The sequence below is a fragment of the Xiphophorus hellerii genome, chromosome 18 (genome assembly GCF_003331165.1).
Source record: "Xiphophorus hellerii strain 12219 chromosome 18, Xiphophorus_hellerii-4.1, whole genome shotgun sequence".
In the NCBI taxonomy this organism is placed as follows: Eukaryota; Metazoa; Chordata; class Actinopteri; order Cyprinodontiformes; family Poeciliidae; genus Xiphophorus; species Xiphophorus hellerii.
Window position 1 is genome coordinate 33,295,335 of NC_045689.1, and position 288,358 is coordinate 33,583,692.

At 39.0% G+C, this 288,358-nt stretch overlaps 8 protein-coding genes and 2 long non-coding RNA genes across 25 annotated transcripts in view; 4 read left to right on the top strand and 6 right to left on the bottom strand.

Moving 5' to 3' along the window:
• Positions 1–21,759: 21,759 nt before the first annotated feature.
• Positions 21,760–88,791, top strand: tpst1 (tyrosylprotein sulfotransferase 1). 2 transcript variants are annotated; one of them, XM_032545901.1, is made up of 6 exons: positions 21,761–22,000; positions 33,568–34,612; positions 65,486–65,684; positions 85,126–85,176; positions 85,676–85,743; positions 87,166–88,791. In XM_032545901.1, the coding sequence occupies exons 2-5, from the start codon at positions 33,756–33,758 to the stop codon at positions 85,709–85,711; spliced, it is 1,143 nt and encodes a 380-aa protein (XP_032401792.1). In that variant the 5' UTR covers positions 21,761–22,000; positions 33,568–33,755; the 3' UTR covers positions 85,712–85,743; positions 87,166–88,791. The 2 variants fall into 2 exon arrangements, with proteins under 2 accessions (XP_032401794.1, XP_032401792.1); XM_032545903.1 differs by lacking the exon at positions 85,126–85,176 and having other exon boundaries at positions 21,760–22,000.
• A 104-nt stretch (positions 88,792–88,895) lies between these two features.
• On the bottom strand, positions 88,896–195,700 carry sgsm2 (small G protein signaling modulator 2). Of its 9 annotated transcripts, XM_032545895.1 has the most exons (25): positions 184,802–185,052; positions 176,049–176,124; positions 134,775–134,967; positions 127,254–127,421; positions 125,340–125,407; positions 123,136–123,284; positions 122,908–123,042; positions 120,531–120,655; positions 120,345–120,412; positions 119,941–120,104; positions 118,868–119,000; positions 118,528–118,665; positions 113,082–113,256; positions 112,289–112,353; positions 109,994–110,139; positions 103,412–103,540; positions 103,140–103,322; positions 101,053–101,175; positions 100,795–100,980; positions 99,886–100,010; positions 98,401–98,483; positions 98,095–98,204; positions 94,852–94,948; positions 93,679–93,846; positions 88,896–92,086 (listed from the first exon to the last, which is right to left on the bottom strand). In XM_032545895.1, exons 1-25 carry the CDS (start codon positions 184,943–184,945, stop codon positions 91,998–92,000), a joined length of 3,240 nt encoding a protein of 1,079 aa, XP_032401786.1. In that variant the 5' UTR covers positions 184,946–185,052; the 3' UTR covers positions 88,896–91,997. The 9 variants fall into 9 exon arrangements, with proteins under 9 accessions (XP_032401786.1, XP_032401787.1, XP_032401788.1 ...); XM_032545896.1 differs by lacking the exon at positions 184,802–185,052 and adding an exon at positions 195,100–195,700 and having other exon boundaries at positions 100,795–101,175; XM_032545897.1 differs by lacking the exon at positions 184,802–185,052 and adding an exon at positions 195,100–195,698 and having other exon boundaries at positions 100,795–101,175; positions 134,775–134,943.
• An 8,313-nt stretch (positions 195,701–204,013) lies between these two features.
• Positions 204,014–217,885, bottom strand: tnfaip1 (tumor necrosis factor, alpha-induced protein 1 (endothelial)). 2 transcript variants are annotated; one of them, XM_032590823.1, is made up of 7 exons: positions 217,742–217,885; positions 211,807–212,163; positions 211,560–211,729; positions 206,741–206,824; positions 205,975–206,027; positions 205,631–205,826; positions 204,014–204,802 (listed from the first exon to the last, which is right to left on the bottom strand). In XM_032590823.1, the coding sequence occupies exons 2-7, from the start codon at positions 212,051–212,053 to the stop codon at positions 204,572–204,574; spliced, it is 981 nt and encodes a 326-aa protein (XP_032446714.1). In that variant the 5' UTR covers positions 212,054–212,163; positions 217,742–217,885; the 3' UTR covers positions 204,014–204,571. The 2 variants fall into 2 exon arrangements, with proteins under 2 accessions (XP_032446714.1, XP_032446715.1); XM_032590824.1 differs by lacking the exon at positions 206,741–206,824.
• A 993-nt stretch (positions 217,886–218,878) lies between these two features.
• ift20 (intraflagellar transport 20 homolog (Chlamydomonas)) lies at positions 218,879–223,307 on the top strand. 3 transcript variants are annotated; one of them, XM_032590827.1, is made up of 5 exons: positions 218,879–219,003; positions 219,639–219,776; positions 219,902–219,987; positions 221,555–221,658; positions 222,572–223,307. In XM_032590827.1, exons 2-5 carry the CDS (start codon positions 219,650–219,652, stop codon positions 222,672–222,674), a joined length of 420 nt encoding a protein of 139 aa, XP_032446718.1. In that variant the 5' UTR covers positions 218,879–219,003; positions 219,639–219,649; the 3' UTR covers positions 222,675–223,307. The 3 variants fall into 3 exon arrangements, with proteins under 3 accessions (XP_032446718.1, XP_032446716.1, XP_032446719.1); XM_032590825.1 differs by having other exon boundaries at positions 218,904–219,030; XM_032590828.1 differs by having other exon boundaries at positions 218,904–219,030; positions 222,593–223,307.
• Positions 223,308–224,223: 916 nt separating this feature from the next.
• On the bottom strand, positions 224,224–228,967 carry lyrm9 (LYR motif containing 9). The gene is made up of 4 exons (XM_032590829.1): positions 228,825–228,967; positions 227,011–227,160; positions 224,385–224,477; positions 224,224–224,309 (listed from the first exon to the last, which is right to left on the bottom strand). The coding sequence occupies exons 2-4, from the start codon at positions 227,134–227,136 to the stop codon at positions 224,292–224,294; spliced, it is 237 nt and encodes a 78-aa protein (XP_032446720.1). The 5' UTR covers positions 227,137–227,160; positions 228,825–228,967; the 3' UTR covers positions 224,224–224,291.
• Positions 228,968–235,888: 6,921 nt separating this feature from the next.
• On the bottom strand, positions 235,889–252,373 carry LOC116737587 (ATP-binding cassette sub-family G member 4-like). Its single transcript, XM_032590830.1, has 14 exons — positions 251,625–252,373; positions 248,205–248,322; positions 246,380–246,512; positions 246,201–246,251; positions 245,708–245,853; positions 243,266–243,389; positions 243,035–243,149; positions 242,828–242,946; positions 241,689–241,787; positions 241,438–241,606; positions 241,233–241,333; positions 239,161–239,319; positions 238,950–239,068; positions 235,889–236,515 (listed from the first exon to the last, which is right to left on the bottom strand). The coding sequence occupies exons 1-14, from the start codon at positions 251,878–251,880 to the stop codon at positions 236,290–236,292; spliced, it is 1,935 nt and encodes a 644-aa protein (XP_032446721.1). The 5' UTR covers positions 251,881–252,373; the 3' UTR covers positions 235,889–236,289.
• An 8,145-nt stretch (positions 252,374–260,518) lies between these two features.
• Positions 260,519–261,034, bottom strand: LOC116737591 (uncharacterized). Its single transcript, XR_004342860.1, has 2 exons — positions 260,988–261,034; positions 260,519–260,785 (listed from the first exon to the last, which is right to left on the bottom strand). It is a non-coding gene; the product is annotated as an uncharacterized LOC116737591 (long non-coding RNA).
• Positions 261,035–268,329: 7,295 nt separating this feature from the next.
• On the top strand, positions 268,330–273,272 carry LOC116737582 (DNA transposase THAP9). Of its 3 annotated transcripts, none has more exons than XM_032590819.1 (11): positions 268,330–268,520; positions 268,899–269,091; positions 269,222–269,335; positions 269,548–269,758; positions 269,869–270,022; positions 270,118–270,664; positions 270,801–271,058; positions 271,289–271,461; positions 271,626–271,652; positions 272,214–272,359; positions 272,474–273,272. In XM_032590819.1, exons 1-11 carry the CDS (start codon positions 268,441–268,443, stop codon positions 273,196–273,198), a joined length of 2,628 nt encoding a protein of 875 aa, XP_032446710.1. In that variant the 5' UTR covers positions 268,330–268,440; the 3' UTR covers positions 273,199–273,272. The 3 variants fall into 3 exon arrangements, with proteins under 3 accessions (XP_032446710.1, XP_032446711.1, XP_032446712.1); XM_032590820.1 differs by having other exon boundaries at positions 270,118–270,430; XM_032590821.1 differs by lacking the exon at positions 268,899–269,091 and having other exon boundaries at positions 268,339–268,520.
• Positions 273,273–276,782: 3,510 nt separating this feature from the next.
• The window catches only part of bco2b (beta-carotene oxygenase 2b), a 13,999-nt gene continuing 2,423 nt past the window's right edge, over positions 276,783–288,358 (top strand). Inside the window, 12 exon segments of the mRNA XM_032590822.1 lie at positions 276,783–276,882; positions 277,059–277,257; positions 277,390–277,601; positions 277,713–277,828; positions 278,548–278,650; positions 278,753–278,881; positions 279,364–279,524; positions 279,611–279,639; positions 279,641–279,752; positions 280,710–280,847; positions 281,195–281,377; positions 281,448–281,558. Coding sequence (XP_032446713.1) covers positions 276,846–276,882; positions 277,059–277,257; positions 277,390–277,601; positions 277,713–277,828; positions 278,548–278,650; positions 278,753–278,881; positions 279,364–279,524; positions 279,611–279,639; positions 279,641–279,752; positions 280,710–280,847; positions 281,195–281,377; positions 281,448–281,558 — 1,530 coding nt within the window. The 5' untranslated portion in view covers positions 276,783–276,845.
• Positions 285,097–287,910, bottom strand: LOC116737588 (uncharacterized). 2 transcript variants are annotated; one of them, XR_004342855.1, is made up of 3 exons: positions 286,985–287,910; positions 285,291–285,361; positions 285,097–285,203 (listed from the first exon to the last, which is right to left on the bottom strand). It is a non-coding gene; the product is annotated as an uncharacterized LOC116737588 (long non-coding RNA). The 2 variants fall into 2 exon arrangements; XR_004342854.1 differs by lacking the exon at positions 286,985–287,910 and having other exon boundaries at positions 285,291–286,432.

Here is a 288,358-nt window from a genome sequence, read left to right on the forward strand (position 1 = left end):
CAGCAAAAGGTTGCTACTTTGAAGAAACTAGAATATAAGGGGTATTTTCAGTTGTTTTACACTTTTTTGTTTAGTGCATATTTCCACATGTGTTATTCATAGTTTTGATGCCTTCAGTGTGAATCTACAATGTCAATAGTCATGAAAATAAAGGAAACTCATTGAATTAAAAGGTGTGTCCAAACTTTTGGTCTGTACTGTATGTATTTTTATTTTTTATTAACAAGAACATTAAAGCCTCAACTTTACTTCACGTGTTCAGCGTTATAGTGGATTTGATGGGTTGAGGTGCTTTTTAACTTGATGGATGGATGTTTGGGTAAAATATTTTTGCACCCAAACAAGATGTTTAGAGCTGCATCCTGTAACCTTTTAATGTATCCCTGCTCCAACACCTGAGTCAAAAGGCTCAATTCCCTCAGCAGTCATCTAGCTCTGCAGAGGTTTGGTATTGTCATTTATTCGATACAGGTTAGAGCAGCAAAATAACAGGACCCTCGAAATAAGAATCTATTTGACTTTGCCAGCAAACTAATACTAGATCATTGTTAGGTCTTTCAGGAGGATAATGATATAAAGCAAACAACCAAGTCAACACAGGATAAAATGCACCTTTCATCACCATCACAGATCTGCACTCTACAGCAAACTTGTGGGCTGATCTAAGCTAGCGTCAGGACCAGGAATACCTTTTTTCTTTGTGTGCCAAGCTTGTGAAATACTAAAGAAGATGAAACACTGCCTTATTGAGGGTTTCTAAAAGTGTAGACAGCAAAGCTTGCAGCTGGTGATTTTGTTAAAATTAATTATGTATTTCATTTTTTTCAATTTCCTCCAATGGATAAATATTTTTGATGAAAAAGATGAATGTGTGTTAGGGCTTTTTAGTGAACTCAGTTGGAACATAAATATCTTTAGTGGTAAGGCATGATTGACATGAAGCACAAACAATGACAAAATTGTTCTCAGTTTTAAAAGTAGAGTTGGGAAGATTAGCAACTCAGAATGGCCATAGTACAGAGGAGATATTTCCCATATTTATAGTAAAATGGCATAAAAGAGTCTGTCGTTAGATGTGAGTTTATGATGCATAATAGCTGACATGACAAATATGGTTACTCATGTAGATATTTAGCAAACCAGAGGTATACTGTTGTGATTTTCCTTCTGTTATCAGCAACAGATTAAGCATCTTAATAGAGTTAATAAGAAAACAATCATGCAGATTTTCCATGACACAACTTGCTGCTAAATGTGTCAATCATTTTTTTCTTTTCTCTCTTGCTCTCAGTGAAGGCGGACACTTTTTTCCTCTGCTCCCTTCCTGCCCTTGCCCCCTTGCTCTGTTTTTGTCCTGTTTTTTTCTCTATTTTTGAAGCCTTTCTTTGCACATCCTCCAAATCTACAAATTATGGATCTGGTCAACCGGTCTCTCAATGCAATTGATCAAATTTTCAATTGATTGGGCACAGGAGAGCCCTCTTGTCCTGCGGGGACACTCCCTGGATTTTTTTATGATAACAGGATTTCTGCTGTTTGGAACTTGCGGATACCTGGCTTATCAACAAATCTGTTGAACTGGACCATTCAAGGTCTTTATCAAGCTAATTTTCTATTAGGAGCTCCACAAATCTTTTTGATAAACATTACATTACCAAGACACATGAAAACACATCTTTATCTTGACTTTTTCTCTATTCTTCCTCTTTCTTTTCTCTTTTCCTGAAGGATAAGCCCTTTTTGCCACATTGCTTTGCTAATACAGCAGCTCATATTGCCTTGCAGTGCGGTATCTACTGCGGCCACCAGGGGGCCCCAAGAACAATTTTCTTTTCTTCTTTTTGCCCATATAGGAAAGATTTCTACATACTACATATATATATATATATTTCCCTCTTGCCCTCTGGGAGGCGTTACAGAAGCCTACGGACCAGAACCACCAGGCACTGGAACAGCTTCTTTCCCACAGCTGTCACGCTTTTGAACGCCTCCTGACATAAACCATAAACTATAAGGACTGTACTCCCCTATCCTCTCATACAACAATAACACATGGACTATCCTCACACACACACACATCACGGACTGTTTTCTTCACACACACATACAACCTGTAAATTTTATCTGCCATTATTTATCTTGTGTTATACTATACACATACAGTATATAATCCATTCCCTAACATTCTTGTATATTCTGTATAATCTGTATAATCTGTGCATATAGCTCCCATATTTATATTTATACACAATATCTATATCTCTTTGCTATAACCCCCTATAGTCCATACATACATAGTCTTGTACATCTGTAAATAAATATTTATATCTCGTAGAGCACTTCTGGATAGATGCAAACTACATCTCATTGCTTGTACTTGTGACAGTGCAATGACAATAAAGTTGAATTCTATTCTATTCTATTCTATATATATGAGTGATGTCATTCAATATGACTGAATACAAATAAATGTATAAATAAATAGGAAGCATGCTGAACTCAGTTGAACCCACAACCAGTTTGTGTTATCAATTGAACAGCATGTCTCTTCAATTGAAGAGACATGCTCTTTGTGGGTTTTGCTATCGTCAACAAACACCATAACCTTATTTCTGATGTAAGCAAGCAGCCAGTTCCTTCAGGAAGGAAGCTGCAGGGATATCAATAGCTGATTTATTGGGATGTGATGGTACCATCAGTGTGCCTAGCAATCAAATGGCATCTGGTCATATTTGTATAGTGTAGTCATAGTGTAGTCATTCTCTCCAGACAGCTGTTATAACTGTTACACAGCAGACCTGTTCTTTTTGTGTGTGTGTGTGTGTGTGTGGGTGGGGGGAGGGGGGGGCGTGCGGGGGGGGGGGGGGGGGGGGGGGGGGGGTGTTTTTACATCAGAAGCTTCAACATGAATTACTAAATAGGACAGGTCTTCTTACCCCTGGAGCATTTTCGTATTTTGTCACATCATCACTATTTCAGTGGGATTTTTATGCGAAAGACTGACAGAAAGTAGTGCATAATTGTGGTGAAGTACATGAACATCTATTCTGGATTTGAACCTTTTTTTAATTTATTTTTTTATAAATAATGTACAAAAAGTGAGAACATAAAGTAAAGACAGGAATACCAAGCAGCACACCAGACAGGCCAGAGAGAAATCTGTGGAGAAGTTTAGGTTCTAAAGCATCTTACAGAGTTCTCTTCAGTCCATCATCTGAACATAGAGAGGAGATGTTAGGTATTTAGCTAAGATTTTTTTTGGTTAAAATGTATCCTATGTATGTATGTTACCGATAATGCCAATTGCTTTGATCCATTTGCCATTGCTGATCAGCAGAAGCTTTCCAAAACATGGTAACTTTGAAGGAAATGTAGAGATACACAGCTTAGGCTGGAAAATCTGTTGAAAGAACATGTGTTAGTTATACATACACATAGAAGAGTAGTGAGATGATGAAATAGAAGTCTTATTTAAAATAATTCACATGACAGGAAAGGTAGTAAAATGTGTTTTTGTCAGATGGGACCAAAACGGAACTTTCCTGCCTGCATGCAGAATGCTCTGCCTAGAGGAAAGCTAACTCTGCCCATCACACTGAACACACCAATCAGACATTGTAGTTGCATCATGCTTGTAATCTGCTCATAGTTGATAGAGTGGGTCACATCATTCCATTTTTCTATACTATCTTTACATTCAGTTTTAATTAATAAATTAAACATGGTACTTTTTTATCTTGCTGTGTAATCTTTCTGGTTTTATTGGGTATCATTTTGATGTTTGTGGTTTGTTTAAATACTATTGAAATAAACCTCTTTAAATACTATTGACAGAAATTTCCTGCAATAGAAAAATATGACGTTAAGTAGACATTTGACATGATCCATTTAACACAGTTTTATTACCTTTTATGTGTTTATATGCGTGTTAGACCCTTCTTTCTCCAAATGTGCCATGTTTGATGAACATATGGATTGAATTTAAAGTTCACTGCTGTTTACAATCTTTCAAGGCTGTAAGACATTACAACCTGCATGGACTGACGTTGGCTGTGTTCGTCAGGAGTTCTCGGTAATCTATTGATCAGCTCATAGGGCAGAGTAAACAGAACATCCTGGACTTTCCATGGAGGGAATCTTTCTTGTTCCCAACAGCTGCTCTGATGTCACATTTCTCTTGAAAAGATTCTGATTCTTTTTACAGTCTCTATCTTTTATACTCTTTTTGTTGTTCATAGCTTTTTCTGTTTACTTACACTGCGTCCCTTTTTTCAGATTCTTTGCTTGATTGTGTCATTTCCCCCCAACCACCTGACTCAATATTCCTGACTCAATGCAAAGCATGTAGAGCACTGCAGCACACAGTAAGTCACACGATGTCCAATCTACTAGATCGGACTTGTCATTTATGTTTTATAAAGGAATTTTCAATACAGAGTGAAGCTGCTGCCGAGTTACTGTCCGCACATAGATGCAGGCACATAAAGAAAAAAAGGTGCAGGAAATATTGGGGGGGACTGTCCCCCTCAGTCCAAAGTTGGTGGGGACATGTCCACACCAGTCCGTCAGGAAGTTACGCCTATGCTTACACCTCACTGCTGTTAGAGTAGTAAGCTATTGTAATTCAGTTTAATGAACCAGTGTCAGAGTTGGAAACACAATCAAGTTCAGCGGTCAACAAGAGCAAAACGTTGCAGTTTCCAAGCTTCCAAGTCTCGACTTCACAGAGTAGCCCTCCTCTGTAACTCCCCCACTCAGCTCCTGTAGACTAGCAGTCTCCTGTAGACTTAAAACCTGGTGGAACTGTGAGTCTGCATAGCTCACAGGAGCTACTTTTCAGTGCAAGGCTGGCAAAATGTAGACAAATGCCCTCTGTCTTTTTAAATATCAAGGCATTAAAGTCACTGTTTGAGGTCTAAGGAAACACAGACACAGGTGGTTAACAACAAGTTCAAATACGACACAAGAAAGGATCTTTTTTTTTTACATTTTCCTTGTTAGTACTGCTTCCACCCCACACTTTTTTCCCCATGCCCCATGTGCTTGGCCTTGGAAAGGTCCACCTCTCTCTCTCAGCCCCCTCCTTATTTCAAGGTTTAACAGTTTTTCCCAACTTTTCGATTTAGTTCAAGTTTATTTCATCAAGGACAGCACAATAAACATAGTTAAATGTTTGCAAGTCCAGTCCTTGGTTGGAGCTTTTTTAAAAGACAGCAAAATTAAAATTAAATATTCTTGTCACACACACACACCCCCGCAACCACCTCCCCACACACGCACACACCCAAACACGCACACACATAAAGACACATACACTGAATTTCTGTGACTATAAACAAGAAAAACAGGAAAATGCATATTAGAGAAAAGTAATTCTCCACAACAAAGCAGTTAGATACAAGTATCTAACTTTTGCAGGATACCTGCAAAACATGATTCTCCCAGACTTGTGGTTTGTGCAAACATGGTTAGAGAATTGTGACAATGGTGGAGACAGTGGTAGGAGTTCGTCCTGCAATTGGTGGGTTGCCGGTGCAAATGCTGCTCTGTCATTGTGTCCGGCAAAACACTTCACTTGCCTCGCTTGATGGTGGAGGTCGGTTAATTTGCTCTTACTAGCCATTAGCTTGAATGACTGAATGTCATGTGGTCCTCTGGACTTGATAAAGCGTTATGCAAGTACAAGCCAAGTACAGTGAGATCAGGATGATGGACATCTGGTCTCTAAATATATTTCAGTTTTAATTTATTGGAGCATCTGCTTCTCAGAGACAGGAACAGCAAAGAGGCCCTTGTTGTCATGTCAACCAGCACAACAAATTCAATACAAGATGCTTCCAACTTTTTATTTATATTTTACACCCAATACTACGTAAGTGACATTATGATGTGCTGCTAGTCTAGATTGTTTAAAACACACACACACACACACACACACACCCCCACACACACCCTCCCCCCCCACACACACACGCCCCCACGCACAAACACCCCCCCCCCCCCCCCCCCACACACACACATTTTTTCAAATAACAATAAAACATGGAATGGTATTAGATATCTATGCAGCACCTTTGTTGTGGAGAATTACTTTTCTCTAATATGCATTTTCATGTTTTTCTTGTTTATAGTCACAAAAATTCAGTGTATGTGTCTTTAGGGGTGTGTGTGTGTGTATGACAAGGATATTTAATTTTAATTTTGCTTTCTTTTATAAAAACTCCAACCAAGGACTGGGCTTGTAAACATTTAACTATGTTTATTGTGTTGTCCTTGATTAAATAAACTTGAATTAAATCGAAAAGTTGGGAAAAAATGTTAAACCTTGAAATAAGGAGGGGGCTGAGAGAGAGAGGTGGACCTTTCCAAGGGCAGGCATATAGGGCATGGAGAAAAAAAACATGCCTTCATATATACACTGCTCAAAAAAATAAAGGGTATATATATATATATATATATATATACAGTATATATAATCATAGTTCCATATGTTCCTAACAGATTCGTTCACTCTCAGACTTCAGGTTCACTGCTGGTTCCTAGTTGTTTTAGCAGTAGAATAGGAGGCAGATCCTTCAGTTCTGAGGCTTGGCTCCTCTCTGCTTTAGACACCTGGTATTCTTTTAAGACCAGATTTAAAAATTATAGTTCATAGTTGATAAAATAGCTTAGGTCTGGCTGAGCTATCTCTGTAGTTATGCTGCTACAGGCTTAGACTGCTGGTGGGCATACTGACCACTTTCCTCACTCTGCTACACACTCATACTACTTGCTCCTTTAGTTCAACTTTATATCTGCGTTTTTCTCTTCATAGAAGCTACACTGAGTCCCATTCTGTTCCACTGGAGGTTTCTTCCTGTTAAAGGGGAGTGTTTCCCTCTCCACTGTCGTTACATGCATGCTTGGTAGGGATTGCTGTAAAGTCAACTACACAATGAAAGCTGCTGTCCAGTGCTGCTTCCTGCTCATCCAGAAGGAGTGAATATTAAAAGTCAGTGACTCTATGCAATTGGCTGGGTTCATTTAGATAGAAAACTGGGTAACACTTTATTTGAATGGGTGAGCATAAAACTGACATGATACTGTCATACACATAACATAACACCTTCATGAATATGAAGGAGTCTTCATTAATGCTTATGACTGTTGTTATGAAATGTCTTTTGGTGAATATTAACACTTTTAATCCCAAGTTGCATTATAAGTTGCATTAAAACTTGCAGTGTCATGTCAGTCTTATGCACAGCCCTTCAAATAAAGTGTTACTGAAAACTGTTTAACAAATTAATATAATAAGCTCCAATGTTTGAAGATCACTTTGGGATGTAATTGACTTAGAATATGTCTGAAGGATTGGAATTACTTTTTTTTATTAAGCATCCTAAATGAAAAACAGTGAATTGGTACTAGATAAACTGAGTTGGTTTGAAATTAAATCTTGATTGAAGAAAATTATGATAAAATAGGTAGATGCTAAACCAAATTTCTAGATATCCTAATAAAATCTTTTATTCCAATAAATATTGTTTAAGTTAGTTTCCTAACTTTTGATCCTACCAAGTTCAAACTTTCAATTAGTTTCAGAGGAGGACACAACTTAAAGTCATTGTTTTAAAAGAGTAATTAGTATTTTTGAGTAGGTATTTTGAATATCCAGGTTCCTTTTTGTTTTCATGACAACAGCAGCAACTGATTATTTATTATCTTCTTCTTATCTGTTTTAAGTCATTCATTACAACATGGGAAAATCTATTAACCTCAAGCTGTTCATAATCTTCTTTTGCTGCACACTCACTAAATAGTGACTCACACAACAACGTCACAAACTTTATTAACCCTTGATTTTTTTCCATTCCCCAGCTGTTCAGTATGTGGTTGATTTCTTTCTCATCCTGCCCCACTCTCTGTTCTGAATCATGCTGTCGTCTTCATGCGCGCTGTCTGTCCTCTCTCCTTACATGCTTCCTGTCAACGTCACAATCATGACAGCTGGCAAAGCCTGGCTCTGTTTGTGTTCCCTTGCTGCTTTCCTTTCTGTGCAGTTGTTCAGCCAAGCTTTCTCCAGAAAATCTTCCTCCAGAGGACTGATCCCACTTCCACCATGTTAGGAGTAAATCCAAACTTCACAGCTCATATTGTGAAAATGGATATATTTGCTGTATGACATTCTTGGGAAAAACACGTAGAATTTATGTAGAGACAACTCTTTGTTAGTGTCGTCTCTGCATAGAACAGCCTGTACTTTGCAAGAAAAACAAACCATTTAGAAAGCACAAAATTATGTTTGCACTGGTTTGCATGCTATTGTTACATAATATTTGAATGTATTGGCTTTTGTGCATTAGATTCATGTCCTCTGCTCACTGCAGGGCAATGGAAAAATGTACATGCTGAAAGGAGCCATCTTGCCTCCATGAAACATTTAACTCCCTCAAACCAGCTGCTTGCAGACTTTGGCTTTTGTTTCTGCTTCTACAGGCGTAATTGTAAAGTAGAGGACCAGCTGAGCCAGTATGTTCAGATGTGGGCAGTTTGTTCTTCACCGATTGGTAACTGCAGTTCTGCCACACCACAACCACAACACACAAGGAAAAATTACTATGTGTAAATTTAAAGTTGTTATTTTTAATTCTTACTTTAGCTTTTAGACATGGATTTATAACCAGTCTGACATAACATTTTGGCCACTGACAAGCAAGTTGATTGATTATGTTTCAATCAACTTATGCCACCTAGAAGTGATTGGGATATATTAATTCATTGAATGTTTAGTTGTTGGCAGTAGTATCTCAGACAGAATGCCAGACCAGATGTAGCTTCTGTGGAGAGAAAAAAAAAGGTTAATAGTTGAAATAGCAGGAAATAATACAAATTGGAGTGTAGTAGAAGAAGAAAGTAGCAGAGTGAGGAAAAGTGGTCAGTTTGTCCACTTAGAATGAGGCATAGGAGGCAGAACTAGACCGCATTCCCCCCACCACCAGATCAGGCGGTACACTCTACCTCTATCCCCTACACTCTAAAACATTCAACAACTGGCCTGTTGAATAATGATGTTCATTGAGTAACACAGGAGTCAACATCTGGTGAAGTGGTGTGGTCAAAGGAACAGAAAGGTGCACCAAAAACAGCATCAGCCACCAGTTCCAGATTCTTCTGATGAAGTTTTTTACATTTTCCTTTTTTTTGCCTCCGACATCCATCTTGAGCATCTGAGAACTCACTGTACTTATAGTCAATTGGCAACACACCTGCACTTGATTGGACTAAACCACAATGAAACAGGTCAAACCAAACAACAAAATCTAAACAGAAACAAGGCTAAGAGCATTAAGCTAATTTACAAACATAATCTACATAATTAAATGGTCTGCAAAATGAACCTTGTAATATAGGACAACTCAAACGGTTACTTTAAAGAAAAAAACAAACAATACAATACACAAAAGAAAACTCTTTAATTGGCAGAACCCAGCAATGTAATCAATGACATCATCCAGCCATTTAAGAAGGAAATACTGGGCTAGCTACACCTGCCCTACTTATTAGTTCAGCTACATAATAAGAAATGTTTTGTTCAATTTGTCTGGATTCCTGCTTATATAGATATAGAAGGAAATGAATAAGTAGATATATTAGCTAAACAGGCCCTGAAATCAAATATTTTTACTTAATTATTCCTTTGCAAAAGTGAGGAGAAATCTATTATTCAAAATAAAATCCTTAAGGTTTGGCAGGAATAGTGGGATAATCATGATACTGGCAGACTAGTCTAAAGTCTTTTTTTATAAAGCAGTAGACTATTTTTCCACATTAAGACTCCTGTAGATGTCTAGCATGCCTTTTTCTCTCCAATTTCCTATTATTGTGTTTTAAAATATTGCGGATTAAACCAGGTCTAAACTTCAACACTAACTATTGTTATTGCTATATTCTCACTGGCTAATGAGGGTTCTATCCCTAGCTTAACTGTTACTTGGTTTGTCATAAAACCCCATTTCACTGATGTGAGATTTTTCTGCAAGAAGTAAGATAAATTTTAGTAACAATTGCTTCACAAAAAGTAACCTAATAAATCTAAACAAGGTCTGAGATCATGGAACGAATAAAGAAAAAATGTTCCAGCATTACTGTGGATGTATAGTGAAGCTTAGCGCAGACCTATGAATAGCCTTAATATCTATTATGGCTTGCAGTTAGCTCTGTTATTATGAATCAATGGTATGCTGATACAGAATCAGTCATTAAATGCAGAAATACAATATCAGAAAACTGAAGAAAATGTCCTAGCCCTCCCTCAGCTCTAGCTTCCATTGGCTCTGCTATCAGTTACTATGCCGTCAAAGGAAGACGTGATTAGTGGTGGCCCTGTCAAAGTTAATGATCATGTTAGGACGACATATTGTGCTTTCTGTGGTCATCTCCTCCACTCTTAATGTTGCCTCCAAGTCAACATTAAGAGGCAAATCTTGGAGGCAAATCTCTGACATGGTACAATCAGAAGGTCCTTATTGGAACAGTCTATTGTCTTGATTGAGCTCAAGTTTCGCCAATGAGGCACCAGCAGGGGCCTGAGCTCCCTGGGGCGTTGGTGAAGTGGGAAGAAAATACAATAAAGTGTCAAGGCCAATTAAACTGTAAATGCATCACGCCTAGCTCAGTCCTTTGCTTATTTGATGCAAAAGGATTCTAGCAAAGATTCTAGCACTTTCACAGATTTTAGATGACAAAAACATGCTTTTAAGAATTACATTTCTTGACTCATATGCTAATTGTAAGCTGGAGTAGACATCTGTTTGGGTATTAAGAATAACTCCCCTCATACTAGAAGCTCCTATCAACAGCCAAACATTATTTTTTAACAACTAGCACAGTTCTAATCGAAATAAATACATAAAATACACATGAAAAGAAGAAATGAAACCAAATTATACCATTGCTGGGATCAAACATTGATCATAAATGGCAGTTGATGAGTTTGTATTTATGCAGGCTCACAGTTAAGTAATTGATGTCTGTTTTAAATCTGCTGCAGTGAAAACTCAGGACAATAAGAGGGAGTATGATGTAAGCTAAATGCTTTGTGCTTGACACATGACTGATCAGTTGGTTACATGGCTGACATAACCTAATGCTGAAAGAACATTAGCAGAGTAAAGCTTGATTTATTCCTTGTATCGCATTAATCTGTAAATTCAACTCTGATATGTTATCCATCAGAAGGTGAAGGTGATTCAGTGAGCTAGATAGCTGCCAACACTCTGGTTGATATCAAGAATGATTTTTCATTAAGAGTCAGGTTTTTTATTAACATGAATTAGTTTTGCATAGTAAATTACTTACATAAACTGTGTGCCTACTATCGTGTAAGCACACAACACGAAAGTAGTCTTTCGGTTTGCTTTTGTTTTTCTGCTCCCCTTTAGTTTTATCAGTTATATTCTAATTCACTTTTGTTTAACTCTTGTTAGTCATTCTGGCTTCATTATTTGACATCACTTATTTTGTTAGATTTGGCTTGTCCTTGTTTTCCCTTTATTTCAGCCCTTATGTTCATTTCTTATTCTTACTCTAGGTCTATTTCTTTAGTTGAAGTTTATTGGCAGCCAATCCAGGAGCACCATTACTTCTCCTTGGCACTAACTGGCTGTACCCCCCAAAAAGCAGACAGTGACAGTTAGCTTCTGCAGTAGAGTCAAAACGGTTTCCAATGTGGCTATTAATGCATGTTATGGTATGTTTGGTGTTCAAACTATAGGCAGTTATAGGTGTTTTTATAGGGGACTCACGTATTCGTTTATTTCAGTTATTCACAGGTGCCTGTGGATTTAGACCAGGGGTTCTTCTTTTGTATGGTTATAAAAGAAGACAACCGTCCTGATATTTCTTTACAGTTATGTTGTTTTTCTGTTTTCTTTAATTATTTTTTTGCAACCAAAGTTTAGTCTTCCAGTGTTGCTATCTGACTTGTTTTTGAGTTACAAATTCAACCTGACCCTAACTGAGGCAGCTCCTCCAATAGATCCTCAAGGTGAGTCTTTCCAGCTGAATCTATATGCATCTGCTGTTATATGTGGAGCAGGGCTGGATAAATTTATTTTGAGTGAAATGATATGGGGGTTTTTGTAAAGTGCCTTGAGACAACATTTGCTGTGAATTGGCACTAAACTGAACTGAATTGAAGTATGAAGTTCACAGAAAAAAGAGAGAAGCAGACTGAGGATGTTTGTGTCCTCTGTCATTAGGGGAACTCTGTATGACATAAGAATGATGTTCAGGGAAATTGCACTTTTTTTCAGTGTCATTGCCAGTAAAAGGATGGCTACTTTACAAAACAAATTATAGTCCGCATTAGGAAATTTTTTCAGAAATAGTCAGTTGTGATAAAGCTGTGTTAAAAACTTGCCTAAAAGCTTTATTTCAAAAGGCAAAGCAAGAAGGAAGCAGGGGAACTCCAATCCTCTCATTACAGTACCTTACAAAAGGATTCATCTTTTGTTCAAATCTGTGGTTTTTATTTGAGTGCTTTAAAAGATTTGAATGTTTCCCTTCAATCCATCGAGTTTTATTTGAGCTTTTGAGTTTTATTTGCCTGTGCCTAAATGCTCACCAAGGACCATTTGGGAATCTTCCTTCCAACCATCTAAAACATGCATTATTATCTGGTCACTGCATGTGTTCCTTTTAGGTGTGTGCACAGAAAAGAGAACTTCAAAAAAAACGTTAACCTGACTTGAATTTTTGCAAAAAGAAAATAACATCTGCAGTGAAGATGCAGACGTAAGCAAGTAAACTTTATATAGACCGAGTTCCAAATTATTATGCAAGTGATATTTTCTCAGATTTTCTTAAATGGTCAATGCAAATGATGGTTACAAAACTATTACAGTATAAATCAAATTTTACTGAACAAAGCTCCCCATGAGAACAGTATTGTTTTTTTCAAAAATAAAAAAACTCAAAATGCACTGTTCCAAATTATTATGCACAGCAGATTTTCTAAACATGTTATGGATTATAAAGAACTGCAAACAGTAATTCTTTGAATGTGCAGCATTAAGTGGTCACATGTACTAAAATCAAAAGCTATTTCAATCAAAAACATCTTAACAGACCGAGTTACATGTTTACATAGGACCTTCTTTGATATCACCTGCACAAACTTGTGAGTTTGTGGAGTTTCTGCTTGAATTTCTTTGCAGGATGTCAGAAAACCTTCCCAGAGCTGCTGTTTTGATATGAACTGCATTCCACCCTCAGATCTTCTGCTTGAGGAAACTCCAAAGGTTCTCAATAGGGTTGAGAACCTTTGGAGGTGCAAAGACCATCTCATTGTCACGTATGACAATGAGATGTTGGATTGTCATGCATGAAGATGATTTTGCTAAGGAAGGTACGACTCTTCTTTTTGAACCATGAAAGAAAGTGATCAGTCAGAAAGTCCATATACTTTGCTGAGGTCACAAAAAAATATATATATTTTTATGACACTTAAATCCAATTTGCATAATAATTTGGAACAATGTGTATAGCAAGTTTCATAAGTCAAAAACCAGAAAGTGATTAAAAGGGCAGCGTTAAGCATTTTTCAGGCACATACTGACAGTTTCCAAAAAATTTGAATATTATGGAAAAGTTATTTAATTCCCATGATTCTACTCAAAAAGTTAAACTTTCATAGATTATAGATTCAGGGCCTACAGTTTAAACAATTTCAAATATTTGTTTGTTACATAAATTGGGTTTCTAGCTCATGAAACCCACAAAAACAGAAATTCAAAAAGTTAGAATACTTTGGAGAAATCAGCTCAAACTACTTCTCAGTTTTGGCAGACAACAATTAAAATCAAAATATGGTACTTTTAAAACAATATGTCAGTGGGAATCCCTTTGCTTTAATCACTGCCTTGATGCAATGAGGCATTGAAGCAATCAGCCTGTTGTTATGTTTCCTTAACCTTAAGTAGGTTTCTATCTGAAATGATAATAAACAGCTCTATGATTCATTTGCTTTTCTACCAACAGTGGTGTAAAAAAGTCTTTGCCAATACCTGACTTCCTATTTTATGGCATGTTTGTCACACTAAACTGATTCAGAACATCAAGCTAATTTAAATATTGTTCAAACACAACAATAGTAAACACAAAATGAAGTTTTTAAGTGATTATTATTTTGGGAGAAATAAAATACAAAATGTCCATGGTCTTACTCATGTTAGGATGATGAGAGTTCCAGGGGTAAGGGGGATTCATCCACAGAGCCGAGATTGACAGAAGTTCAGTGTTTGGTGAACCAGTGAGCTTTCCTTCATACCGGAGTTGGGGAGCAGTGATGCATCAGAGTGTGAACAGACAGCTGAGTAGAGCAGAATAAGAGGTAGAGACCCAGGGAGCAGTTACATGGAGGGCCGACGGAGGAGCAGTGGAGAGAGGGACGGGAACCTGGGTGGGTGTTCTCCATGCAGATACTGCATGGAGAAGAAATGGATGAAACAGATCTCTGGAGTCCAGAATTCAGACATCAACAGCAGCTGTGTTTCAATACAAATGGGCAATAAACGTTGTCAATATTCCGCTAATGTTGAACAAGCACAATTTCACAATTGCAGTGTTTCCTTTAAATAAGAAAAGCAATTAAAATCACACATGAATAAGTTTGTTTACTCGTCATTAAAAAAATATGTCACACCATGATCCTCTTACCACTTCCTGTTATTTTTTTGCTTTGCACCTTAGTAACATCAGGTTGTTGATCATGTGACTCGTGTGATGTGGAAAAAAAAGTGTTTCCATTGCAGTTTTGCAAAATAAACCAATTTTGATACAGCCTAAAAAACAACTTGCTACTGAGAAAACTTTTTATGGAAAAAACGAAATTGGTGTGTTTCCACTGAGTAAACTTTTTTTCAAAATGTCAAATTGAGCCGCCATATGGTCATGGTGATAAATAAAGTTGTTCAATTCATGTTAGTCACACTTCCAAATATTGAATTAACATTAACAGTCGCCTCGTTCGGATCGGCGCTTCTCTCTTTGCAGAGGAGGACAGTTGTTTACAGTGCAAGGAATTTCCAATAAGCTTCGTAGCATTGCATTGACGCATTACATACGTCACTAGCAAAATTTTAGTAATTGGGTAAAATTTAATACCTCAACACAGTCCTGCCTCAATAAAGCAATAGTTTCTCAGCAACCAAGAGCCCACACCCTCTGTACGAAGCAAACTGTAGTACAAAGGACTGCTTTTTTACCAAGTTAGTGCATTTCTCCTCTTTGTACAAGCTTTTAAATTAAATTTTTTAACATTATTTACTTTTGATTAGATGCTGCTGCATGTTCTTTGCTGGATTTCTGCCTGCCACCCTGTTTTCCCTTTGTCTTCCTGAATGTCATCTTTTGCTGGTGACTTGTGATGGCTTTTCCAGTGATTCTCCTGGTGCTGTTCCATGTGCATGTCGTCTTCTGCTGCAGCTATGTCAGTTCATACCAGCTCCAGAATGGACCATTATTTCATGCAATAAGCCTACTGTTGCTGGGCAGCGTTGTAGCTTGGACTTTTGTTGCTGATTTAATTTCTTTGATTCGGGTTTATCTGTGTTTTTATGTTCTGTTGCAGTTTTCCTAATTTCTTTTCTTTGTGAAAGGGTAATAGTCAGCTCTTGGTATTGATGGTGGAGTTGTGCTTTGTGTCCATCACTACCCTGTCCTGTATGTGTGTGGGGGAAGGGGGGGTGGAGGGCGTGACTGATTATTGTCTTAAATTAAAATTAGTATTATCTTATGTGGTAAAATGGTAGAATATAGTAAAAGAATTGTTAAATTGGATGAATTAATCTCCAGCCTCATCTGTCGCTGGTCTCTGCGTAGTCCTAAATTCTAGTTGCACATTTTCCGTCATATTTAGTCCTACCACAAAACTCGTCACTCAAAAGATATGTGGAGTAGTCTGATTAGACTTCTCAGCAGTGTTCAATGTGATTGATCACAACTTGCTTTTTAGAAAAACTTGAACTGTGTGGTTGTACACCATCAGCACTAAGCTTGATGAAGGGCTACTTGTTCAATACATCACAGTAAGTGTATTTCAATGTTAGTTTTTTTAAACTGGTGAGAGTAGGCTGTGGAATTCCACCAGGCAGCTGTCCTAATCCAGTCTTGTACGCTAGTTTTACAAATTACTTACCTTTTATACAAAAATTGTAGAGCAATGGATTTAAAATAACTTAATATTAAATACATTAAATACAGGTTCAGTAGTTGGTTCAAACAAGTCTCTTAAATATGATTTAAAGATCAATTTGTCAAATCACACGCTCATTGAACAATTAACAGAAGCTAACTTACTAGGAGTCTATTTGGATAGCAAACTGTTTTGATCAAGACACATAGAAACTGCTGTAAATAAGATGTAATAAAGTTCTGCCAGCTGATTTGCTGATGCTTGTAGTAAGAACTTTTATCTCCTAGCTTGAATATTGTCAGATAATATGGACAAATGCAAAAAGTAAAGACTTGGATAAACTTCATTAGATGTGGAATAAAGCTGTCCATCTAGCAAAGAATTGTACAGGACTTAGTTGCCATTTCATTCATAGTAAAACCTTGTAGCAGCTACTGTTGTAAGAACTTTTATCTCTTATCTTATCTCTGATTAAAAGAGAAAAAGAAATAGGATTTCCTGTGCTGGGGAACTGAAATTGCATTTCATTGTTTAAACCACAGCAGGTGATTGCTTCAGTTCCTGAGAACCTCCAGCCTGCAGTTCAAAAGACAGATAATGTAACACACAAGTAAACATCTTTTAGAGATCAATTTGATCAAAATAGCTGAAACTAAACAATAAATAAGTAGAGATCATTCCTAATGCTCAATATTTGGTAGTTTTAGTGTTTCAGTTATGGTAAATAATTGTAATTCAACACAGTATTATCAGGTTTTACATCATAGTCTCCTTGGAGGGAATTGCTGCTTCTCTTCTGGACTCCATATTAATTACAGTATCACATTTAGCCAAACCTTTTCACTGCTTTTTAATGTCACTACAACCAAAATCTTTTCTGAATCCGGAGCTTTGGAAGCTCATACAGTAATCTGTGGGAAAATCAAAGAGATTTTATATTTCAGCACTCAAAGAGGAATTTCATCACCCCACTTTGTGTTGAGATTAAAGTAGTAAAAAAGAAATCATGATCTGACATAAATTTATTATAAAAGTATTACTGATTAAACATTAGCTTTATTAACATAAGGCTACGTAATTTTTAAAATTTAATCAGTAATACTTCTATAACAAATTTATGTCAGATCATGATTTCTTGGTTAATGTCAAGTTGTCATAACAAAGACATTTTGAATAATGTCAGCTTTGTATTAAAAGTGTCATGATTTACCAAATGACACTTTATGACAACAGTCATAAATATTCAGGAAGACTTACTCATGTTCATGACCGGTGTCATGACAGTTTTATTCACAACCCTTCAAATAAAGTGTTACCCAAAATCCTTCTCTGATGGCAGTCGCATGGTCAGCACACTCACTAACTCTTGGAAATATACACAGCAAATCCAGCAGGCCCAGATGAGCTCTGTCAGACTCGATTTTAACACTTTTAAAGTGTCTATATGGGTCCACCAGAAAGTGTTAATTTAACTCTTTTTGGAGAGTTGGTACCTTAACTCTAATTAAGTGTGAAATACCAAATCTGTCTGGAGAAAGCGCCTTTCTGCACTCCCCCAAAGAGCTGCCCACTCACTAACACAGATTGTCTTCGGGTTGTTGGTCTGTCCGTGAAGTTTGGCCAGGGACACCAATATGCTCCTCACAGGTACTGCATTGGACAAACTTGAGTCTCCAAGTAAGATAGCTCGTCTTGGTCTCTGAATTATAACAAAAAACATAAACAATGAAAAATGGAAGAAAGGAATACATTTTTACAACTGTAACAACATGCCTCAGAGATGTGGCGTTTCAGAGATACTAACACGTACATAACCATTTTTGGAACATGAATCTTTACATTTTACAGTTTTTCAAAGAAAAAAAATCTGGATCAAAAAGGTTGATAATTCTGACCAAAATTCATGTAAACGTTCAAGATCATGAAAAAACATACTCCAGATTATTACAGATCTGTTTAGGTTAGCCCAGAATTTGATTGAATGTTCACCAGCTAGATTTTTTTTCAACACTATAGTTATACCCTGCCTGCCCGCAGATATTGAATTTCAGCGTGCTAAAATTAATTGAATCATAAAATGACCACCATGGATTTCAAACTTGTATTTTTAACTAGATAATCAAGTTCAGCAGATCTAAATAGGAATCACAGTTCATTGCATTTGAGTTGGTATTGCAGTACAGTATTAGTCTTAGCTCTCCAGGTATATTCTCCACCTGAAAACTCTCATACTTCCTGCCTGGATTAAGCAACAAGCAGCAAAGATGGCATTTCACCACTTTCAGAAAAGATAAATACAGCCAATTAGAGAGATCCTGGATTATTTCTCCCCACAGTGATGATCTGAAACAAACAGTTAAGATCCCATCCAAGAGGCATAGAGATCAGCCAGACCTTGGATTCATGAAAGTCATGGGGGATCTGACTTCTGAAATTGCTTCATGTACTCAATTTCCTTCAGTTTAGTTTATTTATATAGCGCCAATTCACAACAAATATCATTCCTACATTCCAATTTATCCTAGTTATCAAACAGTACAGTAAGCTCGGATATCATTCAAAGAAGTTTATAAAGGTAACGTATTGTTTTGATTGTCCCTGTTGAAATATTCTTTTCAAAATTCAGTTGTTTTGGGTTAAGCCAGACTTCTGTTCTTTGTACTTGTTTCCATTAGTAATTTGTGACCTCATCACCTTGACCTTTGCACCTCTTCCCAGAGGAGTCTAGCATTGTTAGATGGCCAACACTTCCTCCCATTTTCTCATCCCCTTATCCGCTCCTATACTCCATAGACCTCTGGGTAAATGTCCTTAGGGAAACCATTGTGAAGTTTAGCTTCCATCTTTAGCCCTGCACTTCAGTCATGTCTTGCTAAGTGTAAGGAACTATAGTTGAAGATCAGGAATTATCTGCCACATAAATCTGAGCAGATTACATAGAACATTTATTTCTGAACAGTGCATTAGGTGTGAACGACTCTCAGGGGTAACACAAGTAGTTGCTTCAACAGCAATTTCACAGAGTGTTGGCAGCTTTTGAAATCTACATTATAACACTGAGCTGGGGAGGTGTCACATGTCTATTGAATGTCCATATATTTGCTTGGGAAAAATCAATATGTGATTAAATATTTAAAGAAATATAAAAAATCCCATTATCTCACATGACGCACATTGCGGCTTGTCAACATACACACAGAATGAATTGATTTTCCTCTTAGATTATTTCCAGATTTTCACTCATTTATATATTTAGCTGTATTTTGACATTTTTAAAAATGTATTTAAAATATCAACAAGCAAAACATAAAAATAGAATAAAATAACTCTAATAAATAATAAATAAACTCTAGCTCTAACCTGGACTAAGTGAGTATTGTGGATGGATGAGCTGCACAGTGGCAAAGTTGACAAAACTCTTGCTTTGCAGAAGACACGGCCAGGATTTGAATCCTGGCCATTGGTCTTTCTTAGTCTTTCATTGGTTTTTCTTGGCGTTTTCATGTTCTCTCTGCATGTATTGACTCTTTCATGGTTTTAAAGTATCCAACTTTCTAATTTGTACTTAGATATGTATGAAGGTTGTTTGTCCTGTGTGTCTCTGTGTTGCCATGTGATAGACTGACAACCTGTCCAGGGAGTACCCCTCCTCTTGCCCATTGACTGCTGTAGATAGACAGCAATTCCCCATAATAAGGGGGTTTAGATGAGAGTTGATGGAAGGAGGAACTGTGTCTACTGTCTCTAATCACACTTTGAGTCCACCAGTGTTTTAATGGGAATTTAATTTACTTTAAAATCAAAAAATTAAAGTGGAATGTTCTCTGAAGTAAGAATTTTATTAGCAGTCCAAGATGGCAATTGTCTCCTTAAAAGGAAGAAATCAGAAAGTTTATATTTTACTTCAAATGGTTTAAATGTAATCCTGTCTCTCATAAATAAAGTTTTGACCAATCTCTGTTAGTGAATGGACTACTACAGTGTTAAAATGAAGAACATGCTAAGGAATAGATTAACATTGATTAATGAGTTAACATAATTTAGAATTGTAGTTACCATGGTTTCTGTTCATAATGTTCAGATGCATTTTTTGGTGTATTTTTTTCTATCACACTTTTTCCTTTCACTGTACAAATTCACTTGGATTCAGCTCTCTGTTGCCAAGCAGTTTCTTTAGCAAAGACTTTGTGTGGCTTCCCGTAAATGTTGAGTGCATCAGTGACTGTCTTCTGGACATCTGTCCAGAAGTTCAGCAGTCTTCCCCACGATTGTGCAGCTTATTGACACACAGAGAAACCAGGAACTATTGCAGGTGTTTTAAATTAACTAGAATAAAATTTTTCTTTGAGAGTATTTTGGATTTTTATTATATGTAAGGGAGCTATAATTATATCACAAATTATATCACTATGAATATACAGTATGTAATTCATAGTGTTATAGTCAAAACTACCTAACATGAGACCAAGTCAAGACCAAGACCAGAGTTTATCGAGACCGAGACAAGACCAAGACTTTTATGGTCCTAGTCCGCGTCAAGACTAAGACCGGCGTCCCCCTCGACATGACACGATAAAATGTCAAATATGATCAAAATAGCTTCTTAAATGATCTGAGAGATTCATATTCCCATAAAACAAGTAGATAAATGCTTAGAGCTTAAATAAATTTAACCAATATCATTATCAATTCAAACTCTTCATTCTGCTTTGCTTCCATCTCTACCACAATCAGCAGAGGTCTCTTGCCATCCCTAAAAAGATAACGCCCTGGGCGGTTGCCCATACTGCCCATGTCAGAACCCACCAATGTCTGCTCTATTAAACATATCAATTAAAGCAATGCCCTAACGGTAAACATTGCTCAACTATGAACACTGTCTAAGGTGCAACAAGCAAGAAGAACAAGGCGCGCACCATGACTGTTCTCACTCTCTTTCCCGCTGCATGAAGCCAGACAGCGCAGTGCTGTAATGGATGCCACCATGTCAGGTGACGAAAACAATCAAAGAGCAATGACCCTGCTCTGTGTGCTCTTCCATTCTTGTGTTTTATTTATTTGCTAATTAAATAAATATCAATGTACATAATTCAATAAAACTAATAATAATAGGTACTGCAGTGTACGCAGACCATTACAAGAACAAAGAATGGCTCTCAGTGAGGCTCCAGTCCTATCTTCTTAGTAAAGAGCCGTTCAGAAGAATGGGAACATTCTAAACTAATAAAAAAAAATTTAGCAACCTATTTGCATACAGCATATGGACTATTGCATGTAAAATTCACCATCAGTAAATATTATGCTTGTATCAGACGTGGACCAAAGAAAGCTAGGCAGTTACAAGCCTTTTATGGGTCAAATAGACTCAAGAAATTCTAATGTAGATGTGCAGAGGGGAAGGGGGGGCAATTAAATTTTTTGTCCGGGGGCCAAAGATTCCTGGCGGCGCCCCTGTCAATGGCAGCCGGTGAGGAAATATAACTGTGCTTTTAAATCAGCTATTGTTCTGCCCACACTCATGTATCGGCCAATCAGCAGCTCTGACACACAGCGTCGCGTGAATTCTTGACTTATCATAGCTCTCCTTTCAGTAGGAGTCGAGCTCAGTGCTTGTAGCAGTGTGGTTGGTTTATGGCTGTGTTGTAGCCCAACACCAGAGCAACGACCTGACTGTCGTGCGCTGTACACACGGCTTGTGTGCGCTGAAAATGTCCAGAAAGTGACTCAGAAAGGAGACAGGACAACCTGGACGCTAACGCTGGAGTCCTTGGAAGTTTTTTCGCTGGCTAACCTGGCTCTCCTGCGCCGTATCCGCAGCGTTAGGTAGGTTTTTTTTGGCGCCGTGCCGCTATTACGACCCTCTACCTCATCGCTCCTCTCCCAAGCCGCGCAGCTACTAGTATTAAAGTCACATTTTAGACCGGAGGTTTATACAGACGTTATATGTTATTTTACACTCACTCATACTGACTGGTAAACTGAGGTTACATAATTGCTGGGGGCGGGGGAGGTTGGCATGTTCAGGGGAACAGGCTGGAAAATTACCCCTGTTGATACACGTACATATTGCGCTGTTGACAGAATCATACATTAAAAGATGACAGTTATGCTGTTCTCACGAAGAAGTAGCGCGGAAGTAACGGTTTTTATTTCTCGGGGTAATGGACTCATATCCCTTTAACAGGACTAAAGACATTTCCTGAATGTTAAGTTGTAGCCTATCCTTTAGACCAGTGTTTCATGCAGGTCTGTGTACCCTGGTCCTCAAGGTACACTGACCTCCATGTTTTAGATGTCTCCCTGCTTCAACACACCTCATTCAGATGGCTGCAATTCAGCAAAAAGCCTATTAACCGGTCATCAATTAACATTATGTGTGCTGAAGCAGGCAAATGCCTAAAACATACAGGGCAGTGTGACTTGAGGACCGGGGTCCTCAACCTGACACTGCTTTAGGTGGTGTTAACCATTTTAGTTTATTAAAAGATTTAATTAGCAATTGCTTATTATTTCTGACATACATACACAGAAATGTTGCAATAGTTTAATATCCATGCTGAATTAACTACTGGATCAAAACCCATTGGTCCTATATTATACCTTTGTCGACTAAGCTCCTTTACTGATGACCTGTATCCTGATAAGTGGCAAACTGAGTTTGGTTATGAGCTGTCAAATGACATAAATAAATAATGGTATCTGTTAGGACTTCATTCTGAACCATCTGCCTCAGGCAATCACTGTATACATATTTATGCTAAGTATCCATTGTGTATGAGATGTAGGAGCTGTCTGTTGACATGTAGAATATACACAAAGTATCAGCCAAACACAAAACTAAGTGAGCATTAGTGATATTTTATGTCCAGAACACCATAAAAAATGACATATGACAGAAATACCAGAGGGCTGAGAAAACAGTATTCAATGGTAAGGAGGAGCCAGGAGCACATCTGCTGCATGCAGGTGGTCTGGATATGAAAGAGAAGGACCGAGGTACAATACAGTATTTCTCAGTGCTAGCTGCTTTGACAGTCACAGCTGTGGAGCCCCAGCAGCTTATTTAAAGTTTTGTTTCTGTGTCTGAAAACCACCCACAGCCACATCACAGTTCTTAGTTTCAATAAAACATATATATGGCTGTCCCTTCAACCAAGCTGCAGAGTAGGATGCATATTTATGAAGCCCCTCAAAGGAGTGCTTGCTTTCTAGGAAGTCGCCCACATTCATTAAGACCACCTGATGTCCTGCGTTGCTTCTCACTGCAAAACCTTTGATTAATGAACCACAGTTTGTTTACAAGACGTGGTCAGGAAGGGATGATGCAGCTGCATGTGGAGAGGTTCACATGCTGGTATTTCTTTTTCTCGGTTTCCTTTTGTAATGTGTAATCTCTTTCATTTTTCAACAGTTAAAGAGATTATTTTAGAAGACTAGTCATTGCTTGGTGATCAGTTTTATCCTTGACTGTCCTTGCTTGATTATCACCAAATTGGAAGCTTCCAATATTGCAATCAGTGAATGCCTCCAAAGTCATCCATAGAATTTCTGAATGGCTCATCTTAAGTGTAATACTACCGTACATGTGTTTGTACTATATCATCACAACACAAACATCACTCACTGACATATTCAGTTGGATGATGAATACATCTGCCACAGGCGATCATTATTCTTATCAAAGAGAGGAGGTGACCATGTCTTCCTGTTCAATTATCCTCAATTGATTATAACCCTATATGGACAGGAATCAAAGGGTGGTCATCCCTCCCTTCACCATCTGTGATTGGTTTAGACCATGATGTGGGCCTGAAGTGTGTCTCTTGCTGAGCCACAGGGAAACTTTAAGTGTCTGAGAAAAATTCTTGAATGACTTGTTGCATTTCTATTTTTTTGTTGCAGCATTAAGAAAGGAGTAGCTTTTTACTCTACACTAACATTCTGGTGAAGGGATACAAGTTATCAATTAATGAGCATATCTAAAATTGATTGATCTTATTGATCAGTTAACGATTACAGAAAACTTCTTAAGCCCAGTGGTCTGGACACTGAGGCAGTCAACCAGTAGCCTGTTGTGTTTTTGTATTAAAAGATGTGAAGCTGACAGGAAATGTAAAATATTACTGGGTAATTATGTAACTGGAAGACATTGCCAACAATACTTAAACCGACAGCTATTGCTGGGTTTCAGATGACGTAGCGCCGACGTCACCCAATGCAGATGGAGGGCCGGAAGTAAATGCAGTTCATTTATTTCTGTTGATCCAACATCAAAATGCCTAAAGTCTGTGTCCTGTACGGTTGTTCCAACCGTTCTAATAGGGAGAAAGATAAACGTTATTTTGGTATTTCGAAGGTCGTTGGTCACAAGGGAGTTAATTTTAAAAAACTTACCGAAAAAAGAGAAAAGAAAAGTGGATCAACAATCTAGGACTAAAAACAGGAGGTGCAGAAACTAACAATGCCATGCAGCGCCCACTTTCTAACAGGTAATTATCACATCGTTTAAATTGTATTTTCAGATATTTTATTGGACAGTTACTCAGAAAGATAAGCATTCATATGTAAGGTAAGATATATTATTTTTATGCCCGAATGTTGTTGTCCTCAGAGTGCTAATGTTGTTAGCAGCTACCTCAGTGCCAAATCCCGGACAGAAAATATGTTTATTCAGTGGGGCTTTCATGCTAAAAAGAAAAAAAGTTCAATAAATTAAATATCACCTACCGAGCCATACTGTCACCGTGAGCTGTGACTATTCCCTCACAGGGTTTGTGTCTGGCCACAAACTACATTTGTAGTTCATGGTGTTTCTGTAGATCGCTGCAAATGGTTGACCTACATTGGACTTGAATCCAGTGTCTTACAACTACTCAACATTGATAAAAGTTCATACAATTCATACAACTCCAGCATGAATTTGGGTTTACAGAAGCTACAAAAATTATTTACCAGGAGATCCAAGCACATAGAAATAACATTGGTTCGTTTGTTGTTAGCGATAGCATCGTTATCATAGACTTATTACTTAAAATAGCACAATTCACTACTCATCCGACAGAAACAAGTTGACAGTCTTTTAATGCTTCTTTTCATCCTAAATGCTTGACCCAACCTGAAACTAAATGATTGTACTCCAGACTTTTGAAAACTTTTTTCTGGCTCGTCGTAAAATATGAACTCTGCAGCACCAGATAGTTAGTTATGTGGATCACCTGGAGGCCTGGTAAATCCTCAAGATTATAAGAGAAGTCATTTTTCTCGAGATAATACGGATCATATCCTAAATATACCCATATTTTTTCGAGATGCCTTGTCTGTTCCAACCTATTTATGGGATTAGCGTACTCATTGTGATCAATTTTGCTTTGTTTTGAATCGGAGAAATCCCCTTCCGGACCTCCATTTGAATTTTGCGCGTCATCTGGGTCACTTGTCTGAAACCCAGCAATAGAGTCTTAAAAACAACAAATAAAAAAATGCAAAATAAATATCAACTATTTTCACTTCTGAGATGCTTGCAGTCTGACTTATTAAAAAAAAAAAAAGCTTTTTTTTTTTAATTAACAAAAAATGTAAGCAATGCTGAGCATAGCGGGAGGTCCAATTAATCCAGGCTACCCGCTGGGCTTATCATAAACTGGGGGAAACCCTGGATTAGTTGGTAGCTGACCAATTTCTTAAAAACCTGAGTTTTCTCTTGTATGAAGAGAGTTGTTCATCTTTCCATTACATAAAGGGCAACATTTTTTGTAATATGCTGAATTAAAAACATTTTGTGTCAGCTGTGTTAAATACTGACTGAACAGAAAGTTGTGATTTTCTCACATTAATAGACATATTTGTAAAATATAACAAAACAGAAACATCAACACTCAAAAAATAAAATGTGGGGGAAAAAGTGAAACCTTAATTATTTATTTCTCTTGTTCCATATATTTTGGTGGCCCTGAACCTTGTGGTTCAAGTTATTTATTGATTTATTTATTTATTTTTTGGAACGACATCTGTGTTTCAGAAAGTCTTTTGGCCATAACTGACTCAGCAGAGGCAGAGCTAATTTCTGAGTAACCGAGTACTCTATATCCTTCCCTTACTACTGATATTAGCTAATTCTATGAGATTCAATCCAGTTCCGACTGTGGACCAGTTATCAGCTTCTTCTTTGCTTTAGTGGCAGTTGGCAAACAACTATAGAAAGCATAGCACCTTTGCTGCACAGGTCAGGCTCTGTTAAATGACGTTATCATTTATTATCGCAATATTAACTTTTACACCGGTGTCAAAAAAATCCAGTGGTATCACCATAAGCAAGACAATATAGCACACCCCTAGAGACCAGACAAATAAAACAGGTCTCCTCTGGTTGCTCTAAATATTTCTGAGTGGCTGCAAGCAGCAGTGACGTGCTTGAACGGACATGTTTTGCAAAGCGGCTTGTAGCACTGAAGCAGATTAGGATCAGAAAAATGTCTGGACCTTGAAAATCAGTGTTACCAAGCTGACTGTCTAACACTTTTTCAGAGTTTTCAACTCACTACTCACCTGGCAGTTTTCTACTCTTTGAGAAAGTGTGAAAAAGAGTAAAGACTTTCCTGATGGGTTCTGACCACTATTGCATCAGTCCTGTATGTATGATTACCATTAATTTTTTTACCATTTTTTTTCTCATTAGTTTGTGTCTTCCTGTTTAAAATAGTCAGCTTTAATGGTGCAACTCAACACTAGCAGACACACTAGATTAACAACCCTCATAAAACTTCACACTGCAGTGTTCTGCTAGTCAGATCAAGGGAAGTGACTGCCCTCACTGTTGGCTTGCATTACTGGAAAGTGGGATATCAAAGCAATCAGCAGTGAAAATTGTAGGATTTGTAATTGGAGCTTCAGACTAAAATGTTTCCATGGTACTGAACAATCAAAATTAAAGAGTTTCCAGAGAGTTCCTTCTACAATAACAGCCGGATTGTCCCACTGCTGTTTCAGATAGCACTGGGAGAAGGCAGAGTCTTTTAATACATTTTTCACAGATTATCTCTCATGCCATACTTTCACAACACAATGACAGTTTTAACAAATATGTAAAAAAAAAAAAATTTTTTTATAAAAGTTACCTACTGCAGTTTGAATTTCACTTTGGAGAAGACAGGTCAGGAGGGACGTGGCAAATTAATATCTTTAATTTAAATGCAGGTTAAGGTAAAACTGTTCGGACTGTCTCCAGTCGAGACAGGAGGTTGTTTATTGTTATCATTTTATAAAGATTGTTTGCATTTCTGTCAATAATAAACATATTATTGTTTTTGCCGTGTAATTGTAAAAAGAACAAAGACAGAGAAATTCCTAAAGATTCAGCTTTTAAGGGTCAGTTAGAATTTGTTTTGATTTCAATTTGGCTTGTTTTTCTTTAATTATGTCGCCATGGTTACTCGAAATGCCAACAAAAGTAATAGCACCCCTCACGGGATTGAGGGGCACATTTTGATAAATATAGTGTGAGGGGGCACGCAGCGGTACGAGCCGCATTAACGGTAATGGGAAGTAGGGCTGAAACGATTCCTCGAGTGATTCGAATACCTCGATTATTAAAATTCCTCGAGGAAAATTTATCTGCCTCGAAGCTTCGTTAAATTATGTTTTTAGTGCACCGTGTTCCGGCCGGGTTATTACTTGTGTTGCACAGCGCTCTCACTTCCACCTGAGTCATTGACGAAAGCTAACTGTTAGCAGCATAACGTCCAGTTTTCAAGTTCGGCCTGGGAGGATTTTATTGACTGATTATAATGTCTGGGGACCGATAAGCATCCTTAAAATGACTGGTGCGATGCCTGGAGTACGGCAGCTTTTCTGCTCCTGGAGCTGCTGCCTGGTGGCGGTTCAGAGCGAACGGCGGTTACAAGCGCTGAAGGTGTATTTGTACAGATGAGTGGATAGACTGAACACTGTGGGCAGCTGCACATTAGATGAGTGTAGCTTTAGGTAAGTGTAAGTGTAGCTTTAGGGATGAACCGGAAAATTTATTTCATATCATCCCGGTCTCAACAAATGGGTGCCGGAGCACGCCGTGGCAGCACTTAGCTGGTACATGTTTTTGTGTGTGACGAACAAAGGTGTCAAATCCCGTCGCTAACATAAACACAAAAACTATAAATGTCTGGGCAAGGTGAGAGTTCATCTATTAAATTGACTGAAGATGAATACATAAACGAAAAGCTGGAGTATTGACATTTTTTTATAAGCGTATTTGTGAGCTTGCCTCTTTATTATTAAATTTAATATAATTTCAGATTTTTGTATAATTTTTCTTCAGGTTAACTTAGAAAGTGAGCCATTATTGTTACAGGTATATTTTCTAAACTACAGAAAAGTTATTGTTAGGGAAGCTCAAATGTGAAAAATTGGTCTGACGTTGATATCCAATAGTAATACTGCTGTTATGTTAGATTTACAAATGTTTGATTTTATCTTTTTTTTTTAATCTGATTACTCGATTAATTGTAAGAATAATTGATAGATTACTCTATTACTAGGACCTTCACCAGCGAACAGATGCAGGGTTAGGTGGATGAAGGCTAATTCAGCAGCAGCGTCTACTGCAGGAGGGTGGATCAGGGGGGATCTCAGTTCTACAACTCGAGAAGGAATGCCACTGCCATGGCATTGCATGCAATGCATGGCAGGCACCTATTATTCTACACCTCAAAATAACTGCCGCTTCCTATTACCGTTAATGCGGCTCGTACCTCCTGTGCATTGCTATGGCACGCCCCAATAAGTAAAGGATATCTTCAAAAATAAAAATCACTATGTGATTTCATTTGGTTCTCCCATTTCCCCTCTTTTCCCCTGTTCTTTGCTTCTGCAGTGGCACCAATTCACCGGCAATGAAATAGCATATAAAAATACAGGGTATGTTTTATTGAAATATTCAAATTTATTTTTATCTGTTGCTGGTTGTTGTTCCATTGATATCTGTTGTGAGAGAAGATGTAGCCATTGTGAAGTCCAGTTAAGCAGTACAATACATAATGTTTTAACGTCACAAGATATTTTTGCATCTCTACCATCTGCAGTTTTAATAGATGTTCAGCTCATTGTAACTCTGTGTCTCATCACTCCACATCATCTAAGAAGCTTGACTTAAAAATGGAGCTTGAAACAGTCCAGTTAATGGATCTTGTGTACCAGTACACAAGATCGATAGATCTTTTATTTCTATGGAACTGGTGTAATATAATAGCAGAGGAAGCCGTCTATAACCACTTTAGTGTATCATATTTTGTGTTTTTTTTTTTTCTGGCTTTTCAGGATCTGCACTGTCTTAAGACAATGCTACAGAAAAAATTACACTAACCATTACTGACTGTTATTACCATTAATCAATCCCGTTGTGATGCTCTGGGTAATGCATATGACACAAATGCCTATTAATGTGGTAAATTCTTTGTGCTATTTCTTCCACAATTTCCCAAATATACATCCAAAATATGCCCAGAATACGCTTCAGTCTTATTATTCTCCGAGTTAATAAAAACTCTTCAGTCTTATAGTGTTTTGAACTGAATTCATTCTGTCTGACTGATGCTGCAGTTGTGCCTTGTTTGATAAGAAGTGAAAGAGCACAGTGGACATTTATAGTAGATGGCATGATTGCTACTCTTTCTATAAAATCAGTTTTTATTATTTATGTATGTGTAACCTGGTTGTGTTTTGCAGATTAATCTCAATGTGGTTTTAGCTTTCTAAATAAGGGAAATAAGATAAACAAATTATTCCTGCATGTATATTTAGTTAGTCCAGCTGCTTTGTCTTTCAATCACATAATATATGTTTTGAGAATAATAATTCAATAAGTTAGCCTTATGGAACTCAACCAACTTTAACTTGATTGACTCTGGACAATCACATACAGGTCTAATGTTGAGGTAATTTTTATTTCTTAATAAGTAAATGCATCAAAATGAAGGAATTCCATCATTATCTGTTGCATCAACCATAAGCACAATCAACACCATGCACTTTAATGACCACATTTTAAAGCTTCATGTAATATTTAGTGACCTATCTTTTGATTAATGCATGGGGATAATCTTTAAAGACCTTCACAAAACAAACTCTATCAATGAACTTGTGTGAACTAGTCCAAATCGGAATCTACAGGTCAGACCTCAAGAAAAACTGTAAATTGGCTGGAGCCTGGACAGGTAATGAGTTCTTGTCTCAATGAACCGCCGTCAATACCCACAACTGTAGCTCAATATAGCCATAGTCCATCATTCCCATCTTTATCTCCACCCAGTTTAAAATTCATATCATCCTTAATTTAATATAGATCAGACTGGGAAAGTCAGAATTCCTGGGCTTGTGTGTTTTGTCTTGCTTCTACTAGTTTGTCCTATGATTAATAGATTGAAATAAAAAAAAAGTCAACAGATTCTCTTTGATAGTCTTTAGATAAAAGGCAAAAGAACTGTTCATTAGAAGAAAGGGTCACTGTTTAAACAGGTTGTTCTGTTATAGTTGGAGACATTAACCTAATACACTCTTAACATCATGTCAACTTGTGACTTTTTGTATGTAGGGTTGTTTTCTTCTTCATCATCTACTGTACAGTGGAATATTTAACTGAGGAAATTTGATTGCCGTTATAATTGTTTAATATGTGTCATTCAGAAGAGATATGATCCTATGATTCGGAAGAGGCTTGATCCTTTTTTTAAACCCTTCCACAAATATATCAAGATAAGAGGCGAGAAGTCCTTCTTATTGCAGTGTGTGCTTTACCATGGCTTCACTTCTCCAGCTGTTCCTGGGAGAGAAGTATCCACTTCCCTTTCCCCCCAACAGATCAATGGGAAAATATCCTGAGATGGATATGGGGAGCAGCAGAGAAGAGGCTCGATTAATTTAACAGTAACACATTTCAGCACCGGTGTGAGGTATAACATAATGCCACCAGTTTATCAGCCAAGGCATCTTAATGTTTCACATTGAGTGCATGGCAGTTTTTAGAAGGTAATCTGTCACTATCTTTCTCACCTTACTCTGCATGGTAAGTTTTTTTGCATTGTTTTGCTCTGCTGCATGACTTCCCTTCCTGTCATGTTCTGTGCATCTTACTTGAGTTTCTATGTAGCTTCTTTTACCTGTTCTTCTCCACTTGCCTTTTCAAGGAGCTCTTCATTAAAAGTATTAAGTAAATCGAAAATTACCCAGAAAGCAAATTTTAAAGCCTGAACAGATAAGTTTCAATACAGCAGGAGAACACAGCAGGAGCCTTTTATACTTGTGCTGACTTGCAGGTGTAGGCTGTCTGCTAGATGTAGTGGTTGTCTCTTCACTTTAACACAGAGACACCAAGGAGAAGATATGTGAGAATGTGTGGGTGGCTTGAAAAGACAAAGCCCAACAACAGGAAAAGAGAATGAGTTACACATCAGATGGTGCTCTGTCAGAATTATTCTCCAATAATCTGTTCTCTTTTAAAGTCACTGCTTTACAGGAATACTTACACTGCAGCTTAGAGTTGCAGCAGCTCCTTCTCACACAGAGGCCAATGAGTTGTGATGTGTTATGAACCACTTTCTAGCAATACAACTAGGTGTTAACAGAAGACTGTTGCTTGAAAACAGCAGTCAAATGGGTCATTAGGCATGTTATGCCCTCCTGAGAAGGAGTTGGTAGCACGGTGTTAAGAGAGGAAACAGATGGTAAAGTGATGACTGGTGCCTCCCAGCCTGGTGGCACAGGCTCTGAGACGCTGCAGGACAGATTGGCATGTTTCATTTTATGGGATACGGCATTGTTTCAGTGTACTTAATTATCAGATCAATTTTTATAGTTTAGTTGTAGAATATATTATGGGATTGAGTTTAGTAGGATTTTTCAGTTCAAAAACATTTATTTCTGGTTATCAAGCAAGATATTGCTTGCATATGAGGAAGAAGGTTATGTTGATCTTTCAGGTCAGAGTTATTTATACTAACTAACCTTTTGTTGTTTATTATTTACAGTGGCGTATTTACTACCAATTGGCTAAGATCAACCAGCCCGTCCTACAGGACACAAATGTGATTATGAGAGTTTGACTCTGACTTACTCTGAAAGTTGTTTAACTAAAAATAATAATGACAGTATTAGATTTTTAAATGATTGTTTTTTTCTCTGACATGATATGACCTCATTTTAAATCAGAGATTTATTGAGATTTCTGTTCTCTGATTTTTGCCCTAAAGTAGTTGTTGTCCCATCAGGGACCATTTTTAGCTTTCCTGTTGTGAGGGGATAAATAAATTTGTGACATCACAACCTGGGAGAGCAGTCCATGTAATGCAGGTATTTTCCAAATTGCAACAAAGACCAGGTCATTAGAGTTGTGGCAATTGGCATATTTAATGCTGTTATTATTACTACATACAGTATATATAGGCCTGTCACGATAACAAATTTTGCTGGATGAGTAATTGTCCCAGAACTTATTGCGTTAAACGATAGCATTGTTGTTTTGAGAACATTTTCAAGTAATATAATAGTAATAATGGCAAAAAAATGCGAGAACACATTCTCAAAGTTCAACAAACTTTAAATTTATTAAAGCTTAAAGTGTTTAAATGTTCTAATGAACATTTATCCCACATAAATGTTAAAATAAAGAAAACAATAAATTAAATAAGTTTGTTTACAGAGATTTCGTAATTTATCATTCAAAAAAGGGGTGGTTGAGACCAAATCACCAGACTGAAGACTTTTATCATTCAGGATGTGGCAAAAAGAGAGGAAAAAAAGAGAAAAATTATAAATCAAGCAAATGAAATTTATTGAGTTTCTTTTAATTTATTATGTGATTAATTGATTTATTGTTTATTGTGACATGCCTATACATATACATATCAGTCTGAGAGGGGTGAACTTCAAAATAACCGTCCAGCAGTCTTAGTGTGATGGTCAGGAATTTCATGGTTGGACAATGTGATAGCCATATGGGAGTCCCATCTGCCTTACAGTTCCTGAAACCATATACAAAGAAACAACTCATAAAAGTGCACACGATGTCAGTATGACCCTGCTGGGACCATGCACGAGGTGAAAAGCTCACGGGGTCAAATGGACGCCGTATTTAGAACTGTGTGAGTGCTTAACACTTTACTGATGGTAAAACTAATCAAGGTGAATATTTTTTCTGCAGTATCAACTTCCACATATTAGGTTTGTTGTTAGTGGGACCCGGTAGTGCTCAAGTGTCAATCACCAGTCAGAGCCAATTAGGCTTCAAATCAGCTGATTCCAGGCAATATTTTATGTCTCAGTGTTTTCAGTTCCTTGTTAGCATTTGAAATCTTTGACTATAAACTTCAAACTAATGGTGGTTTTTATGTTGTGCCACACCACAGGCCTCATGGAGCTGGGGACACACCACCTACTGTGGACCAAGGAGCTTCATCCATGCTGGCTTCCAAGCAGACGGCCATAAAGGGTGGGAAACTTAGCTACCCTGCAGTTGTTTTCCTCTGCCCTTTTCCTAAGACGCCCCCTTCCTTCCCCAAGGTGAAACCACTCCACTGTGTTGGAGAGTAACGACATGATCGGCAAGCTGAAACAGAACCTGCTGGTGGCCTGCCTGGTCATCAGCTCAGTCACCGTCTTTTACCTTGGCCGGCATGCGATGGAGTGTCACCATCGCTCTGAGGAGCGCAGCCATCCAGGAGGAGTCCTGCCTCTGTCCGCACTGGGAGGCAGCATGCGGACCACCTTACGGACAGGCCAGAACCTCAGCACACCGTTTGTTTACAACAAAGACACGCCACTGATTTTTATAGGGGGTGTGCCAAGAAGCGGTACCACACTGATGAGAGCAATGTTAGATGCCCACCCTGAGGTGCGCTGTGGAGAGGAGACGCGCGTCATTCCCCGCATCCTGGCCATGAAACAGATGTGGAGCCGTTCAGGACGGGAGAAGATGCGCCTGGATGAGGCTGGTGTAACAGATGAGGTGCTGGATGCTGCCATGCAGGCCTTCCTACTGGAAATCATTGTCAAACACGGCGAGCCGGCAAACTTCCTCTGCAATAAGGACCCGTTTGCACTGAAGTCGCTCTCCTACCTGGCCAAGATTTTCCCACGTGCCAAGTTTGTGCTCATGATTCGTGATGGGAGGGCATCGGTTCACTCCATGATCTCACGGAAAGTGACCATTGCAGGATTTGACCTGGGCAGCTATCGCGACTGCCTGACCAAGTGGAATCGGGCGATAGAAACTATGTACACTCAGTGCTTGGAGGCAGTGGACAAATGCCTACCTATGCACTATGAACAGTTGGTCCTCCATCCTGAGAAATGGATGCAGACACTGTTGAAGTTCCTAAAAGTTCCTTGGAATGATGCTGTCCTTCACCATGAGGAGCTTATTGGGAAAGCAGGGGGAGTTTCCCTTTCCAGGTAAGTACTACCAGACAGCTTTTAGTTTAGTCTATCGTCACCTCTGATGCCATATTAAATGGTTATAGTTTTGAAGAAATGAAGAGTAGGGAAGGCTGTTGGTTTCTTGGTGGTGGCAGCGGTTTAAAATCGAGGTAGACAGGCCCATGCTGATACAAATGTACAAATTCCATGTTTTGGCTCCAGCTACTGAATCGTCATTTAACTACATCATACCATGACTAATTTTCTCTTCACTTTTTCTCTGTGGACATTTTGTCACTCGATCTGTTTGGAAGTCATCTGCTGTGGCTACACATCAACTCATACCCACAGCTTTCACTTTTAACTAATCTTGATGAGTCAGTTACTAAAATAATAATCAACTAATTTAATACAACACAATACAACTTTATTTATATAGCCATATAAATCAGCACCATTGGCCAAAGTGCTGTACGGCAAAAACAGACAAAAACGAACATAAAAACAACAGCCATTAAAACCTTAAAACCAACATCTCAAGCTGAGTCAAAAACCGAGAAAAAAATGGGACTTTAAGAAAAAATTTAAAAACAGGAAGTGAATGTGCCTGTCTGATTTTTAAAGGCAGATTGTTCCAGTTTAGGGGCAACCGATTTTGGAACCACCAGCAGGAAGTGATTTGCTGGTCTGATAGAGTGTGAAGGAACATGCAACTGGAGTACATCAGACTTACAGCTGGGCAAGACCATGAAAACATTTACAAACAAATGAAAGAAGCTTAAAATGAATCCGGAAATGGACAATTGACTAATTAACTGGAGTAAACGGCCTCCAAAAAAGGCCATTTGCTAGAAGAACAACATAAATCAATGATCAGTAATTAAGTCAAAACTGTAAACATATTAAACATAATATATAGGCCTGTCAGGATAGCAAATTTTGCTCAACGATTAATTGTCTCAAAAATTATTGCGATAAACGATAATATTGTTTGAAGACCTTTGTACACTGATTTAATGGAAATGACATAATAATGCATGCGATTTCCTGCCAAAGATAGATACACTTTATTTTCAGAAGATTTAACACTGGACCTGATAAACAAAATAAACAAAACAACCAAAAACGAAAATAAAATGGATTCTCAGTCTCCATTAACAAAAAACTCACTTGAAAAAAAAACTAAACAACATAAAGTAAAAGTGGAAATAAATACTGCATTCAACCAAAAGAGTGCAGATTATGAAGTCTGTACTATGTTGCCCTTCAGTAATAATTAGATTTAAATAGAGAAAATGGGCACATCTGACTACCTGATGCAATAATTCACACTACATGATTTTTTGCTCCTATTTTTCCCCTTACAACAATCTTAGAACGTTGGTCTTTCTAAGATTGTGTGGTGTGTTACGGTAGATCGTCGTTGCCGCTCCGATCCAAATCAGGGGTTTTCCCCACTGGGAGCTTCAAGTTAACGCAGCCTGTTGAATGTGACAGGTAGCCAATCAGAAAGCGCGGATTCTCCTCCGTGCTTTCTGAGGGGAAATTACGGAGGGGAATCCCAAACAGCTGACACGGAGCAACCCGAAGTCCAGCGGACATCGGAGATGATATGTGGAAACAACATTAATGTTTATTCAACATGCAAAGAATATAGAAATGACAAGGGGAGGAGTTGGAGCGAAATTGCTACCGCAGTTGATAAACCCGGTAACTTTTCAGCTGTTCTTCGTTAACGTGACGTAAATAGGTTATAATGATTTTCATTCAGTCAGGACTTTACGCAGACACTAGCCACATGCATTGCAGGTAGATTGTAGTAAAGCATTGATTAATGCCTGGTTTTAAAATTAGTTCACTGGACTTGTAGCCATTATTTTGTGCCCATTGTTGCACACCACAGGGCAGGAACGAACCCGTTATACCTAGGATTTCTGTCGGCTAATGTGTGGTCTGTCAGGTTTTGAAAATGGGGCGACAATCGGCCGACAACTGGTGTGCGCTGGGCATTACACTAAGGAAATGAGGAAGGGAGGGTCAGTGGAGAGCACTGTTAGATGCTCTCCATCTACACCTTTTTTCATTCGGTGTCATTAACAGAAAGAGAAAAGGCCGGAAGAGACGATAATGCCGATAATTAAAATGACGTCGATAGTTTTAATTTATCGTATGATTAATTGATTTACCGTTTATCGCAACAGGCCTAATAATATATATATGATATATGTATAAAAAAGCCTTCATCTTTAAATATGCTCACCCAGAAGTCCTTAGTGGCAGTTACCTTACATGTATGTGTTTTCCCAGACCGACCTGATCTTCCATCATTTGATTTGAGTTGGAAGTGAGCCGTCCTGTTGAAAGAAGCCTTGTTATTACTGACCTGAAACATATGATCTTTTGTAAGCACTGCTGTTCTGTAGGCAGGATCTCCTCTCAGGACCACTTCAGGAGGTCACGCTCTGGAAATTGTTGACACACGGAAAGGGGTTCAACCTTGCTTCTTTTCCACCCAAACCCTTCCAGAAACACCCTTTTCCTGCCACGTAACACTAGAAAAATCCCACATATCCTTTGGAGACATTTGGTTTGCATTTTTATAGTGTGGAGATGAAAACAGCCACAGTTTTTATTAAAATCTGCTGCACGCATTCATTGCTTTTCCTTCTGAGTGTCTGCCAATAGCTGCAACTCCTGAGTAGATCCTTCACTTGTCTTGTAAAAAAGATTATAAACATGCATAACTCGTTGAGCTAATTATTATGACTATTGTTTTATTCAACTGTGAATTAAATATCTTGGCTGTTAGGACAGTGTATTAGATTTTTCAGAAAATTTGAGAAAAAAAAATTCTTGCTGACTTCAGTGGTTTTGTAGATTTCTCTTTTTGGCTGCTTATGGGAAGTGGTCTTGGTGATAGATGGAGCTAAATGGTTCATTTCAGTTGAACTCATCTCTTAATTCACTGAACAGAAAAATGAGGAGACTTCCTGTCACAAATGGACAACTCAAGAATATTAAGACACTATTTTCCTCAATACCACTACTTCAGTAAAAATGTCTGTATCTGTCTGGTCACTGTTTCTGTCTAATGATCTAGACAGCACTATTTACCTGGAAGCTTCTTGGCTACGAGTCATTTACAGTAATGTTCATTATCTGCTGAAACCATCTGGTAAAGACAGCTTCCTACTGCCTAGAGCTGCTAAATAGACAGTTCCTCAAAGTGCAGAACATTAATCTCATGCATATGGTTAACACATTTGCTCAAGCTGTCAAGTTTGGTTTTCAGAGATGAATTGATCAGATATTGTTCCAGTAGAGAGAGTTTTACAAAATCAGCATTCATTGTATTTTTTTCTATGAATGTTATGAATTATGGCTCATCTCATTTACTCCTTTACAGGGTGCACAATAGTTAAAAAAAAATTCACATCTTAAAGCTGCAGTATGTAACTTTTGCAAAGATTGTCTTTTACATATTTGTTAAAACTGTCACCATATTTTAACAGTTTCAGACAGATAATCTGTGAAAAGATCGAGCTCTTCCACCTCATCCATGAGCTGATACTGCTGTCTGAGGAAATGCACCGTTACTGACCGAAAACAACCCATTAGAGCGAGGAGTCTTACCAATGAACCTCATAAATGCACTGCTCTGTGTGCTAATGGAGGAAAAACAACTTGGGATTATGGAAAAACCGCTTACACGCCGTCATCAGTGGCTATGCTAACTAACCTAGCATTCACAACAGGATCAGCTGACAAAGTAAAGCTGTAGCCTTAGCACTCAGCAAGGGGATTGAGCCCCATGAGATTGTGATTGACAAGTGCTAAGACCTGCCTCTGGGCTCTGATTGGTTGTTTCTAGTTAAGACTGGGAGAAGGCAGAGGAGCTCCATTTTTTTCAGATTATCTGTGTCCTGTTACATGATCACTATGTTGTGACTCACAGCAGTGACAATATAAACATATATGTGTAACCCTGTCCGTGTGAGATGACACCTCGCTGCTTCCGAAGACTCTGTGTTGTGTTTTCCTTAAGGGCTGTTGTCGGAAAGAAGTTTGAGGCAGAAATTGGACACACACGGCGGTTGAGACCATTTATTCTGATCACTCGACAGTGCAGTGGTTTTGCCTTCAGAATTCACAGCAAACACTGCGTGTCAACATAAGTCTCATTAACGCAGTTAATTTTTTGTTTGTTTTCAAATACAGTATATATTAAACAAAAAAAAACGATGCAAAACTAACTACTCGAACATTAAATGTAACATTTGGCTACAGTGAGGAGCTGGTGGTCAGTATTGCTTACCTTCAGAATTCACAGCAAACATTGACCGTTATACTGCCTGCAGGGGCGCCGCCAGGAATCTTGGGCCCCCTGACAAAAAATTAGATTGGGCCCTCCCTGCGCAGCTGCTGTTACAATTTTTTTAGTCTTTTTGACCCATAAAAAGTGTCACAATTTTAAAAGATTGCAACTCGCTTTCTTTGGTGCAATACCGATACTAACACAATATTTACTGTTCATGGAGTTTACATCCAACAGTCCGCATACAGTATGCAAGTAGGTTGCTTAAATTTTTTCTATTAGTTTTAGATTACTGAAATGTCTCTCCCCACAAGCAACAGTCATAGGCAACATGTAAAATATACATGAAGCAATAAAGACTTCTCAAAAAATGCTATGTTGTTGCATTTTATTCAAGCTGCAGTATATAACTTTAATAAAAAATATGTTTCCTCCATATTTGTTAAAGCTGTCACCATGTGGTGATAGTTTGAGATGAGACAGATAATCTGTGAAAATAATCAATCTAATATATTTCCTCCCTGAACTACTATTTCTAGCTTAAGTAATGCAACATTCTGGCCAAAACAACCAATCAGAACTAGGATTAGGGTCTTAGTGCTGTCAGTCAACTTCATTCACTCACTGCTAAATGTGCTAATGGTGGAGAAACAACTTATAATTACAGGAAAATCGTTTATCTGCAGTCATTAGTAGCTATGCTAACTTTTCCTCCCTATATGCCCCTGACTGCCAGTGCACAGTAACAGAAGCCAAAGTACAGTGTTCATCAATGGACAAACTACGCAAACTTCCACAACCCAATGAGCAAATCTAACATCTTCGCTGACATACACTCTTGATCAAAATCTTAAGACCAGTCAAAAAATTGCAAGAATTTGCATTTTGCACTATTGGATCTTAAGAAGGTTGTAAGTAGAGCTTCACAATGTTAAAAGAAGAAATCAACGTAAGAGACGAAACCTTTTGAGCGGGGAATTAATTGAAAACTGCATTTATACTCAAACATGATTTTTTCAGCTGATCAAAAGTTTAAGACCATAGCTCAAAAAAACCAAAAACCCCCCAAAACAGAAACAAAGTGTCAAAAAAAAGGACTCAGTAATGAGTAGCTCCACCATTCTTGTTGATGACTTCAAACAATCGTTTAGGCATGCTTGATGCCAGTGTTTCCAGGAGGCTAGTGGGAACGTTGCTCCAAGTGTTGAAGATGGCTTCACGAAGGCCATCCACTGTCTGGAACTGATGTCCATTTTTGTAAACTTCCCTTGCCATCCATCCCCAAATGTTCTCAATTGGGTTTAGATCTGGGGAACATGCAGGATGGTCCAAAAGAGTGATGTTATTCTCTTGGAAGAACTCCTTTGTCAGGCGGGCATTGTGAACTGCAGCATTGTCTTGTTGAAAAACCCAATCATTACCACACAGACGAGGGCCCTCAGTCATGAGGGATGCCCGCTGCAACATCTCCACATAGCCAGCTGCTGTTTGACGCCCCTGCACAACCTGAAGCTCCATTGTTCCATTGAAGGAAAACACACCCCAAATCATGATGGCGCCCCCACCACTGTGCCGTGTAGAAAACATCTCAGGTGGGATCTCCCTGTCATGCCAGTAACGTTGGAAGCCATCAGGACCATCAAGGTTAAATTTTTTCTCATCAGAGAAGACAACTTTCTTCCACCTTTCAATGTCCCATGTTTAGTGCACCCTTGCAAAGTCCAAACGGGCAATTCTGTGGCGTTGAAGAAGACGTGGTCTTTGAAGATGTTTTTTGTTTCTGAAGCCCTTCTCTCGCAGATGCCGTCTGATGGTTATTGGGCTGCAGTCAGCACCAGTAATGGCCTTAATTTGGGTAGAGGATCGTCCCGTGTCTTGACGGACAGCCAATCGGATCCTGCGGCTCAGAGCTGGTGAAATTTTTTTGGGTCTACCACTTGACTTTTTTGTTCCATAACCCTCAGGATCGTTTAAAAAATGCAAAATGACTGTCTTACTGCGTCCAACCTCAGCAGCGATGGCACGTTGTGAGAGGCCTTGCTTATGCAGCTCAACAATCCTACCATGTTCAAAGTCAGTCAGCTTTTTTGCTTTTGCCATCAGGAGGTCTTGACAGTGTAAAGACTTCACAGAAAATGACATGGAATCCAGATGTTTGCACAGCTTTTGGCTTTTAAAGACTATGGTCTTAAACTTTTGATCAGCTGAAAAAATCATGTTTGAGTGTAAATGCAGTTTTCAGACAATTCCCTGCTCAAATGTTCTTGTCTCTTGCACTGATTTGTCCTTTTAACATTGTGAAGCTCTACTTAGAACCTTCTTAAGATTCAATGGTGCAAAATGCTAATTCTTGCAATTTTTGGACTGGTCTTAAGATTTTGATCATGAGTGTATATAAGCCACTACCCTACATATGTAATATATACAGTACAGACCAAAAGTTTGGACACACAGTTGTGTCCAAACGTTTGGTCTGTACTGTATATATACAGTATATATACTGTATATACATATATATATATATATATACATACATATATTTTTATAAAAGATACAAACTGAAGATTTAATTATTGTGACAGATTTAAGTCTTTTTCATTTTTTAACTTCTAGATTTTTTTCAAAAAGAAACAGCTTTGTTTAGCTCATGCGTCGGCAACCCGCGGCTCCAGAGCCGCATGCGGCTCTTTAGCGCTGTCCTAGTGGCTCTCTGGAGCTTTTTCAAAAATGTTTGAAAATGGAAAAAGATGGGGGTGGGAAATATATATTTTTGTTTTAATATGGTTTCTGTAGGAGGACAAACATGACACAATCATTCTTAACGTTTTCCAATGCTATAAAAATGTGTAGAATAAATATTAAATTTCAACATTTCTGTCAACGAATATTTGCGTCATAGCCTGTGACACGTTTCTTTCAGCTGGGTGGGGTGCGAGGCAGGTGGCTGCTGTAAACAAACCGACGGGTGTGTGGTGGGCCATGGATAGCAAAAGAGAAAAATAGCCGAGGAGAGATTCTACAATTCCTGGACCGAATCATTTGCATTCATTGCCAATGCAGAAGGATTACCTGAATGTTTGCTCTGTAGCGAGAAGTTGTCAAATAACAAAAAGAGTACCGTACTTTCAGGACTATAGAGCGCACCTTACTATAAGCCTCACCTACAATTTTTAAAAAAAATAACTCATAAGTCGCACCGGGCTATAAGCCGCATGGTTCAAAGCGTGGGGACAAAGTAGCGGTTTATAGTCTGAAAAGTACGGTAATGTTTAAAGACATTTTCAGGGAAGGCGCTGCATTAGCTGCCGCGTCAAGATTAAAGTTGCATCTTACAAGTTCAATGTTGAGAAACTGTCCAGTGATGTCCGTAAACAGAAGTCACATTAAACATGTAAGAACACAATCCTGCCATAGGCAAATATATTTAGTAACAAAGTTGTTGTTTTTATAAATTGATTAATGATTTTTGTCAGTATATATTTAAAATGACACTTAGCGATATTATTGTGTTTTGTTGCTCAATTCCGAGGATGGTTGCGTGTCAAAAGAGAAGAGGATGCTGTTATGTCTTACCATTGCACTGACTTGCTTGGCATTTGCACAGAAATCAAACTTAAACTTTATTAATTTAATTTTATATACTTTACCTTTTCAAAAGGCTTCTGTTTTATTTGTATAACTGCAGGTTGCGTTTTATTGTGTTTGTTGCCCAGATAAGGGGAACGTTGTGCACGTTCCGTTTAATTGTTTTTTTTGGTGATTAGGCCTGTCGCGATAAATCGATTAATCGTATGATAAATTAAAACTATCGACGTCATTTTAATTATCGGCATTACCGTCTCTTCCGGCCTTTTTCTCTTTCTGTTAATGACACTGAATGAAAAAAAGGCTCAACACCGGTGCTCTCCACTGACTCCCCCCTTCCTCATTTCCTCAGTGTAAAGCCCAGCCCACACTACACGATCTTAGATCTGTCTGCCGATTGTCGGCCCATTTTCAAAACCTGACAGATCACACATTAGCCGACAGAAATCCTAGGTATAACGGTTCGATCGGATTCGTTCCTGCTGTGTGGTGTGCAACAATGGGCACAAAATAATGGCTACAAGTCCAGTTAACTAATTTTAAAACCAGGCATTAATCAATGCTTTACTACAATCTACCTGCAATGCATGTGGCTAGTGTCTGCGTAAAGTCCTGCCTGAATGAAAATCATTAGAACCTATTTACGTCACGTTAACGAAGAACAGCTGAAAAGTTACCGGGTTTATCAACTGCGGTAGCAATTTCGCTCCAACTCCTCCCCTTGTCATTTCTATATTCTTTGCATGTTGAATAAACATTAATGTTGTTTCCACATATCATCTCCAATGTCCGCTGGACTTCGGGTTGCGCCGTTTCAGCTGTTTGGGATTCCCCGACGTAATTTCCCCTCAGAAAGCACGGAGGAGAATCCGCGCTTTCTGATTGGCTGCCTGTCACATTCAAAAGGCTGAGTTAAAGCGCCCAGTCGGGGAAAAAACCCTGATTTAGATCGGAGGACGATCTACCGTAACACACCACACAATCTTAGAAAGACCAACGTTCTAAGATTGTTGTAAGGGGAAAAATAGGAGCAAAAAATCATGTAGTGTGAACTATTGCATCAGGTAGTCGATGTGCCCATCTTCTCTATTTAAATCTAATTATTACTGAAGGGCAACATAATATACAGACTTCATAATCTGCACTCTTTTGGTTGAATGCAGTATTTATTTCCACTTTGGCTTTATGTTGTTTAGTTTTTTTTTTTCAAGTGCGTTTTTTGTTAATGGAGACCATTTTATTTTCGTTTTTGGTTGTTTTGTTTATTTTGTTTATCAGTTCCAGTGTTTAGTGTTCTTTTGAAAATAAAGTGTATCTATCTTTGGCAAGAAATCGCATGGATTATGTCATTTCCATTAAATCAGTGTAAAAAGGTCTTCAAACAATATTATCGTTTATCGCAATAATTTTTGAGACAATTAATCGCTCAGCAAAATTTGCTATCGTGACAGGCCTATTGGTGATTATTTACAAGGAGCGATCGTCGTAATGAAAACTGAATTTTGGAGCAGATTTTTCGAGTTCCAAAAGGAAAAAAAATGACCTTTTCCCTTTTGATCTTCATAATAAAAATGACATCAAAAATCAGATTTCTTTATTGCATTTCTTTAATTTTATTAATGCAACGAAACACAATACATTAATATTGTAACAGAAGGTAAACTTAAAGCACCATTGTACAACAGAGTCACGTGGTGCGTCATTCCGTCCAGGACGCACAGCAGGGAAAATAAACATTTAATCATGAATGCTAATTATTTATACACTTAGTCATGTTGATAATAGGCTAATATAGCTAATATAAACACTTAAAGCTTGTTTTGCCTTTATTATAAACCTTATATAAGACTTTTAATTTTTTGCGGCTCCAGACAGATTTGTTTTTTGTTTTTTTGATCCAAAATGGCTCTTTCAACATGTTGGGTTGCCGACTCCTGGTCTAGCTTAAAATTTGAAAGTAAAAACAATCTAGATTTAATGTCAGACACCTTAGTCAACTTATTCATTTATATTTTGCAACTAAAAAGGAGCCTTTCTGTCATAAACAATTAACTGTTTATTTTATCAGCTTAACTCCTCCCCACAGTGGTGCCCACCGAGAACTAGGCCTGTCAAAATAACAGATTTTGTCCCAGACCTTATTGTGATAAACTTACTACTGTGTTCTGAGTGTCAAATGTTTTATAGAATTTTTTCAAAATTTTGACTTTTCAGATTGAAAGGGTGTCATCTCTTTTCCGATTAAGCAAACTGTCTTTAGTGTGCTCCTCTTTGCACTTGCCTTTGGTGCAAGTTGATTTTCTTGATTAAACCCTCAATAATTGTGGAGGAGGACAGAAGCAGCCTATTTGTGCAAGTCCCCCCCCCCTCTCTCCCCCAAATCTAAGAAACCTGCATAATGTGATTGCATTTTAAGTGCAGAAATGTTGGTTGTATTGTTTAGTTGCTACTGTTTTACAACCTAGCAGCTCCACAGGTTCAGTGGTTCACCACGGTCATTCAGTTTGAATCCAAAGCACTCCCTGATGCATTTCTTGTTCAGCTTTTTAAACTAGCGATTTTGTGGCTCAATCTCTGGTAGGAGACCAGGAGCCTGGCAGGTAACTGATGCAGGTAACTGATATGGTGATGGGGGTCCTACGCGTCTAAAACTGCAACCGTCATGTTTGCAATCCAAAAAGTAAAGCGGGTTGTGTTAATGTTAAATATCATCATCTGATAACATTGTCTGAGTGACGAGACTGAAGTGGAAGCTTAGGAGTTATGGAACAATTTACATATACACGACAAAACCACAAATATATCACTTTTTCAATCATAATATTCTACCCGTCTAAAATGAAAAGCTATTGCAGATGTACATACATCCAGATGTATGCTCTAATCCTTTTATTAGAATATCCTACCTTTTAAAAAATATTTTAAATATAGAGGTGTTTATAATAAAACGGTATCAGACAGGGGAATCAAGTTTTTATTGAAATTAAATTAAACACAGACAAATACAGATTATCTTTTTTACGCATTAATCTTTATCAAATAAAGCGCAGTCAAAATGTCTCCACCAAACTGCGCAGGTCACTGTGCACCTGAAATATTAGGATATGTTAATATACACTAATATTACACCATAGACACAGCTTCAGTCTCACATAATATTGCTACTAACATGCTCTATTTAGCACATTTTAATAAAAAAGAGTGTTATTAAATTAAAATACTTTAAACTATAGGGACAAACAGCCCACAAAAACAACATATCTTGTCCTAATTAATGTAGTTGATTAAAAGCAATGACTTGTTTACAGTATACAGTATAGTAACGACATTGCAGACTGCAAACTAAAGCCATTCACAAATATGTTTACAAGCTGCCTGTCATATAAACTTAAAACATGAAGCAATGGAGTAACTTAATGAAAGCCAGATATTAAATAAATTAAATAAAGCTTAACGTAATCTTCAATTAAATAAAAGAGTCGAAACAAAACTTCCACAGGTAGGATGTATTGATAAGAAATCTGTTGAGTAAGCATGCAAGGTTTCCCCCAGAAAACTTGCCAAGACTGGTGGTTGGATGCTAGGGCAGTCATTTATCCAGCGGCCAGTCGTGTTTTTGAGTTGAAAAATGTTTAAAGTTGACAGGAAATTTTTAAATATCACTTGATAATCGTGTGAAGATTAACACCTTAACACCAACTGTAAAGTCTTAAAAAATGCAAACATTTTTAAAAAACTTAAATAAATAATGCTTAGCCTGGTGGGGGCTCAAGTAAAGCCTGGTGGCCCGCCAGGCTTATGATACACATGGGAAAACCCTGAGTATGTGACGTTACATCGATGTACACATGCACATTACCACAAGGTAGGACAAATTGATGGGTAGCACAGATGGTCAGAACATCTGACTAGTAGTTCGTTCTTGTTTAAATATGAGAGTAAAGTTGTAGTAATACGAGAATAAAGTCATAATTTTATGATAATTCACAGAGGGCATCTCACCGTCTGTGAGGCGCTTTCAAGTAGAGCGCCCCACTATTTGAGAAGTTCTGGGCTTCAGAGAGAGGATACACATGTACTGACAAATGAACATGTTAGGGTAATAATTGGTTGAATGCTATGAGCATGTGTTGTATCTCTTGCACTTGATCTGGTATAATGGCTCCTTAGTACTCTGCACCCACACTACTTTAAGAATAGACAGCTTTGCCTGCAAGTAGGTTTTTGAAAGGCTCTTCTTTCTCATCGCCTTTATGTTCTGGATGTTTCCAGTCAATAGGACACAACCTGCAGTGGTCATATTTCAGTGAAAACAATAGGACCCAAGCACTTCCATGACATGCATTATTAATTCCTCGTTGATATTTGGGCTGAATGGAACATTGCAAAAATAAAGAATGATCTTTTTACATGATTTAGTTTCTGAGAAAAATGTCCAAAGATGAGGACATTCGTTTTAAGAGACAACAGTGACAGAGACCACAGTGTCACAATTGAATTATAAAATCCCAAACTCTTTCTTTAGTGTCTGTTCACAGTAAAAAAATTTCTAAGTTCAAAAACACAATGATACATAGTAGTTTTGCCTGTTTGAGCAATATGGCTCATTCAAAGTACTATAACAGGTACAGGAAGGCCTATGTCCCTAAAAAATGAAAAACACCCAAAGTAAATTGCATTGCTGCTTTTCTAAGCAGTTAATTTCACTTTCTGATTATGTTTCAAAACTTGAAACATTTAATTTACAGTCCAAATCTACTTCAAACTTTTTTCCCCCTTTGGGATCATGCTTATACCTATGTGTGAATGGCTTTGTAAGAAATGAAGTCTGCCTGTAAGCAGAATACCTTACAAATACACTTTTGTAAATATCTGAACAAAAATCCGCCATAAAATTTGATTACAATTTTTTAGCAGAAGAAAGTTTGGATCAGTTGCTGCCATGTGAACTAGGCCTGTCGCGATAAACAAATCAATTAATCGCACAATAAATTGAAACTATCAACCTCATTTTAATTATCGGCTTTATCGTTTTTTCCGGCCTTTTTCTCTTTCTGTTAATGACACTGAATGAAAAAAGGCTCAACCCCGGTGCTCTCCACTGACCCTCCCTTTCTCATTTCCTTAGTGTAATGCCCAGCGCACACTACACAATCTTAGAGTTGTCGGCCCATTTTCAAAACGTGAGAGACCACACATTAGCCGACAGAAATCCTCGATATAATGGTTTGATCGGGTTCGTTCCTGCCGTGTGGTGTCCAACAATGGGCACAAAATAATGGCTACAAGTTCAGTGAACTAATTTTAAAACCAGGCATTAATCAATGCTTTACTACAATCTACCTGCAATGCATGTGGCTAGAGTCAGTTCTGACTGAATAAAAATCATTATAATGTACAGTATTTATGTCACATTAACGAAGAACAGCTGAAAAGTTACCGAGTTTATCAACTGCGGTAGCAATTTTGCTCCAACTCCTCCCCTTGTCATTTCTATATTCTGAAATGCTAAATAAACATTAGTGTTGTTTCCACATGTCATCTCCAATGTCCGCTGGACTTTGGGTTGCGCTGTGTCAGCTTCCCTAATTTCCCCTCAGAAAGCACGGAGGGGAATCCGCTTTCTGATTGGCTACCTGTCACATTCAACAGTCCGCGTTAACGCTCCCAGTCGGGGAAAACCCTGATTTAGATCTGAGCGGCCACAATGATCTACTGTAACACACCACACACTAGAGGATGATCGGTTACAAAATCGCAAGCGACAATCTTAGAACGCCCAACTCCGTTGGATTGTCGGAAGGGGAAAATCGGGCCAAAAAATTGTATGGTGTGAACAATTACATCAAGTAGTCGAATGTGCCCATCTTCTCTAATTAAACCTAATTATTACTGAAGGGCAATATAGTGTAAAGACTTCATAATCTGCACTCTTTTGGTTGAATGCAGTATTCATTTCCACTTTGGCTTTATGTTGTTTAGTTTTTATTCAAGTACAATTTTTGTTAATGGAGACTGAGAATCCATTTTATTTTTGTTTTTGGATGTTGGGTTTATTTTATTTCAGTTCCAGTGTTAAGTGTTAATTTGAAAATAAAGTGTATCTATCTTTGGCAGGAAATCGCATGCATTATTATGTCATTTCCATTAAACCAGTGTAAAAAGGTCTTCAAACAATATTAGCGTTTATCGCAATAATTTTTGAGACAATTAATCGTTGAGCAAAATTTGTTATTGTGACAGGCCTAATGTGAACTTTGGGGTATGTTGTCAGCCATATTGGGTCTAACATGTAATGTGCTCTACTCTACTCTACTCTACTCTTTGTGGCAGTATAATGATCTCTCATGTGGACACCAGGCCCAATGTAGAGCAAAAATTTGCATTGTGAACTAGACCAGTGGTCCCCAACCCCCGACCAATTGGTACCGGGCCGAGTAAGAAACAATTAAATATTTCCGTTTTACGTATTATGTGAGTCTGGAGGAGCTTTTATTTTGAAAATCCTTTAACCGGACTCTCTCGGTTACATCTTGCCCGCCAGCATTGAGCCCACAAGCAGCAAAATGAGTAAGAAACATATCAGATGTCTTTGGAAAGTTTCTTTGCAAGGGGAAAAGGCCCAGAGAAGAGACAGGAGAATGGATTTATCCCGGATCGGTAGGTGATTCCCACATTCCAAGCCCGCTCTGCATGATATGGTGACCGGCTCGTTAATGAGGGAATGAAGCCTTCAAACTGCTTCGCCATGTAGAGACCAAGCACCCTGTGCATAAGCAACACTTCGGGTGTCATTGTCTCTCATCGCTCCCAGATGGAACCATCTCGTTGCAGAGAAATAAGCTCAGGGCTCCCATTAGTCGTTATTGTAAGTTAAAATTTTCGCAAAAGTAAAACGTTCGTTTTTGTGGCACATCTGTATCTCATTTTGAAGGGATATGTAGACGTTACCATAGCGACCCGAGTCAGAGAGCGTTAGGGCAGTGGTCGAGATGAGATGAGAGGAGTAGAGCTTGTGAGTTTTAGGTCTGGTTCACACGGCACGATTTAAGGATTGTCGGCCGATTTTGTGACCACACACGACACGAGCCGATAAAAGTCCAACAGGTTCGGTCAGTTCGTGTGTCCAGCCTCACGGCAGGAGCAACACACCACAGAACTGATTCCACTCGCGAACATCTCGATTCCAGAGGAAAATCCAGTAAAACCCCCAACATAACATACGTGAATTTAGAATAATCAAACACAGATGACGATGTAGAAGCAGCAGTGATAGTTTGTGGTCTCATTTTAAACAATAGAAGACGTAATAAATAGAAAAGGCGTTTGATAAAAGACAGCGGGAGCAGCCGCTCTATTTGCTGCACTATGATTTTAAGGTGAGTTATGTTTTTTCGTAGTTAACATTTTTAACTGAATAAACATAGCCACAAATAATAAACATATATAAAATGACCTTTACATATAGTAATAAACATTTCCACATATCACCTCCGATGTCAACCGGACTCTCAGTTGCCATGTGAACTGTTTGGGATTCCCTCCATTCTTACGTCATCGCGCTTTCTGATTGGCTACCTGTCACATTCAACAGGCTGCGTTCTCGCTCCCAGTCAGGGAAAAAAAACCCACAGGCTGTTAAATCGGGCCCAGACAATGTTGAATATGCCTGATTTTAGTTCGGGCATATTCAACACACCACTCACTGCAGTACGTTGTAAGATTGTCGTAAAGGGAAAATCAGGGGGGGAAAAAAAAAAAAGGCTTTAGCTGGAACGCCAACATGCAGAAGCATTATCTGACGGTCCCGGGCCGCAGCAAAATTGCCAAGTCCAGTCCGCGGTAATAAAAAGGTTGGGGACCACTGAACTAGACAACCCAAAATGTGATGTCCACAAATGTGGCTGCCAGGTGGTTAAGATTAGACAGCTTTGCCTACAAGTAGAAAAGGCTCTTCTTTTGCATCCTCTTTATGTCCTGGATGTTTCCAGTCAATAGGACACAACTTGAAATGGTTTCAGTGAACACAATAAACTATTTCAGCTTATTTGTGAAACTAAACGTAGAACGTAACAAGACTTTCAGTGAAAGGAAAACATAAGGACAGAACAGCAACAAAAAAAAATAAAATAAATATCTGTCAGGGGAGAAAGAATAAGAACTTTTCTGTGGCCATTTAGTACACCAGTCATCTCTCCACAAATTGATTCCCATCAAATATTAATGAACTGGGACTTAAACCAGAGAGCGGAAGATCAGAATGGAGAGGCTGCTTTGCAATGTCCTCTACTGTTTGTGTTGTCTGAATGCTGGCAAAACAAGAATTTAAGAGTAAAATAAAATTCTTCATATCTTGTCCCTGGGTGAGAAGTAGAGTACAACCTAAGGATTGTTTAATGCAGAGAAACATTAACTTAACATGCATAGTTTTCAGTCTGGGGATGTACAATAGCATTGGCTGTACAGTAATATCAACTGATCTCAGTCATTTCTTAACATTCCAGTATCAATCTGATAAATTAAACTGGCCTGATAGTAGCAACTGATACTTATTTCCATCTTGTTGCTGTTGGTTTCTGGAGGAGAGGGGGGGAGGATGTTGGTTATGTGATTGTGATGCAGCAAAGGACTGTAGGGAGTTCAGCTGAAGTAGAGAAGGGTAGTGCAATATGAGTAAATATTGGCTATTGGCTGTAACTGCAATGTTTATATTGGATATCAATATCTGCTCAAATCTTAGTTTCCCAGGTATTTCGTGTGGAACAAGAGAACCTTCATAAAGAGAGGCCCAGCTGGGATTCAACTGTCTTACTCACATCTAGCCCTATCACAATAACACAACAGAAACAACATATAAAATAAATTATGAAGACTCTAAACAAACTTGTTCTTCAAAAAAAGGAGATCAATGCACAAGACTGAAGACTTTTGTCATTTATTTTTTGGTAGAAAGAGAGAGAAAAGAGGAAAAAAGATAAATTATGCAAATTATTGAATTTGTTTTAATTTATCATGACTTTTGGCGCCGGCACAGCTGGCTGCTTGCAGACGCAGCTCCCGTCGTGTGTGTTAATCTGTGTATATTTGCTGGAACCGATTAAGGATCCGTGCTTAAAGAACCCATAGACCATCAGTTAAGCTTTCCACAATGGCTGGATGTGGTTCTGTCGCTGTTCTCCGCGTTCTTCTGCTACTTTTTCTACTCTTTGTTACGGAGAACCTCGCCGAACGGAGTAGCGGCATTGTTTACTCGCGTGAACAGCTGATTGCGCTGTGTAAGCCTCTGCTGCTGCCCGGAGACAGGCCTGTGGTCCCAGAGGAGTTACGGAGGAGACGACGGGGCTGCAGGTCTGGAGTTAAACGGAGGGAGAAGAGGAGACGGCACAAACCAGCGTTACCGGCGTTTATTGTGGGGAACGTGAGGTCTTTGGGCAATAGGACGGACGAACTCACGGCGCTGGTTAGGACCCAGAAGGAGTACAGGGAGTGCAGTATCTTCTGCTTCACGGAAACCTGGCTACACTCGCTTATTCCGGACTACAGCATGGAGGTCCCTGGATTTTCCTTGGTGCGGGGGGACAGGGACTTTTCCAAGAGTCGGAAGAAGAAGGGCGGCGGGATTGCACTTTATGTGAGTGAGAGGTGGTGTAATCCCGGTCATGTTAACGTGAAGGAACAGATTTGTAGCCCGGACATTGAACTTCTGGCTGTGGGAATGCGGCCGTATTATTTACCGAGGGAGTTTACGTCTGCCATTTTGATCGCTGTTTACATTCCCTCATCAGCTGATGCAGCGGTGGCCTGTGACGTCATCAGCTCTACCGCAGCCAAACTCCAGACTCAACACCCGGTCGCCTTCATGGTCATCACAGGTCACTTTAACCATGCCTCATTGGACAAAACTCTACACAACTTCCAGCAGTATGTTGACTGTCCCACCAGGGAAAACAAAATGCTGGATCTCCTGTATGCTAATGCCAAAGATGCATACCGCGCCACAGCCCTGCAGGTCGGACCACATCTTGGTAAGGATGACTCCCAAGTATGTCCCTCTAGTGAGTAGGCAGCCTGTGCGCATCAGGACGGTGAGGAGGTGGACGCAGGAGGCAGCTGAGGCACTGCAGGACTGCAGGACTGCTTTGGGTCGACAGACCGGGATGTGCTCTGTGGGCTTCATGGGGAGGACATCGACAACATGTCTGACTGCATCACGGACTACATCAGATTCTGTGAGGACACTGTCATGCCAGCCCGGACCGTGCGCTGCTTCTCCAACAACAAACCCTGGATTACCAGTGACCTGAAGGCACTTCTAAACAAAAATAAGATGGCTTTCAGGTCTGGAGATAAGGAGGAGCAGAGGAGAGTCCAGCGTGAACTCGGAGAGACACTGAGGACATGCAAGGACAACTACAGGAGGAAGCTTGAGTCTAAACTCGAGCAGAACAGTGTGAAAGATGTGTGGAAAGGAATGAAGCACATTGCTGGGATGAAGGGGAAAGACACACAGACATCTGGGAGCCTGGATAGAGCAAACCAGTTCAACCAGTTTTTCAACAGGTTTAGCTCACCTCCTGCTACACCCCTACCACCACCATCCCCCCACACATCCACACTGCCCCAAGTTGTTCAACCCACCTACCGCCATTCTCCTGCACACCACCTCTCCTTCAGCCCCCCAACCCCCCCTCCTCCCCCATCTCCACTGCAGACAACAACACCTACCCCCAGCTAACAGTGACTACAGGCCAGGTTAAGAGACAGTTGGAGCGATTACACCAGGGGAAGGCTGCAGGACCTGATGGCATTACACCACGGATCCTGAAGACCTGCTCCGGCCAGCTGTCCCCTGTACTGGCACACATGTACAACCTGAGCTTGAGGCTGGAGAGAGTCCCGCTGCGGTGGAAGACATCACATGTGGTTCCTGTTCCCAAGAAGCCAAGGCCATCCGACCCAGAGGACTACAGACCAGTTGCTCTCACATCTCATGTGATGAAGGTCATGGAGAGACTGGTCCTGGCCCAGCTGAGGCCTAGGGTGAGAATGTTTGTAGACCCCCTGCAATTTGCCTACCAGCCCCACTTAGGAGTTGACGATGCCGTCATCTTCCTGCTGCAACGAGCACTTTCGCACCTGGATGGTGGAGGAGACACTGTGAAAATCACATTCTTTGATTTCTCCAGTGCCTTCAACACCATCCAGCCTCTGATACTGGGTGAGAAGCTGCGGAGGATGGGTGTCAACGACTCAGTGATCTCCTGGGTTACTGACTACTTGACAGGCAGGCCACAGTTTGTCCGTCTGGGCAGTGTCCTGTCTGATGTGGTGGTCAGTGACGTAGGAGCTCCACAGGGAACTGTGCTTTCTCCCTTTCTCTTCACCCTGTACACCACTGATTTCCAGTACAACTCTGAGTCATGTCACCTACAGAAGTTTTCTGATGACTCAGCGGTTGTCGGGTGTATAGGGGATGGAGGGGAGGGGGAGTACAGGACACTGGTGGACGGCTTTGTGGAGTGGTCTGAGCAGAATCACCTGAGGCTCAACATTAGTAAGACCAGAGAGGTGGTGATTGACTTCAGAAGGAAGAAGACATCTTCACGGCCACTGAAGATCAAAGGGGAAGTGGTGGAGGAGGTGGAGGATTATAAATACCTGGGAGTTGTAATCGGCAACAGACTGGACTGGGCATCTAACACTGACGCTGTGTGCAAGAAGGGGATGAGCAGACTCTATTTTTTAAGGAAGCTGAGATCCTTCAATGTGTGCAGCAAGATGTTGGAGACCTTTTATCACAGTGTTGTTGCCGGTGCCATCTTCTTTGCTGCTGTGTGTTGGGGAAGCAGCATCAGAGCCAGCGACTCTAATAGACTGGACAAAATCATCAGGAAAGCTGGCTCTGTACTGGGACTAAAGCTGGAGTCCCTGGAAACTGTGGTGGAGAGGAGGACACTGAAGAAGGTTCTGTCTATTATGGACAATAAACAGCACCCTCTCCACCCCATAGTGGACAGACAGCGGAGCACCTTCTCACATAGACTGCTCCAGCTCCGCTGTCGTAGGGACAGATACAGGAAATCCTTCCTGCCACATGCCATCTCACTGTACAATAAAAGCTAAATCATTGTTCTGCACTAATCAGTCCAATTTTGCACAACTGCACTGTGGCACACTTGCTGTACATATATTTACAGATGCATATCTGCATTTTTTGAATCTTTGCAAGGACTGCTTAAGTTGCTTTTTGTATTAACAGCATTTTATATTTTACAATTATAGCATTTTATATTTTATTTTTTATTTTTATTTTATCTACAACTACTACTCAGTGGTAGTTGTTATTGAGTCTTGTCTCTATGCTGTAACTGCGAAGTAATTTCCCTGCTGGGATGAATAAAGTACTTCTATTCTATTCTTCTATATTCTATTCTATTAACTGAATTATTGTGGCAGGCCTACTCAAAATATGTTTTTATTTTGCTTTTATATTTCAGATCAGTAGATGTCCTAACTAAATTTAATGATTGCAAATAAGTTATTAAAAAGCATACAGTGTTTTAATAATAGAAGAACCAAGACACAGCTTCTGTATGTATGCATGTATGCTGTGATATAGGTGTTACAAAAAGGAAATGGTTTTAAAACATTATTTAGAAAATACATTTCCAACCTTCTTTGTGTCTGTTATGCAACACATGGAAATGAACTATGGATCTTTATACCATTATCTTTGGATTTGATACAGGATGTTTCTGTTGTTTGTGACCCTGTTGTGTCACTGTTAAACACTCAATAACATTTTTATTCCATCTGAAATGTCTGATATTTTGTGGTCTACTACATCAAGCAAACAGTATCTATGGCACTTTTTGAGTACTGTATATCTAAAACTTAAACATAGCCTAACCTGAAATTTTGTCCAGGTTGGGCTAGATTTGTTTGCCTGATGGTGGCTTGGGCTTTTTTGGCCCATTTAATAAGTCTCCAGTACACAGAGAAAGCCAAAAGAGAATGCACAACCAAGTTGTGTTATACTACTTATTATAATTTAAATGGAGGAGCAGTATAAGCTTACTGTGTTGAGGAAGGAAAGAAATTAAAGTGCAGATGTCTACTAGACTGCAACAAGCACAGTACGCTGGACCATAAATGCGCATGCTGCTCCACCGCTACGCTCCAATTAACAACACATCCCAGATTACAATATTACATGTAAAGTATGTGTTACATTGCTTATGCTAATGGTGGTCTAAAAATTAAAGTAGTAAAAACTTATTTAAAATATGTCAGACCCCCTTCACCCTGATCTTGACAATTTAGCTAAGTACAGAGAGCAGTTTGCTTGTTTCATATCCAGACTGTGATTATGCACACTTGACCACTTCAGGGTTTTCCCCAGTGTATTATAAGCCTGGCGACGCGCCATGCTTTACTAAACTCTAGCAACCAACAAACTGGATGGAAATGGAAGAGCTACTAGAGCCACATTAACAGCATTAAATTAAACCTCCCGTTTGTTGGACATCTCTGCGCACAGTGGAGCGGATTTAACTCATCATGCAAGGCCGGTCAAAGGCCGCATGAGGCGTTGAGCAGGATTTGACTTAGGGGCCCCTCTTGCTGCTAAAAACATCAGCACCTCTAACAGCTTCTGTGTTAGATTTAGTGAAATCTGGGAGAGGGAGAGTAATTTAATTGGCCAACCTAAAAAGCAATCACTTATAATTGCAGTTTACTGATTTGAATTTGTGAACAAACAGAGGTCAAACTCTGATTAATCAGCATCAGATTGTTGCTATGGTAACAAAACAGTCTAACTATGAATATTGTTCTTTGAAGTTTTACAAAGTTAACTTACCAGCTCCTTAAAATCTTATATTTAAATGTTAAATAATTTAAAATATTTTAATTTATGTATGCTGAAACCATTCAATCAAATTTAGCAGCATTGATCATCTCAAGGCCTCATAAAATAAACAAATGTTACCTTTATGTAGTTGTGATCTGTGTTGAAATATTAGCATTTATGGGACCCCTGAAGCCCTGGGGATCCTTATGGAGTCACTGACTTAATTTGGATTAAACAGAAGTGCAAGTAATTGATATTCATTTTAATTGTATTTTTTTATTTGTTGTTTTTAAGACTCTGTAGTTGTTGGTTTAAATAGCGTTTCACTGGTGATGTTTTCCTGTTACATATAATTACCCTGTAATGTTTTTACATTTCCTGTCTACTTAACATCTTTTAATATAAAAACACGGTGGACCGCCTCGGCACACCGACCACCAGGCTTAGCAAGTTTTCAACCCTGTAGTACATTAAAGTCAGTGCCCATGGCACATGGAAGAAAATGCCTCTTTACACAGTGCAATCACCAGCGCTCCTGCTCTTTATGTTTTGGGTCTCTATCCAGATGAAGATCTCTCTCAGTGGGAAGCCTGGCCCCACAGTGGGACCTTGCCTCAGCATTAACAGCAATTACCTAGCCTTGATTTAATGGACAACATGTCTAGCTGAGAATCCTGCTCCATTACTACCCCCAGAAGAGGCAGCATTTCAATCTTCAACTCCACCATCTTTGGGATCTTGATGTCTTTGTGTGATTCCCTTATCAGCCATGATTACTGCAGAACACAATGCTGTGTAAGTGGAGGCCGCAATGAATAATTCACACACTGAAGGCGATTAAAAGCATCAACATGAGGAAAACTGGCATCGTTTTCTTTCTTTTTTTTGTCCTTTCCAAAGCCAAGAAGAGAGAGTGTTGTGGGTTACTTTACAGATGGCTAAAATATTCACTATTTGAATTCTGTGCTTAGTTACAGTGTTGACTATCTCTTCCTCAGAGGTTGCGCTAGACTGTTTTTGTTGTCTGTCATTTTGACCGATTAGCTCAAAAACAATCCCATCATAATTATTTGTACAGGTCAAATTTTGAAAGGATAATAATCAAATGCATTTAAAGGGGCGGTTAGAATAGAGTTGGGTGGAGTACAGTTGGGTCAAGCTACCCAGCTTGACTCTACTCTGTCTCTACTTGACAGAGTAGAGTCAAGTAGAGAAGAGTAAAGTAATGTCGAACCGGGTAGGATAAAATAGAGCCTTGTTGAGTTTTCACTACACGCTGTTGTTTATTTTTAAGCAGTTAAGTCGCAGTGACAAAACCTGAAACTGCTGCTAGGCAGGTTATGCAATATTGATTGGCCACCGATCATAATCGGCCGATTTCCGTAAAAAAGTGTATGATCGGTGATCGCCGATCACTGTCTCCTGCTGCCGCTCACAAAAACCGATCACCTGCATCTCATATTTTACACCCTGCAACAGCCAGTGCGCATATTGCGCAGGCGCAGCAACAAATCTAAGGACTGTCATGTGAAACTTTAATGCTCTGAGAGTGAATGGGGAAATTTGCATCTTGCGACGGAAAAATACCTGGGGGGTGAAGCACGTCTAGGCCTGTCCCGATAAACGGTAAATCAATTAATCGTATGATAAATTAAAACTATCGACGTCATTTTAATTATCGGCATTATCGTCTCTTCCGGCCTTTTTCTCTTTCTGTTGATGACACTGAATGAAAAAAGGCTCAACTCCGGTGCTCTCCACTGACATCTCCCTTCCTAATTTCCTTAGTGTAAAGCCCAGCGCACACTACAAGATCTTAGATCTGTCTGCCGATTGTCGGCCCATTTTCAAAACCTGACAGACCACAAACTAGCCGACAGAAATCCTAGGTATAACGGTTCGATCGGGTTCGTTCCTGCCGTGTGGTGTCCAACAATGGGCACAAAATAATGGCTACAAGTCCAGTGAACTAATTTTAAAACCAGGCATTAATTAATGCTTTACTACAATCTACCTGCAATGCATGTGGCTTGTGTCTGCGTAAAGTCCTGACTGAATGAAAATCATTATAACCTATTTACGTCACGTTAACGAAGAACAGCTGAAAAGTTACCGGGTTTATCAACTGCAGTAGCAATTTCGCTCCAACTCCTCCCCTTGTCATTTCTATATTCTTTTCATGTTGAATAAACATTAATGTTGTTTCCACATATCATCTCCAATGTCCGCTGGACTTCGGGTTGCGCCGTGTCAGCTGTCTGGGATTCCCCGACGTAATTTCCCCTCAGAAAGCACGGAGGAGAATCCGCGCTTTCTGATTGGCTACCTGTCACATTCAACAGGCTGCGTTAAAGCTCCCAGTTGGGGAAAACCCCTGATTTAGATCGGAGCGGCCACGACGATCTACCGTAACACACCACACAATCTTAGAAAGACCAACGATCTAAGATTGTTGTAAGGGGAAAAATAGGAGCAAAAAATCATGTAGTGTGAACTATTGCATCAGGTAGTCGATGTGCCCATCTTCTCTATTTAAATCTAATGATTACTGAAGGGCAACATAATATACAGACTTCATAATCTTTTGGTTGAATGCAGTATTTATTTCCACTTTGGCTTTATGTTGTTTAGTTTTTTTTTTCAAGGGAGTTTTTTGTTAATGGAGACTGAGAATCCATTTTATTTTTGTTTTTGGTTGTTTTGTTTATTTTGTTTATCAGTTCCAGTGTTTAGTGTTCTTTTGAAAATAAAGTGTATCTATCTTTGGCAGGAAATCGCATGCATTATTATGTCATTTCCATTAAATCAGTGTAAAAAGGTCTTCAAACAATATTATCATTTATCGCAATAATTTTTGAGACAATTAATCGTTGAGCAAAATTTGCTATCGTGACAGGCCTAAGCACGTCAAAATGCATCAATAAGAGTCAAATATTACACTTTTAAAAACAAGCACTTGAAGGAGTATGGTGAGTTATAGAGGCTCACTGCAAATAAAAAAAGGCATCCTGAGCGGTCAGACACTATGTAAAGCAGTGCACAATTGCCAAGCAAATAACCTGGAAAATTATTGAAGTCATCGGGCTAGCGGTGGAAGACGCTGGGTTCTGCTCTCGTTCAATCGGCGCTACGCGCTACTGAGGAGTAATATTTTACAGACATACTGGCATTTGCACGCCACCTGCCAGGGTTTTCTCTCATCAAACACCTGCTTAAAGCTGCAGCACACAACTTAAAAAAAAAAGTTTTGACATATGTATTAAAATGTTTGCTGTTCTAACATGAGACAGATAATCTGTGATCGAGCTCCTCTGCCTCCTCCCTGTATTCTGCAGAATTACACTGCTCAGTCAGAAACAGCAAATCAGAACAAGCAGAAAACACCTAGCCATGCTCTCAGGCAGTTTTGATTTAGTAACATAGAATTGTTTATTTTAATGCAACCTGCATTTGACTTTGAATGTTCTATTGTAATATTTGATATAGGCAATGTTGCGAGATTTATTTGATTTTATCTGATTAATTTTATAATTTAGGCTGTTGAGAAGCCTTAGAGTTAAATATTGTATTAACAAGTGTCCCCTGAAAACTTGGTCGAGGCAATTAGAAGATGCTAAGTGGACAGGAAATGTAAAAATATTACAGAGTAATTATGTTACGGGAAAACATCGCCAGTAAAACACTATCTAAACCCACAACTAGTCTTAATAACAACAAATCAAAAAATATAATTACATGAATATCAATTATTTGTACTTATACTTATTATTATTATTGTGTAACATTTATTTATTGAGATGATCAATGCTGCTAAATTTGATTTAATGGTTTCAGCATACATAAATTAAAATATTTTAAATTGTTTAACATTTAAATGTAAGATTTTAAGGAGCTGGCAAGTTAACTTTATAAAACTTCAAAGAACGGTCTTCATAGTTATATTGTTTTGTTACCATAGCTACAATCTGAAGCTCCAAGTTTAATCTTTGAGTTTGAGCTCTGTTTGTTTACAAATACAAATTAGTAAACTGCAATTATAACTGATTCCTTTTTAGGTTGGCCAATTAAGCACTGGTTCGTTAACCACTAATGCACCGGCCAACCGGGAACACATACATAAACTTACACGCACCTCTGAAAGCGCGACTAGTTATTCCTGCAGTTCACATAGAGCTGCGCAACCAGAGCTAACGCAGTGAGTTAGACTCTTACCATGGTGCAGAGTTCTCCAAAGAACTATAATTACTCACAGGAGTTTGATATAAATATTCATACAGGTCAGCCTGTGTCTAGTTTGAGTGAACTGGACACAGGGATCTGCGCTGAGGTAAACTTTAGACATCCAGCTGCTGCAGAGCGCGAGAGAACGTGCAGAGGCGCTAGCTGTGTGATTGGTCCGCTCTGCCGGCTTTAAATGCATAAAGTATAAACTTATCTTTTAGGAATAAATCTGCTCCGCCAGTGAAATGCTCAGAGCAACAGAGATGCTTGCAATCCGACTTAGAAAAAAGCGTTTTCTTTTTTAATTTTTTTTAAAATTATTACTATTAATATTAATGGATGGATGGATGGATGGATGGATTACTATTAATAATTTTAATTATTTTCTCATTATGCTTGTCCTTTAATTAGCTGTGCTGCAGGATATGTTTATTTAACCTCTTGCCTGTCAGACTCAGACATCTCTGTCTCTAAGATTTGTGGGACAGATGAAAAACATGAAGTATAGGCGTTCCTATAGTTGGGAGAACTATCAACAATAGAGTAAATAGAGTGATGCAGGCACTCTAATAGTGCCTCCATCACAATGCATGATGTTTGTGTTGCAGACTGTATTTAGCCTGTTACATATCTCTTCGTGTTCCAGAATGCCATTATCTGGCAAAAATGTTCTCATCGTGAAGCCATTGTTGATCACTGTGCAACTTCTTCTTTTGACCATTTGTGTTTCCTCACAGTTACCATCTCTAGTTATCAAAGTGGAGACATTCCTTTTGCTTCAAAATACAAAATGCTGAATTTAGGCAGTGACAAAGATTTTTTCTACATTTTCAACGCAATTTGAATGATTTGCATGATTCCATTTTAGACAACAGTTCTCTGAATGGTACAGACGTTTTGCTGCTCTGAATGGAAGGCTGCCTGCCACTAACAGCATGGATAAGCTCTGCTCAGGAGCCTCTTGGGCCTTGATGGACTTACCTAAAGTGATTCTCTCTCCCATTTATTGCAGAGTGGATGTTTGGACCGTAGCCTACCTCTCAGAATGCATCTACACCATTCTCCTGAGATGACAAAACCAACTCCCTCTATTAATCATGCAGGAGACTATAACCCATACAGTGTAAAGATTCAATTGCAAAGTAAATGAATTAGAGGAAAGTGAATTGCTGTATTGAAGTATAGAGCCAACCAAGAAACACAGGAGCAGAGGGGAGGAAAGCAACTTGATATAACTAGTTTCAGCCTGTGAGGGATCAATTTACAGAACTACAGGAACACTGTGAATGTGCAATTGAACTTTAATTCAGATCAAAAGAGCGAACATTGATCCACCTAAAAACCTCGGCCTCAGTTCGGTTGAAGGTGCGGTTTGGATGCAGTTCGAATGCAAGCAGACCGGAGACCACTCCAAAAGTAGGAAGCTAACTGTAGCGCAGGGCATTCTGGTCAATATATTACTCCCTGCTCTGTGGGTGAGCGAAGATGCTGTCAGTTGCCATGGCAACATTTAACCCAGTGTGAGGAGGAAAAGTGTTTTAAAGTTTTTACACCGATTTCTCAGTTAATTTCTCCTTTGCTGAGACTCACTGTAGCCACTGTAATATTTAAACCTTCATTAAACGACAAAACTGGACGATTTTCCTCGTTTCTAGAACATGATGGTATTCATAGGTATTTATCATCAAATAGGATGAAATATTTAATGAAGCCATGGTTTGTTAAATTATAGCAAGCAAATTTTAACTGCGGCAATTAGGCCTGTCACAATAACAAGTTTTGCTCAACGATTAATTGTCTCAAAAATTATTGCGATAAACGATAATATTGTTTGAAGACCTTTTTACACTGATTTAATGGAAATGATGTAATAATGCATGCGATTTCCTGCCAAAGATAGATACACTTTATTTTCAAAAGAACACTTAACACTGGAGCTGATAAACAAAAATGAAATGGATTCTCAGTCTCCATTAACAAAAATTGTACTTGGGAAAAAAAACTAAACAACATGAAGCCAAAGTGGAAATAAATACTGCATTCAACCAAAAGAGTGCAGATTATGAAGTCTGTATACTATGTTGCCCATCAGTAATAATTAGATTTAAATAGAGAAGATGGGCACATCCGACTACCTGATGCAATAGTTCACACTACATGATTTTTTGCTCCTATTTTTCCCCTTACAACAATCTTAGAACGTTGGTCTTTCTAAGATTGTGTGGTGTGTTACGGTAGATCATCGTGGCCTTTCTGATCTAAATCAGGGGTTTTCCCCGACTGGGAGCGTTAAGGCAGCCTTTTGAATGTGACAGGTAGCCAATCAGAAAGCATGGATTCTCCTCCATGTTTTCTGAGGGGAAATTACAGAGAGGAATCCCAAACAGCTGACACGGCGCAACCCGAAGTCCAGCGGACATTGGAGATGATACGTGGAAACAACATTAATGTTTATTCAACATGCAAAGAATATAGAAATGACAAGGGGAGGAGTTGGAGCGAAATTGCTACTGCAGTTGATAAACCTTCGTTAACGTGACGTAAATAGGTTATAAATATTTTCATTCAGTCAGGAATGACACTAGCCACATGCATTGCAGGTAGATTGTAGTAAAGCATTGATTAATGCCTGGTTTTAAAATTAGTTCACTGAACTTGTAGCCATTATTTTGTGGCAGGAACGAACCCGATCGAACCGTTATACCTAGGATTTCTGTAGGCTAATGTGTGATCTGTCAGGTTTTGAAAATGGGCCGACAATCGGCCAACAGCTCTAAGATCGTGTAGTGTGCGGTGGGCATTATACCCACCTGCCTGTCCTCAAGAGAGCCCAATATGGCTTGGGCATATTAGGAAATGAGGAAGGGAGGGTCAGTGGAGAGCACCGGAGTTGAGCCTTTTTTCATTCAGTGTCATTAACAGAAAGAGAAAAAGGCCGGAAGAGACGATAATGTCGATAATTAAAATGACGTGGATAGTCTTCATTTATCGTACGATTTATCATTTATCGCGACAGGCCTAGCTGCAATTATGTAAAATTAAATTACTGACCAGTTGTAACATCCAATTTTTAAATTCGTTCTGAGGGGATTTTATTGAGTGATGATAATGCCTGAGTTTTTATGGTTTTTTTTGTCGAGACCAATAAGCATCCTTAAATTGACTAGCACGATGCCTGGTGTACAGCAGCCTTTCTCCTCCCCGAGCTGCTGCCTGGTGGCCAGTTCAAAGCGAACGAAAAGAGCACTGCACATGTATTTACACAGGTGAGCAGATAGACTGAACACAGCGGTCTGCTGTGCTGTAGTTGATGGTTGGTGTCAGAGTAAGTTTACGGACAAACCAGAAAATAAATTTACCACCATCCCGGTCAAAATAAATGGGTGGCGGAGCGCATTGTGGTGGTACAGCTGTCATTTGTGTTTTTATGTTTGATGAAGGAGCCAAATCCCATCACTAACATGGACACAGACACTATAAATGGCTGGTCAAAGTGAGAGTTCATCTATTAAATTGACTGAAGCACTTCCTCGCTGTCCGACCGTGACATTTGCCGTGCTCCTCCTGAGCATCGCGCTTAGTCGGCGGACCGTGGGATAAGAAACGGGATCCTTTGGACCCTGTGAGCTTTACCCTGTGTGCATCCCAGCAGGGGTTGCACCGATCCCACGTGCGCATTTAACCCTTGATTCCCTGCTGTCTGACTGTGATATGTATTACTGATAGTGACTGTCACTGCTACTGACTGATATCTGCCGCGGTCCTCCGGAGCGCTGGTTTAACCAGCATAGACGTAGTTAAGCCTGAACCAGGTCCAGATAATTAAATTTTTTCCACCTATCTTTTTAACTAGCTCTTCCCTTACATGGCTGGGCACTCTACTTCCCGCTTGCTCAACGTTGATGCCGATCGGTTACGTCATCAACAAGCATTATCATGTCTAGCCAGTAGACTGCAGATCTCCATTGTAAGCCAAATTTCTATCGTTTTTACCATATACCATATACAGTATATCACACATTCCTGCAATAGTGTCTTCACAGGTCTGCCTAAAAAATCAGACATCTGCAGTTGATCCAGAACTTTGCTGCTCGCGTTCTCACTTAAACCAGATAGATGGAACACATCACCCTAGTTCTAAAGTCCTTCCTTGGGCTCCCTGGAGCTCAGAGAAGAAACTTTAAAATATTGTTGTTAGTTTATAAACCACTGAACGGCTTAGCACCACAATACCTCTCAGATCTTCTGGTTCTGGTCTGCTTTGAATCTCCAGTACCAGAACCAAACATGGAGAAGTGGCATTCAGCTTCTATGCACCACAAATCTGGAACAAACTTCCAGAAAACACTGAGTGCCTTTAAATCTAGACTAAAAGCCCACCTGGTTTAGAGTTGCTTTTGAAACATTATTAATACAACTTTAATCAACATTCTGATGTGTAATGACGACACTTGACAAAATGTAATGTTGTAATTGTTAACTATGTATTGTTCTATGACTTTATATTTTTGTGTTTTTATGATGTAAAGCACTTCAGAACTACCTTGTTGTTGAAATGTGTTAAATAAACTTGAACTTAAACTTCCCTACAAGCATTATCTTGTAACTGTAGATTTGGGCCTCAGCAGGTATTGGTTTTAGAAGCTGGAGATAAGAGTAAAGCCATGTTTTTTTCACTACATTGAAGATTTACAAAGCTTTTCCTCTGCTGGATCTGTCTTTTGCCTTTTTGAGTTTTAACATTTTGATGTTCAGTGGTACTAAATCTGTTTGTGTCCAGTCTAGGATTTCCTTTGTTGCTGCTTCAAAGTAAAAAAAAAAATCAAATAAAACAAACGTGTTACTTTTACTACACAGTACATATTTACTGCCAGATAACCTCAGAATAAAGTCAGCGATTCTCAACTAAGATCAGCATTTGTATTTTTTGTTTTAGGGTGGAGAGGTCCACAGACCAAGTCATTAAGCCAGTAAACGTGGAAGCCTTGTCTAAATGGGTGGGAAAGATCCCACCTGATGTGGTGAGGGACATGGCGGTCATCGCTCCCATGCTTTCCAGACTGGGCTATGACCCGCACGCCAACCCCCCCAACTACGGGCAGCCGGACCCCAGAGTATTGGACAACACCAGGAGGGTGAGTGCTAAGCTGTTGCTTTGAGAATACTTTACTATGAATTGGGATTTTGTAAGAAGACAGATTAAATAGTTCTCTAAAATTAAATCTTACATAATATTTTTAAGGTACCATTTAGCAAAGCAGCAATCAGAATTTTGTAGACAAGTTGTATTCTCAGGTTATTAAAACTTTTACTTGTCTATCCAATTATTGTCCTGTTGAATTTATTTATAAGAAAAGCTTTTAAATTTCATTTCCTAGCCTTTCTGCCATGAGTGACCATTGTATTAGGAGAGGCTAAACCCAGCTAACCAATCTGCTAACCAGTTTTACTTAGATTTTTAACAATTATTTTCCTTTCTTAAAAAGAAATAACAAATGACAGAAAATTATTTTCAAAAAGTCATTTTTATTTTAATCATCTATTCTGGAAGTTGACCTGAATTTAAAGTCAAGGTATAAAACAAGATGGTAGGCACTGGAAGGCTGATATCTCTCTGAAATACAACAACCCAAAGAATGCATTGGTAAAAATAAAAAATCCAAAATAAACTGTCTAAATAGGTTAATGAAGGTTCTATTTTTATGTTCCTGTTCAAATTTTGACCCTTATGTTTTGTCCAATTAGTTTGCCTAAAACCATCTCACTATTGACCCTTTATTCAAACGGTTGAATTCTCGTCTTGGCTGTAGCAATATGGCTTGGTACAACTTTGTCACAAATCCACGTTTTGAGATAAAAGCACAGCGCTCCTTCCCCTCCTATTCCCTGCCTGGTGGTCAGGAGTTGGAGTTGCTAGCGTTGCCATGGTGACTGGTGAGCATTGATTGATAGTGTTATTCAGCTTTAGAAATATGTGATTTATTTGCAATGTGGACACAGAGTGGAATGAGTCTGCTCTGCTCTGACTATTGGGGAAGGTATGGTGTTGAACTGATGACTGTGTCAGACTGACTGTAGTGCTGAGGAAGCAGGAGAAGCTAATGGCCACTCTCGCTGCTCTCTTGAGGACAGGCAGGCTGCCTGCAACCAAGCTGCAGAACACTGTCACCATAAAAGTCTACATCAGCACAGAGTAAGAATCGTTAGATTTATCAGTAGTTTTGAAAAAAGTCACTAGAGTCTGAAAAATCAATAAATACAGCAAAAAAGCACTATGCTTTTTTCATCCTGATCACAGACCTATTCACCCCCTCCACTCATCCCCAAACTTGGTTGCTCCGTCCACTATGCTGCAATTTTTCAACATTTAACAGTGGCGGGTTTAGGTTTCAGAGCAGGGTTAGTTGCAATTTAAGACAGTGTTCAGAAGTACCTCAGCTGGGCTGGTGAACCACACATCTGCTCTGAAGCTGTTGGGGTTTGGTGGAAAGATGTTGGATCCTGGTTTGAGCAGTCGGTCTTTTAGCTGTAAAGCAGGGTAAAATGGAATGGAATGAAAGCTTCTGTTTGGTGGTTTATGACTCATGCTGGGTATTACCCGACTCCATTAGGCATTTCTTTTTCTTGAAACAGTAACGTTGGCTTTAAAAAAAAAAACTGTTAGCCTCCTGTCTATTTCTAGAGAATCTTCCTCTGAAAGTTGTCAATCTTCAGAAAGTGAATGAATGAATCACTCTCTTTTACGCTGTTTACTCAGACACTGATGCATTTGAACTAAGTGAACTTTTAGTGACTTCTGTCTTTCTGTGGGGAGGAGAAAGACAACACAAATCTTCCAGTTGATCTCTAACCTTGTCTGAACCTAAATATGACTTGATAATCTGTAAAAAAAAAAAAAAAAAATCAAGCTCCTCTGCTTTGTCTCGGTAGTCCTACTACTATCTGCAGACATACACCACTTGATCGGGCACATCCAGTCACAGCCAGAGGTACGGTCTTTTTGCTGTCAGTCAGGCTCATGTATGTGCTGCTCATTAAGCTAATGGTGAAGAAGCAACTTATCGTTGTTGTAAACAGAAGAACTGTTTACCCGATGTTATCCGTGGCCATGCTAACTAGCCTTTGCATTTACCGTAGGCTCCAGTGTGGGGAACTAGTTGTAGTGAAGCAGAGACAAGGGGGATTGGTTGACAGTGCTAAGACCCTCTCCTGGTTGTGATTGATTGTTTCTGACTGAGCTATGTTTTGACATTAACAGTTGTAATAAATATGTAGAAAAAAGCATAGTTTTTATAAAAGTGACATACTTCAGCTTTAAGACGACAGGCTGCTGTTTCTATTGAGTGTAACACCAGTCAGTAAAGTCTTACTAGTAAAATGGTGCAGGATTAGAGACTGCAGAGACTGGAAATGTGGAAAATGCAGGACTCTGTTCCTTTAAGAGACTTTTGCAGCTCTGTTAGCAGTGAAACTCAGAGTTTCACACACAGTGTCTTCCCAGTGACTGTTTTTCATAGTTTTACCTCTCCCCCACTGGAGCACTGTCCAAACATTTTTGGCAGATTTTATTTACTCCCAGGCAGGAACTCCAGAACTCTCTCCAGATATCTGGATTTAGTCCTGAAAAGTCCTGTTTGCATAGCCAAGGAGTCTTTTATGTTCCACATTAAATACTTGTTTTTTCCAGCAAACATGACAGACAAGATGTCTTAGTTCTCAAAGATATTACCTCAGTAAAAGCCGATGCCCAGTGTGTGAACCTTGAAGTCTGTGTTTATCTCTGTTCAGCCAGCGCTGGAACTTTATCTTGTTGAGTTCAGGGATGCTGCTACAGTCTGTTCTGTGTGAACCAATTTCATTATTCACAGCTACAGAGCCAGCCCAGGGTCATGTTGTTCCATTACTCTACATGTTCCCTTATGTTATTTCAGAGAAATAAATCAATAAGCTAAACAGGGGAAATTCTTGACCTTAAGCACCCACATCAGGGGATTTCAAAAACACTGGTTTTAGTGGCAGTTTCAGTTTCTACACTTTAAAATGGGTAAAGTGTTTTTTTAGTATTGAAGAACAGATGTCAGCTATATATAGAGAATTTCTTTCTACTTATGATTTCATCATATGAGCTGGTAATAACGCTACCATTCAGAAGTGAACTTGCCCTATGCTTTATATTATTGCCCTGCTGTGTAAATCAAATAATCTGAAACAAACCCGACTGACATTCTTCTTCAGAATTTCCTCCTAGAGATCAGAAGATATGATTCCATCCATTACAACATGTTATTCAGGTGCTAGGTCACAACAGCAGTCCCAAATCATCAAAATGTAGATAGGATGTTCTTTTTCTCAAATGCTATATTAGTTTTACAGCAAATGTAGCAGGATACACACTTTCTGTCAAGGTGTCTCATCAATCCACAGAATATTTTCCCCAAGTCTTGGAAATCATATTGATGTTTTTTTGTTTGTTTGTTTTTTTATCTTTTGCTTTGCCTTTATGTTCAGCTGTGGTTTTTGCCTAGGAACTCTTCCATGGAATCTACTTTGTCTCTTTCTGATTGGTAAATATTGAACACTGACATCAACTAAGGCAACTGGTTGTCTTAGTTGATCACCTGCAGTGATTTAGGTCCTATTTACACAGGGATGATTTTCAGTGAAACCATAACATTTTAGTTGCAATCCAGTCGCTTGGTTACACCACTTCAGTGATTATAGTCTCTGACACTGGCACTCTGGAAACCAGGTCTCAGAGTGAAACTTCTCTGGAAGTACTCTACAAGTGTGAAAGCGCACATGTGCAGAACGCATGGCCGTAGGGTTTATTCAACACATGCGCAGGCAGATAACAATAATTTTTTAAAAAGTAGCGACTTCATTACTGTGTTTGGTTTAGCAGAACTTCTGTTACAGAAAATATATGATTTTCATGAGTACTTGGTTTATCAGTGATGGAGGAGCACTTTTGCAGATACTGAACAGACCCATGAGACAATAAGAATTGCTACGACATGTTAAACTCACAGTGCCATATAGTGGCCTGGCATGAGAACTACAGTGGATTCTAAACGTTGTCATCTAAATGTTTGGAACTTTTCCCCAGTCGACATCCAAAAATGCCAGAAGTTTCTGAACAGATCTGACCACTGGTGTAAACAAAACCTTAGATTTTCCCACTGCTGATGTTGACCTCCTGGGTGAGTCATTCCCTCCATAGGAGGGACCGGCCTAACACTCATGTAGTTACATTTACATGAGTAACTGGCACCACAACGACAGAAATGACTGCTACATGTCAATGACTTTCTCATCTGTTTATTAATTTCTTTAGATCACATCATGATGTTTTACTTTTTGAGGTCTTTTGACCTACTTCATGTTATCAGATTCAATTGAAATGGTTTGATACTTTTTACAAGAACAGTAGTCCTTTTATTTTCATAGGACCAAGTTTATATGAATAGTTTTTTCCTCTAATAGATAAAATTCTTTCTTGCAGATCATTTTGATTCAGTAAGGATATTCCTTCACAGCATTTTCTTACTCCCTACAGCAGCAGCACAGTCTCTCACTGGCCATATGAAACAGACTATTTTACATCATGAGAGAGGAGTAAAACATCTAAGGGCCAGATACTGCACTCTCAGCAGAGCTTAATAAGCCACAGCAGAGTATTAACTGTGGGGGAAGGACTTTATGCCACATAACAGTGGTCTATTCTTTGTTTTTTGTTCTGAAGAGGAATCCTTATATCTGATTTTACAGTTGCATGCCCTTAAAGTGGTGGTTTTGATATCTGCTACCCAGCTATGGTTAGATAATTTTTTTCCATTATGGCAGAGCCATCCTGATGAGGAATGATGGCTCTCTTACTGGGGTTTTGATTGCTTTTCCATTTGTTGAAGGAGTTCTAGAGAAGGGTGAACACTCCAGAAATTAAAGAAACACTGAACTTAATGGAATTTTTCTCAGTGGTGACTTAAATGGAAAGTATGTGGAATTTAAAGAAGGAGGAGGAATCTTGTTTCTTTAGATTACATTTTAGAGAAAATATCTCTAAATTTTGACCACAAAAAATGGAGAAACCTTCCACTATGCTACAGGGAGAAGAGATGCTCTGATTGCCTTTTCTCTTGGTTGGTTCCAATGTAAATCTATGTACAACTTTAGATTCAAGTTAAATTAAAACTACCAAAAAGCTTCCATTTTTCCTTTATTTTGTTTTATTGAAAACCTAGACACAGGCTTTCTTTATTGTAGAAAAAGTGTTGTTTTGTTTTTGTTTTTCTCTAAAACAGGAGCAGTTAAAAAATTGGATCACCAGTTTAGGTGATAGCTGGTTCATTCATGAAAAACATTTGTTTTGATTTTACTGAGTGGTACAGTAAAGCTTCCCGCCGAATGGAAAAGTCAAGAACATTACAGAACTTTCCAGATCTGGATAAGTATGAGAAGAGAAAATAGTTCAGGAAATGCAGGAAAATGTTGTCTCTTTTCTGTTAATAATGGCATTTATAGAGTTTAGTGACGCCTCAGTGACATTGCTTCCCACAACAGGTCAGCCGTAAAACTTAAATGTTGCCTTCTTGTTTGAACTCCAAACCTGCCACTGTGACTTTACTGGCAACTTCACTAATATACCTGCATTTGGAAAGTGGTGGGTGTTAATATCCAGCCGCAATGTTGTGATTGACATCGACAGACATTAAAATAAACAACACTACTACTAAGTGCGTTATTTTTTTAAGTTACAAGAAATTCAATAAAATACTTTTTCGATCGTCACAAAGCCATTCCTGACAATAAAAAGCAATGTGTTATTTTAATTCAGAACCCAGAAGGTCGAAGCAGATCTGACCAGGAGCAATAAAGGTGCTGCTGATTGGTTGAGGAAGTAGTCGTTACAAGCCAATCAGAGGCAGGTTTGTGCAGGTGTTCATACAGAAGCAGAGAAGCACACGAATGTCAGACAGACAGTTGTGGAGTGTGGGAGCCCAGATAGTCTAAAGTAGCACGTTTCACTGAAGGTACAGATGTCACTTTTGTTTGAGATAAAAGACATAAATCCGAATGTGACAAGTAATTTATGCAATTACTCGTCATTCTTTGTATCGGTTATAAGAAACTTGAATCTCACGAAGCACCTCACAATATCTCATTCTTCAACAAAACTAGTCACGAGCAGATGTGGGTATTAACTAGTTACATTTACTCAGTTACATTTACATGAGTAACTTTTTGGAAAAAATGTTCTTAAACCACTATTTTAATTATGCTGACCTTCTTACTTTTTACTATGAAGTATTGCTACTCTTACTTGAGTAATATTTCTGGATTCTTTACTTACTGAGTAACTACATTTAAAGTACAAACATGTTTTACCAATAATTCAGACCAGACATAGACACACACCTGCACCTGTTCCTAGTTTCGTATTTTATATTGAAAGAATTTGATTTTTCTTTTGCCTGATTTTGTTAAATCATAATTATCTTATTTATATAAATTATTTTCATTTCAGACCTTAAGAATACCAAGGTTTCCAAATAACTTTGTATTTTGGTCCATCTGATGATGTTATTTTTAAATAGTAAATGATTGATGTTTTGATACTGAAATTTAGTTGAGTAGCCTTTTTACCAAATACTTTTTACTCTTGAGTAAAATTTCTTGGATGTTTTTTTTTTACTTTTACTTTAGTAAAAATAAGTTGGAATAGTACTACTTTTACCGGAGTATTTTTTTATGGTACTCAACACACAAGGAGTACCATAAAAAGGGTCACAAGGATGACAGTGTAGATGCTAGCAGGTGCAGCCCAAACCCAGCTGAGGTTAATATAAGCAGATGTGCCGGCGCTGTCCCAGCAGTTTGGTTTCACTGATACATTACAGCCACTAGTGGATGTTCAGGGAGGTTCTTCACAGTTCCATGCCTGGAAAACTTCTTAATAACATTATGCACTGTTGAAACAGGAATACCAAGGTCTTTGGCGATGGCTTTATACCTTTTATACCCTCTTGTGCTTGCAAATAATAGCATTTGTGGTGTCCTCAGACAGCTCCTTTGTCTTTACCATTGTCGCACATGAAGAGGGTGGCTTTTAAAATACCAACATGATCAATCATTGGATAATTCATCATGTCACATGGGTGGAGGCAGTTCATCGTAGGTGATCCTTATTTGTGAATTGCAACAGGTGAGCTGAATTGGGTTTTCATACTGATTTGCAGCAAAGGGTGCCAATACCATTGACATGGTAAACATTATGTTTTTCTATGTTTTCCTCATAATATTTATCTTTTTAAATGTTCTTTATAATTTGCTGTTTTGTATCAAACACAAGCTATCTGTAGTAAAATGTTGTTTCACTTGATGAATTTCCTTCTGTTAAATATTCCATGATATGTACTTACACTTCATGGGTGCCAATAATTGTGAGCAAGACTGTACATTTCAAAGTTCTAGTAAGAGGGGATCCAGAATGGTTTTACATATATATATATATATTTTTAATTAAATTCAATTTTATGTCAAATATACATATTAGTCACACAGAGTCACATTGACGTGTGTGTGCATAAATAATTTATCACAACCCAGCGCTGACGTTATTTTTAAGCGGCTGTTGTTGATCAATAGTAGTATTGTGTTCATGTCTAAAATCATAATGACTCTCTTGTGAAATGAGCCCAGATGTCTTCTAACGTGGTGTTGCTCCTTTAAAGCCGCGCTGCTGCATGTTGCCACATTTCTGTCCAGGCTACCATATGTGAGAGTGCCGCTCCAGTTTCCTCCTTGGTGTCACGGTCTTGCGTGTTAATTCTTCTTCAATGTGTCTGTGGTCCAGTTTACATTATTTACATGCTGTAAATATGTGTGTGTGCTTGGTCTGCCTCTACTCTGTGTAACACTCAGCTCTGTTTTTACAATAGACCTGCGTGGCATGTTGACAGCATGTGCATGTTGAAGCCTGTTTGCTGGATTTATGTTGTGTACATCTGCAGCCCATCAGTGTCATTTTCTTTTCTCCTACTTTATCAAGTCAATGTGCAGACTTGTTGTGTGTTATTTGGTTTCCTCCTCTGTGTCCCTCTCCTCTTAGAGCAGAGTCCTGCATCCCATTTGCTAGGTAGTCAGTTATTGATATAAGCTTGCAAAATCTTTGCAGGTTAAAGTTTACACTTCTGCATTTGAGGTCTTCCTCTCTCTTTTTTTAGAAATATTTTCTTTTTGCAGTGCAGAAAACTAAAGAAAGCAGAATAAGTATTAAACTACATCTGCAAAATTAAATACAAAAATGTCTGCTTTTTTATCCTCTCACCCTATTATTCTTTTATAGCTGTAAAGAAGATAATTTGTTTATTCTTTAGTTCCTACTACAGATGTTCTCATCAAGATTTTTTTGTTCCTGAATCTGATCAAACAACTTGCACATTACCTGGGCCATTCCGTGTTATTGGTGTTATACAAGGGTTCATTCAAAGTGCTTTACTGGGAAAAACACAAAGAAACATCAACCCTATCAAAAGAACATCTAGTTCATGAAAAAGCTTAAAAAACACTGAAATGGCAAACTTTCAGTGTTTTAAAACATGTTGGAAATTACAACATTTTTTGGGCTTTTTGGGTAAGCTATAATAAAGTTACTTTTCTAATTTTGATTTAAAGGAGCCAACAGTTTGTGTACATCTCAGTTTTTCAGAGTTTGTTCCAGAGCTGGGGAACAGCAAAGCCACAGGGTCAATGTTTACATCCAGGATTTTTTGCCTTCTCTAAGTAATTAACTTCAGTAGACTGAAGTTACTTCTTGTAACCATGGTTGTCAACATGGAGTCTTATTTTATAGATCAGTTTTTTTCAAAGGTTAGAGTGGAATCCTTTGTGCAGAACCAACTGAAGCCTTCAGAGGGATTATCAGTCGACTTCACATTGCGTCAGCAGCCACTCTACCGCACATGTCACCTTAAGAATGCAGACAAGAATACATTATTCTAACTATTTAAACTATTTACATTTAGGCTAATAAAATAATTTACATCTCGCCGCCAACTCAGGTTACCTCTCTCCCCAGCCACTTCTTCCAGCTCTTCCGGGGGAATACCGAAGCGTTCCCAGGCCAGCCGAGAAACATAGTCTCTACAGCGTGTCCTGGGTCTTTTCTGGGGCCTCCTACCGGTGGGACGTGCCCAGAACATCTCACCAGGGAGGCATCTAGGAGGCATCCTAACCTCCTAGATGGCTCACTGGCTCCTCTCGATGTGAAGGAGCAGCGGCTCTATTCTGAGTCCCTCCTGGATGACCGAGCTTCTCACGCTATCTCTAAGGGAGAGCCCAGACACCCTCCGGAGAAAACCCATTTTGGCCGATTGTATCTGTGACCTTGTTCTTTCGGTCACGACCCAAAGCTTATGACCATATATGAGGGTGTGGACGTAGATCGACATGTAAATCGAGAGCTTCGCTTTTTGACTCGGCTCTCTCTTTACCATGACGGACCAGTACAATGCTCGCTTCATTGCAGACGCTGCGCCAATCCATCTGTCGAGCTCCTGCTCCCTTCTTCCCTCATTTGTGAACAAGATCCCGAGATACTTAAACTCCTCCACTTGGCTACAAACTGCTCCAGCGAGAGCTGCAGATCACGACCTGATGAAGCCAATAGGACCACATCATCTGCAAAAAGCAGAGATGCAAGGCCACCAAAACGGATCGCCTCATCACCTTGGCTGCACCTAGAAATTCTGTTCATGAAAGTAATTAACAGAATCAGTGACAGAGGGCAGCCTTGGCAGAGTCCAACCCTCAATGGAAACGAGCCCGACTTACTACCAGCAATGCGGACCAGACTCTGACACCGGTCATACAGGGACCTAACAGCCTGTATCAAAGGTCCTGGTACACTATACTCCCAGAGAACCCCCCAGAGGGTTCCCTGAGGGACACGGTCGAACGCCCTCCTCTCCTGCCAACCGTTCTCTCCTCCCATACAGGTAGCTTGCGCACGAATCCGTTCTAGAACATGCTGAGGCCCTTTTTTTTTTCTTTTAAATTTGAATTGTAGTAATGCACTTGACAACAGGGAGCTAAAGATGGGGCGGCAGAAAAAGGACGATGACATGTTTGCATACATCTCAGAAAGTATGTAGTTGCGCCCATGTGTCAGGCCTTATCTTATGTAGAGCTAAGATAAGGCCTTTCAGTAATAATTTTAGATGTAGAAAAAAACATCACAACATTGACGACATACCTCTAGTCTGTTAAAAATGGGAACATGACAACTTGTTAAAATTGTATGGAGTGTTTATGAAAACTCTTTTTAAACTCATAAGAGTGAATGGTGCAGTCCATTACCACATAACGTTGTGCAAGACATCTGGCTACATTTCCTTGAGGCAGTGTTTGGAATTGCTTTATGTGCTGTCTTATTTGTCACCAAGTTGGACTGAAATATTTATGTCGTCTCGTCTCCTCTTCAGCCTTTATTTCACCTCAGTAAAGGTCATGTGGGTCTGCAGAACATTCACTTGGAAGGAAACAGTTACTGGAGGGAATGTTTTCCTTGACTGATCCAGAAGGTTAGGGAAGCATATTCTGTTAGTGGAAGCTCTAACCGAGTGGTACTTGTGTTTCTCCTCTGAATGACAGTCCATTTGCTTCTGCATGGGTGTTGACAAAGTGGATGAATTGATTTCTGAAGAGTTAGGCCCAGGGGATTTCTGCAAAGTCAATGACTTGATGCAGTTGACTGGGCTTCCCTACACAAATAACTTTTGACCAGTTGACAATGTAAACTCAATTAGACTTCCTTGTGTTAAACTAGGACAAAATGAGTCTTTTAATGACTCATTTTGATGACTCATTCATTTAATGAATCCTATTTGTGTTTAGGATTTCAATAATATGGATATTATTAATCTTGTATATCTGTATAATTGAAAGGAACTGGATCTCTGTGCCTTAACTGTGGATGGTCACTTGCATTGGGTTGTTGACATTGCAGCAATCCCTCATATTATGCATGCATGGAGAGGAAAACTACCTTTTTAACAGGAAGAAACTTCCAGCAGAACCAGACCTGGCTCATTGTGAACAACCATCTGCCAGGACTGACTGGGAGTTTTAGAAGACAGATTACACACACAAAAAGCAGAAGCACGGATCAAGGTGTACTTTCTAAGTCAAAGACAAATAAAAAGTTAATGGCAACAGTAGCTCCTTTAGTGGCTTCATCTAGTAGAGAAAACATATCTAAACAGAAGCAATTAATACTTGGCCAGTGGCTTTGTCTAGGAAAGAGACATGGTTAAACACTGAAAGAAAGAGCCAAGTCTGTGAAACCTGACATTTCTGAACTACTTTTTAGGTTTAGTCTTACCTTCTTCAGGTACTGCAAGAAAAACACTGCTGTAGACACAAGTTCACTAGTGAATTAAGTGTTTAGTGAAGATGACCAGCAGATTAGTTATAAAGAGATTTAGTCAGAGGGGTGAGAGTTAATTTTTTTTTAAGAGACAGACAAGATTTGAGATGAAACCGTGGGATCATCTGGTCTGCCAACTGTCTGCCACTGGAGTAAAAAGACTGACAAGCAAAAGGTAAGGAGTGTGGTGGAGGTGCTTTCTGCACTTTCCATCTCGCACATTGCAAATTAAAACAAAGAAATAATAAGCAAAATTGCATCTTCTGAGATGAGTTTGTAAATAGGCATTTATTATCAGCTTTGTACAAAAGAAGCTATTGGTTAGCAGAGTTCCTTCAGGCTTTGATCTACTTGAAAATCATCACACTTGACTGGAAACCACAATCAATAGCTCTAAGTGACTTTGGAGTTGTTCTGATCCCTGGTGAGAAATGGATATTGGGATCAATAAATTCCCAGCTACTCCGCAGAAGTAATAATGAGATGAGTTGAGAGGCATGGAGGGATGATACAAAAATATCTCTGCAGTTCTTCATCCAGCAGATTGTGTTTGGCTTCCACAGCTGGACCTGGGCACTAAGTAATGTGCTGGCTAATCACATAATATTGATCAGTCATGACTCTGCCAGCATAGTACGCTTTGACTCTCACACCTCAAAGGTTTCCTCTTTATCAACCATCTATATGATGATGGGAAGAAGAAGGGTAAATGAGGACATTTTATTGAGAGATTAATTGATTAGGTCTTCCTTATTTAGTTCAGATGAAGACTTGATCAATTAATCTCTCAATAAAATGTCCTCATTTACCTTGAAGACTTGCACTGTTTGCTCTTTTTAAATAGTACAGTACAGTAAACCCTCGTTTTTCGCGGGGGTTGTGTTCCGAAAAGTACCCGTGATAGGCGAAATCCGTGAAGTAGTTACCTTTATTTTTTACAATTATTATACAGCATAATTAAATACCCTACATTGAAACCAAAGAGCAAAACCTGTTTTCAGGCCCAAGCATTTTTTAAACAAATATAGCGCTTTCTTTCAAATAACTACAGTAAAATAATCATTTTAATCATCAATACGAAGTACAGTAGGACAAATTGTGACTCGCGTATTTCACTGTTCCTCTGACTGTGACGCTGCGGCCTGACTCCGCTCTCTACAGAATACAGTTTCTTCTCAAGCCTGTGGTGCAGGTGTGTTTTTTTGAGAGTAGAACATAGTTATCGGTAGTTGCTGTCGCTCTTTTTTTTTCTGGGCAAAAACATTTACCAAAATTTGCCAAGCTGTATTACGTATATTTAAATACCATAACGTTATTGGCACACAGGTGGAGGAGAAGCGCGGAGACTGTTTAGATAATCAGGACGCAGAGCACGGTGCACTGTGGAAAAAAAACTGCACAAAAAAATCCTCGAAGCAGCGAGACCGTGAAAGGTGAACTGCGTTATAGTAAGGGTTCACTGTAATACAGAAGAAACATTCTATGCATGAATGCTTATTTTTCGCCACCTTTCTGGCTGCAGTGCACACTCCTGAGACGGAACTGAATCAAGACATTGCAAACCAGACATCGCAGATATTCCTTCACTTTTTGTTAAACGTTTTATTGGCTCTAGTGGCCTTTATTTGGTAGTGAATTGGCAGGAAAGTGGGTAATGAGAGAAGGGGGAAGTCTTGCGGCAAAGGTCACCAGGCCAGGAATCGAACCTGTGACGTCTGCGTCGAGGACTAAGGTTTTCTTATGTGGGTTGTGCTTAACCCCTGTGCCACCACAACACCCAGCCCATTTCTTGACACTGCGCAATCGCGCCGTATCAAAAACTGAGCAATGTCGAGCAGAACTGTTGCGCTCTGAGAGTGACATGAAGATTGTGTATTGTGATCTAAAAATACCTCAGGGGTCAAGCATACATGTCAAACTGCATCAACTCCATGAATTTAATATGACTTTTAAAAAACAAGCACTTAACGGAGTATGGTGAGTTATCGAGGCAGATTAAAAAAAGATGTGGAACAGACAGACGGCACTTAACGCAGCTCACAATTGCCAACACTCGCACCGATGAGCATGACAGTCAGAAGGCTGAGTAAATAACCCAAAAAATAATTAAATTAATTCTGTTAGATTAAATAAATTTGGACTCTATGAATGCATTTCTTCTAGCCCAATGAATTAATATTTCACCTGGGCATAATATTACAGTGTTGAGTTCACCAGCTGGAAGCATCTCTTTTTGCAAACAAAATAATGCAATGTTTGTCATGTGTCTATATCAATGAGAACTAGGGATGCTCCGACACGTTCTTTCTTGCCGATTCCAAAAGTGATCATCCATGAGGCTGATCCCTGCCGGTCACTGATACTGATCACCTGGATTGGCTGTTAATTTTTCCCCTTCAGTATAAATGCTATGTGATCTGGCAAAGTGGAACCATAAAAATCATCTAATTTAGACAAAAAGATGCAGGCACAATGTACCTGCAGGATGCATCTTGAAACCCTTCACCCCCCCCAAAACAAGAGTCGAATAATCAGCTGGCTGTTTTGATAGTTTATTTGAATGCCACCTGCATTTGACTTTGAATGTTTCCTTTTTTACTTGACATTATTTGTTATAGACAGTGTTGTGAGGCAGTGTTCTCAACAGTCTAATCAAATTTAGGCCTTTGAGAACTTATTAAATATTCTATTACTGATATCAGGTTTTTCAGTTGTCCTTTGGCGTGAACACTTGCTGCATTGCTTGCAAGATTTTTTTATGTTTTATCTAAATTAGGGTGACTTTATAGCTCCTTTTTGTCAGATCATATAGCCAGTAGCATTTATACCTAAATCAAAAAATTAACAGCCCATACGATCCATATGATCAGTATCTGTGATCGGCCCTCATGAGTGATCAGTATCTACTGCAAAAAAACCCTGATTGGAGAATCCCTAATCAAAATCGAATGAGTTCATGGTGCATTTTATAAATATTTGATTTTTGATGCCAGGATCAAGACACACATACAAAAGGCATCAATTTATTGTATTTTTTGGAAGTTTTGATTATTACTTTAAAATGATATGGATCCTTTAGCATAATTATATTTAAGTCTAGCGGAACTTCTTTCTCCCTCCTGTTTCTAACTGAAATCAGAAGAGTTAAACTGTTTTCACTGTGCTTTTAAAATAAAAGCAGTTTGTTTAATGTCTCCTCTCCAAGTTCCCTCCCACAGAGGATGGAAGCAGACTAGTGTGTATCTGGTTGGAAGTTGACTCTGGCACCTTCTTCAATGCACTGGGCTGTTGGCACGATGTTCCCTCCTGAGTCTGAAGCTGAGTCACTGGGCAATGCTGAGGCTGAAGCTCTAGCTTACTTATACTCGTACCATGTGAATGTTCTGATCCACACAGCTAAGAGCTTTAGGATCATTTTGAAATACTTAAGTCAGCAATTTCAGTTCAGTAGTACTTTCTCTTTGGTTTCCTTTTTCACTGAAAAGCCTTGAGAAAAATGGCCATGTTGGGGGAGAAAATTGTTCCCAAAACCCTGTTGTTTTTATGTTTGCGTCGTTACACATATTGTGAGCAGAAATCAAAGGTGCTTATCATAACCCCAGTTTGTTTAGCATGCAGGCTGATGCATAAATCAACATTATTGACCAAAGTAGCTCATGCTGACCTGAACTTTGATTAGGAAGCTTAAACTGACTGATTTGGGAAAATTTCTAAAGATCTTCATTAAAGGAGCTGTATTGTGTATTTTTTTGAGCTTTACATCATGTTATGTTTTTCTCTCATCAAAAACATACCAGCCGAAAACAAATCCAAAGCACAGATTCAGGCACACACTGTATACACAAATACACCATAGAGGATGGAAAAAGGATAAATCTGGCTAAATGTTATCAGCCCACACTGATTATGGGTTGACATTACTATGGTTTGCTTTAATTCTTTCATGCATGTTTGAGAAATTCTTTAATCTCCATGGCAACCATTCAGCTGTGTAAAACTTCTGGACCGAGTGTCCTTCAATGTGCAGCTCCTCCTTAGAGCTGCAGTTTCTAAGCTTCTGAGCTTCTGCCTCACAGAGCAGCTCTAATCACGACTCCCCCACTCAGCTCCTTCAAACTAGCTAGCAGCAATTAGCAAACACCTGGTGGAACAACACATTTGCTGAGCTCATCAAAGGAGTTACTTTTCAGTGAAATACTTCTCAGTGGAAGCATATAGTTATTAAATAAGAGGGGTCCTAAGATTGAACATTGGGGTGCTGTCTACTTTGATGAGACGTTACCTATTGACACAAAGAAATCCCTGTTCTTTATGTAAGATTCGAACCAGTTGAGTCCTGAGTCCGGAGAGTCCTACCCAACTCTCCAGTCCTTTCAGTAATATGTCAAATAACAGAGTCAAATGCTGCACTGAGGTCCAACAGAACCAGCACTGTGGTTCTTCCACAGTATATTTATATGGATGTCATTGAACATTTTAAAGGTATTTAAAACAAAGTCTGAAAAATCTGACTTTTTAAAAAATATTTACAAATAAAAAACTGAAATGTTTACAGCATTTATTATCACTCTTATTTACTCATGTACCTCTGAATAAAACACAGAACAGAACATTTGTGCTATTTCTGCATGGCACAAATGTGGCCTCTATGAAAGACCTGCAACTGTAACCTATGAAGCATTTGAGTTTTGAATTTTAAGGTGAGTGTAATAAAAGTAATGAACACTTTTGCAACACATTGCAAGCCAAAAATATAAAAATTTTTGGCTTGCTACAAAGCCTGAAAGCACGATTGGTACCTTTGGCTCATTTGTTCATGCGCTAAAGAAATACTTCTGGATTATTCTTAAAATGTACATCAACAAAGTGTAACATATTTATTTATATTAATTAAAATACTACTTGTTAGAAGATTGCCTATTTCCCTATACGGCGTTATAATTTTCCGTAACACTTTATTTGAAGGTGTGTGCATAAGACTGACAAGACACTGTTATAAACATGAAGGAGTCTTCATGAATCTTTGACTGCTGTCATTAATTGTCATTCGGTAAATGACACTTTTAATACAAAGTTAACATTGTTTAAAATGTATTTGTAAAGACAACATTAACCAAGACAAAATTTTAAATTTTTTTGTTTGCTTGTTTTTTGTCTTGGGGTAATTTATGTCAGGCACACATAATCAGAGTTATTGAGAAACCAACAAAATAAAGTGTTTGTGCGATTCCCTGTTATGGCTTTAGAAAAATGACTTGTTTGGGGGAAAAAAAAAAAACAATGCCAGGACTACTTATATGGCTGGAAGAACTCATATCTGCAGGAATGTTATTCAGTCTTTCTGATTGGGTTGCAGAAGTTCTATTGTTTTTAGAATACAATTGTGATACGTAACGTGCCTCCGGCACCCAGCTCTAGGTCTGCCTGATCTGGATCTGCACTGCTGCAGCTGTGCTGAGTGCGATATGACGGTGACGAGGCACTGAACAGTGGTGGGCACCATGCTCACTAACTGCATCTGTAACACCTAAAATAAAAGAATTATGTTGGATTTTTACCAGGGTGAAAGAAAACAGTGCCTAACATGTTGTATTTATTGTTTTCTTCTAGTTATTTGAGAAAATTCCAAGCCATTGCCCGGCCAGCTAACGACACAGAATCTCATAGCCTTGTTGGACTAATAAGCAAAAGCTGTTCTTGGTTTTTTTATGACTTAACTTGCTTATGATACTCTGCATACATCAACAGCTATTATTTTTATTTAATTTAAAATAATTTAATCAGGAATAAATGCAATAGCTAAATTTAATTGATAGAAATGGGTCTGTGTTTAAAAAAGAAATGTTTCATCAGTACGTATTGGTATTGGCTGTGTTCAAAACTCAGGTATCGAAAGTTAAAAAAAAGTAGATCGGTGCATCCCTAACCTACAGTTAGAAATCGGTTTTGTTACGGATTTAGTTTTTGTTCAAAACAAAAAAAATCTGAACCATCCAGTCAGTGCTAAAAGAATAAAAATAAGTCAAAATGGCGTGCCGTGGTGGCGTAGTGGTTAGCGCGACCCGTATTTGGAGGCCTTGAGTCCTCGACGCGGCCGTCGCAGGTTCGACTCCCGGACCCGACGACATTTGCCGCATGTCTTCCCCCCTCTCCTTCCCAGTTTCCTGTCAGCCTACTATCATATAAGGGACACTAGAGCCCACAAAAGACCCCCTGGAGGGGTACAAAAAAAATTAATAAATAAGTCAAAATATTTCATTTTATTTTTAACAGTAAATCACACAAAATGTTTCCATTTTTGAGTCGATGTCCAAACTAAGAGGAAGGGGCTGGATGGTGCTGCCCTTCCATCAGGAGAGCAGAGCTTCTGTGGTTCTTCAGCAGTTGCAAGATGAGGGGGAAAAACAGACAATGCAACATTTGTGTCTGCAGGGTGGGGACTAAGCCAGGCTACGCAGTCTGAAAATCAGCTTATTTTCTGTCCATCAATACAAGAAACCATATATTATCACCTTATGAATATTCCTCTTTCAGAACCATTTATAGTGCATCTGTCAGTAGTAATGGATCCGGAGGTCAGAGCCTGCAGGAAAGAGGAATCCTGGCTTTATGTTGCAGGATCCCATGTAGCAGATGTGACAGCATTCCTTTGATCTGCATCTTTGGTTCTGGAGAATTCTTCTAAACCCAAACTGTTCCAGTGCTTCATTAGACCTGGTGCACCAGAAGAAGTCTGTCATTTGTGTGTGTGTGGGGGGGCATACAATAATAATTGAAAATGGGTCTACACTGCAATCACATACACAGGATTGAGGCGGTCTTCAGTCATTATGCCCCCTACTGAGACTCGCTGATTAAACCTTCCCCACAAAACTAAATCAGTGGCTAATCCTCCTGTGTGCTGTATTGCTGGCTTGGGTCTTGGCCTGGAAGTGCCCAGAAGTGGAACAGAATCTGATTCACAAGATTCAAGGAGGAGAAATGAGAACATGTTTCTGATTATTTTATTTTATTTTTTTCCTGGGGGCCATTTTTCATCTTCAGGCCAGACTGCTCTGAGCCAGCCCAGAGCTGCTTCTGGGAACTACAGAGCTCGCACACACACGCATGCCTCCCCACACACACACTAAACCTGTTCCATGATAGTGCTTTTTCCTTGTATTAACAAGTACAGTTTGTTTTAATCATTTTCATAGCTTTTTCTCTAAGAAGTTAAGCTTCAGAAAAATGTGCTGAAGTCCTGTAGAAGTGCTAGAATTAGTAAAGACCAGCATGTGTGTAAGGGAGCTACTCCTGTGTTGAGAAAATTCAAACATCAAACATGAACAATGTTTGGTGTTTGAGTTACTTCAGGTAGCTTTATGAATCTATATTATAAGAAAATCTTATTGTACAGATTCTTTAAATTGAATTTGGTCATGTTCTGATTTGAGGACATGACCGTGCTGGATAACCTTTGTCACACAACTTACTAACAAGACAAAGTGCTTTTCATTTTGCTTTTTCCCCTTGTCTGTTTTCATCTTGGTTATAATCTTTTTTTTCCCTCTGTTTGTCCCCTTATGTCACTTTTTTTATTATTAGTTTTTGATAAATGGGAGATGGTGGGCCATGTTGTCTACAAACTGTTTCAGAAATGATTTAAAGCAGCAGTATAAGTTGCTGCTTTTACTGCTGCAGCTTCTAGAAATCTGGAGGCAGATTTCTAGAAGCTGCACTGTCTCTTAATCTGACGTGACTTCTCTAAAACATTACTCGCCTTTCAGTTCCAGCCTCAAGGTTCTCTTTTACTCACTAGCATCTGTTCATCCATACGACAACTGGTCACTTCCTGTGTTCATCTGTTATTATGGTGTATGAAGCAAAGCTCAGCTCTTGTTTGTTGTAGAAAGGGAGAAAACAAGGTTTTCATCTCCAGGAAGACATTATAGGGACATCCTGTGGGATGTGGACTGTCTCTACCCTGTCGATCCCAGATTCCTTGTTTTTTTCAAGCCTCTTTTTGCTCCAGAGTCATTTTGGAAGTTAGCAAAGGATAAACAACCCACTCAATATGTCACTGTTTTCTATGGAGTCTCGTTACATATCACTAGTCCAATTCAGAGTTGATCGTCCTGTGAAGTTCTAAAGCCAGCCCTTTGTTTTTCCAGGTCTTTAAAGGTGAATTTCAGCTCCCAGATTTCCTAAAAGAGCAATCACAGGTACAGTAACACTCCTGCCTGTTGCTGAGCTATTTGTCTCTTGTTGTTGTTTCTTGTCACAGATTCATCTTGTTTTATTATTGTCAGAGCCTCATTTTAATTAGACCATGTGGCTGTGTGGAAGATCAGTTTTAATGCTTCCATATGCTTCCAGTTATTCAGCTCTCCACTCTGTCACCATCTAATGTAGCCTGTTGTTCATTTGTGGTGTCAACTCCATGACTTCTTCTATTCTCAGTTTTAAGCTTAGGATTTATTTACCTCCTGTGTTATATTTTGGTTTTAGAACTTGTCTAACCCCTACTGGTGGTTTGATGATGGTGTTTTGTTTCAAACTGCCTTTTTTGCTTGTTTGTTTGTTTGCAACTCAACAGTTGGAATGTGTCTGAGTGTGGTGACTGTGGTGTTGCAGCATGCTGCTGGTTGCATCTCTCCCACTGAGAGCACTGAGAGCAGGGCTGGCGCGCAAAGCTGAGCAGCTCTTTGTTCTTCTACACAGATGCAGAAGTCTGCAGAGAGATCCAATCCCAGTTAGAAGCAGAGGAACAGCTGGACCACAGCACATAGGTACAGTTTCACATCTACCAACACAATCCTAATGATGAAAGATGCTGCAATGTTTGCACACACATCTGACTTTTCACACACTAACTTCTTTACTTCAAAGTTATTTAAACAAATATCCTTAAGAATATGTTGTCTTATACTGATGACAACATAGTCTGGAGCTCAAGGAGTTTTTTTTTTATTGCTTATTTGTAAATTCATGAAAAATAATTTTAAAGTAATATATGCCTTGTCATAACCACAAGCAGCAATGAATGTGGTAACTTCTGAAATGAAAACTTGTCTTTTCACTAAATAGATTGGTTATATGTCTTAACACAGTCAAGAGAGTTTTATTGACTATAGTCTGTTTGCATTCTTGACCTGTGACTGAATTTCAAGAATATGGTTAAAAAGGGCTGCACAGTGGCTCAGTTGGTAGCATTGTTGTCTTGCAGCAAGAAGGTCCTGGGTTCGATTCCCGGCCTGGGGTCTTTCTGCAGGGAGTTTGCATGTTCTCCCTGATCATGCATGGGTTCTCCGGCTTCCTTCCGCAGTCCAAAAACATGACTGTCAGGTAAATTGGACTCTCCAAATTTTGTCTCTGTGTTGCCCTGCAACAGACTGGCAACCTGTCTAGTCTGTCTAGCCTCTGGCCCAGAACGTTAGCTGGAGATAGACACCAGCACCCCTCCTGACCCCTTTAGGGACAAGGGTGTAAGAAAATGGATGGATGGTTAAATAGAACAGCAGATTAATCTGATTGTGCAATATGCTTCATATTTTCCAAAGTCTCTCTCTGATTGGCTGATCAGCTCTCATGATTATTGCTTCTCTGAAACTGTTAGCAAACTCCTGCTTCTCAGTCCAACGCTCCTAAGGACTGTTGTGAACAGGACTTGTTTGTGATGATGCACTGAAGGCAGAGAACAGAACAGGAGCTTGTGAAAGAGACTGATTTTAAGGTGTCAAAATAAAGTCAAACTTCTTTTAAGTCATATCTGATACAATGTTTTTATACAGCATAACAAGTCAAGATAACAGTTACTTGATTGTGCTATAAAATACCATTGTGCCTGGAAAATACATAATACCACCCTTACAAGTCCCATATTTAATCAGTGGACAACTCTGAACACCTGCTTGCCTGATTGCAGGAAACGTGGAGATTTCACTGAACTCCTCTCAGTCTAGTCAGCATCGCCCTCTGCTGGGCAGACAGTAAAAATAATCTTTAGAATTTCAAATTATATGTCATCAGTCAGAAAGCAACTCAGAATAATGAGCACTGACAGATGAGCTCAGCTGAGTCACCCTCAGCAGTTTACATACACAGAAAGACTCCTACAGCTCTGGGTCTGTGTTTCTCCAATTTTTATTGGTGGAGTAAATTAGAATTTTACCAAACTGTCCAGCTCACTCTGTTCCTGCGTTTCTGTCCAGAACTGGGTGGACCCAAGCTAAAAGACGCCTCTCCATCTGCACTGGACTTTGGCACATCCAAGCGTTCTTCTCTGGTTCCTCTTCCTGTGGGCGGCTCTCTCTCCTCTGCTTCAGGAGGACCTTTGGCCTTCAGTGTTGTACCTTAACGTGAGAAGATGTGCCACTTCTCAGCACCACGGAATGTCTGCTGATTGTTATTTTGTGTCGCATTACACTCATCAAGTTTGTAGGAATGACCTCTGGATGTTTAGAGAAAAAACTGTGATTCTGTTGTAAGAAACTGCAGTGATTTAAAATCAAACCAGTATATATGAATGGGTGAATTAGCTTTCAGAAGCTGCAATACTTACTTTAATGTTTCATTTTTGTTTCAATGCCTTTTTATTGTGCAATGCCATGGGTACTGTTTATTTTAATGTATCGGAAGTGATAAATGATGCTTTTTAAAAAAAAAAAAAAAAACATGTCTGTCTGTTGATTGTTGCTTTTTTTATATTGAAGATGTCATTAATCTTTTCACTTGGATGTAATACGACAATATGCAGGAAAATATCTGATTTGATTGATAAAATAACATTTAAGCACAAAACTGTTCTCTTGACAGTGATATTTATGTGGCCACAGAGAAACACAGAGAAACTTATGGAGGGCTGGATTTTGCCCCCATGCCTTTAGTTTGACTCACATGCCCTACTCCTTTGTGTTTGTTCATATTTTCATAGTGAGCTTACATGGCCCGTCAGGGAGAGCAACCTTTCCATTCAAAGAGCCACTTTTGCCCCTGCTGTTACAAAATAAAACTCACATAGAGCCACAACAGACAATATGTAAGGCATCAAATATTTTAATATGAAAGCAAAGAAAAACTAATTTACCTATAATGATATTTTAAAATAAAATCAACCCTCTGGTACAAAAGAGAAAAAACTTTTTTGTAAAATGAGGTGAGCCTTTTCTATAAATATGGAAAGTAAAGAAAGATCGGTTGCATAGATTGAAGCTAGTTTCTTTTAAAAATTTGTTGCATATATTCCATGCAGATATTGCATAAGAACTTAAAAACCCCTAGAATGACCATTTCTTGTTGCAGGCAGGATCATAATCATTTCCTTTTTTGTTTTGTAAGAGCCACTGTAGGGCCGCCGATTGCAGACTACCAGCCTATTAATGCTGCATGTGAACTCCCACTAGACAGCAACACTTACAAGCTCAACTCTTTCTAGAAGAGTCAGGGTAAACACTGTATATATCATACTTAAAGTGTTCCACCGCAGTAGTGTGGGCTTTGCCTCTATGATAAAAGTGAACATATTGTGCAGGCTCACATTGCAACTAGTGAAGATTAGCCATTATCATTATGAGATGGGATACAGATAACCTCTCCTGTTCCTTCCTGCCATCATCAAGTTATCTCTCATCTGTCCTCTTATGCTGCTTCTTGTTTGTGCCTCTCTGTCACAGTTCATTTTACAAATTAGTGCTCTGCTGGAAGGAGGTGGAGGAACTAGATTTTTTTTTCTCACTTTTTGCAATATTGTGTAAGCTGCGTCCAACACCCTTCTTTTTGTGAACAAGTTTGATGAAAACATTTATCTGTCTTATAATGAATAAATCAATCAGAACATATTTAATGCAGTTAGTTCACATTCCTTAAAACACCAAACAGTTTTCTTCTGTTTCCATTATTGCAGCATCGTTTCAGGTTTTATTGAAATAAAAGAACAGCAAACTAATGAACCACCTCTTCTTTAATAACACGTTACATTCAAGGCAAATGATACATCCTGACCAATACACGTTTGGCAATGCAGTCATCGTTAGCTCTCTAAATAATTATAAATCTTAAAGTCAGTGCACAACATTGATAGAGAACACTTAACAGTCAACGTATAACACAGTCTGCACACATTCTGCATCTCTGCACAGTACACACCTCCGATTAGTGCTGTTAGAACCAACAGAAAAATAGATCTGAAAATAAGTTATAGATTTATATATTTATTTATATATGTTCAGTTTGAATACAAATAATTGGGCTTTTGGTTCATATGTATGTACAAGCAATATAGACTTTGATGGGATTCCCAAACAACAGAAATTGCACAGTAGTTAAGAATTCAAGAACACTATTTCCAAAAATATTTTACACACATAGTAAACAGTCAGTCTTCAAGATGCAGTATGAAATTGCACATTGTCATCATGCCACAGAGGGGGCTGTTTCAAGGCTTTGGTACACAATGTCCTGAATGGAAGAAGTTCTGCCACAGACGCCCGTTTCTACCCTCCCCCAACCTGAACCTCAGTCTCCACGAGGGAGAGGGAGCAGGTGCTGTGGCAAGGTACATCCACACCACCACCTGTTCTTGGAATCAGACTAACATTAGAGAGCCAGATGACTACAGTACATTTCAGGGTTTGGGGAAGACTCTTGGCACTTGTATCACAGGTGGAGGTCCGTGCTGGATGACCAGAAAAATGCAGCCATGTTGGACATGTTGAGAAGGGTCACACTGATGGTGCGGAGAGGAGACCATTTCAAAAAGGCCCCCTAGTTTACTCCAGAGCCAGAAAAAAATGTGCTCAAACTAGCCTCCTACAACACTGAGCCACCAGATGCAGAGGAAATTACGCCTTCTCTGGAATTTTAAGATCTGAATCAGTAAAATGCAAACTGTTTTTTTTTTGGGGGGGGGAGGTTGGCTTTTTTTATTTAGGCTGGTTATCAAATTCCAACTGAACAATTGCAGCCACTTTTTCCAGACAGGATTGTTGATGCAGCAAGTTTATTATCAGCATGGTGTCTTCAGATCACAGCACTATTCTTCTTAAAAGAAGAACTTAAAAGTGTAGAGTTCCTCTTCCTTTGAACTTCTGTTGTTACGCTTCATTAAAGTCAGAAAATACAAATTTTCTCCAGATATTTCTGACACTGACTGTTGTCCTTCGAAAGCAGCAACAAATTTGGAAAAAAATGGAAAAACCAGAATTTAGAAGCGATGCTACAATGAATAGCTGCGTTGTTTGTGTCTTAAAACAGCTGGTGTAGTTTAAATATTTTTTTGCATACCTATGTAAACCTGGTTAGTGGAGCAGGGCTGCAGCCTGACCCAGCAGTGACTGGATGAGAGGGCAGGGTCAACCTGAACAGGTAGCAGGTCCATCACAGAGCCAGTTCAGGAACAACCACACACTCCCTCAAACTGGAGAGTCGAGTAGTAACCTACCTTGGATGCTTAGGGGATTATGGGAGGAAACAAGAGAACCTGAACTCGGAAAGTCATGTGCGAAGTAGACATTACATGTTGCCACTGGCACAATCCATGAAGATGAAAAATACAGAAAGTTGGAGAATGATGGCACCGCATGTTTTTTAATGACTTACTGAGTGCACAAACTTATTCATGTGGGATTTCAATTGCGCTTATTTAATTTTAACAGCAATTGCACAATTGTGTTTTTTTTTACATTAGCGGAGTATTGATAAAAGTTTTGTCTAAATTTGTAATGGAAATGCAGCTTATAACAGACTGGGCGAATCATAAAATTATTTTAAAATGTGTTCTGATCAAGGAGCTGCTGGAGCAGGGAAACACACAGCCTGCGGTCTTTCTGTGTGGAGTTTGAATGTCCTCCATGTGAATGCATGGGTTTTATCCAACTTCCTTCCACAGTCCAAAAAAATTAACGTTTAATTAACTGTTCTCTCTATATTGCCCTATGGGATGGATGTGTGTTTGCTCACTGTGTCTGTTAACCTGCGATGAGCTGGCGACCTGTCCAGGGCGGACCCCACCTCTTGACCAAAGACAGCTGAAGATAGGTACTACTGAACTAATCCAGTCACTTGTGGAAATTGTATCACTATGTTCATCCTAACTCATCCCCACCCCCTTTTAATGACCCACCAGAGAAATGAAGTCTGTGTGCTTTTCCCTTTATGGTTGTGCTGTTCTAGTTTGTTCCACACATGCTTCAAACACATAACGCCATGTGCAGGAAAACTGGCTGCAATTCATCCACTGCCGCTTCATGCCTCCGGCAAGTTGGATGCAGCCTTCATAAGCACCACTAAGGATACTCTAGGAGAAAAGTGCATCTAAGTACCTTGGGCTGTCAATAAAAGGCAACATTTGTGGTTACTATGAAAGAAACGTTAAAAAGGTGGCAAACAGCTAAAAACACACATGCTTGTAGAAAGCACTCGCGAAAAGGTAGTTGGCACAGTTCATTTGGTCACTGATGAAAGCATCTTCGTGGCAAAGTCTTCTGCTCCTCCAATAATGTTGTGTATAAATCCTGCTCTCTTGTGGCCTCCTGTGGTGCAGCACTGAGGAACATGTTAGGCAAATTGACGGAGCTTCAGTTTTCCTTGCTGGCTTCCCAAATAGGAAGTTCCAGAGTCAGTAAAAAGAGGGGACTCTGGGAGAAGAGCCAGAACGATGTGTGTGTTCTCATGCACACACACTGTAAGACTGGGGGGCTGAAGAATGCGTTCACAGTGTGATTTAACTCACTAGCATGCAGACAAATCCGAATGCCTGAACAGACACCATGTGCATTCCAGGTGAAGGAACATGTAAACAGAACGCAAGAGCCATGTGACGCTCCCCATCTTCCACTGGAACCTTTACTGGCACCCCCACTGGAGCTCCCTCTGGGACCCCTACGAGTACCTTCACTGGGACTTCCAATAGGATCTCCTTTGGGATCCCCACCGGGATTTTCATTTGGACCCCCATAGCCAGCTCTGGACGTGTGGAGGGCAGGAAACTGTATCTAATACCAGACTGCACACACATTCCCAGTCCTCCCAGTTATCCCTTGTAGAGTTACTTGTTGTCCATCAGAGACTGGACTTTGTGGACCAGCTCACGTGCCATCCGCAAGATAAGCTGCACATCGTGACGTTCTGCCATCTCTGCCGAAGAAGACGCATGTAAACATCCTGTGCAGCTGGTTCAAGCAACAGCAGTTCCAACAACATCCCTACTGCACTCACTTCCAGAAACAATTTTGTCATGCTGTCATGTGACAACCAGAAATTCCAATGTAATTTATGTGATGGACCAACATAGAAAAGTCAGAAGTTATGAGGAAAAATGATATATGGTTTTCCCAAATTGTTAGCATTTAAAATATTAGAAAAGTGTGTTGGGTATTTATATTCAACCTGCTTAGAAAAAAATGTGCAACCGTTAGCCCTAAATCTGCAGTATGTAACTTTAAAAAATATATTTTTTAGACATTTGTTGAAACTGTCACTGTCTCATTAAGGTACGAGAAACATAATCTGTGAAAACCAATCAAGCTTCTCCACCTCCTCCCACTGCTAACTCGAGACAAGCAATCAGAGCCAGGAGGCGGGTCTTAGTACTGTCAATCACTTTGTGTGGCACCTCTTCCCTTTATTCTTTGCTTTGCTGCAGCTAGCAGAGACTGTTGCGAATGCTAAAGCTAGTTAGCATGTTTTCCTGTAATGGTAAGTTGTTTCTTCACTATCTGCACATTTAGCAGATAGGATGATTGAAAGCACTAAGACCCTCCTCCTGGATCTGATTGGTTGTTTTCTGTTGGGACGGTGCATGTCTTCAGATGGAAATAGTAGAATCTGTCGCAAAACATACTGTCATGACATAGTGACAGTTTTAACCATTGGTTGTTTGTGATATGGGTGATGTGGGCAACTGCCCAGGCCGGCATCTTGTAGGGGGGCGGCATGGGCCTTCAAATACCCACTCACTTACACCTGGAGGATGTGAATGTTGATAGTGCAGTCCCTCCCACACACTCTCCCAATCAACAACTTCACGGAGGGGGCAGAGGGCCCCGGAAAAGTGGTTCGGAACAGGGCATCTGGTCAGAGTGGATGTACTACCAGCTGCCAGCAGGATAATGACTCTAAACATACAGACATAGCTTCACTAGAAAGGTTTAGATCCAACTACATTAATGTACTTTATATGAATCCTACTGAAATTCTATGACAAGACTTTTAAAGGGCTCTCCATCCAAGCCAACTGAGATTATATGGTTTTGCAAAGTAAAGGTTAGGAATTATTTCAGTCTTTATACCTGCAGACATAGTAGTGACACACACCACATTACAGCAAAACATGGTTCTATAAGATATTAACTTATGCTCCAGAACTTATGACCTTCTCTGACTCTGTAGTAGCAGACTGGTGCTTCCTAGCATTTTTCTGGTTATCCCAACAAAATCAATACATTATTTACATCCATGCTGGTATCTGTACATCTTTTCTGTTCACAGTTTTTTATTATCACTTATTGTAAATGTAATGCTCAAATAGACATGTGAATTTTGTACATTTTTAAATTAACAGATTTAGTTGCACATTTCTCAGGACTGGAGTATGTTGTTTTAGATCTATATTGTAACCTTTAACTGAAGTTTTTGACATTTGTCCAAAGAGTGCTGTACTCTATAGTAATATTAACAGAAATAAAAAACTATTCTCTGATGATAGAAATGTGAATTACATGTCATACCGTTAAAGAACTTGATGATGTCAGTGAAGTCCATGTTGTTGTCTATGATGATCTCACGGTACAGCGTAACCAGCGCCAGGGCCAGGAAGAGGACGAAGTGGCGAGACGAGATCCTGGGAGCCACCCAGATCACCTCCCATACTGCAAAAACATCCTCATACAGAAGCTCTACACACACACATATACACGCCCACACACACACGCACGCATACATTAAGGTTGGACAATTTGGCAAAGTCAACCCTTCACCATTGTTTTTCTTGTTTTTCGCGGGGTTTTTTTGCCTGGTTGACTCTCTTAACTACAGTAACAACTTAATAACTTCAATGAAGCCAAAAGACGCAGCCCAAAGAAAAATACATTAAATTCCCAGTGGTCCAGAAGAGTTCAGAAGGTAATGTATGTATATTTTTTCCCAAAATGTACATACATTACCTTTCAAATCAATCATTCGAATTTCTCTCTTAGACTGCAAACCAACTTTTATAGTCTTACTTTTATATTTTTATAGTCACAGTTCATTTGCATTTACTATTGAGAGAGATTTACATACAAGGAGCTTTGTGTCCATCTTGGACTGTCCACTGAAATACAAAAAGTAAAGGTGCTTCCACTCAATACTGAGCAAAGAGTCTCAATACTTATGACAATGTGATATTTCACTTTTTCTTCTTTTACTAAATTTACAAAAATTTCTACATTTCTGTTTTTTCTGTCAAAATGGGATGCTGAGTGTACATTCATTAGAAACAATATGAACTTTTTTGATTTTAGCAAATGGCTGCAATGAAACAAAGAGTGAAACATTTAAAGGGGTCAGAATACTTTCTGTATAAACTGTATGTCTACATTTCCCTCCTAATGATGGATACAGCAAATGTTTATCTGCACTGGATGAAAGTACAACCCTTTTTTCATACTGTCAGTTATAAAATACAAAGAGTCATAAAACATATTCAGCTTTTGATTAATTAATTCACTACACCTGATGTAAATGAAATAAATAAAAAAACAATGTGAGGGTTTATTTTAAGGGACTCTTAAAACATACCACTCCCTCGTGTGGCCTTTGATCCCAGTCTTCATACAGTCTGTGTAATCATCTGGTTTCAGCTGTTCGGGAGAAGAGTCCACCTCAGTGAGCTAAAGCATGCAGTGAGGTGGAGCCTTTACCTCGTTTGAAGTCCAGCAGGAACCATCGGTAGCAGAAGTAGAAGTGTGTGTAGTCTCCATTCTGCTGCATCAGCTCAAACAGCTCAGAGTCCAGGATCTGACAGCAGGAGGAACAGCAGAGTTTACACAATGGATCTCATGGGAACACCAAGGTTACCCTGAAAGAGTAACTTGATTACTTGATTTTTAAAGTAATCAAACTAATAAAGCTGTTTGACTGCAAGTGACTTTATTAGTTACATTCAAAAGCTACGGGCAACAGCCTCCACCGTCTCAACATAAAAATAAATTTGAAGCTAGATAGTTTAATAGGTTCGAAGATTATCATCTCCTAAGGGCAAGAACTAAAAGATTATATTCATGTTGCGAGATTAATCGTTTGTAAACACAGCGAATACGTGTGCAACTTGACTGCAGAAAGAACCGGACCAGCCCTTATTCGCTTACTGGTTGCCATGGTCACCCGCATTTATCTTCAGAATCAGAATTCCTTTTAATGTCATTGTACATTAAAAGCACAATGAAATTTAAAAAATAGCAACTCTTGAAGAAACACAGAACAACTGGCATATTAAATTACTTAATTAATGAACTAAATAAACAAATAAATATGTCAGGTTTTAGATGGATTAGGTGTGTTCAAAGCAGCAACAGCTCTTGGGTAGAAACGGTTTTTCAGTCTGTTTGTTCTTGACTTTATTGCCTCAAAGGCCCTCCCTGAGAGCAGGAGTTAGAGCTGCTCTCTTCCCTCTTATTTTTGTATAGATCAAAAACTAAGTATGGATAGAATGGCCAATATTGATACTTTTTATTATGTAAATAACAAATAATACAACTTCTTCTGACCTTTAGGTGTTTTTGTTGGCTCCCTTTGAATTATTTTTATTAAAATCTAAGTCAGAATTTGGTCAAAGTTTTAAAATTCTTTAATAATATGAGACTGTGACTGTACTGTTAGTTTATAAATCACCGAACAGCTTAGCACCGCAATACATTAAAGAACTGCTGTTGTTCTTTCAACCTTCCAAAACTCTCAGGCCTAGTTCAGGTCTGCTCAGCATCCCCAGAACCAGAACCAAACGAGGAAAAGCAGCTTTCAGCTTCTATACACCACAAATCTGGAACAAGCTTCAAGAAAACTGCAAAACAGTTGAAACACTGAATGCCTTTAAATCTAAACTAAAAATCCGCCTGTTTAGATTTACTTTTGAAACAATTAACGCCATTTGAATGTTTCAAATGTTGACTGTGTCTTCTATGACTTTGTATTTTTGTGCTTTTATGATGTAAAGCACTTTGAAATGCCTGGTTGCTGAAATGTGCTGTATAAATACAATTTGATTTGATTTGATAAACAGAAACAATTGAAAAACTAAACAGATTTGTGTGTATTTTTCCCTAAATAAAGTGCAGAAAATTATAATTTGACAACAAATCAAAACAAAACTATTGAGAAACTACAGAACAAAAATGAAATAAAATTTCAAGATGTAATATGTAACCATTGCATCGATTTCACCAGGATAGTGTTGATCCAATACTGGTACTGAACTGCTATCAATATTATACAAATTTTGGATCAATCCACCCACGTCTACAGAAAACAACTTGTTTTTCTGTCTCCTACCTATTTTTCCAATTTTAAGAACAGCACTTTGTCACCAGCACAGGGGGAACAACAAACCTTAATATTGTCATCTTTAGCTGACATAAACTCAATTAAGGCTTTTATTTCCAGTTAGAAAACACAATTCCCTTCACCCTCCATTGTTTATGTTTGTGTCACTGCCTGGTATTAAACATGAGACCTAACTTCCCAAGACTCAGGAAGGAAAGCTTTCTAAAACAACAAAAATAGTACAGTGACTTGAATAAGTGACTTTACTCTGGTGACTGGATTGGAAGTAGCAACATGATAGATTACTGGTTACTAAAAGAAAGGTTGGACACTAACTAACAAGGTGCTGACACCAGAAGCTGAGTTTCAACTACAAATGTGCGACTTTGTGATATTCCGCTAATGTAGAAAAAACACAATTTCACAATTGCGGCATTTTCATTAAATAAGAAATGCAATCAAAATCACATGTAAATACTGTAAGTTTGTTCTCGCAATAAGTCATTAAAAAAATGCCACATCATCATCCTTCTACCACTTTCTGTTGTTGTATTTGCCTTTTCTGTCAGTAGTAACATCTGGTTATTGATCACGACTTGTGTGAAAAGGTGCATTGCAGTTTTGTGAAATGCATCAATTCTCATATGGCCTTTTTGACTGTACCACCTCATCCTAGCACTAAATATTTTATAGAAAAATATGAGTTTCTCAAAATAGACGTGGGGGGACATATGATGCAAAATCCACTTTTTTAGCCCTTAAATACATTTTTGTGTATTTTGAGTGTCTTGGAGTAAAAAAATGTGAAAATATGAATGAAGGCTTTGTTTACTTCATTCATACAGTGGTAGCATTAATATTTTAATAGGTATCTGACATGCCTGGACGTTATAGTAAAATTATTCTGCATATTTTGGGTAGTTGGTATGGATGGTGAGGGTGTAAATACAGTAATAACACCATTGCAATGTGACTCTTCAGGCTCAATGTCTTCATTCTCCTGCTGTGGGTCAGATTATGGCTCCAACATGTAAGGTTGGATGAACAAGTCTTCTGTTGTTGACATTTTAATAAACTTAGGAATAAGAAGTTTCTCTGTTGGTAGATAATTGTATCGCTACTACAAAATGGTGGCACAGGGTGGAGTGAAATGCTCTGTGCCCTGGAGGGGGGCGGGCTGTGAAATGTTTAATTCACATAAAAATAAGAAAAACACAGCAAAACGAGTTGTTCTAAAATGCCTCAGAACAGGGGTAAAGGAGGGTTCTGTAGACCTACAATAACCAGGAAGCATTGCAATTCTACTTTATATAGACCATACCTGAATGATTTACATGTGAAAAGAAATCATTTAAAAGTATGACATGTCCACTTTAGGCACATTTATTTTCAGAATTCCAAATCGGTCTAGTATTACACATGAGACAATTCTCCCCAAGACGCAAATAACAAAGTAAAATGACAAAAATAATAAGTAACAGTGATTTGGATAAGTAACTTTAATCTGATTACTGGACTGGAAGTGACATTGCGTTCAATTACTTGCTACTGAAAAAAGGTGTTGGATACTAACAAGTTACTGTCATCACTGGTGAATACACACACACAATCACAGTTCTCTTTACCTGGATCAGCGACCTCATGTTGGCAAAGTGTGTGTCCATGGCTCCACCATTAGGGAAGTTCTGACTCATCCTCTTCATCAGCTGAGTGAAGCAGCTGTATGCCAGGCTCTCTGAAACACACACAGGACAACATGCTACTGCAGCCTGCGCAGGTGCAAAACACACCATCAGTCCAGATGTATGAATTCAAATAAAAGATGAAATGAAAAACATGTCATCATCAGTAACAGCTGAGTCACATCATGTCAGTCTGATCTGTTCACACTGACAGCAACCATGGAGAATCTACAGAGAGCGTCTTCTCACCGTCGTCCAGGATGACCATGAGCGGCGCCAGGAGGTCACACATGCCCTGAACGTAGCCCATTTCTAGATGCTCCCACACGTAGCTGCAGGCAAACACACACACACACGCCCACACGCACACACACCCACACACACATACAGGAGCTCATTACGTCACAAAATGCCACTGCCCTTTGAGCTATCACTACAGAAGAAAACAGCGACACTGCATTTATAATATTCCATGACAAATATGTATTATTAAAAGCTTGTATGTACATGGAATTAAAGAAGAGTAGTTCATCTTTTTAAATCATGTATATGGTTTAATCGTGTCAGTGACACTTTAAATAGAGTAGATCATGTGTTCATATGTAATTTGTGTATAGCACTGCAACAACATTTTATTTTATATTTAATATTACATTTTCATGCAACTTTGTAAATCCCAAAACATCTGATAATATATTTTCATCTCCAAAATATTCCCACAAAACCAACTACAAGGTGGAACTTTTTGTTTCATGTTCAGATGTCCAGATCTTTTAGGGATATGACTCATGGAAGCATCATGCTGAATAGAGCTGCACAAGTTGCCAATTGCCATTGCAGTCTGTGGAATATATCTATTAACCACAAAGAATTGATTGGATGCAATATCTGTTAAGTGTTGGACATTGATAATACTTGGTCATATATGGACTTGCTGCCCTTTATGCCTACAAGTGGCTGTAAATGTGGAAAAAGAAAGTGCTACAGCATATTGACTCAGCTGGGATGAAATCAAATACATCTATCGGTTCAATCCCAAATGAAATACTCTGAAGTTTGTGGTTGAAGTTCAAGAGGCTTGAATAGTTTTGAGGCTTGAATAGTTTTGAAACCAACCAATGCTTTCAAATACAGGTACATTTTTTTAAAAATGCAGGTTTTAGCAAATTTTCAGTTTTCATTAAATGTGTGAATTGCATTTCAACAGAATGACACTAAGAGTACCAGTAATATATTTGGATGTATTTTCTTGTCATTAGGCTGGAAACAATGTATTTCTGTTTTTTTTTTTGTTTGTTTGTTTTTGTCACTTTCAACAGATATCAACATCTTATAGAGAAAAATGTTTCCATCCTTTGTTTTTCCAAATGTATTCTATTTTTCTTTATTTTAAAACCTAAAATAGAAATAAATTTTGGTTCTTTAAAAATGACAAGCAACCTTTAACCTATAATCAGCTCTAAATAATCTTTATTTGGATTAAAGGCAAAAATTGTTCTTTGGATTGCAAAGATTGCAATCCAAACTCCAAGAAAATCAGAAAATGGCAACTAATTGCCTCTTAGATGTGAAAGTAGTTTATTTCATGCAAATATCTCAAGAATATTTGCTGGATTTTGTGCTTTCAGCTGGAATTTATTTTCCATTGAATGAAAATGCATGTCGTTAGAAGCACAGAAACCATTTTATTCTGCCTGAAGGACTCCAGCACCGCAAGGTCACAGCTGTTTCTACCTGCACATGATGTTGCGTAGTTTCTCCAGGTTGGCTGTGGTGAAGTAATAATAGTTGCGGTCACAGCGCTGCACATCTTTGTCTATCCTGTGAAGGTTGAGGGCGACCATGTCCAGAAGCTCGATCTGAAAGGAGAAACAATACAGTCAACATCACTGGGAGTCATGCTTGTGCTCCACTGAGACGTGTCTGCTGGCCAGAATCAGCCGATTGGTGCTGATCTGAGACCGGCAAGTGGGGAAGCTGAAGATCTCAACTTTTTCTGACCAGTAAATGTACCATATCTAAGCAACATCAAATTCTAGTGTTCAGTGTGGGTGGTGGGTAGACAGTATAGCGACTCCTTGCTCACACAAGGTGAACCAATGTTGTTGCTATGAATGACTGCTGTGGACAGGAAGGCTAGAAAGCATTTTGAATGCTGTATTTAGGTTCTGATACTCTAGTTGTGAAAAAGTAATCGTGACTGGCTAGAATCAGTCAGAACTTTACAGAAAACAGAGATTGGAAATCAACCATAAAATCCTGATTGGTGTACAGCGGCATGTAAGGGCCATTGTACATAGAAAAAAAGGTAGTAAATTTCTGCCAAAATACTCAGAAATATTTAGATGAATCTAATAAATTTTCTCAGGCATTTCTGAGTTTGAAAAGTTTAAAATTTCCCAGAAAATTTCAAAAGCTTGAAAATTTTTTTTCCTAGAAAATTTCCTAGAGTTTTTAGGCAGAAATGTACTCCTTTTTTTCTGTTTGCAATATACAATACATTGTATTGGTGTATCTGAAGACTAGCAGAATAATTTGAAAGCAAAATTGGGATAAACATATTAAATATACAAATTCTAGTTCAGTTTTTTTTTTTTGCACAGTCAGATTAAACAAACAGAAAAGGCTACAAGGCCTACACACTGTGTAAGAGGAGAGCGAAGCTGAGATGGCCTCGGTGGCAGCTCCACTTGTCATCAGTTTGTCCAGCTGACTGCAGAGCCTGTCCTCAGTAAAAGAGTCCTGACGCCCCCCTACTGGAGTCCTGCCTTCCTCCCTACCCCCACCTTCCTCCTCAGTGCTCTGACCATCGTCTATGCTGGACAGGATCTGAGAGTGAGCAGAAGTCACAGAGTAGTTCCTGGAGGAAGGGAGACCTGAGTCGGGGGAGTCAAACTCTACCAGAGGACGCTCCTCTGGGGGCACAGCAGCAGGCGGGGCCAGGGTGGTCATGACAGGAGTGCTGTCCTCGCCACTAGGGGTCTCCTGACTCCCTGCATCTGGCTCATCCATAGACATGAAGACCTGAGAATGGAGGAGAGGTCAGAGAGCGTTGCTGGGTTAAATGTTACTGTATCGTTTTTGGTGCTTGAATTCAGAACTATTGTTAATCTGTGAAACCCCGAGTGATTTCTTGGAAAAGCCACAAATTTCTTATATTTTTGAATATACACAGGATATTCAAAATACTGTGTATATTTTGCTGTGTATAATGGTGGAGAAACAACTCACAGTAACAGGAAAGCTGTAACTGTGCTAAATAGTCTTAGTATTCATGACAGGTTCTTTTTCTGAACCAGCTGTTGCATGGCACAGAGAAAAAAGGGAGATGTGAGCACCCTTGTGATTGACACTGTCAATCACAAGGGTGATTGACAGTGTAAGACCCTCCTGTCTTTGATTGGTTGTTTCTGTCTGAGCTGTGTATTTGTGCAAAGGACCACAGGGAGGAAGCAGAGGAGCTTGATTTTCTTTTTCATTGACTTTCTGTCTCTTATTTTACTGTCACCACATAGTGAAAAACTTTTTTTAATATAAAGGTTTACGTTATCTAGTTAAACCAAAAATACAAATTTTAAATGATTTCATTAATTAAAAAAGAAAATTGATCCGGGCTAAATAAAAAATTAATTATTGTTACGTTACAATCATGAATTAATGAATATTAACTGCAATTTGTGGTCAACTAGACTTTGAACTTAAATGTGTGGAGTCTGTGAAAAATAAACTTATAGTAGTAAGTTGTGTTAACTTTTTTATTAATTTTGTCAAACCTCTAGCGGCATGTTTGTGTATGATGTGTTTCTGCATGAGTGAGATGGAAGTGTGTTACATTTATCTGACTCTTGGCTGTTATCAAGACAAATGTTCATTTTAATGCAACTGACAGTTTGCAAAGATTGAGGATAATGTCCTGATCACAGTAAATGTTTATCAGCAGAATTCATTGTGATGTTTAATAAAACTCATTATGAGATCAGAAAGTTTGTTCATGCCATTTGAAACAAGAATTTAAACTATTCTACAGTAAAATTACTAGTTATTTTAACTTGATATTGTGACTAAAAATAATAGAGAAATGTGTGCTCTTTAACTTGGTGAGGGAAGTTTTTTCTTACATATTGTGAAATAATTATTTGGTTTAAATTGCAGCATAAAGTTAAAACTCACAATACAATATTAATGAACTTAAAAACAGTGTTTAGACAACTTGACTCTTGTTGTTAAATCAACTTCATGAACTTTAATTTCTGTGTTAAAACCAAAACAATTTTCTTGAAGAAGTTGCATTTGCAAAGCAGCAGGTGGACTAACCATTCTTGCTTTTGATAGTCCTGTTTATTTATGACCTTTAAGTTATTTAACGTGCTTGGGTGCGTGAGTAGTAGTTAGTAAGCATGTGAAGCTTGTAGCCAGCAGGTGTCACTGCTGCACTGGTGTATTACATCCACCAGCCTTGCAGTATTCAGTAGATCTTCATCTACAAAACCACTTAAGAACGTTTTTACCAGCATTTCCTTGAGAAGTAGCTGTTATTATGAGCTCAGCAGATGTGCAGTTCCAGCAGGTGTTTGCTAATTGCTGCTGGCTAGTCTGAAGGAGCTGAGTGTTGCAGTTGTGGGAGAGAGCTGCTTTGTGAGGTGGAAGCTTGGAAACAGCTCTGAGGAGGAGATGCGTCTCAAAGGTGGGGCTAAGTCCACCCAGGCGTTGTGCACAATGTTTGCTAATGGAGATTAAAGGATTTCTCAAACATGCATGAAATAATCAAAGCAACACTCCAGGTATGTTTTTCGTGAGGGAATTACATTATAACATGATGTGAAGCTCAAAAAAGTCAATTTTACATAATACTCCTGTCCATATGAGGTTCATTCACACACGGGGTGCCAATAAAATGATTTGTAGCCCAGATCCAAACCGATTCCATTTAATAAAAGCGGAGCTAAGCTGTCCCAGTAAGTGCTTTTCAGATGCAGCTGCCTGTTCACCTCATTACTGAGTGTGGAGTCTCTGTGAGCGAGCCTCAGGACGTGGCTGTCTATGCTACTGCCCGATGACAGCTTGGCAAAGATGGCCGACTGCATCTCCTTCTCCCTCTGCTTGACGATGACCTCACAGGCTTTCCACTCCCGCATTACCTGCTGGTAGCGCTCGCTGATCTTCACATCAATCTCCATGAGGAAATAAAAAAACGGAGAACTTAGAAGCCGACTTGTAAACTAAAGCTGGGAGCTAGGAGTGTGTGTCAGTGTTGCCGTACCTGGCTCATGTCCTTTTTGCTCATCCCGAACTTGTAGTGTCCCAGCAGGAAGGGCCACACCTCCTTCCTGATCTCGTGCTGGACTCCTCCATAGTAAACCAGTCTGAGCAGCTCAAGCTCCTTGTAGTTCTGTAGATACACATAGGAAGGATAACAGACCTGAACGAGAGAAGAAATTCAAATTCAATTCAAATTAAAAAATACTTCATTAATCCCAAGGGGAAATTAAGTGGTCTTGTAACTCATGAATTTAGATTCTTCAAAGAGTTATTGAAGATGGTGATGTTGGCAGGAAAGATCTTCTGCACTGAACCTGAAGAAGCCTTTGATAGAAGATACTCTGCCTTCTCAAGACAGTCTCTTGAAGAGGGTGGTCAGGATTGTCCATAATTTTCTTGATTTTATGAAGAATCCTTCTTTGCATTGTCATCTCCAGAGGTTCCACAATTATCTCCAGAGCAGAACCAGCCATCTTTATCAGGCTGTTGAGAGCCTTTTTATGTCCCTGGCTCTCAGCAGAAGAGATGACGCTCTCGACAACAGACTTATAGAAGATCTGCAGCATCTTGCTGCAAACATTGAAGGAGCTTAGCTTCCTCCAGCAGTACAGTCTGCTCTGTCCCTTCTTATAGAAGCTTCACTGTTGCGTCTCCAGTCCAGTCTGTTGTCCAGATGAACACGGAGGTATTTATTTTCCTCAACCACCTCCACTTCTTCTCCCATGATGGAAAAAAGGTTTGATCCAATCCTGTTTTCCTGAAATCAACAATCATCTTAAGACAACAGGAAGAAAACGCCTACATGAAAGACGCAGCGGATCAATAATTGAGGGCGAGGAAGAGCGATGGGGACCCGCACAGAAAAAGACTCAGATGAGTGCTAAAGATAAAGGATGCAGATATGAATTGAATAATGATTACTTTGTTGAAGCTGATGAAAGATTACAGTTGCTGCCTTAATAGCTGTGATGGTATCACACTGCACTCTGTAATGAGACTTCAGTTCACTGAATCTCATTACATTTTCATTAAAGTGGAGGAGAGAGTGGATAAGGTGGAGAACATCCCACGCTTACGATTAACATGACTACATCAGCTCAGAGTGGCAAGGTTAGGATGGAAGAAGAAACATGTTGAACTGAGCAGTGAGAGAAGCTCATTTAGAAAGCTGGAGCAGGTTCAATGGTTATGTAACATAACTAACAGCATAGGTCTGATTCCAAAGCAGGAAAAAGGGAAAAATAACAGGATATGAATAAGAGTTTTCACAGCACCCACTGTTTAAATCACAAATATTATTCCTCAAGTTCAGCTTTGAGTTGCTGATGAGTTTTATCTTTATGCATTTTAAGTTTCTCCACACACACAAATCAAGCCCTCATTAGAGGGCAGCCTTTCCTCCCACAGAACTCTGGCTGCTCTATGCAGAAGCCTCAACCGACACTGAGGATCAGTTACAACATCATTCGTAATGTCAACTAAAAAAATCATTATGTTTCTGTCCTACATTCCTGTGCCAGTTGCTGTCAGATTTCACCTCTTCATTAGTTAGGCTTAAATAGTTTCTATTTCCCAAAGGCAAAGACAAAGTTATTCAGTTCAAATCATATTGCTCTAATAGTTAGTCACATTATAAATCAAAGTTTTGTTAAAGAGTTTGTGCCACAAAAATGGAAAATTGCTCAAATAATCACATTGTCAAAAAGTAACAAATTACCGTTATATGTATCTAACTACCTATTTAGTCTACTGTCTATCTATTCTAAGTGTTGGAAAAAATTTGTACTTCATCACTTTGTCTGTTCAGACGTGTTCATTTTTGAACAGATCTGTTCAAGCCTGTTCATACTTGAAGATTAAGACATATTTTGCTCAAAATAACCTTAACCCTTAATTCAAGTGCTATGGATTTGAAACACCCTCACTCGTGTGTGTCAGAAAGTACTTGACAAAAAAGGCACAAAAGGTTTTTTATTCTGGGGACAGAGGTGTGAACTGTGGGGTACCACTACTGTACACCATTTGTACTAATGATTTTCCTTTCATGCTGAATGCAGCAAAAGTGGCAATGTCTCCTCATAACTACAACACTGAGTGCACAATTAATAGGCAAGTTTCAGTTTTAATCATATCATCATTTTCATAGATATATTCTGTCTCCAAGCTGTATAAACTTTAATGCTTATTGAGAATAAACATATCAGCTGATGTCTATTTGTTTAATGAGATAGGGTGGGGCCTAAGGAGATCAACATTTATACCAAGGTATATAGGAATCATTAGGCAGCTTCTTTTCCTCAGGCAAAATGGGCCAAAAAATAGATTCAAGTGACTCTGAAAAGTGGGCTGCACAGTGCCGCAGTTGGTAGCACTGTTACCTTGCAGCAAGAAGGTCCTGGGTTTGACACCCGGCCTGGGGTCTTTCTGCATGGAGTTTGCATGTTCTCCCTGTGCATGCGTGGGTTCTCTGGCTACCTCCCACAGTCCAAAAACATGACTGTTAGGTTAATTGGTCTCTCTAAATTCTCCTTAGGTGTGAGTGTGTGTGCATGGTTGTTTGTCCTGTTTGTCTTGCCTGGAATGTTCGCTGGTGATAGGCACCAGCACCCCTCAAGACCCCTCTAAGGATAAGGGTGTACAGAAAATGGATGGATGGATGGATGAATGGACTCTGAAAAGTCCAAAACTGTAAAACGTTCTTCAGAGGGATGCAGCACTCTTGAAATTAGTCAAATATTGGGATGTGATCATCAAACGTTTTGTGACACCCCATTTCAGCAGGGTCGCAAGAAACATGTTGAAAAAAAAGATGTAAATTAAGGTTAAGGTTAATTTATGATTTGAGAAGAATCAAATGTGAAGCTACCAGGAACCCATTATCTTCCAGTGCTGTCCTATTCCAGAACTGCAACCTACCTGTAGTGCCCAGAATACAAGATGTTCAGAGCTCAGAGACATGGCCAAGGCAAGGAAGGTTGAAACCCGACCACCACTGAACAAGACATATAAGCTGAAACATCAAGACTGGGCCAAGACAGATCTGAAGACAGATTTTTCAAAGGTTTTATGGGTTGATGAGATGAGAGTGACTCTTCACCTACCAGATGGATGAGCCTGTGGCTGGATCAGTAATGGGCACAGACCTTCACTTCACATCAGACGCTAGCAAGGTGGAGGCAGGGTACTGGTACGGGCTGGTATTATTAAAGAGGAGCTAGTTGGACTTTTTAGGGTTGAAGATGGACTCAAGATCAACTCCCAAAGCTTCTGCCAGTTTTTAGAAGACAATTTCTTCAAGCAGTGATACAGGAAAAAGTCTGCATCTTTCAAGAAGTCCATGATTTTCTTGCGGAACAATGCTCCATCGAGCATCAAAGTACTCCACTACGTGGCTAGCCAGTAAAGGCCTTAATGATGAAAGAATAATGCAGTGCCCCCTTCCTCATAAGACCTAAACCCCATTGAGAACTTATGGGCCCTTCTTAAACGGGAGATTTAGATGAAGGAAAACAGTTCACATCTCTGACTAGTGTCTGGTAGGCTGTGGTTGCTGCTGCACAAAATGTTGATCGTCAACAGATCAAGAAACTGATAGACTCTATGAATATTATTGAACTGTTATTGAAAAGAAGGGTGGCTATATTGGTTACTGATTTATTTTTTAAATGTCAGAAATGTTTATTTGTCAATTTTGAGTTTTATATTTATCATTCTCACTATAACGGATGACAATAAACAAGTGAGATGTGAAAATTTTCAGTTGCATAATAATTCTGCACACTAATTGTTTCCCAATAAGCTTGCACATATAGATTTTGTCCTAAGAAAACCAAAATCTGAGAGGTTATTAACATTTTGGATTGACCAAGAATGCTGTAGTTATTCAACAATAAAATGAATCCTCAAAACTACAACTTGTGTTAACAATTGTGCACACAGTGTACAGTATACATGTAATCAACAACAACAGAATAAATAAATCTGAATTGGGAGAGGAGTTGAAATCAGTGGATAATTTCAAATAGGTTAGTTTTGAATGTGGTAAAAACTAAAAGTATTGCTTTTGGATGAAAATATCAAACCAAAAATTTTCCAATTAGGTGATGTTCCTGTTGAGAAGGTGGTAGTTGTAAAACACTTAGACCTTACCGTAGATGGCACAACATCATGGATTGAACAAATCAGCAGCATCATTACTGAGATGGGTAGAAGGTTAGCAATTATTAAACAACATACAGGACTACTGTCATTATAAGCTGTAAGGAAAATGACCGAAGTCTTACACAACTGTGTGTCCAAACTTTTGGTCTGTACTCAGTTCAGACCAAAAGTTTGGACACAACTGTGTGTCCAAACTTTTGGTCTGTACTGTAGATTTGCTGACAGATAATCAGGAGTGCAGCTGCTTAAGTCAGCTAATCAACCACCGCTAGTGTTCAGGGGATCACTTGCTAATGATCGCAAAATGGAAATTAAAAAACATAAATCTGCAACAGACAGAATGTTCTGTTTGATGTTTTTACGTACTTTTTTGTGTGGGAAATATGTTTGTCATTTTTTAGCGTTAATTCCTGATGCACTTGAATTAATCTTTGCTCTGCACTCTGGGGCTGTTGTTTATTGGTTGTCTGTCAGTTTAACGTCTGCGTGTGACGTTAAGCTAACTCAGAAAGAGAGGAAAATAATACAATCACCGTTTTCCTACATTTTTCCCAGGACAAATTGCATCATTTGTTCGTAAAATGTGACAATATCCAGAGAAATCATCAAATAGGATGAAATATTTCATAAAGCATAAAGAGCCAAAGTTTGTTAAATTTTAAACCATGGCTCAGACAGCGACAATTAAGTAAAATGAAATTACTGGCCAATATAAAAAGAAATTTGTTTTGGTCTCTCTTGAATCATTTTATAGAATCCAATAATATCGATGGTCAATCTACTCACCAAATGCCCCAAACAGACCCAAAAAAGATTTTGGTTTGTATTATTTTCTATAATAAAGACACATCATCTGCTATGTGTAACTCAGTAGGGTACAAATTTATGCCAGCCAATTGAAGGATAGCTGTTGAAACAGAATCATATAATTGAAAAATACAAAGTTTGCACTGACAAGGATTCATTTGGTTTACACAGAAGTTACTTATTCTGCTTTTGAAATGTTTAATAACATTTTGATTGTTACAGAATCTCATGTTGTTGATGTTTTTAGCACTTGATAAAATCAGAAAATAAAAGGCAACTATGTGATAATTCTTCACAAAAAATATTACTGAATTGTGAAACTGTTTTCAACTGTTGGCAAGCATTCAGCAAATATACAGACTTATTCCATAAATTTGAATATGACTGAAAAGTTCCTTTGCTAGCAATTCCATCACCAAATGAATTGCTGATTAATTTGGTGATTATATAGATTAATTACATTACTTTTGTTTTAACATATTTATATTTTGTAGTATGTGTAATACCTGCTAAAAGGTTATTTTCAAAAGTCTATTAATCTAACAAGGCCCTGATCAGGACGTATATCCTAATTTATTGACTAAGACTGCATGGGATTGACATTTAAGTTTTTGCATTACTCTTAGCACTAAAAAAGAAAAGGCCTTCCAGTGACTATGAGGGCGCATCAGACCCCCCCTCTCCCGCTCCTCCTCATCCCCACCAACTTGCAACACAAAGTTGCTTTTTTCATTGTAAAAAGATTGAACAAGACTGAACTTCACTGGAATTTAACCTGTTAGTACGGATTAACAGGTTAATCTTGTTAACCTGTTAATCCGTGCATTTTAGTTCTTTAGTAAGAAGATTTTAGCTCTACTAAGAACTAAAATGAAATAAATTTAACTGAGTATTAAATGGATTTAACTTTTTGACTTTAAATAACTTTTATTGCAAATTGGTGCTATTAGTAAAACTTAACTAATACATAATTTATACTAATATTTAATTTATTAAATATATGAATACATTAAATATTTAATTTATTTAATTAAATATTTAATAAATTATTTAATTTAGTTGTATTAAACAAACAAAACTGAGCTCAGGTGTGTTTGTTTAAATGCACCAAACGCAGGTTCAGCTAAGCTGGATACAACATTTGTTGTGCTCCATTTGTCTTGCAACAGAATTTGGAAAGTGTGCTGTTGAAAATTCAGATAAAACTGTTTTAGAAATATTATCAAAAAACTGCCAGTCTAGCTCCCAAGTATGAGGAGACACAGATGTTAAAGAAAAATAAGAGTTTCATTTAGAGTACAGATCTTATCCATCCATCCACGCTTACCCCTGGTGAGGGGTGCTGGTGCCAGGCAGGGTGACCCTAGACAGGTCGCCAAAAATGTCCTTGCGTATTTCTCTAAGGGTGTCTCTTTATTACCATGAATATGAGCTGTAAAACTCATCTCATTCTCACTGACCCAACATCAACATTGCAGTGGAGTCAGCATTTTAAATTCACCATCATGTGAATGTGAGAGGTGCAGAGATGTTGGAATGCAGTGACTGGGACAGATTTGCATTCCTGCAGTGATGCTGTAGTTTCTACAGTGCTTTGCAGGCTATTTGCACATACCTTGCAGTCTTTCTGGTACTTGCTCCACACCTCTTTGCTGAGACCTCCAGATGCCTCACAAGGTCTGTCTGGGGGTACGATGTTGTGGGTGACCATAGCTGACAGGTGTGTCCGCACCGTGGACAGGTGTCGACAGTATGCAAGCCCTGATGGACAAGTGAGACACATGCACAAGTGCACTAGCTGAGATCAGGAGGCAGAAATTTCAGGAAAAGTACATGTTAAATTTGGTCCAAAATCATGGATGGAAAGAAAAGTCTAAAAATGAAAATGTGAAAAACAAAAAAATAAAAAAGATGCTTTATCAATTGAAGATGCACCAAGAACTCAGTTGCCGATTGGAATCAGATTATATTCAGGTCACCTGGAAACTCCAAAATACATCTTTCTCCTGATAACTGAACTCACCGCTGAATAGCTACACTGTTAAACGTGGTTTAACTTGAAAATGAAAGTCCACCTGCTACCTTGAAAATGCGGTGTAAGTCAACAAGAAAACTGTATTGGTTTTAACTCAGAAATGCACCTCAAGGCCACCGTAGCATGTAGTTTAAACTTTTTTTTTATGTTCATTAATCTTGAATTGTGAGTTTTAACTTAATGTTGCAATTTAAACCCAATAATTATTTCTCAATGCAAGAAAAAAACTGCCCTCACCTAGTTAAAGAGCACATATTTCTCTATTACTAAGTTAAAATGACTACGTATTTACTTTACAATATTTTAAATTCTTGTTTCAAATTGCATGAGCAAAATTTTTTATCTGAATTTTATTAAACATCTGCTCAAAAACATTTAGTGTAAACATTACATTATCCGCAAACATTAAAATACACATTTGCCTTGATAACACACAAGAGTCAGATGAATGTAACACACTTTCATCTCACTCATGGAGCAACACAGGATAAAAAAACATGTCGTGAAGCACAAATGGAAATAGTTCCCACTCCTGTCTTTTTCTTCTTTTCAGTTTTTTTTAAGTGCTTAACCTTAAAACTCCAGTTTATTCAACTCTTGGAGGTTTGACAAAATTAATAAAAAGTTAACACAAATTACTGCGGTAAGTTTATCTTTCACAAACTCACACATTTAAGTTCAAAGTCTAAAATTTGCTAAATTTATTTGACTTAAAGAGAAGAAGATAGTAGACACAAATTTGCGGCTCAAATGTTTTACAGTGTACCAATTTCAATATGACAGGTTAAAAAATAAGTTGACTAGTACTAGGGCTGTCACGATAAAATTTACTGGACGATAAATTGTCCCATAAGTTATTGCAATAATATTGTGGTGTTGAGACAGTTTCAGGTAATAATAATGCAAGAACACATTCTCAAAAGTCAATAAACTTTAAATTCTAATGAACATTTAACACCTAGCCTAGCTAGTTAGCATAATGGATAAACAGTTTTTCTGTAATAGTGAGTTGTTTTTCCACAATTAGCACATTTAGCAGTGCATACACAGGGTTGACTGACGGCACTGAGACACTCTGCTCTGATTGGTTGCTTCTGACTGAGCGGTGCATTTTTGCAGACTGCAATAGTAGCTCTTGGAGGAGGTGGAGGATCTTCGTCTCATAAACTGTCACAACATAGTGACTGTTTTGATAAATATAGAACATGTTTTCATAAAAGTTACATACTGCAACTTTGAAGACAAATCAGACTTGATTAAAATTGGTGTAGCAAGACAGATATAACAACTAATGTGTCTGGGGAAAAAAAAGGTAAAAAGTAAACCTTTTAAGTTAAGACATATAGAGGTCATATTATGACATCAAACTTTAGAGGACCCTCTCTCATGTTCATTCTGGAAGAGTTTAAACATTCAGCTTATTCAAGTACAAACTTCATTATTACTTTGACAAGTTGCACCTGCACAACTACAAGTTTTATTTAATTGGCTTTTAAAATCAACTGTGCAGCAGCCTGGAAGTCAGCTACACAGAAGTCTCAACACAGAGTCGGTGAGAGATTATGCCAACGCAAACCAACTGAGTGTTGTGTCAAGCCAGTTACAGAGATTGAATTGCTTTTTGCACAAGGCAATAGCCTATTGTGTTTTATGTAGACAACTGTATTACACGAAGAGCAAAGGACTGAATTAAATTCATTTGTTACGTAAGAAGGAAAATGAAAAAGGAAACAGATATCTGTTTTCACAGCAAATGAAAACAAAATGCTGGATGTGAAATTAGAATAAAGCTGTTTTACAAAATCCACTCAGAGAAAAAGCAGTCATAAAGAATGAGTGAGCAAAGCAAATGAGAGAAGAAGATGGTGAACTTACATCCATAGAAGGCTCTGGAGACAATCTGCCGCTTCATGTTCTGACAGAGCATCTTCAGTGGAATACTGGTGCACAGAAATCAGATCATTGTCACCACCTTTACTCCTCTCACTTTGTTCAAAAAGTTACAAAGATCCTCTCATCAGATGTGACTCTGCCAAAAGTTGGAAACCTCACTGGGTTTTAGATTTTGTATGCATGTGCCCTTGGAAGTAGCTGGACCAGCTGAGTTCAATGATTTGGAGGGAGATGAAATACATTTGGCTTCATGGTGCATTGTTTAAAGTCCTGACATGCTGCAAGCAACACAGAAAGAAAGGTTGGAGGTGGAGTGGCCATTTATCATATAGTTTATCATTTATGGTGAAAAATTTCTTATGACAAGAATTCTGATTTATTGTTGTCTCAATAAATTTAAGCTATTGATGGTATGTATAAAAAAAACAAAACCGACAGTATGATTGGAAATATTATTTTTACTAGTTTCCCTGCTGTTTGTTCCACAAGAACATCAATAAATATAAGTAAATTTGAAAATATGATTAAATGCAGCTGTGTGCAGTTCAGTGATAAAAACACGTTGTTGTTTTTTAAAAGCAAACAGCAACCTGTTTCAAATAGAAATAATTTTCAAGAACAACATTTGTGTTTGTGGCTTTATGACTGCTGTGCAATACAGTTACCTAAAAAATAAATAATGGTTATTTTATCATAATTGTATTGTTATTACAATAGTTCCAAAAGATATGGTGATAAAATTGGAATTCCTAAAAGTTTTGATTTGGGTGCATACGTGTGAATGTCCGACGGCTGATGCAGGCAGGTGCAACCAGCTGTGTAGTCAAATGATGAGTTGCTACCAGCTGCTGAGCAGGACTGGCACAGGAACTCTTGAGCAGTTACATCAGTCTGTTGCCAAGACGATGGACTCCCTCCAAAACCTTGCATCTCCATCATCTCTCCGTGGTCTACAAGGGGAGAAGACAGACAGACATCTCAGCGCTGGCTTGTGTTTCCTGCATCCACTTCACTCTGGCTCTGGATTCATGCCTTCTTTATTATGACCTAGGTCCCTCAGCTCAACCCCAAATACATCCGTCAATGTATTTTGGATAATTATGATAGGAAGAGATGAGAAGATGGATTAAAGTGGTGTAGAGAGGAAACTAAAAGTGAAAAGATGGAAAGCAGGAATGATGCTGTGGGAGAAACAGGTGGGGGCGTGGATGCTCAGATTCCATGCAGCTCATTCAGAGAGGGGGTGAGAGTGTTGGTGGTGGTGGGGTGGGGGACCATAGAGCTCTAGGAGAGCGGGAGAGGGAGTGAGGGAGCAAACAGTGGGGACGAGTCTCACAATTAGAACATGCAGGATGCACTAAGCCAGAGAAAAGACAAGACACACCAGAGGAAGTCTGCTCAGGAGCAAATGGCACTAACAGGCACACAAAGAGGAAGGCAAAACTGGAGAAAAAAAAAAAAATCAGGAAAACTTCAACATCAATTTAATGCTCTTCACCTTAATTCTTCAGGTTGGAGCTGATGACCTGTCATAAATATGAAGATGTGCTTTGGTTGTTCAATAACTCCCTCCTCCCCACCAAAAATAAACAAGTAAATAAAGAAAGAAAAGTAAACATAAAAAAATATTTGAGAGAGACCAACATCTGGCCTCTCTCCTCTACTTTAGAGCTAGACGTGATCTATGGCTGGCTCAGTACTGCAACCCCGCTCACACAACCATTCCACGTCTGTACTACTGCGGAACCCCACAGGACCGGACTAGAGGGGATGGATGAGGTGGAGGCAGGGGCAGGAAGGAGGGGTGCCAGGGGGCAGAGGGATCAGTGAAGAATTACAGTGAACAGCATCGCAGCAGACAACAGCACAAACAAAGGAGAGACAAGCAAGGAGGTCAGCAGACTCCAGAGACAAAAACAGAAGAGGCTAAGGGAGGGGGGCACTGTCATCACAAGTCTACACAATACACACTCCCCTTTATGCCATTGAAGTAATTACTCTAATAAAACAATTAACAAAATGATTTGGGTGCACATTTCCCATGCAAGAAATGCCAAGCACGAAGCCGCTGAGAAAAGAAACAACTTAATGAAGGAAGAGGAATTACTCAAAAAAAAAAATAGCACTACTTGGCAATATCAGTACAATCCCAACAGTGGTGAGTGTGCAAAGAACTTTCTCATTATCTAACAAAATTGTGAAAGGAGTATCTAGCAATAAGTAACTTGTCCAAAACACTAGGAACAGGAGAACTCAGCATGTCTGAACAGATGGAAGCATGGTGGATATATGTGCAGCCCCAATGTGTGGTGGTCTCTCTTCTAACAAAGCCTGTTTGAAGTGTTTCACAAATCTACATAAGTCCAGCCTGCCATCTGGGTGGCATTGTTTAAGGACAGTAATAAACAGAGAGGAAGTGCTGCTCTGATGCTGTTATGCTTTTAACAGCTTGCCTCAAAACAAATATAATAAAACAAAAAGAGGTAATCTGTTGTTGACTGAAGACAGATTACCCTGATACTCCAACCTGTTCTGTTGGAGTATCAGGGACAGTGGATCTCAGGTGTAATTGTTTTGGGCTCCTTTAACATGTGCAGTCTGAATCTCAATTATATTGATACTCAATTCTCATATTATCTAGGTTTCCATTAAAAATAAAATTGCACAAAATTGAGACTATGAAAGTAAACATGGAAACATGTCAATTTCTAAAAAAACAAACCAAGAAAACCCTGATGTTTTTTGACAAAAAGTTGTTGCGCTGGGATGAGGTGGTCTTTAAGCTGTATTGAAATAGATGTATTTCACAGAACCCTAATTCTAAAGAAAGCTGTGAAACAGACCAAATTACAGAGAACATGGAGTGAATCTTGTCTTGGAAACAAACAGGAACAGAAGGTTTCCCTCGCTGTGCCGACAGCTGTTAGGAAAAGAAACACATCTCATGATTCTCTAGTTTGCACAACAACAAACTTCAGCTGTCAAACAGATGACTTCATGTTTCACATTAGAGGACTAGACAGTGAATTTAATTTGATGACAAGTTAATAAGGACCTATTGCTGCAAAACAAGCTCAGATCAACATCTGTCCATCACCGTGCTTGACACCTGAGAGGTCTTTGTGCTGATGAGTTTGCAGACTCCATGGTGTGACAATAAACAGATGACATAAATGTTGTCTTGCTGCAAGACAGCTCTGAAGGTCAGGGTGTTTGGACATGGTGTCGCACTTTCTCCCTTTGCATGAGTCAATTCTTTCTAGGTACTCTGACTTCATTCCACTGTCCATTGTCATGTTAACTGCTCCTAATTGCTCCTAGGTGTGTGGGTGTGTGCAGGGGTGTGTGAGGGCGTGTGCGTGGGTGTGGGTGTGCGTGTGTGTGTGTGTGTGTGTGTGTGCGTGGGTGGGTGTGTGGTGTGTGGTTGTGTTTGCATGTGTGTGTGTTTGTCTCCCTGGTTGTTTCCAAAGTGATGAACTGGTTACCTGTTCAGGGTTACCCCCTTCTCTCCCATTATTAACTCTATACTCTATAACACCCAACACCCCAGGATAGGTGTGGGTGTTATACACACCTCTGATAAAATGTAAAAAATATTTTTTGTCATTTAGTAAAATTAGTCCATGATAAATAATTTCATACCTTTTCACGCCTCTATGTTTTTTTTATCTGCTTATTACATTACTGATAATGTAATAACTTATTACATGCTGATACTACAAGTGCATTAAATGAATATCAACAATTCACCTGATGTTCTGTACCTTTGATGCCCTTTTCTGGGTCAAGAAGTGGTGTTCGAGGCTCCTATAGCAGTTGATGGGTGAGAGGCACGAATATAGTGCCACTGTTTTTGAATCTGATTTCAGTGTTCATCTATTCACCGCTCATACAGTCTTTTAATGTTTGCACATCAATTACCTATGGATACTAATGTGTAACATCACTATGCATGACTGTGTTTATTCTGTTACAATATAGCCAAATTTCCAGTGAATCAGCATAGACTTCCTAGATTTGTTGGAGAAGAGCAAAACCTTTCTGAAACTTTGAATAGCTGTTTGATATTTTAAAACATGTCACATCTGATAATCTCATTATCTCTTTTGATACAGTCTCAATCCTTTATAAAACGAAGCTAAGCACAGCCTCATCTGACCAAACCCTAACAACAAGTGTGTAAGCTCCAGTACATTCAGTGAAGAAATCTGACATTCAGGCTCAACTCTACAATAGCTTTCAGTTCATTTAGTTTCTGTTGGAGTTTTTTAGGCCTGAGCCTCACACTGGTCAAATTCAAATTAAATGTCTTCAGCAATAATCATGCATTTCATTTATTTTGGAAGTTGCCCACAACTTTGTTTTTGTTTTATTTACAAGTGAGAAAACCCAGTGGGATCTGCCAGTGGTGCATAGCTACTATTAGCAACACAGGCTAAAAACAATCTACACTTAGGACATTTAAACATTGCACAATTCTGTGTGCATGCATGCATTAATAAGATACAACCCATTCAAATGAATGAGTCATTACTGTGGGAAAGTCAAACTTTTATATTAGCAGCAGACAAAGTTAGTGGGAAATGTCTCACTTTCTTCAAGGGAACCTTTATGTTTTTATTAAATGCATGCATTACTTGCATCTAAAGACATAAACAAAGATTATTTAACTTCAGATCAAGGTTAGAGACATATTCCACAGATAGAATAAGTATTGAACACATCAACATTGCTCCTAAGTTAAACAAATTTCTAATGGGCCTGCTGACACAGCATTTAAGCAAGATGTCAGCACCAAGTAAACGACACATACAAATAAATCATAGCAAATTAGTCACTAAATCAAGTCATGGATTAAAAAAAACTGAAAAGACCTTGTCATAAGTATTGAACACATGAAGAAAAGTATCTTCAAAAAGGGATTAATCTTAAAATCCCATTACTTCCAGTTAAGCTGTCTTCTAATCCACATCTACCTATTATACGGTCATGTTATTTGCAACACTCTTTGGTGTGGTGGTTGTTACAGAAAATTTGCTTTTTTCTGTTTCAGTTACTTGTTTGCAAAATCAAATGTACAGAAATGACAAAAGTTGTAAGAAGATATTTAACAGAACTAACCTGATTATATTAGAACTGAAACGATTGGTTGGATAAATTGTGATGAATCAATTATTGGAATAATTGTCAACTAATTTAGTAATTGGTTAATTATTAAATGGACCACACAAACTCTAAAACAAGGCCGTTTGCTGAAATAACAACACACTAAGAGCAGTAATTAAGCCAAAACGTTAAAAAAAGTGTATACATTTTGCATTTAAGATTAAAAACTTTATTTGTCTGTAAATGTGTTCTAACCAGAACTCATCCAATGGTAGTTTAAGCTGATTCAAATTCTGTAAAAATAAATTTCCTATTGAGCATCTTTTGCTATCAAATTATTACTTGTTTAATCCAAAAAATACCACCAGATCAGTCCTACTCTGTACTGATGTTAAGTCTCACAGAAAAGACTGAGCTTTTCATGTGTTGATGTTTTTTAGTTGTAGATGCATTGTTTGCTACAAATAATCAAGTGTTTGAGGAAAGTTGTTATTGGACTTTAGCTAATAAAAGATTTGTTTTCTCATTTAAAAATCTCTTAATGTATTTATAATATTGTATTTAAAAAGAATGTGCCAATGTGTTTATCTAATTAATCAATAGAGCAATTGATTAATAAACTAATCCTTAGTTGTAGTCCTACACGATACTAACAACCAGCTAATCATGGAGGTTCCTAAAATCTAATGATAAATTAAGTTTAAAATGTTGACTTATACAGAAACTCCCTAAATCATTAACATACTCTCTGTAAGAAAATCTTAATTCAATTAATTAAAAGTTCTACAAGAGAAAATAGAATCAGCTAAATTTGGTAGCAGCAGGTCAGATAGAGTTTCGGACCACATTTCTACTGTACTTCCCCATGTCCCTGATAGTTTGGTCAGATCTAGCCTTCTCCTCACTGCTGGGCTCAGCTTCAGGCAGCACACAGACAGGCAGGCAAAGCTGTGGGGGGTGGGAAGCTAGGTAGGGGAAGGAGGGAGGGCGGAAGAGGACACTGAGAGGTGGGCGGAGGAAGAGGGAGGTGGGGAGGGAGGAGTCTGAAGCTGGAGTGAGGTCTAAGGGGTGGGGATGGGGCAGCAGGTTTGGTGGTGTGTTAAGGTGATAAAAACCTTTCAGGACATTAGGGTCTGTGAGGTTCCGCGAGCAGATCATTGAGATCATAGCATGGAGTCTATCTTCCTCTTCCTCATCGTCATCCAGCGACGGTGCGCGGCTGCCCGTGGTGTGGTGGTAGTTTATAGTGACTGCTTGCACCAGCGAAACAACAGAGAATGGAATTAGAAAAGGGTTGCCCTACAAGCCGTGGGAAGAAACGACCTGACTTTACAGTAGCAAGCCATACACCTCAAACAGAGATAAGTGTTAGCAGCAGAAAGAACAGCTTTACTTCATGAACACGTCTGCCCTGGTAATGTTTTACAGATAAGATGGTGTGAAGTGGTTACTCACTAGCATCGTATCGGTATCCTGGGTAGACGATGCGAAAGACGTAGTCAGCAGCTGTCTGCTCCTCGCCGTTCCTGTCCTGCTCCATGAGGCGTGCTGTGCTGCTCCTCTTCCGCAACTTAGGGAACACTTTTCCCTTCAAGACACAAGTAGATTTCAATATCAGACTTAAGAGACTTAAGCATCTGGCTCACTGCGAGCTAGATGGTTTGGAATAGGCTAGAAAATCTACACAGTTATTGATTTTTATTCTTCCACTGCCCAGGCTAAGGTTAGTTCTCAGGCTCCTCTTCTGTGGAACCAGCTCCCAGTTTATGAGGCAGACACCCAGTCTACTTTTAGAACTAGACTTAAAATGCTAATTTTTGATAAAGCTTATAGTTAGACTGGCCTAGCTTATCATGATCTATCTCTGTAGTTATGCTGGTGTAGACTAGAGGAAAAACTGATCACTTTTTCTCACTTTCTTCCTCTACTCTTCTCCAATTTAACTATTTGCTGTTATTTCAGCTATTAACTTTTTGTTTTCTTTCAGTTATTTTTCTCTTCATAGAAGCTACACCAGGTCTGGTGTTCTGATTGGCTGTGATTCCTTCCTGGAGGAGGGTATCAGCTGATATAATGCTGCCATCAACTAATCATTCTCCCTCTTCTGCTATAAACTTTTCACTTAAATGGACATCGAAATAATCCTAAATCAGTTCATCTGTTTATTCTTGTGTCTCTGCTCTGTTTCTCAAGCCTCCAGTTGGTTGTGTCAGATGGACTACTTCCAACCTTCTGCTGGAGGTTTCTTCCTGTTAATAGGGAGTTTTTCCTTTCCACTGTCACTACATGCATGCTCGGTAAGAAGTACTGATGTAAAGTCAATGACTACATGCAATTTGCTGGGTTTCCTTAGATAGATCCTTTTAAGACTATTTTGGAGAATTACTGTACTGTTTGATAACTAGGATCAACTGAAATGTATATATAACTGAATTAAAATTATTGTTTTTGTAAAGTGCCTTGAGACATTTGTTGTGAACTGGCACTAGATAAATTAACTGAATTGACTTGTTAATAATTGTTGTTACCTTGCCTTTCTGGGACCAGAGGGGAGGTTCCAGTTGACCTCGTGGTAGAAGTCCAGTTTCCAGACAGGAGAGGAAGGCCAGGAGGTGACCGCCGGGGGGAAAGTGCAGTGGCGGCCTCTGAATCCCATCCTGACTGACGAGTACCAGCGTCCCACCACAATCAGCTGCATCATGGAAATAAAAAGTTCATAAAATAAAAAGAATGGGATGAAAAATAGAATGTGTTGTGTAGCACAGTTTTTCTCTGTTTCTCCAAGAGAGGCAAATAAGCATTGACCAAATATAAAAGCCAGATTTTAAAGCTGCAGCAATTTGCACCTTAAGAGATTATTAGTCCAATCAGGCGACAGCTTTTAAAACACTATTATCTCAGTTCAAAAATAACTGACAATATGTGTACTCACGCCGTTGGTGACAGTGGATGCAAACAATCTGGCGCAGAGGAACAGTCAGTGCATAGTCCCAATAAATACTGAAAGTGAAAAAAAAGTTTTCAGGTTCAGAGGCAGTCGTTTTAGATCAGATCAGTTGCAACATGTCACTAAATGCTTCTCTTTTCTAAGAGCTGTGATTTCTGAGTTTGGCCCAACCTTTTCTCCAGGTCGCAGTCCCCCAGCGTACCATTGATGAGCTGGTTAGGTGTCCACTTTAGCGTGAGGTTATCCCCAGCTTGATGGAGTGACAAATAGCCCCGTAACACCTCCATGTCCTTTTTCTACCATTTCAGATGGAAGAAGGAGAGCTTAAGTGTTGAGATCAAAGTTCAGAGTTTAGGGGGGAATACTGAGGTGCTTTGTCAAAAGTTTTGTTTTTTAACAGAATACTGTAAAATGGTTACACCATTAAGAGTTCCTCCTGTTTTTCATTTTTCTTCACATTTAAATATTTCAAATCATCCTATTAATTTTTACATCAGGCAATCATAAACTGAGGAAATAAAATTTTAGTTTTTAAAGGGGCAGTATTGTATATTTTGCAGCCACATAGTGACATTTTAAAGCACAATTAAGTAACTGTTAACTTCAGTTGTTAAAAAAAATGCTGTATATGTTAAATATGACTTTAAAAAATTTGACTTATTGAAACTGGGCCTCTGTCTTTAAAAACTCCTGCTCTTTCTGAGGTGTATTCAGGGAGTCATCACAGCATGGCTCCTCTATTAATCCTGTAACAACATTTTTACCAGTGTTTCACTGGTAAAAATGTTTCACTGAGAAGTAGCTCCTATAATGAGCTACTTCTCATGAGCAGGTGTTTGCTAATTGCTGCTGGCTAGTCTGAAGGAACTGAGTGGGAAAGTTGTGCTTTGTGAGGCAGAAGCCTGGACATTGCAGGTCTGAGGAGGATTCGCGCCTGGAAGGCGGGGCTAGGTCCACCCACATGTTATGCATAGCAGAATATTTGCCTTGGAGATTAAAGGATTTCTTAAACAGGCCTGAAAGAATCAAAGCAACACTTCAGGTATGTTTTTGGTCAGGGAATAACATCATAACATGATGTAAAGTTAAAAAAAAGCAGGTTTTACATAATTCTGACTCTTTAAACAATCAAACAAGCCACTCTGAGACCTGACTACTGACTACCTGACTACACTGCAGATTCTACAGTGGGACCTGTAGAATCTGCTAAGAGTCCAAAACAAAGCCACACACACTAATAATACATTGTCTGTTCTTTAGCTCTGGTTACGACACTATTTCAATAAGCTCATGTAGAAATTATGGAAGACTTGGACCAATGCACAAATTCTTCTCCAGCACCAAGATTCTAAAGTTAAGGTCTGGACTTTGTGGTGACAATTCCATGGTAAAATGATTTCTCATGCTCCTTCAACCACTTTTGCACATTTTGAGCCACTAAGATTATGGATTAATTATATTCTAATATGCCTATGCCACCAGAGAAGCTGATGGAATTACCAGGCCTTTCTGGATATTCAGCTAATCAAATGACTGGAGTACATTTTGTTAATGTGCTCCATTTTGTTAACATCTTTTAACTTCTTTTTTTGTTAACTTTTTTTTTTTTTTTTACCACAGAATGTGCTTGGAACATAGTTTAAGAAATTAGGAGCTACTCACTGTAATCAGTGAAAATAAGACAGCAACTCTCACCTGGAGTTCACATTTAGAAATTGTAAACATCTGTATGGAGACCAAGCCTTTTGCACATAAAACAACAAAAAACCATAGCTCAGTCTGGGCTGAGGAAGCTGTGCTAGACTGAGGAAGACATCACCCTCCAGTTGCAGAGGATCACTAAAGAAAACATGGTAACATTTTATCTGAGGGGGCGTGCATAAGACTGACATGACACCATCATAAACTTGACATAACACCTGTCATGAACATGAAAGAGTCTTTATGAATGTTTATGACTGTTGTCATGATGTGTCATTTGGTAAATAATGACACTTTTAATGCAAAGTTGCAATAAAAGTCCATTAAGAGTGCCATATCTGTCTTATGCATATCCCTTCAAATAAAGTGTAACCGAAAACATTCAGAAAAACTACCAAAAGCACAGAAACTGTACAGGGCTGAATACATCTGCATGGACCAGATCCCTTACATATTGAACTGAAACAGCTCTATATGTGAAACATATTTTCACAGTTTGTTTTGAAACACAATTTATTTTAATATAAGATGAGTTATTTTTTTTGGTCTATTTGGAAAAAATTGTTTGTACCAACGTTAAATTGATAGGTAAATGGGAGCGCACAGTAGCACATCAAAGATTAGAATAGAATAAAATGAAATAACTGCACAACTGAGTCAAGGGTACATACTTCCAAAAAGGATATTAACTGTTATCTTGTCAACTGTTGGGCACACTTACATTTAATATATTTTCCTAAAAGAAAGTTGAATTGTTCCCTACTTATTTATTTTTACAAAACAGGAGTGCTAATGAATGTGGTCAGCATTGTGTACAAGAGTTGGTCACAGAGTGGCAGAGTCGTACCGGTTGCACAAGGACGTTGTTTTTGCCGTACAGGAGGTGTGTTCTGGAGTTCTGATGAAGAGACTCCACATACTCTCTTGCCGATGCAGCAAACCTGTCTTCTGACATGCTCCCACTGGACTGCCTCTTACGGATCTGAAAAAGGATGTTCACCCTTTAGTTTACAACAGGATGTCTCTCTAACAGCAAACATCCTGAGATTTGATCTAAATCATCCTCCAGACTCACCCCCAGAGCCGGTCGACGGCCTGATGACACATCTAGGCTGCGGTGGGCCCCGTGGATACGGTGGCGCTGAACCAGCTCATTAGCTGATGGGTCCGTCCAGAAATGATCGGAAGTTTTCAGCTTAGTGTACTCCAGGGCACAGGGCCCCACTGCAGATACAGAGTATAAGCAGAAAACACACTTAACAGGAATTTGTTCAGTTTAAACCTCCCAAAATATGGGTAGGGTGGTCGGGAAATGTTCATTTCTCATTTACAGTAGTTGCAAAACTATTCTGCACACAAGAACAAGTACGGGGTGCAGTTTGTAAAGTTACACAGTAATGAATATACTGTAATTAAGTTAAGTATTTAGTTTGGAAAAAATATCTAGTTTGAAAATGAAATGTTTAGTTTGGATATTAAATGTATATTTTGGAAAATAAATATTTTGTCAGGACTCTGGATTTTTGGGTTTGGTTTTGCTTTTGCATCTTATTTATCATTATTCTTTAGTTACCTTAGGTTCTGTTATTCTTGTATACCTGAGTCTATGTCTAGCTTTCTTTAGTGATTGTAGTTAGATTTTTTTTATTTAATCCTTCCAGTTATTCCTTATATTAGACTCCCTGTAGTGTTTCTAGTAATGTTTATTTCTTAATTATTTCATCACCCTAGGTTCAGTTATTCTTATATGTCTGATTTATGTATACCGTTCTTTAGTAGTTCCAATTAAGTTTATTAAGTCCTTCTAGCTTTCCCCTGTAGTGTTTCTAGCTTTTCTTATCTGGTTATTTTAGGTTGAATTCTGTTATGTCTGCATCCATACCTATCTTCCTTTAGTAATCCTAATTAGGATATTTCTTAAGTCCTTCTAGTCCCTGTAGTATTTCTAGTTTTCTTCCTCTTATTTTTTTTACTTTAGGTTTAGTTAGTCTTTTGGTCTGAATCTTTGTCCATCTTTCTTTAGTAATTCTAGTTAGGCTATTTCTTTGTTTACATCTTCTAGTTATCCTAGCTCTATGTTCCGTAGTTCTTATTGTTGTTAGATTAGCCTTGTTTCTGTTTAGGTTTGTTTAAGTTTTTCCCTCATGTCTTTTTCTCTTCTAGCTTATCAGGTTTTCTTAAGTATTAGAAGTATTTTCAGCTCCCTGGTGTTTCCTCCCTTTTGTCTTCCCCAGTATATCTCCTTAGCTTCCCTGTGCCAACTACTCACACCTGCAATCGATCATCTCATCTACTTAGCTCCATTGGTCCATTTGCTACCTCCCAGTATTTAAGCTCCTCTATCTCAGTCACAACCCACCAGTCTGCCTTGTTGCCATGATCATTACTATGCTAGTCACCTGCCTTGTCTCTTCCTGTGTCTTTAGTTTGGCTTTATTTTTGGATTTTGTTTTCATGGACTCATATTTTGTAAGTTTGTTTCTTTGTTTTGTTTCTTCATTAAATCTTTAAATGAAACTCCACCATGTCACTCGCCTGCTGCTTTTGGGTCCACACCTCAACTACATCATGACAAATTTACTCAGTTAACAAACTAAATATTTAATTTGGAGCAAAATATTTAGTTTGAAAATAAATAGTTAGCTTGTGAACTAAACACTTAGTTTGGAACTATAATGTTTATAAATGTATAAATTGCATGATGAGAATATGACTGAAATATAAACACCCATTTTTTTTCTGTGTGACTTCATAAACCCCATAAATAACTGCACACATAAATATACTAGTATGGAAGCTTAAAACTTTATGTTTAGTTTCTTGCATTTTCAGGTCTGAGTTAGCCCTGAAGTGTGAATCATATTTTTTTGTGTTTTATAATTTGTCCTGTTTTTCATTGTTGTGTATTTCATTCTGTAGTTGTGGTTAGTAATTTGTTGATGTGGTTTGTACTTCAGGGCTACCTGAAGTGCAAATTAATCCTCCATAATACAAATTGATTAATTATTTTGCACACCGTGTATATTAAACTTTTCAATTTAAATTTAAAAGCCATCGAAGTTAAAAAGAGAAAATTAGGATGAGAATATAATTAATAAACTGAGGTATTTTACACTGCAAACAGCATGTGTCTGTTTATGTTGCTCTGGGTTTCCACTGCCATCCATAATCAGACACTGCTGTCTTTTTGTATCTGGAGTTACTCATATTTTTCACAAAGAATCTCTCTTCTGGTGGTTTTGGAAAAATATTTGTGTTTTTCAAGCATTAGTTACTCACCAAGCAAGGCAGCTAAGATGGGCCCAAAGACTGGGTCATGCATTAGAGCTTCCCTTTCATAGTATTTACTGCAGAGATAAAATGAAATGAAAGGACCAGTGTTAACGTGTGTTGGCTGTATGAAGGGAAGATGTCCTGTAAAGGTACACAAATGATCCCCGGAACTGTAGGAGTTTTTAGAGACTTTGCTTTTACTTAAGTATGAGCAAATGTAAAAAACTAACAGGCTCAACATGTTTATGAACATAGCTTCCAGATGGGAAAAAGGCAAGGTTAAAGTATTTAACAAAGACATTTATTTTATCTAAAATATGCTTGATGTAATATATACGTAAAAAGGCTTGTGTATATCTTTCTCAGCTGATTCGATTTTACACAAAGAAGAAAACAGGAGGAGTTGATGAAAAGGTGGACCAGCTTTATCAGGAAGAGGTACTTAAAAATACTTTTACTATACTGTTAGCATTGTAATTCCCATTGTTATGTATTTTTTAAATATCCTTTAAGGACAAAAACCACATACATACAAAAAGAGGAGCACCCCTGGCTGGCCTTCTCGATTACCTTAGAGAGGAATCTTCAGAAATTTTCAAAATATGCAAGGTATGTTATACTTGGGGATTACACTAATTTGCCAATCAGAATTTTAAAAATAGGTCATAATGAATGAAGTTTAAAATAAACAACAACAAATGTAAAAGGTAGCTGGTGAAGTGTATTTATTCTCACTTTTATGTCTTTGATATGGATATTATTGCTCAATAACTCTGTCTGGTGTTGATTTCAAAATCAACACCAGACAGAGTTGCTCATACAATTGTAACGTATCTGTGACATTACGTTTGCCCGAGGAGTGGGGACAGCAGTATGGAGTCTTCACTTATTGTAACAAGGTAAGTTCCATGTTAAGATTATTATGTTTTTGATTATTTTTTCTGGATGCATTAATTTTCCGTTTGTGCAAGAGTATCAATTCATATACATACGTAGTTCGCTTAGTGCAAGTTTATTTGTTTGAATATCACGGTATATACGACTGTTTAGTACAGGGGTGCTTAAGTCCAGTCCTCAAAAGCTACCATCCTGCAACATTCAGATGCTTCCCTGCTCCAACACACCTGAATCAAATGAATGGCTCATTAGCAAGTCTGTTCAGAGCTGATCCTGGTCTGTTGGAGTAAGGATGCATCTAAAAGTTGCAGTAGCTCTCGAGGACTGGACTTCAGCACCCTTGGTTTAGTATTTTTGTTAGCAACTAAAGCTAGCCAAACAGGTGTAGCACAAGGTGTCGGGTGGTTAACCGAACATTAAAACTCTCAGAAAAATCTGAAGGCCATTTGAGTTAGCATTATTTAAATTAAAATTTTCCCTATATTGTCAGCTAAATAAAACACACTCATTTCATCTTGCTTCATCCTGTTCACTGCAGCTTCACTAAGGCAGGTCTTTTTTGGGAGGTCACAACCTGTAACAATCATCTTCCAGTTGCTCTTTATTTCAGAGGGAGCAACACAGAAGCTGACATTTAATGTGGGCGTCATGTCAGATGAGATGTACTAAATTGCTGCTATGTGCAGTTTCCATCTTCTCAACAGGAGTATCAAGAATTTTAATTCTGATGTTTACATCAGAATCGTGGCTAAGCTTTTTTAATTAAAATGCGATCACATTGTTCTGTCTGACAATGTCACAGACTTCAGGTGTGAGACTCTGATCAGAGTATGGACAGCTCATCCAGCAGACTGTTGTTGTTAGCCTGACAGAAAGCAGAATAAAGCAACCCATGAGTCAACTCTGAGAATCACACATCATGCAGTGAACTGCTCGGTTTTCAGCAACAACAAAACAGGAGGAAACAGTTGGGTCAGTGCAGTGCAAGTAAGGGAAAAAAACAAGTTAAAACATAAGAATCACCTGGAGTTGTCCACAATGTGCTGGACTATCTTATCCAAAACCTTCTCAAAGAGAGCCGTACGGACCCAGATGTGTTTGATGGCCTGGGCAGAGAGAGGTTGAGGGGGGCGGCTGGTGGTGGAGGAGCCTTGTCTTCTCAGAGGTTCATGGCCAACGCTCTGGGCTCTCCTGTAGGGCACAGAGCAAAGCAGGTAACAACCAGCCTGGAGACGGGCTGGACGGGCTGGACGAGCCACCCATCCACGACTTCTACACCTGCTCTCACTCTCAGTAAAACCAGGAAGATAGAGCGCATCATCCACCTTCCACTGCCTCCCTGCAGCTCAGGGAATTGACTACAAAATACTGAACAGCTCAGCATCAAAATACATTAAAGATCTGCTGTGGTATCAATCTTCCAGACCTGTCTGGTTCTGGTCTGCTCTGCTCTGCATCAACAGAACCAGAACCAGAACCAAACATGGAAAGCCGCATTCAGTTTTTATATTCCTCTAATCTGTAACAAACTTCCAGAAAACTGCAAACCAGCCGAAACTCTGAGTTCCTTTAAATCAAAGCTAAAACCCACCTGCTTTTATTTTAAAATTAATGGAACTTGATCAGTCACATGAGGACTAGTTTCCAGTGGTCAACAGATGGGAGGCAGAGTACTCAAAGAGACAGGGCAGCAGTTCTTCACTGAGACATTCACGACCAACAGCCATCCACACATACTCACACATAAAGACAATGCATTATGGCCATTTAAGCTAGTTTTTGGACTGAGTGAAGATTCCTGGAGAGAACCCATGTAAACTCTAAAGCACATTATTCTCTGTGAAAGATCACAACTGTTTATCATGCTGAATAAAAGCTATCTTTATAGAATCACTAGTCTGGAATTGCCTTCTTGTGCAATTTCACTCACATACATACTCACATTCATTCACATGCAATTTTACTCACAATTCAAATTCTCCCATACAGCACAGTCTGGGCGTTCTCCTCTTCACTCAGATTTTCAACCAAGCCAATCAACGAACAGAGAAGTTGTAAACAATGATGTTGATTTTCTGCACAGTTTTAGAATTACAGTCTGCCTTTAGCTTTAGCAATGGCAGCAGAGGAAGTGAATGAAGTCGTTCAGTCCATGTGGGTCACGCTTCCAAATATTAAATTAACATTAACAGCTGCCTTGTTCTCTCTTTTCTCTTTGCATTGTAGGACACTTGTTTGCAGTGTAAGCAATTTATGGTAAGGTTCATAGTGTTGAACTGGCACACAGACAAACATTAGCATTTGGGTAAAATTTAAAACCTCAACTGAGGCATGCCTCCTGGAATCATTGCTGATAGCTCCAACCCTGTGGACGAAGCAACAGCCTAGAACAAAGGCTGGTTTCTACTAGGCTCCAGAATCACTATTTCTGTTTAAGTGACTATAAAGCTTTAGTTGAGATTAGGGCTAAAACAAATAACTCATTTCTTATGAGGGGACATGATAAAAAGCATCCTCCCATGCTCATCTTGTAGTAGATTTCTTGATGGGATTTGATATATAAAATATTCATTAACTCATGCAAATTTGGATGTCAAAGGATTTTCACTCAACCATAAAGTTTGTTTCTGATAGGAAATAAGTCAGAAATCTATCTAAAATAAAACATAAAATTCTTCAAAAATTAGTCTGAAAAAAGACATTAAAGCAATCCAACCCAAACTTTGTGGCCTACATGCATTATGCTAACCATGCATGCTCATGAGAGACCATGTTATGTGCTTTGGGCACATTGTAATTATTTTTATCTATTTTTCTAGATTGTTTTATTTATAGACTTTAGTTGAATTACTTTTTTCAGTTTTTTTCTTTAATATTTTGGAGTTTAGATCATTTCTTATTTTTGTAATTAATTTGATTACATTAGGTTGTATCACTGTTTTTCTAAAGGAAAATGAGACTGGAGCAGAAGTTTGCCTTCCAGCAGGACAATGACCTGATCGAAGCATGTTAAAACAGTCCACTCAAATCCACGGCTAAACTTGAAAACTGCTGTTCAAAGTCAAGTCTCCAAGTATTCATGTAATGAGCTTGAGCTATACTGTAAAGAAAAATGGTAAACAATTTTAGTCTGTGCAAAGCTAGAGGAGGCATGGCCCAAAAGCCTTGCAGCTGCAAGGATTACATTGACTCAGAGGGGCTGAATACAAATGCACACCACACTTTTCAGATGTTAATTTGAAAACAAAGAGCAAAAAAGGCACATGCACCATGTTCTCATGACTTCATTATTACAACCTACTTTGTGTCTATCACATAAACTCTCCAAACTAAAAACATCAAATACTTAAGTTCAAGGAGAACGAATATCTTCGCAAGCCGAAGTATGTTGAGGTACCAATGCCAAGACAGATAAAGACCATGAGGAGGCAGTGTGTAACAACACTGCTTCCTATTTGAATTCATCAAAAGTCATCAATATTTAACTACCATTAATGATTTAGTACCTGTCCCATGTCAGACAAAATGGTTTATGTCATGCTGATATCAGCTGGCTGGAGATGGTTATGAATTTGCAGGCAGATGATCTTTGTTGTGTGGAGAGATGAAAACTTAGATACAGACTGAGTTTGATGTGCCCGGCTCCAACAGGAACCAGACGCATCCACTTACACACACCAACTTTGACAAGCTAATGAGCCTGTGTTTATATGTCTGTGCCAAGGGGTTCAGCTGCTGCAGTCACGAAGTTAGAAAGGGTGTGCGTGCGTGTGTGTGTGGGTGCGTGTGCTTGCGGGGGTGCACTTGCATGTGTGCGCGTGCTCGAATGCAAGTGGGGTTTCAGCTAAGTCACGATTTTTACAGTCCCCTAACACAAAAATTGTGTGTGTGTGTGTGCGTGGGCCTGTGTGTATATGTGTGCAGAGCACTACAGAGGATGTGAGGAGGAAGATGTAAGAGAGACAGAATGCTAAAAAGAGGGACTCCTTCAGTGTGTGAAGAATCTAAGGTGGACTTTTCTGTTTAGATGAAAAGGAATGAAAGCACATCTTTGTTCATACCTGAACATTTATTCAAGTTTTAGCTGGAGGAGAAAGAAAGCTCTTGCTACAAACTGTGTAATAACATAGCAAAATCCAGCTCAGAAATAACATAAAGACAATAAAAGAGCTAGAAAAATTCTATCTGTGGTGAGCTATTCTGCAGACATGATTTCCACCAGGGAATTCAAGATAGTTTCAAGATAGTTTCTAGATTGTAGCAAAAGAAAAATCAAATAGAATTAGATTTAAAAGTCATTGACAGATGCCTTCTATTTAAAATTATTTTTAAAATGCTTCACATTTAATCTTTAATTAAATTCAGTTTGTTTATATAGCTTATATGATTAGATTTTTTTGTAAAAAATCTTATCAAATCATCTGTCTTTAAGAACACTGGCCTAAAATGTCTGTATTTGTGCAAAAATCAAATTTTTATTTAATCTTTTTGTACATTCACATTGTCGCAAACCTCTGGTGATAAATGTGCAAAAATATTTCTATTTTTGAACATGTCAGACTAGTTGGTTTGCACAAACAAGGTCTCTCATAATCAACCATCTTTTTACCATAGCTGTCAGTCATATTGAATCCACTGGGCAGTCCATGAAGACATCCCAAATTAGGGGATGCTCAGGGTTGTTCATTATGTTCTCTATTATTTGAAACATTTCTCACTGAAAAAACAGTTCTAAGTTCCAGGGCTGTTACCAGAACAGACATCCTTCTTTATTAGTTTGTTTGGTCTTTTAAGTCATTGGATCTGATGCTGCTACCCCAGCAGGAGATTGTTGTGGAGAGCACACTCTCCACAACAAAATAAAACAACATATGCAACATCTTGCTGAAAAAAACTGAAGACCCAGGCTTGCTCAAGAAGTACAGTCTGCTTTGTTCCTTCTTGTAGATGGCTTCACTTTTGCATCTGTTTGTGGTCTGTTTGTCAAGTATTCACTGATCCAGATGATTGTCGAGGGCTGCACCTCTGTCTTCTGGACAGTGTGAAATAGTAAATTAGACTGAATCGCTTTAAATGCGCCTACAGAGATGACAGATCACAATCCTCACAGTGCTGCCTGCTTTATCCAGAAGCAGGCAGCACTTCTGGATAAAGCAGGTAGGCTGAAGAAAGTGCATGATGGCATCTTCAACTATACTTCTATGGTGATAAGCAAAAAGGCAGGGGGTCCTGATATGTGTTAGTTTGCTTACTCAGGTGGACCAACAGTAGTCTCTTCATCCTCATTTTTGTTCTGTTGGAGCTCACTCTCCAAGCTTTTGCTCAAGCAAAGGAAAAAAGATAATATGTGCTTAGACAAGTAGAAGTCTTGTAGTTGATGTTTCTAACATTTTCTCTGATACAGCAGCTGACAAATAGTTGAAACATGTAGCAGAAAGTGAGCCATGGTAAAATTCTCTAGGTGTTATCATAAACACCTGGGTGTTGGTGACCATTCAGTGTGTTGCCGTTTGATCCTCGTTTGATAAACCTTTTTCTTTCTGTAAATGGGCAAGATACTTCACCCACCTTGCCTGCTGGGTGTTCAGAGGGTTTGCTGGCACCAATGCATGACAGCCTCTCCTCTGTCAGACTGGTTCAGGGCAGCTGGGGCTACTGTCCAGTAGCTAGGCGCCATCAGTGTGTGAATGGATGAATGATTGAATGTATGAAGTGCTTTGGGGTTCTCTGGACTCAATAAAACGCTATACAAATACAAGCCATTTACCAGAAATTGATTGGGGTGTTGTATCATCAGGGTTGGTTAAATAACCCTGATGATAATAACCCTATTCTCAATATGGACCACAGCTTATTGCTAACATTTCAATATTCTCGCTGCAGAGGTGATATTCCCTTTATGTCCTGAAAACCCCCCCCCAGCTTTTACTGACAAACACTGCTGATCACCTCCATTATTTCTTCTTCTCCTCTTCCAATCTCGAACTCACTGTGTTATTATTATACCATGCTGGGAAATGTTGAAGCCAAGGATACAATCCTGCAGCCATGTCTGAGTGAAACAATTTTACACACACATCAGTGCTTGAAGTTCATCCATTTTATTTTCCATATTTCTCATTTACCCAATAGAAGTGATAGAACAGATGGTTTGCACTTCATCCTTCTCTTTCTCTGCTTTTCTTTTGCTCTGTATCCACAAATCCTTCTTTTTAAAAGATTTGGGGTCAAGGTTGCATTGTAATTGTCTTCATGTGTCTCTGACACTTCATATCTGAGTCCATCACTACACCCATCTGCATGCTGACTCTTTGTCTTTTGGTAAAAAAAGAATAACTTCAGTTATTATTTACCTTTCAACTGAAGGTAAAGGCCTTCTGACAGGTTTAAGCAAACAGAAACTTAATTTCAGCCTGTTTACCCCTCTTAGCACCAAACCCCATCCTAAACAGACATAAACACAGCAGACCTTCCCCTCCTGCTCTGCTATGACTACCAGTCCCTTCTTTTCCTCTGCTGATCTTTGTTCTTTTTCCACCAAGCCCTTTGTTTTTGTTTTATTTTTTGAACTCATCTTTTTGTGATCCTAATAAAGCAGACTATGTTACCATGGTAACCAGGGCAAAAGGGAGATAGAACCCTGAGGTAGTATGACAGGAAGATGGAAGTTAACATGACTCAGCATGTGTGTCTGTGTGTGTTTGAAAGCAGGGATTCTGGATGAAGGGTGTGAGTTGTGGAAAGCAGATCTCCACACATTTACAGGCTTTCATGTCTGGAGAAGTCAAGACCAACACCGCTGATTCATCACAAGCTACTCAAACTAAACTCCCCATCCATATTCGTCTTGTACTTTTCTTCTTTGAGGTATTAGCTGGAGAGCCAGAGCTAAAGCCACAGTGGTGGACTGTTTATGACACCCAACGCTTTCTGTCCTCCATCTCACTGCAGCCCTGGAGAGCTGTGGAAGCCATGTGGCACAAGCTAATGGACAATTAATGGGGTTCTACACAGCTCAGCTGGTAGCTAAGTGCCTGCAGATCAAGCAGTTTATCATCTTTGTTTTGAGCACACACACAAGACACAATTATACACACCTCTCATGGACATGAACGCCTGGGCGCAGTCCCCAGGCCTTTCTCAGAGTTTACACAAACTGTGCAGCATTAAAGACGCAGTCCACTCAGCTGTCAGGTGAATTAGTGTCAGTTACACAGAAAGCATCACATGCTGCACAAAGTATGCCCAGAGAATTATTAATAAAACTGGCATTAAAATGGAACATATAGTTATAAAGCACAGTTATGTAGAACCTTGTCATGTGTATTCATGATGTATACTTTTTGATGTATGAAAATCTGAAAAGTGGGAAGTGTGTTTGCTCATCTAAACAACAATTTTAAAATTTTGCGACGGTTTTACATTTGGACTCAGTTCTAGACTTTGACTGAACTATTCTATATTGTGAAGTGTATGGCTAATAGGTATCCTGTGAAAAGGTTCTACTACCTGAGCTGTGGATCTGCAGCTCTTCCATAGTTACCATGAGCTCATTGGTTGCTTCTTTGACTACTCTCCTGGCCTTGCCAGTTTAAGTCTCATGCGGTTCTATGGCCTTCACCAAGGCTCTATGGAGCCTCCACAGTAGCTCCTTGGTCCAGATTTCTTTTATGTTAATCATTTTCAGTTCTCTCAAAATGCTTTTATGCTTAAACCTAAAATTAATGAAAAATGTAAAACATGTCTTTAAAGGGTTAGGATTATGTAAAATCAGCTTTTTGAGCTTTACATCATCTTATAATGTTCTTTCCTCATCAAAAACATACCTGGAGTGTTGCTTAGAGGCTTTCATGCATGTTTGAAAAAAAATCCTTTAATTTCAATGACAACCATTCAGCTGTGCACAACATTGAGACGTATTATTGAGACGCAAATGAGACGCAGTTCCTAAGAGCTGAAATTTCTAAGTTTGCAAGCTTTTGCTTCACAGTGCACCCTTCCACCATGACTTCCCCGTTCAGCTCCTTCAGACTAGCCAGCAGCAGTTAGCACACACCTGGTGGAACGGCACTTATGCTGAGCTCATTGTATGAGCTACTTCTCAGTGAAACCCTGGTAAAAATGTTGTTAAAGGGTTAGTAGAGGAGTGATGTGGTGATGACTTCCTGAAGGTGGCAAGTCAGAAAGAGCAGCACTAAATGAACTATTGGCTGTTGTGTCAGGTGTAGTTTACCTGCCAAATGGTGGCTAAGTGGCAAAACTATTTGTTTTGCTATCAAAAAATCTGAGTGCGATTCCAGCTTCCTCCTGATACAAGGTGATGTGCCAATGAGCAAGGCAACTAAATTCAAGTTGCATACTGATCTACATATTGGTGTATGAATACATCTTGGTGAAATACAGTCTGTTTACAACTTCAATACACAATGATAATGTGAAACTATAAATGGCTCTTTAACCTAGTTTAGTGAACAACCTATCACTGCTGTGTTGGTACAGATACAAGAATGAGGAAAAGACGGGAAGGGCATTTGTGGGACCAACCTGGTGAGATCAGCCTGCTGCTGGAGCTGCTCCTGGACTTTCCGACAGATCTCGCCAGCTGTGTCGTACACTTTGCCAACCTTAGTGAATAATGCGGCTATCTTGTCACTTCTTAGAAAGCCGGCTGCACGTCTCTTCAGGAGATGACTCAGGCAGGCCTCAATGGCAGCTGCAGACATGAACAGGAAGTATGCTAGAAAAGGCAGGCAACAAAACAAAAGATGTAATATGTTCAACAGAATGTTTCTTTAATCTCTCCTGTGAATTCCACAGAGAAGGGTTAGATGAGATGCATAGTTTTTTTTTTTTAACTATTGTTGGCTTCTAAATGTGTGCTTCTGATTTTAAAAATAACCACAGAGGCAGCTCTATTAACACATTGACAAAGTATGCCAACAGATTGGTGTTAAAGTGTTAGAAGGCGATAAAAAGAGGATAGAAAAAAATAAGGATATATTGTCATGACCTGCTACGTCACTGCTGGATCTATATTAGAGAATCTGTTGCAATTTATTTTAGCATCTATCATTGTTCATGAATCCTATAGTGGCTCAAATCTTTTGAAGCAGGAATCCTTCCTGTGTCAAGTTGTGTTCTTCAAAGAATCAATCTGGATTGAATCCACATCTGTCCAACGTCGTTTGTTCACTAAAGCCCAGCAGTCCACCCTGAAACTTGCTCAATTTCTTTATCATTGTTTATCTTTTTTCTGATCATGTATTGTCTGCCCTTACCATACCCTTTTCTTTAACAGGGAATTTAATAGAAAATGTAATTTTGGTCATATACTTTAAATCTTAACAAATAGTCTGAGTGGGCATTCTATTTTCTCTACTGTAAGTCACAAAGCCATGACTAAGACTATCTCTCAATGATATGAGCAGTCATAAGTAATGATCAAATCAGCACTTTCCCTCAAATTTCCTTTCATGTCTGAAAGCATTATATTGGACCTCTTTATGGGTCATTTTGAAAGGACAGGCTAGCAGTGCATGAATAAAAGGTAGCAAAAGGAATGAATGTGTGTGTGTAGTCTTACATTAGCTTTCAGATGGGAATCAGTGATTAGCACTGTAAAATGTGAGTTGAAGAGGAGGGTTAGATGAAACATTAGGGCTCGGTTGTTTCTAGGGAAACGCCAGAATGGAGCAGGATGTAAGCAACTCTCCCATGGAAGTAGTTATACTCCACTCCTCTAATTCTACTGCTCTCTCTCTCTCTCTCTCTCTCAACTGTCTCACTAATTCATGTTTTGGGTGTCTGTGGCTCTGATGAATCATCAGATGCTTCCTAATATGATTGGTTTCATTCTGAGAAAGAGGAAGAAAATATGAACAAATAAAAGTCTTAATGTTGATATAACTGACACCAGTAGAGCAAAGGGATGGCTCAGTGCTACAACATTTGCCAAACAAGAAAGCCTGCAGTGTGTGTAGTCACTCCCCCTTCTTGTGGAATAATATAAAAACAGTACAAATGTGTCCGAGAAGACTTAAAAAAAAAAGTTAGTCAACCAAAAACATGTGCTCACTTATATTTTAGTAAAAACATTTCCTGTAAAAGACAGAAACAGAGAAAAAAGCCTCCTTGAATAATCTTTTGCTTTCGTGAATCATCCATAATTGTGTTGTGAAACACTGGGGCTACACATCCATGGGCTTGGTGGCAGGTTGTTCTGTAGCTCTCCACTGAGATCATTAACTGATCTAATGAAGGCTAAGCTAATTAGGCAGCAGAGCTTGTCTATAAATGCCAGTAAAACTCTGTCAGTTTTCATTCTTTATCATTCATATGACCTAAACTATCATCAAGTTCCCAATTTCCTTTAAGTTTTTGTAGTTGAAATTTCGTCATTTATTCTGTATTTGAGACCTATCCAGGGTGACCCCGCCTCTCGCCCATTGACCACTGAAAATAGGTACCAGTACCCCTCCCAACTTGCATCTTCAAGGCAGCAGGGAGACTTTTAATTTCAAATTAAACCACCTTCAAATGTTTTGCAGTGTAAGTTCCTGTTGAAGTGCAGTGAATCTGTTTTTTAGTGGAATTTCCACAGAATGTGTCATGGGTCGGGCTTGTTGCTAAATCCTTGGACGTGAGGTCGGTGGGTATTTCAACTTAAAGCTGGCCACACTGACTGTTAAGCTTTAACAGTCAGATCTGACTTGATGCTGTTGGTCATCAAGTCAGATCCAAAGTGTGATACTTTTGTTTCAGCTTAACTCCCAGAGAGTTCCAGGGTGAGCTGCTTGTTGAGCACCAAATGTGTACCAAGTATTTTTTACAAGTTGATTTAAAAAAAAAATTCTTAAAGGGCCTTGTATGTTGTGTATCTATTTATTGGTTAATGCCACCATAACGCGTAATGGTGCTGGTGCAGGATGATTGTACAATTTTATTTAGTCTAAAACCAAAACATTAACAAAACAATGTCATTATTCAAAACCTTTGCAGGTTTAAGCTGCTGTTTCTAAACAGATTACACATGAATCTGTTTGTACAGTAAGAGAGTAATACATAATCTATTGTTATTGAAAAACATGACAGTTATGGCAACATCATAATATTCTCCATATAAATTAATGTTTAGCTGTGATTGATGACTGTAATAATGTTGCAACTGTGGGCCTTGACAGCTGACAGGCAGAGGAAAGTCTATGTCTCTACAGAGTGTATGCAATCTGAATTTGTTGAGTTGTGTAGGTATGTAAGCATTTACATGTAAAACCATTTATCACTATGTTGACGGCAGAGGTATCTGGTGGTGGATAATCTAATGGTGGATGTTTAGTTGCTCGACACCCTAAAGGTGAAAAGTTCCTTACATCCATCAACACGGACAAAAAAACCCCAGCTTGCAGCATTATCTTTGTCTTCTGGTGTAGAATTTTATAGGAGACTACAAATTCTTGTGCTCCAGTGAAATCTGTAAATCTATGAAAAAAGGACAAACAGTGGGGAAAAAAGGTATGCAATTCGCAACTAGTTTTTCCACATTTACCCCTCTTACAACAAAGGGAGAGCTCTGAAATTTCCTATCAAACTGTGAAAGACTTAAAAAATCCAGAAAATTTTGCTGTATAAATGTAAAAAAAAATGTATTAGTATTTTTTGAACTAAATAAGTATTTCAACCAGCAAGGACTGGTGGCACAGTACTCCCATTATCAGTGGAAAGTGATGCTACAACATGAAAATACTTGGTATTGTTCCACAGAGATGGAACTGGGCCCCTGCGTGCCAGAATCACGGCTCCACATTGTACTGCCACAACTCTGGAATCTTAACTATTGCAGATGAAGCAGTGGAGGACAAAAACCTTGGCAAGTGGGGAAACAGCTGCCTGGGAATAGGCAGCAGCATCATCAGATGAGTTCTTGTTCTATAACTTGTTCAAATGTTAGGGTGTCAACAAAAAAAAGTCTTAGGAATTTTTCTTTAATCGGATACAATAATACATGAAAGGTACAACAGTAAAGTCCTCCTTTTCTTCAATTCCACATCCTCACTCACAGTAAGGGTCTTTCCTGATGTGAAAAATAAATGTAAGTATTCAACACAAATTGTCTAATTATTTAAAAATCAATAAAAATAACATTTTCTGCATTTTAACTTTAGGTTCTGTTTTTTACAGTTGAAGTGTAATAAATATTACAGACATCTTCATTCTTTGAAAGAGAGGAAGCTTTTAAAAAATCAGGGGTGTATAAGATACTTATTTGACACAGTGTATGTTACTTAAAGACTTGTCTGAAAGTAATAACAGCTCTGACTTTGCCTACTAAAGGGTCCTATTTCTTTGACTCATGTAACCGGTTGATTTAGGCTTAGAGCAGCTGAATGAGGACAGATAATACTTTTAAAGATTTTGACTGTGCAATTTTCTTTCAAAATTTAAAAATTATCATCCTAAATTGGAATTAGTAAAAATCATTGTGCATTCCTGTTTTCTAGTAACTTTGAAAAGATATAATTCTATCTTTAGGGGACATTCAGAGAAACTTTCACAACAGGCAAAGGACGCTCGGAATAGATTCTGCCTGTGAGCTATTTTTATTCATTTAGGAGCTTTATACATATCTGGCTTTATGAGTCATGCTGCTGATCCTGAGACAGGTGCAACAGGAAACAGAAAGAGAGACAACCTGGAAATTTGGCCAAACACTGAAACCTAGCCTGAGAGAGATGGAAGTTATTATAAAGAGAAACGTAACATGAAGGTGTAGAAATATACAACAAATGAGTCTGCATACTGCAAGAAAGCTGCGTCCAGGAGGCATTCTGACCAGATGCCCAAGCCACCTCGACGGGCTCCTCTGGATGTGAAGGAGCAGTGGTTCTACTTTGAGTCCCTCCCGGATGACCGAGCTTCTAACCCTATCTCTAAGGGAGAGCCCAGACACCCTTTGGAGAAAACCCATTTCGGCCGCTTGTATCGGTGATCTCGTTCTTTCGGTCATGACCCAAAGCTTATGACCATAGTTGAGGGTGGGAACGTAGATCGACAGATAAATAAAGAGTTTCGCTTTTTGACTCAGCTCTCTCTTCACCATGACGGACCGGTACAGCGCCCGCTTCACTGCAGACACTGCGCCAATCCGCCTGTCGATCTCCCAATCCATTCTTCCCCCATTTGTGAACAAGATCCAGAGATACTTAAACTCCTCTACTTGGAGTAGGCCCCCTTCCGACCAAAGAAGGCATTCTACCCTTTTCCTACTCAAGACCATGGCCTCAGATTTGGAGGCACTGATCCTCATCCCGGCCGCTTCACACTTGGCTGCGAACCGCTCCAGCGAGAGCTGGTGAAGCCAACAGGACCAGATCATCCGCAAAAAGCAGAGATGCGATCCTAAGGCCACTAAAACGGATCCCCTCAACACTTTGGCTGCGCCTAGAAATTCTGTCCATGAAAGTAATGAACGGAATCTGTGACAAAGGGCAACCAGTGAGATTTGGCGGAGTCCAAATCTCACCAGAAACGAGCCCGACTTACTGCCAGCAATGCGGACCAGACTCTTGACACCGGTCATACAGGGACCTGACAGTCCGTATCAAAGGGCCTGGTACCCCATACACCTGGAGAACCCCCCAGAGTGTTCCCTGAGGGACATGGTCGAACGCCTTCTCCAAGTCCACAAAACACATGTAGACCAGTTGGGCGAACTCCTATGCACCTTCCAGGATCATGCTGAGGGTGTAGAGCTGGTCCAGTGTTCCACGACCAGGACAAAAACCATACTGGTCTTCCTGAATCCACGGTTCGACTATTTGACAGACCCTCCTCTCCAGGACCCCTGAATAGAGATTGCCAGGGAGGCTTAAGAGTGTGACCCCTCTGTAATTGGAGCACACCCCCCGATCCCCCTTTTTGAACAGGGGGGCCACCACCCCAGTCTGCCAATCCAGGGGAACTGCCCCCGATGTTCATGCAATATTGCACAGTTGCATCAGCCAACACAACCCTACAACATCCAGAGCCTTAAGAAATCCAGAACGAATCTCATCTACTCCCGGGGCCCTGCCACCGAGGAGCTTTTTAACCACCTCTGCGACCTCATCCCCAGAGATTGGAGAGCCCAACCCAGAGTCCCCAGGCTCAGCTTCCTCGATGGAAGGCATGTTGGTGGGATTGAGGAGGTCTTCAAAGTACAAACACATCTAGAGAGTACTAATGGAAATTTAAGATGAATTATATATAGAACATTATGCATTAATATGCAATGTGGAAACTGTCTTAATAGTACTGCAGAGGTTAACACCCACAGTGATACTTATTTCCAGGCATTCAGGAGCACACAAGGGAATGCTCCTGAATTTTCTGCTTTGCAAACACTAGCCAACAGCCCTCAAGAAACCTCCTGCAGAGGTTTGTTCAATTTATCATAAGCAACTAACATTCCTGTCCACCTCAGAGGCTGGGCAAGCACAGCATTCATTAGAGATGCAGATCCCAAACTGTTTCCATCTTAAGGAAGACAAACAGTCAGTGTATATATCAAAGAGCTAAAAATAAGAGCTGCTCCAGGCTACTTTCATATAAATGTAAGATAAATTCTTTTTGTCATTCCTCTAACTGTGCCAAAAGATCTGAATGAATGAAGATCAGCAAATTTAGATAATTTAGATCTGCTTTTGCAGCTACCTGTTAGCGACTCCCCCCATTCACACCTTGTGCTGCTGTAATTTAAGAGACTGTCTTCCCTGACTCATAAAATCAGTCTGTGGGATAATTATTAGTAGCAGCTTCCATCCACAACCATCTGCTATTTATCAAGTAAGATGAGAGCAAAGAAGGTGGGAAGCTGGAGTGTCATTTATTTTCTATATAGGAAGCCAAGAAATAAATGGAAATGCACATCGAACTACGAAAGCCTGGGTGGTGCTGGCTTAAAATATCTGATGTTTGCCATCTGACATTCAGTGAAACGAGGAAAGAACAGAAAACATGAATGATTACAGAGAAGGATTAGCACTGCTTCAAACAGGCGTGGATTGGCTGTGGGGTGATAAAGTATAAGAACAGGGTGAGTAGAAACAGGAAATGACTCTAGCATTTTTCACTTCTTGTCCCTCTTTCTGCTACTGTGTGGGATGGAAAGGAACCAAGTCCTCCTGATGCCCCTTCCATCCTACAGGAGAAGTGGATGGACGAAGGGAGCAAGCAGAGATGGTCATGGGTGAGGTGGGTTGGCATAGCAACCACTCTCTGCATGTGTTTTTTTTCCTGTTGCCATTGGATATGGACTGCTGCTGCAGAGTTTCTGTGCAGTGCTTCCTTCATAATAGAACTTATTCAGCCTCGCTCTTTTACACCTCACCGAGTTGCAACCTTGGCTACTGAAGGAGAATCATGAAAGCTTTTCACAGAGAAAGATGCTGTTTCTGCTGTGACTAAGACTACTGCTCCTGAGATGCAGGTTCATACTACAATGGATGTATGTTGGAACTGGTTGGCTGAAGACAGGGCTTAGCAAAATGAAATTATGACAGGGATGAGTTAGAGTGGAAATAAGAGTTTTGGGAGCACAGAGAATGAGAGCATACATGGAGCATGTGATGGGAGGCCAGTCGACCAGACTGCAGCTGTGCAACACTTGCACAATATTTAATCAGTTTCTGCAAGACTCATTTACAACAGATTAGAACACATATAAAATACATTACACACTGATAAAAAATATTCTGTGGTGAAATGAACTTAATATAACTGAATCTGTAAAATCAAAGATAACATTTAAGTAGTAATTTTTATTGTTATACTAAGATTGTCTTTTTACATTCATCCACACAACAATATTGTTATCTTTACTGTGTTTCATTTGTTGTTTCAAAACACCAAATACTACCATCAGTCATCAAAATTCCCAAGCACCAACGGACCAGCAGTGATTTGAAGAATATGGATAAAAATTTTGTGCTAAAAAAAATTAAGTTAAATGAAGTTAATGCTTAACACTCAGGACATCCCCAGACGTTGCTCCATTTCTGCTCAAGCAAACCTGCAAACCAAAAAGAAAGTTTTAAACATTTCTACAAATGATTTTGGTGTTAAAAAATAAAATATGCTCTAGTGACACAATGTTTTTTAATGTAGGTTAACAAAATAATGCGGTTGTAGGCAGAAAAAATACATTTGATGAGAATAACACTTCAGACAAAGCTGAAGTTGGTTTCCAAACGCAGCTTCCAATTCAGAAATGGCTAATGGCTTCCACCTAATTTTTCACTACCATCAGCATCTTTAATTTACTCTAGCTAAAAAACTACAACACCTAGACACTTCAAAACTGGACTAGATTATTCTCAACTAATAGCAGAATATTTAAAACCAAGTGTGGGATTTGTGAAACCTTTATCTGATTTGTGAAACTTCAATAAAGAGCAATCCTAGTGTTATCCGAAGCATAAAAATAATGTACGGTAATCAACTTTTATTGAAGTTTCACAAATCACACACTTGGTTTTAAATATTATGCTATTAGTTAGTTGAGAATAATCTAGAGAGGGTTTCATTTTGTTATTGTGTTAAACAACAGGGTTTAATGGAGTAACTGTTATTTGTCATGTAAACAAAGAATTTTCTAGTTTGTATTTCTGCTTGATCCTACAGCATCAGCAGCAAGATTCTTTTAATTCTGATTCTGCAGTTGAACGTGGCTCAGGATACTGTGGTGAGTTCACTCAACAGTCGTTAATACTGTGGTGCACTAGCTTGTGCACTAGCTAAAGCTGTTGTAAGCAATTAGATTTTACAGTGTGATTGCAAATTGCATTTACCACATTAATAGTAAAGTTTTGGTTTGCTTGATCTACTTGACAAAATTAAGTTTGCTTTACTTGGATTTTCTTTTTCATGTAACAAAATAAGTAAGCATTATAAACAAACAACAGTCTTGCTAGATAAACACAAAAAAATAAGGCAACTATTTGCATAATCTATTTAAGTAGATATTTTTATCAGTGTATATTAATTCATTTCTAACAGATATTTTCTGTTTTCATAGGGGAAATAAACATCTCATCCTCCAGCCTTATATCTCTCTATTATGTGTTATATTCAAACATTATCACCTCATGATTCACACCTAGTCTTTCTACCTCATCCTTCACACTCTCACACAGTGTTTCTCTGTTCATCTTGTAACATACAACACCTCCTCTCTGTCTGTTCCTCCTCTTTTCTCAGTTTTTTTTATCATGTTTATTAATTGTAACTGTTACTGACAGAAGCTGGGCTGCAGGAAATTTGAGAGTCATAATACAGTTTGATAGGTTGAAGAACTGACTGAATCCTTCACCACAAAAGGTTAAACTGTCAAGCTACAGTTACAAACCCTAGTTCTCTCTACATCCTAGTACAACATCCTAGTATCCCCTTCCATCTGCTTACTTGGTAATCTAGATGAACTGAACATAAACTTCAAACAAATCCAATCCCTGCTGCCTGTACCCCTGACTATCACCAAGAAAACAATACTGATTAACTGGAAAAATATTTTAAAAATCACAACCTCACAATGACTAGATATTCTCACACGGCAGACTAGATCTGCTGAACAACAATCAGCAATAGATAGAAATCAATTTGAATATTTGAATAAAACATACTCCGTATTTCTAGATGCCATTTCCTTTCTGGTGAATTAGTGCCACTGCAGAAGCAAAGACCAGAGGAGGACAGGGGAAATGGGAGAGCCTCACATTTTTGAACTCACTCACTCACTCACTGACTGACTGACTTACTGACTTACTGACTTGCTTGCTTGCTTGCTTGTTTGCTTACTTGCTTACTTGCTTACTTGCTTACCTGCTTACTTGCTTACCTGCTTACTTGCTTACTTGCTTACTTACTTACTTACTGCGACAGACTGGCGACCTGTCCAGGGTGTACCCCGCCTCTCGCCAGAAACATTAGCTGGAAATAGGCACCAGCAACCCTCCCGACCCCACTAAGGACAATGGTGTAAGAAAATGGATGGATGGATAGATGGATATTTATTTATTTATTGTTTGTTTACTTTCTTTCCCTCCCTCCCTTTTCCACTTCTACCCAAAATATCTGTGACTCGAGGTTAATCAAACAATATTACAGAACAGAAAAAAATATATAATTCAGATTAGAATTATTTCTAAGATTAAAAGACAGAAATATATCCTAATCCACATGTTAAACAATTTCATTGTTTTTGTTGTAACCCCAATTGATTATGTTCTGTGTTTTGTCTTTGTTTTGAATGTATCCATTTTAATGTATACCTCCTTGTTTGGTTATTTTATTTTTGTTACTGTTATTCGTTCTATTCTCCAGGTATTTATTTTGTAGATCAATACCCCATTTTGCTTTCTGTTAGTCTGTAATGTTTGTTGTACATACACTAATTGGTGAATTAAAAAAATGTCTCCATTCTGAACCACTGGGGAAGGTTCGGGCCGTTGTGTGGCAAACATGTCACAGAGTTTGGTACATTTTTCTGCATTCACAGAGAGACGTTTTAGCCTTTTGTGTTGCAACTTTTTTTGCAATAACTCAACACTGTAAAAAAAAGAAAAACTCCGTAAATTTACAATAAAAAATTGAAAAATACCAACAGTTACTGACCGTAATATCCGAAACATTATACTACCGTAGAAAATACATGGAATTACCGTAAGTCAACACTGCAAAAAAATGTGTAAATTTGCTGTAAAAATTTTTTTAAATACCTACAGTTACTGACTGTAATATAAAAAGCACTTTATTACCGTAGAAAATATATGGAATTACTATAACTCGATAAACATATATTTCAAGTGATTTTGATAGTCAAGAAATGTAGAAAACACAGAAATCTATTGTAAAAATCTAAGTAATTATAAAATTCACATAAAAATATTGTTATATTGCCAGCAGCTAATTATCCTAAAATTAACGGTACAAATTTTGCTTATGTTTATATCTACAATGTAGAACCGTAAACCAGACTGCAAAAGTAATTTTCACAAAGAATAGAATGCTGGTGTGATATTTTGGTTTCTTTTGTTTTTTAATAATGGCATTTTTATATTTTAAAATTAAATCTCAATGGTAGACCAGGAATCGAACTGGCGATCCACAGATTGCAGGGCAAACTCCTATAGCCAACGCCACCATCATTTATGAGATGCTTTTATTAAATGATGTATTTGGGATTACTTAATTTTATGCCGACCATAGATTTGTCCTACATTAAGAGAACTGTATGTTAGGCCCTGCTGCTTGGACGAAGCTGAAGTTGGTTTCCAAATGCAGCTTCCAATTCGGAAAATGGCTAATGGCTTCCACCTAATTTTTCACTACCGTCAGCATCTTTAATTTACTCTAGCTAAAAAACTACAACACCTAGACACTTCAAACCTGGACTAGATTATTCCCAACTAATGGCAGAATATTTAAAATAAAGTGTGGGATTGTGAAATCTTTATCTGATTTGTGAAACTTCAATAAAGAGCAGTCCTAGTGTTATCCAAAGCATAAAAATAATGAAATCAACTTTTATTGAAGTTTCACAAATCACACACTTGGTTTTAAATATTATGCTATTAGTTAGTTGAGAATAATCTAGAGAGGGTTTCATTTTGTTATTGTGTTAAACAGCAGGGTTTACAGTTAATGGAGTTACTGTTATTTGTCATGTAAACAAAGAATTATCTAGTTTGTATCTCTGCTTGATCCTACAGCATCAGCAGCAAGATTCTTTTAACTCTGATCCTGCAGTTGACTGTGGCTCAGAATAGAATAGAATAGAATATACTTTATTGATAACCAAGGGGAAATTGCTTATTTGTTGAAAGCTACTCCATCTTAGATAATAAATACAAAGTTTGTAAAAATATATATATACCTAAGAGTGATGGATCAAAATGACTAGATATAAACAAACAAACAAATAAATAAATAAATAAATAAATAAATAAATAAATAAATAAATAAATAAATAAATAAATAAATAAATATTGTGGTGTCCTGAACTCACCACAGTATTAACAGTCCTTGTGCACTAGCTCAAGGTGCTGAGCGCCCTGTAGGCCTGGTGTTTATCAGGATGCAGATACTGAATTGAGTCAGTCTTTGAAATCAAGTTTCTGCTATTTCTACGCGTTCAGGAGAAGGAGAAGGACAACACATTTCTGCATCACACATGAGCCCCTTTCACAGTTTTAACTGAAGTTAGCTAACTTTGACCAACTGATGAAGAAATGTTTCCCTGTAATTTCTGAGCCACGCTGTTTATGTACATGCATTGCAGCTAGACATTTATGCTATATGGAACATTTAATGCTACTTTTCCCAGACACAACACTTACGTTAATGTTTCTGTAGGAACAACTGTATAGATATATTTAGATGCTTCAAATATTATTTCAGGTCTAATTTAGACTGCATATGCTTAAAGTTATTGTTAATGGCAGAAGCAACTTTTTCAAGTTTGGTTCAGTAATTCATTTGAATTACTTTGAGTGTAAAATGTTCATGCATGCAAGTTAAAACTGTGACGAACACTTTAGCTTTTGTTTCAATACTTTGGTAATACTTGGAAATTAAGATAAGGAGATTTAAATATTAAATATTTTACAGTTTTTCTCAGTTTGGGTGCATTTATCAGAACAGAATTTAAATTCTTAAAACTACTTGATCAATCTTCAAATTATTGTCTTCATCTGATGTTTTTTGTTTGTGTTTTTGTCTGGTAGCAGAAGGGTTAAGAACTTCTGAATCTTCAGTCAGAAATGACCACACTGTGGTTAAAGTTCCAGTCTCCATGTGTGCAAGACAACAAAGATGAAAGAAACATTTAAATGAATGCTGAGTTTATATGGGGTTCATGCAGTGCATCATTCTAACTTTTGCATTGTTTCTGTTTTCCAACTGCAGACAGGATCTTCCGGTAAACACCTGACTGACAACATATGAGTCTCAATCTCAACCTTTGACTACCTTTGATCTATGTTACACACCTTCCTGAGCAATGTCTGGACTCAGTAGTTTGTTACTCTCAGCCCAGAGCAAGAATCTTTTTATCATGTTTTTCTTCTCTTAGATGGACACATGCTGTTTTTTTCAGATCTCAGTAATACTGTGAGGAAACTGGACAGGAAACAATTTTTTTAACTGATTTTTTTAACAGAATTTTAAATAGAAATTTTCTTTAAGTGGATTACTCATAGTCTGTACTTTGTTTAATTTGGACTTATTTTCTTTATAACTTTCCATATTGAAATACTGAAAAACTACATTTCCTTGTGTGTTGTTGTGTGTAATTTTTATGGTAAAATTCAGCTACCAGTAATTTACCAAAAAGTTGATTATTTTACAATAAAATGTCAATATATCATACAGTCCTGCCATGTTTTTTACTTATCTAGGGGTGCTCAATACGTCGATCGCGGGAGAGTTTTGAGTCGATCTCAGCAGTAGGTAGCAAACTGAACGCAGGGACCAACACATCATCTGATCACAAAGATCCAAAACGTTTGTAACTTTATTAAAGAACAGAAAAAAAAAAAAAAAAGTGTTCAAAGTAATGACCCAATAAAGGAGTATTTTCAGTCATTTCTTTTTAACAAGGTGTTGCACAATTCTGTGCGTTTCGGTTCCGAAAAAAAAATCGACTCAAAGGCCGACTCTGACTAAAATTAACTCATCAACCACCGCTGTATTCAGGTGAGTGCTTATTAATAAACATCAAGCCTGAAAACCTAATATTGTAACAGACTGAAAGTAAATTTTTAACGCAATCTCTGCTCGGTTTGAGGGGCGCAGGTGGTTGTCACGGCAACGGGTGTACGAGCGACAGAGAGAGAGAAAAAGAGAGAGAAAAAGTAAAAAGGTAAGTGGTTTAGAGTTGATCACTTGTTTGGGTTATTTTACCTTTGTTCACCTTTGCTGTGGTGCATTACAGCCGCTGTAGTTTCTGGACGTTCAGTAAACGACAAACTTGCACTAATTATCTCGTTTGTTTGCGAGTATATGTCATTCACAACAAACATCAAATACGACAAATATATTTCATGAAGTATTTAACAAACAATACCACGATAAATATGTGAGATTACATAAATTTTCTAATATATATATATAAAATAGTTTAGTGCTCTCTGGCATCTCACTTTGAGCACAGAGTCTGAGGCTTTTCCTCTATCAAGCATACCATTTATTTTTGTCTCTTATTTAGTGGAAATGTTGATGTTGAGATTTCTCCAAAATTATAACCTTTTCCAACCTTTACAGGTATTGAAAATGAGGTGCTAACATTCATAAATGACATTGAAATAAATTCCAGTCCAACATCTGGTTGGAGGAAAAATATCTCAACTTCAGAAGATGTGCTGTTCACTTAACAGAGCTCTTTGGTTCCTCTTGTTAGTCTACAATTTCTCATATTGAGGTCATCATACCAAATTTTGTATCTGCCATAACTGACTGACACCTGCTGGCCCAATCTTTGCAACCAGCTTCTGACAGAGAAACCAGTAACCTCCTCTCAGCGTCAGAATCTCACTGAGGAAGAAACTTCATTAGGTTTTCTATCACTTTAATATGTCTTCTATAACTGATATATATTCGCAAATAAAATTAGTTAATAGAGTTTCATTTACAATTTTTATATCTTTGTGTCATGTGGTAGATCTCAAAAGGTTTTTGCACCCTCATCTAGACTGATGTTTATGGTATATGTTTTGTTTTTATATTAAGTTGCATAAAATGTTTACAGTTCTGAATTGCTAAAGTCATGGTTGCCAAAATATCATACCGTAATGCCACAGGCAGTATGGCCGTATTTACTACGGTAAAACCACAGCTGCCGGTATTTTACCATATTTTAGGAAATACAGTAAAATACCAACAGCTGTGGTTGCCAGACATTTACAGTATTTTAGAAAATACGGTAAAATACTGACAGTTTAGATTACTAGAATTTTATTGTATAAAGATGGTAACGTTTTGGCAACCACAGCTGCCAGCATTTTACCATAAATTAGAGTCGTTGTTTTTTTTTTTGTTGTTACAATGAATCTACTCCCATCCCTCCACACACTTGTCTCCAACTCCAATCAGCTCAAGTGACAAAATTTCTAGCCTTGGTTGCAAAATCCGATTGACTCAAGCCCTATCCACACAAAGATATTTTAAGGTTTATTTTTGGTTGTTTAGGTTGTACATCCACATGGATTTGGGATATTGGGAGTCCAGAAACAATCATTTATGAAACAGATGCATCTATCACGCAGGTTTAAAAGGTATCCACTTCCGTGAGTTGCATCTTATTTTAAATGATGATGTCAACCTGCCTAACCCCATTTTTTCCCAGCCCAAAAGAGGCAGAAACTCACCCAATCTGAAGAAACTATTCTGTGTTTTTTGTGTTGCTAAAGAACCACTGATTGGGCCAACAGACCTTTTACATCAGCCTATGTGGTGCTGCATCTTGTCCCATGGACGCACCTTTTTTTAAATTCGTTTACCAAAATATAGTATGCCCCTCTCTGTGTGTACAGGGCGTTAATCTGATGTTTCACCTCCAATGATGGGCCAAACTGGCCAGGGGCGCCGCCGGGAATCTACAAAAAATTTAATTGGGCCCCCCCTGCACATCTGCTGTTACAATTTCTTGTGTCTATTTGACCCATAAAATGCTTGCAACTGCCTTGCTTTCTTTGGTCCAAGACTGATACTAGCATAATATTTACTGCTAGTGAATATTACATGCAACAGTTCGCATGCTGTATGCAAATAGGTTGCTTATTTTTTTTTTTTTAAATTAGTTTTAGGTTACTGAAAGGTCTCTCCCCACGAGCAACAGTTACAGGCAACGTGCAAAATATAAATAAAGCAATCTTGACTTCTCAAAAAATGCTATATAGTTGCATTTCAATCAAACTGCAGCATATAACTTTAATAAAAAATATGTTTTCTCCATATTTTTAAAGCTGTTACCATGTCGTGACAGTTTGTTATGAGACAGATAATCTGTGAAAAAAATAAATCTCCTCCACCTTGACCCTGAACTACTATTGCTAGCTAAAGTAATGCAACATTCCAACCAAAAACCAGGAGGAGAGTCTTAGCGCTGTCAATCACTCACTGCTGTACTAATGACGGAGAAACAACTTCTCATTGCAGGAAAACCATTTATCTGCCATGCTATGCTAACTTGACTGAGCATTCGCAACAGGCTATGCTAGCTGCAGCATAGCACAGATCAAGGAGGAGGAAGGATGAGCAGCCACATCAGATTGTGACTGACAGAACTGACAGAACTCCGTGTTGTCCTGTCTCCCTTTGATTAGATCCCAGGTGTTTCTTGTTCCCTGATTACCCCCTGTGTATTTAGTGTCACCTGTGTGTCTGTGTCTTTGTCGGGTCCTTGTCTCATTTGACATCTGATGTTCTACAGTCTGTCGTCTAGTCCATTCGTGTGTCTTGTTACTACCTGCGTTGAGCCCTGGATTCCGCTCAGCAGTGCTGCCTCGGTTTTTGGACTGTTTTGGATTTTTGTTTGTAGCTTTGTGCATTAAAACCACCATTTTTACTCCGTACCTGGGTCTACAGCGTCTGCCTCACCACCACACCCCGCACCTTATGACATTTTCATGACTATTGACATTGTAGATTCACACTGAAGGCATCAAAACTATGAATAACACATGTGGAAATATGCACTAAACAAAAAAGTGTAAAACAAATGAAAATACCCCTTATATTCTAGTTTCTTCAAAGTAGCAACCTTTTGCTGTGATTACTGCTTTGCACACACTCTGCATTTTCTTGATGAGCTTCAAGAGGTAGCCACCTGAAATGGTTTTCACTTCATAGGTGTGCCCTGTCAGGTTAATAAGTGGGATTTCTTGCCTTATAAATAGTCATGAAAATAAAGAAAACCCATTTAATTAGAAGGTGTGTCCAAACTTTTGGTATGTACTGTATATACTGCAGCTTTAATTTCACCTAGGAGAAGACAGGTCAGGAGGGACGTGGCAAACAGATATCTTTGATTTAAATGCAAGCTAAGGAAAAACTGTTCGGACTGTCTCCAGTCCAGACAGGGGGCCATTTATTATTATTTTATAAAGATTGTTTGAATTTCTGTAAATAAATATATTATTGTTTTTGTTGTGTAATTGTAAAAAGAACAAAGACACAGAGAAATTCCTACAGATTCCCTGGAATGATGCTAACTAGCTTGTCGCTGAACACAATGTTGCTCACCTTTTTTACTGGGACAGGGGTGAGGGGTTTATGCTGGTATCAAGGGTTAGAGCTGCTGCTGACTGACTCATCTGTTGTTACGTGTGGTAAAAGGTACAGGGACAAGTTAAATATATGATGAATATGTTGGTAACTTTTATTTCCTTATTTCGTTAAATGCTAGTGTAATGGAGGCAAACAGTACACTGTAGCTAAGCTAATTATGCTAAATGGTTGATAATCTCGCAGTCTACTCGTCTTTCTTGGAGAAAAACTGGGTTACAAATTGGCACTCTTGTTTCACTCTAATTTTTCTTAGCAACATAGTAATTGCCACAGCCTTTCTTGTCTTCTAATGGTTGCTGCTGAACACTTTTGCCGTCAAGCGAGCTAAGCACGAACAAACCATTTCATGCAGATCCAGAATGGTGTTTAGTACAAATATGGATGTGTGCTTTTTTGGTCTGGGAGGTATAACATTTAATTTTTACTGCTAAAAAAAGTTTTAAAAGCACAATATGAATAATTTTGTAAATGACAGAGCCCCATATTTTTTCTATTTCTAGGAACAAAAAGAAATATTTTGTGGGGGGCCCCCTGTCAGTCAGAGGCCCTTGGAATTGTCCTAAGTTATCCCCCCTTAATGGCACTGCTGAAACTGGCCACAAGGGCAGCAGAGCTGAGGAAATTTATTTATGGTGTAAAAAAAAAAACAACACATTACTAGCACTCAGCCCTGCTCATGACACACAGCTAGCCTACCACAGAAAACACACCTAAGGTTATTCTTACCAGCACACACATTAAACAGTTTTTATGTACAGTTGGGAAAACGTAACATAATAAAAATCAGTCCAAGTGTCTGTTAGTTGAGTTACAAATGGAATTAAAACTACGTACCTTAATCGTAAATAAGGATACAGCAGCGCTGTCTATTAGAAAAAAAAAAGACAGAATGCTTTCTTTAGCTGAGCTTTTTTTTGTTGCCTTTATTGAACTGAAGCCTGTAAGCACTCAAGTTGTGAATAGTGAGGTCAGACAGCTCTCCTGCTGGTCAGGAACACAAACTGGGGCTTCCTTCAGATTTAAGCCTTGGCTGTGTTTGAGTGCTTCAAGTTACATAACTGAATGAAGCAAAGATGTTTAAAATTTGCCTCAATACTTCATCAGCTGTCAACTTCATTCATTCATTCATTTATTCATTCATTCATTCATTCATTCATTCATTCAATGTGAAGAGCCACTGGTTTCTAGAGGTGCTACGACAGCAGAAAGCTATAGCTCTTAACCCCCATCACATAGCATTGTCACATTACAGAGAATCAATGGTTTCTGCGTGAGAAGACAGATGTGCTCATTATGGATGGAGAGGGGAACTAATCATGGTGAGTGTCAAAGAGAACTGGAGCTGATTAAGCTCTTGAATCCCACTGAGGCTGATGTTCCAGTGTGCACACCAGGGAATGCAACATTACAAGGAAAATGAAGCACATAAAACATCAGCGTTCTGATCAGGATGCTTCCTATGCAGCTGGAGCTGTTGCCACACTGCAGTGTCCATGATGTTAGAGATGTGATGCCGGAGGCTACAAATGGATCTGGATGTAATACTGCTATTAGAATAGAATAGAATAGAATAGAATTCAACTTTATTGTCATTGCACTGTCACAAGTACAAGCAATGAGATGTAGTTTGCATCTATCCAGAAGTGCTCTACGAGATATAAATATTTATTTACAGATGTACAAGACTATGTATGTATGGACTATAGGGGGTTATAGCAAAGAGATATACAGTAGATATTGTGTATAAATATAAATATGGGAGCTATATGCACAGATTATGCAGACTATACAGATTATACAGAATATACAGAATATACAAGAATGTTAGGGAATGGATTATATACGTATGTATATAATATAATACAAGATAAATAATGGCAGATAAAATTTACAGGTTGTATGTGTGTGTGAAGAAAACAGTCCGTGATGTGTGTGTGTGTGAGGATAGTCCATGTGTTATTGTTGTATGAGAGGATAGGGGAGTACAGTCCTTATAGTTTATGGTGTATGTCAGGAGGCGTTCAAAAGCGTGACAGCTGTGGGGGAGAAGCTGTTCCGGTGCCTGGTGGTTCTGGTCCATAGGCTTCTGTAACGCCTCCCAGAGGGCAGGAGGGAAAAGAGTGTGTGTGCTGGGTGAGTGGAGTCCTTTGTGATTTTCCCGGCCCTTTTCAAACACCGCTTCCTGTAGATGTCCTTGATGGCAGGGAGCGGTGCCCCGGCGATATACTGGGCAGTTTTCACCACCCTCTGCAGCGCCTGCCGGTCGGAGACAGTGCAGTTCCCGTACCAAGCTGTAATACAGTTGGTGAGGATGCTCTCAATGGTGCAGCGGTAGAAGTTCGTGAGGATCTCTGAGGACAGGTGGTTCTTCCTCAGGGTCCTCATGAAGAAGAGGCGCTGATGCGCCTTCCTAATGAGTTTGGAGCCGCTGGTCGTCCAAGTCAGGTCCTCGGAGATGTGGACTCCCAGGAACTTAAAGGTGTCCACACGCTCCACCACTGTCCCCTTAATGTGGATAGGTGGATGTAGGTCAGCGTTCCTCCTGAAGTCCACGATAAGCTTCTTGGTCTTCTCGGTGTTCAGCTGCAGGTTGTTTTTGTCGCACCGTAGACCGTCTGGCTGAGGCCAGACGGTCTACCTCCTCCCTGTAAGCGGCCTCGTCATTATCTCTGATGAGGCCGATCACCGTGGTGTCGTCTGCAAAGTTGATGATGGCGTTAGAGCCATGGACAGGTCTGCAGTCGTAGGTGAAGAGGGAGTAGAGGAAGGGACTCATCACACATCCTTGTGGCACTCCGGTGTTTATGATGATGGTGGATGAGAAGTGGTTGTCCAGCCAGACATGTTGAGGTTGACTGGTCAGGAAGTCGAGCAACCAGTTACACATGAGTGAACTGATGCCGAGGTCTGTGAGTTTGGTAATGAGTTGTGATGGGATGACAGTGTTGAATGCTGAACTAAAATCTAAGAACAGCAGTCTGGCGTAAGTGTTCTTACTGTCCAGGTGAGAAAGGACAGAGTGCAGCGCTATAGAGACTGCATCCTCTGTGCTCCTGTTCTGCCTGTATACAAATTGGTGGGGGTCTAGTGTGGGGGGGAGACAGGATCTGAGGTGTGTAGGACCAGCCACTCCAAGCACTTGGTAATGATGGGGGTAAGGGCTACCGGGCGGTAGTCATTGAGTCTGGTTGGGTTGGGATTCTTGGGGATTGGGACGATGGAGGTAGACTTGAAGCAGGTCGGTACCACAGCGCGGGCCAGGGACAGGTTGAAGATGTCCGTCAGCACTCCTGCCAGCTCCCCAGAGCACGTTCTGAGGACACGTCCAGGTATGCCATCAGGACCCGCAGCCTTGTGGGATTTAATCCTGCTCAGAGCCGCTCCTACGACAGTGGGGAGGAAAGTCAGTGGCTGTTGGCCTAGGGTGGTAGCTGCTTTGGTTGCAGTTGTGGTATTCCCTCTCTCAAAACGAGCATAGAAGTTGTTAAGTTCGTTGAGGAAGGAGACATCAGTAGAAGTGGGGGTGGTATTGAGGTTCTTGTAGTCTGTGAGAATCTGAAGGCCTTGCCACATACATCGGGGGTTGGAGTTAGAAAAATGATCCTCCACCTTCCTTTTGTAGTGGTGTTTGGCCTTCTTGATTCCCTTCTTCAGCTCAGCTCTGGCTGCACTGTAAGTCTGTGCATCCCCTGACCTGAAGGCGATGTTGCGGGCCTTCAGCAGGAGACGAACATCTCGGTTCATCCAGGGTTTCTGGTTGGGGTACATGGTAATGCGTTTGCAGGTGGTGACACGTTCTATGGTGGTGGAAATATGATTCAGTACAGATGAGGCGTACTGATCCAAGTCTGTATGGTGGAAAATAGTCCAATCTGTATTCCTGAACCGGTCCTGGAGCACAGCATCTGAGCCCTCTGGCCACACCTTTACTGTCCTCACGGTAGGTTTCACACGTTGGATGAGTGGTAAGTACCGAGGTGTGAGGAACAGGGAGAGATGGTCTGATTGTCCGATGTTGGGGAGGGGTGTCACATTGTAGGCTCCAGCCAGATTGGAGTAGACATGGTCCAGGGTCTTGTCTCCTCTGGTGTGGCAGGACACATGTTGGTGGAATCTGGGAAGAACTGTCTTCAAGTTGGAGTGATTGAAATCACCCGCAACAATAAAAGCAGCCTCGGGGTATTTGGTTTGGTGTTTGCTAATAGCAGCATAGAGTTCTTTCATGGCTAGCTTGGCATTAGCATCCGGGGGGGTGTACACGGCAGTGAGGATGATCGAGGTGAATTCCCTTGGGAGGTAATAAGGTCTGCATTTGACCATTAAAAACTCCACATTCTGTGAGCAGTGACTCTCGGTAGTAGCAGAGTCTGTGCACCAAGCTTTGTTAATATAAATGCACAAACCTCCGCCTCTGGTCTTGCCGGAGTCATCTGCTGTCCTGTCGGCTCGGTGTGTGTGGCGTCCACATAGCTGGATAGCATTGTCCAGGCAGCTGTTGTTTAGCCATGTTTCGGTGAAAAACATGACATTTGAGTCCATAATCCGTCTGTCACTCTTGATGGATAGTCGTAACTCATCCATTTTATTAGCCAGAGAACGGACATTGGCGAGGAAAATGCTGGGTAAAGGGAGCCGGTGTGGTGTTAGTTTTAGCCTAGCTTGCACCCCTCCACGCTTACCCCGCCTTTGTTTACATTCTCGTCGCAGCCTGCGTACACTTCCACCCAGCCGGGAGAAGTGAGCAGCCTCCGGTGTTCTGGAGATCTCTGGGAGGAGTCGGAGATCGGCGATCAGAGAGTCAAATTTGTAGCTCCAAATGTCCAGAAGTTCATGTCTGCTGTAGCGCAGTAACGCTGTGCAATTCTGAAAAAAAAGTCCAGTAATGAAAAGATAAAAAAACACTAAAGAGCAGATTCTGGAGAGACGCTGAGCCTCGCGTTGTTCACGTGCCCCCATCTTGGTCTATGCCAACTGTTATAACCAACTGACTTATTCATGGATTAAGCTCTGTGCTAAGTATACATCATAATGTATAATAATTTCCTGCTTCTCCAGAAGGACAAACAAATACATTCATTTTATGAGTACTTTATGAATACTTCAAAAACAATGTCAAATAAATGAACCTATTTCCAACTCTTGGAGAAAAACATGAAGCTTTAGAAGCATTATTTATTCAGTTGTTTCATTTTGTAGACAAAGGGAAACAATGTGAACATGCTGGCTTTCTGAGACATTTCACAACACAACACTTTCTCGCACAGACGCTGAAGAAGATGATGTAAAGGAAATGAGTTTGATCCTACACTGGGCATTTTGGAGATTTGGCTGATCATAGTGATGTCAAAACAAAGTTTGATATTTCACCGTGTTGTTCGCCAGAAAGAAAATGATGACTTTTACTTTAAATGGGCATGGTTGTGCAGTTCCAAAGTTTTGTAACTTGGTGTGGATCGCCTAGACCACCTTTCACCCAAACCGGATGATAAAGAGCAGGTTCTCCTGTACCAATGTTTATATGATCCCTACATGAAAGTTCATAAACTTTTATAACCGTTTCATCCCACAGTAGCTCACCTCATGCACCCCTTGTATGAAGCACTTACAGGCAAAAAAGGGGACCAGCAGATAGAGTGGACCCAGTAGAGGGTGCAGGCATTCGATGATGCCAAAAAGGCCTTGGCTAATGCTGTGCTTTTGGCCCATCCATCTTCAGTGGCTCCTGTGGCTCTAACAACTGATGCCTCTGATTATGCAGTTGGGGCAGTTTGTGAGCAATGGGTGGATTGTGCCTGGCAACCCCTCGCTTTTTTAGCAAGAAACTCTGGGATGCCAAAAACAAATATAACACCTTTGATAGGGAAATGCTTGCCCTTTTTCTGGCAACACGCCATTTCCGCTTCATGTTGGAGGGCAGGGACTTTACTGCTTTTGTTGACCACAAGCCTCTCACTTTTGCTATGGCAAAAGTTTCTGAACTGTGGTCGGCTCGGCAACAACGGCATTTGTCTGCCATTTCAAAGTTCACCACTGACATTCAGCATGTGGCTGACAAGAATAATATGGTGGCTGAATGTCTGTCCAGAGCAAAGGTTGCTTCTGTGCATTTAGGTGTGGACTACCTCACCATGGCCACAGACCAACTGACAGACCAGGATATTCTGGTCTTTAAAGTGGCTGAATCCAGTTTGCATTTAGAGGAGGTCTCCTTTCATGAGTGTGGCGCAACCCTTTTTTGCGATGTCTTGACTGGAAAACCTCTGCCTTTGGTCCATACTAGTTGGCGTTGGCGGGTTTTTGATGCAGTTTGTTCCCTTTCACAACCAGGCATTAAAGCTTCTGTTAAACTGGTAGGGGCAAAGTTTGTGTGGCCGGGATTCCGTAAAGATGTACAGACATGGGCGGGTTCCTGTTTGGCTTGCCAGCGTGCCAAGGTGCAACAGCACACTAAGGCTCCACTGGAGCACTTTCCTGTTCCACAACGGAAGTTTGAACATGTGCATGTGGACTTAGTGGGGCCACTTCCATCTCCCAGAGGTTTTACCTATCTCCTGATGATGGAGGTGGACAGAACTACTCAGTGGCCAGAGGCAGTTCCGCTGTCATCAACCTCTTCGGTTGATGTGGCTCGGGCATTTATCTCCTCCTGGGTGTCCTGGTTTGTTGTGCCATTGGACTTGACCTCCAACAAAGGTCCCCAGTTCACTTCAGAGTTGTGGACTGCAGTGGCAGAAAGCCTTGGGGTTAAACTCCACCATACTGCTGCCTACCATCCGCAGGCCAATGGTCTTTGTGAGAGGTTCCACCGCACAATGAAGGCTGTATTGCAGGCTTTGTTGGTGGATAATAGCTGAATAGATCGCCTGCCTTGGGTTTTGTTGGGCCTGCGTTCGGCTCCAAAAGAGGACTTGGGGTTTTCTTCAGCTGAGTTGGTCCTAGGTCAGCTCATGTGTTACCAGGGGACCCAGTTGAGTTGGCTCAGCCACCTCGCTGTGGTCATCCCCCAGTTTCTTTACCCACTCTTCAGGGTCCCCCCCTTACAGCTGGTTTGTCCCCCTCAGGTGGACAGTTTGGTTGCAGTCGATCTGGAGAGTCTCTTTCAATTTCAACCCCTGTTCCTGTGAAAGGAAGCCGTGGTGGCCGACTTATTAAACTCCCTAGTCGTTACTGTTAGGCATTTCAATTGTTTTGTTTCTTGCTGCTGTTTAGTTTTTCCTTAGTGTGTGTTTTCTTTTATGTACTTCTGGTGTTGTTTCACATGTTATGTGTTTTTGTGTTTGTGACATTCTGTGTGTTCTGGGGGGGCCTGTGTGGCATATAAAATATATATATTTCACACCCGAATGTATACTTTTATTGTGAAGGGGAGAAGGTGAGGTGGGAAGACACCAACGGTTGTACTTCATTCTATTTTTGGTTTGGATTGGAAGACATTGAGAATAAAACAAGATTCAAATTATATTTTCCTCTTTTTCTGCTGACTTCCACAGTACATTATATACATAAGCTAAATTATGGAAAATCAGTTCATATAATAAATGTTTTTAACCATTTTATTGGCAACGTACAGACAGGAGTAACATGCGCCCATCGAATTACAGCCAGCCAGCCCCGGCTCCAGATGAGTTTAACAGGCAGGGCATGGGCTTATTTTTGGGAGGGCCAAAATGAATCTACTTAGCAATAATAATATTACTCAAGTAAAAGAAAAAGTACAGTGCAGTAAAACTACTCTTATAAGTACCTTTTTTCCAAAAATGTTACTCAAATGAATGTAACAAGTACTACCCACTTTTATACATGTTTATACAACAACATCAGTAGCCTACAGTCTACTTGTTAATTAGCTTAAGGTACTGTATTGGTTTTATCTCGTCATCATTTAGCTAACATTACCTGCATCCAACAGCATTACTGAACTCAGTCGGTTGGTTTTGGGGGGAAAATGTGCAAAGTTCATTTTGGTGCTTTGCTGCCATTATTCTAACACACACCTGAGTGACTCTACACAGCAGCAGTAGATCTCCATCGCTGCTGAACGTAAACCCAGCGCGAGCGACTTAGCGCTCATGTTGCGTTTAAAGGCGGCTCGGAAAACCACGTTACGACCTGTTAACAACGAATTAAACAGTTCTAACTACTGAAAAAAAGTGACAGAAAACACAGATATGGGAAGTGCGGAAGCCCCTACGGTATCAAATTGAGATAGGAATAACAGAGAGTTGACCACTTTAAGGTAAAAACAACAAATAGCTTCCAGTCCGGGGGGCACAGCTGACTTTGTGGGCGGACAATACCCGACAATGCCCGCCCATGCTGCCGCACTGTTAGCAAGAGGTTGCGCAATCAAAGGTGAGACTCAGCTCGCTGCTGCCTCTGAGCATTTGAATAGGAAACTGCAAAAATTCAGCGATTTTGAAGAAAAAAATAATCAAAATTGGTTCAGCTGAATGTAAAAAATAAATAAATAAATACTTAGTACAAATCATAGAGTGAATATTTCAATATGAATTATCTTATTATTTTTCCATGATGACCGCTAAACTAACTTAAATATATTTTAACTAACTATCTCATTATTTTGAGATGTTAGAGTGGTGGAAATGAGCTTCCATAGATCTCTGACATTAACATAGGGAGAAGAGATAAATAAGCACTGTTCTCCTTATTTCCTAACCTCACAGGATCTGGATCAATATTTAATCACCCTGCATACAGTGCTGACCACATCCCTCAGGGGTGTGGTCTAAGCAGAGAACCTCTGTTGTTCTAACACTGAAAAACACGGATTATTACAAAACTGTCTTGCCTTTAAACTTGTAAATTCTGCTCCTTTTGTCAAAACCGTGACTGTGATGCATTAAAGAAAAAACATTCATAGCTATGATGGAAATTTTGCAAAAGTTTTTTTATTATTATTATTTTTGTCTTAAATGATCATGCAATGTTCATACATTACACAATATTAGTCAGGTGGTGAGAGATTATTCACCATTTACCAGGGTAAAACACTCCCTCTCACTGCAGCTAGATAGACCAAACAGTATACTTTACCTTATAATTATAGTATATTGACTAACTGTTGCAGCTCTACATGTTTTTGGAATTTGATGAGCTTTAATCAGATTTATTTCAATTAGATTCTTGGATACTTAAAAACCCTTTACCCATTAAATTTAAATTTAATATCCCACAAATTAGCACATTACTCAGGGTAAAACTTACAACAAAGATAGAGAAAAGTTTTTTGGTAATAAAATTAACTATAAATCTGTGTGCTGTAGTATCTTAATTATTTCCTTTGGAAGTGAGACAGAAAGAGAAAAACAAGTTCGTGTTGACTCCTTGAAGAACTTTTCCTGGAATGAGTGTCCTTAATGTTGGAACATAAAACTGAGCTTTCATCATTTTAATTGGATTAATTTCATTAGCTCATGCCTAATTCAACAGTTTCAAAGGTGTGTGCCAGCATAAACAAGAACACATTAGCTACCACACAAGTCTATCTGACCATTTTTCTTTTAAGCGTTATGTGACCTGTAGGAGATTCTTTGAAAAGTTGTATATGAAATGCAACTGAACACAAACTGAATTATATGCAATATTTTAACAATTTCCTTTAAAACATTTCTACAGAAAAAAAAATACTTCAATCAGTGGATCAACTGTATTTGTCCAGTTTCACATTCCTTTTTACGGGGTCAGACGAGGCATGCCTTGCCCGTTCAACAACCTGTCCAATCTGCAACAGATCCAGTCAAACAGCGCAACCAAACAATGGCAAGACCAGACAGCAGAGTGTCCAGAGCGCTGTAGCTCCAAAATGGTGCAGTCAAACAGAAAATTCCTTAACTGTGGATCCAGGTAAAAATTAATTATAATCCAAATCGCAGGTAGATTACCCAGGAGCAGAGATGCAGCCTACCCAGGGATAGAGCGGATAAGCAGGTGAGAACCAGGTGGAAGCCGCACGCCTCAACAACCTTCAGCCGCAGCCAGTAATGCCAGCAGAGCAACAACGTCGCAGAAACGCAGGGGGGGGGCACAGCTGACTTTGTGGGAGGGCAGGTGTAGCACCCAAAACCAACCGCAATCCCAGCCACTGATTGAAATATGGCTCTGACGAGCTCAGATGAGCAGATCAGAAATACAAGCCACTCAGGCAGCCGACATGTAGCAGGAGAAAAAAAAAAGACACACACCTAAGCTGTGACCTGCCCAACTATAAAGGTGTCTGCCCCGCACATCAATCAGCTGTGCGCTTCTGGCCCTCACCTGGTACACAGAGTGGGGAGGATGGAACCCATCCCAACACAGTTAGGTCAATGTTGCACCTTTCTCAGAAGGCACAGGGTGCGCCCGTCAACGCGCTGGCGTTCTGCGGCTGAGTAGTGGTTCTGATCATTATCTGAAGCCGCTTGCTGGCTCTCTAATTCCATGGCCTCATCACAGCCAGCAGACCGTCCCTCGTCTGCATATTTCCCAGTCTCCCATGTCAACCTCCGCCTTCTGACAGTCAGCTTTCGCATCTGCACAACGATCCGAACTTCATGAGCGTCCTCTTTCCCAGGTCATTCAGATGAGCAGGAAGTCATGCTCATCTCGTAGCGATTCAAACTTCGTCTCATTGCCCTCAGTACAAAATTAAAACACTTCAGGATCTCAAGAAACTTATCCATGCATTTATCTTTAGTCGTATTGATATTTGCAGCAGTGTCTTAATTAAAACCAAGGAGATGCAGCACATCACCACAGTTCAAAAGTCCTCTCATCGGCCATCATAGCTTAGTGAACAGACCTAAAATGCTGTTAGTTCATAAATCTCTGAACGGTCTAGCACCTCAACCCATTAAACATCTGCTGTCGGGGGTGCTGTGGTGGCGTAGGGGATAGCGCGACCCACGTTTGGAGGCCTTGAGTCCTCGACGCGGCCATCGCGGGTTTGATTCCTGGACTCGGCGATATTTGCAGCATGTCTTCCCCCCTTTTCTTCCCCCTTTCCTGTCAGCCTACTTTCATATAAGGGACACTAGAGCCCACAAAAGACCCCCTGGAGGGGAGAACAAAAAAAACAAAACAAAAACATCTGCTGTCATATTCTGGTCCATTCGGTCTTCTGGATCTGATCTTTTGATGGGTACCTGGAAAGGATGTAATGTTTCTGTCATGATATGGGCAACTTCCTGCTACCCCTGCTGAAATGTACCACAAGCTACAAATGAAATCTTGATTTAATCACTACCTTAGAAACGTTGCATGGGCAACGCGATCTTTAAAGCTACTGTTCACCCACGCACCAAGCCTTCCTTCGTCGCACCATCTAGCGTTGCCAACTCTGCTATCCCCGCAGATCACTCCAACATCCAGTCAATGTTATTTCTCAAGTCCCTCACCTTGGTGTGGCACACCTTAACTAAATTCTGCGCAGCTCAGAAACCTTCTGACATGGCTCGGCAGGGTCCTCACCTTCACTATTCGTTCAATCAGCTCCCTTGCAATTCAATGGCGACATTCTCTATCTCCTATTTGTTTAAGAATTATTTACTTCTGGGGAATTAATATTTAGCTTAGGACTTTACTTTTGCCTTTCTTTAGGTTCTGTTCTATTTCTTTCTAAAGCTCTTTGAACTGGCTTGTTGCTGGAAATGTGCTATATAAATAAAATGTCCTTTCCTTGATGAACGATGGGTAAAAACAGCATTTAAATCCATCACCTAATACAGCTTATCTCAGCAGCTGTTGTTCACCATCCCATTCTAAAAAATTAGTTTCAGAATGCTCAAAGAGACACCGCAGTCCTGCATCTATGCCTCTTTCACACTATGCTCTAAAGTCAGTGAGGTTGGCTCTCAACGCCTATGTCCCTCTCTTGTGAAGTCTCCACGGCCCTACCTGGTCTTTAAATCCAAGATTTATGTGCTTTCCCTTTGGCCATTTCCAGGCCTCATATTTAGATCACAGGTAGCCTCGTACTGTCCCTCAAGGTTCAGTCATAACTCCCTCTTATCAACCCAGCCGCTGGTCTTGACGCTTCAGAGTTGACAGCTGGGTTGACGACTCAGCAAACTATTGCCACTATCTTGTGGCAATAGTTTTATAACATTTTATAACATGTTTCACAAATTACCTCACAAATTACCTCTGGTATCCTCCCAGACGTCTCCTCCATCACTGGTGATGGAGCGTTTCAGCCATTCAGAACTCCTTTCTGTCTAGCTCAGGGCCTCAAGGGCCGGTCTCCTGCAATGTTTAGATGTATCTCTACTTCAACACACCTGAGTCAAATAATGAGGTCATTTGGAGGACTCTGGAGAACTTGACTGCACTTAGGAGGTGATTCAGCTATTGAATTCAAGTGTGTTAGACTTAGGGCTGGGGGATATGAGGATGATATATTTTTGCTATATCACGATACACGATATATATCACGATGTTCTTTAATGAGCTCCAATGTTATTTTAAACTAGACTCCTTGCAGCATGATTTCACCCACGCAAGTTCCCGCCTCCATTTCCCTGCTGGACTTAAATGTAAGCTCATATAAAAAGGGATGCAGTGTTTTGCTATGAACTGTCTACACTAAGAAAAACAAATAGCGAGGGAGAGGGGAGTAGGTCAGTTATGCTTGACTTTAACAAACTTAACATATAGATGTGCTGTGGAATAAGGTGTGTTTTGGTTCAGCATTTTTATAATCTACTATAATATTTCCATTATGTTTTATTACTTGGAAAAAAATTTCTTTTGAACTTCCAGACATTTTTTAATAGTATTCCAAACCCTGTCTAAAGCAGTATTTCCCCCCAAAGATTCACAATATTTCCTCCAATAATCCCTTTTAGCATTTCTTATAGTTTTCCTAACTTTTGCCTGTTTCCTCTTATAATTAATTAGATTTTGAAAACAAATACTTTTCTTAAGTGTTTTAAAAACCTTATAATGCTGTTTAATTGCTGTTGAACATTCTGGTGTCCACCAAGGAACTATTTTCTTTTTTTAAATACCACTACTTCTAGGAATAAATAATTTGGTTGTATTAATAATATATTTACTAATTTCTGGATTTAATTCATTTATCAGTTTACTTGTATCTACATTTTTCATATTCACCTCACTCATCACTTTAAAACTATCCCAGTTTGCTTTCCCAAATTTCCACCTCCCCTCAATTTCTACCTGGTCTTCTTCTGTATCTATTCCTATCCTGACAAAAATTGGATAATGATCACTCCCTATTGTGCTTTCTTTAAACACTCTCCAGCTGCAACCATCAGCAAAAGATTGAGAAATTAAGGTCAAATCAATAGCCGATTCCTTACCTCTTACCAAGTCTACCCAAGTGTCTACCCCGTTATTTAATATTAATAATTCTTTTTCTTCAATTATGTCTTCTAAAATTCCTCCATTATAATCATCTTGAACTCCAAATAAAGTGCTATGTGCATTGAAGTTCCCACACCAAACTATTTTCCCTCTCCAGTGTTCTAGGATTGTTTCAAGTTTAACTTTTCTAATTGTTTGCAAGGATTGTAATAATTTATTATTTTAATATTCCCATCATTTGTCCAAATTTCTACAACAATAAGTTCTAAATCTGATATTATTTGGAGCTGAATAAATGTTATGTTTTCCTTTAAAAATATGGCACAGCCTCCTCCATTCCAATTTATCCTATCTTTACGTAAGACTGAGTAACCATGAACACTAAACTGCAATGACGGCTTGAGCCATGTTTCTTGAATGCATATTATATCTGGCTTTCTATTTAGATTATTAACAAAGCCTTTAAATTCCTGACCACTTGCTATTAGACAGTGAGCGTTCTATTGTAATATTAGAATTATGTAATGATTTGAGAAGCCTCAGCTTCAAATGATCCTTCCCCATGTCTAAGTTCATCAAGAATTTTTTCCCCAAGATAAATCTTTTAAAAAACATTAAAAAAACTTTGTAGCTGCCTTTACTATGATATTTATTTTTTTAGTTTTAGTTCTTGCTTGTTCTGAGCAATTTATGATATATGCAAGAAAAGGAATCAATTTTTCTAATGTAATATTACATTGATTATTGTCTGCCACTCTTTTCCCTTCATAATTTGTTTTTGGATCATTATCATTATTTTTACTTCTTTCACTGCTTCAGCAAAAGTAATTCTCTTATCAGTTTTAACTTTTTGAATTTCATCTGCCTCTTTTCTTACCATTCACTGTGCATATGCTGCAGCATGACTTCCTCCACAGTTACATTTAACAAGATTATTTCCAGGCTGTAGGATGATGGGGCTCTTTAATATAAATCTTTCGAACTTTCTTCATCCTGAAAGTCTTCTGTCTGCAAAGTTTGCTCTGCCCTGAAAAAATAAGACAACAAAAACTCTATATATACCTCTAATAAAAGTCCATACAAGAACATTCAAATCTTCTCATCATCTTAAAATATCACTCCTCTAGCTTTAACCAGTGAAAAAATGGATTCAATTTGCTGGCATTTGACACTGAGTAGAGATGAGATTGAATGACTCATTTCTGCTGTGAAATCACTGTTTATTATTATCAAATGACCTTTTACCTTTTCATCTTTCTGTAAAACCTCAAGGCTATTAATTTGCTTTAATTACACTAGTAGAGCCACAGGAGAGCTGGTTTGTGAGGTTTTACTGCAGGACTATTGTGCATTTACAGTGCTGTGGAAAAGTATTAGCCCCAAAACAGGTTTCTTCTGTGGCTGCTTTTTCATACATTTAAACCTTTGAGATCATCAAATTAATTCTTATGTAACGCAAAGTTACCCTAAGCAAATACGCAAATCCAGTTTCTGCATCTATGAAGGGAAAAGGATGATCCAAACCTGCTTGTTCTAACTAGATGATAATTTTTTTCATTCTACCATAATGGACAGGTTTCCAGCATGAACATGCTGTTAAGGTCATGTCACAGCATGTACATAGGATTTAGATCTGAACTTTGACTAGGCCACTCTAAAGCCATCTGGGTTTTTCAGCCATGATTTGAAGAATGGGGTGCTTCAAATCATTTTCTTGGTGTTTAACCTTAACACATTTGTGGTCAAGGTTCCAAAATGATGGCCGATATTTTCCTTCCCAGTTTTCTGGTAGAAAACCAAATTCATGGTTCCATCAAGTATGGCATGTCGTCCAGGTTCTGACTGTCCACCGGTCACAAACATTGGTTACTGCTCCCAACTAGACCCGACATCAGAATGTTAAACTGGAGGTCTGCTATCTGTTAGATTACATAAAATACACCTAGAGATCTTTGGGATCATCAGAGTCATTTTCTCAAATGTGAGACTGACTTGTGTGTTTTCTTTGAAGAAAAAGACAGGAGTGGGAACTATTTCCCAGTGTGCTTAGCAACATGTTTTTGGATTCTGTGTTACACCGTGAGTGAAATGGAAGATTGTTACATTGATCTGACTCGCATGTGTTATTAAAGCAAATGTTCATTTTAATGCAACTGACAGCTTGCAAAGCTTGAGGATAATGTCCTGATCACTCTAAATGTTTTGAGTAGAATTTATTGTGATGTTTAATAAACTTTATTACCACATCAGAAATTTAGTTCATGCAATTTGAAACAAAAATTTAAATTAAGTAAAACAAGTAGTTATTTTAACTTAATAAAATGATTAATTTATTTTATCACTTAATAAAATAAGTATTAGGTAATACTTATTGGAGTATTTAGTACTGTCATCTGTACTTAATTCAAGCACACGTTCTCAACTAGTTAAACAGAATGTGTGCTCTTTAACTAGGTGAGAGAAGTTTTTCCTTGCATATTATGACATACAGTAATTATGTGGTTTAAATTGCAGCATTACGTTAAAACTCACAATTAAAGATTAATGAGCAATCAGAACTTAAAAAACAATGCAAGCAAAACAAAACAAGCACTTGTTTCTTCTTAAATCAACTTCATGAACCTTAATTTCTGAGTTCTAAGACACAAAAGCAGAGTTAGTTGAACACATATCCATTACTACCATAATAACATTATGACCACAACATTTACTGGAATATTAAATTTATTTTTGGGAAAAACCCAAAAATGCACAATTGTTAATTGTATCATAAATCATAACTTTTAAATGTATACAAACATATGTATTTAATTCTGGGCACTATTGGGGATAAACAGAGGACATTTATCTTGGAACTGTGCATTTGGTGGATTAAAACTCTTTAAACAGAACTCAGCTGTAGGCTCACATCCTGAGAGGTAAGAGAGCCGGTGTCAGGATGACACACTGAAATATTAGTTTTAAAATTGACTCTGACATTTTAAATTCTAACACCAACGTCTGTCCAGGTCAGTTTATGGGGCACCTGTACCGCTTTGATGATGAAGAACAAGTTAATTAGTCTATTCTGGAGACAGATACATGAAATACCAAAAATGTTTGGATATTAAACTCTATTTAACTGTAGTATTATATTTTCTGAGTTACTGTTTATTTTACGGGATCCTGGGTGTACAAACTGGCTGAAAAATCCAATATCAGTTTTCTTATAGTTGTGTTACTCTGGTTTCTAGTTCATCTCTTGTTTCACTAAGAAACATAAACTTGAATCTTTTTGAAATAAGCAATGTACTGAAGTGTTTCAGCAGAATAACGCGGTTCGTTGTAAACTCTTACCTTGATATAGAGTAGAAACATAATTCCCCACAGGGGGTTGATGTAAATATCCATACAGGTCAACCTGTGTCCAGTTTGAGTGAAAGCTTAAGAAATAAAGCAGGGGCAGCGCGAAAGGCAACATGCAGAGGCGCCAGATATGTGATTGGTCCGCTCTTTCGGCTTTAAATGCATAAACTATAGACCTATCTTTTAGAAATAAATCTGCTCCGCAAGTGAAACTCTCAGAACAGAGATGCAATCTGGCTTTAAGATTTTAAAAAAAAAGAATTTTTTTTTCCCCCCAATTAATTTTTCTAAAAATAAAAGTAAGAAATGCTTAGCCTGGCTGGGGGCCTAGTAAAGCACGGTGGGCCACCAGGCTTATAATACACTGGGGGAAACTCTGCCCAGTGTTTGAATATTTTCACTTGAGTTGTTATTACGCCTTTATAACATTTGATGATACTAAATGCTTGGTTTTGTTATGAGCATGATGTGCACTGCATGCTAACACTATTATTTTGTATAGATCAGGCTGGAGAACTGAAGCACATGTTACGTGCTAATAACATCTCCCGATAGTCAGGTTAAATAAACAAAGACCGCCTCCAAACTCAGACTTGATGTCTTGTGGTTTGTCTGATCACCACATAACGCACACAATGCAGAAGTCCACTGGTCACACTCATCAGTTACTGCTCCCAACTAGACCAGGAACCCTGCCAAGGCCTTTCATTGTCCGCTTCCTGAGGTTCCAGCAGAAGGAGCGGGTCAGAAGGCAGACGACAGAGTTGGGGGATGTTCATTGGCAGAGCCACATGATAAGTTTCTACCAAGATTTTTCAAGGGCTACGCAGGAATGGTGACACTCGTTTCTGGAGTGGCTGCTTCACTTGACTGGGATCCTGTTTGACATTGGTTGTCCTCCTGTACTCTCATTTACAACAGATCCCTAGATGCAAAAATGCATCAAGAAACTCTGACTGCTTCACATTAAGTACTGGCGTGGGTGAGAGAAGGTGATTTTATGTTTATTGTCCATCTCCCCTTTTTGACAAACAATTAGCTGGATGTTCGTGGGATTTCTCACACTGAGTGGCATGGATTTTGCCATTTTATGTCACAGTTCATGTCCAAAACTATCATTTTGAATGTGTTTTTACTGATATTAGATGTGTACATTGTCTTATAGTTCTAACTGCTGAAGGTATTTAATTGGGTTGTAGTTCAGATGTCTAAATATTCAAAAATATGGCTATGTTGGGTTTTGGTTTAAGTCGTTTTACAGTTGGTGGTGCCGTTGCTGCACCTGGGCTGCTGCAGGCCTTCAGTTTCTTGAGTTACTTATCCAGATGTGAATTTTTCAGGAAGGTTTGACAGTTCTTCACCTCTTCACCTTCCTTTGTTCCCTTTGTTTTTGGATGTTTTTTTCTGTTCAGTTTTTTTTCCTAGGTTCGGGTATTTTTTTTTATTATTCTTATTTTAATGGATCCAATCGTCTCCCTTTTTACTACTGGGTTAACTCATTTTTTATTTTATCATATTTTTCAAAACTTGACGGTTCTTAATCTGATCTCAACCAATGCCGGGGGCCTTAACATGCCTCGCAGAAGAACCCTGTATTAGAGTTTCTCCGCGAGAGAGACATGGATTTTGCTATGATTCAGGAATTACATTTAGTGCCCAAAGATGCAGGTCGATTAACCAATAAAATTTATCACTCTATTGCAACTTCTTCTGCAGCAACAAAAATGTAAAGAGGTAATGTTTTTTTGTAAACGCAAACTAAAATTTTATTTTATTGGCTTTTGGGCAAATGATGTTGGCCGAATAGCTATTGCCAAGATTCGCATGGATGGAAAAAATGTAGCATTCATTTCTGTTTATGCCCCAAACACTTATGATGTTGACTTTTATGATATGTTAACTAAATCTATGTTTGATCTTGTAGGTTTTCATTTGGTGCAAGGTGCAGATTTCAATGCAGTTTGGGACAGCTGTATGGACAGAAAAGATGGCGGTGAGAGTAGGGACCAACGTGTTTCTTCTGAGGCGCTCCGACAATGGGCTCCAGATACAGGCACGGTTGACATTTGGCACATAGGCCTGTCACGATAGCAAATTTTGCTGAACGATTAATTGTCTCAAAAATTATTGCGATAAACGATAATATTGTTTGAAGACCTTTTTACACTGATTTAATGGAAATGATGTAATAATGCATGCGATTTCCTGCCAAAGATAGATACACTTTATTTTCAATAGAACACTTAAAACTGGAACTGATTAACAAAATAAACAAAACAACCAAAAACAAAAATAAAATGGATTCTCAGTCTCCATTAACAAAAAACGCACTTGAAAAAAAAACTAAACAACATAAAGCCAAAGTGGAAATAAATACTGCATTCAACCAAAAGAGTGCAGATTATGAAGTCTGTATATTATGTTGCCCATCAGTAATAATTAGATTTAAATAGAGAAGATGGGCACATCCGACTACCTGATGCAATAATTCACACTACATAATTTTTTGCTCCCATTTTTCCCCTAACGACAATCTTAGAACGTTGGTCTTTCTAAGATTGTGTGGTGTGTTACGGTAGATCGTCGTTGCCGCTCCGATCTAAATCAGGGGTTTTCCCCGACTGGGAGCGTTAAGGCAGCCTGTTGAATGTGACAGGTTTTCTGAGGGGAAATTACAGAAGGGAATCCCAAACAGCTGACACGGCGCAACCCGAAGTCCAGCGGACATTGGAGATGATATGTGGAAACAACATTAATGTTTATTCAGCATGCAAAGAATATAGAAATGACAAGAGGAGGGGTTGGAGCGAAATTGCTACCACAGTTGATAAACCCGGTAACTTTTCAGCTGTTCTTCATTAACGTGACGTAAATAGGTTATAATGATTTTCATTCAGTCAGAACTGACACTAGCCACATGCATTGCAGGTAGGTTGTTGTAAAGCATTGATTAATGCCTGATTTTAAAATTAGTTCACTGAACTTGTAGCCATAATTTTATGCCCATTGTTGGACACCACACGGCAGGAACGAACCCGATCGAACCGTTATACCTAGGATTTCTGTCGGCTAATGTGTGGCCTCAGGTTTTGAAAATGGGCCGACAATCGGCCAACAGCTCTAAGATCGTGTAGTGTGCGCTGGGCTTTACACTAAGGAAATGAGGAAGGGAGGGTCAGTGGAGAGCATCGGAGTTGAGCCTTTTTTTCATTCGGTGTCATCAACAGAAAGAGAAAAAGGCCGGAAGAGGCGATAATGCCGATAATTAAAATAAAGTCGATATAGTTTTCATTTATGGTACGATTAATTGATTTATCGTTTATCGTGACAGGCCTAATGGCACATGGTCAACCCATAGTTAAAAGACTTCTCATTCTACTCAGGAAGGCATAAAACCTTTTCTCAGCTTGATTTTATCTTTACCTCCAAAGATTTATTTCAAAATGTTCAAAACGCATATTGCGTCCTGGTTGCCTGGTCTGATCACAGACCAATTCGCTGATCAGTCACTATTTGCTCGTCTTCTCCTAAAGCCCCTAGGTGGCGCGTTAACTCATATTTACTGAGAGAAGAAAAATTTAAAGCTCAGTTTGAAAGCAATTTCAGTGAGTTTTTGGACCTTAACGTTGGCTCTATCTTTGCATAAGGCAAACTTTACGGATAAGTTTGCCTTATGCATAAAACAAGGCAAACTTATTATTTTAACTCCGCTAAGCCTAGCCATCTCCTAGCTATGAAGCTTCGGTCAGGCACTTTGCTGATATTTTCTGCGTTAGGGACAAAGATGACACAATTCAATCTGGTCCAAAATTAGTGAATGCTACCTTTGCTTCCTTCTATCAGGAATTATACAAGTCAGAAAGCATGGTTAGCAAACATGCCTACAATGAATTTTTAAACAATATTAAACTCCCACGTTTTAGTAATGACATTTCTTTAACACTGGATGGTCAGATTAAACAGCAAGAGTGTGAGGCAGCCGTCAAGGACATGCGTAAAGGTAAATCACCAGGACCAGACGGTATTCCACACGGGTTTTCTCTCTCCTTATGGCCTCTGGTCAGCCCGTTACTGTTAGACATGATTCAATACTCCAGAGAGGGCTCTTTCTCCAGGAATGTTAATAAGTGAACTTTTAAATGCAGATTTAAAAATATATGCAAAGTTGCTAGCTCAGCGGCTAGAGGGCCATATGACTAAGTTGGTTCATAGTGACCAGACAGGGTTCATAAAGTCCAGGCTGGCTACAGATAATGTCAGAAGTTTATTACATGTTATAGGTGACCCTCAAAAGCTAAACTGCCCAGCAGCCATACTTTCATTACATGCAATGACATTACATGCAATGCCGTTGATCACCTTGCATGGCCCTTCTAGTGGTCTGTCCTAGAATCTATGGGTTTTGGCACGTCATTCATCAATATGATTAAAGTACTGTATAAAAACTCAACAGCCGTGGTGCTAATAGGCAAAACTATTTGCCTATTATTTTGCTATTTCGAGAGGTTCAAGACAAGACTGCCCTCTCAAACCACTGTTATTTGCCCTTTCACTTGAACCACTTGCACAGGCAATTCGCAGCCCGCCCACAATCTCTCCAATCTCCACACACACTGTAAGGATACAGCTCAAGATTTAAGCTTCGTACCATCAGTTAAACGAACTCTTTATTGCCGTTAAGAAGAGGTGGAATTGATATTGAGAGGTGGTCCAGATGACCAAACTCACTTCGTAGTATAATAGCCATAATTAAAATGAATATTTTGCCCAGCCAACTTTATTAGCTCAATGCTTCCCCTTCCACCACCCCCTCGGTATTGGTGTGATTTACAATCAGCAATAACAAAGTTTGTTATGCGAGATAAACGTCCTCGCATTAAGCTCACCACAATGCAATGAGAAAGACAGGCAGGTGGACTGTCACTTCCCAACTTCAGATTCTATAAGTGGGCTTTTCCTCAGAGGCCTGTTTTATCCTGGTTTCATCCTGGTGCAGGTCTCATGGCAAGCTAAGGAGGAGCGATTGTTGGCTTCATATTCCTTCACTAGCATTTTGCATTCCAACATATCAATACATCATTGCCATTCGAGATATGGTCCTATAATTTTGTATTTGCAATTTATTTGGAGAAATGCAAAGAAAGTAGCTGGTTGTTCTTCTGGAGTTGCCTGCATTTTCCAATATTTAATAGCTGTTGATTGGTGGTCGCTCTATTCACTTTCCCATCTGTGAAAATAAAAATATTCACAGGCTCGGTAACATTTAGATGTACCCTCTGTTCTTCCAGAGACACAGGTAGTTTATTTCATATGTTCTGGGAGTGCGCACCAGTGGCCAAATTTTGGAACATGGTTACCTTTAATTTATCTAAGATGTTCAGGATCCGATTGCTTTGCTCAGCTACTATACTCATTCTGTACAATTTATCAAAACCAGAGCTGACACTGGTTGGCACTGTTGGCAGGACTCACAGCTGCAAAAAAAACCTAGTAGCAACACATAGGAAGCCTCTCTTTACAAGAATGGATTTTGACATATTTGAACATTGCTTATCTAGGACTGACCATAGACTGTCGAGCTAACGGAGCCAAATAATCCACCATCAAGGCATGGAGCTTGCTTCTAGCGACTCTTCGTGAATTTCAGATGTAAGATGTGAAAGGGCTGTGAAGCTATTGGATCGATCCAGGGGCTTTATCAGGGGGTTATAATTTTTTTTTAAATTTAATTAATTTATTCATTTATTTATTTGTTATTTTTATCCCTTTTCTATGTGATTTGTGTTTTTTCTACTTTCTGTACAGATATACAGTATATATACAGTATATATTCTTATTCACCACTTAGTGCTTCTGTAAAGTACATTTGAGTATCTGTACTAAAATGTAACGGATAATAAAAATTTGATCACAAAAAAAAGTCTGAGCAAATACAGTAGAGAAATGTTTGCGCCATTGCAGCTGTTGTTTGCAGTTGGATCAGATCTGAGACCAGTCTGTCTTTCAGTGACATGCAAACCTCATTACTCAGAGACGACATCCTGAGGGACTGTTTCCAAATTAAACCTATGTGTAACTCTTTAAATACATCCATTACTCAACATGGAACTGACACAACCAAAAAGAAAAGGAAAACATTCAGATGATCGAACCCCTGCCTTAAAAAGATATTGACACCACGCAGGATCACTCAGAGTTTGGTATTCTGTAGTATGGTGGGTCATGAGTTTATCAAATTCAGACTGCAATAATAGGTATTCTTTATAAATATACAGGGAACCGAAGGTTGCATACATACTATCAAGCTGTGAGATTTGCTGCCTAAATTTAAGCAATTTCACATTCCTTAATTTTTTCTCATAATGAACATAGGAGATTATTTCTCCCTTGACAAAAGCTTTGAGTTATTCCCAGAGAAGAGCAGCAGAGATCCCTGGGGTTCTATTAATTGCCAGGAAAAAATCTATCTGTTTTGAAATATACATAATGTTTTGTTCAGATAGATATGTCATTCTCACTGCATGATCAACTTGCACCTCTAAAAGCATGACTATAGGTTATATTCCACATTGAGCTTACACAAGAAGAGCAAGCACTGTGACTTTTAAACTTGACTGAAGCATCTCTGCTGCATCTCTGAAGGGGGCCACGGTGCATAGGCACCAGCGTGTGATTGGTGCGCTCCCCCGGCTTTGTGCTCTGTTGAACCCATCAACTATTCAATCCATCAACTGTAAATATGTCTATTAAGAGAAGCTCCTAAACGACAACAGGCATACTGTATGCTATTTGCTCCAAATTGAAATATATTAAGAGTAGATTGCACTATATTCTAAGGCTGTAGAACAACAAGGTAACTGCAACAAAATTAATGCAAGGTAATTCATATGGGCCCCGTTGGTGCCAGAGTATAAATATAAGCATTTATTGGACATTCCAGGAGAATAATAACTTGAGCTCAATACACTTCTGCTGTATAACAATCACCTGGCTAATGTTATCCATATGCTACTGCAAGCTCCACCATCTGGTCAAGAGAGAGTCCCTACATACAAACACACTCACACTCATGCGTACACGCACTTGTTGAACTCCTCTGCAGATGACTTGGCACTGCTTCTCTCCATCAAGGACATGGCTTGATGTCACTGAGACTGTGCCATTGCATCAATGGAAACTTAGTAATGACAGAGGATCTAATGGAAACTGATGTCAGAGACAGACCAGGGTTAGTGTGTGTATGTGTGCGAACCAGGTTCTTATATCCTTGTGGGGACCTATTTCTGTCTACAATGTGGAGTTGTGGGGACCACTGCTCCTTTTGGGGGCGTTTTCTTGGGTTAGGTGTGAGGTTTAGGGCAAAGGTATGAATTGACTTTTGGCTAAGGATAGGGTTGGGTATATGATGGTTAGAGTAAGGGTTAGGCTGTAGAAAAAGTCAATGTAAAGTCCCCACAAGATACAAAAACACGACTGTGTGTGTGTGCATATGTTTGTAATACCTTGTGGGGACCATTTTCCTGACACATACTACATTGTGGGGATCCTCTGCTTCTTGTGGGGACCAGGCTTCAGTCCCCACAAGGGGAAATGCTGTTTTTTGGTCAGGAGTCAGATTTAGGACTAAGATGTGAATTGAGTTTTGGTTAGGGTTAATGTATGGTATGTAATGGGTAGGGTTAGGGTAAGGGTAAAGGTAAGGTTTAGGCTGTAGAAATGAATGGAAGTCAAAGGAAAGTCCACACAAAGATAGCCACGCAAACATGTGTGTGTTAGAGAGAGAAAAAGAGAGAGAGAGAGACCACAGTCAAATATACGCAGGTGTGTACTTACTGCACAGAGCGATGATGTGGCTGCTGTCTTCATGCACAAATTTCTTAGTTACAGCCTCTTCCATTATCTGTTTCACCTGCACAAAGAAACACAGAGCTGGTCACCTCAGAACAGGTAGGAAGTATTGCTTACTATTAGAAACATTAACCATTTTCAGGATCAAGATAATCTGAATATGTTTCCATCAGGCAAAAAGTGACCAAAGCAGAAGGTGATGAAAGAAGTAAATGCTTGAAAGTTCATACATCCAGCCCTTTGTAGTTTAAAGACACTAATAAATTAGTTTGATACAGGCTGAAAGGTCTTAGAATGTATGACATGTTAAACTGTCATTAGTTATTTACAATATTAGTTGTAAATTAGTTATTTACAATAATTGCAGTTTATGAGTTAACATCTGAAAGAACTATTTTAATGGAAAAAACCCAAAGTAGACATCTAAATAACCTTCTCAGTATTAGTGTTTCTGTGCTGTCAGCACTTTCTTGTTAGGAAACCATCTCAAAAGACTTCATTCTCCATCTAAAGAAACCACAGCTAACTATCTGGATTATGTATATCCATAAGTGGTATGATGCTTGACACAGTATTTAACAAGCTTCTGTTTTTGTTGTTAGAGGCTACACAGAATGTTGCACCAGCATGACCTCTGAGAATCTACAAATATGTTTGTAACTAGCGATCACCAGAAGGTGAAAGCAAGGAATTCTGTGTCCTTGTAAAATGCAGAATAAAGATGGCCTGTACTTGTACAGCACTTTATCAAGTCCAAGGGACCCCAAAGTGCTTCACACTACATTCAGTCATTTACCCATTCACACACCCTGATGGTGGCAACTACTGGATTGAAGTTCAATTCTCTCTCAGAAGTTGTCAAACTTTGTAAAACAGAATTGTATTCGCTCAGGAAAGAAAATCTAAATTGTGATGTGGTGGTGCACTGTGTTAAAGAAACTGCACAACTGGATATTTCCTCATAAACATAATTTTTAAAATTTTACAAACTGCAGACATCATTTTCAAACAGTGGAGAACAATGAGAACCGAGGAGCTTAAATATACTGAGGAAAGGTGGAAACATCGAAGGAACCAGTCAAGTGACAGGTGAGTGGATCCGACTGGGAAAAGAAGCAGGTAGGGGCAAATGAGGAAATGGCTAAGAACTGAGAAGGGGAGCAGAAAAGCAGTCTGAGGAAACCTGAACCTAGTACAAACGACAAACAGAGAGAAATAACAATCTAATGAAACAAATCAATAAGAATAAATGAACTAATCTAATTCTTGTGTTGTTAGCAAGAACAAGAAAAACAAAAATAAAGAAGTGACAGAAAATAAGTGAAACTAAAAGTGTAATCACCAAAGGATAAAACATGTAGGTACAGTACATTTGTAGATTCTCCTGAGTAGCTGATCACTGATCAATCAGTCAAGCATTTCCATTGGCTCTAATGGTCCAGGCTCTGGTCTACTTGGCTTGCTTTGCGAGTGTTTCCACCGGCCTTTTCCTGAGGCTGTCCCTGCTTCGGAGTAGGGCCAGCTGGGCTGGTGTTCTGACTATCAGATTATTTATGGGTAGTACAGATAAACAGAACACCGGCTCGGCTCTACTTCAGAGTGAATGCATTTCCACAGAACAACAGGTGTTCTGTTTATCTGTGTTATCCATGAATCCATCCTACCTTGTGGTAATGCGCATGCGCACATTGATGCTATGTCACATACTGCTTACTCAGCAGATTTCTTATAAATACATCCTTCCTTTTGTTTTGTTTCATGTGTTTTATTTCATCAAAGGTTAAGGTAAGTTTTATTTAATTTATTTTATACCTGGCATTCATTAAGCTACTGTATTACTTCATGTTTTTAGTTTACATGACAGGCAGCTTGCAAATATATTTATAAATGGCTTTAGTTTGCCGTCTGTAATGTCGTTACTACTGTAAACAAGTCATTGTTTTACGGTTAATCAAGACAAAATGCATTGTTTTGTGAGCTATTTTGTCCCCATACTTTAAAATATTTTAGTTTAATTATACTCTTCTTTTTTTTTATTAAACCGTGCTAAATAGAGCATGTTGGTAGCGATACTATGTGAGATTGAAGCTGTGTAACAACAGTGTAATATTAGTGTATACTAAGCATATCCTATCAAGTGCACAGTGACCTGCGCAGTTTGGTGGACACATTGTGGCTGTGCTGCATCTGATAAAGTCTTACAACGTCTTAATGCACAAAAAAGACTTCTGGTGATCTATAGTTGTGTTTAATTTAATTCCAATAAAATCTTGTTTCTCCTATCTGATACGGTTTTATTCTTACAAACACCTCTGTATTTAAAATAGGTAGAATATTCTACTAAAAGGATTAGTGGATACATCTATAGCATTTCATTTTAATCAGGTAGGATATTCAGATGAAGGAAGTGATCTTCCTTTGGTTTCGTCATGTATATAAATTGTTCTAATTCTATGCTAAGAATAACTCTTCAGCTTCCACTTCAGTCTCAGCACTCAAATAATGTTATAAGATGATATTTAACATGATCATAACCCGCTATAGTTTTCTGTTTGTAAACATGATGGTAGCAGTTTTGGACACATAGCACTGACGGATAGACTTAGCTATCTATTCGTGCTACAGTAGGAAAATCTGAAGAGGTAGAACTGATAGTCAGAACACCGGGCTAAAGTAGAGCCAGCGAAAAAGGGGCATAAGTGGTTGATGTTAGGATCCTGAGTTATCACTTTCTTTGCTTAGATCAGGCTTATTTCTGCTTTATTCTAGTTCAGTTCTTCTTAGTGATTCTAATTTATTTCTTACCTCTAGTTATTCCTTGTTACTCTAGTTTATTTATGTTTATTAGGTCTAGTTATTCTTTAGTATCAGATTCAGTCGCCGCCTGTGCTACTTTCTCCCTCTCTCATCAGCCTTTCTGCTCTCTCTCCTCACACCTGCAATTAGTTAGCCAATCAGCTCATGACCATTGTTCCACATTCACTCTCCCAGGATATAAACACTTCTGCTGTGGTCACTCTTTGCTGATTCCTCCTGTTATCTCCCTTTTAACACCTGTCTACTTCCCCATTAAAACTTTGCTTGCTTTCTGTTTCTGTTTTTGTTCTGCTCTGGCTTCCTATGTTTCCCATGTTTTCTTAAGTTTGATTTTTCATAATTTTTTCATTAAATAATAAAATGCACTTGCCATCTCTGCCTCTCTGCATTTGGGTCCACCATCAAAATCTACAACATGACAGTTAAATACCATCAGCAGCCAATTTTCTGATGCATCTCTACTTTGCATTTTCTAGTAATTCTGTTCTAATTTTACAAGATCTCAAATCTTACTGACAGTGTCGTGGCAGTACCACCTTGGAAAATCCCTGTGATCTTTGGTACCTCACTGTGGAATGTAATGATGAAGTAATTGAGCATCACAGTGTCTAAAGTCTGATAAGTCTCTAAACACAAAAACAAGATTTCTGTATCTCAGCTATTCATCAAATTTGTTCTCAAATGAAGACCGTCAAATTGCAATGCCCTTGTCTCTTCTTAGAGATATGATGTACAGTGAATATGTGGGTACCTTAATGGAGATGCATTAGAAAATATTTGATTCTGAAGCAAGAACTGCCATCAGAATCAGTTCTTCTTTTGTAAGTTTCTCAAAGATATTTCCAAGAATACAGTGCTGTTAAGAGTGTCAAGCACCTGATTATAAATATGGAAATAGGAGACTGTTGCAGTCTCCAATTTCCATAGGAAACTGCAATTAGCAAACACCTGGTGGAACTGCACATTTGCTAAGGTCATTATAAGAGCTACTTCTCAGTGAAATACTGGTAAATTGTTGTTAAAGGGTTAACAGAGGTGTATGTCATGTCAGAGCAGGTGTTTTTAAAGAGACGGATGCGTTAAATTACTAAGTCAAATTTCTTTTGAGTCATAGTTGATATGTATAGCATTTTTATGACAACTGAAGGGAACATAGTTAATCAAGTTTAATCAAGTCTCTTTATTTCAGGCGTGCCGTGGTGGCGGAGGGGTTAGCGCGACCCACATTCAGGCAAAACATAGCCTCGACGCGGCTGTCGCGGGTTCGACTCCCGGACCCGACGACATTTATCGCATGTCTTCCCCCTCTCCTTCCCCCTTTCCTGTCAGCCTACTTTGAAAAAAGGGACACTAGAGCCCACAAAAAGAGACCCCTTGCGGGGTGATTAAAAAAAAAAGTCTCTTTATTTCAGTAACAAAGTATTTCAAAGTGCTTTACATCATAAAAACACAAAAATTGAGATACCAGTAACAAACATTACATTTTGTAGAGTGCAATCATCGAAATCATAAGTACACATCAAATATGGTGGTCATTGTTTCATTTAAGATGTTTCAAAAGCAACTCTAAACCGGTGGGTTTTTAGTCTAGATTTTAGTCCAGAGCAGTGTTTCGGCTGTTTTGCAGTTTTCTGGAAGTTTATTTATTTATTTATTTTAGATTCATGCATTTTTCATTAAATGGTTCCAATCAGTGTCTGATTAAATAAAATTGAAAAGAATACTACTGACAAAAGAGACTTAGAGCATGGAGACAAAAAGCCTGGTGAGTACTATTGTGTCTAATGTTGACAGACTGGTCACGTCCCTTTTGAACTGGTTTTGCTCTGTTGAATGGTTGTATGTTATCTAATAGGAAACAGGAGGTAGAAAAAGATTGCTTACCCAAAGTCTTTGTTCCACAACAATCAACATATCTTGAACTTTTTGAATCAGATTAAAAGGTTTTTGCTGTCACTCCAAACTATAAAGTATGTTAGGAAATAAATGATTTTATGTGAACAATCTTTACAAATATATTTCACTTTATATGTTTGCAAATAGGGTAAAAATTAAGACATTTGCAGCTTTTTGAAAGGCAACATTTCAACATATATTTTTGGTACATCTTAATATATTTTATTTTATATTTTAATGGTCAATATTTCCCAGTGTTTGAAGAAATTATTAGTTTTTTGAAAACTGATGTTAAAATTGTGTGATTGGAAGGTCAGAATGTAGCACTGGAATGAACTGAGGAAAACTTTGTGGATACAACAAGACTATTTTGTGGATTACTATGTAAAACATGAACTAGCAGTCTATCAGACTGGTTTAAATAATGTGTTTGGAGCTTGGGCAACAAGTTTGAAATTCTGCTGCAGCTGTCTTGCAAATAGAAAATAAAGAAATAGAATATTAATTAAACTTTAGGTGTTTTTGAAATCAATAAGGATGGTTAAATTCAGCCTCCTGGGGTGATTTAAATTATTTTTAAAGAAATTTCCATAATTGATTGAAAATGACAAATCCAGCGACAAGAACCAAGACGGCCATCTCACAACTGCTGGTCATGAGTGTCCCCTACCTCCAACATGCAATCTGCAGAATCAAACGCATCCCCACGCTTCCATCCAGCCTCCAAACCTTGAGGCCTGCCATCATCCTTCATACCAGTTCTAATAACTTGTCCTCTAATAAATGTTGAGAATAGAAAAACTGTTTTAAGCTCATTCAACATTCAAAATGTACATCGGCGTTTAAACTGAAACTCCTTGGATGAACTCCTAGGATTAAGTATCATGGTGCATCCATGTAGTGTTATACAGTGTTAGAGACCCAGGACAAATAAAGTAAATGACGCCATCATACAGTAAATATACCTGAAAGCTAAACTGCCTGAGTTGTCATGCAGCTGAGTTGGAAGGCTTCCACACGCACACCAAACCTGTCCCAATACTTGGACTCTATAAAGTGTGGACTCAGTTGAAGTACACATAAGGGTTTGAGTGTGCAGGTTGCAAGCGTGCAAAATTTTGAGAATTAGGGCAGTAAGGCCCTGTGTGGCAACTTGGGACATCCAAAATGGCAGAACTTGTCACTGTTTAGACATTTATGCTGCTAAAAAAGTACAACTACAACAGAAAAAATTATTTTAAATGCACAGTAAAGATATGGGGACCAGCCCCCCCTCAGCACCCCACAAGGATTAGCATGTTTAGATCATGGATAGATGGATGTATGATCTGTAGCTTTTAAAGTAGTTTGTCTCCTTTATGTCCATACTTAAACCATACTTTATAGTTAATGACAGCATCATCTGATACTATGATATTGCTGACTGTTGTTCTACTTCTAACATATACAGGTAAAGAAGTCACCCAGAAATGTTTTGTCAACCCAGCCATCCGGTCCCAATCATCATCACACTACTTCTTACATAATGAGTCCACAATGTCCTAAAATTGTAAGTCGTATTTTTTCTTAGCCTCTTTTCTGTACTCTTTAAAATACAAGTACTTTCTCTGTTTAATTGCTCTATTGTTTTATTCTTTTTGTAGGTTTCTGTAAAGTGCAGTGAATGGGATGTTCTGTTGTTGATCCTCACTGTTCTCAGGAAGGAGAAATGTCAGTTTGTCTGGAGTAATACTGGAATACTGGTACATTGAATTAAAACAATACTCTGTCCTTGGTGAAATATTTTTCACATTTCCTCTAAAGTGTACCTATTGTTTTACTGTGCTAATTTTCATAAGCATGTTGTCTGTAAACATTTAATATAGGCTACTGGCAATTTGTACAATTCCCTGGTGGTGATGTGTATTGGCAAAATGTGAATATCTTGAATAGACAAAGTAATTTTTTCACCAGGAAATTTTTTTTGTAATTGATCCTTCTGTGTACTGGTAGCATGATATGTTTGCATTACTGTAATGTGTATGAAGCATGTAATGTACAAAGTGGAAAAGCAGAATAATAAAAGACATTGATCTAGCCAAAAAGTATACTTCATTAGCAATTATAATAAACCAAATGTTTAATTAGAGTATACTTTGATCACAGTACTAATATATCAAATATATAATGTTTACATATTTCAAAGACATTCTAAATATATTTTAAATTTAACTTGTTCACAAAAATGATAAACGTACAATATACTAATAAAACACGCTTATATGACATAAAAAGCTGTACACTTTTAGTATAAGTATACATTATGAGTGTATAATGTGTACTTGTAGTTGTTCCAAAAAAGCATGTGATAGTACACTTAGTACACTTCATATTGTGATTTTCTATGATTTAATTAGAATTAAAATACTTTAAGCACAAAATTAACTGTTCCAAAATAACATGCTTAAAGTTAAATAATTCTTAAACTTGAAGTCTACTGATGATTAGCCTGGCTTCAAGTATGCTCACGTATGCTAAGATTTCATATACTTAGCATATTTATTTTTCACAAGGGGCCTCTTTCTTTAAAATTTTAACATCACCAGAGACCGACAGGATGCTGCCCCAGAAAAACAAAGCCTCTTCCAAACTGGAAACCGCAGGGTTGTACAGCTGTGACCCCGTCCAGACCACACACAGAGGGAAAAGCTTGCGGGGTCCAAATGACCCCAACTCTTAAGATTGTGGGAAGGCTAAATGTTTAGAGTAAAAAATTTACCTTTGCATATTAAAGTGAATAGCATGACTACATCTCATAGTGTATTAGTTTTATAATCTAACTTGACACAGAGAAGAAGCTCGACTAGATTATAGGAAGTTAAACAACTGGGTGTTTTTAGAAAAAAAAGGATCACAAATGCATTCAATTGGGTTTGGGAAAATTAAAGAAAAACAACAAAACAACTTTTAGCTTCAGCAGTTTAAAAAATAATTGATTGCTTAACTAGTTTTTTTCTCAGCAAACCAACCAATTTAAATAAGCTCAATCAATTCTGCAAAGAATTGTGAAAAATATTCAATTTAAATCATTCCAGAAGTTTAGTCACAGCAACAACATTTTATGATTGCTTTGCAGCTTGCTAAAAGACAGAAAAGGTGTATGTATATAATTTAGTCTCTGTGTATAATTTTCAAATCAAACTAACATTGATCACAAATAAGGAGGCTTCTGTTCATCCAGTTCTTGTGGATCTTGGCATCTGCATTGAACAAAAAGCAATCCAGAAGCTGCCTGTGAGAGACTGAGTTCACTCCAACAGTTTTATTATTTATTTATATATTTATTGCCGTTCAGAGGAAAGAAGGCCTGGTGCTAAATATGTTTGAACAACCAATCATCATCAGTAAAAGCGGGACTTCTGGAAGTTTGCTGCTCTGGAATAAACAAAAGTTTGTTAACACAATGCCAAGAAGGAAGGACATCAACAATGACCTAAAAATAGCAACAGTCATTCATTAATCCACGACGAGTTGTACTGTCATTTCCAGTATACTGGAAGCCCATCATTCAACAAGCAGAATGATTATTAACAAGGAAAAAACTAAATTAATAGCAGCCTGTCTGTCCAGGACTAGATCTTCCAGTAAATTCATATGAAGAACGGAGAATCTGAATAAATAAAATAAAGTCTAAATGTTTTATCTCAGACTCTTTATTTGGATCACCATTAACCATTGCTGTGATAATGGCTACTCTTCCTGGGGCATACATCATAAAAACATTTATAACAAAAATAGTTAGCATAATATTAGAAACATAGCACATTTATTCATAAATGCACAAGTATAACATTTTATGTTACTCCTCTTGAGTTTAATCAAGGCTTAATGCAGTTCTTGTTTTCAACAGCCATTTATTGTGGACATGCCTTTTTAAAGTCCAAAAAATGCCATCAGAGCTAAAAAGGTAACAGAAACCTAAATTAGTTCATAAAAAACATTGAGTATTTACATAAATAAAAGATACAAATAAAACAAAACCGTACCTCATTAGCCACATTGACTCCAGAGGAATAAAGCGTAAACTTCTTACAATCAGTTTCTTCATCTAGAAAGTCCCATGTGCACCAGCCAATCTTTTTTCCCGTGCAACACATGGTCCATGGAACAAAACAAAAGTTCCCCCACATTTGAATGCACCCTTAACCAAAACCAATGAGCATCAACACAAATTTACAAAAAACCTACCACACATTTATCACTTAAAGTTTGACATTAAATAAAATGTAACTACTACCACCTTAAACCAAACAACAACAAATAAATAATAATAAACCAGATGAAGTGGCCTTGGCGGCAGTTACATTTTATATAATAAAATCATGAAGTTATATTAGAAACATAAGACATTTTCATAATTATAACACTATGTAATAAAATAATTAGGCAGAGCTTAATTAGGCAAATCCACGAGCTTTTAAAAACTCTTGGATTTGTTACATTTATAACAGGAAGGAAATTAATTTGATGTTTTTATTCTTCTAAAAAAGACTTTTGTCCAACATTCCTGATGCATAATGGAAGAGAAAAAAAAACCTTTTCAAGCATGCCTTGTATAAAAATTATGTAAAGTTTGGTTAAATAAAAGTTGATTATATAAAAAATGTAGTGTCTTAGAGACATATTTAAAAAAAAAATTGAAAAAGCATAGGAGGGCAATTTGGTTAAATCCACATGTCAAGGTGCTGGACAGAGTGGTAAAGTTCATAACAAAACAGAAAACTGTTTTTTCCCTAATAGGATCAATAAAGTTGTATCATCTATCACCTAATCGTATTCATCTCACCCCATCATCTTGAGATGAAAATAAATCACAGCTTGTCTTTAAAAGCTATTTTAGTTGCTAAAAATCAATGTTTTATTAAAACACAGTAATGTTTTTAATATCTTTGTTGATATGTGCTGAGCTGCGCCCTGTTTTCAATCATCTCAAGAACTGCAATAAAAACTAGCAACCATTTTTTTCTCAAAACATTCCAGAGATAAAAAAGTAGTATTTTATTACAGAGAAACGGATGGTTTAAAGCTGCAGTGACCCCAGACTGCAGATCAAGTTAGCCTGTTGACCAGCAGCAGCTTTTCACACTTGGAAAAATAAATATTCATACATTTACTGACATGATCTGAAAAGCGTCATATACTGTGTGAAAAAAAAAATCTAAAGTAAAAAAACTTTTAACCTTAGAGCCAAAAAGCATGACATGGTTCTCACATCAATGTAGTTTAACATACTGACATGGCCTGAAAGTCACGAAGCTAGGAGTATATAACAATATCACTGATATATCACTGTGGAAAATGATTCCTCTCACTTAATGGCAATGTCTCTCTGAAAAATATTTACAGTACTTCACTTGATCCACAGTTTATTATGGTACAGTCATATTCCAAATTGCATTAAATGAATCCCCTTTCTCCAAATTTTATACAGAAATACGCCATTGTGACAATGTGGAAAAATGTTTTTAGGAATTTTTACAAATTTATTAAAAACAAAAAACCAAGAAATCAGGTTTACATAACTATTCACAGCCTTTATAATAAAGATCAAACCTAAGCTGTTTCCCCTGATTGTTCTTGAGATGTTTCTACAACTTAATTTGGAGCTTTTTGGACTATATTTCAAAGCTTCTCTTTTTTGTGACTGATCTAAAACAAGCAAGCTTTTATGTTTTGATCTGAAACCTTATAGAAATTGCACTAAACTTTGTATTTCTGGTCATTGCCAAAGAAAGGTGTTTGTGCAGGCAAAACACAGAGCTTAACAGAAAGTTTTGACACGACGAAACAGTTTAGATGGTGTATGCAATAAACCTGAGTACCATGCAGCTGTGATAGATAGATTAGATAGATTAGACAGATAGAAAGAATATTTTCTGCATTTTACCGGTTATTTTTTTAAACGACGGGAAGATTGAAGCCAATCCATCATTTGACAGGTTAAAATTAACACCCTTGACTGGTGCACATGGGCAGACATTACAGACTTTACGCAAAGATTTCATCGCAAAGGCAACTAAAATCAATCAATAAAAAAGTCCTTTCTGAATATCATCTCATAGACACTGAACAAAATGAGTCTTCTGACAGGGAGCTGACAGCATGTTGAAGATTTATGGACAGGACGCTTTGGAGTGTCTGCTTGGGAAGCTCATTCCAAACCTTCGGAATTCAAGTCTCCATTACAGACCAGAGAAAACTAAAGAGAATGCAATGTTGAGCTAATCCATTTAGAGTCTAAACAGAGGAGTCGGAAGTTTATCTTGAGGAAATAAATTAAGGTGCAGAAAGTTAATTAGACCGTAACATGCAGAGCCATGCAGAGACCTTTGGAGGAGCAGGGGCTCAAAGTAAAAAAAAAAAAAAAGGCACATTGAACAAGATCTTAAAACACCATACAACAACATAGCAACAACCCATATTAATCAAGAATTTAATTGGATCCTACTATATCATTGCCATCATGTGGGGACAATGCAAAGCAAATGGTATAACAGGTATAAAGTTGCTGTTTCTGCTGATGACAGTCCTGGGGGGCTGTGTTGATCTGAGACTGTAGCTGTTAAACAGACCAGAGGAGAGAAGGTCGCTGGCTATGAAGTTATGAAATAAGAAAATTTGCTGCCATTTTACTAATTAAGCCCTAATAATATCTATTTAACCTCTACAACAAGTTGGCTGCAGTCTGCTTTATAGATAAAAAAAACCTCAAAGGGCTTAACTCTATATAATTTTTTTATGTTAGCACCTCTGAGAGATATCAAGGCAAAGAAAACTCAGTAGCTGCTGGTAGGGGCCTCCAGACATTCAGGGGCCCCCAGAAATAGTTTAATTGTAACACAGACCATAGATCTAAACCTGTAGCATCATTTATAGAGAATGACAATGTTATTAAATTTTATTTAATGCATTCAGCTGAGAAAAAAATTAAACAATTAGGATTTAATTAGGAAGTTTACTTTGTAAAAGTTTAAAGAATCATCATGATAGATTGATTGTTGTGTTACCATGGCTACAATATGCTATAATCTTTGTGTTTGAATTGGGTTTGTTCACAAATACATCACAGCAAATAACCAATAATCAGTGATTGATTTTAAACTCAGCCAATAAACCTGGTCTCCTCTCACAGACTTCACTTTATAGATATTTAAACATGTTAGTGATGCTGAGGTTCTTGGTAGGACGGTTTCGAGGGAGGGCGAGTGTTCTGTCTAAGGACCCATATTACCTTGGGCCAGCCCTGGAGGAACAGCTGCTGCGATGCGCATCTCTGGAATCTACCTGGAATCTACCTGGAATCCCCCGGTGGCCCCTGTCAGTCCACCGATGCTTTGGGGACATTTTGATTCATTTAGTTGTGGCATGTTTGGCTTTATGCTGCGGTTCTAATTATTGCTACAGTTTTTTCTCTGATGTTTATTTTGTGAACTCTAAATGCTATGGGCCGAATCTTCCTTTAACACTTGAGGTTCTGCAATAACTTCTATTTACAGCCGCGAACCTCCAGCCCAGATCCCGTCAGCAGCGGCTTTAACCCGCCTGGTAGAAACGTTAAGGAGAAGCAGAGCGAATAGAGAGCAGGTGGTACCGGGTGGTATCGGGGCTTTGAGCTGCGTCGCAACTCGCGGTGACAGTCGGTACCGTGTCTTATATCAGGATGTCTGATATAAAGACAGATATTCTTTATATCTGTCGGTGGACCGACTCAAGCTGCCTGTAGCGAACCGGGCATTTAGCAGAATGATTAAGTTAAAGTCAGAAGTTTTCTCTGCAGCCGAAGCGTTTCTGTGTTTAGTGGCGAGGCGGGTTTTGTCCCGCTTTTGCAAGGACGATTATGAAACTATAAATAGAAACAGTTTTTCTAACGTCAACATCAGACCTACGTTTTTATTCACAAACCAGTGTATGAAAAAATATTCTTGCTCATAATTTGATAGTTGGAGGGCACAGAACCAGTGGCGGAGCCAGAGGGGTGACAGGGGTGGCATTCGCCACCCCCAACAGAGCCCTTGCCACCCCTACTGCCACCCCACTGGAAATGGTAATTTTAAAATATAATACTTATGAGATCGGCAAAGATTTGCCAGGAAAACTGTAATTTCCGACTGTCCCTGAAGGCAGCCCGATGCAGTAGCAGCCTACATGCTGGCTGTTCATTGGTTAAGCTGACATGTGGTTCCTGCTTGATCCAAAACACACCCGCGGCTTTAGAGTACACCGTTGAGGAGTTTTGCAGGTATTTACAACATTTTACCGCTGAGCGGTAACCGCTGTGTTACCTTCCTAATGAGAGGCGGCACTTGTCATACATTTCTAAAAAGAAAAAAAAAATGGTTGTGCACCGCTCTGTAGTGCCTCGTTTATTATATTAGCCATGCTATTGCTGATAGATCGTGTTTTAGACAGATTCTTTTAACATATGTTTTAGTGCACATGCTGCCCTGTAATGTTTTATTCATTTGGCCAGGATATATCTCCCAGCTCTTGCTTGAAATGTGTGTGGTAAGAATAATATAATATGTTTTTGGACTCACTGGTAATGACTACTGTAGGACAGAGGCACAGTGACCAAAGTAATGAGGATTTTAACAGAGGTGTCTTTTATCAGATACTTGACTGTCTCACAGCTGAGCTTGAGAGGCGTTTTTCACAGAAGAATTGTGAGATAATGCTAGGGGTTCAGTCTCTAGTCCCAAAAAGCCCATTATTCTTGAAAGAGGAAACACTGTATGCTTTTGGACAGACATTTGAGTCAGATCTAGAAGATCTTAAACATGAGGTTCACCAAACCAGACGGCTTCTTCTGAGGAGAGAAAAAGGTGGGTTAGAGAGACCCTCTACTTTACTTGACTTTGTTGTGTTCCTGGAACCTTATAAAGAGGTTTTTCATGAGCTGTTTAGACTTTGTAAGATTTCAGTTGTTATCCCAGTCAGTACTGCGTCCTGTGAGCGAAGTTTTTCTGCTCTAAAACTGATCAAAAACCACCTTAGAACAACTATGGCTGATGACAGGTTAAGTCATCTTGGCATTCTCAGTGTTGAGTCAAGGAGGGCACATACCCTCAACATGGATGACTTTGTAAAATATTTTGCTCCTTCCCACCAAAATCGGAGAATTATGCTCTCTTGAGTGTATCCTGGCTTTGAGTTTGCAGTATGTTGTTCCCATTCAAAGCTTATTTGACCGTAGCAGTGTTTCTCAAACCTTTATAAATACCACCAGGGTAATGCTGGTCAGCTCTGGTGGTATTGTCTTGCAGTTTACTATTTGGAGCCAGTTTTATTTATTTATTTTTGAGAATTTGTTTTTGGTCATATTCTGGGCTCTGAGTTTACATTTACATGTTCACTGTTCCATAGTGCCGTTTAACGTCTTGTTTGGTCATGGCAAATCTTTGTTAAATAAACCATTTTAATTTGAGTGTGTGTGAGAAAATATTTGTTTCCTTTCGTTCATCATTTGTATATGGACCCCTCTGATAAAACCTTGGTCACCCTTTGGCCACCCCTTGAAAAAAAGTCTAGCTCCGCCACTGCACAGAACCGCCCCCCTCCTCCTCACCATGGACCCGGAGTCTGAACAACATGGAGGAAGAGAAACTGAGAATCATTATTTGACTGAGGGTAGCCAGACTAGTTTATTTTGCTAAATTATTATATTTAGCTAAATATAATTGCTGAGGGGCAGAAGGAGGCCTTCTGACATACAGATTAAAAAGAAATTGAAAAGAAAATTCTTTGGAAAAAAAAAAAAACTCAAAAAGGGCAATAGGGGCATCAAGGATAAAACTGGCAGGGGCTCAAGCCCCCTTCGCCTCCCCCCCACTGCACGTGCCTGACATGCGCAGTCCGCTGCAGAACTAAGTCGCTGCTAAAAATTAAACTGCGGTTCCTGCGGTTTTAACAAATGGAGCTAGTAGACATTACCCTCCCGCGCCCATAAGGAGAGCGGCGCTCAGGAGCGCGGCAGACGTAACATCTGTCTGTTTCCATGGAAGCGAAGCCATGCAAAAAGATCCTCGTAGAAGCGCACAGGATAACAAACTCACAGAGTTCAATTGATCGGCTTGAATCAGACAGATCCAACTGACTGATGAACTAGCGCAGATTTCTCTGGAGATGCGAACCAGGAGGAATTTGTGAGGCACTGTGCGTTCAGACCCCAGCGGGTGAAGTGCTGGTAATTCAATCTGGTGAGACTTAGACGGAGAAAGACAGCGATTATAAGGGTTTATTGACATGCATTAATTAAAGTTCTTTGGCGCTCGGACCCCGGCTGAAGACATTGAGCTGTGAATTGCAATAAGCTCGGATGAGCATTCCTGATGCTGATTAGGAATGTCATCCCCCGGCCCGTACACTGGTGGTGGAGGTCAGTGAAGGAGGGGTGCCTGAAGAGCCAGAAGAGTGGAGGTGCATGCATTTTCAATTGTCTGCAGGTGAAAATAAAATTATGAACGTTCTTTGTGGGGGACATTTTAACTACAAAGTGCCTAGTCAAGCTTCAACTCCTAAACAATGAGAATCAGCAAAATATTCATCCAGGTAAGATTTAGATCTTACCTGGATGAATATTTTGCGCTGCAGAACTAATTCTGCAGCGCATCAAACTGGCTGGTCTCAAACTAAACAAGGAAAATGCTCTTTTGGACAGAGCGCTTCTTGGGACATGTCATCAGCCATCAAGGGGTCAGGCCACACCCAGAAAAAAGGTGGAAGCTATTCAACTGCTGTCACCACCTGAAAATGTGCAGGAGCTTAAAAGAGTCCTGGGAATGGTGAACTACCAGGAGGTTTGTTCCCTCCATGGCCACAATAGAGCTACCCTTGAGCTGTTGAGGAGTAATAATGTCTGGCAGCAGTCAGTCTTTGAGAAAATAAAACATATGGTGACTACAGCTCAATTCTTTGCCTTCTACTACATCACCAAACCTAGATGCAGACGCAAGCAGTTATGGGCTGGGAGCAGTGCTGCTGATGGAGGCCGATTGTTTCCTGCTCCAGACTCCTCTCAGATGCTGAAACACGCTATGCACAGATAGAAAATGAATGTCTGACTAGTGTGTGGGCTTGTGAGAAGTTTGATAAATATCTCTGTGGTCTAGACCAGTTCAGGCTAGAAACTGATCACAAACCGTTGGTGCCATTAGTAAATATTCAGAGCATCGATAATGTTCCCTTGAAGTGTCAGCGTCTTCTCATGAGACTTTTGAGATACAAACCTGAAGTAGTACATGCACTAGGAAAAACACTCATCGTCGCCAATGCTCTGTCTCGAAGCCCACTGTCACATGATAAAAAAAAAAAAGAGTGACATGCACACAGAGCTGGACAGTTATGTGGCTGCCGTAATCCAAGACAGTTGTGCATCACCATCCATGATGGACAGTCTTAGAATGGCCACAGCAGCTGATGGAGAGCTGTCATCAGACATATCAGAAATGGGTGGCCAGTATACAGTGGAAAGGTGCTGTTGAAGATCAGAGCACACATGAAAGTGAAAAATGACCTTTCGGAAACTGATGGCTTGGTTATAAAAGGCTGCAGGATCTCTCTACTAAATCTAGAGAGAGAGCAAATTCATCCGTTTGGTGGCCTGGTTTCTCAGTAAAGCTGTGATGCAATGTCTGATATGCCAAGAACAGAAACGAACGCAACAGAAGGAACCACTGATTTTCACTCATTTGTCCGATTGAGAATTGGAATTGGTGTTGACATCTGCGAACATAAGAAGAACAGCTGTCTCATCATATCGGATTATTACTCACGATTTCTGGAGGTTTTACACCTGCCACCTACAACCACCAGCCAAGTAACTCAGAGGCTTAAAACAACCTTAGACAGGTTCGGAATTCCAGATGAAATGGGTCCCAGTTTTCCAGTGCAGAATTTCAGCTGCTGGCAAGTGAGATTGATTTTAAACACATCACATCTAGCCCTCACCATCAACAAGGAAATGGTCATTCGGAGAGAGCAGTACAGACTGCGATGAGGATCCTTCGAAATAAAGACCCTCTATTAGCTCTCGTGCTACAGATCAACTCCATGTTCCATAACAGGAGTCAGTCCAGCAGAACTTCTCATGGGGGATAAGATCAGAACAACACTCCCAACATTGGAGAGTAACTTTCGACCCAAACAGCCCAAAAGAAAAGCTGTGTGTGTGAAGGATGTTTCTGAGAAAGCCAAACAAGCTTTCAATTAAAACCGAGTCACACCTCTCCCACAGTTACAACCTGGAGACAAAGTCTTCAAGTTACATTCAGAAAAGACTTGGAAGACACCAGTAATAGTGCTGAAGGAGTCTGTTACTCTAAGATCCTTTCTCACCTGATGCACCCAGTAGGCCTGTAGTGATAAAAAATAAATCAATTAATCGCACGATAAATTAAAATGAGCTTGACAGGGTTTCCCCCAGAAAACTTGCTAAGCCCGGTGGTCCGGGCATCGAAGCAGTCCACCGTATTTTTGTATTAAAAGATGTTAAGTAGTCAGGAAATGTAAAAATATTACTGGGTAATTATATGATATGGGAAGACATCTCCAGTGAAACAGGGGAGCCAAAGCCACTCGCTGGGCAGCGTTTTGAGATGTAATCGACGCACATAATTATTTGTTCCCAAAGATAAATCATTCTCACCGCTCCCTCAACGGGCACCTCTTAAAGCGTGTCTTCAAGTTATTCCTGCAGTTCACATAGAGCTGTGCAACCAGAACTAATGCGGTGAGTTCTAAATCCCTACCTTGATGTGAAGTTCACCAAAGAAACATAATTCCACATGTGTGGGGTTTGTAAATATCCATACAGGTCAGGTCTATTAGATTACTTGGATTGTTATTGTGGACAAAAAATCCCGACCAGATAGTCTCTCTCTCTCTCTTTCTCTCTAAAGCTGAATGAAGCAGCATGCTATGGGCCCTTTTTCTCCAGCTACAACTGTGCCTCCACTTACCAGTACTTACAACAGCAAGCATTAAGTTGTCATTACTCAGAAACAGCTTCTACACTAGTGTTGTTCTTCGAGTGACGTTGTGGTGCTTGAGGACGAGAATTTTGAAGTTTCAAAGCAGCCAATGGTGAGGGTAAATCAAGGAGGAAGAAAGATGTTGATTTCCCTGTAGAGTTAATTTCTCAGCGCAACAGAAACTCTTTTTTAGATTATAGTTTCACAATAAGCTTGCATGGCCTGTTATGGATCACTTTGTCCTTTTGTGTCATACTAGTTTATCCATGAAGGGCTCTGTGTGCTTTCTAGGCATGCAGTTGGGATCACAGAACCAAAGGGGTGTGGTTTACAACCTGCAGCATTCACCAGATCAATTTGTGTATGTGTGCTGGACATTTCCTCTATATCAGGCTGAACTTTTTAAAGAGGTCATTACGCAGGTTGTCTGAATTGTCCTTATTACTTTTCATACAGGAAAAATTGTTGTAAAATTTTAATCTGATTTGGCTGATCAATATATTTTAGATACCAAATGTCTGCAGGAAGATGATGTGGTGGGTCTGCTCTGAGCCCACGTTTGGACTGCTGCTTTATATTATATTACTATCTCACAATCCAGCAGTACCGCTTACAGGTTTATTACTACCTATTGTGGTGAATTTGAGTGTAATGTTGGATCAACCCCACATTATTTGTTGGCACATTTCAGTCTGTTGCAAGTAATAAACACCAGCAGGTCATGAAGCAAAAATATGATTTGTTAGGTGACAGTGTGAGATAGAAAATGACAATATATGTAATATCTTTCTTTAAACATGAAGAAAGCTGCAAGATAAATTTAGGACAATCTTGAAGAAAATGGTTAGAATAGGAATTTAGGAAGACTTTGTCTGAAAAACGAGACAGCTGCAAGTGAGTTAAAATTTAACTAAATCCGCCTCTGTTTAAGAAAACATGCATTGTCGGCATTCATCTCTTTGCTGTCGTAAGTCCATGTTATTTAGATGCAGTATAATAAAAGTGAGGGTTTTATTTACATTTCCCAAAAATATTTTAGGAACATTATGAAATATTAAATAAATCAGAACAAAATGGACTGTTTACAGTTATGCTCGATTTTCTTAGGTTTAATAACTTAAACATTATGAGACCTACAAGTAGTCTTCGTGTACGAAACTACATGAAAATGCAGAATATTTAAAAAATAAATTAAGAATTGATGCAGCAACTCCGAGATTTCGGATTAGTTAAAGCGTTAGTAAAGCGAATAATAATATAGAATATGAATGTAAGAATGTGTTTTAAGGCCGTCCACCAGCAGCAGCAGTGCCTACCTCCCGTTTGACGTTCCATAATAATTTCTCCTTGTGTTCTTCCTCAGTATAGCCCTCCATCTCCGTCAGTCTGTATGCGGTGCGTTCAACAGCTCAGTCAACCCGTCGCTCCGCTCTGGTCCGCTTTGCCCTGCCCGTCCAGAACCTTATTCCTTTTTATTACCTGTTTCCTTCTTTCCTCGCTCAGCTGGACTCTGACGCATCCGAGCTGCTTGAGTTTGACGTCAGAGGATCCGCCTTCTTCACCAAACTGATCAATGGAGGAAGAGAAAGGAGAAAAAATGAGATAGCCTCCCAGCGTTTCGCTCCGCCCCAGCCTCCAGCCCGCAGCCACTTAGCATCCAACGCAGCAACCTGTAGAACCTCCGAGTTATTTTTAGCTGTTTCTTCCTCCTTCCTTTCATCCGTCACTTCTTCGTCGGCGAAGCAGAGATGTCGTCTACCGTGAAAGGCGTTGAAATGAGACGTTTGTTTCAGTTGAGGAATATGTTGGGGTTTTTTTTATCTGTTTACTGCACTGCTGTAGGAATGAAAGCTGGGAGAATAATATAATTTTCTTCACGCAGTGACATGCCAAATACAAGAAAATGGAGATAATTAAAATGCTTTAAAAGCATAGCGTTGTTGTCCAGCAAAACGTTGAACTGACCTGGGGTCTGCACTGAAGCTGGGCTGGCCCGCTGCAAAATAGGTGACATCACATATGCGTGATGGAGAAAAATCTCCTCCAAGAGTCACCAAACCTGCAGCTGCTGCCTTCATGTGGGCTGATTATGCACTTGCAACCGATGAGTCAGTTAGAACATGGATCTGACAAGAGAGGTATCCATCAGATATATGGATGGTTGAATATAAATATTGCTGAAGAATCAGCACATTTCCTCAAAAAAAGAAATGTCACAAACTGTGCTTTAAAGCTTTTGCAATCATTAAACAATTTTATTCCAGGTGCGAAGGGCTGAATACTGAAGGGTTTCCAAATATGCCTTATGAAATCTCACAATTTCCACAGTGGAAATGTTTCCTTTCAGTTTTATAACTTTCTTCCAGTCTTAAGCTCTTGTCAGGTTGTAAGATGTCCTCAATAAACAAATACTTTGAAGAAAATTTTGAATGAAATGTAAGAAATGTAAATGTGGAGTTCTGTTTTTGTTCAAACGCAAGTTAAACGCTGGGCCTGAAGTGGTTCCAGGGCAGCAACTTTCATCACTTGTCTGAGAAGACATAAACACAGCCAGAGAGGCACAGAATAAATAGCATGATGATGAGTGTCGGACTGCAGCCCCATGCACCACTTCATACCCCATGGCTTGAAGTTTTCAGCCCCATGGCTCTTAAATATACATGTAAGTCAGAATTATGATATTAAAGTCAGAATTCTTTTTTTCTTCAGTGGCTCTCGTCATCTTCCATATATATATATATATATATACGGTATATATATATATATATATATATATATATATATATATATATATATATATATATATATATATATATATATATATATATATATACACTGCCTGGCCAAAAAAAAAGTCAACACCAATAAATGGTCACACTCTCTAATATTTTGTTGGACCGCCTTTAGCTTTGATTACAGCCCGCATTCGCTGTGGCATTGTTTCAATAAGCTTCTGCAGTGTCATAAGATTTATTTCCATCCAGTGTTGCATTAATCTTTCACCAAGATCTTGTATTGATGATGGGAGAGTCTGACCACTGCGCAAAGCCTTCTCCAGCACATCCCAAAGATTCTCAATGGGGTTAAGGTCTGGACTCTGTGGTGGCCAATCCATGTGTGAAAAAGATGTCTCATGCTCCCTGAACCACTCTTTCACAATGTGAGCCCGATGAATCCTGGCATTGTCATCTTGGAATATGCCCGTTCCATTTGGGAAGACAAAATCCATTGATGGAATAACCTGGTCATTCAGTATATTCAGGTAGTCAGCTGACCTCATTCTTTGGGCACACAATGTTGCTGAACCTAGACCTGACCAACTGCAGCAACCCCAGATCATAGCACTGCCCCCACAGGCTTGTACAGTAGGCACTAGGCATGATGGGTGCATCACTTCACCTGCCTCTCTTCTTACCCTGATGCGCCCATCACTCTGGAACAGGGTAAATCTGGACTCATCAGACCACATGACCCTCTTCCATTCCTCCAGAGTCCAATCTTTATGCTCCCTAGCAAACTGAAGCCTTTTTTTCTGGTTAGCCTTACTGATTAGAGGTTTTCTTATGGCTACACAGCTGTTCAATCCCAACCCCTTGAGTTCCCTTCGCATTGTGCGTGTGGAAATGCTTTTGCGTTCACAATTAAACATACTCCTGAGTTTTGCTGTTGTTTTTCTTCGATTTGATTTGACCAAACGTTTAAGTAATCGCCGATCACGATCATTCAGGATTTTTTTCCGACCACATTTCTTCCTGGAAGACGATGGTTCCCCACCATCCTTCCAGTTTTTAATGATGCGTTGGACAGTTCTTAACCCAATTCTAGTAGTTTCTGCAATCTCCTTAGATGTTTTCTCTGCTTGATGCATGCCAATGATTTGACCCTTCTTAAACAGACTAACGTCTTTTCCACGACCACAGGATGTGTCTTTTGCCATGGTTGTTTAAGAAATGAGGAGTTACTCATTGCATCAGCTGGAGTTAAATAACTTGTTGCCAACTGAAAGATAATCGCCTATGCAGTACTTATCCAATAGGAGGCTTGTACCTATTTGCTTAGTTAAATCCAGGTGGCGACTTTTTTTTTGGCCAGGCAGTGTATATATACACTGCTCAAAAAAATAAAGGGAACACTTAAACAACACAATATAACTCCAAGTAAATCAAACTTCTGTGAAATCAAACTGTCCACTTAGGAAGCAACACTGATTGACAATCAATTTCACCTGCTGTTGTGCAAATGGAATAGACAACAGGTGGAAATTATTGGCAATTAGCAAGACACACTCAATAAAGGAGCGGTTCTGCAGTTGGGACCACAGACCACTTCTCAGTACCTATGCTGTCTGGCTGATGTTTTGGTCAGTTTTGAATGTTGGTGGTGCTTTCACACTCGTGGTAGCATGAGACGGACTCCACAACCCACACAAGTGGCTCAGGTAGTGCAGCTCATCCAGGATGGCACATCAATGCGAGCTGTGGCAAGAAGGTTTGCTGTGTCTGTCAGCGTAGTGTCCAGAGGCTGGAGGCGCTACCAGGAGACAGGCCAGTACACCAGGAGACGTGGAGGAGGCCGTAGGAGGGCAACAACCCAGCAGCAGGACCGCTACCTCCGCCTTTGTGCAAGAAGGAACAGGAGGAGCACTGCCAGAGCCCTGCAAAATGACCTCCAGCAGGCCACAAATGTGCATGTGTCTGCACAAACGGTTAGAAACCGACTCCATGAGGATGGTATGAGGGCCCGACGTCCACAGATGGGGGTTGTGCTCACAGCCCAACACCGTGCAGGACGCTTGGCATTTGCCTGAGAACACCAGGATTGGCAAATTCGCCACTGGCGCCTTGTGCTCTTCACAGATGAAAGCAGGTTCACACTGAGCACATGTGACAGACGTGACAGAGTCTGGAGACGCCGTGGAGAGCGGTCTGCTGCCTGCAACATCCTTCAGCATGACCGGTTTGGCAGTGGGTCAGTAATGGTGTGGGGTGGCATTTCTTTGGAGGGCCGCACAGCCCTCCATGTGCTCACCAGAGGTAGCCTGACTGCCATTAGGTACTGAGATGAGATCCTCAGACCCCTTGTGAGACCATATGCTGGTGCGGTTGGCCCTGGGTTCCTCCTAATGCAGGACAATGCTAGACCTCATGTGGCTGGAGTGTGTCAGCAGTTCCTGCAAGATGAAGGCATTGAAGCTATGGACTGGCCAGCCCGTTCCCCAGACCTGAATCCGATTGAGCACATCTGGGACATCATGTCTCGCTCCATCCACCAACGTCACGTTGCACCACAGACTGTCCAGGAGTTGGCGGATGCTTTAGTCCAGGTCTGGGAGGAGATCCCTCAGGAGACCATCCGCCACCTCATCAGGAGCATGCCCAGGCGTTGTAGGGAGGTCATACAGGCATGTGGAGGCCACACACAATACTGAGCCTCATTTTGACTTGTTTTAAGGACATTACATTAAAGTTGGATCAGCGTGTAGTGTTATTTCACTTTAATTTTGTGTGTGGCTCCAAATCCAGGCCTCCATTGGTTAATAAATTTGATTTCCATTGATGATTTTTGTGTGATTTTGTTGTCAGCACATTCACCTTTGTACAGAACAAAGTATTCAATGAGAATATTTCTTTCATTCAGATCTAGGATGTGTTATTTGAGTGTTCCCTTTATTTTTTTGAGCAGTGTATATATATATATATGCTGTTTGTAATGTTTTGTGCAGAAAAGGTATTTGTTTGTGCTGCTATCATTTTAAAGATAATAATGGGTACGGAAAGTATTTGGACCCCTTTAAATGTTTCACTCTTTATTTCATTGCTAAAATCAAAAAAAGTTCATATTATTTCTAAAGAATGTACATAGAGCATCCCATCTTGGCAGAAAAGAACAGAAATGTAGAACTTTTTGCAAATGTATTAAAAAAGACAAACTGAAATATCACATCGTCATAAGTATTCAGACCCTTTACTGTGACACTCATATTTAACTCACATGGTGCCCATTTATTCGGCTCCTCCTTGAGATGGTTCTACTTCATTGGAGTCCAGCTGTGTTTAATTAAACTGATTGGACTTGATTAGGAAAGACACACACCTGTCTATATAAGACCTCACAGCTCATGTCAGAGCAAATGAGAATCATGAAGTGGAAGGAATTGCCCAATGAGCACAGAGACATGATTGTGGCAAGTCACAGATCTGGCCAAGATTCCAAAAACATTTCTGCAGCACTTAAGGTTCCTAAGAGCACAGTGGCCTCCATAATCCTTACATGGGAGAAGTTTGGGATAAGCAGAGCTCTTCCTAGACCTGGCTGTCCAGTTAGCTGAGCAATTGTGGGAGAAAAGCCTTGGTGAGAGAGGTAAAGAAGAAGCCAAAGGTCACTGTGGCTGAGCTCCAGAGATGGAGATGGGAGAAAGTTCCACAAAGTCAACTATCACTGCAGTCCTCCACCAGTCAGGTGGAGTGGCTGGATGGAATCCTCTCCTCAGTGCCAGACATATGTAAGCCTTCGTAGAGTTTACCAAAAGACACATGAAAGACTGAGAAATAAGATTCTCTGGTCTGATGAGATGAAGATTGAACTTTTTTGGTGTTAATTGTAACACCAATGAATGGAGAAAACCAGACACTGCTCATCAAATGCCCACTACAATCCCAGCTGTGAAAGATGGTGGTGGCAGCATCATGCTATGTGGGTGTTTTTCACCTGCAGGGACAGGACAACTGGTTGCAATTGAAGCAAAGATGAGTACAGAGAGATCCTGGAAGAAAACCTCTTAAAGAGTGCTCAGGACCTCAAATGGGCCAAAGGTTCACCTTCCAACAAGACAATGACCTGAAGCACAGAGCTAAAATAACAAAGAACAACTCTAAAACCATTCTTTACTGGCCCAGCCAGAGCCCTGACCTAAATTCAATTGAACATCTCTGGAGAGACCTGAAAATGGCACCACCAACATCCACCATCCAACCTGACAGAACTTTAGAGGATCTGCAAGGAAGAATGGCAGAGGATCCCCAAATCCAGGTGTGAAAAGTTGTTGCATCATTCCCAGGAAGACTCATGGCTGTACTAGATCAAAAGGTCTAGTACAGTACTTTACTCAATACTGAACAAAGGGTCTGAATATGTATGACTGTGATATTTCAGTTTTTCTTTTTTAATAACTCCACAAAAATTAAGTTTTTTTTCTGTCAAGATGGAATGCTGAGTTCATTCATGAGAAATAACATGAACTTTTTTGATTTTATCAAATGGCTGCAATGAAACAAAAAATGAACAATTTAAAGGGCTCTGAATACTTTCTGTACTCACTGTATTAATAAAGTGTCCAGGGGTCATTAGAGTTTCAACCTATGGAAGAGGATTAGGGCCACCGAAAAAATAAAAAAAATAATTCTGACTTTAAAGTCAGAATTCTGACTTTAATCTCAGAATTCTTTTTTTTTTTTTTCGGTGGCCCTAATCCTCTTCCGTATCAACCAGCCCTCAATACTTCTAAAAAGAAAAATAGTGTAAATCAACTCTACTACATTTGTGCAGATACAATTTCATTTGTGCTGCTTTTGTTTAGAAAATATTACTAAAATTTAAATGTAAATAGATTTCTGGCCTCTGATGACCTATTGAAACATTTTTATCTTTAAAATGATAGTGGTACAAACAAAAATCTTTGCTGCACAAACTCAGCACAAATGTTTGACACCAATTTTGTTAGATTTGGACAGTATGAGGGCTGGAGGTTGGTATACCTTTTGACCATTTCTCTTCCATTAAATATCTTCAAAGCAAAAGCAGCACACCGAAAACTTTTGGTGCACAAACATAGCCGAGTTGATTGACACAAATTTTGTCTGATTGGGGGGCGGGAGGTTTGACCTTTCATGACCTCTGGAAACATTTATCCACATCTTTAAAAGGAAAATGGCACAAACAAATTTTTCCCGCACAAACAATTGACACCAGTTTTGCTAGATTAGAAGACAGTGTGGCAACTTTACTCAGGTCTTCAAGAGAAATTAAGCCTAGGCGCAAATTCAAACTGGAAGACTCTTTAGCCCCACCTGCATCATCCAATCGGCGCATCCCGCTCATCGCCGCCGACCTATCAACGCTGGACCAAGCCACGTCACGTCCAATCACCGACCAAGGCCAAGTTGATAAAGACCTCCATCCATGGCATCTTCCGCTTTCCAGCTGCGCTCAACCCTCCTCCACCCCTTCTCCACCTCCACTCTTCAGACTCGCATCCTTCACCGACCTCCACCACCGTGTCGGGTCCCGGGGGATGACATTCCTAACCTACATCGGGAATGCTCATCCGAGCTTATTGCAATTCACAGCTCGATGTCCTCAGCCGGGGCCCGAGCGCCAAAGAACTTTAAATTCATACATGTCAATAAACCTTTTTAATCGCTGTTTTTTCCGTCTGAGTCTCTCCAGATTGAAGTTCAGTTGCCTTCCACACTTAGGAGTGAAAGAAGTTTCATGCTTCAACACACCACAACAATTTGGATAATTTGATACTCCAACTTTGTGGGGATTTTCTGGATGCCCTACTTCTTGTTTCAAGAAAACTGCATATCAGCAAACAAGATCAGGTCCATAAAAACATGGATGACTGAGAGAGATCCACAAAAACCTGATATCACCTGAGAACAACTTTGGGATAAATATGGCTTAGATCTTAATTTTCTCATCTGATATCAGTGTCTGATCTCAGATGCACTATTTAGAAGACACATATGAGGCCCATCTGTCCTCACAATGGTGAGAATAGCCAAAAAGGTCATAAATAAGCAGAATAAGCAGGTAAGCAAACACTCACTGAGATCATATCTATGGTGGAAGTTGCACAATCAATTAGTGAAATATTTTAGTACTTCATCAATCCAACAGAAGGCTACGATTTCTGGAAGCTCACACAACAATTCAACATTTTAATTCTTTACCAGAAGTTAAATGTCATACAGGATTAAACTTCTGGGGCCTCATGCATAAAAGAGTGCGCAGTTTTCACACTAAAACTTGGCGTACGGAAAAATTTAGAAAAGTGCGGCGCACAAAAAACTTCCTATGTATCTCGTGAACGGCTATCTTTTATGAAGAACCCGTTATAGACCAGTTATGCAGCTTGTAGAAATCAACTTTATTGCTCTGTGTGACTGACAACAACTGGATGTACAGCGCATTCTCATCAGTCTGCCCTCAGGCTACGGAAGCCTCACTGTGACATATCACTACAAGGTATCGCCTCAATAAATACATGTGCATAAGTTGTACATTTAAAGAGTAGAGTCGCTTTCTGTCCAGAAAGGCGCATTCACAAAGCTGGCGGCTCCACTGAAGGATGACTGCAGCTGGACCGGTACCGGTACCGCATAGCTCCTTCTATAAGTTCTGCTCAGAGCTCCAGGATAATCAGTTTGGATTAATCTAAACACTAATAAACCATAATCAACAGTTCCCAGCAGATCAATATGATCAATCGCTCCCTCTGAATCCTTCCATTGGCGATGTTCTTCATCAGTGTCAAAGCGCTCCACAGTTAGCTGCTCACCATTATGCAGCTACTTAAATACGTGTGATTGTCTACACACCTCCATCACCTTAAAAATAATCAAACCTGTTTGGAGTTAAACCGCTGATCCAACCATGTTTTATTTTTTTAGTGAGACTGAAATTACCCCATAGACGCATTTCGCACAGAACACTGCGTTACGTCTTTATGAGACAAAAACTGAGGAAGTGTAATTTTTACATTCTAGTGAGGCTTTCGCATCCTTTTATTTTTGCTTTATTTTTTGTGAGTGTTAGGTTATTGTCTGAGGATAAATGCGGTTCAGTTTCATTGTTTAGTTTAAACAATAAAATATTAAAATCGTGAAAAAAAACCCTAAAACATCTGCTTCGATGCTTCTTGGTCTAAATAACACTGAATGTAGTCAGATCTTAGTATATTTAGGTGAGTTTTGACGCTTTGTAGTTTGATATTGTCCACAGAAAAAGTTTGCGTGGTTGCCGCACATTTTCACGCCAGCGAAAAAGTGTGCGTATATTTACGCAAACTTTGACGCAAAATTAATTTTTATACATGCCGACTTGTGCGTAAAATATTACGCCGCACATTTTTTTGTGCGCACGCATGCTTTATGCATGTCGCCCCAGGTCCTTATAAAGTTGAATAAGGATTTTTCAATGGTAAATGTAGAGAAATTAGACACTTTGTGAGATAAAAAAGAGTTTTAATATTCATAACAAGTATAAAGCAGTATCTTGAGCAGCATTACAGTGTATTAAAGGCACAGGAACAGTTCTAGATCAACTGGGACATGTTTAATTTTGCTCAGAGGCTGTCCTAATCTGTTTGGCGAACTGCCTTTTGTGTTCCGCCCCTCAATGAAGTTGTTGATGAGTGGGGAGGGGGATGGGGGATTTGACTTTCAGATCCTCTGTGCGGTGGCCCATATTGCCCATATCAGAAACCACCACTGATTGTGTTACTGTGTTTAAAAAAATACATTTAAAATATATGCTTTCCTGCTGATGTAACGGGTGCAATAATACATAATAGTGAGATTTTTCATCCTTTACATGAAATTAAAGACATAGTCTGAAAAATTATAGAGTAATTGCTGTAGAGTCTTTGATAATGAAGGACAAAGTGCAGAAGTTGACATGAGGAAGCAGTTACGTCGAGCTCACAACCTGCTCGTCATCTCATCGAGGAACTAAGGACCAACTGTAATGCTGGAATAAAAGTAGCAGCACGGTGGGTTTTGAGTCTCAGTGTCCCAGTGGACGGTCATCATACGTGCTGTACCGCTTGATGTGGATTCTGCGGACACGCTCGCGTAGCTCCGTCCCCCCGGGCCCCTCCTCTTCCTCGCTTAGAGAACCACAGTTATTGTAGCTTCGCCGGGTGGCCTCCAGTAGGGAGTTGTCTGGCAGTGGCAAGGTCTCATAAAGTAACGTGTTCAGAGTCTCCTCATAGATGCGAGCTTCAGGGAACTCCACCTTTCACAGACAATGTAGAACTTATTCAACACCCCATACAACTTTAATTGTACATTTTTACAACCGTTTACCCAGCATGATTTAAAATATAACTAGGAAGCTCCCAACCTGGACGTTTTTGTCCCAAATCTTAATCAATAACTGACAGCAATAAGATAACATCCAACTTGTTCTGTCAGTATTTACACTGTCACACTTGACCCAAAATGACATGACAGCTGATGTAATTTTTCTTGACATTGAGTGATATGCTGGACTTTCTGCCTGGAAGCCTGGTTATCTCAATTAGAAAAGCCCCTGTATAACTCTAGCTTTTGTTTCCATATCGACACATACAGCTCTGGTCTTTAACAACCTTATGTGTTGCTCCTGCAGACCAGAGCAGTTAGCTGACATGATAAAAGCTTATGTTAATGATTACTTTCCTGTGATAGGACCTGTTTATACTTCCGAATAGATATCGTGATATGGCATAAAATTCAATTCACACAATCTATTGTGATGGGTGGAGATAATATATATCACAATATGTTTTTATTATAAAACTTAAAATGGAAACAAAAAAAAATCACAAACTAAATGAGTCTAATGTAAGTGCTAAAACTTTTTTTAGGTTTAGTGCATGGATAGTTTTTGTGGATGTTATTTATATGTATTGTTTGTAACTGTTTTGTTTTATGCTGCTGCTTATCATTGCCAGGTATCCCTTAAAAACAGAAGAAAAAAAACCCATTGCTTTCTTCTACTAAAATATTCTATTTTCAACATATAACATGATTAGAGAGTGAACTCTTTAGACCCCCAAACCCAGTTATCCCCAACATTCACCTTGGTCTGCTTCTTCTCTGTGGCGTAGACGATGGAGGTGCAGCAGACTTCTGCCAGCTTGCGACCCTGACCATAGAAGGACCAGCAGCAGATCTCGTCTCCGATCACGTCTTTAAAGAAGAGGACACGGCTGTTGAAGCTGAGGGACAGCCTGTCAAACAGCTCGATGTTCTTCAGCAGGTTATCGTCCGAGTTGCTAAGGAGACAGAAGCAAGCCCGTATAAATGGTGAGTTTATATACTTTGTGATCCAAGACCAGTACGTATGCATGTACTGTATGTAATAATCAGTCCAGTATACTGGCTATTCTAGAAGAACTGATCTATGTCAGAAAGTGTTCTCACCTGGTATAGGAGTACTTGTTGTTGCTTCTGTTGTACAACAGCTTCACTACAGGCTAACAGGGGCAGGAAAAGCCATGGATTATTATTTCTGCTTCAATTTCTCAATCTCTCAACTACAAGTTCATCTTAAACCAACATCATCTGAACGTATATATTTAAGAGTTTTATAATAAGGTAAACATGACTAACTGGAAAGGATAAAGAATGTAAATAAATATATACATATAAATATTATTTTTATAATATACAGTTTTACTTTTTCGCTTTCAATATAGATATCTGAAGTTAACATCGTTCAATACCAATCAGATACCGGAAAAACTGCTGAAGTGACTTAAAATGTTTCTTTTTAAAAAAATACAGACAATATGTATTGACTTACAAATTTATTTGATAATTCTCCACCACTCCAGCACATTTTAATACAATAGCTTCACAAGCTTGGTCAAACATGGAGAAACAACACAACTTTAATTTATTCAGTCAGAGCAATAAGGAGTAGAATAAATAAATAAACCATGATGTCGCTCAGACCACAAAGCCTGGAATTAGACTGAGTAGATCTGTACTTTTGGATCAGGAACATTGTCACAGATATCCAATCTAGAATATTTTTCAAAATTGGGAACAATACAGTTATTAACATCAGATCAGTGAATCTCTAATTATTTTGGGCCATTTACTGGTTTAAGACACAATAACATTTCCTTCAAATGTTAATAACTTGATTTTAATCAGAAAAAGCTGATCATGGCCAGGTGCTTACCTTTGAGGATGACTGGACGAGCTGCTCCTCTTCTTTACAGGAAGTAATTACAGGTATAACACACATAGGTTGCTCTTTATTGCCCTGTCAAACAGAAACAGACAATTCCTGTTTTATTGGAAACAGATTGATTGATGAGCCACAGCTCATTCTCACCAGTGCAGGATCATAACAACATCTAAATACTGTAACTATCAGTAAAACTGTAATTTTTCTTCTGTTCTTTTTTCGTTCTCCATGTATGCTCAAAATCACCTGAAGCCTACAAATAAAATCCTAAATCACCGTGGTTAGTTTACATGCATCCACCAGCTGGCTGGCTGCTATTTGGAACTGTTCATAACGTCATAGTGATTAATGAAATTTATTTGAGGTGCATTGAGATGTGAACTTTGATCATTTTAAAGATGATCAAGATAATCGTCAAGACCCGATTATACTGATCAGTCCCTCCAGTGTTTCACAATTCCACGATCGTGAAAATTAACTCAAAATCAACAGATTCCTGCTTTTTGTTTCCCCACTAATGCTTAACTGTGAGTTTATTGCAAATATTTCACAAGTAAATGTCCATTAAATGTTAGTTAATCCCACTCACCATTTAATGGTAACATTATTTCTTACTTCTACCCAGGGGTCGCAATATCGGAATTTTTTCATCTTTGATCGGATGTTTTAAAACGGTGATGGAAGAATATGAAGATCAACCGTCATTTTGACAAGAGATGCACAAATCTGATATTAATATCTGTCTTGGTACTAAGGGTGCACCGATTTATCATCCAGCCGATTTATCGTCCAGCCGATTTATCGTCCAGCCAATTTATCGGTACCGATTTCCTTAATTTTGGGAGATCGGTGATCGGCCGATTTTTACATATGAAGCCGATCTTATCCACCAATGTCATCAACCTCGGCAAAGGTCTAAAAATCAACCACTGTGCTTTTCTTTTCTCCTGTGAGAGAGGTTTGACTGACAAATCGGCCAACAAGGTCACGTCGGCACATTTACAGTTAACAATAGTCACCCCATTGTTGAAAGTTCAGCAACTTTCTTGATATATTGAGCAACATTTCAGACAAAAAATGGCATCGGCCAAAATCGAAATCGGTAAGTCAAGCTTTTTAAAAGATCAGTAATCGGCCAGAAAAGTGCAATCGGTGCAGCCCTAATTGGTACAATATTGAAAAGAATTCTTGACGGGGTATCAGTGACAATGTTCCCGATACACAAGGACTGATCTATTCAATCTAATTCTATGCTTTGTGCTCTGAGTAAATGCAACTGATGGTAGCACACCACCATGGCAAAAATAAAAGCACCACACCTTCAGAATTACATTGTTTTGTTGTTGAAGTCTTCTAAAAATACATATTTCTAACTAGACAAGTCAAGTACTATCTGTCAAGTAATGGCATCACGTTACGAGCGATTCTGCCACATAAGCAGAATTTAGCTTCTATGCACCACAACTCTGGAGCAAACATTTTGAAAACCGGAAAACGGCTCAAATACACTAAGCTCCTTTGAACCAAGGCAAAAAGCCCAGCTGTTTAGAGTTGCTTTTGAAGCATAATAAATGGAACACTGACCAACATATTTGATGTGTATTGATGATTTTGATGATGACATTCAACAAAATGTAATGTTTGCTACTGGTTTCTCAAGTGCCAACTCTATGTTGTTTTTATTTTTTATGTTTTTATAATGTAAAGCACTTTGAACTGCCTTCTTGCTGAAATGTGATATGCAAATAAACTTGATTGATTTACGGATTTTTTATTGAACGACAGGACTTTAGTCTCAATTAATGAGAGCGGTTTGTTTTGTGCATGACGGAGCAAGTCATACTGGTGATTTGCTCTGCATGCACATCAGCTATTGTTATTTTTATTTAACTTAAAATCATTTAATCTGTAATAAATGCAATAGATAAATTGGTAAAAATTAGTGAATAAGTTTTATATTTTGTGGTGTAGAAGAGGATTTTTGTTTCTAGATTTTGCAACATTTGAACAAATATTAAGTCTCCTTTCATTTATTATTTATCATAACATTCCTAATTGCACTTTCTGGACCAGGTTTGTTGCAGTTTATTTTTGCATGTTTGACGAAGGTAGTCAACCTTTTGTTGACTACCTTCAGTTTCTTTATTATTTGTTTTACATAGGCTGTTCTACTCCTAATTACACTGACTGAACAAATTAAAGTTGTGTTGTTTTTCCATGTTTGACCAAGCTTGTGAAGCTATTGGTGTACTTAAATGTGCTGTAGTGGTGCAGAGTTATAAAATAAATTTCTAATTCAATTGTAATTCCCATTCACACCCCTGACCACTTGGTGCTCATGTAGACATTTTCAACTTTACGCATACGCACAGAGTACAAATAACTAAATTAATCCAAAGAAAGTTCCCATCCAGGTATCATCTCTGACCTGGAGTTGACAGCGTGCTGCAGAACTATGGGTGGCAGTGAGTCTGATGCAGCCGGTTTACAGATGCAATGGGTCTTTTGCAGCTTTTCTGATGAGTTTCAAACTTGTCTTTGCTTAGACTTTATGAAAAAAAAATGTCAGCTTTAGTAGCCATCATAGTTCCATATTTTGTCCAGTTAGTAGATGTGTTTTCATTACAAACATGTGCAACACATTGTTGATATTCTGCAATTAAAATCACACATGAATGAGTTTGTTCAGGCGATAAGCCATTAAGATCATGCGGTGCCATCATCCTCCAACCACTTCCTGTTTTTTCCGCCAGTAGTAACATCCAGCTGTGTGATGCAAAAAGAGTGTTTCCATTGGAGTTTTGTGAAATACACTCAGTTTGATACAGCCCAAAAACAGTGGTGGGAAGTAACGAAATACAAGTACTTCGTAACTGTACTTAAGTACAATTTTTATGTAGCTGTCCTGTACTTAACTAGATTTAATCGTGGATACTTTCTACTTTTACTCCACTACATTTTACAGTAAGTATCTGTACTTTCTACTTCACTACATTTCTACAAAACCATCGCGTTACTCGTTACATCCGAGACGCATTGCGCTTTTCTTTTTTTTTTGTGAAAATGTATAGTTCAGGGTCTTAACATGGCACTGTAAAATCCAAGCAATAACGTGACTTGCTAATTACGTGGTCTGTTGTTACCCATTGCCTCCCCCTTTCACTCACACGCGAAGCTCCAAGTGGTTTTCTCTGAATGGGAGATGATGTCTGTGTAATTGTCAGAAATAGAATCCAGCTACATAATTCTTAAGAAATCCGATGGCGACAGGAAAATTCAGCAGCGCTTCTCTTTCAGAGACTGTGGGGACTATGTCTAACTTTTATCGTCACTTGGAAAGGAAGCTTTGAAAGGTAGGTTCTGTGGATGTGATGTTAGCAAAGCTAGCTGTACAGGGCTAAATATGTTCCATTTGTGATGAATAAATGTCGTCACTCACTGCGCTGAATTATTGTGTGGAAGTGTTGACTGACATGTCGCCTGTATGGGACAACGCTGTGCCCAAAGTCTCCAATATATGATGTGGCATTCACGAACAATCCGATTCTTCTGGACCGATCTTTACTAAGACCGTTAGCCTCACTGAGAGCCGTTCTTTGTTCTTGTGATGGGAAGGTTAGAACAGTCACGGTGCTCCTTGTGCTTGGTTACTTCTTGCTTGTTGCTCCTTGGACAGTGTTCATAGTTGAGTGTTGCTTACTGTTAGGGGATTGTCTTAATTGCTATATTTAATAGTGCAAACAGTGGTGGTTTCTGACATGGGCGATATGAGCAACTGCCCAGGGCGTTATATTTTTAGAGATGGCATGAGACCTCTGTGAATTGTAGCACAGAGATGAAAACAAAGTAGAACAAAGGGTTTGAAATGATGATGATAATGATATTGGTAAGTTATTTCAGCTCTAAGTATTTAATATCTAGGTGTTTTATGGGATTGTAGATCTTTCAGATCAATTTGAGAAGCAATGTTGATCATACTTCACGTTTTATTGTGTCATGTAGTGGTGGTCTTGGTCTTGACTTGGTCTCGAGATAAGTGGTCTTGACTACAGCACTGTTGCGTGGCTGTCCTAACACCTCTTCCTTGGATGCATGTCCTCCACACCCACCTTTTTTCCATCACCGTCCTGTTGGATTTCTTTCAAAATAAATGCCACTAGTGGCAAAAAAGTGAAGTTCATGCTATGTTAGGACAGGAAACAAGATGTTTTCATCCCTGAAATTATGATGCATAGAATCACAAATCTAAGTTTAAACTATGTTACAGAGAGTAAACACAATGAAAACATGCTTTATCTGCGGCATTGTTAATTAAAATGGCACATTACTAATGTATTAAAATTAAATACGATAGGTACACTTAATGATATTGTATTAACGATTAGGTAATGCATTCAGCAACTACTTTTACTTTTAATACTTAAGTATTTTTAAAAGCCAGTACTTTTTTACTTTTACTCAAGTAAAAATGTTTGTGGTACTTTTCCTTTTACTAGAGTAAATAATTGCCTGTGTATTTGTACTTTTACTTAAGTACATTGTTTGAGTACTTTCTCCACCACTGCCCAAAAACCACCTCATCCCAGCGCAAAAACTTTTTAATCAAAAATGTGAGGTTTGTTTTTTTTTTCAAATTGGTGTGTTCATTTTTGTACTTCCAATGTGTATAATTACATGGTCAATAGAAATGCATATACTGAACACTTGTTCTTTAACAATGTGGTTGATTGATTTGCTGACACTAGGTCAAATTGAGCAGCTTTAGCTAAAGAAGACAGACAGTCAAAGATCATAAAAAATCTGAACTGACCTGCAGAGTATTTTGACAGAGCTCTACAAGGCCCTGGATGAGGTAGTACTTTGCCTCAGCCAGCAGCTCCTGGACAGCCTGACGACCTTTGGGTAAGGTGACAGTACCATCACGCAGATAATTCAGGATACTGTTGAAGTGTTTTCCGCTCCGGTCGATCAGGACCCAACCTGAACAAAAACAACAGACTCTGCTAATAAAACGGTTTCTCAATGTGCTGTGGGAGGTCAACCATCCGGTCACTAACCTTCCTTATCAGTGAAGACTTCCGTTTTTCCACCGAACATGGCTCCCAGCAGGGAGTTCTGGCTGGTGAGCACCTGCAGCGGGGTGAAAAAGAGTATTCCTCCAACATTGAGTCGAACATACTTGTTGCCCAGAGTCACTGCTCCCCGGTAACCACAGGTTTTGGTCTTGGGACAAAACACAAGGGGATGTGGAGAGGTGGGATCATCCTGGCTATGTTTCTGTGGTGGGCAGCGCTCCCCAGACATGTTCCTCTGGAGGTAGATGACCACCTTGCAGACGGAGGTTCGTAGGTCCCCCGCCGTGGTGACAGCTATTGACGAGGCTGCCTCAACCTCTCAATTGCTTCAGACCATTCCTAAAAAAAAAAATAAGAACACAGTGACGATGGAAATCCCAACTTCTTGATAATACTGAGTTGTGTTTCATACAGAAATGTATGTTTCGCTGCAGGCAGGAAGCATGTCCAACCTCATTTATTCCATCGAAGTGTTAGAAGTGTCTGTCACTTCTAATGTTTCTCTCTGTGTAACATAGCAGCAAGTTTTGGCAAAAAATAATTTCATCCACATTAAAATTAAATTATTCATGTTCACAGGTTAGCACTTAATTTCAAATTAAATTCACAGATTCATCATGAACTGATGTTCATTGACCTTTGATGACGGCTAGAAACATTTTTATTAATATCTTCAAAATGATAGCTGCACAAATGGAAATCTTTGCTGCACAAACATAGCCGAGTTGATTGACACCAAATTTATTTATTTATTGCAAATGTGAGCAGGACCAGGGGAGTGGCTGACCTCTGAAGACCCCTAGAGAACATTTTTCTTAATATCTTTAGAATGATAGCAGGACATACACATGCTTGCTGCACAAACCAGCACAAATGTAGCCGAGTTGATTGACACCTATTTTGTTTGATTTTAGAAAAGTGGGGGTGGCTGGTTGACCTTTTGACCTTTAAACTTTCATTAATATCTTCAAAGCCAAAGCAGCACAAACCAAAATTTTTGCTGCACAAACCAGCACAGACGTAGTCGAGTTAATTGACACCCATTTCGTATGATTTGAAGAAGATGGGGGGGCTGGTTGATCTTTGATGACCTATAGAAACATTTCTTTATATCTTTAAGATGACAGCAGCACAAACCAAAATTTTTGCTTCACAAATCAGCACAAACATTTGACACCGATTTTGTCTGATTTAAAGAAGGTGGGGGGGGCAACTTCACTCAGGTTGTCTTCAGCTATTTTATTGCACTTAAATACTCATTCTCTCTTCTATATAATCGCCTGCATGCTTTGCTTATGTTGGATTTGTATCCGCTTATTCATGCATCAATATTATTTCATTTTGTTACCAATATTATTATATTTTACATTTTTGTCTACATTTCCTTTTCCAAATCTCTATGGGGGAGGACTGTAGGTGTTGTTCAATATTTATCCTGGTTCATTGACCCAGTTTTTGAGTGTCCTGTTTGTTTCTGCGATTGTACTGTTTAGACACAGTATTGCATGGTGACGTCTTTTGGGATGTTTCTTTCCTGCCAGTTGGGGCAAGATATGGGAGGGTATGCGCTGTTCGTTAAGGTGTTTTGACGAACAGCGTTCAGTGTTATTGCTAAGCCTGTTGCAATAATTAATTAATCAATTAATTGCATGTTAAATTAAAATGAGCTCTATAATTTCCATTCTGATTAATGTTTTTAAGGGCAATGTTGTTCAGAGACAAAGTAATCCATTTTATTCATGATTTTGGTTGCAAGCGTTTTTTGTTTTGTTTTTTTGTTTTATTTTGGATATTTAAAATATCTTCCAGTTCCAGTGTTAAGTTCTTTACAAAATTAACGTTTATTGGTATCTGAGACAGCGAACTTGCACAGATATCCCATTATCAAGATATCACTTGGAAACAGTCTCAAAAGCAACAATATTACCATTTATCACAGTGGTTACTGGAACAATTTATCATCCAGCAAAACGAGGCCAGGTATTATCCACCTCCACTTGTCGCCTACACTCACTGTGCCTGCACCATTATCCGGGGAGGGGTGGGGAGCAGGGCCAACGAGACTGCCTGCCCTATCCAAGAAGATTACGACATATAGTAACTGTAGTAAGGATGCACCTATTACCGATCTTTAAAAAGTCTGATCTGTCAGTTTCGATTTTTTGCTGATACCAATTTTCTTTTGTTTGAAATGTCGCTAAATGTAGCAAGAACATTGCTAAGTTGATAACACTGGGCTGACTATTGTTAACTGCAAATGCGCAGACATGGCCAGTGTTAAGGATTAACTGGTGGTGGTGGCTAAATTAACTTGTGGTGGCAGATGGGAGAAACAGATGTTTCTGTGGGAGTAGATTTTTACGACCCCTTTACCAAACCAGGAAATAACTGTTGCAATAAGCTTAAAGAACTACAAATCTCTGCAAAATACTATCTGATTCCACAAGACAACCATTAAGATCTCAAGAATAACTAATTAGAAAAAATGTTTTGGTCGAATATTGTATATTACCGTTTAAATCAGTAGTCCCCAACCTTTTTAGTATCGCGGACCGGTTAAGACTTAGCAAATTTGCGGGCGTGCCGTGGTGGCGGAGGGGTTAGCGCGACCCACATTCAGAGGCAACGTGGCCTCGATGCAGCTGTCGCGGGTTCGACTCCCGGACCTGATGACGTTTACCGCATGTCTTCCCCCCTCTCCTTCCCCCTTTCCTGTCAGCCTACTTTGAAAAAGGGACACTAGAGCCCACAAAAAGACCCCTTGCGGGGCAAAAAAAAAAAACAAAAAACAAAGACTTAGCAAATTTGCTGCGGATCGGGGGGGGAAGACTCAACCGACAGAGTCCGGTTAAAGGATTTTCAAAATAAAAGATCCTCCAGACTCAATACGTAACACGGAAATATTTAATTATTTCTTGCACGGCCCGGTACCAATTGGTCCACGGACCCGTACCGGTCCGCGGCCCGGGGGTTGGGGACCACTGGTTTAAATCACAGGTGTCAAGCTCCAGTCCTGGAGGCCCACTGCCCTGAAATTTCCAGATGTGCCTCTGCTGCACCACACCTGAATAGAATAATTAGGTCATTAGCAAGGCTCTAGAGAACTGATCTACACAAGAAGGAAGTAATTAAGCCATTTCATTCTAGTGTTTTGTACCTGTGGCATATCTAAATACTGCAGGACAGTGGCCCTTAAGGACTGAGGACACCCCTGGTTTAAATAATCTTCAAAACCACCAAAGCTTGTAAATTACGCAAAACTCTTTTGATTTTATGTGTTGTTTCAGAGGTTGAACCTCGTCAAAGGAAGATCAAAATAGATCTCAAGATGTCATAAAAAGATCTCAAAGCAAAGATTAATCCCTGAAAGCTGACATAAATGTTGAAGAGCCATGGGGTTTAAAATAAAATGTTTAAAAAGATTGACTGGCTATGTTATTTTTCATTCCTCCCTCTTATTGTATGATATTTCAATTAGCTATTCGCTGACGCAACAGTGAAAAATCTTTTTTAAACACTGTTTTTGTGACATGTTATTGTTTATTTTCTAGCCCATTTACAAAAGACATGGCTACCACAGATCTATGTGACCGTGTCATTCTTCCTTATTGTTGATATATATTTTTTCTCGTAATTTCACTAAACGTCTTTATTCTTTTCATCAAGTGACCCTAATACTCAAACATAAGAGACAAAGCAGAAAAAACAATTCTCATATAGTTTTACATCAGAAATGGGTTAAAATCTTCACTCAAACTGAGTGTCTGAAAACGTCCCCAGTTAATCCGAGTCTGCTTCTGATAGCTCGAGGTGTCGGTTAAATGAGAATCAATGACAGGTAAGAATATCAGACTTCTATCTGGGGATTTAGTGTGGTGGGTAAAGCAGCACTCTTGTAACTCGGAACTCAGCGAACGCTGGTTCGAGTTCAGTTAGCATTTTCGTCTAACTCACTTTTTGGACCAGTTTATTCTATTGTCTCAAAAAAATAATATTCACTTGCTGCCAATGTTTTGGAGGTAATATTGTTAACAAGTTTGCCAGGCAAATTTTAACTGTAAGAATATTCTCAAATTACCAAGTTGCACAGCTTTATGTCTGCAGCTCAGAGATAATAGTTAGTTTGAAGGTGCTAGAGGTGTTCCTCAGGTGCAAACGAAATAATGTGGCTTCCACTAGATGAGCAAGGAATTAACTTGCATATCAGAACTGTTTACATTTAATGATAAGTTTGCAGAACATGTCAGTCGACATAATACTGAAAGACGTGCAATAATCGTCATTACTGTAAAAATGCTGGGTGATAATACAAATTCTGACTGCTAAGCTACGGGAATCCTAATTTATCCATTTTAAATGGTGTTACAGTTCATCTAACACCAGATACAGGTGAATCATAAATTAATCTGGCTGCTGTTTAGCACAGTCTCCTCTTGAGGTGTAGTATATTTTGGTGACCTTCAATCACATTCAATATATTCTTGAATATTCCTTCAAGGAAGAGATCTTAGAGAAAGTGGAGACATGTTCAAATCCGTTATTTTACATTTGTCGTGAATTGATCAGGAAATAACACAACCACCTATTTTTTTTTTTTTTTACAAACATCTGCGTTAATCTAGGTCTTAATGCGACTCAATTGTTTTTCTAGTTTATTTCCCATCGTCAACAGTCTGCAAACTGTTTCCCAGTAGATAACACATGTAGATATGACTCATAATCTGTTGGGTGTATCTGACAATAATGTAGGAATGTTTATTTTTATAATTTTGGCTTGTTCATTTGGATATCACCACCAACTACAGCATTGGCTGTTAACTTTATATCGTTTAAATGAAATTTCATTGCAGTACAACTTACTGACATTACTTATTATTCCCCTCTATTTTGGCACGTAAACACCACAAGCAACACTACCAGGTATGTGATTTTTATTTTCTTAAATCTGAGGACACCAACCTCATTTTTAGCGACATTTACTGTGAGTACAGTGTCGCTAAAAAGGGTACAGAAACAGAGTAGTTGCATTACAGGATCTTAGCCAAAAACAGACACTAGGCTACAAGTGTTGTTAAAAAGAAGCTCTCATTACAGGTACTTGGGAGCCAATTCTAAGGTTTTTTCCTGATCAGTACTGTTACAAAAAGCAGAAACTGCCCACTTAGGTTTACAGTGCAGCTATTCATGAGTTGAAATTAATTTATTCTGGTCAACTTGAATGTGAATGGGATTGTGCTCATTAATCTGGAGAGTCAGGAGTCACGATTTGAGCTCGGCTTTGCTATTGATCTGGTTCTGCTCAAATGCGGTGTTTTCGAAGGGCACTGAATGCTGCTCTGTAGACAATTGTTTTGAAATATGATCTTCACGTGTGTAACATTAAACATATACGCGTCAAATGGGATTTATACCAATGTTTTGCGAACGGTTTCGTTACACAAGCATGATTTTTCAATAGGAATGGAAGCCACCTACAATTTAGAAACATCTGCGGTGCATAGGTTTCAACCAGTTAATTTAGCCACCAGTTAATCCACAACACTGGAACTGCAATGAGTTTGTCTAAAAGTGCTGTCAGTTGTGTCACTGTGCTGAATTCACTGGAACTAAATATGTTCCCCCTCCTTTCCGTCCATACGTCTCTCGGCGTTTTGCTAACTTTAGCTTCTTATGTTGACGGCTAGCTAAACTGCAATTGCACCAAAACATACATCCCCGCAATAGGAATAAAAAAATCATGAAAATGTTGGTACTAGGCACACATCCCGAAAAGACAGAAGCTACAATAAGACCAACCATAGTTCTGTTGTGTTCCGCATTTACTTTTTATGAACAAAAGTTAAGAAATTACTCGAATAATTTCTTAAAGGAAAACGTGGCTAGTCGCCAGCCCGTTCAGCAGCGAATCCCAGCTTACCTGAAACACACAGTCTTCTGGTACTTTCCGTACACTTTGGGTTATTTTTACGGTTTTCAGGTTTTAAGACGTCAAAATTCCGTAGATGTAATGCCTTCGACTTCTTCTGTTGTTATTTTTAATGGCGACTAGAACGCAACGTATAGGTACTTTACTGCCACCTACTGGACTGGAGTTTTGAGATCCTATGAAATAGAACAAACAAAGCTGTTGTATAAACTATCATTTTTAAGTATGCAATTGTTAAACTGCCCATCGTTTATAAGACCTAAAATACTCAAGGTAGACCTCAGTATTACTCTCCTAGGCTGTTTCTATGTTGTAACCGGCTTATAACAACCTGTTTTGGTTGTTTCCAGGAACAGCAGGACGTTTCCAAAGAAAACTGTGGAAATTCTGTGGAAATTGACACTGTGCTTTAATAATGTTCCATTATTCACACATTCTACGTTCCCTGCTCAGGTTCTTGATTTCTGCTTTGCAAAATGAGAGTTTTCTGTTTTGTGTTGGCTCTCAGTGGTCATTTAGCTAACTATTCAATATCTTTATGGTGTACTTACATGTCCATGAATCCAAATAAATTATTATAAGAATATAATATTATATTATATATATTATAATATATGTTATATATTATAATAATCATAATCATTATCATAATCATAATAATAAACCATTTACTGTGTAGCTGAAACAATATGTGAACATATTATGTCTGGAGGAATTTGGTGCTTTGGAGAACAGTGAAAGCTCAATAAACTAATAAATAAACTAATAAAATGAATAAAACTAATAAACTGAACCAACAGGTGTTGACGGTGTAAAGGAACAACTTTTATGAAAACCTCCACCAAAATAATCAAGAATAATTTCTTATGCCCCAGCTGTGTTTGGTTTGGAAGCTAGACTTCTTATCAGAAATATGCAAGTAGATGTATTTATACCTGAACAAAACATGAGAAATGGGGTGGTAACACAGCTGCCAGAATGTGACTATCTGTATTTCAGAACAGCAGCCTAATTAGTTATCCATTTCCTTTATCGTCGTTAACTTTGTGAAGTAACAGGAAGTACCTTTATTTCTGCCCATTTCACCGAGAAGGCTCTAGCTGCAGCCATAATGAGAAGGGGTGGGACTTTAGTGTCCTAGCTTCAGCTAGTTATTATTGGCTTTCACTACTGCCAAGTGTTTGGTTTCCTAGGCAGCGGCAGGAGGAGGAGCTTATCTGCTGGACTAGTTGTCCTGCCACATCACAACATAGGTAAACCAGTCGCCCGCAGCAATAAAGGTACAAACAGTTAAAATACGTAGAATTACATCCACTGTGATGGTTGGTAGAGTCTAATTTAGTTGAACTACCGAATGAACTCAAATATGTTTTAATAAGAAAGGTATTTTGCTCCGAGTTCTGTCCCAACTGGACACGGTTAGCTTAATGTAGCTAGCTAGCGAACTAGCTAAGAAGTTCTAGCAAAGAGGGAAAGGAGAATTGAAGGCTTGATTGGAAGCAGTTGGTTCTAAATATGAAAATATTTCTGTATCAGTTTAAGCGAAGGGAGGCACAGGAATGCAATCTGAAATTAGTGAAACATTATTAGGAGAGTCATTCATGTAAATGGGGCATTCCCTGGCCGGGACAGTTGTGGACCACCTCAGCTGGGAGAAATGTTTAATTTGTGTTTGTAAATTAAACATGTTAATCCACAAAGATAGTTTATACAAAGCAGTGCGGTTTCAATTTCTCCGGTAGCCAGTTCAGGATGTAGTTACTACACAAGACCCCATCTTAAACGATGCAAAGGCTAAAAAGCAATAGCAATGCCATTTCTGTTTGTTCTCTATTCAAACAGTGTGTTTCTCTTTTTCACTCCTCATTCTGGTTGTGTCGTGTGGCAGGTCCTGCAGCTATGGCAAAGGACCCCTTAGCCGAGGCGGGCTTCTATTTTGATGAGCTCAACAAGCTGCGGGTGCTTGAGCCTGATGTCAGCCAGAAGACTTCAGAGTTAAAGGAGGAGTGCAAAGAGTTTGTGGACAGTAAGCATGCGATCCTTTTTTTCCTCAGATTTTAAGTCTGTGTTGATTTCATTCATGCACCCCATTATGTGTCCAAACATAATGTTTGGACACATAATGGGGTGTCCAAACATGTGTCTGTGCAGAAATCGGACAGTTTCAGAAGATTGTCGGTGGTCTAATCGAGATGGTCGATGAACTGGCAAAAGAAGCAGAAACTGAAAAAATGAGGGTGAGGCAGACATAGAAAGATGCATTTTGACGTGCTTCACCCCAAGGTAATTTTCCACTGCAACACGCAAACGTCCCCATTCACTCTCAGAGCGTGTAGTTCCACACGACAGGATTTGTTGCCGTGCGCTTGCGCAGTATGAAGGAAAGAGAAGATGGCAGCACAGGCAGGCTGCGAAGTGAGATAAATGTGATCGGTTTTGGTGATTGGCAACAGAAGACAATGATTGGCGATCACCGATCATACACTTTTTCACGGAAATCGGCCGATTATGACCGGTGGCCAATTTATCGGCACACCTCTACTTTTGATTAGTGCCATTTGGGTAGTTTCTGTTGTCATTGTAATTTAAAAAGAGTAAACACAGATGTTTGACAATAAATAGCTTCACTCAACCACTAACCCTGAGAGAAAATAGTTTTTATCTTTCATATTCTCTAAAAAAATTGGCCAAAGAAATCCTTCAGGGTACATACACTGTGTGCACAAATATTACTCAAGTTGTAGTTTTGAGGATTCATTTTATTGTTGAACAACTACAGTACTCTCAGTCAATCCAAAATGTTAATAAACTCTCAAACCTGAATATTTAAGAAAATAAAAGTGAGGCTTTGGCTTTTTTAGGAACACATCTATGTGTGCACAATTATTGTGCACACATAGACTATTAGTGCACAGAATTATTTGCAACTGAAATAAAACTGAAAACTTTCCCATCTCACTTGTTTATTATCATCGGGTATAGTGAGAATAATAAACAGACAACTCAAAATTGACAAATAAACATTTCTGACTTTTAAAAAATAAATCAGTGACCAATATAGTCACCCTTCTTTTCAATAACAGTTCAATAACATTCATGAAGTCTGTCAGTTTCTTGTTCTGTTGACGATCACAGCCTCCCAGACACTAGTCAGAGATGTGAACTGTTTTTAAGGCCTTTACTGGCTAGCCACATAGTGGAGTACTCTGATGCTCGATGGAGCATTGTCCTGCATAAAAATCATAGTCTTCTTGAAAGATGCAGACTTTTTCATATCACTGCTTGAAGAAAGTGTCTTCTAAAAACTGACAGAAGTTTGGGAGTAGATTTTGAGTCTTATCTTCAACCAGTAAAGGTCCAACTAGCTCATCTTTAAAAATGTCAGCCCAAACTAGTACCCTGCCTCCACCTTGCTGGCATCTGATGTGAAGTATAGCTCTGTGCCCTTTACTGATCCAGCCACAGGCCCATCCATCTAGCCTGTCAAGAGTCGCTCTCATCTCATCACCCCATAAAAGTTTACTTACCCTGGTGATTTTGGCCTCAGAACATACACACAAGTAGTTTCTGTTGTCATTATGATTTAAAAAGAGTAAACACTGTTTGACAATAAATGGCTTCACCCAACCATACAAAACTGGTTTTAATGAGACAAACTGTGAAATATTTCAAAAGGGGGGAATAAGTACCGTAACTAAGTAATGAGTAAGAAACCATATCAGGTATAATTGACTAAATGTTTCGATTTGACGATGACAAGCTAAATAAAATATATTTTTTCTATCCTAATTTTCTATTCTTCAGGCAATTGGAGCCAGAAACCTGCTGAAGTCTGTGGCAAAGCAACGAGAGGCGCAGCAGCAGCAGCTTCAGGCTCTAATAGCGGAAAAGAAAATGCAGCTGGAGAGGTAAGAGGAAGAAGTGATGTGAGTTTCAAGACAATGTTCGAAGAGAAAGTTAAACACGGTTTCTCAGTCCTAAGGACGGTTTTGAGCTGATCATCACACACTGTTGTGGAAAAGGCTTTGTTTTTAAAAAGTTATTCTGGTTTTGCTTTCTTGCTACACATGAATAAAACAACTTTTAATATCAAGCAAAGGTAACTAGAGTAAATAGAAAATACAGATTTTGAAGGATGCTTTAATACATCAGTGGAAAAAAGCTTCGCCTGTGTGAACTCCAATAGCAGATATCTTTTGGAAATGTGAGCTGGATCTTCATGTTTTGTTGGTTTTGGTCCTCAAAGTCTCCCATAAAGGGCAGGTTTGTCTGGTCTACTTCATGCTGTTGAATTATGAACTCTGACTTGAACTGAGGCCAGTGAGTGCTGTGCTTCTTTAGATATAGCTCTGCGTTCTTTTGTAAGCTCTTGGATGAGTTTCTGATATCTTTCTGAAGTAATCTTGGTTAACCAGCCCTTTCTCCGAAGGCTCCGGTTCCACATTCCACGTTTTCTACATTTGTGGATACTCTAAGACAGTTAGACTGCTAGAGTCTAACTGTCTTAAGATTTATAAGCTTCTTTAGGAGATTTTATGTTTCTACAAGTAAAGCTGTAATCAGGGTTGTGTGTGGCAAGGAATATTGGAGCTAGTATTCTTAAAAATATTTAACAAGTATGATCATATAAAACTGCTTCCTACATTGAATTAGGTTATTTTTATCTAACATTATTAGATTATACTAGTATATTAGTTTAATGATCTAAGCATTTATGAGACAAGAAAGCAAATATAAAGTATTATGAGAAATAGCATTGACTAAACCCAGTTCCACAGGCTGGTGCTGTTTGACTTCAGTCTGTTTTGTTTTTTTTGTGAGTGAGTCATGTTCTTGTTTCAGGTACCGTATTGAGTATGAAGCCCTGTCCAAAGTAGAATCTGAGCAGAACGAGTTCATTGACCAGTTTATTCTGCAGAAGTGATGACATGATTCAGCAACACAGCAGCCTGTTTCCAGAGTGCCTGTACCAGTCCAGTTTCTCCTGCTGCAACCTCTTTTCTGAAGCTGCCAATAAACTCCAGCTTTGAAAAGAAACGCACACACACATCACCTGTTAACACCACTTATCTCAGATACGGTTGTGTGTGAGACAGACAGCAGCTGACTGAAACAGCTGCAGCAACCCAGGGATTTCCAGAAGCGGAGTGCTGGAATACCTTCGGAACATTCAGTTCACACCAACTGGATCGGCGTCCATGATCACTTTAAGGGAGATGGATCTATTTATATGCAAAAAAAATATTTATAATGAAAATTATTTATACTGAAAGATTGCTATGTATATCTAGTTTTATTACCTTTTCTATTGACTGTGTTGTATTTGCATGCATTTGTAAATGAGTTGGATTCAATACAAGCAGATCAGGATTCATTCCATCATTCTGGTGAAACAGCCAGTCATGTTTGTGTCATAGTTGCAATCTTCATCAACCATCCCAACATTTTTACTTGAAATGCTGTTTTCTGCTAAAATGTTGCAGATGAGTTGGTAATGTTTTATATCCATTCCATATCATATTCAGAATGGCTTAAATAAAGCATTTTGAAACTTCTACACTTGACCATGTAGTTTTTCATATAAACCAGGTGGCGTTTTCACACTGTACAGGTAGCAATGGGAGTGTCATTGAAGGCACTCCTGGATCAGTTTTTCTGTAATTGTGTGCATGCTTTGTCTTGTCAAAGCCCCAGTTGGTTTTTGTAGATGGCTGCTGTGGTTCTGCTGAAGGTTTCTTCCTGTTACAGGAGTTTTCCCATCCACTGTCGCTACAAGCGTGTCCAGGAGCAAATGCTGCAGTCAGCATCATGAAGCATGATGCTTCCTTAGATGGAAAACTTCACCAGTTTGAATAATAAACTAAACTTGGAATGTTTTGTGTAAAAACTAGGATGGAATTGGACTGTATGTGACCGAGTCTGTCTATGACTGGATTGACCATATGTTTGTGTATAAATTATAGTTTCTTCTGTAAAGTGCTTTGAAATTTCTTGTGAATTGGTAAAATTGAATTCAATTAGAAAGGAAGAAGTCTGTTTATTTCTGCTGTGTTTCTATAGCAACACCAGTTTTAAATGTCATGTACGGTGCCTTGCATACACATCTCCACCATTTTGCATCATGTTACAACTACAAACTTTAATGCACTATAGTGAGATAGTATTGGATAGAGTATTGCAAAGTGTTAGGAAAATTATACAACATTCTTAAAATGTGCAATGTAGTATATCTGGGACCCCTTTAATCTGGTGCATCTGACTGCTTTCACTAGTCACCTGGCAGCCAGCAAAGCTCACCTTCCACTGTACAATTGTGCTGTTTTGTATTGGCAGTCACATTCAGTCCACTGAAGTTTCTGGTTGTCATGTTACATGTGTCTAAGATGAAAATTATTCATGTTGAAACTAGAAGACCTGGAACACCAAAATCCACACAGCAGCATTCAGCTTTGAAATAATGAACAGCAAACTTCTTGCATTGAAATAATTTATTGGAAACAAAACAATATTTACAGCACGATGTCCTCGTGGCTGATGGAGGCTACTTCTTCTTGGTATACTGTAAATAAATAAATATGAATTTAAAATGACCATGCATGTAATAAAAACTAAATGTTTACCCTGCCACTCTCACTTTATCTAAAATCCATTCTGCATCCTTGACGGCCCTCTGGATGATCATCTGTATCCTCTCTGGGTCGTCTTCGTCTGAGTGGCTGTTGTAGCCCTAGTGAGAAGCAGCAGAAGATCAGATTTGTGTTGGTTTTAAATCCACTGAAAGACAAACTGTGTTTACAAATCTAGAGAAAGATTTAGTGCCCAAATTCTTGGTTTTATGTAGACGATAAATGTTGATTTTTAACATAAAGCATTGCTGCTTGAGAGGGTAGCTTAAAGTTCTTAAACTAAGGTGAGCAAATTGGTTAGTATCAATGAATAATATGGAGCATCTCATTAACTGCGTTTCCATTACACATATACAAAAATCTTTGTCTATACTGTGGTAATGTTGACAATTGTGCAATTGTGGTGTTTCCATAAAATAAAAAATGAAATAAAAATCACACGTGAATAAGCTTGTTCGTGCATTACATCATTAAACACATGGCAGGGATGGATGTAAACAGTTACAGTGGAGAGAACTAGTATTTGATACTTTGTCAGTTTTGCAAGTTCTCCCACTTGCAAAGCATGTTAAAGTATCATTTTATCATAGGTACTGTTCAACTGTGAGTGATGGAATCTAAAACAAAAATCCAGAAAATCATATTTTATGATTTTTAAGTAATTAATTTGCATTTTATTGCATGACATAAGTATTTGATACATCTAAATAAAAATCAAACAATATTTGGTACAGAAACCTTTGCTTGTAATTACAAATATCAGACGTTTTCTGTAGTTCTTGATGAGGTTTGCACACACTGCAGCAGGGATTTTGGACCACTCCTCCATACAGATCTTCTCCACATCTTTCAGGTTTCAAGGCTGTTGCTGGGCAACAGTGGCCTTCAGTTCTCTAAACAGATTTTCTATAGGGTTCAGGTCTGGAGACTGGCTAGGCCACCCCAAGACCTTGAAAGGCTTCTTCTGGAGCCACTCCTTGGTTATCCTGGCTATGTGCTTCAGGTTGCACTCACGCTGGAAGACTCAGCCACGACCCATCTTCAACACCTTTACTGAGGGAAGGAGGTTGTTGGCTAAGACCTCCTGATACACAGCCCCATCCATCATCCCCTCAACACGGTGCAGTCATCCTGTACCCTTTGCAGAAAAATATCCCCAAAGAATGATGTTTCCACTTCCATATTTCATGGTTGGGATGGTGGTTTTGGCGTTGTACTCATGCTCCTCCTTCCTTCAAACACGAGGAGTGGTGTTTAGGCTAGAAAGCTCTACTTTTGTCTCTTCAGACCTTCTCCCATGTTTCCTCTGGATCATCCAGATGGTCGTTGGTAAACTTCAGATGGGGTTGCACATAAGCTGGCTTGTGTAATCTATGGCTGTGTAGTGTATTACTATAGTAACTGGTAAGGCTGTGGTCCCATCTCTCTTCAGATCTTTAACCAGGTCTTGCTGTGTATTTTGTGCTGATCTCTCACTTTCCTCGTGATCATTGATTCCCCACAAGGAATTACATGGAGGCCCAGACTGAGGGAGAATAACAGCCATCTTGAACTTCTTCCATTTTCTTAGAATTGCACCAATAGTTGTTGCCTTCTCATCGAGCTGTTTGCCTGTTTTCCAGTAGCCCATCCCAGCCTTGTGCAGGTCTACTGCTTCATCCCTGGTGTCTTTTCACAGCTCTCTGGTTTTGACCATTGTGGAGTTTGTTTGATTGAGTGTACAGTCAGGTGCACTGTTAATACAGGTAATAAGTGGAATACAGGAGGGCTTCTTAATTATTGTTTTAGATTCTGTCACAGGCTACACAGTGGCACAGTTGGTAGCACTGTTGCCTTGCAGCAAGAAGATCCTGGGTTCGATTCCTGGCCCAGGGTCTTTCTGCATGGCGTTTGCATGTTCTCCCTGTGCATGTGTGGGTTCTCCCTGTGAACATGTTTTCCACAGTCCAAAAACATGACTGTCAGGCTAATTGGTCTCTAAATTCTCCTTAGGTGTGAGTGTGTGTGTGTATGGTTGTTTGTCCTGTCTGTCTCTGTGTTGCCCTGCAACAGACTGGAGACCTGTCCAGGGTGTACCCCGCCTCTTGCCTGAAATGTTTCGCTGGAGATAGGCACCAGCACCCCTCCCAACCTGTACCCAGGGACAAGGGTGTACAGAAGATGGATGGGATGGATTCTGTCTCCCACTTTGTAACCTGCAAAAGTGGGAGTGTTTCAAATATTTGCTCTCCCCACTGTACATCAGATATATTTATAATAATCAGCCATCAAAGGAGACGTCGGCGTCTCATTCAGGCGTTTGAGCGACAAGCCTCTTATTGGGATCCTATACTACATCAGACTGTTGATCATGTGTCTTATCTGATGCAAAAAAAAGGGTTTCCATTGCAGTTTTGAAAAATATATCCATTTGATACGGTGCAAAAAACCACCCTATTCCAGCGCAAAAAGTTTTTATTAAAAAAAAGAGTTGTTTTTTTATTTGCGTGTTTCTATTGAGTTAATTTATTTTCATAATTTCAACTTCTGCAATTTGATGGTTGATGACAACATAGCTAGTGATGCTTTATCAAAGGGACGACTTGCTTAAGACAACATGATCCCCCAGCCAATCAGAACACGTGAAAGGCTTACCTGTCGTATGGCGTGCCGGTAATGCTGCTGCGTGGCTGCTGATGGTAACTGCCTGCAGCATCGCAGCAGGTGTCGATAGAGCTGCACTGGTGTGTGGATCAGCTCTGTCCCAGCTAAAGGTGCCATTTCTTCTGCCTTAACAGGAGAGTGCTGCAGGTTAGGTGAACATTACTCATTAGTTTGTATCAGGGTGATGAAAACATGTTGATTATTCTGAGCAAAGAGAAAAATAACATGTAACCATCAACAGTTAAAGAAATGTGTTTAATCTTTGTTTAGCTTCTGTAGATCAAATCAGAACTGCAATCATCAACCAAGATCTGATATTTAAATCTATGTTTGGATTTTTTTGTCTTTCAAAAGAATGCTCAAACCTGATGTTCCCAAACACCCCAGTTTCACTGTCAAACTGGGGGGTTTCACAGTTTAGATGAGAGGAAAAAGTTTTTCTCTTTTCTAAAGTAATGTTTGATAAGTAGGAAAAAGGCTGGTAGAGTATCAAAAATTGTACTCAAGTAAGAGTAGCACAACTTGTTCAACTTTTGTGAAAATAAAAAGTAATCGTCCAAGTAATTACTCAAGGAAGACTAGAAAACTATTCTGTAAAAAGAACTGATTAAAATGTAATCAATATTTCATTGTTATGTTTTTGTTCAACAATAACATATGGCATGTTCTGTCTTTATTACAGAACAGAAAAGCAATGATTTATCACATCACACCTAACACAGCTGAACATGTTAATTACATTGTTATATAATTATATGTTATAAAAGTATAATCTAAAATAAATTTTCAGATTCTATTAAATTCAAAAAATAAAATATATATAGAGATGCTGTGGGCAGGAAGGTTCTCTGGTAGCAGTCAGTCTTGCACTGAATCATAAGAAGTCTCTGACTGAAGATTGTTGCTATATGACACTAAAGGTAAAGGTAATTTTATTTATATAGCACATTTTCAGCAACAATGCAATATAAAGTGCTTAACTGTGATGACAGTCTTATAACTGTCAACACATGCTAACGGCTAAGTATCCAGGCAGCAGAGTTGATTTTCCACAGTAACGTGTCCTGGATGACATCATAAGTGGTTAGCAGTTCTGCTAATCTACCTCATTTGTTTTTGCTGCTCCTCTTTAGCTCTCTGTCAGGCCATATGCTTAGCAAGATGGAAACAAATGTTGGAGATGGAGATATTATTCTTGCCTATTAAGATTGATGGAAGAGATGCCTTGAACTTCATCCTTCTATTTCTCTGGCCTTGCTCTGCGTCCATGAAGTCTTTTCAACTCCTCCGGGATGAGTGCAAATACTTCAGATGCTGTTTGAATTATTTGAACCAGGAGTAGCTGATCAGCTACTCTTGGCTGCAAAAACAATACCTTGTTTACACGGTTACACATATTTCCCAAACTGTTAGTTCTAATCCCGTCTGGAATTTACAGACAGGGTTAAATTCTGTCTGTAATTTCATCTGGTGACAGAAGGTGACAATGGTCACCAGATTCTAACCATCAGGTCGCGGTACCAGACAGCTGGGCTGAAATATTCACATCTTCTGAGACCTTTGATGAGAAAACAAAACTGTTCCGGACTAAAGGAAATGCTTTAACTATATGTTTTATATAACTTCACTCCGTCTACTATCTGTTCTGCATTCTACATTTTTGCATGTTGAAAGCATTTAAATATGCTGGTATAGTGCAGGGAGCAGTCTGTACACAGAACAGCTAAGTTTACTCTTTACAATTACAGAACAGCTAAGTTTACTCTTTACAATTACATTCTGACCACGAACAGAACCGAGCTTACTGTGTTCTGGACGGCTGCCGTCAGTAGATATCCAGATTCTTCATCATCTCTCGGAAAGTACTGCTTCTTCTTCTTCTTTTGTTTTTTATTGGCGGATGGCAACCAACTTAAGGTGCATTTACCGCCACCTACCAGACTGGAGTGTGGTCATCAATGATCTCAGAGGAATTGTAATAATACACACCTCAATAGTATGCACGAATATGCAAATTCACATACATACACACACATACATACATATTTTAAATACGATTAAATAACCCAGTGTTTTTAAAAAAATCTAATTAATTGATTTCTAACAGAATTTGATTTATTTCCTAAAAGATTTATCATAGAAAATCCTATTTTGGGGATGTGCTGTGGTGGGTTCCCAAAAATTTAAAATAATTAACCCGTTCACCTCCAAAATTCTCACCTTCTTGAAATTTCCACTATTTCTTTGTTCTGGAAAGATATATCAGTCTTGCAGAGCAGAAACAGACTAAAGTTGTTGAAAGAGTAAAATTCTGGCCTGATAAGTAAAAATATAAGGGATCAGATCAGAGAGCCAATAGAAATTCAAGAAAAAGAGAATTTTTGAAGAATTTTAGTTTTTCAGGAGGCAAATCAACACTCAAGGAAAGCTGTCTGCCCCAAAGAGCACTGCACTCCGAATACACTAAAACAAATGTCTATTGTCAAATCAGTCGATGACTAAAGAAAACAGCCACTGACAGTCAACATTGGCTACAAATAATTTTAATAACTAAAAAAAGATTAGTTAAATAGGATTTAATTGACTCTCCTGTTACTAACCATGAGTTTGATAAAAACTTTGTGACAATATTGCATTTACTAATTTTTTTAAGTATGTCTATCTGAGTGACAAGGCTGTCACAGTTTCAACAGCAAATGTCACTAGTGAGAAATGAATGAACCAGCGAGTAATGAACTTTTGGGCAAAGCAATGGGCTGGGAAACTGGGAAGCTGGGAAGCTTCGAAGCTTCATAGCTTCATTGCTTTCATGGCAAACACTCAGGGGACGAAGTGCTGGTAGTCTGCTCCTCTTGAGCTTCAGGAATAATGAGATGATGAGACACAGGTGCGCTGAATCGTGGGCACGCCCCTCCAAGACGGCAGCCTCTGACGCCATCTGGTGGATGAAGGGAGAAGCAACAGACGGACAGGAAAAAACAAAACCCCCACAAAGAAGACCAAAACCCTGGTTCACAACACCATCATATTTCTCCCTTCACGAAAACCACTTTGAAAAGGACAGAATAAATTTTTACGTTCAAGAAAATATGGTAGTCTATCTGTTACAATTCTCTCCATTATTTTCCCTAATTAAGATGTAAGAGCTATGGGCCTATAGTTTGAAGGGTCTGTTTCATTTTTACCTGGCTTCAACACAGAAATTATAACTGACTGTTTCCATGCCGCAGGAATAATCCCCGTCTCCCAAACCAGATTAAAAAGTTTTAAAATAACAGTAAGAGATATATCATTTAAATGTTTAAGCATATAACAAACTCCATCTTTTCCTGATGTTGACTGTTTAGCATTAAAAATAGATTTTTTCAGTAAAAGGCATATCTAGATCTTGATTTGAAACTATTCTCTTAATAGTGACTCCTGGATTTTCAGCTAAAATCTTCTCTTTATAACTCTTTATATCTTCAGATAAATTTTCGGAACTATGTACTTTAATTAACGTTTCTGCCAATAACTCTGCCTTTTCTTTATTACTAACAGCTATTTTCCAGTTAAATTCTAGAACAGGTAAGGACAAGTTTTTCTTAACACCATTAATTTTCTTAGTAACTCTCCATACCTCAGATAACTTGGTTTCTTTTCCAATAGAATTACAATACTGTCTTCAACATGCCCTCTTAGCTGCTCTAATAGTCTTCCTAACTATAGCTTGTGCTTTCTTATATTGAATTAATGCCTCAAAAGTATGGCATCTCCTTACCCATTTAAAAGCTTTATTTCTTCCTGTTAGGTAAATTATATATTTTATTATCAAATATTTGTTGTTTCATGTGTCTTTATAATGTTCTTGTCTTATATGCCTTTATTTGTTTCATCTTAGCATAAAGAAAGTTTCTGTGTTGTAGAATTACTTTGATTCCTTTTTCAGAAGGCCTCTCTGAGGAAGAGCAGAGACACTGTTTTCAACAGGGTTATCGTTCAGCAGAAACCTCTGCATCCTTGACCTGTTAGATAGTTATAAAACTGTCGCTGTGAAGACGTACAACTTGCTCTGTGTTATCCTGTGTCTGGAACAGAATAATCTAGTGTAGATACCATGTGTTTTGTTAGTGACTAGCATTTGCGTTGCAATTATGTGACTGAAGTGTTTTCCCCACCCCTTTGAGACACTCTCTGTAACAGGGATCCTAACAGCAATAAAAAGGGAGAACGGACACATATGTTTTCAGAACGGAAGAGATGTGTGACTGAAAACATCTCTGGCTGTTCTCCTCGCGAGTACAAAAGAATCTAACTCTCTTGTCTTTCTTGTGTTTGTTAAATCTGTCTCAATAGGTGTTTAAACCTGACACTTCCCCTTATAGCAATACTACATTGCTCATTCCACCATGGAATAGATTTTTTATTTCCTCTTCCCCCTGTTTTAAAAATTGAAGTTTCAGCTGCATTTACAATAATAGACAGTCTTTGAGTTACATAACTCCACATCAGAAAACAAATTTTCATCTAGTTTATCATACTGATTATTAACTAAATATTGAAATAATTCCCAATTAGCCCTACTTAGTCTCCATCTTGAAATCAGTACTTCCTCTTCTTTAACTACTTCAAAACCAACTGATATTATAATCGGAAAATGATCACTACCCATAAGAAAATCACTCAGCACTTCCCAAGATGTAATTTTACTCAAATAAGAGAAGGAATGCTAAAGTAAAAGGAAAAAGTAAAACTTCTCCTGTCCTAATAGTACATTTTTCCTCAGCTCTGAAGTTATAAGAATATATTCCGAAGAGACTCGCTTGTCAAGTTAAAGTACTTTTTGAAAATTGTAACATTTAAGTGGGTATTAAATATATTCTTACTAAGCCCACATTTCCCTTTTGAATTTTTTTCATTGTTTTGATGTAATATTCTAATCGTAGTTTACATTTGTTGTTAGCAGAAAATCATCATAAAGGAAAGAAAGCCTGTAGAATCATCAGGCTGTGTGGAATTAATCTGTTGAATGAGTTTCACTTATTGAATTGTGCTACAGAAATGAATGAACTTTTTAGTAGTATTTTAATCTACTAAACGTGAATGTAGAAGTGGCTGGACTAGCTGAAGAATGGACTCATGTAAGAATAGCATAACTTTAAAATAATATTACTCAACTAAGAGTATGAAAAAGGACCATAACAACTTTTTGAAGTAGATTTTAAAAAGAAGTTCCTCAAGTACAGGTGGGAAAATCTTGATATCCTGAAACAGTGCAATATTTCTTGTCACCCATTTCAGAACATGAAACGTATTTAGATCCATTTCATATATACTGAAATATTTTAAGACTTCATTTCTTGTAATTTTGACAATTGGGGCTCACAGATTATGAAAACACAAATTCTCAGGAAAAAAAAGTCTCAGAAAATTGGAATGGTGAAAATGTTTGAGCACCACACACCGCAAACCCTTGGTGTCACACCCTAATCAGCTAATTAACATAAAACCCCCTGCAAAGGTTTCCTGAGCTTGTAAATGGTCTCTCAGTTTGGGTCAGGAGACTAAATGATGATGGGAAACGCTGCAGGCAAAAGGCAAACCAGCAACAGGGATAACCATAGCCTGGAGAGGATTGTCAAGCACTTCAAGAATTTAATTATTTCAAAATGTGATTTTGATGTTCAGATTTCTTTGATGATATGAAATATTTCACTGGAATCCAAAAGTAAAAACAAGATAGTTTAATGGGGGAATATTGTTGCTGTAAAACTATCACTGTATAAAATGACTTCCTAATTTCTATTTTAATTGTAAAGTCTGATAGGTTAGTAAACATTGTGGAAATAAAGTTCATGCAGTTTTAGAGATCTAGGAATGATAACCTTTTGAGTTACTTATTTCTGACACATTATAAAATAAGGCATAAACGCAATGGATTTGTCAGCTGATTGTTTATTTAAATAATTTTCAGTTTACAAATCTACAGTACCTTTGCTGTTCAAGTTTTAGTAATGTGAGTTAAAGGTCAAGTCTTTTATAGGTTATAGTGACATCTAGTGGACTTAATATAGATTACAACCAACAACGTGTTTCAGCCTTGTTTTCCAGGCAGTATTAGAAACTTATGTCATACTTTTTCTCTGTTTCTTAAAACTCTATGTTCCATTGTTGCTTTCTCGTTTTTTTCCACAAATGAAAATTCAAAAATACCAGTTGAATTTTGTTGAATTCAGTAGACAACAATTTCAAACTTTCCTTAAATGTAAATAAATGCAAATGTAAAACACATTCCCAGTTACATACATTTTCTTTGGTCTGTCAATGTGTGTTTAATATCCTACTAGGTATGCAGACTTGATGTCTAAAATGTATTTCATTACATTTCATATTAAACATGATGGATTGGACAGCACCAAACATGATTGTTAGCATATTGTATCTCTGTGGCCCTGCAGAGTGTAGAATGGACAGAACATACAGTGAAATAAAATATGCACATAACAACAAAACAATAAATATTAAATATAAAGATACATATGTCTTCTGCAATGGACTGGCAACCTGTCCAGGGTGTACTCCGCCTCTTGCCCAAAATGTCTTGCTGGAGATAGGCACCACCAACCCTCCTGAGCAAAGCATTTGCTTTGACTTTTAAAAGTTTAAATCCCAATAACTAACACGTGAAAAAGCTAGCTACTTGCTAGGTTTTGCAAACACATGTAAAGAAAGCATAATTTCTGTCTTTGGGACAAGGGTGTAAGAAAATGGATGGATGGATGTCATAGCGTTGAGGGGGAAAAACAACAGTGAAGGATAATTGTTTGTGAGTAATATTGACAATGGTAAAAAAAAAGCTCATCTTTGGAATTATGATTTACAAAAGCACATCATAACTATCAGCATGCAGGAAAGCAATTTATACTTGATTTTGTTCAATGCAGGAGGAATATGTTCGTGTCAGCTACAATCAATCAAGGTTAATACAGGACTAGATAATGTATATATATTTAGCATTCACAGAAAGTTTGTTTGTGCGTAGTTGTTTTTTTTTTTAATTAGAATTCTTCGAGGGAATACCAAATATAACAGTTTTTCCCCAAATGGTGCCACATTTATAAGGAAAATGCATTTGTGGGTTGAGCAGCAGAATAGAGTACAGGAACATGTCAGTAAATCAGAGCAACGATGAGGCTTGTTTGTCATATTAATTCTATCTTTTAAGCAGATATTAAACATACTTTTCATTAAATCAACTTTTCTGGATTAAAGCAGTTATTTGATTGGCCTGATACGATATTCTCATCTTAAATTTCAGGCTTTCATTTGCTGCATGCATTAGACCCACATTTTTCATTAGACAAACATTTCTGCATTAAGATTTTTTTTTATTGGTCTGTAATCCAATCAGAAATGAAATGCTTTCATTAGCTGTAAGCAACAAATCATTATCATCATTAACAGAAGCTTTAAAACAGATTGTGGAGAATTTGTACTATCTTCAAACTGAAGCTCAAGCTGAACAGGATGTTAGAGAGAGGCTACAAAGTGGGAACCCAATCAAACACAGCCACAAGAAAACTGCTTCCTCAGCACTTAGCAATGGAAGGCATAATTCTATGGATTTGCAATTGAGATTTGCTTTTTACCCAGGAAATCAGAACCAACTGGTTTCATACAACTGTTCTTCACAGTCAGCTCTGTTTGTACTTCTGTTGCCAACACATGCAATTGAACCTTAAACTGAAGGAATGTTACTCTAATAAGGAATCCAGGGTGGAACATGCTATGGTGATTACTGCACAGTTAGAGTTCCTGCTCTTTTCCTGTTTACAAAATTTTTTAATAAATTAAATAAAAACTGAAGTGCAACACATGTGAAATTCATGGTAGTGTGAAACCAAATGGGACACCTGGTTGTTGTGGCTATGTGTAGTTATTCGATGCATTAATGAATCTCCTGTTTGTCACATAAATAAAATTTTAAATTCCCAATAAGTCTCTTATCTTCAAATTTCATTCAGTCGAAAATACATAAACTCAATTACTGGCTAAATCAGCTAAGGCTCAGCTAAGGCAAGTTTCCAAACACTATGGCACCATAAAATGGGAAATTAACCAGTTTTCTAACTACATTAGCAACATTTAACCAAACACAAATTTCCTAACTTTATTAACATTAGAGACAGTACCTGTTTTTTTTAATTCTATTTAAGAGGCAGTTTTGGTTATCAGCTCCAAGACTCCAATAAGCACTGCATAGAATAAACATGAGACAGCTATTATGATGCATTTTGACAAATTTCAAAATAAATGGGTGTGAACGAAAGAGATGCGAGTAAAAAAGTAACACCACTAAGTGAAGACATACTAAAAGCAAATGGACTGAAGTATCTGGGGTCAATCATCCAAAGTAACATATGAGAGAGTGGAGGAAGAAAAAGAACAATAATGCAGTGAGGATGGAGGGTTTTTTTCCCCCAGTGAATTTACACAGACACAGTGAAGGTGGCAGGTGAGCTGCTGTGGGGTCCACTGAACAAAGCGACTTCTTTCAAGTCTGGTCTTACACTTAATTGCCATGAAAAATATTTCTCCTATAAGTAAACCTTCCAGTTACTGGATCAGATAACCATGCCTGCACATCCTGTCTTTAATTAAATGAAACAGAAACATGCTTGAGTTCAAACCTTCAAACAATTTAAGTATGTTTTCACTTCAGTATGAATCTTCATGTGGAGGACTTTTCACCTTTCACTTTGTGAGCATAACATGTTTCATTGTAAGGCACAGGTGTCAAACTCCAGCCCTGCAACTTTTAGATGTGGCTCTGCTGCCCCACACCTGAATAGAATAATTAGGTCATTAGCAAGGCTCTGGAGAACTGATCTACACAAGAAGGAGGTAATTAAGCCATTTCATTTTAGTGTTTTGTACCTGTGGCATATCTAAAAACTGCAGGACACCGGCCCTTGAAAACACCCCTGTTGTAAGGCAACAAAATTTCTACATCTTTTCAACAAACATGCCAGAGGAACTGTGCTGGGGAAAGTGGCTCAGTCTGTCTGTTGATGTATCTTTGTGGATTCAACAGTTTAAATGATGTAAAACAGAGAAAGCCGATTCATTTGATGGCCTTTCTGAACTGTCACTCCAGTTGTTGCTTGCCAGAAGAGGGTTTGTGTTCTGTCCATTTAGCAGAAGAAAACTGAGTAAGCAAACTTCCCAGGTTTATAATGACATCTCATACTCTGTGCACAAGAATAAGACTATTGAAAAGGACAGAAAAATCTATCTCTCAGACTTGACCTTGTAGCATAGGACAAGGTAAGTGGTCAGTCGAAGAACTATAAAGAAGATACCCAGGACAATGAAATCAATGTAGAGCTCAGCATCTTCCACATTTAACAGCTGCAGAACCTCTTCAGGCTGTTGGAACCTACACACCTTCCCAGGACACTCCAGGTCTGAGCGGTTCATCCCATAGATAGACAGAAGCACCCCTTCGAAGCTGTATCTGTGGGAAGGAAACAGACAAGAAGGATTTGCACAACAAAAAATGTTTGCTGGTCTCATGACATGTAATGCTTTATGTTCAGGAAGTGAGCAAAAGAATGCACACATACCAAACAATTTAAATTAATCTCTGTTGGAGCTATTTATTCTTTATTTCTTTATCCATTTGAATTTTGTTAGTTTATTCTTAAATTTCTATTTTTTGTATTATTTACAGAGTAAATTTACAGGTTAATAATTGTTGATTCTATTTATCTTTGTTTTATTATTTTTCTTATTTATTCTTTCTGAGTCAGACAGGAAGTAAGGTGGGTCAGTCCACTTTCTATAAGTGTAGGGGCCTGGTAAAGGACCAGCAGGCATTTGGGTTTGGGGCCTATGATTTTTTACCAGAGCAAGAGAGGCAGCATGAGAACAAAGGAAAGTTTGAACTCTGTAATTGTTTGCTGAAACAATGTAGGAAATAAATCATCCAGAACAATCAACAAGTTTGGACAATAAACCTTCTTTTGCCTGCGTACAGAAAACTTGACCCCAGTGCCTTATAGTGGCTTGATGGAACTTTCATTGGATGTTTGGTTTGGCAAACAATGGCCACTACAATCTCTGCTGTCTCTTTTCTCTGTCTTCTTGAGACAGAGGTCAGAGAAAATAAATTCTGGAGGCTGCTGATCCCATGTGAATATGTTAAAAAGCAAGTAACTGAACATAACGTGTCACCAGATCACATCCGACGAGATCATACATGTTTTTTCCTCCTCATGATGCTTGTTTGACTGATGCGACTTAGATTCTGGAGTAATTTATAATCCAGAAAATACGGAATATTCCCTTTCAAACCAGACAATTCCAATGCCGAACAGACTTGGACAACAGAACCAGAGGTGAACCCTTCGACATGTTACTTCTTCAAAGAGCATAAAAATAAAGATGACAGACACCGGACAAAGGAAGGTTGCCGTATCTTTTCCCCATGAAAGCAAAGCAAGTTTCTACTAGTTTAGAAACACATCCTCCAGACTTGTAACAAAGAATTAATGCAACATAATTTAGCATTAACGCTATACACAAGAGTTGAAAGAGTCTTGAACTTTAGTTCAACATCTTTTGCTGTGATTCAGTTTAATTTTATCTTAAGGTCTTTCAGTTTATCATGATGGGTATTTTCTTAGGAGGTATTAGTTGAGCTTCAGATAGGATCTTTCATGCCAACTAACCATTCTTAGTTTAACTCGGCACAGCTGTCATACATCAATGAAGAGTAAATCTCAAAAGAGATTAACATTTTCAACTCATATTTTGCACCATGTGAAGTAAAACAAGAACAGGTCCAGAAGTTATCTTGCACAGTAGTGCTCTACCTGATCTGCCATCTTGTAGTCCATCTATTTGTTCCAGGCACAACAACCACCTTGATAGGTGACCAGTTTATCATTAACTTACAGTAGTAGTGCTGCTAGGTAGCCACTGGTACCAACTTTAGTTCTACTATTCATTCTAAATTCACATATATTGTTCATTGAAACATCATCAGTCCAGCTATCATGGGCTACTGAAAAACATTTAGCTGATTACTAGATACAGTTATTCTGGTATTGGCTAGTAACTAATTAAAACATCAGGCTCTGAAAATGCCTAAGTGGGCCGTTTAAATCTTTATTCAAGAGCATCCGTGTCAAAGCAAATGTTTGCAGATGGATACATTGAAGTTACATTTGGTGTTCAGAAAAGACTCAGTTGAATAGATTTCAGTGTCACTAGTGATGAGGTTGTACTCAATCATATACATGGGTGAATTTTGGAGGCACATTAATGTTGTGCATGCTTAAAATTATTTTTTAATAACTAAAATAAACTAATAGACCTACTGAGAACATGTCCACTTCTATTCTATTCTATTCTATTCTATTCTATTCTATTCTATTCTATTCTATTGTACTAACAAGAAATAGATTAACTAAAAACATACATACACTTCTGCCATATAGTGTGGTTACAGATGCCTATGTGAAATTAAACTTTGGATCTTACTGAGGATTCACAATGTATTTACACTAACATCAATAACAGTCTGATCAATAAAACTGGGTCAATATTTACAACCAATATTTATTTCCAGTTTGTTGCTGTTTGTTCCTGGATGGGTGCAGGTCATTCATGTGGTTTTTGTTTGGTGAACAATTGTGACAGTGAGAGTGATGCAGCAAAGGACTGTGGGGAGTATAACTGAAGTAGAGAGACAGTGGGGAAGTCAGTGGTGTGGTTGTTTTTTCAAGAGTAAAAGAATAGAGAACTATATATAGTATATAATATCAATGAATATTAGTTATCGGCCATGATAGCAATTTTAATATGCAATATATTTATTGGCTCAAATTTTCATATCGGTCCATCTGTAGTTATGATGACTGTGAATATTGCGCAGATTTACACACCTGACATAGGACACATAGGAGCTCCACTGCAGATAATTAGGGATAGTGTTGAAGTTCACAAAGAAACCAGAGAAAAGCAGCACTGGTATCGCTGTAACCGGTCCAATAAATGTAGCTACCTGTGGAACCGTTCAGAGGACACCAAGTGTTATCTAGGCACACGGTGAGCCAAGAGGTCTTACATGTTCCTGAGAATTGGAACTCATGGCACCTGAAGAGATGTGGAGGCCGCCCCAACCAGCAGGCCTAAGGACTGGGCCACCAGGGCAGTGCAGATGGACAGAGCTATGAAGAGCAGGTAACGGCTAGCCTCAGGAGGCTGCTCTGTCATCCAGTACACAATGCTGCAGTACATGGTGGGGCAGATCATCTGCAACAAAGATGAAACCTAAAACTGGTTAGAAGATATCTTAATTCTTCATCAGCTTCACTTCTTTATGGTAAGATTGAGCAGTTCCCTTGAGCTTCAGCAACATTTTATTGCATGATGTCACCACTCCTGGAATGTTGACATCTATCTCTTACCAAAGATAAAAGTCAGTGAAACCCATTATTGGAATCTTTTATTTTCTGGGCCAGTTTTTCGATGTTGTAAGTAAACCTTCATAGCAGTTTGAAGGTTTACTAGAGATAAGAACCAGTTCACTAAGCAAAACATCAGAATTTTGAAGCAAATATAAATTTTCTGGTTCTGATAAAGTTTTGACTTGCCCATGCTAATTTTAGCAGATTCTGACTTCTATTTAAAAAGCGTAATAGAGAAATACTGTACACAAAACACTGTGTTTTAGCCTTTGTGTCCGGAGTGGTTATTAATTCTCTATCAGATAAACGGCATGTTGTATGACGTATCTGACAGATAGGGGAATGAAAGCTCAAAGGAAAAGATGTTGTTGACCTTTATTGTGCTAAGTTCAGACTTCCTATTATCTGCTGAAAGTCTATATCTCTTTCATTGTTTTACAGCCTGAATGAGCTGCAAACATCTCAGCATGTTTTAAGAAATACATTTTCCTTCTAAATATCTTATTTCCTCCAACTTAATTTTAAACACCTGATTTACCCAGAAAATAACTAAATATTTCATACAGTCCCAACTTTTACAGCAGAAACCATCTTACTTTAATCATTTACTGATGACAAATGAGATTTATTTTTTGGCTTTCTGGTAATTGTTTAGAACTAATCAAACTAAAATCAGATGATTCCAGCCAGCAGTTTACATGTATACATGATTTAATGACTTTCCTTTTCAGAGAATACATAAAAATAGATGAAATTTACATAAATGGAAATATATTGAGAATATATAAATATTTAAAGGGATGTTCCAACTTTTTCATAACTATGTCTTTGTTCCGTTCATTTGTCCACCATCAATCCTGCATAAAATTACTAAACCTTAAAGCTGTAGTATGTAACTTGTATGTAAATATGTAAAATTTTTTACATATTTGTTGAAACTGTCACTATGTTGTGACAGTTTCAATTATGATTATGAGAGAGATAATCTGTGAAACAATCTAGTTCCTCCACCTTCTCTAAGCGCTAACTAGAAACAACCAATCAGAGCCAGGAGGTGGGTCTTAGTGCTGTCAATCAAGCTCATGTGCGCAACCCTACACATCCTGCTCTCTGCAACAATACAGGTACTACCCGTCAGTAGAGCCTGTCGTAAATGCTAAGGCTAATTAGCATGGCCACGGATGATAGTGGGTGAACGATTGTCCTGTAATGGTGAGTTGTTTCTCTGCAATTTGAACATTGAGCAGCACATTCATGAGGTTGATTGGAAGCCCTGATTACCTTCCTCCTGCCTCTGATTGGTTGTTTCTGGTCAGAAGTAGTGCATTCTTTAGATGGCAATAGTAGCTCTGATAGGGAGGAGCTGGAGGTGATCAATCTTTCCACACATTATCTGTCTCATTTTACAGTGTCATGATATAGTGAAATTTTTAATAAATATGTAAAAAAAAACATTTTTTTTGAATAAAAGTTTGATACTGTAGTTTAAAAGTCTGTTAAATATATCTTGGAATGAATAAAGGGATTTTGATTCTATCCAAAGTCTGACTGGGAATAATGTAAAAGTGTGATGGAAAAACAAACTTAGACCAGCAGCAGCCGTTAGGCTAACATAAAGAGAACATAAAGGGAAGAAACTGCAAGATGAAACACAAAAGCTGTAAATTAATGCTATCATCTAACACTAAAGTACAGTTAGAGTGTACAATGTGCCACTGGAGGTGAACCAGTTCACTTCTACCACACCTGCAAGCTCACCTGAAATGGGATATCAGCCATGGTTTTAGCCAGGTAGTAAGCCTTTAGGCTGTACCAGTAGTTAAGATGCTCCCGCAGGAACACAGACATCTCCATAGGAACTGTTGGGTTGATCATTGCAACTTTACACACACACTTATCTTACAACTTAATGGATTGACAATGAACAGCAATAAGAGTCTTGCAACCTCGTAATAATACTCACAGGTCAGCACTGTTGGCATGAGGGCTCCAAACATTAAGAAAAGCATAGAGAAGAAGAGAAATCCAGTGTTGTTAAACACCTTGTTGGCATCATTGCCAATATTTAAATAGAGTAGACCTATTATTACACCGATGGTGATATGGGAGATCAGTCTGAGGTGGGTCAAAACCTGAGAACAGAGCAATGACAGAAATATTGTTTCACACTTTGAATTTTATTGCTTGTGGTAAGGAAGTAATACTAACACGTACCTGATCTCGACATATAGTTATTAATGTTCTCTTGAAGAGGATGCAGAACTGTGTGAGTGTGCTTGTGGCAAAGGTATGGCTCTCAATGTATTCAGCATTCTGGAAAACACCAAACATGATTTCAACATGGATTAGTTTCATGACATTATTCTGTTAAAATGCTATTATAGATTAGCCCTATTGCACACCAGTCTTTGAGAAAAAGTAAATATGTTATCTTCAGTTATAAATATCCTGTATATATCAAATATAACTTAAAAGAATTTGATTTTGTAATTTAATGCCTTGATATTGGGCTGCTGTCTCTTTAAAAACTCCTGCTCATATGAGCTCAGCAGATGTTGCTTATTGCTAGTAGCTAGTCTTTAGGAGCTGAGTGGGGGAATTGCGAGGAGAGCTGCTCTGTGAGGCGGAAACTCAGAAGCTTGGAAATTGCCGCTCCAAAGAGGAGCTATGTTTCAGGAGCAGCGTGTCACAAGCACAGCTAAGTCCACCTAGGCATTTTGCACAGCTGAATGGTCATGCCATGGGAGATTAAAGGATTTCTCAAACATGCATAAAAATCAAAGCAATATTAGAGGTATGTTTCTTGAAGTGGGAATAACATCATAACTGTCATGTTGTAGGTTGTAGTGGAGAACCCAAATGCAGCAAGGCAGAGGCGCAAGGTGATGATGAAGTTTTAATAAAAAATGAAAAACAAAAATCAGGGAACACAAGGAGCCAGATAAGAACAAAAAACACAGGGACAGGGAACAAATAATGGGATTTAACAGTAGGAATCATCAAGGTGTGACTGAGAAGAAGTTGTATATATACTGTGGAGTTTGATCAGTGAACAGGAAACAGATGGCTGATTAGAAACGGGTTACAGGTGTGAGCACAGAGAGCAGAAGGCAGGTTGAGGAGAGAGTTAGAGAAAATGGCACAAGAGGTGAAGGAAAGTACACAAACTGGATAACTAGCAAAAAAGGAACCCCCAAAAAAATAACTAGACATAACACAAACTAGAATAACTAAGAAAGTACTGAAATGAAGTAGAACAGAAACATGGCTAGTCTAATCAAAATGGTATACTACATAGCTAGCTGGTAAATAAAACCTGCTTCTGCTACAGCAGGAGAGTATCTGCTACCTACCATGGAGCTGTTGGCTGCACAAAGGTTCCTCCTGTGTTCTAAGGTGCACATTCCACCTTGAACTGCCTCAAAGAGCACAGGGTTTAGTTCCCCATATTCTCCTGAGGCCACTTCAATGACTGAATCAGGAGAGATGAAGATAGAAATAAACTCAATGACTCAACTAGAAAAAGGTCCAAGGGGTAGTTGGTACAAATGTGAACTCACTGAAGTCAGCAGGGTTGTGATAGGTAGGACAGCAGAGGCCCATAGTCTTCATGTAGGGGATAAGGGATGGTACTGAGCCTTTGTAGATACACTGACCCTGACTGAGGATGTAAAGCTGTGAAAGAAAGACAGTTTAATGCTACCAAGAAAAATAATTATGGAAAAATTTGTTCTGTAAAGTTGCAGTGATTGCCTCTTAGCTTCTCACAAAATCACTGGATAGATACACACCTTGTCAAACATCTCAAACAATTTGGCACTGGGCTGATGAATGGTGCAGATAATGGTACGTCCTCCCAGTGCCAGAGAGTGCATTAAGGACACCACTTGGTAGCAGGAAACACTGTCTAAACCACTGAAAGGACAGGTATCAAATCCACGAGCAGTTTAGAAGGACAGGCTAAACCAGCAGGATTAATTTTGGGATTATCCTAATTATAACAGATACAATATGAGAGAATCCATCCATTATCTAAACCTACTTTTCCTTAGAGGGTGGTATTGGAAGTTGGTGCCTATCTTCAGCAGTCATTGGGTAAGAGGCAGTATACTCCTTGGACAGGTCACCAGTGCATCGCAGGGCAACACAAAGACACACAGGACCAACAACCATGCATTCACAACTTTGAGTAATGTAGAGAAACCAATTAACCTAACAGTCATGTCTCAGGACCGTTGTCTAAAGCTGGAGTACCCGGAGGGAATCCCACATGCATATAGAGAATATAAAAACTCCATGTGGAAAGAGCCCAGCTCGGGATTTTAATCCAGAACTTTCTTTCAAATCAACAGTGCTACCACACTGTGCCGCCCTGGCTGAAACATGACAAAATCAAGTATAAGATATGAATTTGTCACATCATCTACTCATATCACCTACATGCAAAGAGGTAAATATTGAAGGTCAGTTTACAGAAATATGGCTAAATAAATGTTTGATTATGTAGGTCAAGCAGATTACATTTTATTTAGGTTTATGTATATATTGTTAGGCCAGTCATCTGGTGTTTCATTATTTCAAAGTGTTTCAGTGCTGGAGTTTACTTCACACCATTTGTTTCTGTCCCAACCTTAGGCGCTCTGGCTCCATTACAATGCATGGCCTTTCCCTTCCTGTGCAACTCTGCTCGAGCAGAAGGAGAAGTTGTGAAGAATGATGTCAATTTTCTGCTCTGTTTTAGAAGTCTAGTTTGCCTGTAGTTTTAATAAAAGGGGGTGGAGGAAGTGAACAAAATTGTTCAGTCCATGTTGGTCATGTTTCCAAATATTAAATTAACATTAACAACCATTTCGTTCAGATCAGCACTTCTCTATTTGCAGTGGAGAATGGTATGGTAAGTTTCATAGCATCAGACTATCGCATATTACATATGCCTCGGGCAATTAGGTAAAATATAAAACTTAACCAGAGTCCAGGAAGCAATCATTTTTCAAAAACCAAGAGCCCAGACTCTGTATGAAGCAAATAGTGTAGGACACGAGGCACCTTTTTCCAAACTACGGTGCTACATTAGCACACACTGTTAGTCAGAATAAAGAATAGCCTACATTCTTGACAAAATGCAGTATTTAATCAAATATATATGGTAAATTGATGAAGATCAGTCAAATAAAATGTTGGTCAAAGTATTTAAAGATTTTACAGCCCTGGGCCTTATGGCCGGGGTTGCAGGTGTTTTGTTGTCTTCCTTTGTGCTCTTCTCCTTTACAGATATGGCTGATCTGCTAATTTGGAGCACAGAACATTTAAATCCGACTGTTTCCACCTTCAGGGTTGCCTTCGGTGTCCACTTGGCCTTCTGTCACTTGTGGTGCTCTGCTGTCAGGGTTCAGCTCCCCTGCTTTTGCACATTTGAGTTTTTTATTGCACCTCAACACTTTCATATGCACACATACAACAGACCCAAGCGTTGCATTATGCCACTGACATTGATATTCACAATCCATTGTAGTTTTTGTTAATAAATATTCCTTTTTCTGCACCGTAACCACTGCATGGACTCCAGTTTTTGTTATGAGCCAGTCATAACAAAGATTTTCCATTATCTCATTTTTTTAACATACCTCAAGATACTGCAATGAAAGTACTCAGAATCAAAATTGTTACAAAGTGGATTTCCCACTGAATTACCATGGGGTAATTGTCTCATTACTATTTGTTTAGCCACATTCATATATTGTTACATTAACAATGTAAATGTTGTTTACATTGTTAAACAACACTTTACATTTACATTTAACATTTAACATTTACATTTAACAATGTGCTAGAACTGCTAGAATAATTAAATAATTAAATAATTAAACTGCAAGTATAATTCTACATAACACGTAGCACGTATAAGATGATTATAAAACAGATTATTGGTCAGTAATGCTGTTCTGCAGTTTCATACTGCTGCAAGAGTCACAGCTATTTAAAGGGCCAGTATTTTCTAAACACATAGACATTTTATAGCACTATATCAACTATATCACAAGGAATTGCTTGTTAGAAAACTTAAACTTTGCAGATTTAGACACACCACTACCCCTTCCTTTAAGACTTTATTTAAAATGCTAAACTAATGCTAGGACATATGTTTTTGACAATAAAAAAAATAACATTTAATTTATACCACTCAGTCTGCTCTACACAATAAATCATTGGTATAATTTTTTCTTTTATTTTACCTTGTGGGCTCGTCGAAGAACATGACTGGAGGGTTGTTGACCAGTTCTAATGCGATAGCCAGACGTTTACACTGACCACCAGAGAGCGCAGCAGTGCGGGTGTGGGCACAGTCAAGGAGTCCCAAGGCAGTTAGAATCTCATCCACCTGTGTGTTATTTTTGAAGATGATGGAGAAAGGACACTCAAAGATATGAGAATTGACTGAGTTAATGTAAAGAAATCCTTATTGCACTAACTGAACAAATTCAAGTTGTATTGTTTTTCTATATTTGACCAAACTTGTGACACTACAGCACTCAGAGTGATTCAGAGATATCAGATAAATTTGTAATTCAGTACATTTATGTCTCAATTTAAAAAAGAAACTTCTTAACTTAAGTCAATTCAGCACTGTTGTTAAGTATTGGTCGATGCTAAACCTCAGATATTGGTATTGGCAAGTGAAAAAAGTGGATGGGTGCATCCCTAATTTATATCAATACTTTCACTCACCAGATTTTTTTTCACTTCCAGGGTTTCATCCAGCTTCAAATTTGCTGAAACCTGCAGCAATGAATAAAATATGCATTTTATCATGCATTTAAAACAGGTTGAGAGGAGAGAGCTAGCTATGTTCATTGGAAAGGGTTTTGTTTCAAAAGCTGGTACTAAGACCTTTCATCACAGCTTACCATCATGGCCTCCCTGGGAGTGAGATGTGGCAGCAGAACATCCTCCTGCATGATGTAGCAAGACATTTTCCTGAAGGTCTTCAGATCCCTGGGTTTCCCGTTTACCAGGATTTGACCCTTCGTCCCTTTTTCTCTGAGCAGTATGAATGACATGCACAAGCTCAACAGTTTGCACAAACTGAACAGTGTAATTCACATCATGAAATCAGTGACACAAAACTGCATGGCTTCTTCACACAGCAGTAAGAGGAAACTTGTGAGTTTGCCACTGGTTTTCTCTCATACTGCAAGCAATCAAATGAAAATGCAACTTGTCACAGAAAATTTATTTTTTCCGCCACAGGAATATTAAACCTGCTGGTTGAGGTAGAAACTGCTCTATAAAAAAATTAAATGTAGACAGAGAAATTCCTGGAGTCAGAAAAGGCTATGATAAAAATAGTGCAGGTTTGATACATGTTATGTCTTGTGTCACTAGTGTTGAAATGTGGTGTAATCTTCTAGTGCTTTACTGAATCCTCATCCAAGAAAATTATGCTATTACCTGACTGTGATTTTGCATGTTATGATTGTGAGGTATGCGGTGGCATTGCTGATGATGGTGAAGGAGAAACAGACCAGTGTTGTATAGTAACGAAGTAAAAATACTTCACTACTTTACTTAAGTACATTTTGGAGTACTTCATACTTTCCTGGAGTATGAAAATGTTTGATGACTTTCACTTTTACTTCACTATATTTCCGAACTCAATTGCGTACTTTTACTCCGATACATTTTCAATGTGTGGTTTAGTTACTCGTTACAAAAAAGCGAGAGAGAGAAACGAAGTGTTTTGACCCCACCTACTGATTAGCAAGCAGGCTACCGAACAAAGTCGTAGCCTGCTTGCCTGGCTTGTTCATCACCTCCAATAGGATACACCTGTTTCGCTTCTCCCATTGTTGGGGAAATCAGAAATCGGAACACCTTGCATCGGGTGGCAGGGTGGGTCGAACAGAGAAGAGTGCTGCCCGCACTGACGCGGCTCAGGGATTACGTGACACGCAGCGCCGTGCCCTATAATCCACTGTAAGCTATGTAATGTGTTTTGAGGCAATTGACCAAAATCCCGGACAATTTTTAAATTCCCCCCGGACATCTTTTTAGGTCTGAAAAGTAGGACATGTCCGGGAAAAAGAGGACGTCTGGTCACCCTAGTTCAATGGGGGACAGAAGCCATAGCGATAGCAATTTAGACTAAATTTAACGAATATAGGAAAGGCATGCAAGTTCAAAACCACAAACCATTAACATGTGCTACTCTTTAAAACTGGAACAATTTATTAGCAGGTTTCATTTTGCCTGCACTTGGTTGGGTACATTATTTTAAGTTTATTTGACAAGTTTACCAAGATATAAGAAATGTCATTCAAACTTGCCTTGTTTTACTTTTTACTTGTACTTTTCATTACATTACTTGAGTACATCCATTTTTACAGTAATTTCCATACTTAAGTACAAGAAGTTTCAGATACTTTAAGACTTTTACTCAAGTAACATTTCAGTCAGTGACTTCGACTTTTACCAAAGTCGTATTTTGGAGAGGTACTTGTACTTTTACTTGACTCTGAGATTCCAGTACTTTATACAACACTGAAACAGACATTATCATGGAAAAATTTATTTGGTGAGTACAAATGAAAGCAAAATCAGGAGTGCCCTTCTACTAAAGAAGATTTTTCCAAAGTTGTGATCAAGCTACATTCCAACAGAATCTTGTTTGAAGGGCATGTTAGGTAAACCTAACTATTATACATTAAGATAAATCATGCTTTCTCTTCTTACCTGTAACCAGCCAGAATGTTCATTAGTGTGGTCTTCCCAGCTCCAGAGGGCCCCATGATTCCTACCAGCTCTCTACTGCAGAACCTTCCAGAAAGGGACTGCAATAAAGATTTTAAACCTGAAAAATATCAGACCAAACCTTTAAAACAAAAAATGACAAAAAGATTTCCTGGACCTGAATGCATGAAGCACAACAGAACAAAGGCATTTGTGGTGAAAATAATAGTAAAAAATAAATAAATAAATAAAAAGCAGAGTTTAACCCTCCTGTTATGTTGTCAAATTGACACATTTTTAAAAAATTTATTTAATTTAAAAATCTAAAAAAAAAAAGGTCAAAAGTATTTTTCTCTGAGTTAAACATATCCTGCTTGACTTAAAAAGCATAAAGAGCACATAAAATTAAATTGATTCTTTTACATAGTTGCAACTCCCTACACACCTATATAGTGCAAAGATACTGTTTGAGTCAATATGACCCACCAGTGAAATTAAGGTCTAAAAAGGGTCATTTGTTTAATTTTATTTATTTGTTTGCAACTGTGAGATTAATTTAATCTCATATACAGACACACAAATGCATACTCTTTTGCTTTTTTGGCCAATTCTTAGTTTGATTATTCTGATTGTGAAACAAATGATGAAAACTTAAGCTATGTTCCTCCAAGCAATATATTAAAGTAGAAAAATGGTAACTCATGTCAAAAGCATCAAGTCAGCTTTTGAATAGCTCTTGCCCAATTCAATGTAGAAAAAATATTATTGAAAAGATTATAGAATGAAGGTGTATTTAAGGGGAGAAGTAGAAGGAGCAGGATCAAATGCATTTTTATGTATTGTGGGTGTCCTTTGTGTGGCAATATATGCCTTCCAAACAAACATTCCTTAAAAATCTGATCATACAAAACCAGCTATTTATAGAACATTCTGCTTTACACAGGAAAGCTTTAGGAGCTTGACAACAGAATCACAATACAAGGCCTGTGCTTGTTATGGCAAATGACCTAAGGGGCCACAACATAACCTATGACAATTTCTTCAAATTGCCCTAAAGAGGACAACAATTTTGTCCTCATGTGCACTTTCCATAAAAGTGCTGAAATTAGCACTTGAAAGGACCAAAAACAAAGTATGACCCTTTACTACTGTGCTACCAAAGGTGGGGTAGATAACTTGGACAAGGTCACTGGGTAATACAGCACCAGGTGGATGATTGTATACAGAAAGCAAAAAAATAAAAAATTCCACAATTTCCATATATAACCATTGATTTTTTAGTATAGGATTAGGATTATACTCATTCATCCTAAGAAGTAAAAAACATCTTTGTACTAAATATTGATTGAAATTGTTAGCAATGGAGTCTATGAACAGATACAAAACATTTTGTTGGAAACTTTTGACACTAATACATGAATCCCTGGCTCAAATTGACCCGAGAACATTATTGCTGCTCCTCAGAAATGACCATAATAGGAGGGCTAAACAGAAAAATAGCAAACAGATTCATCAAGATAAAGTATGTTCTTTTAAACTGCACCAACTGGTCTGAACTCTCAGGTACAGCTCTGGACTGGTTTGAGCCTTACCTAAAGAACAGAAAGTTCTTTTTCAGTTGGTGACTTTTAAACAGAGCAGACAACAGTCACATATGGGGTGCCTCTAGGTTCCATCCTTGGGCCCCTCTTATTTAATATACAGTGGGTAAAAAAGTATTCAGACCCCTTTAAATTTTTCACTCTTTGTTTCATAGCAGCCATTTGCTAACATCAATAAAGTTCATATTATTTATCATGATTGTACAGCAATCCATCCTATCTTGACATAAAAAACCCAATAATGTAGAAATGTTTGCAAATGTATTAAAAAAGAAAAACTGAAATATCACGTGGCCACAGTTACTGCTGTTTGGAAGTGGGCTGCCTACATGAATACCAATGATTCAGTCAATGTTCTTTAACCATCATCATGACTCCAACAGGAAGGGCATGGAGGCCCTGTCAATCCTTCATATCTCAATGCATGGCATTTAATTCTTCATTAAATTAAATGCTAGACAAGGTTTGTTAACCACCCAATAAATGTCAAAGAGAAAGAATACGCAAAAGCATGGCTGGCCAACCTGCTTGAAAATTGGGAAGAAGGCAAGGTGACATCGATCTACGGCCCTTCAGAAAAATATGATGCTATGTGAAATTGGCATCTCGAGATGCCTGACCAAATGGATTTCTGGTAAATCCAGATGCAATGGGGATGTATCGCTACTCGAACTCCATTGACGCATTGGGCCGATTCCAAGCTTTTAAGATCTCTTAAGAGAAATCGAAAACCAAAGCCTGAACAAGGACGAGTCAGATATTGTATGTGAGCCAGCATTTGGGCTGCCCAGCTGGTCTGAGTCTCCAGAGATCAGAGAAGAACAATTACAACTCCCGACAATAGGCCTGAGGATGATGAGGAGGGAACAGAGCAACAAAACCTGCTGGAAGATCTTGCAGCATCTCCCCATTTTTCTATCATTCACACTGTGGACTGGCCAGGAGCCCACTACACAGAGGCCTGAGAGGCTGCTGAAGTTCGTAAGCTGGAAGGGCTGCATTCTATCCAAGAATCTGCAGCATAGAACGGAAGCTGCCAGGTCCTTCAAGGGGAGTGCAAGAAAGCAGTTCAGACGAGGAAAAAGAGGACTCAGACACAGAGACAAGGGGAAAGAGCAGCATAAAAGAAAGAAAGCAACCCAAAAATCAAATACAAGTAAAGATGGCCTGCAGTCTGGCGCTACTACCACCTCAGGCATCCTGTATTAAAATGCAGACTGGACTTAGAATCCAACCAACCAGAACCAACCAGAGGTCTGGTTTTTGGAGCTACGCAACTGCAGGGCTACTCAGTTGATTGCTTCACTAACTGAAAAAGGGTGTGGCACCTGGATAGTAGGTAGTTAGTGGCTAGATAAGTCTCTCTCAACACCAGCTTTAACAAATCATCCCAAAAATCCACATCTGAGAGTAAGACTCGAGGGTTTAAAGGGTTTTCTGGACCCTTTTGATGGAGAGCTGGTCATGAGTCAGCTCAGAAGTCTAAAAGAAGTGGGTGGGGCTGACTAGTGATCAACAACACATGCACTGTGAGCAAAACATCTGAATACTTGTGACCATGTGATATTTCAGTTTTTCTTTTTAAATAAATTTGCAAAAAATGCAGCTTTTTTTCTGTCAAGATCCTGACTGTACATTCATGAGAAATAATCTGAACTTTTTTATGTCAACAAATGGGTGCAATGAAGCAGAGTGAAAAATTTAAAGGGGCTGAATACTTTTCGTACCCACTTTAATAGTTCAGATGATCATTCATTATCTGAACTATTGAGTTCAGATGATAAATAAGATTAGTTACCATAACTATACAGGTGACATATACCTGTTTTCTTCCAACATAGTCCTTCTTGGATGGTGTAGGAGACGTCAATGAACTCTAGGTCCACGGCTGAGCGTTTGGGTAAGTGAAAGAAACACTGCCCATCAGTAATCTGGTTCTCAACCTTATTCAGATGGGCCCACATGGATGGTTCCTGCTGCAACTGAGTCTGAGCTAAAGATAAGCACCCTCCACTACACACTACAGTTTCCTCCATGGGGATACCCACAGAATCTGGTTCCAGTGCCTTATTGTCCATATCGGTTCTTGGGCTATGGGAGAGCTGTAAAGATTTAAAACATAGGTCACTTATTCATCCGTGTGAATTTCCCTGTGGATCATTCATTATACAGACATTTTCTAATTTGAATAAAGTCCTTCCCTGTAGCTCAGAGAATAGACTTTAAAAAACCTCTGTTAGCTTAAATCACTGACTAGCTTTGCGCCACAACACAAAGGTCTGCAGTTCTTGCATCAACCTTCCAAACCACTCAAATCTTCTGATTCTGTTCTGCATCTCCAGAACCAAAACCAAACAGGAGAAGCAGTATTCAGCTTCTATGCACTACAAATGTGGAACAAACTTCCAGAAAACTACAAAACAGCTGAAACTGAGTTCCTAAAAATCAAGGTTAAAAACCCACCGGTTTAGAGTTGCCTTTGAACCATTATAACTGGAACATTATCAATATGTTTGATGCATAGTTACTTGATGATTTTGATGATGGCAATTGATAATATGTAATGTTTGTTACAGGTTTTCTCCATTGGTTTGTTGCTCGTTTCATAATTAGTTATTGTGCTATGTTTTATCATAAGCATTTTGAACTGCCTTGTTGCTGAATTTTGCTGTACAAATAAACTTGACTTTCCAGCTTCAGCCAGAATTTGCACTAGCTCATTTCAACCTGTAAAGACTCATACACAGAGAGTGGTATTAGAAAGTATATTTGACAAATGAAAGTTTTTGGCGCTCGGACCCAGGAGGAAGACGTTGGTAGCTGCTGTCAGAGATAATGAGTCGCTGTGTATGAAGATTAGAGACTTCTTGCCCATTGGGCCCGGACACTGGTGGTGGAGAGGATGGCGAAGACCTGGAGGCGGAGGAGGGGTGGAGAAAGGTTGACACTCAGCCAACAAGCAGAAGCAGATGATCAGCTGGACCGTATCAAGGGAGCGACGCTTGATGATTGGAGGAGGAGATCATCACCAATAGGTTGGAATCGAGGAACATCTTTGGTTGGGCAGGTGAGATGAACAGAGTTTTCCAGTTTGAATTTACGCCTAGGCTTCATTTGATTTTCACCTGTGGTTGACAAGTACATTTCACACTAAACACTTTTCATCTCTCTGACAGAAGAGAGCAGTATGAATGATGGACAGTTCCATTCTGTTAATGTTAATGTTTTGATGTATATGTGACACCTTCAGAATGATCCTTATTATTCTTTCTAAATACTTTTCAGATTTTGTATTTATTTCCCAATGACTTCACAGAATTAACTAAGTTGTTGTAAATTAACATGTCAGAAACTTAAAAAGCCATAACACCATCATATGGAGTTTCCCAAAATTATTCAAAGGCATAATAATTCTGGTGTATGTATTTAAAGAATGTAATAAAAAGGATCTTTGATTATTATGACATTTGGCAAACATAAATAGTTTGGTAATCCTAATTGACCTAAAACAAAAGATTCAATTAATGTCAGATGTTTTATCCGGTGTTGGTCCTTAAGCGACTGCATTTTATGCCAACTGCCTGTCTCATAGTAGGATGAGTCAATAAACAGAGAACCTTGCTGTCTGAGGATGTCAACGCTTGACACTCAGGTCTGTGTTAAGTGTTGTTTAGACTTACCCAACTTACCAGTCAGCTGGAAGTTTAAAAACTTTTTATCACTACAACTAAAAGACAAAACTTCATTTTTAGAAGCTTACTTGATGTTTTGGTAAAGTCACTCTTTTAGGTCTAGGTTTGGATCTGTTTTCCCAAAACAGTTTTTCTTCAGTAGCTAGTGGAACTTTTTTTTAGAGGTTTCTATGGGATCTCAAAGTATGACGAGTTCATGCAGAATTCTAACAGTATCTCAGTATGAAAATATCCTGGGAAGTTCCATGACTAGAGAGCAAAATGTCCAATGTTTTGATACTTAAAGGATCAAAATATTGGAGCTTTATTATTTTTTCTTTGCAACATTATGCTCCATCTTGCTACAAAAATCAGGGGTATTCACCAAACTCCTCTGTCACTGGGCAAAGTTGTTCCTGTACAATAGAAAATACAGCACTTTGATTCTAAGTTGTGTAAATCAATGCTCAAGCAAGCTCTTCTCTGGAGTATTCAATGTGATCCTAGCTTAATTCATTTTAGGAGTTTGTCCTAAAAAGAATCCACTTGTGGATTTTTCCTGGGCAGCCTGATACTTTCTTCACAGCTGTTGATCCTCTTTCTTGAAGTTCTTAGTGGTTCCAAATTGGGTTCAGTATTTTGTACTTCTCAGGTTGTCTTTGTCTGGGATTAAATTTATTTTAATAATCTGAAGACTTGAATGATTTATGTTTATGCTATGAAAAAAATCTTTATGATGTTGGAAGGTCACAAAGTATCATAAATATGCAGCCTCCTCTGTGATCATGATCATTGAAATGCTGATTTGCTTAATCTACATTTTCTGCAAAGGCCACTGTAAAAATGGTTCCCAAGTGTTTGGTGGCACAGTGATTTGTTCTTTTTGAGACAGAAGTCTCATTTAATAACTCATGGGATTTTTAATCCCCCAGAAGATTAAAATCAACCTTCTTTTTTTTTTTTTTTACCATTAATCTGCTTGGAAAAAGGAAGGCTTGAAGTAACCAGCTTGGGAAAAACGCTGCACCTGTGGGTGCACCAAGCAGAGCTAACTTATGGGAAACGACTGCTCTTACGCTTGAACCCCAGTTCACTTAAATAAATAGGACTGATTCTACATGCAGCAAGACAGCGGAGACCAGAGAGCAATCACTTCTTGATGATGAATGGATCTGATGAGAAGGAGGTGGAGAAGAAGAGAGAGACGTTGTGTGTGCCAGCATGTCACGAGTTAGCTTGGACCGGACTGTTCTACATGAAGAGAAAAGTACATAAATGGGAGAGGGAAAGAAGAACTCAGTGACCTGAGGTGCTTTCTATCAGCTTAGTGCGGATAGATAGGCAGAAGATAGTGCTGCCGTACCACTGCAATACTGTTAAAGCGTCTACAAACCTGACGCACAAAAGGTATTAAGGATTGCTTCCTACTGGGTTTGACAAAAATATCAGTCTTAAGATTTTATGTTGGAAGAGGGTAAATCTGGACTCAGCAGATCCCATAACCTTCTTCCATCACTCTAGAATTCAGTCATTATGCTTCCTTGCAGATTGTAGTCTTTTTCTGCAGTTAGACTCACTGATTAATGGTTTTCTTATGCCTACACAACTCAGTCCCAATCCTTTCACTTCCCTTCATATTGTGTGTCTGAAAATTCTCCTTTCACATGCACAGATGTAGTTTAACAACACTAGTCCTGAATTCTACTGTTGTTTTTCTTTGATATTATGTCACCAAATGTTTAAATGACCTCTTAGAAAGTCACTTGGACATGATGAAGGTTGTCACAGGAAAAGCACTAGGCTGGTTTAAGACATACCTGTCCCAAAGACTCCAGTTTGTTCACGTGAACATTAAATCTTCTTCACACTCCAGTGTTACTTGTAGAGTGCCACAAGGCTATGTGGTTGAACCACTTCTTTTTACTATGAATATGCTTCAAATTGGAAAAATCCTCAAAATTTCTACAGTTGTGCTGGAGATTCTGAGCTTTATCTATCCATAAATCCTGTTAATCTGAAAAGAAATAGAGAACAAACATGACAAAGACGGAGGTACGGCAAAAACTAATGTGGTGAAATTGCCTATGGCCTTAGTTATATAGCAGAGTGTTGTGTAAACTTTCTAATTTGATGTTAAACAATAGCAGTTATAGCCTAGCAAGCAGAATGCAGGGCTAATCAGTCAACATAGAATATGTGTTAATATGCAGTGCTAGTTTTCCTCCACACATAGCATTTTTCATCCTGACCAGATGGTTTAATATCGGTCTCATTTGACCATTCCACCTTGTTCTACACGTCTGCTGTGTTGCCTCTGACTTGTGACAAACTCTAAACAGGACCTGGCTTTGCTACAACAATAGATTTATTTTAGCCACTTTTTAATATTTATTGTCCTTCAAGTCAAATATTTTTTTAATTCAAAAACACTTTATTTATTACAAAGGGAAATTAAATGTTGTTGTAACATTTAATTCATATCATCCAAGTATCTTCAGAGAGTTGTGGATGATGATATTGTGGGAAAAAGAGATTTCCAGTAGCATTCAGTCTTGCAATGAATCTGAAGAGACCTCTGACTGAAGACTGTTGCTCCATGACTCTAATGACATGCTACCAGCTCAATCCTGGATTACAACATCAACTGTTTGGTGGCATCATCAACAGTGTTGGCAAACACTGTTAATGCTGCTTGTTTGCTTTTGGCATTTGGTTAGAAAGACATTGGAGTTGGAATCTGATCCTTTCCTAATTTGATGGATGGGATTAAAAACTACTAAGCTGCATAAGTTTTCCATCTATCTATCAACCCATTGTCTGTGACTACTGATCCCTGCAGAGGTGCAGGACTCGTGTCTATCTGAAACTTTCATTGGACACAAGGCAGGTTAAACCCTACACACAAAGAACCAACAACCTAAGAGACATTATGCGGTTATGCATATTTTTGCACCGTACCCAAAGAGAACCAGTGCATAGGTGCAAGTCCATCCAGAAAGACTTCGGGCTAGGATTTCAACTCATGTCCTTCTTGCCTCTGTGCCAGCAACTGTGTTACTGTGGATTCCACTTAAATTTGCTAGCAATTTTTAAAGCTACATTCCAGTCAATAAGTAAATATAAGTACAGAAAGAGGAAAAAAATATAACATTTGCATGTATTAGTGAAGCCTTTGATGGTGCAGCTGAATTAAATACTATTTAAAAGTACTAAAATCAATCTGGATAAATACATGCTGATACTTTTAAGAACATTTTACTCTTTCATGTTTCGGGAGGGGGCAGTAAGTTGAAATGTGGGGCTAACTTTTAGAAAGTTTTACATGGCAGCAAAGGGCTGAGCAATGTGTAGCTACATGTTGTCATTTTAAGACACTGCCTAAAAAAATCTGCAAACTCATTCTGTCAGATTTCACAGACAGCAGTTCAACAAGTGTTTCACTGGGTAAAAACTACAACAATCTTTAAACATGTAAACATGCAAAATCAAGTGTTAAATAAACTTAAATAATTTATTTAATCTTGAATAGGCCTTCTACAAACTATATAATTATAATAAATATAGCAGTCTAGTTCCTTTTTAAGTTGAACTAATTTATGACAAATTCATAAATGTATTGACAATACATTAATAAATGTAATGACATTTATTAATTTCAATAATAAATGAAATTATTATTGATATTTTTAATATTAAAACATTTTTAACAATATTAAAAATGTTTTAATATTTGAATTACATCAATATAATTACAAGCCACTATGACTACTTTCACAGATGTTATGGCTTCATAAAAATTAAAAACAGGGTTGGAAGTTTATGTGGACCTATATTCTAAATTAGTGCAGTCAGTTACACATCAAACAAATCAAACAATTGGATTTGCTGAAACTGCACATTACATCGACTTTAACAGAATAATATCCTTTGTCCTCTGTAAATGCTTGATGAAATTTCAAAGCAAACAGCAAAATGAAGTACTTTACAAAAATTAAATATACTTAATAAACTGTAAAATTTCATAATTTTTTTTCTCTTATTATTAAGTAAGACTCAAACTGTGAAATAAATTTTTCTGCTAGTTGAAGTTCCAATGTTGTTCATCTTCAATAAGCTTCATTGAAGCACACAAATTATCAATAGTTTATGGAACATACTAAGCAGCTGGATAAAAACCTTTCATCAGCTGTTGTCCAGTCTCAGGATGCTGCTGTCCTCCCGACCTGCTGCATTCACACTGTTCGGCTTTCACTGGGTTCTGCTGCATCTACGCCGTCTCTGCTCACTGAGAATAGCACAGGGCGGGCCAACACAGAAGGAGGGGTGGATGGAGTTTAGGAGGTACTCTAATTCCTTAAGGGCCCCACTATGAGCTACCATCCAACAGGCAAGTGAAGTAATGGGAACAAGTGTCCGATTTTGGGTTGTGGTATAGCTCACATATTAAATTGATGTCAGTTTGTGTGATTGGCACAGACTCATATTAGATTAGTTGATGTTAGAGGAAAAGCAGATCAGATACTTTCACAAAATTTGCCCCACATTAAAGGCTTAGTAAAGCATGTAAGCTTACGCTTAGTGAGGGTAAAAGGTGGAGGAACATTACCTTACAGAACTGTCAATGTAATGTTAAAGGAGAATATGACAAAGTAGAAATAATACAGTGACCATCGTTAATTGTGCAAATAGCCTGATCAGAGATTTTTATGGTCCCCTCATTGTGCTGTTTTATCCTGGTTAAATTATTTTCAAACTACTTCCAATATTGTACTAATCTTCCATATTGGTTTATGAAGATGTATTTTTGTCTATCAATTGTTTGATATGGATCTGGTCACAATAATTTGTGGGAAGACACTTTATATTTAAAGATGCTAAACCTTTTCAATCATTTCCTACATGTTATTCTGGATTACAGAGTTAAACATTATGACATTAACAGCTCTTGCTATGAGAGTTTATCGTTCTGATTTGTCTTACATTGAACTTAAGCCTAAACATGAAAGTTGTATACATGTCTAGAACTGCACCACCTAAAGACTCAAAATCATGTAAAAATTACAAACACAGATTCTCAAAACATTAGAAATGGCTTGTAAATGGCGCAATTGTCTCAGCCTAAGGCTGTTACAGTAGCTGATGTTTCTAAATAAAAATATGTTAATGAACCTTGCTCATTCTGTTTCAAGTCTTTATTGAATTTGCCTGCAATTATTTTTAAATCCAGCAGATGTCACTGCAAGTGACACGACAACAAAGTTTCAATGCAGAGTCAACAGTTTGGAAATGTGCCACACACCCAATGAGGTTCCATCTGCCCATCACTAGAGGTAAGTAACAACAGCTCTGACTGGTAACTAAATCCAGGCAGCACAGACGAGCAACAGCAATAACATTATAAAAGTGATCGATGGAGCAATTGTTCATGCATAGATGTGAGAGTAACCCAAAATTGTACTGTGGTCAGAGTAGCATACCTTAAACACGTTTAATTAAGCAAGTGTAAAAATTATTTGGTAAATTACTCAATTAATTGAGTAGTTGAGAATATTAAATCAGGTGATCACAACACCTGATTTAATATTCAAATTGTATCCTCAGACAGCCAAAAGTATAAAAGTCATGTGAACATTCTGGTATTGCAGAGTATTACCAAAATATTTATACAAATAAAGAGTTAGGTTTGGAGGCTGGTTCTAGACCAAATTTACCACAGGGGCCAAGGTAGTCAGTGTTTTTTTATGGAAACACTAAGAAAAGATTGAAACAAAAAAAAACAGCAATATTTCATCATTTCATATAATAAGTGAGAAAAAGAACCACTTGCTTCTCTAGAAATACAGGTTGAAAATCCCTTTCAGATGGAAAGTGTGGTCCTATCGCCATATAGCAGCTAAAAGTGCGGAACTATAATTTTAAATCCATTGTTGAAGTAAAATTGTGAAGTTTAAAAAAATCCACCACTGAGATTTAACATAAGACATATATTTAATATAATTTATTCAGTACCTGGTTGGTCCCCATCTAGAACCGCCCAGGGGCTGCAGGTCAGGGATTTGGTCTTCCCTTTCACGTCAGTATCTTTACGAGAGGTTTTGCTCCTAAGGACGGTGGAGTATCGGGTAGAGGACGTTTTAAAAAGACGTGGGTTGATAGCAGCTCACTATCAACCTGCTGCTATCAACCGTACTAAGTGTTTTAAAAACACCTAGTTTTTATTATTACTTAGAAACTGTAGAGTTATCATTACTTTAACAAATGTAGAGCATTCTTAGAAAGTCCAGAGAATACTTACTTACACTTATTTAGCAACCCAGAACAGGGATTAGAACTTGGAATCCAGAAAAACTACCTTAGCAGCTACTTTTTAGACTCCTATTCTTCCAAACCAAAAAAGGAATTAGACCAGAGGATACTTACTTATACTTATCTAGCAACCTTGAATAGGAGTATCTAGTTTACATACTTTAGATCAACACTAGATTCTTTTTCTTCTTTTGCAAACATCCCTGTACATTGCGTATCGGGATGCAATTACAATTGCTTAATTGAGTATTGTAACAAATTGCGTCCCGTATCGGTTCAATTCAGGACATGTAACAGCCAAATACACCGGTGGTAACCCTACCTACCGCTCACTGCATAGAGCCGTTCAAAGGAATCCAAGCGCTAGTGAACCACACATCAACACTCAGCAGATGTGACTTAGCTTCCTCTGATCATATAATATTCCTGCAGTTGTTTTCTTTCTCTGCGACAGACTGGCGACCTGTCCATGGTGTACCCCGCCTCTCGCCCGAAACGTTCGCTGGAGACAGGCACCAGCAACCCTCCCGACCCCACTACTAGGGGCAAGTGTGTTTGAAAATGGATGGATGGATGTTTTCTTTCCATTGGTATCTGAAGCTTTTCTTTTTGAGTGACTCAGTTTTATGCCAGTTTTCCAATATCATTTATAACACAATCTTTGGAAAGCTAACTGTAGCGACGCACTTTGAGCTAATGTAACAGATGTGGAAAGGATCACACAGGAATAGTACTCTGCGTTGGTTTTTTTATTCCTATAAAACAGTGGGACACACTCAGCACCAGGTATGATACACACGCATCACTGTCATAGTCCAGCAGCTCCGTTAGGCAGCTTCTGCCTTCTTTTTTTTAATATATTAACAACAAATGGACTAAAGAAAAGTAAAATCTTGTACAAATCAACATCAAACCACAAAATAAATCTGTGTATCCATTACATACCTATAAAACAGTGGGACACACTCAGCACCAGGTATGATACACACGCATCACCGTCACAGTCCTGCGGCCCAACAAACACATTTTGGAGGGAAACTTTATACAAATTTAATAACGTAACAAATTAACTTTAACCAACACCAGAGTTGTTTTTAAAAACACTTGCACAGTTAACATTATATTTTTTCAGAACAAAAGCTGTGAAAACTATTTTTAGCAATATAAACATTATTAAAAGTGAGAGGTAGCTTTAGCGCGCGTCTTACCAGCAGCTCCGTTAGGCAGCTTCTGCCTGGCTGCTGCAGCTACGTCACTGAACATTGCAACACTAATAACGTTCCCCCAAAAACAATATTTACATTAGGAACCAAAAATAAAAGCAGTCAAAACAGAAATAGCCATGTCAGCAGACATGTTAATTCGACAAAATAGAAATAAAAATGTTTTGAGAAGGTTCATAAAATAATAAATAAAATTAACTCAGCTACATACTCCCCCCTGAACTTCTCAAAACAGTTACAAGTCAGATCAGAAGCCTCATACAAGATAACATCAGCTAAACGTAGCTATATTTCTCTGATGATCACTATGCCACCAAGGGTTTCCATATTTCAATAGAAAGTGACATTAAGGAGTTGGCCAGACTTTTAATGTCCACTTTGCATTAGAATGTGCCGTCTACACATTCTCAACTTGATTACCAAATAACTGTTATCTTGACACACAGAATGACAATAACAAAATAAACTTTCATGTCCGTAATGAACAGGAATATCCCAAAATGAACAATAATCTGTTACTTGAACAGGGTTTTAGCTAACCCACCAACCATAAAACCTCCTTGTTTGGTTTTCTGTGTCATGTTCTGAATCAACCTATTCACTGGTTTCACTACCCTGCCCACTCTGGTCTTAATTTGGTCCATGGGTGCGGTTACTGTCAGTGTGTCAGTGTCAACAACTTTCACAATAGTTTTCCTTGCAGGGACTTGATCTTGAGACTGACTGCTGCTTGTGTCCAGTTGTCCTCCAGTAGTGTCATTCTGTCCATTGTCCTTATCTGCCAGAGGAACGCTGAATGGACTCTGCTGCTTCTCCAAGACAACCATCTGATCCAGTCTTAACACTTAATACTCCATTGTAGTCACTTGTCAGCGGCTTAGCAATGGGGGGCTCAGGATCAGCAAGAGGAACTGGAGGGGAATCAAGGGCTGTGTGCCCTACTTCTGAGAAGTTCTCCAATGGGGTGACCTCTGCAACCCAGCTAGCAGTGCGCTCGGATTTGTGAATTTCAAGTTCCTCCAAAAACAGACTTCCATCGCCCTCTTCCTTCTCTTGGGACTCCTGACCAACACTGGAGAAGGAAGGCTCTGTGTCATGATCCACATTTATTGGCAGGAAACTGGCTTGCAAGAGCAAATTTCTGTGAACCACTTTTTCATGTCCGTTGTCAGGGTTTCTAATGCGGTAGGTGTGACATCTTGAATCCTTCGAAATCACTGTGTACAGAGTCGACTCCCACCTATCAGCAAGTTTTCTGCGCCCACGTTCACCTCTGTTGGCCAAGAGGACCTGATCACCCTCTTCGATGGCAGCACCTTTCACACCCTTATTGTAGAGGTCTGCCTGCCGCTGTTGTTTTGCGCTGACATGAACTTGAGCAACACGAAGAGCCTCCTTGAGGTCATCTCTCATCCTTTTAACATAACTGTCATAGTCTGTGATCTCGTTGTCTCTTTCTACACTGTGGAACATAACATCCACTGACAATCTAGGAACCCGACTATACATAAGGAAGAATGGGGCATAGCTGGTCGACTCATGAGCAAGTTGTAAGCGAAGGTTAGTGTTTGCAGCATCTGAGGCCACTTCTGCTTTTCTCTGGGAGGCAATGATCTAATCATGTTTCCTAGAGTCCGGTTAAACCTCTCAGTGTGACCATTCCCCATAGGATGGTAGGGTGTTGTTCTGGACTTCTTCACACCTGCTATCTGAAGTAGCTCTTGGATAAGTTGGCTCTCAAAATTCGCACCCTGGTCCGAATGTATTCTCTGCGGGAAGCCATATACACAAAAGTACTTATCCCACAGCTGACGTGCGACCTGTTTTGGGGACTGGTCTGAACACTTGAAGGCATGAGCCATCTTAGTGAAGTGGTCTGTCACCACCAACACGTCCACACTCTTCCCGTTAGAGTCTTCTGCAGACCAGAAGTCCAGACAAACTAGCTCCAAGGGGCCTGTGGTTTTGATGCTTTCGAGCTGTGCTCTTCCCTCAGGCTCCAATGTCTTACTAACAACACAACGCTTACAACATTTTACATAGTCTCTGACGTCTCGTTCCATTTCGATCCAAAAGAACCTTTGTCTTGAAAGGTATAAAGTTCTACTCTGACCCTGGTGGCCAGCATTATCATGCACACCGTTGAGAACTTGGCTGATCAAAGAGGAGGGCGTCATGTACTGATGTCGCTTTTTCCCTGTTAATGGGTCTTTGCAAACTCTGTACAGGATGTCATCGTGCATCTTCAGTTTTTCCCACTGTTTTAAGATTTTGAGCACCTTCAGATGCAACCCAGCTCTCTCTCGTCTTGATGGTCGTCTCCCTCGGCTGACAAATGGGATGACTTGGGACAGGACAGGATCATTCCTCTGACTATCATGAAGCTCTTGAAGTGAAAAAACAGGCAGAGGGTCTTCACCTGGCTGGGTCAACTTCTCCAGATCCTGGCCCAGCCATGAAACCACTCTCTGCTTGGAACCTTCATCCCACTCCATATGACCGGCCAGTACTGCAGACACTTCACAGTCAGATAGGGACAGTGATGAATGTTTTGGTGGTTGACACCAATCCTGAATGTTTCCTGAATTAAAGCTTCTTGAACTTGTTGCGACTCCCCCACAAGGTCAGCATATAGCTCATTCAAAATCCGCTGACAGACACGATCCTGGGCAAAGGGCTTTCTGCTGAGAGCATCAGCAACTATGTTTTTACTGCCAGGTATATATTTGATGCTGAAGTTGTATGGTGCTAACTTGGCAACCCACCGTTGCTCACATGCATCAAGTTTGGGTTTTGTGAGGATGTATGTCAGGGGATTATTGTCAGTCCAGACAGTGAAAGTATGCCCTTTTAGCCAGTGACTGAATTTATCGCAAACAGCCCACTTCAACTCCAGAAACTCAAGGCGATGAGCAAGGTAGTTACTTTGAGCACGCGTTAGAGCTTTACTGGCAAAGGCAATGGGTCGTGCTCTACTTTCACCCTCCTGGACCTGAGACAAAACAGCCCCCAACACCATCCTGAGAGGTATCTGTAGACAGAATGAAAGGGCGACTGAAATCAGGGTGTGCGAGCACCACAGTCTCCAACAGTGCATTTTTTAGTTCTTCAAATGCACAGTGATGTTCCTCTTTCCAGTCATTTGGATGTAACTTCTTAAATGCTGCAGCACCCCGTCCATTAATTTTTCTTCCCTTGGGTGCGGCTGTCAAACTGAACAATGGTTTGGCAATGCGTGAACAGTCTGGTATAAACTGCTGATAATACATCACCATCCCCAAAAATGACTTAATCTTTTTTTGTGAGGGTGTGACACCATCCTCCATCATCAAATCAGACTCTGTCATAGCAACAACTGCTCGGACTTTATCGGGATCGGTTGACACACCATTTTCACCCACAACATGCCCCAAAAACTTCACACTCCTCCTGAAGTTTGCACTTCTTGGGGGCCAGTTTCAAGCCATGGACATGCAACCTGCTGAAGACAATCTTGAGCCTCCTCAGAGTTTCTGCCTCATCAGGAGCATATACAAGCAAATCGTTAAAATAACAAAGCAGCGTCAAGAAGTTCTGATCACCAAAGATGTTCATCATGAGGCGCATGAAGTTAGCAGGACTGTTACAGAGGCCCTGAGGTAGCCTGTTAAACTCATACAGCCCCATGGGTGTGGTGAAGGCTGTTAGTTTTTTATCATCCTCAGCCATGGCAATGTTATAAAAACCAGAGGTGAGATCCATGGCACAGAATATGGCACTGCCACCCAAAGCTGTCAAGCAGTCTGATTGATGCGGCAGTGGGTGAGCATCCTTAACTGTGCGAGCATTTAGCCAGCGATAGTCCACACAGACCCTTAGATCTCCATTCTTCTTCCACACCAGCACTACAGGAGACGCCCACTCACTGTTGGATTTGCGAATGATCTCCAGTTCTTCCATTTCTGTGAGAACTTGCCGCAGCTTGTGATATTGCCCTGGTGGAACACGTCGATATGGAAGCCTGAATGGTCGATCATCTGAAAGGCGGATACGATGGACAAAATCTTTGGCCAGCCCACAATCAAGTTTGCCTCTTGAAAAGGTGCCTTCATATTTCTGAATCAGCTGCAACAGTTCTGACTTCCAATAATCAGACACCTCACAAGAGTCAATGTCCAAAACTTCCAGCCCTAAGTCACTCAGGGTGTTGCGGAAGCTGGTGCAGGGAGAGTCAGAGCTGATTATTTTGTCAGTCTTCACTGTCTGACTGTTAATACTGACTTTTGCATCTAACACCTGCTCAGGAGTCACATCCAGGTCTTCAAGGGCTATACAGGTGGACACCTCTGCTACTTTGGTACGACGCTTTAATGTGATGGCCTTATCAGAGGTGTTTAGGATCCGCACTGGGACCCACCTGTCACCATTCATGGAGGCCACCGATCTACAGACAATAATGTCTTTTTTATGGATCTGTGTTTTGGCTGATGGCTCAACCAGAATGGCACTGTCCTCGGAGAGAGGCGAACTTTTCTGCCCCAAATCAAATGTTCTTGCTTTGGGAGAAGAGTGACTGCCTGCACCAGTTCAGCTGTTCCAATAAAATCTGGGATTACATCACCTCTCCTTCTCTCAATACCAGACAGCATACTAAGAAACTGTATTACTTCTGGTGTTTGGGCAGACTCTGGTTTACACATGACTTGCCAAAAGTGAGGGGACTGTTTGGACTGGTTTAGAAGGTGTTTGATGACATTTGTGCCCAGAATTAGCTGATCTTTCTGCCCAGGGACCACTAGAGCTGGAACACTAAATACACAGGCATATACTTCCATTTTCAATTCATGGGTGCATTTGGGTTTTACTTGAACTCCTCCACAGCCTACAAGAACAATATCATTATGGTTAGAGTCAGGTTGGGACGCAAACCCTGCATTCTTAAGAAGTTGTTCAGCTTCTGCACTGATAGTGCAGGCCATGGAGCCAGTGTCTAAAAGGGCTTGCAATGACACTTTATCCTCAACCTGTGCATCAGTGTAAAAGAGGCTGTCAGCCTTTTCTAGTCTGGATATGTTTTGAAACAGCACAGAAGTATTAGATGGAGCAGATTTCAAACTTTCTGCATACACAGATTGTATATCTTCTTTTGAGGTGAGGGACCCATCATACTCACTCACACAGTGCCATCCCAAGTGTGAGTGGCTTAGTTTCCCTGGTCAGCTGAGCCTCCAACTCGCTAAGAATCTGTGATTTTTGGACAGTTTCTTCGCTGGTGTCCAATCTCGAGACAGGCCAGGCATCTTCTCTCTCTCATGCAGTGTGTTCTTGTAGAGTGGTTACTGTTGCCACATACTTGACATGGAGTAGACCGACTGGGAGGGAAAAACTGAAGCTGAGTATCACCAACGGGTTGGGCAGTACGTTCTAATACTCTTTCAAACATAGTTAACACCCATTCCAGAGCACCTGACTCTGCAGTACGATCATTCAAGCTGGGAAAACTGACAGGAGTAATTTTGACAGTGTTCACTTGCCTATGTTCTACTTCAGGCTCTGAGTGGTCAAGTGCTGCTGTTGCAGTAGCAATCTGGAGAACTTCTGCTTTTGCCGCAGTTGCCTGTGGTCTCTTCACTTGCTGCTCTCTTTGATGTTCATCAATGGCCTCCTGCACCTCAGTGAGTGTCCACTTAGTGGTGGGCTTACACTTGAAAACACAGGCAAGACTAGGATCAGGACAATTTCTGATGAACATCATTGCTATCTCTGCATCCATTTTATTCAGGCTGCTTCCTTGATCTTTCAAGTGTCTGTCAGCATTTTCAGCAGCTGTGTTAAGTCTAACCCAGTAGTCCACTGGTGTCTCATTTGCTGTTGGCTGAGTAGCATAGAAATCAGCCAATGGTAAGCAAGACCCAGGAATGTCACTGAAATAGCGCCTCAGAATGTTATAGACTGCCTCAGGGTTTACAGGTGTGGTAGAAGGGCTACTCTTTAGTCCAATCTTTACAAAGCTCTTTGCTTTGCCAAGCAGGTGGTTCAGGATTTCGTCTGTTTTTTCCTCAGCTGAGAATCCTTTCTTGCGCAGGTAGACCTCCATCATTTCTATCCACTCATGAACAGAGATCCTATCATCACCATCACCACGATAGATAGGGTGATGTCTGGTTTCACCACCAGGCTCATTTTTGCGAGATCAATAACGGGGTTGGATGTCTCATTCTGCACACACTGTGATGGTGGATACTTCTCTGGAGTGGGGTGAGAGCCACTGTGTAACAAACGGCTGGTAATGGCCTCATCTATTTGGCTCCCTATTTCACCAATGAGGTCTCGTAACTGTTGTATGGTGTTTTCATTATTAGTTACAGGGGTGGAAAACTGGGGCTCCAGCGGAGGAATTTCAAATATCCCCTCTGCTTCTGATGAACCCTCATCAATCACTTGAGTACTACTCTGGGCTAACAGCCCTCTGCCACGTCCAACTACTGGTGTGAAAATATTAAAGGTACTATGACCTCTGCCTGCCATGTTTCACACAGTACAAAAGCAGTAATGTAAAAAAAAAAAGTTAACCAAAAGGGTTCCAGAGTTCACAAAAAAATGGCTTTGACCAAACTAATATAGAGATTTGAGTAATTGATTTAAGTTTCTGTATTCAGAAAAACAATCGTAACCTCGACAGTAATGAACAGGATCCACAGGTCGACCAGCTTGATAACATCGGCTCCACTAGCACACAGTTGAACCCTCGGCGGTCGGCAGCGGCTAACCAATGGATCCGGGTCACGGCACCAGATGTAACAGATGTGGAAAGGATCACACAGGAATAGTACTCTGCGTTGGTTTTTTTATTCCTATAAAACAGTGGGACACACTCAGCACCAGGTATGATACACACGCATCACCGTCATAGTCCAGCAGCTCCGTTAGGCAGCTTCTGCCTTCTTTTTTTTTATATATTAACAACAAATGGACTAAAGAAAAGTAAAATCTTGTACAAATCAACATCAAACCACAAAATAAATCTGTGTATCCATTACATACCTATAAAACAGTGGTACACACTCAGCACCAGGTATGATACACACGCATCACCGTCACAGTCCTGCGGCCCAACAAACACATTTTGGAGGGAAACTTTATACAAATTTAATAACGTAACAAATTAACTTTAACCAACACCAAAGTTGTTTTTAAAAACACTTGCACAGTTAACATTATATTTTTTCAGAACAAAAGCTGTGAAAACTATTTTTAGCAATATAAACATTATTAAAAGTGAGAGGTAGCTTTAGCGTGCGTCTTACCAGCAGCTCCGTTAGGCAGCTTCTGCACTGGCTGCTGCAGCCATAGACATAATATAAGGGTAGACGCCGCATTGGCCGCTCCGGCGCAGGAAATACGGCGGCCATCTTAGAGCGGTATACCCTCGTACTTTGCTGAACCAAAACAACAGAAGATGCCTCAGTTCTGCTCGGCTTATTCGTGTTTAAATCTACGAACTGTTGATGTCAGGGACCGGGGGATAACTTTTCACAAGTAAGAATGACATATTATTGTTAGTATGTTGTGAATGTAATATTACTGTACTGTATTTATGCCCACCAGCGAAATGACAGCAAATGTTAGCTATCGGTCTTCAGCCGGAGATTTGATGACAGGAATATGTTTCAAACAGGCCTACTCACAATTTCAGTAGCTTTGTTTAATTATCATTATCAACAAATTTTAATCAAATTTGGAGTTTTATGTTCTTTAAAATATGAAGATCAAAAATAGTGAGTGTAACGTTTTTCTGAATGCTCAGCTTAAGCAGGCAACAAGGCTCCTTAGTTTCAACCGTTGCAAATAACATGGACCTCATTCGGACAATGTTTTTGTGTACACACTCCCAGATATCACGTTTTTGTTTTAAAGGTTTCCAAAAGATAAAGAGAGGAGGAAGAGGTGGGAAATAGCTTTGAGGAGGGATGGATTCACTGCAAGTGATTCATCTGTACTATGCAGTGAGCATTTCAAAACGGAGGATTTTGACAAAACAGGTCAGATTGTCAGACTGAGAGCTGATGTGATACCATCAATTTTCAGCTTCCCAGTTCACCTTCAAAGAGTAGGTGCATTATTAAAAGTTCATTAGCATTCATAAATGTGCATAATGTTAGCCTTAAGGGATATATGTGTGTTTATGTACAGGTAGTATATACTGTGAAGTCCATATTCATAAGGTTTTTACATTTAAGGTTGAAAACTACAGAACTACAATAACCTCCACAAAAGCCCAAAGTAGTGAGTATGTGGCCTCTCAAGATGACCCAGAAACTTGTAGTTCAGACCTGCAACCTCAGTCTAATGATGTGAGTATTTTTTCTATTGTAAATATCATATCATAATGGTCAAGATCATATTAAAATCTAAATTATTTTCTAACCCTCATGTTGAATGTTCTCACAAATAAAACAAATAAAACCAACATAGTTGAAGACACACACAGTGCTGCTGTCGTCTGAAAGAAAGTGTGCCATAGTGATGTCTAAGTGATGGGTGATGTCCATCTCTCTGTCTTTAGGATCATTGCTATGCTTTGCCAGCTTCTCTTACCGCTGTCACTGCAAAACATAAGAGAGCGTTGGCAAGAGTGGAATATCTGGAGCGGGACAAGAAAAACACCATGGCCAGAGAGAAGAGGGCAAAGACCACAGCAAAGTCACTTTTGGGGGAATTGAGTGAAAAAAATCTCATTACTGAAGAACTCAAAGAACGGCTTGAATTCTACTCTGGTAATTCAAAATTAATTCCTCAAAATTTATGTACATTTTCTTGTATGTTTATTTTTCCTCCTGAGCTACATCAGAAGAAGAGTTTATATTTTTTCCTCTTAAATTGTCAGATCTACAACTAGAGTTTATGGAGAAAAAGGGCTATGAATACTCCAACGAATATAGAGAGTTTGCCCTCACACTTCATCTCCATGGCCCAAAGGCATACAAATACCTTAGAGAGAAGCGAAGATTTCCCCTCCCACATCCGCACACATTACAAAGGTAGCCTTAATATTCCCCAAATGTTTTTTTTATTTTATTTAACCTTTTAATATTGCAAACATGTTAAATATTGATGCTCCTCCTACTTTTTACAGGTGGTTGTGTTCAGTAGATGACAGGCCTGGCTTGAACAAGATGATGCTGGACATGCTGGAGAGAAAATGCCAGGAAGACCATGCTAAATATGGATTTGTTGCACTCATTTTGGATGCAATGGCAATCAGAAAACATGTGCAATATAATCTACATACACAGTCACTGTCTGGCTTCGTGGACCTGGGGGATGGAAACAATGAGACTGAGGTTGCTACTGAGGCTCTTATGTTTATGGTGGTTGGCCTCCAAGGGCATTGGAAGGCTCCCATTGCGTACTACCTGACGGCGTCTCTGTCACCAGACACACAAAAGGTACTTGTCAGTCATGCTTTAGAGGAGCTGCATGCTCGAGGAATTCGGGTGCTATGTATAACAATGGATGGGCATGCTACCAACATCAGCATGTGTAACCAACTTGGGTGTGAACTGAAGGGAAACCCACAAGAACCCCTGAAAACCAATTTCCCACATCCAGTTACTGGAGAGAAAGTATTTGTAATGATGGATCCATGCCACATGCTGAAGTTGACACGTAATATGTTGCAGGTAATTGATGATTGTGGTATACCTAATCCTGCAAGTTATGTATTTGTCTGTTCATGTCCATAGATTTGATTGGATTTAGTGGTCAACATTTAGCTGCTTATACTTATTTAAGTTGTGACTCATTCTTACTCTGCAGGCTTATAGCCCAATAGCAACAACCACTGGACACATCAACTGGAGGTACATAAATCATCTCAATGATGTGCAGAAACAACATGGACTACATGCTGCCAATAAAATTTCGGACAAGCATGTGTACTTTGAGAACCACAAGATGAGAGTGTCCCTGGCTGCACAAACACTGAGTCGCTCCGTGTCAGTGGCCCTCCGCACTATGAGAGATCTTGGGTACTCTCTGTTTAAAGATTGTGAGGCCACAGCAGCATTTATTGAGGTAGTGCAATTTGTTAATACGGAATGAAAGTACATATTTTATTAATCTATTATAAAATGAATTAACATTCTGGTAAAATAAGACTGTGCTGTTACTTATAAAATTATTCTCTGTATATTTAGAACAGAATTCAGTGAATGCAAAGTATTGAATTCACCTATCGGATAACTAACGAAACCCTGCAAGTTTGGCATTTCAAATAATGATTTAGATGTCGCAATTTCTTACAGATGATTGACAGGATGTTTGATACAATGAATGCACGCAATCCTCTTGCTAAAGGATTCAAAGCTCCCATGGGATCTTGGAATTGGATGGAAAGAAAAGCATTTTTGTCAAGAGCCCGGGAGTACTTGCTCACTTTGTTGACGAAAGATGGAACACCCCTTCACCGATCTAAGAGGTTTATTAAAATAGTGCATGAGAAGTTCCTGATTTCTGTTCTGTTATCCATCAAGTTCTTAAGATGGACTGTTCTCTGCATCAAGTTCATAAGATGTTACTGTTAAAATGTTTTGCATTTTGTCACACAGTCTGTGTTGTTTGTCTTAATTATCTTGTCTTCAGTGTATTTCAGATCCCCGATGCTTCTTGGTATGTATTACACAACATATATTTTGTGCAGAAATCATATTTTATGTACATTATGTTGCTATGATTGTGTATGTATGTGATTGTGTGTTTGGTGATGGTCAGAGTGAATGTCAGTACAGAATGGCAGTAACGCTTCTATCAAACTGACCCAAGCTGGGCTGTGGCTCCAAACCACCAAGAATGAGAAATGAATAAAAAAGATATATGTTAAGTGTCTTAGAGTGTCGAGAAAAGAACTGTACAAAAATGATTTTATTTTACATTTTAAACAATGTTCTCTTGTTTAAATTTTTTAAGATCTGCAGTTTTGTTTCTGTTGGAATCGTCTTTTCTTCAGTGTGTTACAGGTCCCTAATGCTTTTAAATGGTAAGTACATTATTTAAAAAATTAACTATAGGTAAGTGTGAAAAAGGTATGTATTGTATGTGTTCTGGTTCAAGTTCATATTGGTGGTTTCTGAAAATACCGTTTGAAGCAGCATCATTATGCTTTTCTGTGGTGCTTTTTTGAGGTGTCTTGTTTAGCCATGTTCAGAGCAATAAAACATTTTTCTTTTGCAGGTACCTCTCTGTCATTGGATTTGTCATCAACATTGACACGTTACTGCTGATGATTCCTGAACTGCTCCAAGTGCAGCGGTATGTCCTCACATACAGGTTCAGCCAAGATCACTTGGAGCTCCTGTTTAATTCCATCAGAGCGTCAGGTACTGTTGATGTCCTTTCAGTTAGAATAACTTCATAAAATATACTTCATGAATGCGTTCATATGTTATGTCGTATGATTAACACATGTATTGTATCCCTGTATTCCATTCAAGGTGGCTGGAATAACAACCCATCAGCATGCCAGTTCCAGGCCATCTTCCGCCGGCTGATGGTTCGGTGTGGGGTTACACCCAGTGAGACTGGCAATGTGGCAGCACAAGACAACACCGTGTCCCTGTCTGCTGTTGAAATGTCCTCTCCTGAATCTAATGAAGAGCATCCCTGTCCTTTTGCTAGGATTTCAGCCATTCTGGACGACCACAGCTATCTTCCGACCAAGTTTGGTGGTCTGGTAGAAAATGCCTTGGTTTACATATCTGGATTTGTTGTGAGGCAGATTCTGCGTAAACTAACCTGTGACCCATGTCGAGTCAGTTTGATTCAAGATGCCACACCGTCTTCATTTGATGAGAACTACCATCTTCTCACTTTGAAAAATAATGGCGGGTTAGTGATTCCCTCACAAGGCGTAGTGAAGGTGGTGAGAGCTGCAGAGAGGGTGATTCGTGGTGCTTCACCAAACCATCCTCCTAAGCTGTCCGCCGTCACATACATAGTCCGTGAAGACATTGGAACAGAAGATGTTTTCCAGCTTGGGGAACACACTCAGGAGACACAATTTGGCATTGACAATCACCATTCTGACTTGCTGTCATTGGTTGTGTCTGTGTTTCTGAAGATAAGGATGCACCACATTGCAAAAGTCACATGTCTTGGTTTGCAGAAAGGCAACACCAGAAAAAAGCTCTGCAAAACTGTCCTATTTCAAGGCTATTAGATTGTGTAAAAATGTAATGAATATGTAAATATTGTTGTCACAACAGATAAGTATGTGTTTGTGTGTGTATGTATATATATATATATATATATATATATATATATATGTGTGTGTATGTATAAGGCTATTAGATTGTGTAAAAATGTAATGAATATGTAAATACTGTCACAACAGATAAGTATGCATGTGTGTATGTGTGTATATATGAGATTATCGGAATATATACATAATGTGTGTGAATAAATTGCATCTTTGGTTGTATCTTGCAAAACATGTCATACTTTAAAACATTGTATTCCATCAAAATTATTTAAATATGCTAAACTATACGTTCCTATACATGCAATTTTAATAGCTGTATGCCTAAAATTTAATTATGTGACAATGTGATTACTATTCAGCGTGTTATGATCTATTAAATGCGCTGATCCTTTATTGTGCCTGCCAAATATATAAGGCTGAGTGGAGTGGTATACCGCTCCAAGATGGCCGCCCTAAATCTCGTCAGCTCCCATGAGGCGTCTATCCATATATTATGTCTATGGCTGCAGCTACGTCACTGAACATTGCTTTGTGCAACACTAATAACGTTCCCCCCAAAACAATATTTACATTAGGAACCAAAAATAAAAGCAGTCAAAACAGAAATAGCCATGTCAGCAGACATGTTAATTCGACAAAATAGAAATAAAAATGTTTTGAGTAGGTTCATAAAATAATAAATAAATAAAATTAACTCAGCTACACTAACAGTACCCAGCTGACCAGTAGTGGACGCCCGCGGATCACCAGACCACTGGTGATCCGGCGGATCACAGTGGGATCCGTGCAGTCTTTCAGTTTGAGAAAGACTGCACAAGAGCTATTCATCTTTAGTATTCTGAGGTGTTTAGACTGTAAATAAGGTTGGACATAGAATACCGACTTTAGAATTCTCAAATTCTCCTGTTTGCCCCTCTTTCCCTGAGGTCAAGCAGTTGTTTTATTTGCCGTTTATGTACATTAGTAAGCTCCAAACTGCACATCAGACACAGTCGTATGCAACAATTTCTGTCACATCATCTGAAACTGCATGGATATTATTTTATCTTGATGTAACATTTTGTAGCTCTCATGAAAGAGTTCTTTGTTTCTTATCATGCCAAATAAGGTTGTAATATTCTGGATCAACTAATGAAGGGAGTCATACAGCTAAATTTAAAACCAGGGAAAGCTCAATGTTCTGGTAATGTAATGGACATTTGACATTTGGAGAATGGGAAAACACAAGTTTCCATTTTCTCTTAATCCACCATACAAAAAGATCACTAAATCAGTTTTAAATTATATCATGTTCAAGTATTAAAGAAATGTTTCATATTAGCCCATATCTGTTGTGTTTATGCTGATCATTGCAAAACATGGGATGTTTTGGTGGGAATTCCTTAAATAGGTTTTAAAGTGTGTCCATGGGAAGATCACTTGACTTTTTTAGTGCAGAGTAATGCAGCCAAGTTGATTAAGTCAATTTGGAGCTGGCCAATTTGGTAATATTTTAGTCAAAAAATGAGAACATTTAGCTGTTTAAGATATACTTAGTATATAAGATTTTAGCACACTTGAGCATACTTGAAGCCAGACTAATCATCAGTATACTTGAAGTATGTTATTTTGGAAAAACTAATTTTGTGCTTAATGTATTTTAACTGTAATTAAATTGTAGAAAATCAGAATTTGAAGTGTACTATCACATGTTTTTTGGAACAACTAAAGGTATTTGTAAATTTTAAGTATAAGGCTTTTTATGCAATATAAACATGCTTGATTAACATATCTTAAACGTACCATTTTTGTGATCAAATGACATTTAAAATAAATTTTGAATATCTTCTAAGTATATAAGCGTTACATATTTTATATATTAGTAGTGTGATCAATTAAACTTTTTAATTAAACTCCAATTAAACTTTTGGTTTATTATGATTGCTAATGAAGTACAATTTTTACTTACTTATCAATGTTATGTTCTGTGTTTTTCTGTGTATTTATTTTGAGTTTCTGTCTCTGAGTCTCCCTGTTGTCCTGTTTTACCCTTTAATTGCTCCCTGGTGTGTCTCGTTTCCTTGATTACTCCCTGTGTATTTAACCCCACCTGTGTTCCTTGTTCCTCGTCGGGTCCTTGTCTCATTTTGCATCTAGTCTCTGTCGTTCTGTCCGTTGTCTTGTCTTTTGTGTACCGGTTGCTACCGGCGACGAACCCTGGCTTCCGCTTGGCCGTGCTGCCCAGTGTTCTGGACCATATTGGACTGTGTAATCCTGGACATTCTTCATTAAAATCATTTATTTTTCTCATCCTGGGTCTACTGCCTGCTGCCTCACCAATGTATTTTATTATTCTGCTTTGCCACTTTGTACATTACATGCTTCATACACACTACAGTAATGCAAACATATCAGGCTACCAGTACACAGAGGATCAATTACAACACACTTTATTGAATACACAAATACTGATTGCTCTATTGTTTTATTCTTTTTTGTAGGTTTTTGGTAAGTGCAGTTGTGCAGTGAATGGGAATGTTCTGTTGTTGACTTGATCCTCACTGTTCTCAGGAAGAAGAAATGTCAGTTTTTCTAGAGTAATACTGGAATACTGGTACATTGAATGAAAACAATACTCTGTCCTTGGTGAAATATTTTTCACATTTCCTCTACACTGCACATATTTTTATTGTGCTAATTTTCATAAGCACGTTGTGTCATGATGTGTGGTTAAGCGATGGTGAGGTAGATGTGGTGGACCCAGGCGGGGTTCACCCTGGACAGGTCACCAGTCCATCACGGGGCCCTAAAAGCTAACAATGAATAAAATGTTTGAAAGAGGAATGGTAGAATAACAAGGAGATACATTTTGTCTAATTATTTTCAAATCAAGACATGTTTATTAAGCATTTGTGGTGTCAGAAAAACACCAGTTTTTGCTGTTAAAAGTGGAGACAGCTGATCAGTTAAGAAAAAACCCCAAAAAAACATGCTTTACCCCACGAAGACGATGTGGAGATTCATCCTCAGAACTTGTGGTGATGTTTTGGAGCTGGAGCCTCTTCTGAGACAGGAAAGTCTTTAGGTTTTCTAATACCTGATCCGTGGCTTCCTCTTTCATCTTGATTTGCTTAGACTGCAAAAATATGTTGAGGAAAAAACAACGATAAATGAGTTATAACAACAGCCTCCTCTTAAAAAGCTAGATATTAAATACATTGTAACTTGTGGTTGTAATTTGAAGAAATGTAAAAAGAGACAGAAATCTTTTGCATAAACTATTTTCAATAGTTTATCTGTTTCCACCAGGTCAAAAAACAAGGACAGATACTAAACCTTAAAATAGGAAAAGAGATAAAGAACTAGCTGATCAAAATGATCCACTGATTTTCCGCATGATAAGAAGATCATCTCTAAATATCTCTGTTAAAAACAACAAACTCTGCACTGATATTTTTAAAAACAAAGCCTTACTTTTTTCTACTGGCTTATGCAAGTATTAAATTAGTATCACTAACTTGTACTTTTGTAGGCGTGTCATGGTCAGAAAGGGAATATAAAACTGCAAAGTCATCTTGGAGAGACAGAAGCATCTGAGGAGCAAGAACGAATTCAGGAGCAACAAGATGGATACCTTCAAACATCAAAAAAGCAGATCCTCAGGTAAGCTAATAGAATTAAGTGTTAAGCGTTTTGGAGTCCTCAGGAGTAGATAAAGTATACAAGTACAAGCCATTTACCATTTTTACTATTTACAACTAGCTTTGCTAATGTAGGTTAAGTCATAATAAAGTACAGGAACATTTTCATGCATAATGATGGCTGATTTCTTCCCACAGGAGACAAAAATACTAAATCTAGGAAGAATCCCAAGCACTTCACTGATGTTCACGGTCTTCCTTGCATTGAAAAGATTGTAACCTCAGTGGAGGACATTCCTGAGCCCATCAGCACCAACATCATCGGCATGATCCCAAACTGGATCAATGGGAATTTCTTGAGAAATGGGCCAGGGAAATTTGAGATGGGTAACCACAGGTGAGAGGATAATCTGGGTTTTCTGTTATGTAAAGCTAAAGATTTGTCTGTTAAAGGATTCTATAGAACGAAACATTTACTAGCTTAATGAAACTGCTCAGCCTTTTCTTATGGTCTCTCCATCATGTAAAGGTTCAACCACTGGTTTGATGGGATGGCTCTTCTGCACCAGTTCAAAATATCAAATGGGGAGGTCACTTACAGAAGCCGCTTCCTGTCAAGTGACAGCTATCAAACCAACAAGGAACAGAATCGCATTGTGATGTCTGAGTTTGGGACGCTTACCATGCCTGACCCATGCAAAAACTTCTTCCAGCGCTTTGTGTCAAGGTTTGAATTACCAAGTAAGTAGTGTGTGTTACTACACATAATTAAAGCAAATAGTTGAGATACTTGATCTCAATGTAAAACAACATCATTGATAATGTCATGAAGAGCTTCTTCTGTTCCACCAGAACCAACAGACAATGCCAATGTGAGTTTTGTAACCTACAAAGGTGATTTCTATGTCAGCACTGAAACTAATATCATGCACAAGGTGGACCCAGAGACCCTGGAAGCAATCCAGAAAGTAAGAATAAATACTGTTGTGGGATCTCTAAAGGGGGAGTATTATGTTAGATCAACTTGCATCATGTTATTCCCTCATAGTGTTGTCTTGATTCTGTAATGCATATTTGAGAAATCCTTTAATCTCCATGGCAAACATTCAGCTGTGCAAAACAACTGGTTGGACCTAGCTCCATCTTCAAGGACAAAGCTCATTTTCTGAGCTGCAGTTCTCAAGCTTCCGCCTAACAGAGCATCCATCCCTCAAGGCTCCCTCACTCAGCTCCTTCAGACTAGCCAGCAGCAATTAGCAAACATCTAGTGGAACTGCACATTAACTAACCCTATTATAGGGGCTACTTCTCAGTGCAACGCTGAGAAGCACCATTTCAACATAGATGACTCATGTTGTGTTGAAGGTGGAGTTTCAGAAAGAACAAGAGTTTTTAAAGAGACAGAGGCCCAATTTCAAGGTGTTAAATTAGGAAGTCAAATTTCTTTTAAGTCATGTTTCATATATAGCTTTTTTATATCAACTGAAGGTAACATAGTTAATTGATTGTATTATAATATGGCACTATGTGCCTGGAAATACATAATACTGCCCCTTTAAATAAAGTCATTATTTTGTTCAGAGGTTACCTCTTCTCCCCTGTGTGGTCATCAGTTGATAAAAAACTAAAATTTAAAATGGAGGCTGGGACTACTTTTTATTTATACTCATGCACTTCTATGCTGCAGGTGGACTGGAGCAAATTTATTGCAGTAAATGGAGCCACTGCACATCCACATACTGAGCCAGATGGAACAGTGTATAACATGGGCAATTCCTACAGCAGCAAAGGTATTTAATGCCATTATATTAGGCCCAAGATGTTCAACAACTTTGGTACTACTCACAGACTTAAAGAAACTCACTGGGGCTCTGTTGTATCTGTGCTGACAGGAGCATACTACAACATTATCAAAGTGCCTCCAACCAAGGTAGCAGAGGAGGAAACCCTGGAGGGAACCACAGTGCTGTGCTCAATTCCAGCAGAGGACAAGACCAAACCCTCTTACTACCACAGCTTCGGTGAGTCAAAGATCTGCAAATTATAAGGTTGCTTTTGATCTTTATGCTAATGTGAGAACCAGTTTAGAACAAATTTCCTTTTTATTTGTGGGGAACAAAAACAACAGTTTTAGGAATAAAAGAAGATTGTTCTTTTTATACATTTTATTTAACATTACAGTAATCTAACCCTTCTTATAGTTACTGACCAACCTTATGTTTCCTTGATGATTTTTTTGTTTAGGTCAATAAGCTCCAAGTTGTTGTGGTTGGAGGGCATTCTTGCCATCACCCTAATCTAGCTACTGTCACAGACAGGACAGCTTTCTGGCGGGGCCATTTCAAAATTTTAATGTTTCTTCCAGTTAACATGTTAACATGCCAAACATGTCGGTTAACTTACATTTTTAATTTAAATCTGAATCTGCCAGAGTTATGAATAACTCTGTAACATAGAAGGATTTTCAAAGAGTAACTTACATAATAATTTGAATCTGTTGCAGCAATGTCTGAGAACTATGTGGTGTTCATTGAGCAGCCCATCAAGATGGACCTGTTGAAAATTGTGACCGGCAAACTAACAAGAAAAAGCATCAGTGATGGCTTCTCCTGGAACCCCAAGCTCAACACTATCCTTCACCTGATTCACAAACTGACAGGCAAGGTAAATGGAAAATTCCATAAAAGTTAAATATTTAACTTTATGTGAGATACATTTTCAATAGTTTCATTGCTGCTTCTTCCTTTCAGGTAAGCTCCATCAAGTATCTTGCCAAGCCGATACGAGGAGGATGGTTTCTTGATCATTGACTTGTGTGCTTCGGATGATGGGCAGGCTATAGCAAACTACAACATCCAAAACCTGCGCAAGTCTGGGGAGGCCCTTGATGAGGTAACATGACCAAATAAAATGCTAAAATCTTGTAAGCTTAACAACCAATTTGTGAAAAAAAAAAACCCTACCAATAAGCACAATTAGCAACTTTACCAGTTGCATGGTTGCAACTCCATCTAAAATGATGACAACAACTTCATAAAGTTCAAAACTAGAATAAGAACAAGGAAGAAAGGGGATGACATTGAATAAGCCAAGAAGCGGCTGGTGGTGATGACAGCAGAAGGAGATTGTGTTTGGTGGGATTGGAGCGAAATCTGATGTTGACAGAGCAGAATCGACACAAAAAATTGCTGATTTTGGGTTTTTGGCATAAAACCGGTGACTGGACTACTATGGCATTTCAGGTTGAGGATGATTGATGGATTTAGGTGATTGGACTCCAGTGCATGGTAGTAAGGGGTCGGAAGGAGAGAGAAGTAGAAAAGAATATACTTTGCCAGCGACACAAAGTAGTGAAAGAAGTCTTGAAGAAAATAGTTTGGATGAAAATAACATAGTTTGTAAGAGGATTGTTAGGGAGGAATCTAAACTAATCATAAAGTTTAGGAAGGAGGATGAAGGAATTCAACTCAGTCCCTTAGCTCTGTCGAGAGAATTAAAAAAAGAAGTCTGGAGAGCTGACACTTGCTAAGATTCTGAGAGATGGGAATCTGTTAATTATAGTGAGGAGTAAAGAACAGAAAAACAAAGTGATGACCGCCCAGAGTATTTGTAAAAAAAATTATTACAGAGATGAAGATTTTGGGAGAGGCTAATGTAATGAGAGGGGTGATCACATGTATTCCAGTGGGTAACTGTACTCAATACAGACCAAAAGTTTGGACACACTTTCTCATTGAATTCAATGAGAAGGTGTGTCCAAACTTTTGGTCTGTACTGTATATGTATGTATATGTTCAGCTGAACATTTTTCTGCTTACTGAGGCTCACAGAAGCCTATTTCCACACCAGGTGTACAACACCCTCTGTAGAGTCTTTCCTCGACGATTTGTGCTGCCCCTCAGGATTGACCACTGCACCCCCTACAACCAGAACCTGATTGACCTGCCCAACTGCACAGCCACCGCTGTTAGAATTGGCAAAAACAAGGTATTCAGTCAAAATAATCTACAGACATTAGTTGTAGAAAATGTGTAAACCACAAAATAGGGGTAGGCAATACAGGTCCTGAAGGGCCGGTGTCATGCATCTACTAGATGTCTCTTAGGTCCAAAACACTTCAATCAAATAGCTGAATCACCTCCTAAGTGCAGTCACATTCTCCAGAGTTGTGCTAGTGTTTGACTGAGGTGTGTTGAAGCAGGGACACATGTAAAGGTTGCAGGACTCTGGCCCTTAAGGCCTGAAGTTGCCCAACCCTGTCCTACAGAGAGCACTAAATCATCAAAAATGACACTGACAAAAATTATATTTGTCATGCTAACTTTTACAAATAGGTGTTCTGTACCCATGAGGACCTCCATGGGGAGGATCTCCATAAATATGGGGGTCTGGAGTTCCCCCAGATAAATTATAGCAAGTACAACATGCATCCATATCGCTATTTCTATGGCTGTGGCTTCAGACACCTTGTAGGGGACACCCTACTGAAGATGGACATCAGGAGGAAAGAAATGAAGGTAAGCTGATGTATTCCAACAAACAAACTGAACTGAATCATGTACATGTAACACACTTTTTTCACTAAAGGTGTGGGAGCATCCCAGTCTGTATCCATCCGAGCCAATCTTTGTACCCTGCCCATATGCTACAGAGGAGGATGATGGTATCATCCTGTCTGTGATCATTACTCCAAACAAGGTCAGGTATATCTTAACTGTGAATTTCTAATATCTCACAGTACTTCATAGAAATAAGGAGAAATGTTAAATGTAAAATTGACCATTTTGAGTTATATTATTCCCACATCAAAACCATATCTGGAGTGTTGCCTTGATTTTTTTTTTCATGCATGTTTGAGAAATCCTTTAATCTAAAAGGCAACCATTCAGCTGTGCAAAACACTAGGTTGACATATCACTGTCTCACAGGGTAGTCCTCCCCCAAAAATTCCCCACTCAGCTCCTTCAGACTAGCCTGCAGCAATTAGCAAACACCTGGTGAAACTGCACATCTGCTGAGCTCATTATAGGAGCTACCTGCTAGTGCAAGGCTGGTAAAAAAAAAAAAAAAAACACACATAAGTTTCATTACCCAAAAACACAAATAAATATTTGAACCCACCTTTTCTCCACACTATGCCTCCAGACAGACTGAGTTGATCCCATAACTGACTTCCAACAGTTATAGTCTCACTCTTTCTCCAGTTTACTTTTGCAGAAGAGATACAGCCAAAAAGAAAGACAGTGTTGACTAAAACATCAATATCTTCCTGTGTGTTTAAGCTCACAACTTTAAAGAGACATTACATACAGGAATAGAAACACCACACAATTTTTTCCTCAGCTTATGAAGCAAAGGTTCAATTGACAAGGAATAAAGCAGCAAGAACAGCCTTGCCTCACTCCTCCATCCATTTTCTTCCGCTTTATCCAGGGTCGGGTCGCTGGTACCCTTGGGGGTAGCAGCTTCAGAAGGGAGGCCCAGACTTCCCTCTTCCCCAGCCACTTGTTCCATCTCCTCCAGGGGAATCCCAAGGCATTCCCAGGCTAGCCGAGAAACATAGTCCCTCCAGAGTGTCCTGGGTCTTCCCCGGGGCCTCCTCCCGGTGGGACGTGCCTGGAACACCTCACAAGGAAGGCGTCCAGGAGGTATCCTGACCAGATGCCCGAGCCACCTCAACTGGCTCATCTCGATGTGAAGGAGCAGCGGCTCTACTCTGTGTCCCTCCCGGATGACCGAGCTTTTCACCCTGTCTCTAAGAGAGAGCCCAGACACCCTACGGAGAAAATCCATTTTGGCCGCTTGTATCCGCGATCTCGTTCTTTTGGTCATGTCCCAAAGCTCATGACCATAGATAAGGGTGGGAACATAGATCGACCAGTCATTTGTGAACAAGATCCAGAGATACTTGAACTTCTATACTTGGGACAGGACCCCTCCGCCCCCCGACCCAGAGAAGGCACTCTACCCTTTTCCGGTTCAAGACCATGGCCTCGGATTTGGAGGGACTGATCCTCATCCCGGCCACTTCACACTTGGCTGCGAACAGCTCCAGCAAGAGCTGCAGATCACGACCTGATGAAGCCAATAGGACCACATCATCCGTAAAAAGCAGAAATGCGATCCTAAGGCCACTAAAACGGATCCCCTCCACACCTTGGAAGCGACTAGAAATTCTGTCCATAAATGTAATGAACAGAATTGGTGACAAAGGGCAGCCCTGGCGGAGTCCAACTCTCACCAGAAACGAGCCCAACTTACTGCCGGCAATGCGGACCATACTCTGACCTGTCATACAGGGACCTGACAGCCCGAATCAAAGGGCCCGGTACCCCATACTACCGGAGAACCCCGCACAGGGCTCCCCGAGGGACACGGTCGTATGCCTTCTCCAAGTACACAAAACACATGTAGACCGATTGGGCAAACTCCCATGCACCCTCCAGGACCCTGCTGAGGGTGTAGAGCTGGTCCAGTGTTTCACGACCAGGACGAAAACTACACTGCTCTTCCTGAATCCGCTGTTCAACTATCCGACTGACCCTCCTCTCCAGGACCCCTGAATACACCTTGCCAGGGAGGCTTAAGAGTGTGACCCCCCTAAAATTGGAGCACACCCTCCAGTCCCCCTCCCCCTTTTTGAACAGGGGGAATACCACCCCAGTCTGCCAATCCAGGGGAACTGCCTCCGATGTCCATGCAATATTGCAGAGTTGCGTCAGCCAACAACATCCAGAGCTTAAAGGAACTCCGGGTGAATCTCATCCACCCCGGGGCCCTGCCACCGAGGAAATTTTTAATCACTTCTGCGACCTCGTCCCTAGAGATTGGAGAGCCCAACCCAGAGTCCCCAGGATCAGCTTCCTCAATGGAAGGCATGTTAGTGGGATTGAGGCGGTCTTGGAAGTATTCTGCCCACCGGCACCTCTCTTTACCCGAGTGTCCAAGACATATGGGCCACTAGGCCTGTCGCGATAAACAGTAAATCAATTAATCGTACGATAAATTAAAACTATCGACGTCATTTTAATGATCGGCATTATCGTCTCTTCCGGCCTTTTTCTCTTTCTGTTGATGACACCGAATGAAAAAAAGGCTCAACTCTGGTGCTCTCCACTGACCCCCCCTTCCTCATTTCCTTAGTGTAATGCCCAGCACACACTACACCACATATGTCAGAGTCAAGGCCCGCGGGCCACATCCGGCCCGCGAGAAGGTTTTTTACGGCCCCTGGAATGATCTTGATTTATTATTAGAACCGGCCCGCAGACCGCAGTAAGCCGGTGTTCTGTCAGATAGCCATGCGTTGTCAGATCGTCATACGCGTATGACAAACTGATGGCTATATCTGTCAGATCAGCATACGTTGTCAGATAGTCATACGCTTAGCTCAGACATGTATACGTTGTCATTACCATATGATTTTATTTAATCAGCAACATAGAATCATGACGTAGATCATCATACACTTTGTTATTAACAGTTATATGGCATCCTGACTTAGCAGTTAAGTAGGTTAATGAGTTTTACACGGGCCTGTGTTGTAATTGACTGCAGCTGCAGCCAGACCTGCTTTAAATACACTTTGAAACCATGACAACGCATGTATATTTATCTAGTTATCATATTATGTCATATTATAAACAATTTAATGACTTATTTTCGTCATAACTTGTTGCGTATGCTGAACTGACAACTCCACTGACGGTCGGACTTCTTAATGCGCATGCGCGGGCATGCGTACTGACTGCATGTGTGCTATCCTGACAGCGTATGGCTATCTGACAGAACAACGGCAATTTCACCATATTTTATATTTAATCATCTTTATTAAAACGGTGTTAGATCGTCATAAAGCTGCTAATGTAATAACACTTTATTAGCCACTGTATGACTTCCTGATGCATCTCTTAACCTGTCGGATTGCCATACACTTTGTTATTAGCCACTGTATGACTTCCTGATGCATCCCTTAACCTGTCTGATTGCCATACACTTTGTTATTAGCCACTGTATGACTTCCTGATGCATCTCTTAACCTGTGGGATTGCCATACACTTTATTAGCCACTGTATGACTTCCTGATGCATCTCTTAACCTGTCGGATTGCCATACACTTTGTTATTAGCCACTGTATGACTTCCTGATTAATACCAATGACATCAGTTGTATGATGTACTATATTTAATGTAGAACATTTTACTTCTGTATTTTTAATAATCCACACTGTCACTGGTGGGGTAAAACTGTTTAATTTAAGTTACACTTTTTACATTTGAACATGTCACCCATGTCTGTGGCACATTCTTTGTGTGTCCACCTTGAGCAGCAGTCACACTGTATCTGTGAAGTGGACAGAAAAAGAAAACAGTTATGAGTTAGCAAGTGTAATGTGTTTGAAGCGTTAAGTTGTACAGTTTAGTTGTTTACCATGTCAATGATGTTCTCTGAAGCATTACAGTGAAGCATATTGCATTCCACACAGTACTCTTCCACCTTGTCTGGGAACAAATAAAGGCATTTAGAGTGTACTTTACCAAAAATAGTCAAGTACTACCTCTTTATATTCTGTTGACAAGCCATCATATTATACTAGTACATAACAGAAAATACTGCAATTTAGTATGTCATATATCTTTGGATTTTTTTAATGCTTTGGACTGTTCCGGTATAGCCTAAGGGAAAATTTGTTCCGTTTGGAATGAAAAATTCGGTGATATGCTCCTAAGCCATCTTGTGTTTTTGATTGTTAGAATATTAACAAAACAGATCAACAGGTTTCACACAGACTTCCACAGTTCCCTGAACAGTGGAACTGGTTCTTAATACCCAACATTAATAAAATTTCATGTGTTCTGACCAAAAACTTCTTAGAATCATAGCTGTCCAAAGCTATAAATCTCCGAACATTCAGCCAGTGGTAAATTTTTCGGCATACTTTCTTAAAGTTTGCCTCTGCCCTCTGTTGAGTGTCAATGGGTAGGAGCCTTCAGAAATAAAACTGAAGACTTCCCCCCATTTGCACTCCATGTTTGCTATAAATGACACAAGAAAACATGTAAATTGCATCAACAAGCATTTAAACAAGACAATTCATTAGACACTGCAAATTGTTCAAATATATAATAATACCCTGCTGCAGCTGCGTACACAACAAAACACACCTACTCCTGCTACTAAACACGCCAACTGGTGCTGCAATATTATGACATTTCTGTGAAATATCAGCTCTTAGGACAAGAAATACAAAATTAAAATAAATTAAAAAAAGTTTGTAGTGAAAGCTTCTTCATATCCATCCTTTTTTATTCCGATTTAATACAAAAAAACCTTGTAATCAACATATTTATGCATGTGCATCCAACAATGCAATTCTTGAAATACTGCAGAAAACACAACAGCGAGTTTAAATGCAATTGAGAGATCCCAATTATTTATTGACAACACTGGTGGATGCCATGTCCTTCCTGGCAACGCCTGGTGAACACAGGGACTTCAAGTGACTCAAGAACATCTCCTGTCTTTTATTAATTGAGGCAAAAGTCACACTGACAGTGACTAATACATAACCCAGGTGGCTGTACTCGTGTATGTGATCTGTTAACCTGAAAAGCCTTCATGTTCCAAAAACAACCTCAATTTGCATAAACTAAATATGTGTAAATGTAAAGCACATATAAAAACAAAATTAACATGAACGCTTTTCATATACATTAATGAAGATAAGGATTTGTTTCAAAAGTGAAACACTGGTTTTGCCCCAGTTTCAGTGTGGGTAAAAATTGCGTTTTCATACGTCTGATTCATTTAATGTTGGTAACGGTGGATGCCAACATTAAGTTCATCTATGTAGATGTTAAAAAGGTGAGAGGACAGTATACTTCCCTGTCTTACTCCGGAACATGAAGGCTTTTCAGGTTAACATATCACATACACGACATGCTATCCAAGTTAGCAGACATGTTATCCAACCCAAAAATATCAAGGAACTGGGGGACGTGAATTTAAACAGGGCGTGTTTTGTAGTTTACTGCAGCTGCAGCAGCATTAAATTTAATTTATTTACTTACTTTTTATTGTGTCTCTTCTCGCGTATGAGCATTAAATTTAATTTATTTACTTACTTTTTATTGTGTCTCTTCTCGCGTATGACAAGCTGACGACTCCTCTCAATATCGCGGACCTCCTGCAAAATGCGCATGCGCTCTTACCATATGTATGCTATTCTGACATGTATGGCTATCTGATAGAACACCTGTACCCCGTCTGAAAAAAAAATACCTTCCTTATTTGAACTGTAAGTAGTTCTTTAAATGTTCTGTGAGATGATGTACTTACCCATGTATCCATAACAACCGGAACTTTCAATATCCACCAAGTTATTGCCGAAATATACCATCTATTAAAGGAGTGCCCCCCGGATTAATTACACTCTCTGCAGCTGCAGCTGCGAAGTTACAGTATTAACCCGATACTTGCTGGAAAGTGCAACGTCTCCCCTTTCAGAAACCGTTGGAATTTTTCCACTTAGCGCTACGTGTGGCGGAATTACGGTACTGCAAATTTAGATGTGTCGCCGGCGACACGTGTAGCTGCGCATCCAGGCTGCTCAAACGTTGTCTATGTTTGGCAGCACATACCTGTGTGAACAACTGTTTTCTTTGATGAACCTGAACAAAACATCACACAGAAGTCGACTTACTGCTGAACACCTTCACTCAATTCTGAGGATTTCCTCAGCTCAGAGCCTTACCCCGAACATTGATGAACTTGTGGAAAAGATGGGACACCACCAAGTATCACCCTCAACCTCAAACAAGTGAACATTACTGTGCAATCACATATTTAGAGTTTTTACTCAGTTCAAGTTTAAAAGTTAAAGTTTAATATTTGTTTTCACTGCATGTTACTTCTCCTTGATGAAAGTGCTGTTTTTGATTAATAGATTTTTGCACTTTATTTTATTGTATTTCAATCCAATTATATTTTAAAAATATTTCAGTTGTGTCTGTTGAAAATTAAAGATTACTGACAGAGCCATAAGAAAATATTGCTTTATTTATCTGATCATATTGGAATATATTTGTTAGGTTTTCAGTAGGTTCAATTAGGTTCACTAGACTATATGCGTCATTTAAAAAAATTTCAATGAACATTCGATCAGTCCGGCCCTCGGCTTGTAGCTAAATTTTTTATTTGGCCCTCCGTCCATTTGACTTTGACACCCCTGCACTACACGATGTTAGTTGTCGGCCGATTGTCGCCCCATTTTCAAACCCTGATGGATCACACATTAGCCAACAGAAATCCTATAGCTGTTCGATCGGTTCGTTCCTGTGGTGTCCAACAATGGGCACAAAATAATGGCTACAAGTCCAGTGAACTAATTTTAAAACCAGGCATTAATCAATGCTTTACTACAATCTACCTGCAATGCATGTGGCTAGTGTCAGTCCTGACTGAATGGAAATCATTATAACCTATTTACGTCACGTTAA

Coding starts and splice junctions, on each gene's coding strand:
- tpst1 (XM_032545901.1), top strand. CDS start 33,756: ATGATCGGCAAGCTGAAACAGAACCTGCTGGTGGCCTGCCTGGTCATC. Junction 34,613..65,485: donor GGGGGAGTTTCCCTTTCCAG/GTAAGTACTACC, acceptor TTTTTGTTTTAG/GGTGGAGAGGTCCACAGACC. Junction 85,177..85,675: donor TCCTAAAAGAGCAATCACAG/GTACAGTAACAC, acceptor TCTTCTACACAG/ATGCAGAAGTCTGCAGAGAG.
- sgsm2 (XM_032545892.1), bottom strand. CDS start 184,945: ATGTGGGGGAACTTTTGTTTTGTTCCATGGACCATGTGTTGCACGGGA. Junction 134,968..176,048: donor CCACATCATCGCTCTGTGCA/GTAAGTACACAC, acceptor TGCCTTTTCTAG/CATACTTCCTGTTCATGTCT. Junction 120,105..120,344: donor CATCCACTGTCACCAACGGC/GTGAGTACACAT, acceptor TCCATGATGCAG/CTGATTGTGGTGGGACGCTG.
- tnfaip1 (XM_032590823.1), bottom strand. CDS start 212,053: ATGTCTGGGGAGCGCTGCCCACCACAGAAACATAGCCAGGATGATCCC. Junction 206,028..206,740: donor TCGTCCAGTCATCCTCAAAG/GTAAGCACCTGG, acceptor TGCCCCTGTTAG/CCTGTAGTGAAGCTGTTGTA. Junction 204,803..205,630: donor CAGAGAAGAAGCAGACCAAG/GTGAATGTTGGG, acceptor TGTCTGTGAAAG/GTGGAGTTCCCTGAAGCTCG.
- ift20 (XM_032590827.1), top strand. CDS start 219,650: ATGGCAAAGGACCCCTTAGCCGAGGCGGGCTTCTATTTTGATGAGCTC. Junction 219,988..221,554: donor CAGAAACTGAAAAAATGAGG/GTGAGGCAGACA, acceptor TCTATTCTTCAG/GCAATTGGAGCCAGAAACCT. Junction 221,659..222,571: donor AAGAAAATGCAGCTGGAGAG/GTAAGAGGAAGA, acceptor TTTTTTTGTGAG/TGAGTCATGTTCTTGTTTCA.
- lyrm9 (XM_032590829.1), bottom strand. CDS start 227,136: ATGGCACCTTTAGCTGGGACAGAGCTGATCCACACACCAGTGCAGCTC. Junction 224,478..227,010: donor ACCGGCACGCCATACGACAG/GTAAGCCTTTCA, acceptor GCTTCTCACTAG/GGCTACAACAGCCACTCAGA.
- LOC116737587 (XM_032590830.1), bottom strand. CDS start 251,880: ATGGACAATAAGGCACTGGAACCAGATTCTGTGGGTATCCCCATGGAG. Junction 246,252..246,379: donor CTCCCAGGGAGGCCATGATG/GTAAGCTGTGAT, acceptor TCATTGCTGCAG/GTTTCAGCAAATTTGAAGCT. Junction 241,334..241,437: donor CATGCCAACAGTGCTGACCT/GTGAGTATTATT, acceptor TCAACCCAACAG/TTCCTATGGAGATGTCTGTG.
- LOC116737582 (XM_032590819.1), top strand. CDS start 268,441: ATGCCTCAGTTCTGCTCGGCTTATTCGTGTTTAAATCTACGAACTGTT. Junction 268,521..268,898: donor CGGGGGATAACTTTTCACAA/GTAAGAATGACA, acceptor TTTGTTTTAAAG/GTTTCCAAAAGATAAAGAGA. Junction 272,360..272,473: donor TAATTCCATCAGAGCGTCAG/GTACTGTTGATG, acceptor ATTCCATTCAAG/GTGGCTGGAATAACAACCCA.